Here is a 288,358-nt window from a genome sequence, read left to right as displayed (position 1 = left end):
GCAGCTGCTGAGACAATGGGAGACAGCATTGATTTTCCATTTGCAGGCCTTGGGGATGGAGAGAGGCATTCTGGCGGGCAGACTCCTGTTTGCAGAGCGGGCTTGGCTGCCTGCTTGCTGGCATGAGGACCATCAGGGGAGAGGGGGAGAGGGTTCAGCACATCTCAGCGACAGCCCTGGAGGGACGCAGGCGGAGGCTGACCAGAGGCCTTGATCACTGGCCTTGAGCTTGCAGCGGTGCAGCTCAATATCTGGGTGGTCTCCAGCGGTGGTTCTATGCTGGCAGAAGGGCTGCCACAATGTAAGAACCTAAGAAGTGCCTGCAGGAACTCAGTCCAGCATCCTGTGCTCACAGGGGCTGACCAGATGCGTGCGGGAAACCAGGAAGCAAGACCTGAGTGCAGGAGCCCACTCGTCTCCTGCGCTCTCCATCCACTGGTATTCAAAAGCATTACTGCCTCCAACCATGGAGGCAGAAAATAGCCATCAGGACTAGTAGCCATTAGCGTTGCCACATGTCCCTAGAAAAACAGGACCACCCTGTTTTGGGACAAAAGCTTCCTCTGTCCCATTTGGACTTCAAACAGGATGCATTTCCCCACGTATTCGATGTTGGCCAGCCCAAAATAGTAGCTGCATTGCTGTCGGTGCAGCTGATGAGCCCAGCCCAGGACGAGCGACAATAGAGAGAAGGATGAAGGAGTGACTTCCTCACCTTCCATCACCCCCTTCTTCCTTCCCGCTCTTTGGTGCTCCTCCTCCTACATCCACCGGTGTAACATAGGTCCGCCACAGCTTCCATCACCCCAACCGGACCTCTCCTTCTCTCTCCTCCCTCCTCTACCTCTGTGTTTGAGTCTCTTCCACTGCCAGCATGGGCGAGAAGCTTGAGCTGTGGCTCAAGTTGCCCATGGGATCCAGCCATCTACCCCTGTCCCCTGCCCATCTATGTGAGTCAAGGGGAACAGCTAGACTGGTGACTGGGAGCGGCCACCGAGACCATATAAGACCGGTCCTGAAAGACCTGCATTGGCTCCCAGTACGTTTCCGAGCACAATTCAAAGTGTTGGTGCTGACCTTGAAAGCCCTCAATGGCCTCAGTCCAGTATACCTGAAGGAGCATCTTCACCCCCATCATTCAGCTCCAAGGTCCTTCTGGCGGTTCCCTCACTGCAAGAAGTGAAGCTACAGGGAACCAGGCAGAGGGCCTTCGGTAGTGGCACCTGCCCTGTGGAACGCCCTCCCATCAGATGTCAAGGAAATAAACAACTATCTGACTTTTAGAAGACATCTGAAGGCAGCCCTGTTTAGGGAAGTTTTTAATGTTTGAAGTTTTATCATGTTTTTAATAATCTGTTGGGAGCTGCCCAGAGTGGCGGGGAAAATGGCAGCCGAGTTAAAGAAACTGTGCTTCTCATGGTGAGCCTCTCACTGCCACCCAAGAAATGTTGGGTGGCAGTCTGGGGCTGATGGGAGTTGTGGTCCAATAGGCACTAGAGGGCAGCAGCTTGGCCAAGGCTGAGCTAGGCAATGGAGAAGACGGCATCTCTACCAACTCTTAGAGAGGCTAGCCATTTCCTTATGCATCCTTCGGCATTTTCTGGAACGCATCCATTCATCAAGGAAATGGACCAGCGTCCCTTCCTGGCTTGGCTGGAACTCAATATTTGAGCTGCTGAGTGAGGAACGGGCGGTGGGCACTCAAGATAATGATGTCAGGAAGTTCCATTAATGTTTTGCAGAGGCAAAGGCTCCGGCTACACCTGTTTGAATTAAGCATCTCTAATGAGAGGGGGACAGAGCAGGCTAGTACCAGTCTGTTCCACATGCATGCCTTCGCCAGTCTGTTCTGCATACATGCATTCATAATCCGCTTCCTGCATTTTTCTGAGGATTTGGAACAGGGGTAGGCACGCGGTAGGATTTAGAACAAGGGACGTGGATTAAACCACAAAGCCTAGGACTTGCCAATCAGAAGGTCGGCGGTTTGAATCCCCACGACGGGGTGAGCTCCCGTTGCTCAGTCCCTGCTCCTGCCAACCTAGCAGTTCGAAAGCACATCAAAGTGCAAGTAAATAAATAGGTACCACTCCAGTGGGAAGGGAAATGGCGTTTCCGTGCGCTGCTCTGGTTCGCCAGAAACAGCTTAGTCATGCTGGCCGCATGACCCGGAAGCTGTACACCAGCTCCCTCGGCCAATAAAGCGAGATGAGCGCCGCAACCCCAGAGTCGGCCATGACTGGACCTAATGGTCAGGGGTTCCTTTACCTTTACTTTAGGCAACCTAAGGCCCAAGGTTGCCTAATTGCCTAATGTGGCCCAATTGCCCAATTGCCTTCTTGATTCTGGCCCGTGCACGGTCCAGGATCAGTGAGTTTTTTAATGAGTAGAATGTGTCCTTTTATTTAAAATGCACCTCTGGGTTATTTGTGGGGCATAGGAATTTGTTCATAGTTTTTTTCAAAATATAGTCCGGCCCACCACATGGTCTGAGGGATGGTGGACCAGCCCACAGCTGTAAAAAGGTTGCTAACCCCTGATTTAGAATATGCACACAAAAAACAGCATTTATCTATGCACCACAACCCATTTTTTAATGCATTGGGACACAAAACATATATTTTTAAATACCGGTACATTATCTCTTACGGTGTGCTTTCCTATACCTATTTCATCCCAAAAATATATTCATTTTGTGATGCATTTTGGCACATCTTTTGAGCCAAGAACTCTCTTGCAAAGCACGGCAGAGTGCACTCCATAGGACAACTGCACTTTGGTCTAGGATAGATTTGCTTTATTCAGCTCATATTTGTCTGTAGCCAGTTAAGTCCTACTCAAAGTGCACCCATTGAAATTAATGGATATGGCTAACTTAGATTAACTGGGATCCATTAATTTCAATGGGTCTACACCAAACAGGACTTGGTTGGTTACCACCCGTGAGGAATAAAATTCTAAGAATATTGTCATTTCATTGTGGGATCGAAAACTTCTCAGTTGCCAAGCCTTTTAATGGATTTGCATTCTTTCTGGAGTCTAGTTCCACTGTTTGCTTCTCTGCCAATTCCGTTGTCTCTGTCTGTGGGGCCTGTGTTGGCTTTTCCCTTTTAAAACAAAGAATTGTCACCATCTCGCTGTGAGAACAGCAATCATGTAGGCGATGCAGGTTTCAGAATAGGTATTCAAACCCTTTAAGTATGGGTTTGGGTGACAATTTCCCAGGGTTATCCACAGACAAGAGGGGTTTATTTTTGGAACTCAGAAAAGTAAATTCATGCTTAACTGAATTCTCTGAAGAATGCGATCGGAAGGAGCAATCTCCTAAACCCATGCCTTCTCACCCCACCCCACCCCAGCTTATCCCTCCAGCCCCCTACCTTACCCACTGTCAAAATTTAGAGGCAGTGTGGCATGGTAGTTAGAGTGCTGGACCAGGACCTGGGAAAGACCAGGGTTCAAATCTATACCTAGCCATAAAGCTCAATGGGTGACTTTGGGCCTATCATTGCCTTTCAGCCTAGCCTACCTCACAGGGTTGTTGTGAAGATAAAACAAGGATGGGGAGAAGAACTATGTACACTATGTTGGAGCTCCTTGGAGGAAAAGCTGTAATATAAATACAATGAATGAATGAATGAAGTTTTCATCTCCCCAAGCTCTCTGTCCATGTGGTCTTTAACCCTTGTCATAGCATTCCAGATTTCATGCAATCTCCTCCCAGACTCTTCAAAAATAAACAAAGCATGTTATTTTATTGTCTGAGGGTTGGCTCCAGACCAGGACCATTTTCAAGGGTTCAGAAGAATGTGTGATAGACTCGTCATGTCAAGAAAATGGAAAATCAGATAAACCAGCTAACATTCTGCAAAGGTGTAAAAAATGTATGGTAGATGAGCAGGGGGAGGGGGGGGATTATGTATTATGAAAGAAATATTGACTGATATGCACCAGACATATGGATTGGAAAAAGCAGAATCTGTTAATTATCAGAATGTAACATTCTAGGACAATGAACAGCCTTGTCGCTTGTAAAATCTCATACCCTGCTTAAAGTTTAATACCAACCAAGCAAAGCTAAGAATTGTCCACGACACTCTTCTAAAACCATAACTGCCTTTGTATGAATGCACATTATGAAATTATATTTCATGTTTACATATATCGATAATATATTGTGGGTCTTTTGCAATGGTTTCATATTTGCATTTTTTAAAAACGAGAAAAGAATGCATGGAGCTTGTGCAGAGGAGGGCGACCAAGGTGATGAAGGATCTGGAAACCAAGCCTGATGAGGAACAGTTGAGGGAAATGGGTATGTTTAGCCTGGAGAAGAGAAGACTGAGAGGTGATAAGGTAGCCATCTTCAAATACTCAAAGGGTCATCACACACGGGAAATGAAGCCAGCTCATTTTCTGCAGCTCCAGCAGGGATCATTCTGCTTTAACTCAGGGGCATGCTCTGATGGGTAGGCAAGCTAAGGCCCGGGGGCCGGATCCAGCCCAATCGCCTTCTAAATCCGGCTGGGAATCAGCATGTTTTTACATGAGTAGAATGTGTCCTTTTATTTAAAATGCATCTCTGGGTTATTTGTGGGCCTGCCTGGTGCTTTTACATGAGTAGAATGTGTGCTTTTATTTAAAATGCATCTCTGGGTTATTTGTGGGGCATAGGAATGCGTTCATTTTTTTCCTTCAAAATATAGTCTGGCCCCCCACAAGGTCTGAGGCACAGTGGACCAGCCCCCTGCTGAAAAAGTTTGCTGACCCCTGTTCTAAACACAAGTCAGCTTGGACCCATCCTTGATTAGAATCATAGAATTGTGGTGTTAGAAGGGACCCTGAAGACCATCTTGTCCCACCCTCTGCAATGCAGGAATCTGCAGCTTTCCCATATGGGGATTGTCAGGGAACTGACATCAGAACGAGAAGGGGAGGCAAGGCTCCAAAGCGATGCAGGAGAGGGGACCAGCAGGGGGGAAGGAATTCAGCGTAACACCGGTAGAGAAGGGAGGGAAATGGAGGATTCGGAGAGAGGTCTCCAAGACCCTTCACTCGAGACTAGTGAGGAGAGCGCAGACACGCCTCTGCCTTCCCCTTACTTGCTCAGACGAGTTCCGCGCAGGGAAAGTAGGAGGAGACTTGGCGTCAAACAGCTCTTATGCTGGAAGAGGTTCAAGAAACGCCCACTGACGGATTCTGCAAGTGACTGACCGGCCACGGTGTGTGAGCTGTCAGCCAAAGCATGGTTGGCCAGGCAATCTAACCAAAACTGAAGGCAACTTACGCACAAGTAACCCCTTACAACCATTACAGGGATCAAACCTGCAACCTTGGTGTTATCAGTACCATGCTCTAACCAACTGAGCTATCCGGTTGTCTTTAAACATGTTTGTGCATCACTTTTAAGGGGCAGAAAACCCATGTATCCAAGATCAGGCTGCTCTATGGAGCAATTGCAAGGAGGATGTTTCTGACCCAATGAGCTTGCAATCTACAGTTTGCTCCTCTTCAGCTGCTCAGCATCCTCCAGAATGCTCTGACCCCTCAAGGATGGTTCCTCCGCCCACCTGCACATACACACTATTTCCTCACACCTCCGAGAGGCTCCAAGTGAGTCAAATCTCTGTCATGCGGCTGGCAAAGAGAACCGAGGTTTAGTACCTGAGCGGCATAAGGAAATTAGTAAATGGAAGGATTAAATGGATGTAAATTGGAGACACTTCCCAATATGAAGTATGATTTCTTTCTCCCCCTGCCCCGCTAAAAAGTACTTATTCCTCCCGCAATATAACTGTCAGAGAGAGCTTAATTCATTACCGTTTGAACAGCACGGAGGTTCTGTAAATTTGGAGTTCAATTTAATTTTCTCCTGGGAGGGGGACGACGTTCGCTAAAAAGGCCTGCTTTTTAAAAAGAGAGGTGTTGGGAGACATGTAGGCAGGGAGACAGCGGCACGCACAGATTGTGCAAAATTGCAAAGCACTTTCCTTCCTTCTGCATGCTGCCGTTCTGTTTCCCTGTAAGAAAGGCACTTTGCAGGTGCTCAGGGAAAGGCACCCGGCTCTGCATGATTCTTGCACCTACAGACCCGTGAGTCTGAATTGGTACTGGGCTAAACTCCTGTTTGCTCAGTTCAGAGTCAGCTTGGCCATTATGAATGTCACTTGGGCGCACTTATGATATGATATGATACAATACAATACGATAATCTTTATTCTCAGGCGGCTAGTCCTAGTCTTTATTACCCTGTAGAAGCTGAAAGAGATCATTTCTGGGGTGTGCACTATCCTACGCTATCTCAGCAGCTTTCTTATGGCACCTGGAAGCATAGATTTGATCCAAGGTGGGAAGAGCGCACCCATTATTCCCTCTGCAGTCGTTACAACCCTGAACTTGGGGGAAAGTGGGGAATCTCCTGCTGCAGCAGAAGAGCAGAAGAGATGGAGAGACAGGCAAAAGCGTTGGTGGCTGTCAAAGGGTTCAATCATCACCACCACCACCATCGTCATCGTCATTTTTCCCCCCTTGCATTTATACCCCAGCTTTTTCTCCCAAAAGCTGAAAGTGGCATACATTGTTCTCCTCTTCATCGAATCCCCATAACAACCCTGTGAGGTAGGTTAGGTTCAGAGACAGTGACTGGCCCAAGGTCACCCAGTGAGCTTCATGCACTTAGGCAGGAAAACCAGCCGCACAAATATAAGATGGAGGACACCTGGCTTGGCAGCAGTACATGTTTCACAAGTTTCACATGAGTCAACAGTGTGATGCAGCAGCAAAAAAAAGCTAATGCTATTTTAAACTGCATCACTTGACACTAGACATATGGTGTCCAGATTTGATACATATAAAAGTAGGGCTGGCATATGTCCGCGATATCCCAGAATCGAGCTGACTATCAGTGCCTGGGCAGAAATCAAAAAAATGTCTGCTGTTTTTGCTCTTCTTTTTGCCAAAAAATAATTAAAAAGTACCGTATTTTTTGCACCATAGCACTCACTTTTTTCCTCCCAGAAAGTAAGGGGAAATGTCTGTGCGTGTTATGGAGGGAATGCCTACGGGTGGCATGCCTACGGATTTTCCTCCTCTAAAAACTACATGCGTGTTATGGTCAGGTGCGTGTTATAGAGCGAAAAATACGGTAATTAAACCCTAATGGAATTAAATAAATAAATAAAACATTTTAAATCTATTAAAACAAAGATAATAAAAACTATTAAAAACCCTTTAAAAAAATCCAGTCAGCTGCCAAAGGCCTGTCAGAATGAAACAGTCTTCATCTGCTGACAAAAGGGCAGCAAGGAGGGAGCCAGTCTGGCTTCTCTAGGGAGGGAGTTCCAAAGCCTGGGAGCAGCCACCGAGAAGGCCCTCTCCCAAACCCTACCATACTGGCCTATGAGGGCAGAAGGACTGAGAGAGGAGCCTCCCCGGACAATCCCAGAGCCTGGGCAGGTTCATATAGGAGAATATGGTCCTTCAGATAGCCTGGGGCTAAGCCGTAAAGGGCTTTATAGGTCATAACCAGCCATATATCTAAACTATCTTCCCACAATAGTCTCCTCCTTCCAGTTGTAACTCATGAGAATTGCGCATACCACCACCACCTCCTCTCCAGAAGATCTCTCTCTCAAAGAATTCATACTTTTTTTGTATATTATGCCTTGGGTAGAATGTTCTAATTTTCATGACTAATTCCTTTTTTCCCCTTTTTCTTTTTCAGCTTGCTGGCCCTACACTTAAATTAGCCAGAGGTCAGGAGAGCTATTTCTTCAGCTGTGAAAAGCCTCGCTGGTAATTTTCTCTTATTTCTTTTCTTTCTTTCTTTTTTCAAATAAACTCTCTTAACGGGTGCTGTGGGCAATGCTTTGTAGGAAAACACATCCTAATAGGCGTAATTGAATGCACCACAGACAGCCTGAAACAAATGAGGAGGAGAACGAGGGAAGAAGATCTGCACACAAAACACACTCGCATGGACACAAGTGCATTTCGACAGAGGCCAGTCTTCAGCTGCAGCTACATTTGAGGTGGACAGAAATGTTTCAGTCATTTTTGCCAGCTTCCCAAAAAATGCTTTGGGATGTGTGTATGTATCCCCACCCCACCCAGCCTAGCTTGTGGTGTTGGTGGGAATGTATTTTGTTTATTTATCGAGCAAATTTATATCCGATGTGTTAATGGAAGACCTCAAAGGTATCCACAATCTTTCCAAAATGCATGGATTATGTTCAAATACATCATATTGTATTTTTAAAAGTTAAAGGTAAAGGACCCCTGGCACTTAAGTCCAGTTGCAAACGACTCTGGGATTGCGGTGCTCATCTCGCTTTACAGGCCGAGGGAGCCGGCATTTGTCCACAGACAGTTTTTCCGGGTCATGTGGCCAACATGACTGAGCCACTTCTGGCGAAACCAGAGCAGCACACGGAAACACCATTTGCCTTCCCGCCGGAGGGGTACCTATTTATCTACTTACACTGGTGTGCTTTCGAACTGCTAGGTTGGCAGGAGCTGGGACTGAGCAACTGGAGCTTACCCTGTCGCAGGGATTCGAACCGCTGACCTTCTGATCGGCAAGCCCAAGAGACTCAGTGGTTTAGACCACAGCACCACCCACGTCCTTCATATTGTATGCTATCTACACCTATTTCCCTCTCTCTTCATATGGAAGATGGTGCAAGCTTGTTTTTCCTCGTTCTCCAGAGTGTAGGACACAAACCAATAGAGTCAAACGACAAGATAGGAGATTCCGACTCAACATTAGGAAGAGCTTTCGGATGGTGAGAGCCGGCTGACAGAGGAAGAGATTCCCTTGGAAGGTGGTAGACTGCTGCATTTGAAGTTTGATGGCTGTCTGTCAGGGATTCTTTGGCCGCAATTCATTTATTGCAGGGGATTGTACTAGATGACCCTTGCGGTCCCTTCCAACTCTACAATTCTATGATGATGATGATGATGATGATGATTTATTTATACCCCACCCATCTGGCTGGGTTTCCCCAGCCACTCTGGGCGGCTTCCAACAAAAGATTTAAAATACATTAAAACATCAGTCATTAAAAACTTCCCTAAACTTCAGATGTCTTCTAAATATCATATAGTTGTTTATTTCTTTGACATCTGATGGGAGGGTTTCCACAGGGTGGGCGCCACCACCGAGAAGGCCTTCTGCCTGGTTCCCTGTAACCTCACTTCTCACAGTGAGGGATCCGCCAGAAAGCCCTCGAAGCTGGACCTCAGTGTCCCAGTTGAATGATGGGGGTGGAGACGCTCCTTCAGGTATACTCATCTGATTTAGTGACTAACCATTCCCCAAACCCACAATATACAGCTGAAGGATGCAGCTCTTTATCCTGTCTTTAGACATTGGAGGTGTCTGTTTTTAAGACTCAACTTGTTTCTGTGATTGATTTCTAGTTTTCATCTTGGGCTTTAATGTTGCAACCTGCAACTTAGAGGGAAGGGTGGGTAAATAATAATAAAGAATAATGCAATAAATATATTCTGTTTATATCAAATATTCTATTTATATCTTAAGTCTTCTCCATGGCGGCAGGCAAACAGCCTGGATATCATATCCTCTGCTGTTGATAGCTAGCTTGGAAGTGAGTGGCTATCGGTGTCAGAGGAGTTGGCGGAAATCCCACACTCCTCCGTCGTTTGCTAGAATAGTTACACAAAGGGATAGCTTAGTTGTTAGAGCATGAGATACTTGATCTCATGGCTGTTGGTTCGAGCCCCACCTTGGGCAAAAGATTCCTGCCTTGCAGGAGGTTGGACTAGATGACCCTCATGGTACCTTCCAGCTCTAAGAACCTGTGATTTTGAGAGTCCATGCAAGAGAAGCTATCATGCAACTGGAGCTACCGTTCCATCTTCCAGCAGTGCATGAGCAGTTTGAGCATTATTGGCTGCCTGAGGCAAAAGGCAATCCGTTGCCGTCAAAGCTCGCTCAGAACTCCCAAATCCCATGCAGAAATCCATTTTTAACAGATCCCCGCTCCATCCCTATTCTTTGCATATGTGGGCACCATCTAGGCAAAACGGTGGGCAGGAGGATGGGGGGAGAGATAGAGAAGCCCATGGACGCAAGAGCGAAAAATGAAATATACGTAGCATCTTATTAGCAAAGGACATCTGAGCCTCTAATTAAAATTTGCCTAATGACCCAGCTTCTTCGTCATTTTCACTATCACAGACATTAATTTGCAGTGACAAGTACTTAGGCAAAGGCAAAATTAATTCCTCTTTTGGAAAAAAAAAAGGGGGGGAAGAAAGCATTAGAGTGGCTCCGCATCTATTTCACATTTGGCTGGGGGGGAGATTTGCAGCGAGAATGAGGAGTTTGATGTTGTGGAAAGGGGCCCCTGGCTTATCCTTGAAGTCCTGCTACACCCAGACCGTGAAAATCCTGCTATAGCAGCATGGCTAGGATGAGACGGGCTTGGGGGACGAGGAAGGGCTGGGGGTCATTGGTAAGGAGGAGAGGGGAAGTGGATTCAGCTTGCAATTAAAAGCGAACTTTTGTGTGGCAGGAATATGCACCTTGAACATGTACAATCTTGGGTGCAGCCACATTTGGAGTACGCATTTGGTTGTCTCACCTCAAAAGGGATATTCTAGAATTTGGAAAGGTTCAGAAAAGGGCAACCAAAATTATCAAGTGAGAGGAGCAACTCCCCTACAAAGAATGGTTGCAGTGCTTGGGGCTTTAGAGAAGAGGCGAGTAAAGAGGCGACAGGATAGAAGTTTATAAAATGATGCATAGCATAGAGCAGGGGTCAGCAAGGCTGACTGGCATGTTCTATCCCTCCTGGTTGTTCATTCAGGAGCTTAAAAGCTTTCTTCAGCCCGAACATCACAGCGACCGATGCCAACAGACATCGGCACACTTAGGGATCTACAGGGTCTTTGCAGCTTGCATAACAGAACCCCAGCAACTCAGCATTTTGGTTAATCTACTTTATTTACATATAAACACACACGGAGCACTGCAACATGGCTCCCTCTTTCTCTCTAGCATCAGACAGCAAAGAGAAAAAGAGCAAAGGACAATAGTCCCACTTCACGGAACACAGTAACACAAACATCCTGTCTCCGTCAATTCCCACTCTGTGGAGTCAAAACATACACCGTCATGTGATAGACAAAAATCCCATGACTGTAATCATGAAGCAAGAATTCTAACAGGCTTACCGGGCATGGGCCAGATCACCCCTGCGGAGATCCTCCATGGGCTGGGCTAGTGCAGCACGACGCCAGAAACTGCTTCTGCGTAGGCATGATTTCCAGCATCTGGGCATGCGCAGAAGCGATTTCCGGTGCCGCAAACATTCGCAGATGCGATTTCCAGCGGTTGGGCATGCGCAGAAGCGATTTCCAGAGCCACAGAAGAGAGTCCCCACGCTGCGCTGTGCCGGTTTAACACGGGGCACAGGGACTCACCGAGCAGGTGGCTCGGTTCAGGGGTGGCTCATGGGCCAGTTAAACGACCCTCATGGGCTGCCTCCGGCCCATGGGCCTTAGGCTTCCGACCTCTGGCATAGAGAAAGTGGATAGAGGAAAGTTTTTCTCCCTCTCTCATAACACTAGAAGTTGTGGACATCCAATGAAGCTGAATGTTTGGGAGATTCAGAACAGGTGAAAGGAAGCCCTTTTTCATCCAGCACATAGTTAAACTATGGAACTCCCTCCCACAGGAGGCAGTGAGGGCCACCAACTTGGATGGCTTTAAAAAGAGGATTGGAGAAATTCATGGAGAAGAAGAGGACTATTTATGGAACTGGTCCTGTTGGCTTTGCTCTGCCTCCACAATCAGAGGCAGCAATGCTTCTGAATACCAGTTGCTGGAAACCGGACTAGATGAGCCAGAGGCCTGATCCAGGAGGCTCGTCTTATGTTCTTAAGAAGAAGTGCTTGGATATATGGTCCCTACCGTTTATTCCAAGGCATGGATTTTGCAAAAGTATATTTAGGTAGTCAGGTGCTCTTTATAATTCTGCTGGACTAATAGTAGTTGGAAAGTGAGTTAAACAATGATGTTAAAACTGCATCGTCATTGTTTTTAATTTGGCATGTCTGTGTGTGCATTGAAATTTACAATATTTCTCCTGGAAAGCAGCAGGAGGCATAACTTTCTCTTGTTTGTGCCTTTCATTCCTATCAAGTATCAAGAAGCACTTTGAAGGAGCTGATGGTGCCTGCCCTGCTCATTTGAAACCAGCCAGGATTTTCGCCATCGCTTCTGGGTCTCTCGCGGAATCCTGGCTCATTAAATGGCTCTTTTGCTTGGGTCTTACAGCTGCTCCCTCTGACTCTTCCCTGAACCAGAAGCAAAAGTTAGCAACTTGAACCAGCTCAGTCAAGTAGAACTTAAGATTCTCAATCTCAGGGTTGTGGGTTCAAGACCCACATTAGGCAAAGGTTTGCTGCAGTGCAGGGGGCTGGACTAGATGATCCTCGGGACCCCTTCCAACTCTACAATTCTATGATTCTATGAACCTCTCTCTGGGCGATGGCACAAGTCCCCAGAATGTCCCTGTCAACCTATGCTAAGCCAGTAATCAGCACCATCCTGCCAAAAGAAGTGGCTCAGATAATTCATTCACCCAAGGGTCCCAATTCCTTCCACCATGGTTGGAGGCAGCAATGCTTCTGAACACCAACACCTGGAAGCCACAGAAGAGGAAAGGGCTCTTGCACTCAGATCCTGACTATCCAGTTGGCCACTGTGAGGAGAGGATGCTAGGCTACAGGGGCCATTGTCTTGATCTAGCAAGTCCTTCTTAGGTTCTTATGAATATAATGACTTTTGCTGGATTCAAGCAGGAAGATGAATTTGATGATGTAGCCTGCGCTTTTGTTCATGTTTACGGCTTATTGCAACAGCCTTCTTTGAACACTCCGTGCATCATCCCTGAAAGCAGTGGCCAAGCCGGGGCTGGCGGAGAGAGATCAGTGCATTATTAATGTTTATTTACAGAGGTCTTTGCAGGGAGCAGGCTGGGAGAAACTCATAATCATCTTGGATGCTTTCCCCTCTGAAATGGGAAGACACTCAAAACATCAATAAGTGAGCACACTGTACATACAGAAGCACTCTCTTGCATTACACAGATCGACCCTCGCTGACTTCTGTCGCTGAGCACCAGCAGCGCATGGTAAACATCTTTGTCCTCGTTCAGCAAAGCACTGGCCTCTTATTCACACGTGTGAAAATGGGAATCTGGAAGGGGAAAATACTGTGAACCATCCCTCAGACCTAGGTAGGGCGGGTACGGCTCATTTGCTTGGCAAGAGATGTGGAGCTCCCTTACCTTGCTCAGACTGAGTCAATGAACAAGTTGCGTTAGAGACAGGGAAGAAATCCCCTCACATCACATTTTAATGTTTGAGCTTCATGGAATCATAGGGTGGCAGGGATCCCAAGGGTCAGTGAGAGAGCCAGTGTGGTGTAGTGGTTAAGAGTGGTAGTCTCGTAATCTGGGTAACCGGGTTCGCGTCTCCGCTCCTCCACATGCAGCTGCTGGGTGACCTTGGGCCAGTCACACTTCTCTGAAGTCTCTCAGCCCCACTCACCTCACAGAGTGCTTGTTGTGGGGGAGGAAGGGAAAGGAGATTGTTAGCCGCTTTGAGACTCCTTCGAGTAGTGATAAAGTGGGATATCAAATCCAAACTTTCCTCTTCTTCTTCTTCTTCATCATCATCATCATCATCATCATCTTTCCAACCCCTTGCAGTGCAGGAATCGCAGCTAAGGAATCCCCGACGGATGGCCCCCAAACCGCTGTTTTCAAGGAAGGAGAGTTCACCACGTTCTCAGGGAGTCTATTCCACGGTCAAACAGCTCTTACCATCGGAAAGTTCTTTCTAACATTTGGGCAGAATCTCCTTGCTTGTAACTTGAATCCATTGGTTCGGGTTCTCCCCTCCGGAGCCAGCAAAAAACAATCTTGCTCCATATTCCATGTGACAGCCCTTCAGGTGTTTGAAGATGGCTCTCACATCACCTCTCGGTCTTCTCCTCAGGATAAACATGGGCAGCTCCTTCAGCCATTCCTCCTAAGGCATGGGTAGGCAAACTAAGGCCCAGGGGCCGGATCCGGCCCAATGGCCTTCTAAATCTGCATCTCTGGGTTATTTGTGGGGCATAGGAATTTAAACCTTTCTCCTCCTCAAAATATAGTCTGGCCCCCCCACAAGGTCTGAGGGACAGGGGACCGGCCCCCTGCTGAAAAAGTTTGTTAACCCCTGTCTAAGGCTTGGTTTTGAAACCCTTCATCATCTTGGTTTCCTTTGTCTGCACACCTTCCAGCTTGTCAATATCCTTCTTAAACCATGGTGCCCAGAAATGGATAGTGTACTGGATTTATCTTTTGCTTTATATTGTAAGTCACTTTAAGGAAAAAAAGTGACGAATGTAAGTCCAATTAATTATAATAATCCTAATCCCTATTTGCACTTCCAAAATGTAAACACAGCTATGCTTCAAAATGCACACAAAAGCTCTACAAAAACCTGTATATTCTTAGAGAAGTTTGCACAAAAATGCATATTAGCAAAACCTGGCTCAGGGTCACCCGCATTGGCTGGCAGAAGCTCTCTGGAGTTCTCAGCAGGCAGTCTTTCCCAGCCCCCTACCTGGAATATTAATTATTTATTTATTTATTTATTTATTTATTTATTTATTTATTTTTATTATTTAGACCCCGCCCATCTGGCTGAGTTTCCCCAGCCACTCTGGGTGGCTCCCAATCAAGTGTTAAAAACAATACAGCTGGAAATGCTATTGAGGCTTGAACCAGGGTCTGCCAGCATGCAAAACAATGCTCTGCCATTGAGCTACCAACTTTCCCCTAACATAGGAAGCTGCCATATTGCAGAGTTGGATCATTGGGGACATCTAGCTCACTGTTGTCCACACGGACTGGCAGTGGCTTGTCAGGGTTCCAGGCAGAGAGTCTTTCCCAACTCCCTACCTGTAGGTACCAGGGACTGAACCTCAAACCTTCTGCATGCAAACCCAGATGCTCCACCACTGAGCTAGGTTAGCACCCTCCTTCATCATCTCTCTTGATTACCTGTGATTCCTGCATTGCAGGGGGGTCAGACTAGATGACCCTCGGAACCCATTCTAACTCTACAATTCTATTATTCTACAGTGGTACCTTGGTTTACGAACTTAGTCCGCTCTGGAAGTCTGTTCTTAAACCAAAGCGTTCTTAAACCAAGGCGTGCTTTCCCATAGCAGCGGGGGACTCAATTTACAAATGAAACACACTCAACAGGAAGCGAAACATGTTCTTATTCCAAGGCAAAGTTCACAAACCAAAACACCTACTTCTAGGTTTGCAGCGTTCTTAATCCAAGTTGTTCATAAACCAAGCTGTTCTTAAACCAAGGTACCACTGTATTTCTGTCCCCAATGTTTTCTTCTTGTCTTCCCTTCTTTCCTTTTTCTTCTGACCATCCAATACACCTATGCCCCGACTCAGCCTGGCTCACCTTTGGCCCAGGTGAACCCTCCTCAGGTTTTATCAGTATCTGGCTGTATTTCACTGGTTGTCTGCCTGGAAAAGCACATAAATCCTACCAGTGATGAAAGAAGACCACAAAAAGATTGATAAAGATTATGCAAAATACGTCCTGGTTCCTTTCTCCCTCCCTCGTCTGCCTGTGCAAATTACCCCATTATTCTCTTCCCTTAGGATTCCTGATTGTCCTTATTTCTTCTTTTGAGCTAAAACCATCCATGCATTAAATTAGTTCTCGTCTTCAAAATAGCTTGATTGCCTCCTCCCAACTCCGGCTAATACAGGCTTCCCAGAGAGCATCAGGAAATAAAATTGGGGAATATGGCAGGGGACCCTGGGAGCAATGCAAGAGGGGGAAAGGGAATCCCACTGCGAAAGAAATCAGTTCTGAAGAACAAGCCTCGCTTGGGTGAGGGATGGGAAAGGAAGTCGATTCAGTTCGAATTTATCAATTTTCTGAAGCAATGCAGGAACTGAGATGAACATGTGGTGCCCAGAATGGGAACAGCACTCCCAGTTTCCCCTTTTCATAGAATCGCAGAATTGTAGAGTTGGAAGGGATCCCCAAGGATCATCTAGTCTGACCCCCTGCAGTGTAGGAATCACAGCTAAATAAGTCCTGGCAGATGGCCATCCAACCTCTGCTTAAAAACCTCCAGTGAAGGAGAGTCTGCCACCTTCTGAGCTGTTCCACTGCCAAACAGTGGTCTCTTGGAGGAACCCACTGAGCAGGTCGTCATTGTTTCAGCACCATGGAGAGCTCCCAGGGAGAAACTGTGTGAGAGCCAATAAACAGTGTTTACCCTCCCAGAAAATTCTTCCTAAGCTTTTTTTGGAACCTCCTTTCCCTGTGGTTTTGTCTGGCCTGATTTGGCAACTCTGACAGGAGCTCAGCCCCACAGCTCCTAGCAAAGCCCAGACAACCCCTTTCCCTCCTGAGCATTCACTTGTGATGAAGAAATTATCAGTCAATCACTGCTAACTCTTTGAAAGCAATCCACTTGAAAGTCTGCCACGGTTCCCCATTTACTTTTGTAGCTCAATCGACTGTGGGGCCCCTTTACACAGAGCAAAATCACAGCTCCCCTGCTGTAAGTTGCTTGCAATCCAGATTCCAGCAGCGGCGGGTGACACAGCAGGGGGAGAAAGAAAGGAGAAGTCCATGGAAACGGAGGGCGAATGTGCACAAATGCATTTATCCCCATTTAGATATTTAATCGGTCATGAAAATCTTTCCTCGCTTAATCACACCCATTTGATACACTGCGGCCCTGGGTGGTGTGCATATCCGAGAGCGTCCTCCCCACCACAGGAATTCCTCTTTTTTTAAACTGGACGGGAGCTTGTTTGCCGACTGCGACATAAGGAAATGTGTGGGTGTGTTCCTCGTGGGGGCAAGGGCAACCTGGTGGGGTGTTGTCGCTGTTCCGCCACCCCCAGAATAGGAGCAAGTCTGCAAGGTGGGCGGACGCACAGCACAGATGTGTTTTTGTGAAAAGTCGGGTGCTTGCATTGACAGGATTTTGCCTAAGATGGAGAGAGGCCAGAAAAACTCTCAGATAAGGGGTGGGGCTACTCATAATGCTAACCTCAAAAAAAGATGCTGCCTCGCCTCAAAAATGATGTTGTCGAGTTGGAAAAGGCTCAGAAAAAGGCAAGCAAAATGACCAAGGATTAACGTCCCGGTGAAGTTGGGTTGCAGGATTTGAAGATTTTTAGTTTAGAGAAAAGGTAAGGGGAGATAGGGACGCGGGTGGCGCTGTGGGTAAAACCTCAGCGCCTAGGACTTGCCGATCGCATGGTCGGCGGTTCGAATCCCCACGGTGGGGTGCGCTCCCGTCGCTCGGTCCCAGCGCCTGCCAACCTAGCAGTTCGAAAGCACCCCCGTGTGCAAGTAGATAAATAGGGACCGCTTACCAGTGGGAAGGTAAACGGCGTTCCGTGTGCTGCACTGGCTCGCCAGATGCAGCTTGTCACGCTGGCCACGTGACCCGGAAGTGTCTTCGGACAGCGCTGGCTCCCGGCCTATAGAGTGAGATGAGCGCACAACCCTAGAGTCTGTCAAGACTGGCCTGTACGGGCAGGGGTACCTTTACCTTTAAGGGGAGATATTATTATTATTAATTATTACTAATACTGGGACGCAGGTGGCACTGTCCTAGGACTTGCCAATCAGAAGGTCGGGGGTTTGAATCCCCGCAATGGGGTGAGCTCCCATTGTTCGGTCTCAGCTCCTGCCCACCTAGCAGTTCGAAAGCACGTCAAAGTGCAAGTAGATAATTAGGTACCACTCTGGCGGGAAGGTAAACGGCGTTTCCGTGCGCTGCTCTGGTTCACCATAAGCGGCTTAGTCGTGCTGGCCACATGACCCGGAAGCTCCCTCGGCCAATAAAGCGAGATAAGCACCGCAACCCCAGAGTTGGCTACGACTGGACCTAATGGTCAGGGGTCCCTTTACCTTTGCCTTTATTACTACTACTACTATTAATCACCCATCATCTGAAAGACACAAGGTGGTTTATAGCATCAAAACACAAAATACATCACATAACAGCAACAACAAAAGACACATTTTAAAGGTCATAGGTTGTTTAATCAGTCCCAATTTTATAAAATTATGTGTGGCATGGAGAATGTGGATGGAGGAAAGTTTTTCTCCCTCTCTCTTACCACCAGAACTCATAGAGACCCAATAGAGTCTCATAGTTCATAGTTCAGCTCATAGTCAGTCTGTGGAACTCACTTCCACATGAGGCACTGATGGCCACCAACTCAACTGATTTTAAAAGAAGATGAGGCCGATTCATGGAGGAGAGGGCTACCAAGGGCTACTAGCCATAGTGGCTATGCTGTGCCACCAGAGGCATTAACCACAGGCCTGAGAGTTGATGGCGTTCTTTAGCTCATCAAGGGAGGAATGGACATCTAGCTCTTCTCGGTGTAGCAAGCATCTTTTTGCAGGGCACATGCTTGCAATGAGCCTCGCTCTTTGCAGTGATAACAAGCTCCATGCCCTTTATGCCGGCCTCAGACAAGTCAGGGATCTGTTGCTCTTTTTTGCCAAAGGAAGACGTAGCTGTGTTGTAGATCACCTCTTCGATATGGTTCCACCTAGCTTTGACGCTGTCTCTGGGGCAGCTCAGTAGAGCTTGTTCATCTGCAAAGCACTTCTTTTTAAGCGATCCACAAGTTGGTATAAACCTTTGGGACAGGTCTTTAGGGTTGTTGTTTTTAGAGAATTTGCAAATGCAGTAAAACTCCACCATTCTCTTGCAAAGGTGATTTGTTCCTCTTGCCAGTCTCAATTTGAGAGTTGGTCTTTTCATAAGAGAAATAAGTCACCCTGTCTTGAACCAATCATTCACATTCATACCTTTTAAGTCCTTGTGGCTATAGCCATCCATACGGCCACTAAGAGAAATCCAATTAATGGTTTATCCACCAATACGGATTTAAATACAGATTCATTATTGCAAGCTCTGCAGACTTTGTGGCATGCCAATGACTGATCTTTCTTATCTCGTTAAATGCTTGTTCTCCCAAATTTGCCACCTTTAGGCATGTCCACCACAAGTGCCTATAGCTGCCTCTGTTCCCACACCCTTGCCAGCACAGAGGTCAAGTATATTTATGCATAGATGAAAGTTTAACTGGGGTTAAATGCCATTTCTGCATTATCTTCAACCAATTTTTTTACTGTATATGTTGGAACCCTCTTTGTACCTAATATGGGGTTGTTTTCCACTTTAACGATCAGCCATTCATTTCACCTTTTACTGGTTCCTACCAGTTTTGTGGTCACATGGCATTCTTGTGTACGGGACAATGGCCTCACTAATAGTGGACTTAACAGTACTTGCACCTCACCTTCAAGGCCTTCCAGCTGATGCTGTTGAGAGCAGCTGCAGCCTGCAGTGAGAGGAAACGGGAGAGCTCTACCCCTCCCCTCCCGAGGCATAGTGTGCTTCAAAGTTTGGGTCTCTTGGAGGAACCCGCTGAGCAGGTAGTCATTGTTTCAGCACCATGGAGAGCTCCCAGGGAGAAACTGTATGAGAGCCAGTAAACTAAAGCTCAATCCAGACAAGAATGAGGCACCGCTGACAGGTGGTTCCCTAGACCAGATTGGTGGAAGGTGATCTGCTCTTAACTTTTTTGGTTCTATTTTTATTTCATAGAAATTATGCGCTGCTTGATTGTAAGAACAAAAGCATAAAAACCTCAAAAGGGTTTACAAAAGAGAGGAAACAATTATCACCAAGGAAAATGAACAACAATAATTTAAGACCTTCGAAAAGTTAAAATAACAATAGACTAAAAGCAGATTAAAATTCACATCAACTTTCTAAGCATCTGGGGAGACTTGTATAAACAAAAATGTTTTAGTACTTGCCAAAAAGAATACAGTGAAGGCACCTCCCTGATATCAATAGGCAAGGCGTTGCAAAGTGTAGGTGATGCCGCAGCCCCTCTAAAGGAGCAAGTACATACTTTGGGGGTACTCCTGGATCCATCGCTGGCTTATGTGACCCTCGGTGGCACAGAGTGCCTTCCACCAGCTTGGCTTGGTGCCTAGCTGCACCCCTATCTGGAGAGGGATGGCCTAACTTCTCTTGCCTGTGCTCTGATAACCTCTAGCTTAGATTACTGTGATGCATTACATGTGGGGCTTCCCTTGATGGGCGATCCAGAAACTGCAGCCGGTGCAGAATTCAGCAGACAGGTTTCTCACCAGGCCAAGGCGGTCTGACCGCACAACGCCCATCCTTGCCTGACTCTGCTGACTAGCAATTAGTTTTCGGGCACATTTCAAAGTGCCAACTGCTGACTTAATACCTTCCTGATGTTTCATTTCAACACAGCTGACCAAGCTGCAGTCACCGTCAGGTGTCCCCCAGCACTCAGCAGCTTTTCCTGGGAGCTGGCTGCTAATTCCGAACCCATTGGAGCGCATTTAGCTATTCCGGACATCACAGCGAGGGTTTTCCCCAAACCCCTTGTTTCATAACCCCCCGAAAGGTTCCACACGTCGGCAAGTTTTCCGGTTTGTTTTCTTTTATTTTGCTGGGGCTGCTGCTTTTACGAAGCTACTCTCAATAATTTAGCATCATCGAGCTTTTTTTTATTTTATTTTTTTGCTGAGGCTGCTGTCTGATCCTCCTTGCATGAGAATAATCCCAGCCAGGTATTAATCATTTGTTTCTTATCCCACCTTTTCCCCACCTTTCTTTCCTCTCCTTATTTAATCCCCACAACAACCCTGTGAGGTGGGTTAGGCTGAGAGGCAGCAGGCTAGTACTGATAACACCAAGATTGCAGGTTCGATTCCCATATCGGACATGCTGCATATTCCTGCATTTCATATTTCTGCATTTCAGATCCTCAGGGTCCCTTCTAAGATTCTATGACAGACCACCAGGTCACCCAGTGAGCTTTCATATGGTCATTCAAACCCTGCTCTCTCCCAGGCTATAGTTTGGTACTCTAACCACTACACCAGACTGTCTGTCGACAGGTAAGGAACCCTGTGGGTGTGGCAAACTCAGCCATCAAAGCTGGCTTCCATGCAAGGGCAATGTAGTATCACTCAACTTTCTGGTTTCAGAAGGTGTTTGGGCAGTAGTGAAGATGGGTTATTTTTAGACTGAGGGTCAGCAACCTACAGTCTACAGGTCTAATCAGTCCTCTTCATTTGGCCCATAAGCCTGTCTTGGCCAAGACACAACTGCCTATTCTACACCTGATATAATTGAATGTCTGGGCCAAAAGAGGATTTGCTTACAGCACTGATGTCAGGCTCCTGTCGCAATACACAAAGACAGTGACTTTTACTTGAAAGCAAGGAGGAGATATTTATTCAGTCTAATAGCACACTGCAGACTCAACACAAGGCCCAGAAGCATAGTTAAACTATGGAACTCACTCCCACAGGAGACAGGGATGGCACCCAACTGGGTGTTGGACAAAGTCATGGAAGAGGAGGAGGCCACTGATGGCTACTAGCCACAATGGCTGTGCTCTACCCCCATGATTGAACCTGGGACCTTCTGCATGCCAAGCTGGTGGTCTGTCCACTGAGTAATGGGCCTTCCCCTAATTTAAGCATTTGTAGTAAAAGATGCTATGTTGTGCTGAGTCAGACTTACTGGTCTATTGAGCTCAGTAGTGTCCACACTGACTCAGCAACTTGCCAGGGTTTCAGGCAGAGAACGTTCCCAGCCTTAGCTGGAGATGCTGCTGGACATTCTGTATGCAAGGCAGTTGTTCCATGACGATCCTTCCCCCATATCATTTTGCTTACTTCCAAAATGTGTCAAGTCCTCCTTGCAGCATTTGAACCAGAGCCTTTTTTCCCCTCACTTAAGGGCACCCCTGTATACAAACCTCATCATCTACCCCACCAGTCCTAACCCATAAACCTTGAGTCCAGTGTGTATGTGCTTCACACAGCCATAGCAACTCTTGCTAGTTTGTGGTGTTGTTGTTTTTTAAGTTCTGGATGGTCAAGAAGCTGAGACCAATTAAAGATCTTTTGGTCCAAATTCAGGTTCATGGTTAAATTCAGCTTTCGCAGTTGAAATTCTGCATTGGGGATCTTGGATGGTGAAACAGGGATATATCTGCCCAAGTCTCAAATGTTTTTGAATATTTGCTTTCAGCCCCTCTCTTTTGACAGATGGAAATGTGGCTGCCCCACACCTTTCCTTTTCACTAGGGGGCAGCATCTTGGCCAGTCTGCTTGACAGGGCTTGGAAGCAAGGGTGGCCTCTCTGTGAGATAAAAAAAGGGTGATTTTATAGCATGTGCCTTCTTTTAATTAAAAATAAAATGTATCCACTAAAATATCATTAATTACTAATGACACCATTAGAAACAGAGAATGAGAGGAGTTCGCCCTCCAGCAGTTTTAGGCATTGTAAAGAGTGTCAGTGAAGAGAAATTGCCATGGTGTGGGGCAGGGGGGGCCATATCTCGAGTTAAGCTTTCATCCTTTTTCTCCACACCTTGCCAGTTTGGGGTGGCATGTAGTGGGAGGGGCATGTTAGCTACCAAAATGATTTTGGGAGGGAGGGCAGCTCAGTTTCACCATTCAGAGTCCGGAAGAAAATTGTGCAAGGCATGGACAAAGCAGACAGAGGAAGTTTTTCCTTCTCATAACACTAGAACTCCTGGGCATGCATTGGAGTTGAATACTGGGTGGTTCAGGACAGAGAAAACAATGGACTTCTTCTTCACACAAGGCACAGTGGCCACCAACTTGGATGACTTTAAAAGAGGAAAAGACAAATTCACGGAGGAGAGGGCTAGCAATTGCTACTTGCCACTCTACAGTTCTGTGACTCTATGAACCTCTCTCTGGGCCATGGCACCAAGTCCCCAGAATGTCCCTGCCAACCTGTGCTAAGAGCCAGTGTGGTGTAGTGGTTAAGAGCGGTGGACTCGTAATCTGGTGAACTGGGTTTGATTCCCCGCTCCTCCACATGCAGCTGCTGGGTGACCTTGGGCCAGTCACACTTCTCTGAAGTCTCTCAGCCCCACTCACCTCACAGAGTGTTTGTTGTGGGGAAGGAAGGGAAAGGAGATTGTTAGCCGCTTTGAGACTCCTTAGGGTAGTGATAAAGTGGGATATCAAATCCAAACTCTTCTTCTTCTCTTCTTCTTCTTCTAAGCCAGTAATCAGTGCCATCCTGCCAAAAGAAGTGGCTCAGATAATTCAGTCAGCCAAGGCTCCCAATTCCTTCCATCATGGCTGGAGGCAGCAATGCTTCTGAACACCAACACGTGGAAGCCACAGAAGGGAAGAGGGCTCTTGCCGTCAGATCCTGACTATCCAGTTGGCCACTGTGAGGATAGGATGCTAGGCTAGAGGGGCCTTTGGCCTGATCCAGTAGGCTCTTCTTAGGTTCTTATGCTTCACATCCTCCTCGAAATTTTTCTTCCTGGCTGGGCTGTGTCCCTGAATTCTGCTTGTGCTTCCTGCTGGCCTGCATGGTGGACAGAGTGCAGGGAGCAGGTATAGAAACTAGTCTACTGAGCAAAGGTAAAAGGGACATTCCTTGCTCTGCCCACTTTTGCCCTGCCCATCACTGCAAACCCTCCAAGTGTCCCTATTTTCCATTGACAGTCCCTGATTTACAGAAGCCATCCCAAATTCTGATTTGATCCCAGAATATCCCGCTTAGGATGTCCCTGTTTTCATTGGAGAAATGCTAGAGGGTATGGAGTTATGCGGCACACATAAACACACCCCAAGCTAAGGAAATAAGTACAGCCTTCAGAAGACATCTGAAGGCAGCCCTTTATAATGAACTTATAAAAAAAGTTTAATGCTTTATTATGTTTTTATATACCGTATTGGCCTGAATATAAGCCTCACATTTTTCCAATTTCTGAGTGTGAAAAGTTAAAGTGCGGCTTAAATTTGCAACCTTACAAAAATTGGCTTTTACGATATCGCTGCTGAAACAGATGTACGGTAAAACGAAACAGGTCTCCCCTTGAATTTTAAAGGCCAATACAATATGTTGGGAGCCACCCAGAGTGGCTGGGGCAACCCAGTCAGATGGGTGGGGCACAAAGAATTAAATTATTATTATTATTATTATGATTATTATTATTATTATTACTTTTTCAGGGGGTACTCAAGGGTACATAGAATTGGTTAAAAAGTGTGATACTTACTGTAACTTACTATAATGATGAGTACCGGGACCTCTTTTTCTAGAAAAAAAAGCGCTGATTATTATTATGAAATATGACATCCCTATTTTCATCAGGAAAATGTTGGAGGGTATGTCACTGTCATATGTCCCTTGGGAGCTTGCCCATGTGAGAATGTGGCCCCCGGGCCAAAAATGTCGCCTCCCATCTTTGCTCTGAAGACAGGGGTGTGCGCGGCAGAGCCCAAGGCCGCCAGTAGGTGGTGCTGTTTGCTTTGAGGCCCAGGAAGACCTCACGCCTTGAGCTGGATGCCAAATCACAGCCAGTGCCTGTTTTCTGGAAGCGCCGTCACCCAGAGGCAGCTTCCCACTCCTGACCAGGCCAGTTGTGGTAATTAAGATCCTGTGTCAGCGCATGCCACCATGCCTTGGCACCGATCCAGCCAGCGTAATTATTCCGGCCTGCCCCGCACGCCTTCCTCGCAGCTGCTATTCTTATTTATGAGTTTATATTTAGCCCAGTAATGAGTCTAACATACGGTACATAATGGGGAGGACATGGAAACAAGGAGGAGAGACGGAAAAACAAGAGGCAGGAAGCAGGAGCTCTCCTGGCTGGATGCTCACTTCCCCCCAGGGCCCCCGTCTTGAGGAGTAGGAGGGCGGACGAAGAACAAGCTGGAGCGTCCTCCAGCAATTAAGGGGAAATTGCTAATCACCAGGTCAGAAAAACCCATTAATTAGCCCCTGCAGGTTGCAGAAAAGATGAGTTTGGGTTCCCCCTCCCAACCACATTGAAGATGCACCTGCGGCAGGCTTTTCGACATTAGTATGGGATGGAGAGGAGCTTTGGAGAGTTTGCCACCAGAACTCCATGTTCTGCTAACTCCCACATTGGATTGTCACAATGCCCTCTGTGTGGGGCTGCCCTCGAAGACGACTTGGAAACTTCAATTGACCCCAAACGAAGCAGCCATATTACTGGCTGGAGTTCCTTTTAGTGGCCAGGGAGGGGGGAAGCCCTCTACAGTTTGGTGGGTCTCCTGGATTCAACACCCCCAGTGACTAGCAGTGCCCTTTTCTGGTCTCCAGCTACAGCCCCTTTTGGACAGAGGTGGCTTGGCTACTGTACTCAATGCTCTAGTAACTTCTACATTGGACAACCGTAACACACTCTATGTAAGGCTGTCCTTTTAAGATGGGTCAGAAACATCCAAAATACAGCAGCCCGGTTACTGGCTGGGATTCCTTTCAGATCTCACAACACCCCTGTTTTAAAACACCTGCTCTGGTTGCTTGTTCAATTCAAGGTGCTCACGTTAGCATTTAAATCTTTAAATGACTCAGATCTTCAGTACCTGAAAGGCCATGCATGTCTGTTATGTACTAAGCTTGGATCCTAGAACAATAGGCAAGTAGGATCCTAGAATGCAACAACTGATTGGCTTGCAGGAAAAGACCAATCGGGCTCCAGGAGGAAGTTAATCAGCCTATTAGGCTGGTAGGATCGTAGAATGCAACAACTGATTGGCCTGCAGCAAAAGACCAATCAGGCTCCAGGAGGGAAGCAGAATCAGCCAATCAGACAGGACTCATTGTGTAAATAATGTATATAAAGGCCTGAGGTTTGGGGGGCAATTCAATCACTGTTTTACAAGCTGCAATCAAGAGCATGAAATCACTACAGGACTCTATTTCAATGTTATTCCCTACAGACTTTCTTGGCCACTGAGGCCGGTTCCTCCTCCTCTCTCAGATGAATTTGTCCCATCCTCTTTTAAAGCAATCCAGGTTGGTGGCCATCACTGCCTCCTGAGGAAGGGAGTTCCATAGTTTAACTATGAGCGAAGAAGTGAAATCCTTTTAATGCCTTCCCTGTGTCCAGTCCCAGCTTGCCACTGGTCCGACGCATCTTGGACCAGCTGCGATTTCCAGACGGCCTCCAATGGCCGTGCACCCCCCGGGAAGCCTTAGCTCCTCTTCCTGAACTAATTTGCAAGGGTTAACCTTGGCAGGGCAGGTTCCCCTCTCAGCTGGGCAGTTGCTGCTTCCACCAGCTGAGAATCTTACACTGCTCTTCCACAGTTTAAAAAAAGAACTAAATCACCCTAAATCTCCCCGAAAGAGCTTTAAGTCGTAATTCGCCGCTAAGCGGCCGTGATTGGGCTTAGGGTGGAAGCATTTGACGTTGGTGGCCAGGCAAGAGGATTGAGGATGCGCCGCTTGGGGAACGAGCTGGAGTCTGGGAGCACTATCACTTCCAGTCATCTAGACATCTCCTCCCACAAATCAATCGATTGAATCCATTTATATCTCCCACCTCTTTCCCCCTGGGAGCTGGTACATACTTCTCTTCCTCATTTTATTCTCACAACAACCCTACGAGGCAGGTTAGGCTGGGAGGTGGCGCTTTTTACTGCTGCATCGCAGTGTTGACTCATGCTGAGCTTGTGCTCTGCTGAGACCCCTAGAACCCTTTTCACATGTACTACTGTACTAGCAAGCCAGGTGCCTCCCCCACACTTGCGCATGTGCTTATTCTTGCTAAGTGAAGAAACCTTACATTTGATCCTACTGAAATGCATTCCATGAGTTTGGGCTAGTTCTCCAATCTGTTAAGTTCCTCTCAAATCTGAATGTGTAGAAAACTCTCTTCTCCCACCAAATCCTGCAATTTGGCTTTTGTGAAGAGGATGCTGGCCTGGTCCAGCCAGTCTTCTTATGTTCTTCTATTCTTAGCTCAATGTAGGCTCTAACCAGAGTTGCCACCTGTCCCTAGAAAAACGTGATTTTCACCCCCCCCCTTTTTTTGAGAAAAAGCATCCCCTGTCCTGTTTGGACTTCAAATGGGACACCTTTCCCACCCAAATTTTAGCTCCTCCTCCTTGAAACTGAGGAGGCAGAGGGTGGGAGGAGGATGAGAGCCTGAGCAGGAGTTTGTGAGCGAGAGTTATAGCAGGGTGCAGGCAGAGGATGGAGTGAGCCCGGGAGAAGGCGTTTGAAGGTGTTTGAGGCAGGGGGGGTCGCGGAGAGAGGGGGTGTTGCAGTGCACGGGTCTGCTATGGTGGAGTCTCGGGTTTTGCATGAGCAAATGAGGGGGGTGTTGGGGAGTGAGAGGACGAGTTTCAGGGGCCTGATCCAGTGCAGGAGAGAGAGATTTGCACCGGCAGAGGGGGTGGCGATAGGTTGGACCTGGAGAGTGAGAGCGGAGGCGTTGCATGACCCTGGTGGAGAACGGGAGGAAAGAGGGTTTTTGCTTGGGCAGAAGTGGGTTTGTGTCAAACCAATTAGCATTTCAAAGCCCAGCTAAACATGCAAAATGCAGTATTTTTCTTACGGTTGTAAATCATAGTGCTTTTGTTGTTTTCTTCATCAAATAAAACCACTGTAGACTCTAAGTGCCATTGTAATGGATTGCTTGGAAGTCATTTCTGCGCCGGGCAAAGTAATTTTTAGCCCCCCAATTCTCCCTCCCCCCCCCAAAGTGCCCCATATTTTCCCCGACCAAAGGCGGCAACCCTAGCTCTAACCGAATGGTGGGTGGGAAGTGAAGTGTTGGTGGGTTCCCATAAGGCAATACACAGTGATAACAGCATTGAACTAACAGAACTGGACAACAGGGACAAAGCAACTGCTTATATACATTTCTGAAGGCCTGGGCCACTCCCACTCCCAACGTGATTGGCTGTCTAAACTTCCAAGCTGTGAATCACGACTCAGAGTTTAAGGGCCAATGGCAGAGGCCCAAATCCTGAAATGTTCTGTGACTGGATATCATGTATTGAAACAGAACACAGGGGCTCAGAATCCTTAGTCCAGTCTCGAGCTCAGGCAAACACAGACCACTGAATACATAACACCAAGCGCCTGGGACAAGATGATGCCGAACCCTCTGCCCCCTCCTCCTCTTGCAAGACCTCCTCTCACAAGAGCCCTGACAAGAAGGTGACCCTCTGCCCTCCTCACCCCTCTCTGGGCCATGCACTGCTGGGCAATGTCACCCCATACCCAGTGTGCCCAGAATGAGTCTCAGCCCAGAAGCACTTACAGCAGAAGCAACAGCAAAGGGAACGTGCCATTTTTAGTCGCCCAGACTTATCCTTAGCAATCAGAGGCTGATTGCTCTCCTTTCCTTGTGAACATCCCGCCAGGAGGCATTTATGTAACTTGCCGGCAATTATTAAGTTTTGTGAACCTGCTCCGGTGGGTGGCTGAGTGAAATCATTTAAGAAGCTGGTCGTTAGCCGCTGAATGTCACTGGGCCACAGATCCCTCCGCATTACAATTCTCAAGCCTAGGAAAAAGGCAGTAAAATCCCCCCAAAGGTCAGGTGCTGGAGGAGGGAGGGGAGGGAGGGGAATAATTTCAGGCACAGCAGCCTGGGGAAGCCCCAGCCCAGCTGATTGCTCAAGGGAGCCCCTGATGAGTGCTATTACCCGATATCAGACTGTGTGCATAGTCAGTTGGGTCTAAATGGGGATCCCGCAGCAGGGACCAAGAGAAACAAGTGCCAGTGGTTTTGCCCTCTGACAACAGCATACAGGGCACAGGCAAAATATCCATTTTCTTACTGAGACCTCCGGATATAGGGTGGTATATAAATTAAATACATGCATACATACATATTTAGCCACCCAGAGTGGCTGGGGCAACTCAGGCAGATGAGCGGAGTACAAAAAAATAAGTTGTTGTTGTTGTTGTTGTTGTTGTTGTTGTTGTTGTTGTTGTTGTTGTTGTTGTTGTTGTTGTTGTTGTTATTATTATTATTATTATTATTATCTACCTGCAAATTTAAAATCTGTAACTGTGGGGATGGGGGGTGAACGCAGCAAGGCAGAGTATGACATATAAGGATAAAATCATCAAAGGACCCATAGAACATATTAAAACATCCACATACCCTCCAACACTTTGAAGCCAAAATCTGGAACGCCATTTTCCCAGATGCCATCTTCCTGGTGTTTTGTTTTGTTTTTTATCATGAGAGCACAGTGGACATTTTGGCTGTCATGATCTCACTTGATTTCACTCTGAGGTTCCTCCCCCAAAAAGCACTTTGGGGGGGAACTGTGTGAGATCATTTTTGAGAGGAAATAGCCCCAAACCCTTGTATGTGAGGCCTTTAAAAAGCCCCAGCTCCTCCTCAGTCACCCCACCAGATCATTCTGTCCCCTGAGAGCTCACGAGAGCCTGACAGGAACCACTCTCAGAAAAAAATTGCCCTGCGCATAGTGTACCCTCAGCATAAAGCAAAAAAAATCTACGTGGAGCTTGCAGACTCTCTCTGCAGGGCAAAGTTTGTGGGTGAGAAGTGTGTGCCCATTCTGATGCCAACCTGGTTAGCTTTTCCTCCCTGGGTGCAAACTCTTTATCCCAAGCCTTCTCCTCGTGACGGCCTCTCTTTGCAAATGATTAAACAAAATAAGGCGTGCTTCTAATTAGATGTTTGCCTCGTACCTGTCGTAGCTCCTCGTTACCTTCTTCGCCATCTTATGTGTTACTTTGTGTCCTACATAATATTACTGGCACAGAAACACTTTTCCCTTCCCCGTGAGATAATTGCTGTCAGACCTCCTTAATATCATGTTTTTACAACCTGCCGGCTAGATCATTTGCTACACTGTTGCCTTGGTGGAATTCTCATTTACGGACCGCAGTTAGGTGGGCTGTTTGGAGATGGTTTATTACACCGGGATCACAGCGGTGCACTTTGGAGTTGAACTAGGACCTGGCTTCTGAGGGGGAAAGGAAAATTGCCTTGCTATTTGCTCAGTATTAAGAAGGCCATAATATAAACAAAGGCTGCTGGATCAGGCCAATGGCCCATCTAGTCCAGCATCCTGTTCTCACAGGGGCTGACCACATGCTTTTTCTGGGAAACCCAAAAACAAGAGTTTACACACCCCTTCTGTGGTTTCCAGCAACTGGTATTCAGAAGCCTCACTACCTCTGACTGTGGAGGCAGAGATCATAGCCTCCATCCTAGCTGTGCCTGCAGCCATTGATGTTATTGTTGTTTAGTCATTTAGTCGTGTCCGACTCTTCGTTACCCCATGGACCAGAGCATGCCAGGCACTCCTGTCTTCCACTGCCTCCCGCAGTTTGGTCAGACTCATGTTTGTAGCTTCGAGAACACTGTCCAACCATCTCGTCCTCTGTCGTCCCCTTCTCCTTGTGCCCTCCATCTTTCCCAACATCAGGGTCTTTTCCAGGGAGTCTTCTCTTCTCATGAGGTGCCCAAAGTATTGGAGCCTCAGCTTCACGATCTGTCCTTCCAGTGAGCTCTCAGGGCTGATTTCCTTAAGAATGGAGAGGTTTGATCTTATTGCAGTCCATGGGACTCTCAAGAGTCTCCTCCAACACCATACTGTAATTCAAAAGCATCAATTCTTTGGCAATCAGCCTTCTTTATGGTCCAGCTCTCAGCCTTCTTTATAGTCCAGCAGCCTTTAATAGCCTTCCACAAACCTCTCTAATCCTCTTTTCAAGCCATCCAAGTTGGTGGCCCTCACTGCATCCTGTGGGAGGGAGTTCCACAGTTTAACCAAGTGTTTCCTTCTATGAGTCCTGAACCCAGCGTATGTGTTTTTTCAGCCAGAACGCACCAGAACACAGTTCTGGCACCTCTCAGGTGGGTGCCATTGTGGGTCAGTGCTACCCCTGCCCATTTCTTGCCTTTACGTACTTCTGAGAAGCCCAAAATGAACATTTCAAGGCAAAACAAAAACTGACCAGTGTGTGCGAATCTACACTTTTTAAAAGATCTATGACTCCACCTAGCTCCTAGAAGCTCCTAGCCACTATTTGTCAAGCTACAGGGCGGGCCAATTTGGATTTCCTTTTCTTCCATCCATCTCCTGTGTAGTGAAGGCAGGTTTGCTTTCGAGCCAGGCCTCTAACCATTGCGCGCGCACACACGCACACACAGCTTTGTACAAGGGCCCTTCCGAGCTGCCCTAGCTATCCGCCTGAATCTAAGAGAATGAGCAGACGGGGGCACATTTATTTGACCTGCACCAAAACCAGGGGTAACCCCCAAACCAGCTAGAGAGGCCGCTTGCTGTGGTTTTTACCACCTCCACAGGCAGTGAATGCAGTGTTGTTAAACCGGCATCTGTTCAGGGCTGCCCAGCAATTTACAGTAAGAACTTCCGGCACCTATTTTTCTTTGGGGAAAGCACTGCATGAACCTTCCTGCATTCAGCTTCATCGGGTGTCCGTGAGTTCTAGTCTTATGAGAGAGGGAGGAGAAAACATTTCCTCTCCCCTCTCTCTCTACGCCATGTATCATTTTATAAACTTCTGTCATGTCGTTTCTTTCTCACTTTCCCCCTAACCTTAAAAGTCCCAAGCACTGCAGCATATTGTGGGTATGTGTTTGGTTTCCCTTTCCTTCTTTTTTTTTAAAAAGAAACAAAAGCAATTTTTTAAACATAAGCTTTGACTAGCCCCCACTTAAGAGGCTTTGTGGCGAAAATTATTTATAGAGATTAATGGCTAATGTGTGCTCTGCCTCCGGGACTTGACTCACCATATGGCGGTGCTTCTTACCAAATGTCTTCTCCCACCCTATCTCCTTGGATTTCCTTGGCTTTCCCCACCCACCGCTCTCCGGGAGCTGGCAACTCCAGCACACAGTCAGCTGTGGCCAGTGCCCACTGAAGCTGGTATGGTGGAAGGCAAGGAGCCCAGCAGTAGGTGGCGCCATTGCCAACGAGAGATAGCCCCTGATCTCATCATGCAGGCAGAGCCAAGCAAATCCTGCTCTCTGTGGAGTTATTCTAGGGCAACAGTGAGTGTAGAGTCACCCGCTGGCTGGATGTAAGGCAGATAGGGGGCTGGCTGAGGGCGGACTGTTGTGGTGCGGCAAAGCCCATTTGGCCTTATGGACTAGCACCTATTGCTCACAATTTGCTGAGCTCGTATTCTCTCTCTCTCTCTCTCTAGCTCACACACATACACCTGCTCATCCAACCTCTGAAATAAAAATAAAAATATAAAAGCATAAAAATAAAAGCTGGCAAAATGACTGAGCGGCTATTCCAGGTGCCGAAAAGGCAGACCAGGAAGGGAGGGCATGGGATGCGAGAGTTGCCATGGTGATTGCCAGTACTGAGCTATTTATGCTTTCAAGAGAGGGGCGTTTCGCTCCGTGCCTCTAAAGTGACGGAGGACTTAGACGCAGCAGCGCCAGAGCAGAGGGCGAACTCTCGCATTATGTTGATCTGAAGGGGATGGTGGTTTTATTCACAGTGAGAGGAAGTACAGAGAGGAGGGCGGACTGTTTTAAATGGATTTATATTCAGAATTTGATGGTTTCGATGCGAGTGAGGGGCACCTGTATCGGACCACCTCTTGCACCAAGCACCAATCTATGTCCAAGCTGTTTGTGCACAGTCCTTATCTTTTTTAAAAAAAAAAAAAAAAGCTGACCAATTATATGCAAAATTATGCAGAAAATTATAATATTATGGTGATTATTATATCATAGAATTGTAGAGTTGCAAGGGTTCCAAAGGAGCCTCTGCAATGATGCAGGAATCACAGCTAAAGAATTCCTGACAGGAGGCCATCCAACCTGTGCTTAAAACCCTCCAGCAAAGGAGAGTCCACAATCTGAGGAAGTCCGTTCCACTGTCAACCAGCTCTGACCAGCCTAGATAGCTCCACTGGTTAGAGCGTGGTGCCGATAATACCAAGGTTGCAGGTTCGATGCCCATATGGGACAGCGTCAGTTTCCTGCATTGCAGGGGGTTGGGCTAAGATGACTGTTATGTACTAAGCTTGGACCCTAGAACAATAGGCAAGTAGGATCCTAGATTGCAACAACTGATTGGCTTGCAGGAAAAGACCAATCAGGCTCCAGGAGGAAGTTAATCAGCCTATTAGACTGGTCGGATCCTAGAATGCAACAACTGATTGGCCTGCAGGAAAAGACCAATCAGGCTCCAGGAGGGAAGCAGAATCAGCCAATCAGACGGGACTCATTGTGTAAATTATGTATATAAAAGCCTGAGGTTTGGGGGGGGGGGCAATTCAATCCCTGTTTTACAAGCTGCAATCAAGAGCATGAAATCACTCTGAGTATATTTCAATGACCCACCACAGGATATCTTCCATCTCTATAGTTCTAGGATTCTATGACCATCAGAAAAATTTCCTGGTGTTTATCATCATCATTATTTACCGCCCTCTCTCCTTAAGGTCCCAGTGTTGGCTGCAACGCTCATCAGAAGCTGTATAATGAAAGTGCCAGGTGTGCCTCTTTGTGGAGGGAGCCCCACAACGTAGGAGCCTCCATAGAGAATGTCCTCTCCTGGGCCACCCCAACACCAAGCTTTTCTTGGTGGAGGAACAGCTAAGAGAGCACCCACCACCAACCATAGCACCCAAGAGGTATGTAAGAATATTGAAAACTGCCGTATACAGAGTCCGGTCTATTGATCCATGTAGCCCAGTGATGTCTACACTGACTAGCAGCTGCTCTCCAGAGTTCCAGGCAAAGAACATTCCCAGTCTCACCTGGAGATGTCACTGGGGGTTGAATCCTGGACCTTCTTTGTGCAGAGTAGGTGCTGCTCTACCGCTGAGCTATGGCTCTTCCTGATATGGATTATATGCATAGCATGTGTAAAAGAGTCAGTCGCTGTGCAGTGCTATATTTCTGCAGATTGGTTTTAAACTCATCCATGCATAAGGATTTTGGATACAGTTATATGCATTTATGTGCTGGTTACTTTAGGAAACCTGGAGTGTAAAGGCATGCAGTATTCATATATATGCGTGATCATGCGTAAAATAAGGTATAAAATATTGCATTACTTAGCGGGACCAAGTAAAAACCTCGCTTCTTGTTGAGATCAAGGAGTGAGGTAGAACTATTTTTTAAAAATATATGTGGGAATAAACTTGACATTGAGATTTCAGGGTGGTGGTGGACTCTCCTTCATTTTCAAGCAGAGGTTGGGTGGAATCCTTTGTCTGTGGTTCCTGCCTTTGCACGGGGTTGGGATAGATGGCCTTTGGAGACCCTCCCAACTTGACAGTTCTGCGACTTTCAGAAAATTCTGTCCCAAACTGCTGTGACTGATGTGCCTATGTCACTGATTGGCACCCACAGCACAGGTGAAAGATGGCCACAGACAGGGGCTCCACTCAGCAACCAGGCCACAGCTTTTGAACCAGTCTCAAGGGACGTCCCCTGTAGAGAGCATTACAGTAGTCCAGCTACTGAGGTTACCAATGCATGAATCATGGTGGCTGAGTTTGTCCCTGTCAAGGAGAGGGTGTAGCTGGCACAGAAACCTAAGTTAGGAAGGGCTATTCTTCACCGCAAAGAGGTTAGCTGGTGACAAAGATGGATCTAAAAGCACCCCAGTGTCAGATTTATGTATAAGCTAAACAAGCTATAGCTTAGGGCCCCACTCACTTGGGGGCCCCAAAAAAATTTAAAGGGGAAAAAACAGGATGTACATTTCCAAAATATAAAATAAAAAACAAATAAAATACAGTGGTACTTCGGGTTAAGAACTTAATTCGTTCTGGAGGTCTGTTCTTAACCTGAAACTGTTCTTAACCTGAAGCACCACTTTAGCTAATGGGGCCTCCTGCTACTGCTGCACCGCCGGAGCACAATTTCTGTTCTCATCCTGAAGCAAAGTTCTTAACCAGAGGTAATATTTCTGGGTTAGCGGAGTCTGTAACCTGAAGCATATGTAACCCGAGGTACCACTGTAAAACCTACATACAGCAACAGTGTTTTGTCCTGTGTAGGCTCCTATGCTGTAAGTAATGGGCCCTGCCTGCTAGCCTGCTCCCTAAAATATCACTGGTTTGCTCATTTCTATATATAGGGTGCCTACATTCTTGCATGGACTGGTTGCATGGCAACATGTGCAAATGGCTTTAGATACCTATTAGGTCCATAATTTACCATATAGCATATATTCAACACACAAAAACAGCGACAATTTGTTGTTGTCAAAGGACAGTTGGACATATAAAGGGCCCCATTACTTTCAGCAGCTTAGGGCCTCATCAAACCTAAATGCGGCCCTGAAGCACCCCCAAAACAGCGTACCTGCTCCTCCAGAGGGAGCGCGACCCAGTGCAGAACTGGGAAACTCACCAAGCCTTGGATCTGTTGTAAACCAGGAAGCAAACGGGAAAAACATGGGAAATGATGGATCTGTGCTTTAATGGGATTCAGGAGCTGATTTGGATGGCAAACAAGGCCTTGATTCACCGCCTTCCACTCTGCATCTCAAAACAACCCACATCAAGTTGCTGACCAGGAATTAATCAAGAGACAAATCAGCCAAGGGTCCCACTGAATAACAGTAGGGACCAATTCCAATCAATAACGGCCAATTTTCATCAGCAGCATGGAGATTTAAAGTACATGCTTGTTTATTTTTGTGGCTCCTTTGATTTTTTGTGGTGAAACGTGGATGATTCCTTCTCTCTCAATCAGTGCTCAGTTCTCCCAGACTGCTTCTCTGGTATCTAAAAAAAGAAAAGAAAGAAAACCCCAAAACTGAAGATTCAGTTGTGTGCCTGTTGTGCAAACAACTAATTAACCAATTAGTCAGTTAAAGGTAGCTGATGGATCCATTAGAAATACTTTGCTCAGCTGAGAGACCAAGCACGTTTTTAACTCCCGACTGCATCGCTATTTTCTGTATGGTCAAGGGGTGGGTGAAGAAGGCATGCCTTCGGCCAGCAGAGGGCAGTGTTGAGACTAACAGGGGGAAACGTGTTTTGTGGTTTCCCACCAAACTCCCAAGCTTGGAAGATGGAAGAGGGATTGAGAGTGAAACCACTCTGGGAAATATAGATCTGGGAGGGGAATGGGGGTCTCTCTTGTTAAAACTCCCAGCACCCATAACAGACTACAGCTCCCAGGATTCTTTTGGGGGAAGCCATGGTTGCTGAAAGTGGAATCATAGTGGTTTAACAGTTGAGATAGCTCAGTTAGTAGAGAGTGAGATTCTTAATCTCAGAGTTGTGTGTTGCAGGGGTTGGACTAGATGATCCTCATGGGCCCTTCCAACTCCATGTTTCTATGAAATGTGTTGTGTGAACCTGGCTTCAGTCTCACCAGGTTCCCCTTCCCATTGTTTTCAAATGTTGTATGATGGATTTAGAGATCTGAATTGCAGCCATGTTTTAGGTGGGTGTTTATCATTCCTCCTGTTTGGCTCCAAACCTTTTCGATTTTGAGTAGAAACATTAATTTGGAGCACATACATTTATAGTTCTTTTCGCTCTTGCGCTTCGGAGCAACCTCCAGCAAGTCTGTTCAAGCACCCTCCATATGTGAGGGCATAATACACACATATGACACCTTAAAGACTGACAGATTTGTTGTGGCAAAACGCATTGGTGGATTAGATGCCACTTCATGAAATGGGCTCAGGTCCACAAAAGCATCAGCCATAATAAATATGTTACTTTCCTCGGCTCCACAAGTCTATTCATTGCCTTCAGAGCACAGCTGAGCCAATATTTCTCCAATAGGCATCTTCCCCCCCCCACCCCCCAAAAAAACAACATTTATGAGATTTTTCATTTTCTCACACGCTCCTGCCACTTTGCAGAATTCCCCCCGAATATTCACTGCTGATTTCGTGGCAGCTTTTTCTCACTCACACAACTCCAGCATAACACTAGGTCAGCTCTCTCTATCTCATTTATATCCCAGCTTTTTCTCAAAGCACCTCTGATGTAGCATAACACATGGTTCACCTCCTCCTCATTCAGTCCCCACAACAACCCTGTGAAGTAGGCTAGACCGACTGGCCCAAGGTCACCCAGTGAACTTCATGGCCGAGTGGGGATTTGAACCCTGGTCTGCCAGATCCCAGTACAGCACTCTAACCACTACACTGCACTGACCCTCATTGAGAATGTAGGGATTTGCACCCCAGTAACCATTTGGAGTTTTCCCAGTAGTGATGTATGGAAGTGAAAGCTGGACCATAAAGAAGGCTGATCGCTGAAGAATTGATGCTTTTGAATTATGGTGCTGGAGGAAACTCTTGAGAGTCCCATGGACTGCAAGAAGATCAAACCTCTCCATTCTTAAGGAAATCAGCCCTGAGTGCTCACTGGAAGGACAGATCGTGAAGCTGAGGCTCCAATACTTTGGCCACCTCATGAGAAGAGGACTCCCTGGGAAAGACCCTGATGTTGGGAAAGATGGAGGGCACAAGGAGAAGGGGACGACAGAGGATGAGATGGTTGGACAGTGTTCTCGAAGCTACCAGCATGAGTTTGACCAAACTGCGGGAGGCAGTGGAAGACAGGAGTGCCTGGCGTGCTCTGGTCCATGGGATCACGAAGAGTCGGACACGACTAAATGACTAAACAACAACAAAACATTTGGAGTATTTTCCCTCCTCCACGCCTGGAGACATTTGTTGAATGTCCCCAGCCCAGCCTAATTTCTCTGCATACAAGTAGCGTGGAGAGTTCTGCAGACTTAACGGGGATATGGGACAAATGGAACCAGTGATGGAGAAAATGAGAGAGGAGCTTCTCATTTCATGGAGGATAAGGCTAGCAATAACTACTAAGACTAGAACTCACAGACATTCAATAAAACCGAATGTCAGAAGATTCAGGAACAATGAACTCTTCATGCAATGCACTGTTAAACTATGGAACTCGCTTCCCCGGGAGGCAGGGATGGCCAGGAACCTGAATGACTCTAAAGGAGAGTTGCACAAATTAATGAAAAACAAGGCTATCAGTGGCTATGAGCCATGATGGCTAGGCTCTGCCCCCACATTTGGAAGTACCGGTAATAGCCTCTGGGTGCCAGTTGCTGCTGTTGCACTCAGATCCTGCCTTCTAAGTTAAAATACTGCAATGAGTTATCCATAGGGCTGCCTCTGAAGACAGTTCAGAAACTTCAGCTGGTGCAGAATTCAGCTGCCATGATACTCACTGGGGCTAGATGGTTTGAGCATGTCATGCCAGTCCTGGCCCGATTGCACTGACTGCCAATTAGTTGGCCCAATTCAAAGTACTGGTTTTGACCTATAAAGTGTTCTGCCCAGACACTGAGGTCCAGCGCCAAAGGCCTTCTGGCGGTTCCCTCGCTGCAAGAAGCCAAGTTACAGGGAACCAGGCAGAGGGCCTTCTCGGTAGTGGCACCCGCCCTGTGGAATGCCCTCCCACCAGATGTCAAAGAAAAGAACAACTACCAGACTTTTAGAAGACATCTGAAGGCAGCCCTCTTTTGGGAAGCTTTTAATATTTAACAGACCACTGTATTTTAATACTTTGTTGGAAGCTGCCCAGAGTGGCTGGGGAAACCCAGCCAGATGGGCAGGGTATAAATAATAAATTATTGCTGCTGCTGCTGTTGTTGTTGTTGTTGTTGTTGTTGTTATCAGGCTCAGGGCCACAATACCTCAAGGACCACCTCTTCTCCCTATGAACTGACCCGGACCCTGCGATCGTCATCTGAGCCCCTTCTTTGTATGCTTCCGCCATGAGAAATCTGGAGGGCACCAACACAAGAACAGGCCTTTTCTGTGGTGGCTCCCTGCTTGTAGAATGCTCTCCCCAGGGAGGCCTGCCTTGTGCCTTCGTTGCATGTATTTAGGTGCCAGGCAAAAACATTCCTCTTCTCCTAGGCCCATGGCTAATTAAACAAGCTATGGCATTTTAAACTGTGTGTACAGGTATTGTTTTCGTTTGTTACCAGGGCCATCTTACCCATTAGGGTTAGCCGAGAACATCGCCCCCCCCCCCGTGTCCCTTCCGTCGAGGAAAATGGTGGAGGAAGGATTCATTCAGATTTGGGGCAGTGGAAGGGGAAAGCTGGGGGGGGCGCATTACCATTAGGACTCAGTTCAAAGGTAAGGATGGACTCGAGAGCGTGCTCTCCGTGCAGTTAGTGGTTAAAAACAAACAAACACCAACAAAAAGCCCTTTAAAGACGGGGGCGGGTTTTAAGATCCTATTAGATTCAGGAGGGTTTACTCTCAGGTAAGTGCAGTTAGGGCTGCAGCCTTTGTGACCCAAGTTTTGGGTCCTTTTTAGGTTCAGGATTTCACTGCTTTACACCCACCCCCCACAATATTTGAAAATGTCAGCTTTGTACTTAAACACAAATTGCCCGGGAACTTCATTCTCTGTGTCTTTATCAATTTATTTAAATAACAACAAACTGGTGATCACTTTAACTTTTTGACATGTGGTGATTTGAATCATGAGGATGAATTAGAAGAACCGCTGAGTCTTGAATGAGTCTTGCTTTGGAATCAAGGACTTCATTAGATTTTCTTCTGCCTTTTCATTTTATTTTGTTCTGAGGGCTTGTTAGAGCTAATGTGGAAGCGTGGTGTCAGCTCCCTAAAAAAAAAAAAAGTTCAACAACTCTGGGAAACAGGGGGCGGGGGGCGCCAGAAGGATCTTTGCACCACAGCACTGGATATGCTTAAGACAACCCTGTTTGTCGCTATGGAGTGTATTTCTGTGTTTTTATATCATTAACTGCCCTGTGACCCTCGGATGAAGGGCAGTACAGAAATTTAATGAATAATAAATACATGGGTAGACAAATAGCTTGTCTTCGCCCTGTACCTGTTTGTTCAATTTCCCTGTGCTGTCAGATTAAAAGGTCTCAGCCAAGGTAATGCCCTGCAGATGCTAAGTTCCTCCAGCATCCCTGCATCTGTCCCTCTCTCATTTGTCTGAGAAATAAGCGGATTAACCTGGCAATTTTTTCTTTGTTGCAAAGATCTAATAGGGAATCCCTGATGATGAAACAGTGACCCCCAAGTCCCCTTATCGTGATGAAATTAGTTGAAGAGTATCAAAAGGTGTTATCCCACTGATTACCAGCTTTTGTGGACAAACACGGGCTGCATTTAGGCCTAAGAACCTAAGAAGAGACTGCTGGGTCAGGCCAATGGCTCATCTCATCCTGTATCCTGTTCTCACAGTGGCCTCTGCTGGGAAGCCTGTTAGAATTTCTGCTCCGTGATTGCAGTCATGGGATTTTTGTCTATCACATGACGGTGTATGTTTTGACTCAACAGAGTGGGAAGTGACGGGAGACAGGATGTTTGTATTACTGTGTTCCATGAAGTGGGACTATAGTCCTTTGCTCTTTCTCTTTGCTGTCTGATGCTAGAGAAAGCAGGAGCCATGTTACAGTGCTCCATGTGTGTTTATATGTAAATAAAGTAGATTAGCCAAAATGCTGAGTTGCTGAGGTCTGTTACGCATGAACTGCGCAAACTCTGCAGATCCCTAAGTGTGCCAGTGTCGCTGTGATGTTCGGGCTGAAGAAAGCTTTTGAAGCTCCCGAACGAAAGACCAGGAGGGAGGGAACATGCCAGTCGGGCATGTGTCTCTGCCAGGGTCCTACTCGAGTGTAGGCTGAACTCCTGACAAAGCCCACATGCAGGACCTGAATTCAAGAGCCCTCTCCCCTCCTGTGGTTTCCAGCAACTGGTATTCAGAAGCATTGCTGCCTCTGACCATCAAGGCAGAGTGAGGCCATCGCAGCTAGTAGCCATTGAGAGACTTATTATTCATGAACTTGTCCGATCCTTGTTTCCAGCCATCAAAATCGGCAACCATCGCTGCCTCCTGTGGGAGGGAGTTGCGTAATTTAACAATGCACCTCATGAAGATATGGGGCTGCCTTTGAAGATGGTTCGGGGACTTCAGCTGGCACAGAATTCAGTGGCCAGGTTGCTCCCCAGAACAAGATGGTCTGAGCAGTGTCCTGCAACAATTTTTTTTGGAGGGGGACAGTTAGGGTCAGAGGCACCAGCTTGTGAGGGCAATGGGGGAGCCAACATTGCATGTGTGATGTCTCGACATCCTCATGTCTCATGTGTGTGAGCATGTCACCCTTTTCCCTAAGCCAGGCAGAAGCTTCCCAGGCTTTGGGAAGGAGGCACCAGGGGAAGATTTCGGGGACTAGCCTAGTCCCCCTAGTCCACTGACCGCATGCCATAGATAGCACCAATCCTGGCCCAATTGCACTGAACGTAAGAGAATGCTGGATCAGGCCACTGGCCCATCTAGTTTAATATCCTCTTCTCATTGCTAAGTGGGTCTCCCCAAGTCCTAACCAAACACACTAACCACTACACCACGCTGTCTCTGTCGCGTTAAGACATACAGTGGTACCTTGGTTGTCGAACTTAATCCATACCGGGAGTCTGTTCGATTCCCTGAATCATTCGAAAACCAAGGCACAGCTTCCGGTTGGCTGCAGGAGCTTCGTGCACTCAAACGGAAGCTGTGGAAGCCGTGTTGGATGTTCGGCTTCCAAAAAATGTTTGCAAACCGGAACACTGACTTCTGAATTTGCGGTGTTTGGGAGCCGATTTATTCGGGAGCCAAGTCATTCAAGAACCAAGGTACGACTGTATAGAAGACACTTTCTGAGTCTGAGCTGAATGCCGCCCCGAATCATTCATCAGCCCTGGCATGAAGTCTGACGCCCCACCTGCTTCAGAAGGTTAAAGCTGCTCCTTAGCATTCTGTGGCTACCGTTGCATCTCTTCTGAGAAGGGGTATTGATGAAGAAGATCAGGGCTTTGCCTCTGGCTTTTGTGGGTATTTACGATGGGAGATTAACAGCCCCTGGTGCCTTCCAGCACCTGTTAAATGGGATATTGATGGTTGGCCCTAATTGTCTGGCTGGATGCAGGGCCCTCCAATGACTCCTAAACATCAGACGGTATTCTCATCCCTTTGCCCGACAGCGGGTCATAACTCACTTCCAAGTTATTGCCACTTGCGCGATGCAATTGCCCATAAACAAGGAAGCCTTAAACCAATTCCATTAAGGAACAGCTCACCTTCAGGAGGCTGCCGCGGCTGCCCTTCCCATTTCCTGCCCATTAATTGGGGGCCATCAGCCCAACAGCTGCCGGAAATGGTCTCCCGGGGCTCTCCATTGCCAAAGCCCATCTGGTAGGGGAATGATTGGCCAGCAAGTTTGGGCTGCAGCCAATCAGGGGCTGGGGAAGCGAAGCATTCTGGGAAGACTCTTCCTTCTGCCTGCCATGTGATGAATGCTGATGGGATGCAGGTTGGCAGGTCCTTCTCTCTCACCCTCTCTCAATTACCTTTAATGCATTTTTTTTTCCAATCCTAATTTGCTTTCCGTTGGAACCTTTTCCTTTATGTGAACATTTAAGATTTTCAAGAGCAATCCATTTTTCATTCTTGCTTTCAGCACGTAACTGTACTCTCTCTCTGTGTGTGTGTGTGTGTGTGTGTGTGTGTGTGTGTGTGTGTGTAAGATAAAGGCAGAAGGATTTTCAGGTAGCTTGGGAATTTTGAGAGCAAAGGGGAAATGTGTCAGGATCCAACCCTGGCCTGACCACAAACCTGAGGTCTCCTCAGAGGATGAGCAAATGGAGCAGGACACACACACACACACACACACACACACACACACACACATATCATGTCATAGAATTGTAGGACTGGAAGGTACTGGTTGCCAGAAAATATATAGGTACAAAAGGAGAATTCCTGGATGCCAAGATCCAGGTTTGGGACAAGTAATCCTTGGTGAGACAACCCCAGCAGAGATTTAACATGCAGTGGAAATATAGGCTCTTAGACCTTTAAAATATGCCCCTTATATGAGTTCCAAATGTCCCCTTAAAAGGTTTCTTTCATAAATTTGCCACTTCCCCCAAAAAAGAAAAAGACCACACATTGGGTAAGTTCAAGTTTGTTTGTTTACTTACAAGCTCTCCACAAAGTTTAGAGTCATATGCTTTTCCATACAACATTCAGAAATATTGCCCAGACAGTAAAACTTGGTGAAAATTCCTATTGGTATAGGAACTCAAGAGTGGCTTGTGAGAGCCATGTGGTCTGAATTGGAGCAACCAGCTCAGACCTCCTCACAGACTGAGGGCTGAACAAAGGCTTGATTATCTAGTTCCTCCCAAGGTGAGGGGAAGTGGACATACCAGCTAAGCATGGCAAGACTATGGTCTTAACTCCTTATTGTATTGATTTGACTTAAGCATTTTGGTTATATGAGGCTGGTTATCCCACAGAAGGATCCTCAGTTGGTCATCTAGTACAACCCTCTGCATTGCAGGAATCACAGCTAAAGAATCATGGGAGGTGGCCATCTGTTCCATGTCTAAAAACCTGCAATGAAGGAGAGTCCACCACCTTCCAAGGGAGACTATTCCACTGTTGAATGGCTCTTGCCCTCAGAAAGTTAATTCTGATGTTTGGTTGGAATCCCCTTTCTTGACATGTAAATTTTTATCTCACATCCATCCACACACATCAATTAAAAAGAACAGAAGCTGCATTTGCAGGTTGTGGAAGCAGAAGGGAGTGAAATTTGACGAAATTCTCTGAGATGGGTTGAATGTGGGGGTCTATTTTGTGTGCTTACCTTCCTTTTGAAGGTGACCAATTAGTTTTGTGCCTTCCTTTCATCCACTGGTGATCTGCGAAGGATAGTGTCCAACTTTTACCTTCTAGTTAAGTACCTGATTTAGGCTAAATGGGGATTAACTGCCATGAGTAGACGAGCAGGCATTTCCACTGAATTCTGATTTTATCAGAATTGCCTTTGGTTACTTGCACACCGCTTAGAGGCGATTGCAACCAAGGGGTATAGAAATTGTCAGACTATCAAGAAACAAACAGAAGGAAAATCTCCTGCACAAGCATGACAGCATAAAACACACTGTCATAGCAAAACACAGCTGAGGTTTCTACGTGTGATATATAGAAATAATATTTTTTCATGTGTTGATATTTATTTAGACAGCTTCTGTCCTATGTTTGGGCTGTTTAAGGATGTTCAAGGCAGTTTACACTAGATTGCTATTGCACACACAAGCCTCAAACCCACACAACCCATCAGTCCCAAGTCTCCAAGTAATCAATAGTAGATGCAGTCTGCATTCTTGCTTTCTCCTCCCCTCGGCTGCTATTTGCAAAGGAAGGGAAATGAAGGAACATCCATCTTACATCTGGAAGCTGCCTTGGACTTAGTGGGACCATTGGTCTGTCTAGCTCGGAGCTGCTGCCAGTCAGTGTGGACTGTCTTGAGCTAGATGGTTTGACTTGGTGCAAATTGCCGGATTAGATTGGACGGATCCACCAGGGCATTTCACAGAGTTATAAAGTTGGAATGTATCTGCAAGGGCCATTTAGTCCAACTTCCTGAATGGCAAGAATCACAGCTAATGGAGCCCTGACAGGTGGCCATCCAAACTCAGCTTAAAAACCTCCAATGCAGGTGAGTCCACCGCCTTCCGAGGGGGCCAGTTCCACTGTAGAATGACTCTTACCATCAGAAGGTTCTCCCAAACATTTAGTCAGAATCTCCTCCCTTGTCATTTGAATCCACTAGTTCAGGTCCTGCCCTGAAAACAAGCTTCCTCCATCTTCCAAGCCCTTCAGATCTCTGGAGATGGAAGCCATTTCTTGTGCTCTTTTCTCCAATCTGAATCAGGCTCAAGGCCCTGACCAGATATTGATATTTTCCTTACCACTGTGCTCAGACCTTAAAATAGTTAGAGCTAGCCTGGACTGGTATTGTCAGGAATGGGAACAGACACCACAGTTTGTTGCTACCCTGGGCTTCTTTGGGAGGAAAGCAGGGATATAAATGTAATCAATCTATTGACTGCCTTCAGGGGTGCCATTTTGAATGAAATAGTGGGTGGGGGGAGGAGTAATCCCTGCTTTGCATAATCAAGCACATGACACAGTGCATGAACATCATTTGAATGGCAGTGCCCAACAACTTGGGGGCGTCCCCCTCAAATATTTTATTGGGGGCCAAAGTCCCCACAGCGCCTAGGAATTGGCTCCTATTATTGCCTTTCCTCTCCAAGCCTTGCACCTTTTACTCTTTTGTTACATCCCAGCATCCACCAGTACCATCTGCCTGCAACAATGAATCTCCCCACATGTGAGCAATGGTTTTCAGTGCTCTGAGTCTTCTTGAATCGCAACTGAGGGCTCCATATTGCAGCCTCCCTTCACTTCCCCTGTCTCCTTTTTCTCCCATCTCAAATCTCCATGCAGTGGCAAATGCGACTCCCTTGTTTAAAACACACACACAAAACAGAGACAGAAGGGATTCCTGGAGTTTCTTTATTGCAGCAAGACCAATTAAAAAGCAATTTGTCAACACATCATTCAGAATCATGCAACAAAGAAGGGGGTTGGAGAGCACATGGTTTGATTTAAGATTAAATCTTTCCTAATCCAGTGTGTTGTGGGGGGATGCATCCTGGCTTCTTTCAGGCTCTTCTTTTTCAATGTGCAACATGTTGGATCAGTGGCAAAGGTGATTCCTTGGGATCCCATGGGATTGTTTGTGCCTTTTCCCTGCTTTATTGCAACACAGCCTGGGAAAGATCCTTCAGCACCTTGGACAGGGAAAAATATTGTCAAAGGCAGTCCTTCCCTTTGAAATCAAACTGAGACCAAATTGTATGCCAGCCCTTATTCCCTTTAACCAATTAATACTATGCTTAAAGCACAGTTTGGTAGAACTTCACACACACCAAGGTAAGAATGTGTTCCTCAGGCTTGGGACTCATTCGATTTGTCGGTGGGAAAGAGACTTAGGCAGCAGGTTGCAAGGCAAAAAATAGTTTTCTCACTTCACACAGGAGACTTAGTTTATGGTTAACTCAAATTCAACAAAGCCACTCTTACACCCTCATTAAAAAATGCTGTTGCTGTTGTTAACATTCGTTTATTAATTGCAAGTGACTGGTCCCCGGTCACCAGGTGAGCTTCCTGGCTGAGTGGGGACTTGAACCCTGGTCTCCAAGGTCCTAGTCAGGTAATTGAACCATTATACCAGAATTTGCATTTTGCATACAGTAGAAACCTTCCCTGAGGTGTAACCCAGCCATTGACAGAATACCAATTGCTTAACTGCAGAAATCACTTCATTATATTTTTGGTTTTTTAGGATTTGTAAAGACGGTTGAAATGATTTTATTGGTTTTCAGAACTTGCATTTTCATGTTGGATCTTGTACTCCGCTTCAGTCCATAAGTTTGTTGAATAATAATGACGGCAGGTAATTGGGAACTGTGACACAGAGGACTTTGCTTAAGGGGTGGTGCAGAAACATTGTAAATAAAATCCAGGGAGAAGTGTTTGTATGTGTGCAAAGAAATTCAGGAGCCTTCCCAGTTATCACTCCAACCTTCCTTTCTCCCCCCCCCCCCCACCCCCAAATATATTGTTCCCCTGTTACATCTGTCATATACCCAAAAGAAGAACAAAAGCAGAGCCTGCTGCACCAGGCAGATGACCTGCCTAGCCCAGCATCCTGATCTCACAGTGGCTGACCAGATGCTCCAATGGGAGGTCCATCTTGCTGTGAGTCCTGCTCCATGCCTCGCAAGCCTTTCCCACCTGGCCTGGGAGAAAATGAATGAATGAATGAATGAATGAATGAATGAATGAATCCATATTTGCGTCAGCCATCAGCCATAGGAACAAAACAGCAATGCAATGTACATAGAAAGGCAATAAAAAGTCGATTATATAAAACACACTTTAGGGTCCTGAATCAGCAGTCAAATAGTGGACCTTATTCTGATTGCCCCAGCTAAAAACCTTGCAACCTTTGCTGTCATCTGCTCCTCCTGGTCTGCCAGGAGAAAGGATGCTGTGGCAGTGGTTGGGCGACCCGGAATGGACAACAAGAGAGGGGTGATAATCTCATTCCTGGGAGAGTAGTGCCTGCCTTGGGTTGGGGTATTGTTTAGAGGGGGTTGTTGCTGTTACAGATATTAATATTTGTACCGTTTGTTTGTTTGTTTGTTTGTTTGTTTGTTTGTTTGTTTGTTAATGATTTTTATTGAGTTTACATTTTATCGTAATCACATTCCATTCCATAATTCCATAACCCAAGGCATTGCTCAGACTGAGCATTGACCTCTTCCCATCCCCCTCTCTGGCTTTCTTAGATATTCACTTACCAAAAAAAGATGTAAATCTGTTTATGTATGCCACAATGGCAGCAAGGATTCTTTTGGCTCAGAAATGGAAGCAGCAGGAACTTCCAACATTGGAGAAATGGCAGACTAAGATGATTAAATATGTAGAATTGGCAAAGTTGATGGGGAAGTTCCGAAATCAGCACGACAAACTGTTTCAAAAAGGAGCAAATTTATATTTTATATTAAAGAATATTATTATTAATGTGGAAATTGAACAATTGGGTTCTGATGTTTTATTTGTTGTTCGTGACTACTTTTGTTACGTTGTGGTTATGTATTTTATTCATGTTGTTAGCAGCTTCTGCATGGTTTGGATTGTGGGAAAGCAGCATACAAATAAGTGTATGTCCAAGCAGGATTTGACCATAAGAGCCCTCTCCCCTCCTGTGGTTTCCAGCAACTGGTATTCAGAAGCATTGCTGCCTCCAGCTGTGGAAGCAGAGCAGAGCCGTCATGGCTAGTCTCCAACAATAGCCATATTCTCCTCCATGAATTTGTCCAATCCTCTTTTAAAGCTGTCCAAGTTGGTGGCCATCACTGCCTCCTGTGGGAGAGAGTTCCAGAGTTTAACTCTGTGCTGCAGGAAGGAGTGCTTCCTTTTGTCTGCCCCAAATCTTCCAAGAAGCTGTCTGTGTTCCTCGACAATTCCTTTGGGGCCTTTGAGATTGTTCCGTGGGAAGCTTTGCATTCTCTAGAATCTGCCCACCTGGCTTTACCCAGCGCAATTTCTGCGATCGCTTCGTAATTGTCTGACCCATTTCGCTGCTGTCCTCCTTTGTCAGCTCCCGCCATCTCAGTCCATTTAGAAGCGTTGAGCATTTCATCAGCATTGTCTAACAAATGGCCTACATTCTGCCGTGTAGCGCTGTGCTCCCGGGAGACCTCCATCAAAACTTCACTATTTCCTCTTAAGCTAATTTCCTCTATGTTGCTTAACTCTTTGAAGCTCTCCCTTTTCCTTTGATGACTGCTGCTTCCTCAACCACAGGTACTGCTTCTTTTATATGCCTGTTGTCTTTGTCCCTGGAGTTTTCTTGGCAGGGATACTGGAGTGGCTTGCCGGTTCCTGCTCCAGGTGGATCACGTTTGGTTAAAACTCTCCACTATGACCTGTCCATCTTGGGTGCCCTGCTCGGCATAGTTCATAGCTTCTCCGAGTTATTCAAGCCCCTTCACCACGGCAAGGGAGTGATCCATGAAGGGGAATAAAAGGAGGACAGATCCTGAAGCTGAGGCTCCAATACTTTGGCCACCTCATGAGAAGAGAAGACTCCCTGGAAAAGACCCTGATGCTGGGAAAGATGGAGGGCACAAGGAGAAGGGGACAACAGAGGATGAGATGGTGGGACAGTGTTCTCGAAGCTACCAGCATGAGTTTGACCAAACTGCGGGAGGCAGTGGAAGACAGAAGTGCCTGGCGTGCTCTGGTCCATGGGGTCACGAAGAGTCGGACACAACGACTAAACAACAACAATTCTCCAAGCCAGTCTGTCACGTGACTCCTGCCACCTCTTCAAATGCAAAAAAAAAAAAAATACTTAAGATGCCTACCTGAGAGGCATGAGGTACCTGAGCAACTGACTCTGGCCTCCCATTGGTCAGAAAGAGCCAGGGGTCACTCCTCCCAGGTGAGGGGAGAGATGCTTCAAAAACTGGGCTGTCCTTACACTGTTTGTTCCTCCCACCATCAGGGATCCTGGCAAGACTTTCTATGAAGCTGACTAGAGTTAAGCCTAGAATGGTTTTTTGTTGTTTTTTCCTGTAATACTGAATTTATTCTTTGTTTCCTGAATTGTTGTTGGCTTTTTGTCATTTTTGAATTTTGAATGTTCTCTATGTTGTGTGTTTGGTATTTCCAATGCTGTGTAGTAGGATGTTTTGAATGTGAGCTGTAAGGCGCTCTCCCTGTAAGGCCAACTCCCTCAGCCTGAAAAACAAGATGAACACTGCACCCCGTAATCACCTTTGACTGGACTTAACCGTCCAGGGGTCCTTTGCTCACATATAAGTGAACTCAATCCATCAATCAACCATGACAATGGAGTGGGGGAGGTGTGGTCTAAACTGCGGAAAATGCATCAGGAAGACAAAATGTATCAAGGAGTTAAGTGGTCTGACACAAAGCCATTCCTGCTTCTGTTCCTCCCCCCGCCCCCCGCCCCGCTCTTGATAAGTTTTTTGATGGTTTGAGAACAGTTTTTAATGTCCTGAGACTGTTGGGAGGAGGTGAAGCCCCCCACACAGTTGTCTTAATCAGTTGTGGAGAACCTTCAGTTGCCGGGGACCTTCTTGAATGCTAGACATTGTTTTGAGAAAGTGAGGCATTGGGAGGGGGTGGCTAATGGATGATCTGCAAGCCACATAGGCTATCTATAAAATCAGACGGTTGGGGCAGAGTTTCTTTGAAACTTGTGCATGGACTGATCGGCCGCAGGGCCGTGCAAACTGAGGCTACCTGGGGGAGTCGTTTTGCTGGCAAGACACCAATCTAGCAGTTCGAAAGCACACCAGCGCAAGTAGATAAATAGGTACCGCTGTGGTGGGAAGGTAAGAGGCTTTTCCGTGCTCTCTGGCACTTGTCACATTGTGCCAGAAGCAGTTTAGTCATGCCGGCCACATGACCCGGAATGCTGGCTGCAGATAAACGCCAACTCCCTCAGCCTGAAAAACGAGATGAACGCTGCACCCTGTAATCACCTTTGACTGGACTTAACCGTCCAGGGGTCCTTCGCCTTTACCTTTTTGCTTTCATTCCTCAGCTTGTACACTGAGACTTGGCGGAGGCCATATGGACTGTCCGCCTCTGAAGCATGGAGGCTGAGTGCCAGTTGTAAAAGAGACAGGCTGGGGCCAAGCCAGAATTGTGGCACAGTAGCAACCTCGTTCTCTTTCCCTGCTCCCCAAGGCGTCTCAGGAAATAGTGTGATGCTTCCTTAAGTGCAGATCTACGTTGTCGTCATAGAAGAACAGAGCAGCTGAATACTAGCGGGGCTCACGGAAGGCCTTTTAACTGACACTTCCACTTAGATCTTTGCCTCCTCCCCATCACTGCCAAGGGACAGATACTTTCACGATGTCTTCGACCTCTGAATATCATTTATTAAACCTCCGACTGAGGCAGAATCTTCTGTCTAAGAAGAAATACTTAGAGCCCTAAAAGAAAAAGGAAAAACATAATGGAAACACTGATTAGAAACATTTGGAAGCTAACAGGGGGTAGATTCTCCTTCCCCCTCTCTCTGAAACTTTAATCTCTCTGGTGGTCGTTTTCTGCTTAAAGCAATTTGTCTTAGAGCGGAGAGATTGCCTCTCAGCTCTCCCCCAACTCTTAAGTCATGTCAAGTTAGCATTTCCAGCATGCTGTAACAGCATTTCAAAGGAGAGCCAGTGCAGCGCAATGGGTGGCGTGTCAGACTAGGACCTGGGAGACCAGGGTTCGAATCCCCACTTGGCGATGAAGCTCACTGAGTGGCCGTGGGGGCCAGTCCCTGCCTCTCGCCCTACCTACCTCACAGGGCTGTTGTGAGAATTAGGTGAGGAAGTGAGGACCAAGTACACCAGCTTGAGCCCCTTGGAAAGGTGGGGTATAAATAAAATAAAATAAAATAAAAGCGAAATGAGCTAATTCTCAGATCAGAATATGGTTCACCACTGCATGGTGACTGCAAAGGACCACCAGGAAGCCACAAAGCCCTATAGGCCCCTCTTCCCTTCTGAGAACCCAGAGTTGGTGGGTCAGTTTCTCTGATGCAACTATAAATAAGGGTTTTTAAAACCAGTTCATGACAGAGAACATAGAAGGTCCTTCCAGTCTTGAGCTGTTGGCAAATGAGTTATCAGTATCTTGTTCTGTTAATTGGAGTTACTTCCTACAAACATGGAAAATTAACGCAGCCTGTGTTATTTGGCCTGGACACAGTCCCCAAACTTGTTGACATGCACACAATCCTGCCACATATGGACTTGAGATTATGTGGAGATTGGAAAGAAGAGGTTTCAGATAAGCCAAGAGGGTCCCGAAACTGAGCGCATTCATTGTGTATACAATTGTGTATACAATTTCAATATTGTCAAATCACCATGTTCTCTGTCAATCAACAGCCCTGTGAGATAGGATGGCTGTTGGTTTGTTTAAGGCCATACATTTCAGAGGTACGCCTGTTTCACTGAAAAGCAAATGATGCCTCTATTCCCCCAAACAATGGGGAATCTGTCTTCAAGCCAACGTTGAGTTCCCTTTGTTGGGTAGAAAGACAGGGAGTCAGTTTTCACGGTAACGAAGGAAAACTGCTTCCCAACTTACAAAACAAACAGGATAGTAACAAGCTCGTTCTGGCCATGGGGTGCAAGCCAGGGACTCCCAGGGGCCACGAGCACAGACGGCTCCGTCTTGAATTTGCAATAAACCAGAATAAAAGATTGGACACTTTTTTTCTGTTTTAGCTCCTCTCATGTCTTATTTATGATTCTATTGAGGGGGGGAATATGTGGAGAGAATAATGCAGAGCTTGGCATGAGAAAGAAAGAATTAAGCAGGAGAAGAAATTCTGGGAAGCAGAGAAAAGGAAATAGGAGACTTCAGGGGCTTGGGAAGAGACAGAGAGCCACACAGGTCTTCAACAATTGCTGGATCCGGTGTGAAGCCATGTGAGGTTCATGGGCAATCTCGCTGCTGAAAGAGAAGCTGTGAGCATCAGAATGTTGACAAAGAGCACACATTGGCTCTTTATCAATGGCTCCATATACACCCAAATTATCGATGGAAACCAGAAGCTAAAAACGAGTTGACCTACAAATCTCAAAATCACCTGCTAAAAATTATGCATTATACAATTAAGCTGAATATTAAAATGCATGACAACTATACAAATATGGGTAAGGTAAAGGTAAAGGGACCCCTGACCATTAGGTCCAGTCGTGTCCGACTCTGGGGTTGTGGTCTCATCTCACTTTATTGGCCGAGTGAGCCGGCGTACAGCTTCCAGGTCATGTGGCCAGCATGACTAAGCCTCTTCTGGTGAACCAGAGCAGCGCACAGAAACACAGTTTACCTTCCCGCCAGAGCATTAACTATTTATCTACTTGCACTTTGACGTATTTTTGAACTGCTAGGTTGGCAGGAGCAGGGACCGAGCCACAGAAGCTCACCCCGTCGTGGGGATTCGAACTGCTGACCTTCTGATCAACAAGTCCTAGGCTCTGTGGTTTAACCCACCATACAAATCTGGGTAGGCTTGGGCAAAATGGATCCCTCCATCCCTGATGAAACTGAGCACATTCATTGCACAGAGTTGGGCTAGATGACCCTTGGGTCCCCTTTCAACTCTACAGTGTTATGACTCTAAAAGCTGTGTAACACTCTCTCCATTTGCATCTGGGGACAAGAAATGTTCCCTTTTTCCCTCACTCAAGGTTCAGGTGGCTCCACAGAAAATCATATGTGGGCCCGCTGCCAGAACTGCATTAGGGATTGCATTCCAGTGGCACGTGGGACAAACCCTGACATTGATCATGGCTTACACATCGACACTCATTTCATTTAGTCCAGGGGGGGGCTGTGGGCGGGATTTGGCTCCCTGCTCCCTGAGATTCAGAGTCACTTAGATGCAAGAGGCAAGACTACCTAATTCAATTAAGGGCCTAATGATTTCAGAGCTACTGCCAAGGAAAGCTATCTTGCACAGTGATGGGCTGTCAGGTATGCAGGATGATAAAAGGAGCATCATACGAGGAGACGACGGTCTATTTTGAGGGATGGGATGGGCACAGCCTCCTTTTCATGGAGAGTTCAAGAACCAGTCTCCAGTGGCCAAGCTGAATCCAATACAGTGGTACCTCGGGTTACAGACGCTACAGGTTGCAGACTCCGCTAACCCAGAAATAGTACCTCGGATTAAGAACTTTGCTTCAGAATGTGAACAGAAATCGTGCAGCTGCAGTGGGAGGCAGTTTCAGGTTAAAAATGGACCTCCGGAACGAATTAAGTTCTTAGCCCGAGGTACAACTGTAATCCGTGAAGCAAGAAGGAAGTCCCCCTGTGCAGAGGATCCTTGCTGGATCAGGGCACGGGTGGCGCTGTAGTCTAAACCACTGAGCCTCTTGGGCTTGCCGATCAGAAGGTTGGCAGTTCAAATCCCCAAGATGGAATGAGCACCTGTTGCTCTGTCCCAGCTCCTGCCAATGTAGCAGTTCGAAAGCACGCCAGTGCAAGTAGATAAATAGGTACAGCTGTGGCAGGAAGGTAAACTGAGTTCCTGTGCACTCTGGTTTCTGTCACAGTGTTCTGTTGTGCCAGAAGCAGTTTGGTCATGTTGGCCAAATGACTCGGAAAACTTTCTGTGGATAAATGCTGGCTCCCTCGGCCTGAAAGTGAGATGAGAGCCACAACCCCATAGACTCCTTTGACCGGACTTAATTGTCCAGTGGTCCTTTACCATTTACCTTTACCCAGGGGCATAGGAAGGAGGGTGGGGGGGGTTCCGGGGGGGGTTGCCCCAGGTGTCATCCCTGAGGGGGTGACAAAACGGCATACCACAGGGGGCAGCACTTACCGCAGGGCCTAGCCTGCAGTGTGCCCAAGCCACACGTCTCTCCTGGGAGTGATGCTGTGACTCAGGGCCCTGCGCTTCCCAAAACGGCAGCGTGGGGCTTGTGTCCGCCAGGCAGACTCTGTGGGCAGCTTGCCCCTCACCCATGGGTGGATCACCCCACCACTCTGGGTGCCAGAGCAGCTAGCCACACCCCTGCCTTTCATAGCTGTCAATGTTTCCCTTTTTTTAAGGGAAATTCCCTTATTCCGAATAGGATTCCTCGCAAGAAAAGGGGAAAGTTGACAGCTATGCTGCCTTTACCTTGCTGGATCATAGACCTTTGAAGTGTCCCTATTTTCCAGGGACAGTCCTGGATTTACAGAAGCCCTCCCAGTTTAAAATTTGATCCCAGAAAGTCATGCTTTTCCTTAGAATGTCCCTATTGTCATCAGGGAAATGTTGGAGGATATGGAGTTATGAGACCCCCTGAGCAAAGGTGATGAGTAACTATACAACCTTTAGAAGACATCTGAAAAAAGCCTTGTATAGGGAAGTTTTTTTTAATGTTTAATGTTTTATTATATCTGTTGGAAGTTGCCCATAGTGGCTGGGGCCACCCAGTCAGATGGGTGGAGAATAAATGTTGTTGTTGAATAGGATGTCCCTGTTTTCATCAGAGAAATGTTGGAGGGCCTGGGATTAGACCAAGAGCCCACCTAGTACAGCATCCTGTTCTCACAGTGGACAGCCAGGTGCTTGTGGCAAACCTTCAGGGAGGACTCAGGCCCAATAGTCTTGTCCCCTCCTGTGGCTTCCAGCAAATAGCATTCAGGAGCCTTGCTTCCTCTGACTATGGAGGCAAAACACAGCTGTCATTACTGGTAGCCATTGGTAGCCTTACCCTTAAGGCGAGGCATGAGGCCAGAAAAAACACAACACACATTGATATCTTAAGGGTGTAAAATGAGTATTTTAAATTGTAAAACAGAAAATCTAATGAAAATTATACATAATAATAAAAAAGAGTGAGGTCCCAACCAAAGAAGAATGGCAACTTAAGTTGACAGAATATGCACAACTCGCAGGCCTAACATATAGAATAAGAGAACAAGAAGAACATACTTTTAAAGAAGATTGGCAAACGTTTATTGAATATATGGGAAATAATTGTGCACAGCTGAAAATGCTGGCAGCATTAAGATAAATTCAACTGTGTAAATAAGTTTTGATGGATGCACTAATGGAATACTGAATGGTATAGTTTTTGTAAAATATGCAGGGATTTATAATATGTAAAATGAACCATGGAAAGAGAAGAAGGGAAGCCATTGGTATCTTAAGGGTGTAAAATGAGTATTTTAAATTGTAAAACAGAAAAGTGTGTGTGTGTATGAATTGAATGAATGAATGAAAAAACAACAATCAGAAGCAGGGAAGGTATTCAGATGCACCTAGTCAGGTCTGGAGCAGATGGACTCTGGAAGGGCCGCAGCCCTGGGATGACTCAGCAGAAGCCTTCAGAAGGGAAAGCTCAAAGGTCGGCAATTCAGCTGGGATTTACCGTAATCAGCGTTGCAAGGGGGCAGTGAGCCAAGACAAGCTGCCACAGCCAGGGAGCAATGGAGCATCCCCTGTCTTGTACTGCTACGCTTGTCACTCAAGTGGCGGTCAGGTGGAGAGACGTTAACAGGGGGTCTCCTGCACCTGAGATTGTGCAGCGACACAGAAAAAAGCATTTCTGGGGTCTGCTGCTTCGCTCACCTCTGCAGCACAATTCTGCAGCCTGGAAAAGAATTCCCCTGCGGTTCCCGCCTGCTCACAGTCAATGAATGGAAGAAGGGGTATAATATCAAACGGGAGAGTAAATTTTGCTGGAAAATCCCATAGGTGGGTTGCAGGGGTTTTGCTATACGTCTATTATTTTCGTCTTGGATGGTGGGTTATGTGCTTTTCCTTCATTTAACTAATCGTCTCCCATCACCATCTGTAGTGTGGAACAGTGGTTAGAGGGCCCAGCTAGGGTCTGGGAGGCCCGGGTTCAAATGCCTTACTTGGCCTTGAAGCTCACCAGGTGATCTTGGGAGTCAGTCCCTGCCTCTTCTGCTTAACGTACCTCAGAGGGTTGTTGCAAAGATGAAATTTGGAGGGCAAGGACCCCACACACCACCTGGAGCTCCTTGGGGGAGAAAAGTGGGATAGGAATGTAATAATAAAATTAAAAATAAAACTCCCCTGTGGTGTGAACTATGCATCCTACGCGGATTCTCACACTTCAGTTTAAACTTTGGAGAGGATTTAATGAGGTGTCTCTCCCCGTGAGGGTTTCACAGGTCAGGCCGCGTGGGCAGACAGGGATGCAGTCAAGCCATCCAAGTTAGAGGCCATTACTGTCTCCTGTGAGAGGGAGTTTCATAGTTTATCCTTGCGTGAAGGACTTTATTTTCTCTGTCCTGAATCTCCCAAAATTACGTTTTTACATTATTATTTCATAGCATTTATTGTAAAAAACTTCAAAGTGATTTTTAAAAAGAATAAAACAACAGGATTACTAGTACAGTCATACCTGGGATATCAAACACCTTGGCTCCCAAACAAATCAGCTCCCGAATGATTGAAATCTGGAAGTAAGTGTTCTGGTTTTCGAATGATTTTCGGAAGTCGAACGGCTGGCGCGGCTTCTATGGCTTCCAATTGGCTGCAGGACACTCCTGCAGCCAATCGGAAGCTGCGCCTTGGTTTTCAAACAGTTCCAGAAGTCGAACGGACTCCCAGAACACATTCTGTTCAAGAACCAAGGTACGACTGTAAAAGAAAAACAATTTAAAAGAGTCCAAAAATTTAAGAGCAGCAATGAACTGAGAATACATTGCCTTGTTAAACAATAATGTTTTTCACAAGTGCCGAAAGAGAACAGCGCAGGCGGCTGCCTGGTGTCAGTATGCAGGGAGTTCCAAAGTGCAGGTGCTGCCACACTAAAAGATCAATTTCTTATAAATACAGAATGTGTGTGATGTGGCACCCGTAACAGTGCGAGTTCTGCAGATCGAAGGGGTGGAGTGGGCATATATGGGGTAAGACAATCTTCCAGCATTCCATCCTGGATAGCTCAGTTGGTTAGACTGTGGTGCTGATAACACCAAGGTTGCAGGTTCGATCCCTGTATGGGACAGCTGCATATTCCTGCATTGCAGGGGGTTGGACTAGATGATCCTCAGAGTCCCTTCCAACTCTACAATTCTATGACGGTCAGCTTCATAGGATTTCCTTTTTATATATATAAATATTTATTAGAGATTTTCTTAATACAATAAAGAGAGAAAACAGAAACAGAAATAAAAGAAAAGAAAAAGAAATAAAATTTACATCTTATACAAAAAGCATACCATAACAGAATCAAATAGACAGTAACCATATTTTCTTCACTTTTTGGACTTCCTCACATCTCTCGTTCCTGCGTTCCTAATTTATAACACTTTAGCCAGCAATTTATCACCTTGTTTCAATTCTTGTTTTATAAATTTCCAATATTGTGTCCCTAGTTTTAAATACTTTTATCTAAGTCTTAAATACTTAATTTAGACATAATATTTATCCAAAATTTATCTTTCTCTTAAGTTTCACTAGTTCTCATATTCTTTTCAACTAGCTTAATGGTGCCATATTATTTTCAATCTCACATCCTTCTTAACACTCGTACAATTTGCAATATTTTTGCAAATAATCCTTTAATTTCTTCCAATCCTCTTCCACTACTTCCTCTCCCAGGTCTCGGACTCTGCCAGTCATTTCTGCTAGTTCCATATAGTCAGCTTCATAGGATTTCCATAGGTTCTAGCGCTATGAAGTTTCTTCCCTTTATGCCATACTTATGGGTGTCCCAATTTGCGGCTTTTGGAGTTCAACGGCCAGGTCTAGAGGTGGATGTTCTTCTCTGCCATCCAGGGAATATACTTGTGCTAAGCAGAGTTTGCGGCAAGATAACAGCAGATTTAACTCTGTTCCATTTTGAAGCAAGAGAGAAAGTAGCTCTCCTTTCTCCAGCACTATCTAATTGCAACTCAGCCACCATTACCTTCTGCCCCCGGTGGGATATAGTCTTTCAGATTCCTTTTGATGCAAACTCAGCTCTTCCAGCCACTTAGTGGGAAATTGCAGGCAGGCCGTAGTCACTGGCTGGTAATTTCCATGCTGAAAGGAGGGTCCAGAGAACAAAGTGTCCCCTGGGAATACAGCTGTTGGCTGTTCCCGCTGGCCATGGCTGGGCATTGCTGCCTCATATTGAATCCAGCCATTGTTCTATTAAGTCCCTGCTGTCTCTTCAGATTATAAATAGCTTCAAAGCTTTTGCAAACTTGTTGCTCAAAGAGAGAGGAGGGTATGGGGCCTGGGACCATCTTCATCCCATGAAGAAAAAGAAGAAGAGTTTGGATTTGATATCCCGCTTATCACTACCCTAAGGAGCCTCAAAGCGGCTAACATTCTCCTTTCCCTTCCTCCCCCACAACAAACACTCTGTGAGGTGAGTGGGGCTGAGAGACTTCAAAGAAGTGTGACTGGCCCAAGGTCACCCAGCAGCTGCAGGTGGAGGAGCGGAGACGCGAACCCGGTTCACCAGATTACGAGTCCACCGCTCTTAACCACTACACCACGCTGGCTCTTGTTTCTAGGTAGGGTAAGAAGGTGCGCCCCCTGCTGACTGCTCAAGAGTGCCCAGGTAAGTGGCATTACCTGATGTCAGACCGTGTGCAAAGTCAATTGGCTATAAATACGGACCCCTCAGCAGGGACCAAGAGAAACAAATCCTGGTTGTTTTGCCCTTTATCAGCAGAAGGCAAAGCACATCAAAATCTGCAGTTTTCCCCCTATTACATAGAATCAGAGAGTTGTTGAGTTGGAAGGGACCCTAAGAGTCATCTAGTCCAACCCTAGGAATGCAGGAATCTCAACTAAAGCATCTATGACAGGTGGCCACCCAACCTCTGCTTATAAACCTCCAAGGAAGGAGAGTCCACCACCTTCTTAGGGAGTCCATTCCACTGTCGAATGGCTCTTATGATCAGAAAGTTACCGTATTGTCAGGAACTGAGCAGATGAGGAAGAATGGTAGAGCAGCTGGATGAGATGCTTTCCCTGGGGAGTATCCCAGAACCCGTACCCTCATCCCAAAACCAGGTGAGTATAGCAGAACAGAGAGCTCAGAGGCAACTGTCATGTACCAGCCATCATCGGAGGCAGGAGGAGGAGTCAGATAAATAGGGAAGTAACAGAGAAGGGGGTGGAGCTTCTCCTGGGGCAACGTTAGGCATTACGGTGCATCTTGACTTTGTCTTTGTAAATTGTATTAATACAGTGGTACCTTGGGTTAAGTACTTACCGGAAATTCGTTCTGGGGGTACGTTCTTAACCTGAAACCATTCTTAACCTGAAGCACCACTTTAGCTAATGGGGCCTCCCACTGCCACCGCACCACCACCACGCGATTTCTGTTCTCATCCCGAAGCAAAGTTCTTAACCCGGGGTACTATTTCTGGGTTAACAGAGTCTGTAACCTGAAGCGTCTGTAACCTGAAGCATCTGTAACCCGAGGTACTACTGTAAACAGAACTGAAAAAGCTTGCTGTTTCTCTGTCTCACTGCCTGCCTGAGAATCAGCCAGCAGCTGCCGACAACACCCTGACAGTTATTCCTGATGTTTAGTCGGAATCGCCTTCTTGTAAATTGAAGCTGTTGGCTCAGGTCCTACCCTCCACAGCAGGAGAAAACAATCTAGTTCCAACTTCCATGTAACAGCCCTTTAGATATTTGAAAATGGCTATCATATCTCAGTCTCTTCTTTTCCGGGCTAAACATACCCAACTCCCTCAAACGTTCCTCATCAGGCTTGGTTTCCGTGAACATCTTGGTTGCCCTCCTCTACAAGCGTTCCAGCTTGTCGATATCATTCTTAAATTGTGGTGCCCAGAACAGGCCTGACCAATGCAGAATAGAGCAGTACTGCATCACACTGTTGATTTGTGTTAAGCTTGTGGTCCCTTAGATCCTTTTTCACATGTACTACTTGCAAGCCAGATGTCCCCCATCTTATGTTTGTGCAGTAAGTGTAAAATCTTACATTTGTCTCTATTGAAATTCATTTTGTTTTGGCCCAGTTCTCCAGTCTGTTAAAGTCTGCCTTCTGCAAAATTAGCTACCCCTCCCACATTGGTGTCATCTGCAAATTTGATGAACTTCCCCTCAAATTCATCATTCCAACATTCATAGAATCATAGCACCAGGCCTGTAGGTAGACTCTGAGCGAGGACTCTTATAGGCCCTTAATCTGAGGAGGCTAACGCCTTCAACAGTGCACTGGGTACAGCAGGCAGGAGACCAAGGAACATAGGAAAGGGGTCTGACTTCAGGTTGGACAACTGGCCCAGGTTGGACAACTCCCCTCAAGGAAGTAGAGCCTAGGGATGTATCCTCTGGGCGGAGGCTTACAGAGGCCAAGTTTCCTTTAACCCCTCTCTGAACAAATTACTCTCTTGGAGCTGTCCGTGGTCCTACAGCTCATAACCTCCCTTGCACTGTAGGTTATGAGCTGCAGAACCATGGAGAGCTCCTGTCACACAACAATAAAATTTGTGGACATCCAGTGAAGCTGAATGTTGGAAGACTCGGGGCAGATAAAAGGAAGTACTTATTTATGCAGCACATAGTTGAACTATGGAACTCACTCCCACAGGAGGCAATGATGGCCACCAACGTAGTTGGCTTTAAAAGAAGATTGAGCAAATTCATAGAGGAGACGGCTATTGTTGGCTACTAACCATGATGGCTATGCTCTGCCTCCATTGTTGGAGGCAGCAATGGAAACCACAGGAGGTTAGAGGGCTCTTGTGCTCGAATCCAGCTTGCAGGTTCCACACAGGCATCTTCCTGGCTACTGTGAAAACAGGATGCTGGACCAGATGGGCCACTGGCCTGATCCAGTAGGCTCCTGTTATGTTATATTCTTAGGATCTGGAACCAGGACCAGCTCTAACTGATTCTTTAGTTGTGCTCCCTCCATTGCAGGATGCTGGAGTAGATGACAACTGGGATCCCTTGCAACTCTACAATTCTGTGATTCTATAGCAAGGTTGTGCTCTCTGTGCAGGTGTCTGAGAAACTGCTACAGATGCCCACCAGGCCAAGTGAGCCTGCCGTTTTATTGCCCAGGGATGGGAAGTCAAATGGAGGCTGATCAGCAAAATGTCAATGTCGCAAATGTTCATAACAAAGCAGGGCATAATGATTCCTGATTGAAATCACTTCTAGTCTTCTTTCTCCCTCACTCACCAAATCCATTGTAGGGACGTCTCAGCTGAACTTTCCCTGTTAGAAATAAAGAGCTGTCTTGCTCTTCCCCGGCAAGGAACAGAAACCTGCCCTCCAGAAATTGAACAAGCAAAGTCTTTTTCCTAGCATAGAGAGAAAACGAGGAGGGAAAGTGGATTTTATTTCATTGCAATGTCTGAATTTTGATGAATGCGGTACTGTGCGAAATGGTTTTAGGGAGTGATTGTGGTTAAAACTACCCCTCCCTTTTCATTATCCCGTTGCTTAATTTTTTATAAGGTTTTTCAACCTTGCTTTAACTCTCCGTCCACTGCAGACAGAGAAGCAAAGTATAAGGGTAATCAGTAACAGCATCAACCGCAATAGGAATAATATTTCATCTGCTGAAAGTCTTTGCAGGATTTTTTCGGGGGTTCAAAATAAAAAAAAAAACACATTTGAAGAGGGTGTGGGAACAGAAAGGATAATGTGTCCCAACCTCCAAGTAGCAGAAGCTGATGTGACTAAGGTCAGTCATTTTCTCACCAAAGGGTTTTAGATTCATCAGTTTGGCTCTCCACTCCGGTCCTGCTGTGATCCAGCGTGGGATAACAGCCTAAATCTCTCTAAATTGCTTATCAAAGACTTGGAGGTAAATCAATGGATTTAAATGGGGTTGCTGAGTAGAAGTTCCAGGCAAGATGACAGCAAGGAGAATGAAGAAGCTTGAGGAACTATCACCATCCAGCCCCCAAAGTGGACTTTTCTCCCCACCCCCACTCAACTGCCACAATATTGCCCTAAGGGGAAGGGAGAAGAAACAGGAATAGGTTTTGCTACACAAACACTTGTCTTTTCTTTTTTTTTAAGTGATGCTTGTGATAATCTTCTGTAAAATGCTTTGGGAGGTCTGCCTTAAAAGTAGGTTATAAATATGGCAAGTCAGTAATAAATAAACAGGGCTAAAGAAAAACATGAGGGCTAAAGAAAACTAAAACTTGAGGGCTAAAGATGTGGGTGGTGCTGTGGTCTAAACCACTGAGCCTCTTGGGCTTACCGATCAGAAGGTCAGCAGTTCGAATCCACACAATGGGGTGAGCTCCCATTGCTCAGTCCCAGCTCCTGCCAACCCAGCAGTTTGAAAGCACGTCAAAGTGCAAGTAGATAAATAGGTACCGCTCTGGCGGGATGGTAAACAACGTTGCCATGCGCTGCTCTGGTTCACCAGAAGTGGCTTAGTCATGCTGGCCACATGACCCGGAAGCTGTCTGAGGACGAACACTGGCTCCCTCAGCCAGTAAAGCAAGATGAGTGCTGCAACCCCAGAGTCGTCCGCGACTGGACTTAACAGTCAGGGGTCCCTTTACCTTTACCTTTAAAGAAAAACAGAGCTAAAGAAAAACATGGTTCAGGAGGAAACTGACTGCATGCACGAATGTGATCTGTTGTACCCTGGTGTGGCATAAGAACACGGGAAGCTGCCTTATTTAGAGTCCACAGGAGGGGAGAGGGCTCTTGTGCTCGAATCCTGCTTGTAGGTTTTCCACAGGCATCTGGCTGGCCACTGTGAGGACAGGATGCTAGACTAGATGGGCCATTGGCCTGATCCAGCAGGCTCTTCTTATGTTCTTAAAAATAGTTTGCTGGATCAGGCCAATGGCCCATCTAGTCCAGCATTCTTGTCTCAGATGCCTGTGGGAAACCTGTAAGCAGGAGCCAAGCACCAGTGCAGTGGAACATGGCTGCCAATGTCTCAATGTGTGTGTTAAATGTGTGCCTGCTGTCTGTCACTCCCAACTTTCTAGCTTTAAGCATCAAAACACTAGGTGCAAACCCACATTTGTGGCTTTTTAACACACACACACAGAGAGAGAGAGAGCGAGAGAGCGCACGCCTGGCAATTGGCCCAGAGCCCCCCAAAGTCAGACAGGGCAGAATTCTGTTCTGGTTGGCTGGCAACTTGTGTCTTCTTGCCCCCATTCCCGCTGCAAATCAATGCGCCCCTGTCTTATCGATTCTACAGGCCAACAGGCTGAGGCAACCTCCCGAGCCAGAAGTACGAACTTCCTTCCTTCCCTTTTAATTTGTTCATTACACTGAGAGATTATGATCGCTGATTAGCTCATCTTCAATCAGACTCACTGCCAGGCTGTGACCATGGAAATGCTAACGCCATTAAGTGAAGATGTCCGATGGGCGGCCAAGCCCTCCTTCCTCTGCCATATATCCCTGGGAGCAAGGCCATTTTTAGGCAGCAAAGTCTCAGGCGGACCTTTCAGTCCAAACCTACCAGTCTCCTTGGAGCCAGGGTTGGAGGAATGAGAGATGACTCTGTCTGGGCTGAGGAAATTACCACCCCAGAGAGAGATCTGGGGCTGAGTGATCTCCACCCCAGAGGTAAAAAACAAGTTTCAAGTCTGCAACAAGGAAAGCTGGGCTCCTCAGAGTTTTGCATTGGGGAGGGAAGGGTCATTTGGCACCAGTTTCTGTCCCATTCCCAACTTGACCACAGCAATCTCTCCAGCTGTGACAAGGGTGGGGGACCTCTATCCCAAAGGCCAAATGTGACCCACTCACCAGGCCTCCCCGTTTGGCTCACGAGGCTTTTTCCAAGAAGCCCCACCGATCCGCCCCATACCTGGTGACACGCAGTCCAGCTTCATTCCTTGACTGAGGAACTATCGAGGCTGTCAGTGGCTACCAGTCATGATGGCTCTGCTCTGCACCCACAGTCAGAGGCAGCCATGCTTCTGAATGGAAAAACAGAGGAGGGGAGAGGGCTGCTCTTGCACTCGGGTCCTGTTGCGGGTTTCCCACAGACGTCTGGTTGGCCACTGTGAGAACAGGAAGCTGGTCCTCCTTTGGCCTGATCCAGCAGGCTCTTCTGATGGTCCTCTGTGACGGCCACAGGAAGTCATGACAGAAACAGTGTGGTGTAGTGGTTAGAGTGTTGGACTATGACCTGGGAGAGACCAGGGTTCAAATCTCCCTCACTCAGCCATGAAGCTCACTGCTGAAATGGCTAAAATGACCAGAAGAGTCAGAAATCAGGAAGACCAAAATTTTAATAAGGAATGGGGGAAATTGATAAGTTATCTTAAAGACCATTGTAAATAGTTAAAATCCTTAGTAGGATTGCAATATCACTTGTAGTTTAAGGTTGAATTCTGGACATAACGGAAGAGGTAAAGGATCTGGAGTATCATAAAAGCTGCGGGAGGAAATGATTAATAATAGGACCCACAAAGGGGAGGGTGGAAGTCCAGGAGATTCCTTGGAATCTTGCTTTTATGATTTATGTTTGATATACCTCTGTAAAATTTTAATTTGAAAAACCAAATAAATAAATTTGTAAAAAAAGAAAGAAAGAAAGAAGCAGCAGCTCTCTGGGTGGCCTTGGACTCCTCTGTGTGTAGAATAAGGGTTGCAATATAACTGTGATAGACAGCCCTTTATTATCTTCCTCCTCCTCCTCCTTCATTTTCTTCTTCTTGTTTTGTTTTCTTTCTTCTTCTCTAGATTAGCTGGGCTTTTGCTGTATTTTATGTTGAAAACTTTTAATGAAAATTGATTATAAGAGAGAGGTGGGGTCTAAATTAGGGTTACCAGATGTCCCCGGTTCCCAGGGACAGTCCCTGGATTTGCAAATCTGTCCCCGGAAAATGTGGCAGCGGCAGCCTCAGCAGCCTGGAGCCAGCCTGGTAGCACAGTTGGCTCTGGTTGGCTTCAGGAGCTGCTCACTGCTCACTGCCGCCACCACTGCTGAGGGGGAACCAGGGACGTCCGGTGGTACAGATCTTCTGCCCCCTTCTCCCTTTGTTTTGACAGATGGGGGGGCTTGGGAATCACGGGTGGGTAGCCATTGCCCAGGAGGGGCTCAAAGTGCACGGTTTCTCTGCCAGGCAAGGTGCAAAGCCCTTCTTTCGCACCCTGTGAAACATAAATGCACAGAGTTTTTTAAAAACTGGGCAACGGCCGCCAACCCACGACTCCCAAGCCTCCCCTGATCAGTCAAAACAAATGGGGGAGGGGGCAGGAGATTGGGGGAGGCTCGGGAATCACGGGCAGGCAGCGCACCGTTATGTTTCACAGGGTGTGAAAGAAGGGCTTTGCACCTTTATACAATATGCATGTGTGCTTGGGCCCAGGGTCTTTTGCCTCACCATCCCCACTACTGACTCCCTGTTGCTACTCAGCTTCAAAAAAAACAACAATAAACTGTCCCCGGATTCATTGAAAAAAATCCGGTAACCATAATCTAAATGCAATAAATGGAATGCATCAAAACAGAAAGGACCTTGCAGAAACGCAAGCAAAGGGGGGAGCGTGGCCAGTGTTGTCCCACCTCTTGCAGAGCTTCAGGGACGCTGCAGCAAGTGCCACAACTATAAAGTCCAACAGAAGGCATGAGGCGGGGGGGGGGGGCGTGCGTCAGATTTTGGCACCGCACAGGGCGCCACTGAAATGTGAGGTGCCAAGTTCCACCACTGACCCGAGGCCCAGAGTAACAATTTCCCTCATGTCGCGTCCCTCACCAAGCCTTTCTCCCCACAGCTGTTCCCTTTTGATGCAACCTGGGACCAGATGCTGGGAAAGAAGGCTGATTGTGTCTCCCAAGTCCACGGACAGTGTAGCCCTCAAAACGAAGACCCTCGACGAGATTGCCTGACTGCTCTGCTGGCTCAGGGCTCCTTTCACCCGCGACGAGGGGAGAGTGTGGCTGCCTCTCTAATTGGTCCTTGCCTGCTGCGTCAGTCTCCATTTCCTCTCCACCTCATCTCCTTCCATCTCCGGAGATGGGACGCTAACGAGACGGGACAAGCCTGACGAAACGGTTTCGATGCAAATTAACCAACGAGCCCGCTGGCATGGAACATCTCTGGACGGGGCCTGATCCACCTCGGAAGCTACTTTACAAAGCCGCTGCTCCGTCTAGCTCCATGTCGTCCACACTGGCTGGCAACAGCTCTCCAGGATTTTGAGCCCTACTTGGAGAAGCCTGGGGCCTTCTGAATGTAAAGCAGGTGCCATTCAGGTTGGCAGCCATCACTGCCTCTTGTGGGAGGGAGTTCCATAGGTTAATAACGTGCTGCATGAAAAAGGTCCTTCCTTTCATCTGTCCTGAATCTTCCAACATTCAGCTCCATGAGATGTCCCAGAGTTCTAGTGCTAGGAGAGAGGGGAGTTAAAATTTTCCGCATGCATGCCATGCATAATTTTATAAACTTCTACCATATATACCATATATTCTATCATATATATACCAGCTGCACTGGCTCCCAGTGGAGTACAGGATCAGGTTTAAGGTGCTGGTTTTAACATTTAAAGCCCTATACAGCCTAGGACCCTCGTACCTACGGGACCGCCTCTCCTGGTATGTCCCACAGAGGACCTTACAGTCTTCAAATAAAAACATCTTGGAGATCCTGGGCCACAGGGAGGTTAGGCTGGCCTCAACCAGAGCCAGGGCTTTTTTGGCTGTGGCCCCGATCTGGTGGAATGCTCTTTTGCAAGAGACCAGGGCCCTGCAGGACTTGACATCTTTCCGCAGGACCTGCAAGACAGAGCTGTTCCACCAGGCCTTTGGCCAAGGCACAGTCTGACCCCCTCCTTTGGTAATCCTCATAGAACTCTAGCCCAATGGTTGCCATTAATTTGATTCTGAATTGATTTTAGAATGAATTGATTTTAGAATGTATTTCAATTAATTGATTGTGATTTTATGTAAACTGTGTTACTTTTAATGTTGTTAGCCGCTCTGAACCCGGCTTCAGCTGGGGAGGGCGGGATATAAATAAAATTTTGTTATTATTATGTCACTCCTTGTCACCTTTCCTCTATAAGCTAAAAAGCTCCAGATGCTGCAAGCTCTCTTCAAAGAGGAACTGCTCCATCCCCTTGATCATTTCATGGAATCAAAGAGCTGGAAGGGACCCTGAGGATCATCTAGTCCAACCCCCTGCAATGCAGGAATATGCAGCTGTCCCATATGGGGATTGAACCTGCAACCTTGGCATTATCAGCACCACGCTCTAACCAACTGAGCTATCCAGGCATGCTATATTTTGGTTGCCCTTTTCTGATCTACCCTGAGCTGTAACTCCACTCCACAGGTCTTGTTCATTATGGGATACATTTCCCCCCATTTTTTATCAACTCTTGCCCAGGCTTATTCGTTTACACTTAAAGTAGTAACATAAAATAAAATAATAAATGTGTGGGGGAGTCTTTTAGCAACCTGAGAATTTCAAATTGGATTGCCTGATATATTCTTAAAGGTGGGCATCTCTTTTATGCTTTGTTATGGCCGACGGCTGGAAGAAATCAAGCACACTGAACTTAATAAGCATTTTAATAAAAGATGTTACCTTAATAAATGTGGTTTATTTCACTGTGATAAACATGGTAAAATGCTCTCACAAGCATGCAGGGAGAGAGAGAGAGAGAGAGAGAGAGAGAGAGAGAGAGAGAGAAAGAAGCATATTAAATTTAAATACAATATTCTTATCAAATGCTGGCTGAGTCAGATGCTATAACTGCATGTTCCAGAGATCAACCAAAGGAAAAGTTTGCAATAAACAGAATGGCTTGATCCCACCTGGAAATCTTTGCTATAGTTACTGGAATATAAAGGAGAGGCGTATTTGTTTTTAATTCAATAGGCAAGTGGTGCACAATACTGTATTTGCTTTGGGTTTTTTGGGAAACATTAAGAAGCTGCTGCAGACTGAGTCAGACCACTGATCCATCAATGTTGACTGGCAGAGGCTCTCCAAGCCAGTGGTGTAGCTTCAGTTGCTGGAGCCCGGGGCGGGCACATACGCACACACATCAGGTGGGGGGATTGACAGCCCAGCCCTTGCCTCCAGAGTGACCCCACCCCCACCAGAGCAAAGCAGGGTCATGCTGAGCCACCTGCCTGCCCATGCAAGCAAGAGCCCTGCTGGCCGAGGTGGCCCTTGTTGGGTAGAGATAGAGGAGCACCAGGCCAGGCCATGCTGGGGGCGCCTGGGGGGGCGCCTGGTTAGTGCCTGCTCAGAAAGTCTGCACCCGAGGCCATGCCACCCCTGCTCCAGGCTTCTGCATGCAAAGCAGAGACTCTGCCGCTAAACTGAGATTCCAGTCCTCATGCGCCCAACTCAAGGGCTGAAATAGGCCCTACCTGGAAGAAAAAGAAGAATTGATATCCCGCCTTTCATTCCCCTTAAGGAGTCTCAAAACGACTAACACTCTCCTTTCCCTTCCTCCCCCACAACAAACACTCTGTGAAGTGAGTGAGGCTGAGAGATTTCAGAGAAGTGTAACTAGCCCAAGGTCACCCAGCAGCTGCATGTGGAGGAGTGGAGATGCTAACCCGGTTCCCCAGGTTACGAGTCCACCGCTCTTAACCACTACACCACGCTGGCTCTCCCACCCGGAGAGGCCAGTGGGAACTGAACATGAGACCTTCTGTGTGAAAAGCAGATTCTGTATCACTGAGCTACAGCCCTTCCCAAAGGCCCTTTGCTTCTGATTTGCTATTTGACCTTTATTAATTGCAAATGACATGCCTCTCGGCAGGGCCAGCTCAAGACATTTTGCTGTCTCGGGCAAAGGAAAGGATGGCACTCCCTTTCTCATTCCGGATACAGAAGCCGGCTGTACCCGTAATTGACTGTGGCTTCAACATTTCTGAAGGGGAAAGAATCACTGGTCCACCTGAGAACATCAGGCCAGAGCAGGCTATGTAACAGATACAGCTCTGTCCTCCAACAGAGGAAGACCCAGGATGCTTAGAAGAAACACAAACACAGAGAGAGGGGAGCGGCATTTTGTCATGCCTCAGTCAAGCAATTCCTCTTCAGAGGATGAATAGGAGACCCTGGTCTTATACCAGGTCCTGGGGCAGGTTCTGGGAATGAGGAGCAAGGAGCCAGGATCCTGCAATGAAGGCCAAGGACTGTCTGTATCCAGAGTGAGTTCAGACTCCGACAGCTGTGTTTTGGTTCTCATGCCATTTTGGACAGAGCAAATTTTTCAGATTCATCTTTAAAGACTCAGCCCCCAAATACACAAGAGGTTGCCTTCTTCCCGAAAGACCCTCTCAGGTGCTGAGATCAGCAGAGGGGGCTCTCTTGGCAGTTCCTCCACCCTCAGAGGCTTGGAAGGAGGGAGAGGGCCTTTTCTGAGGCAACTCCTAAACTGTGGGAAATTGTTTCCACAGCGGTGTATCTGGCTTCATTATGCTTCTACCAGAGGGTGATGAACACACATTCTCTTTAATCCTGGCTTTTGACCTTTGAGGTGTGTATTTTAAGCATCCACTTGATTTCTTTGCAGTTGGAAGTTGGTTAAAACTGTTTTTAATACTGCGATTTAATGTTGTCACCAGTCCTGGGACCTTAGGGTGAAAAATGGGTATTTTATCAATTAACCAATTGTTGCTATTACTATTTTTACATATTAGGGTTGTGCCAGAAATTCATGCCACGTCTTGCCACCTCCATCAATTGACAAGACAAGAAGTTGCGTTAGCACATTTCAGGAACCACCTAATTTTTGTGATCGTAAGTTGTTCTAAACTGTTTTCGATATTGTCTTTTAATGTTGTGATCCACCCTGTAACCTGCCCTGGGACCTTATTAGGGCGAAGGGCATGTGATTATTATTAATAATAAATAAATACATGCAAACTATATCAGATTTCTCCCCCACCTCTAGTGGATTCACCCAGTCAGGCTGTGCTCTGGAAAAACCCTAACTCTGGGTGGGAGTTAGTAAGCAAAGACTTCTGTTGTATTTTAAAGAGGAGTTTTCAGGAATCTACTCTGCACTCCAAAGGGAGGTTCTAGATTTAGCTGTGAATCCTGCATTGGGGGGTTGAGCCAGATGACTTTTGGGATCCCTTCCAACACTACGGTTCTATGATTCTGTGTGTTCACCCACTGTATTCACCCCCCCTTCCCAAGCCTCCCAAGGATGCTGGCTTTTAAGAGCACCATCAGAAGACAAAACCGGGAAGCATCCTCAGGCTTGTGAGCAGCTAGTTAAAATCCAAGGCTGTTAAGATCTACAACGGCACTCCAGAACCTCTCCTTGCCTCTCCCTCCACTCGTCCTCAGGCAAAATTCGCCATCAGCTTGACATTACAGTGAAGTCTACTTACCCAATTAGACGCAGAGCACTTCCCCTCTGAGCAGGGCTGAGCCGGCATGAGTTTTTCAGGCTTATTTTTTAACAGATGCTGCATTTATCTGGAAGCATCGAGAGCAAAGGAGAGCAGGTCAGGAAAGGGGATGTTTGTAGAGAAATACAAAGGAAAGCTATTAAAGCCCGTCTTCGGGACAGGGAGGCCGGCTGCTAGCCATCAACTGCTTCTTCTTCGCTCCAATTCATACGTGACCAATTTGGCACAACTGGCCAAGCTACCCCCAGATCCCTGCTCTGTGGACTCTGGCTCCACAATGCATGTGGCAAGTTGTGAAAAGGCTACTGGCCTTGGATTGCCTATTTTTGTCTCTACTGTCGGAGTCAATCGGCCTCTGAAAACCAGTTTCTGGGGATCGCGAATGAGGAGAGAGCCCTGTTGCACTGAGGTCCTGCTTGCAGAGGCATCTTGGTTGGCCACACTGAGAAGAAGATGATAGACTGGATGGACTGCTTTGTGCCTGATCTAGCAGGGCTTTTTTTAAAAAAAAAAAAAACCCACAACTTTATTGTATTCAACCTCTCTGGGGAGAAATTTGATTCCGTTCACGCCTAAAGGCAAACTTGCCTAATTCGTGATTTCTGAAACCAGATGCAAACTGAAACAACACCACTCTCTAAAATTCGCACTGAATTCTGCATTGTGGTTCTCCAGCCAAGTGCAAAAATGCATCTGCTGTTGCAAACTGTGAAATCAGAAATGCTTTGCAATTGGGAACTTGCTGTGCAGAAATGTGTATCTTGGACAACATGGCCTAGGGGAGTAAAAAGTGTGTGAGAGAATAAATCCAAACTAAAACGTGGGTGGGTTTTCACGAGGACCAATTTCTTCAAAACGAACAGAAACAAATTGCAAACTGATGTGGGCATGTGGAGAATCGGACTGTAGAAAAGAGAAAGTGAGCGACACCCAAATTGCCATTTTTCTCCATTCCTGCTTTCCTGCCCCTCTAGCCAATTCCTTCCTGGAGCCAATCGCAGGATGAAGAGGGAACATGCAAGCATGGAGGAGACGGGTCTGCATGGTCATGCACTTGATTGACAAGGAAAAATCGATCCAGCCAAGGGACACTAAATCAATGGTGGTGCTGTTTGTGGAAGAGGTAGCAATAGACAGCTGAGCGAGTGGATTAATAGAAAGCAGGTTTGTTTACCAGACAGCTGTGCCATCACCTGCGATGCCCTCAGGGAGGGAAGGAGCTGCAGAGATGTTTGTTGTTGTTCCTAAAACGATTGTCACAAATTTCTACTGGTAAAGGGTTACTCAGCCGTTCCACCGAGCGATGGCTCCTGCATTCCTATGTGAGTCTCCTGCTCTCCACTTTACAGCAGTACATGGGAAATGGATTTGGGGTCCAAGCAGACCACAAGCTGAACATCAGCCAACACAGTGATGCAGCAGCAAAAAAAGCTAATACTATTCTAGGCAACATCCACAAAAGTATATTGCCCAGATCAAGGGAAGTCATAGTGCCCCTCTATTCTGTCTTGGTGATTCCTATAGTAATAATTAATAATAATAATTTATTATTTATACCCCGCCCATCTGGCTGGGTTTCCCCAGCCACTCTGGGCGGTTTCCAACAAAATATTAAAATACAGTAATGCATCAAACATTAAAAGCTTCCCTAAAGAGGGTTGCCTTCAGATGTCTTCTAAAAGTCTGGTAGTTGTTGTTCTCTTTGACATCTGGTGGGAGGGCATTCCACTGGGCGGGTGCCACTACCAAGAAGGCCCTCTGCCTGGTTCCCTATAACTTAGCTTCTCGCAGTGAGGGAACCGCCAGAAGGCCATCGGCGCTGGACCTCAGTGTCCAGGTAGAACGATGGGGATGGAGACACTCCTTCAGTTATACTGGGCTGAGGCCAGTTCTGGGCACCACAGCTGAAAAAGGATATTGACAAACTGGAGGAAGTGTAGAGAAAGGCAACCAAGATGATCAAGATGATTATGAGGAATGGTTGAGGGTTCTGGGCGCATTGATTGAAATACCCATCTTCAAATCTCTGAAGGGCTGTTGTCACATGGAAGACGTAGCCAGATTGTTTTCTAGTTCTCTGAGGGGCAGGACCTGAACCAATGTGTGCAAATGACGAGAAAGAATTCCAACTGAACCTTAGGAAGAACTTTCTGACAGTAAGAGCCGTTCGAAAGCAGGACGGACTGCCTCTGAAGGTGGTGGACTCTCCTTTGTTTTTAAACAGGGCTTCTTCAGCCGTGATTCCTGCATCGTAGAACAAGGTGACCCTTGAGGTCCCTTCCAGCTCAACAATTTTATATGTTATATCAGTAGAAGGAAAGGATGGAAACTGAGTTTCTGAAACAGCAGTACAGCAAGATTGGAATTAGGCACTTTTTGTCATTTAACTGCTACGTTACAGTAAATATATCTAAGCTCTCCAGTGGGGCAGAATCAATACTTGCGGCTGATAAATGGGGGGGGGGTGCTCTGAAGTAGGGAGGCAATTTGCCCCCAGCAGCCACTCCCTGGAGCTGACCCTTCCACCCTTCTTCCTCTAGAATCATGACCCCTGTCCGTTTGCTGTCAGTCCTGAGCCACCCAGATCCTTTTGCCCATCTCTGAGCTCCGCCCCAGGCTAGGACCAGGAGATCCAACGCATGCCTGATGCTCCCCAGAGGATGCTGGGTCCATAAACCGATGATTGGATTGCACCTCGACCCACAACGTTGCCTTTTCATCTGCGACAGTCACTGCGGCTGTAATATTCTTCATTTGCTAAGTAACTCTGGGTCCTTTTCAAGACTTGCGGGGGGGGGGGGACGACTTCAGTGTGAGGGACAATTACTCTTGCTCCCGTATAATGGCTTCGACATGACAGAGGCCAGGTGGGTCGGCCTTTTGCATTGAGGCCTGCCATATTAGATGGATGTCTCCTTCGGAACAGAAAAGAGAGGAGATCCATAGGAGCTAATATTATTTACCTCGAATCAATGGGCAATCCAGCAGCTGCTTGTTCAGCAGCTCAAACTGGCCTGTTCCGACTACAGAGTGCTTAACCCTGCTCTAATTGGATTTATGGCAGTCATCTCGAGTCCTCTAAGCTTGTTATTGTTGTTTCTAGGAGGTCAGGGGGCAGGAGGGAGAACCCAATGGGGATTTTTAAAAAAATAATCATAGAATTGTAGAGTTGGAAGGTACCCTGAGGGTCATCTAGTCCAACCCCCTACAATGCAGGAGGGGAATATACGAGGATCGAACCTGCAACTGTGGCATTATCAGCACCATGTACAGTCATACCTCATGTTACGTCCGCTTCATGTTACGTTCTTTCAGGTTACGTCCCATGGCGACCTGGAAGTACCGGAAAGGGTTACTTCTGGGTTTCGCCATTTGCGCATGTGCAGAAGCACAAAATGACATCACACGCATGCGCAGAAGCAGCGAGTCGCAACCCGCAGGTTCACAGACCCGCCAATGCGGGTTGCGCTCTTTTCATGTTGTGAACGGGCCTCCGGAATGGATCCCATTCGCAACCAGAGGTACCACTGTAAATATACATTTCTACACCGCTATTCATGAAAAGGCTATCAGAACAGTCTGCAACAATTGTATATGCAAAAAAAACCCATAAAAAACATATTTTAAAAAGTTAAAATCAGAAACCAGCTGACTATTGTGAAAGGGCGTATTCTCAATTGCCTGTTCTCAGGGGCTGGACTGAGAAGGAACGGTGGTGACCACCCCCTCCCTATTCTCCTGAACCTTTCCGAGAACAGGAGGACAGGATAGATTTAGAACAATGGTTTGCAGAAGGGCATAGTTCAGAGGCTGCAGAGGGCAGAAGCTGGGAAATATTGGAAGAGGAGCAGGAGGAAGAAGAAGAAGCACAAGGGTGCAGACTCAGTGTCTTTGGAAAGCATTCCTGACCCCACCCCCCTCTCCCAGGACCTGGCAGGCATTGCGGGGAGTAGAACAGAGAGCTCAAAAGCAGAAAGTTCAGATTAGGCGGTGCAGGGGTGACGTAGAATAGGGACAACGTAGGGGGGTGGGACTTTACTTGGAGCAACGCCATTATATAGAGACTGCATTCCTTTGTCTCTCGCTGCGATTATTGAATGAACTAATTAGTAAGAACCCTTCTTTGTTTTTCTCTGCTTCTTTGCTGCCACTGTGGGAGGGAAGCCTGACACCAGCATAAGTAGGGTGGCCATATTCGAAAGAGCAAAAACCCATCCTGCATCTCTGTTGTTCACCCCCTCCCTGCCACTGACCCCTTCCTCATCTGCCTGCTTGCTCCTTCCCTTCCCTCCCCTCTCTTGCCCTGGCTGTCTTTGGCTCAGAAGATGCAGCATCCACAGACGATGAAAGGCTGAACAACCCCAGGAAGTCCATGTAAGGCCTGGCAGGTGCCGGAAACATACAAGGCCAAGCGCAGGCCCCACCCCACGCCCAATTTATTTAATTTTTTAAACCCCAAACTCAGACACTTTATGTAAAATGCAGAAATCTGCTCGTATGGGCACGCTGGCCCCCCAAAAGAGGACATGTCCGGGAAATCCCAAACATAAGGTCAACCCTATGCATAAGCCTGGTGGAATAGAAAAGTTTTCTGCAGGCATTTAAAAGCTGAGGAGGAAGGTCCCTGCTGAATCTCTAGTGTCAGAGAGTTCCACAGGTCTGGGTCAATGTTTCTTACTTGATTACTTCTTGTTGTCCAATGAGCTTCTAAGACTGTGACTAACTGAGAAGCCAGATTTGTTGGGGGCGTCAGTGCTGTGAGCCCCTCCATCTTACGCTCGATTGTAAATATGTGATATGGGAGAGGCAGGAGGAATAAGCTCTTAAGGCATCAGGGACTGGGAGAGGAAATGCAACCTCCCAGGTGAGATCTGGGTGGGCCTGTCATTTTCCGTGGATTAAAAACTACCATTGGACTGAAAGATTTCTATCTGTGCACTGCTTTTGTTTTTCCCCTGTAGCTGAATTTCTTTTTATTTTTATGTCGTTGTTGTAACAATCTGTTTTTTATTATGTATTTTATTATGTGTTGCATATTATGTTTCTTACTATAATTTTATGCATATAACTGTGTTGTTTCTTACCTTGTGTAGAGATTTGTGTACTGATATTATGTCTTGAAATTGATGGATTGCAAAACCTTGTAGGCCACTTTCCTGCAATAAGCTGTGTCCACAGTAGCTTACATTAAACGTTCAAAACATCAAAATCCAGAGCTTTGGAAATACAAATATACAAAATACAGAACATGCCAGTAAATTCAAAAGTGACATAAATCAACCATTTGGCAATATTGGTATACTTGCCTGCCATCTTTTGATGAGGGGCATGAGGGATCCCACCTTCGTCGCCAGTTAAATATACTCAGAGTCGAGAGTGGATTTCCTGCTCTTTATTCAGCTCATAGTGGTGAGGATGTCTGCTTTATATACATTATTTACACAATGGGCCCCACGTGATTGGCTAATTCCAGGATTCTCCTGTAGACCAATCAGGTTGCGGATTCACTTCCACCTGGAGCTGGATTGGGTGGCTCCTGTGGACCAATCAGACTGCTGCATTCTGGGTCCTATTGTTCTAGGACCAATCAGACTGCTGCATTCTGAATCCTTTTGTACTAGGACCAATCAGACTGCTGCATTTATGATCCTATTCAACTCAGTACATAACAGGGCAGTGTATAAATTACATAAACAAAGTGGAAAAGGATGCATGTATAAATAAAGCCACAGATCCTAATGGGACCACGGTCTCTGCTGGCCTTCATTCCACCGAAATAAAACTCTGAGTTTGTGCCTGGAACCCCTGGCGTCTCCCTAGCACTCCGGAGACTAGGGTGGCGTGCAACAGCGCTGTCGATGGGGGGCCCTGTGCGCTCAACATATGCTGGAGAAGTGGAGAGTGTGGTCCTTGTTCTCCCACTCTGAAACGGCACCCGCTGAGTCTGTATGTCTGAAGCGCAGACATTAAACAGCCCCTGCAACCAATCGATGGATTGCTAATTAGCGTCTGGAAATAGCTCCGCGCAGCAGGAGTCTCTCGCCAAACAGAAGGGTATGAAAAGACTCCGTTTAGGCATGAGGAATAGCAACCTGCCTTGGAAATGGTGCCAAGGAGCTCACTGCAGTGGAGACAGAAGCTGGGCCAGAGTGGCACACCAATCGCCCCTGGTGCCAGGCTGGTGCCAGGCAAGGTGCTCAGTTACAGCAGAGCCATCCCTTATGTTTAAAGTACCTCCAGAGTCCTGGTCAACTTCATTGAAAAAGGAAATTGTAGAGTTCAAAAAGGTCCAGAAAACGGCAGCTGAAATAATCAAGGAGATGGAGTAGTAGTAGTAGTAGTAGTAACAACAACAACAACAACAACAACAACAACAACCATAGTACCCCGCCCATCTGACTAGGTTGCCCCAGCCATTCTGGAGAGCTTCCAGGATACACAAAAACTTAATACAGTGGTACCTCGGGTTACATACGCTTCAGGTTACATATGCTCCGCTAACCCAGAAATATTACCTCAGTTTAAGAACTTTGCTTCAGGATAAGAACAGAAATTGTGCTCCGGCGGTGCGGCGGAAGCAGGAGGCCCCATTAGCTAAAGTGGTGCTTCAGGTTAAGAACAGTTTCAGGTTAAGAATGGACCGCCAGAGGTCCGTTCTTAACCTGAAACTGTTCTTAACCTGAGGCAACACTTTAGTTAATGGGGCCTCCTGCTGCCGCCACACAATTTCTGCTCTCATCCTGAAGCAAAGTTCTTAACCTGAGGTACTATTTCTGGGTTAGCAGAGTCTGTAACCTGAAGTGTCTGTAACCTGAAGCGTCTGTAACCCGAGGTACCACTATATATGAGTTTTAGGGTTGATTCTCTATACACAGGTGACTGAATTTTATGTCCAGCTAGAATTGCAGAAATAAAAAATAAAATTCAGCAGACCTCTGAAACACCACCACTGTCAGAAATGGTATGCCTATGAATGTCAGTTGCCATGAATCTTTGGCGGAGAGAATGTTCTTGCATTTGCATCCTCCTCAAGAGGCCTCTGATTGGCTGCTGTGAGAGCAGGAGGTGGGCTTAGAACCTTTTAAAGCCTATTCAGACTCCTAGAAGTTGCATTCCTCTCTGCATGAATCCTTCCACCAGGCCAGGCACCATCTCTGCTGTCTGTCTGGACCTCATTACAAGCTGTCTCACGAAGCAAAGGCAGGAACAAGGTGCCTATGCTTAGATTGTAATAGCTTAAGGACAGCAGTGGACAAGACAGCCAATTTCCGTTTCCCTCAGGTCCTAATCTGTCCAACCTTAAACACACTTTGCCATATTTCTGCATCAGTTTGCGATGATTATTATTTAAAGGCCTCATAGAAACCAGTCAGCATTTTGCTGTACATTTTGTGTCCAGTCGCACATTTTTCTATGCAGATATGCACATTTCCCCACGAATTTTCCCTAACGGTGCATTTCTGCAAGTTATTTTCACTATTACATGCATTTTTTATCCTGCCTTTGTTGGAAGTTTGGGGGCGGCTCAGTTTGCAGAAAGAGGTTTAAACAGACAGAGGAAGGGACCTCCAGATTCTCGGACTCATCTTTAACCTCTACGCTGACCTCTCTTTATCCTTTGAAATTTGCAACATCAAAACACGAAAATGCATAACATCGTAACAAACGAAACAACGACACCCCTCTGACACACACGGTTTAAAAGGTCATAGCAAGAGGACTGTTTTCACATGGTACATTCCAATTCCTGGATCCAACAGGGACTGGCCCAAGTTCTTGGTAATGGCCCTCTAAATATGGGCCATTAAGGAAGCAAAGGAAGTGGCTCTGTGCCAGAAGACAAATGGGTAGCCCCTCTCCCTCAACTCCCTGGTAGTTAGAAAGACAAAAGCCAGAGTGGTATGAGTGGAAGCTGGAAGCAAAGCAGCAGACTGGGAAGGCAGAGAGTCAGAGCCATGCCTGGTTTCTGCTGGAATCCAAGGCTGTGGCTATGGGAGAAGCAAGACCCTCCTGGGGTATTAATGCTGTGAGGCCCTCCATCGTCGGATCAGGTTGTAGATATGTGTAAATCAACATCATAAAGACACCACAGTCTCCACTGTGCCTTATTCTGAGGAAACCAAACCCCGGGTAAGTACCTGGAGCACCTGGATTCCCACACTGCTCAGACATTGGAGGCTCATGCAACAACACACATTCCGCATTTGTAAGAAATAGTGTGGCACTTTGGAACTCCCTGCCTATTGACACCAGGCAGGTGTACAGTTTTTGGCACCTGCTAAGAGCATTTTTGTTTAGACAAGCCTACCCTGATGCTCAGAAAATTGATGCAAGTTTAAATCTGTTTTATTGTGGCAGAAGCTGTTCTCATATATATAATATATAAATTTTAAATTAAATTTATAATTTACATTTCAAAATATTCATTTAAACAACCTTAAATCAATGACTTCCCTTCTTCTCTTTCCATGGTTAATTTTGCATACCATACATTCCTGTATATTTTACATAAACCCAAACCATTCAGTATTCCATCGTTACACCCCAAAACTTATTTACACTGTTGAATTTATCTTAATGTGACCAGTGATTTTAAGTGTGCACAATTTTATTTTTTGAATGTTTTAAAGAGTTGTTTTTTGCCGATCATTTTATTGTATTGTTTTCTTTGAGGGTTTGTTTGGTTTTTAATAATCAAGAAGTGTATACATTTCATGAGATCGATAATAAAATAAACAAATCCCGAAGGACGCTTGGTACGCCTCTTGTTTTGGGGGTGTACAAATTGGGTCCAGTGGAAAACCAACCCAATGCTTCTCTCAGCTCCCCTTTCTCTACATTAAACCGCACCACCACCACCCCACTATTGATCCCAGCTAAGAGCCGCACTCCCTATTACTCAGACCAATTTGGCTGGATAAATCTCCTCTCCTCCAGCTCGTCAGGGCCCTGCTGAGTTGAAGAAATGTGCAAGTATTAGCGAGGCGGAAAGCTGACGGGACGCCGAGGCGACCAGGATCGCCTAAGGCGAAGCCGAGAGTGGAATCTGCTGACATGAGGCCTTTCTCTCCTTTTTTTTTTTTTTAAGGTGTGTGTGAGCAGGGGAGGGTGCCAGGATTTGCTCGAGATGAGATGGGGCGGCTCATTTCTTGAAGCGCTGGTGGCTATTTTTTCCCCTCGGATTACACAGGCTCATTTCCGCGCTGCCTTTGATGTGCCGTTTGCTCTTCGCTCCGCTGAGCGCAGCTTGGAAGAACCGCGGAAGGACCTTGTCTTTTTCTCCCTCCTCCTCTCTCCGCGCCCACCAGCTCGTCCATCGCATCCGATTAACTGTCTTCCATCAGGGCCTGCCTTTGTCCCGGCTTCTCGAGGGGAGGAGGGCTGCGTTTTAACCCAGCATGGCTGTCGAAAGTCGGCCCTGTAGACCGGGATGTCACACTGGCGCAGAGATTTACGCAAAGCACTTAATCAATGGCTCGCGATTGAATGGAGGGGGACTCCGCGGGGGGACGTCATCGGATGCGATTTGCAGGGGGAATAATAGCACGCTGGCTGCCCGGAGAATCTTTGCTCCTTTTCTGCATCTGCCATTTCCTGCAGACCTGTCTTTCACGCCTGCCGTATGCCTGGCAAGAGGAGCAGCGGCAGAGTCTCCTGCAGCACTTGGTGTGGGGTTTGTGTGCGCGCAATGGAGCGGGATAGAAAAATCCAGCCTCCTCCTCCCCGCCCACAACTGCGTTCAGTCCGGCAGTGCAGTCTAGTGGTCAGAGTGTCAGACTAGGACGTGGGAGAGACCAGGGTTCGAATCTCCCACTCTGCCATGAAGATTTCGCCGGATGTGGCCTTCGGTCAGTCACTGCCTCTCAACCTTAATAATAATAATAATAATAATAATAATAATAATAATAATAATAATAATAATACAGAGCAAATATGCTCTTGAATTATATACCCAGCACATGAAACATTAGGTAAAGGTAAAGGGACCCCTGACCATTAGGTCCAGTTGTGACTGACTCTGGGGTTGCGGCGCTCATCTCGCTTTATTGTCCAAGGGAGCCAGTGTACAGCTTCCGGGTCATGTGGCCAGCATGACTAAGCCGCTTCTGGCAAACCAGAGCAGCACACGGAAATGCTGTTTACCTTCCCACCAGAGCGGTACCTATTTATCTACTTGCACTTTGACGTGCTTTCGAACTGCTAGGTTGGCAGGAGCAAGGACCGAGCAATGGGAGCTCACCCCGTAGCGGGGATTCGAACAGCCGATCTTCTGATCAGTACTGTAAGTCCTAGGTTCTGTGGTTTAACCCACAGCGCCACCCGCGTCCCTGTACACGAAACCTTACAAAAGGACAACACGAGTGGAGTCTCCCTGCCCTTACCACAGCAAAAAGACTGATACTGATGAATTGGAAAAATAAAATAAAATAAAAATGCAGCTCCCTTCTAGGACTGGATTGAAGACTTATACAAACTCGCAGCATATGAACAACTTGCATATAAACGCAGAATTGCCATGGACAGATTCAATGATATTTCGAATCCATGCTTACAAATACTGTAATAGGTTAAGATCTGGTGAAGTACAATAACAACCTTGTAAAGTATACAGTTTGGGGGTTTCCCCCCTCCCTCCCCCCTTTATTTTTCCTTCTACACAGGCGCTGTTTCTCTTTTTCTTTCTCTCTGTTTTATGTACGTCTCATCATGTTTAGTGCACATATAATCATGTACTTTTTGAACTTTCAATAAAGATGTTAAATAGTAATAATAATAATGGTGATAGTGGTGACGTATATATTGTCGTTCCTCATAAGATCTCAGGGCAGTTCACAGAATAAAATACAAGATAAAATCACAAGTAAATACTTAAAACAAAACAGCAAAACAGTACCCTCCCCCAATTTCCCGCAGACACATTTAAAAGGCTGTTGAATGTTCATCAGTCGAAGGCCTGGTTGAAGAGGAACGGTTTCACCTGGCACCTGAAGATGCATAATGAAAGCACCAGGTGAACCTTACTGCGGAGAGCATTTCACAGACAGTGAACTACTACAGAGAAGACCCCGCTCCCCGTGTTGCCACCCTGCAGACACAACAAAGGGCCTCAGATTATGAATGCAGAGTCTGGGTTGGTTTATACGGGGAGAGCCTAACCTACCTCACAGGGCTGTTGTGGGGATTAATTGAGGAGGGGGAGAACCATGTATGCCTCATTGGGCTCCCCTGTAGGTTTCCTGGTGTATTGCAGGATTTGAACCCTGGTTTCTCCGGGGTCCTAGTCGGACACTCTAACAGGGGTCAGCAAACTTTTTCAGCAGGGGGCCGGTCCACTGTCCCTCAGACCTTGTGGGGGCTGGACTATATTTTTTGGGGGGGAAGAACGAATTCCTATGCCCCACAAATAACCCAGAGATGCATTTTAAATAAAAGGACACATTCTACTCAAGTAAAAACATGCTGATTCCTGGACTGTCCACAGGCCAGATTTAGAAGCTGATTGGGCTGGATCCGGCCCCCGGGCCTTAGTTTGCCTACCCATGCTCTAACCACTACACCACCACTGCCTTTCCTCCCAAAGAGCTCATAGTGGCATATCTGGTTCTCTCATAAGATCCTAAATTGAGCTCCATAGCTGGATCAGGCCACTGACCCATGTAATCCAGCATCGCGTTCTCACAGTGGCCAACCAGATGCTGCTTTGGGCAAGCAGGACCTCAGCCTAAGTTTCTCTCCCCACCTGGTTCCGAATTATTTATTGAATTTATATCCTGCCTTTTCCTCCAAGGAGCTCACAATAGTAGTGTGCATAGTTCTCCACCTCCACAACAATCCTGTGAGGTAGGAGAGGCTGAGAGGCAGTGACTGGGCAAGGCCACAGCCAGGGAAAGCTTCATGGCAGAATGAGGGGTTTGAACCCTGGTCTCTCTCTCTCTCACCTGCTAGTCTGAAACTCTAACCCAGGCCTGGCCAAACTTGGCCCTCCAGCTGTTTTGGGACTACAGTTCCCAAAGCCAAGGAAGAGACGACCTTTGCACAGTGAAGCAATGTATCCCAAACTTGGGACTACAGTTCCCATCATCCCTGACGACTGGTCCTGTTAGCTAGGGATGATGGGAATTGTAGTCCCAAAACAACTGGAGGGCCAGGTTTGGCCATGGCTGCTCTAACCACTACTCCGCACTGTCTCTCAATCCCAATTGGCCTTCGAGAAACCCCCTGAAAGCCCTGCTTCTCCCCCCCCCCCGCAAAAAACCCCTCTGGCTTTGTTTATTTTCAGCCTCTGCAGCAAGAGAAAACACTTCCAATCTCATTTAAAAAGGCGCCGAGGAAAATAATTAAAAAGTGCCCCATGCTCCGTCGCGGGCCTGCCTGCCTCTCTTGCGAAAGAGAAGCCTCCTGCCTCTTTAGCGTTTTACTATCTGCTCCCAGCAGGCAGAGAGAAATTTGCATTTTAATGCAGTCTCCGCAAGCAGCGCAAAGTACCTGCCGCCATCCACGAGGGCCGTCTGGGCGCTCTTTCCCGGCCCTCCCCATCTTAGGAGTCCACCAGGCTTGCTATTTTTTGGAGGTGAAGCTTTCTTCTCCCCCACCACGATCCTAATACCGGAGCTCATAAAACATTCAAAGCCTCCATCTAATAAAGAGAGAAAACAATATTTGCTGGCCAAATAAATTTGTCTGACTTGCGCTGTTAGATGGAGACGGAGAGACGGAGATCTAACACGCTGCTCGAGGGGGCTTGGGGGGAAGAGACGCGAGGGGAGCACCTCCAAGTTAGCAAGCTTATTTTGTCTGCAATCCTCCGGGGAGGCCGAGTCTAACATCCTGCAGCCTGTTCGGCCTTATCTGTCAGTTGTATCCAAATCAAATACTCAAAGATCCCTCTGTGGAGAGAGGCAGCAGTTACCTGCGGGTGGAGATGCGTGGAAATCTGCCTTCCTACTGCTGCTTGGGGAAGGCGGACATCCAAGGGTTCTGCTGGATGGTCCCTTTGGTGTGTGCAAAAAACTGCAAGAATCGGTCCTCTTCCCTAAGGACTAGTGAAGTCGCCGATGTGGCGCCCGTGAGCACCAGTATGCCCACTAGAATTGCCTGTGGCATCAGTGAGGCAGTGTAGAGCAGTGGTTAGAGTCTCTGCTTTTTTTCTGGGGGGTACTCACAGGTAAGCAATATTGGCACCTCCCCCCCCCATGTTAAAAGTGTAGCCATGGTGAGTAAAGGTAAAGGTAAAGGGACCCCTGACCATTAGGTCCAGTCGTGGCCGACTCTGGGGTTGCAGCACTCATCTCGCTTTATTGGCCGAGGGAGCCGGCGTACAGCTTCCGGGTCATGTGGCCAGCGTGACTAAGCCGCTTCTGGCGAAGCAGAGCAGTGCATGGAAACGCCGTATACCTTCCTGCCGGAGTGGTACCTATTTATCTACTTGCACTTTGATGTGCTTTCGAACTGCTAGGTTGACAGGAGCAGGGACCGAACAACAGGAGTTCACCCCATCACAGGAATTTGAACCGCCAACCTTCTGATCAGCACACCCTAGGCTCTATGGTTTAACCCACAGCGCTACCTGCGTCACAGTGTACCAGCACCTTATTTACTACAAATAAAAGCGCTGGTTAGAATGTTGGACCAGGACCTAGGAGAGACCAGAGTTCAAATCCCCACTTGGCCATGAAGCCATGGCAGTTTCAACCTGGGGTTCCCAGTGCTCAAACTCATCTCCTTCTCTGCCACTGCCCCATTTCCCACCTGCAGACGGAGCCCCTGCTGCCAGGGTGCCATCTAGGCTGCAGTACCATGCTTCCCTGGCACCCCAGCAGCCGGTCCCTGCCCACCAACCCCTAGGAAAGCCTACCTGCAGGGTTCTTTGTGACATCACAGCCTGAATCGCCTTTTTTGAGTGCTGTCTTGGATCTGGACCTCTGCCCAGTTTTAAGTACACATCTGCTTCTGTTCCAGATTTGCTCCTCTTGAGCTTCACCTCTGTTTTTTCAAGAGGCTATCTGTTTCTGGTCCCTGGGGACACGACAGCTGGCCTGGAGTGTGACCTTTGCTAAGGATCAGCTCTAAATGGAACCAGGTGCTATTGGCAAGGGAAGGCAGGCAGCAGTGCAGTACAAGGAGGCTGTTTTCAGCTGTAATCCTGAATATGATGTTACATGTAGTTACAGATGATCTATCATCATCATCATCATCATCATTATTATTATTATTATTATTATTAGCAGCAGCAGCAGTATATTTGTTTATATCCCGCCTTTTTTCTAGACGACGACTCAAGGTGGCTGTCAGGAGCCAGAGTCAGGTGAAGGTCAGCAGCAATTATATTATTATTATTATTATTATTATTATTATTATTATTATTACCCCGCCCACCTGGCTGGATTTCCCCAGCCACTCTGGGTGGCTCCCAACAGAATATTAATATTAATACAGTGGTACCTCAGGTTACATTCGCTTCAGGTTACATACTCTTCAGGTTACAGACTCCACTAACCCAGAAATATTATCTCGCGTTAAGAACTTTGCTTCAGGATGAGAACAGAAATTGTGCTCCGGTGGCGCAGCAGCAGCAGGAGGCCTCATTAGCTAAAGTGGTGCTTCAGGTTAAGAACAGTTTCAGGTTAAGAACGGACCTCCAGAATGAATGAAGTACTTAACCCGAGGTACCACTGTAATAAAAAAGCAATAAAACATTGAATATTTAAAACTTCCCTAAACAGGGCTGCCTTCACATGTCTTCTAAAAGTCAGATAGTTGTTTATTTCCTTGACATCTGGTGGGAGGGCGTTCCACAGGGCGGGCACCACGAGAAGGCCCTCTGCCTCATGTCAGTGAAGTTAACTCTTTATTTAAAGAAACCAAAACAGTAATCACAGTAATCTTACCAGTCGATGAGGCAGTTGTAGGCACTGAAAGTCATCACCTTCCCAATGAGGCAGTTGTAGGCACTGAAAGTCACCACCTTCCCAGGGCTGCCTAAGTCCCCTCCTCTCCAAGCAGTCATAGGCCGTGTCTGCGTACAACCAATCTCTGCTCTGCTCTTTTCCTTTCTCTGCAACTTCTAGGAGACCAGTAGGGGGCGAAACTGGTCACAGCAGGAGGGGGAGACTCCCTGGATTGTTCTGCAACCTGACTCATCCCTCTTCTGGCCTCCCTCCAGGTCTGGACTGCTCTCTGTCACAGTATCTTCTTGCTCACTTAATCCTGTTGCCTCTTCACCTTCTGACACCTCTTCCTCCCAGTCTGCTCCTTCTCCCTTTGACTACTCATTGCCATCTCACCACCAGTTCTCTGGCTCTGAGTCTTCTTCCCTTGGGGGTTCCCCAGCTGGTGCCTCACACCACTCCTCTGTATCCTGCCAGTCCATGGCAGAGCCTTTCCAAAATTAAAACACAAGTAAAATATGAAAACTTAATTCAAAGATTCAAAGCTAATTAAACTCAAATATAATTAAAGCAATAAATTAAAACAACAGACAAATCTGTCCACATACAAATGATAAAAACAGCACAGCACTATTAAAAGCCCTTTCCTTAAAAACCAGTCAGTTCTACCTGCTGGCCGAAGGACAAGGAGGGAGCCAGTCTGGTTTCTCAAGAGGGAGTTCCAGTGTCTGGAAGCAGCCACCAAGAAGGCTCCCTGATTTACAGTGTAGTTGTTAAGAGTATAAGGATAGGACCTGGGTTCAAACCCCCACTCAGACATGATGCTCGCAAGGTGACCTTGGGCCGGTCACTGCCTCTCAGCATGACCTACCTCACAGGGCTGTTGTGATGATGGAATGGGGAGACAGAGAACCATGTATACCACCTCGAGTCCCTTGGAGGAAATTTGAGGTGTAAATGTATTGATAGATAAATAAATAAATACATGTGGTGCAAAGGTCTTCCTAGCTTCAAGATGCTCACTGGGGATCATCCACCTTCACCAAACCAGATTTAAAAAATAAGATGGGTCATTTCGGTGTCCCTTTTCCAATGCTACAATACTATATTGTTCAGGTTCAAGCAGGAGGTTGGGCATGAGATGATCTTCACTACTCCCTCCAAAATGGCTCGGCTGCTGGCAAGCATCCTTTCATAATAAGCATGCAAGTTTCAAAGCAGCAACTGGTGTTTTTCCAGAAGTGGGAGAACATGGTTTCTTTCTTCTGGGTTCTCTCTCTCTCTCTCTCTCTCTCTCTCTCTCTCTCTCTCTCAGCTTGCTGGGTCTCTTTGCTGCCTTCCCACACTGTTTTTAGAAGTCATTCAGTGCCTTGGATTTTCACCCCAGGAAAGCTCTTGTTGGGCGCCAAAGCACCACCAACTTTCTAATCTTTTGATCCGCTGAACAGATTGACAACCCTTAAGCCCCTCTCGTTTGGAACTTGGTGTCCCAGCTGTTGCTGGAGAATGTCCCATCTCCTAGGCAGCGTCCCTGGGAGACTGGGGGAATCTCTCAACAGCAGGCGGCTGCCAAGCGGGGAACAGCACATCACGATGGCGTCCTTTTCCATTATTATGTTCAAAGAAAGGCCAGCCCTGTCATTTGGCATGGCACATCGTGTTTTGCTGCTCAAGACGAAACGGGAAGTCCTGCCCTACTCTGCTGCTGCCTCCGTGGCCCCCAACAAAACCCCAATACCTGCCACAACTGCTGCCTGTGCCACTTGCACTGCCATCTCCAGCAATGGCAGTGAAACGGTGCCAGCATGGGCACCATTTTCAGGTGAGATCTCAACCCAAATTGGTGCTGTCAGGCCTGCTTCTCTGCCACAGGTAGAGGTGGCAGGACTTGTAGGGTTGCCACATCAGTGACTTTCACTGCCTGAAGAGGCAGCGTCACCTTTCCTAATGGCTCGGTCGGTGCAGCATTTGAATATCATAGAGATGGAGAAGGTTGCCTTATGAGGAAAGATTGCAGAGTCTGGGAGTTTTTTTAGAATCATAGAGTTGGAAGGGACCCCAAGCACCATCTCGTCCAACCCCTGCAATTTAGTTTAGAGAAAAGGCAAGGCAGAGGAGACATGACAGAAGCTTATAAAATCATGCATGGCATGGTGACAATGGGTAGAGAAAAATTCAAGCACTAGAACTCACAGACATCCCATGAATGTTGGAGGGAAACTACCATACCTGCATTAAGTCAGGAGCATGTTGTAGGTTGGGGTTGCTATGTCTTCAAACCGAAACCACGTTTTTAAAATAAATAAATAGATCTGGAACTGACTCCATTGCAAATGAATTCTGGGAGATCTGACCCTCAGCTGAAAATTGTTCAAAGCATAGAGAGGCTAAACACAGATTTTTGTTGTTGCTATGACAAACCAAATTTGCCCCTTTCTGTGCTTGTGAAGAGAGAAATATGCGACCGTGCAAAGAGGCCTTTTCCAGCTGAGAATCATAGAATTGCAGAGTTGACCCATAAGGGTCATCCAATCCCACCCCCTCCAATGCAGGAATCACAGCTAAAAAATAAACAAATCCCTAACTAATGGCCATCCAAGTTCCCAACCTCTGTTTCTGTTTTTTTAAAATGTATTTTTATTAAAGATTTCTTAGTGTACAAAAACACAGGTGTTGTCTCTTTTTTCAAGTTGTGTTTTCTACAATTCAGTTTCATTTGTTGTGAGACATTAGTGTTACATACAGTGTTAGGTTAGGAAGAGGGGGAGAGGGGGAGAAGGTGGGGGTGGGGTGGTTATGTTTCTATTCTTCAAAATAATAATAATAATAATAATAATAATAATAATAATAATAATAATAATAATATTTATTTATACCCCACCCTCCCCAGCCAAAACGGGGCTCAGAATGACTAACATCAATTATATAACACATCAAGATAAAATCAAGGTGTACTCAGTGTACGTGTGTTTTGTATCAGTGTTACTCATATGGGGTCTCTTACTATTCTCCCGTTGTGTTTCCTTGGTGGTGAGAGAGGTTGGGGGTGGTTGGTTTTCTTTGTTTGGCTGTAGTGAGATTTGTTTTTGCACCTCCGTAGGTACATACTTCCACATGTGGTGGGAATGTCCCAAAATCCAACCTCTGTTTAAAAACTTCCGACAAGAGAGTCTACCACCTTCCAAAACAATCCCTTCCACTGCCAAACAGCTCTTGTAGTCAGAAAGTTCTTCTTAAAATAGAATCATAATCTCCTTGTCACTCAGCTCCATTGGTTTGAGTCCTACCCTCTGGAACAGCAGGAAACTTTATTAAGAAACTTCCCTTCCCTTGTGTAGGAGTCACATGTCAGTGGTGGACGGGGCCAGAGTCAAGACGGGTGGAACAATGAATAATTTCCCCCATTCCTTTAGTAGGACACATCTAGCCTCTCAGTCCTCCATCCAGGTAGGGGATGGGCTGGGGACTGAAGGAGGGTGAGGGGCGTGGTCTGGGAAGGGGCGTGGCCTGTGGAGAAACTTCATAGGCCACTGAGGTTTCACTTCACCCAAGTTATACATGTTTATTCAGAAGGAAGCTTCATGTGTTCAGGGGGTCTTACTCCCAGGCAAGGGAGTTTAGGATTGCAGCCACATCCCTAAATCCTTTCATCAGACTGATCATCTGAATTAAAATATGGAAGGAATAATGGGCGTAGACAGGAGGGAGGGGAAGGCAGCTGCCCCCCATCAGGTAAATAAATAAAAATACTTAACTAAAAGTAGAAATTGTAGGCAGATTTGGGCGTATTTTTCTGAGCACTTGGGAGTCAAAAGGAAGTAATCCAAAACAACAGTTGTTGAGACACTTCATTCTGAATCTGCTAGACAGCCAGAGGATGATCTGCTAGACAGAGCCAGAGGGGGTGTCCTGCCCCCTTAATATAAATCCCGGCTACCTGCCCTCCCCAACATAAATCCTGGGTACACCCATGGGAGGAATTTAACACAGTGTCTGTTTGCGGTTTGCTTTCAACAGTTCCAAAGAAAATATTGTCCCAAGGTTTGCCCTCCCCACATTCAGGAGCAGCCAGCTGCTCTGTGGAAAGGGTGTTTGGTGATGCCGCCGATATTGTCTGCACGGCACATAGAATCATAGACTCATTCATAGAATCATTGGAAGGGACCCCCAGGTCATCTAGTCCAACCCCCTGCAAGGCAGGAATCTCTGCTAAAGCATCCATGACAGACGGCCATCCAACCTCTGTTTAAAAACCTCCAAGGAAGGAGAGTCAACCACCTCTCATGGGAGTCTGTCCACTTCTGAACAGCTCTTAGTGTCAGAAAGCTTTTCCGAATGTTTAGTTGCAACTTGAAGCCATTGGTTCGAGTCCTACCCTCCAGAGCAGGAGAAAACAAGCATGCTCCCTCCTGTGTGACAGCCCTTAAGATATTTGAAGATGGCTATCGTATTTCCTCCCAGTCTCCTCTTTTCCAGGCTAAACATACCAAACTCCTTCAACCGTTCTTCATAAGGCTTCATTTCCAGACCCTTGATCATCTTGGTCGCCCTCCTCTGCACACCTTCCAGCTTGTCAGCATCCTTCTTAAATTGTGGTGCCCAGAATTGGACACAGTATTCCAAGCGTGGTTTGGCTAAGGCAGAATAGAGCGGTACTATTACTTCCCTTGATCTGGACACTAGACTTCTGTCAGGCCAGCGGCTCTTTCAATTATCCGGCAGCGAAGGTGGCATGTTTTCGCAGCAGGCATGGAATCTGAAGCCATTCTGGTGTCGATCTGAGCCAGATTGTTCCCCCCCCCAGCCCCCATGCCTTGGGAAGACGAATGTAATTACAGCAATCGTGCACCAGGAGGGAACCGGGGGAGACTTTTAAGTGATGCGCACGGCCGTCTCGAAACATGAGGCCTATTTCAAAACAGAGTTCTAAAATAAAGATATATTCCACACATTAGAAATCAGGCACCCGGGGGAAATCTCCAGGCGGTGCTGTGGAAACGCCAGTCGTTTCCAGAAGTTACAGGAAGCAGAAGCTGTGAGATTGGGGAAAACCTCACGGGATCTGGTCACTTTTCCGCATTAAATCTGTCCAAGAGAATTTTTTTGGGGGGTGGGGGTGCATTCCTTTTGCAAGCAGCCAAGTCTCCAGATGGCTTCCAGATTTGGGAACTGCCCAAATTCCAGGGTGCACCGCTTGGCTTGCACGCCTGTGGGAAATCCAATCTATTTATTGATCTATCCTTGCAAAAGAAGAGCCTGCTGGATCAGAATCAATAGCCCATCTAGTCCAGCATGCTGTTCTCACAGAGGACAACCAGATGCCCCATCTGGGAAACCTGCAAGCAGGACCAAAGGTTTCCAGCAATTGATACTCTAAAGCATCGCTGCCTCCAACAATGAAGGCAGACAGGCACGCCGAGTTGCTCCCAACATTGTGGGGGCCTGATGCATGTGTGTGGTGTCACACGTGCGCCACTGCCCCAAATCCAGCCGGGCTGACTTGGCCCACCACCTCCCCACTGCGAGCCGCCTTACCTCTGCTGCATCCCTGGTGGAGGAGGCACCAGTGCAAATGTTTACTTCTGATGCGTCCTTTTGAGGATTGCAGTAGATTTTTAGGAGGCCCAGGACCCACCTTGGAAATATTGGGCATGGCCCCCACAGCCCCCTATAGATGGCACCAGTGGAAGCAAAGCATAACCATCGTGATTAGAAATCATTGATAGTTCTCTCTCCTCCATGAATTTGTCCAATCCTCTTTGAAAGCCATCCAAGTTGGTGGCCATCTCTGGCTCCTGTGGGAGAGAGTTCCATAGTTTCACTACGTGCTGCATGAATGAGGGCGTTCTTTTATCTGTCCTGAATCTTCCAACACTCGGCTTAATTGGATGTCCATCCATCCAACGTTTGCAGTTCTGGGGACTGCCCAGCTTCCAGGATGCACCGCTTGGCTAGCATTTATGTAGGGAATCCAAATTATCTCTTCATTATTATTCATTTATCTAGCCTCGCAAGCATGGCATAATTTTTTTTTGTAACCTTGCAATTTTAGAAGAAAATTATCCACAACCTACATTTCCTGCAGGGTAAAGAACAGCCACAGTCTTCTGGTGTGCTACGGTTGGACTTTATCTTCTGTACCTCTGAATCACACAGATAAGAACATCTCTCAGAAACTTCCAGGACAATTGAGGCATGCCTGACGTTCTCGTTATCTTCTGCCAGGGTCCAGTTCCTATTCTTGAATTTACACCTGCTTTTGCTTCTCATTGATGTATTCTTTCCTTATATATGCTGATACTGCTTCTGCTCTCCTGTTTTGTCACGGGGGGGGGGGGCATAGGAGCCAACTCCTAGGGGCTGAGGGGTCTTTGGCCCCCCCCAATAAAATATTGAGGGGGCCACCCCCCAAAGTGGAAGGGCATTACCATTCAAATGGTGTGTGCGCACCATGTCATGTGATTATGTGGAGCAGGGCTTACCTACCACCCCAGTATTATATTCAAGTTGGCACCCGGGGGAGGCGTTTTCTGTCGACTTAAAAATTTCTGTTTGTTCTCTATACAACCGAAAACCCCATATTTATCCCACCTTTTTCTTCAAGGAGCTCAATGTGGGGTACATGGTTCTACCCCTCCTCAAATTAATCCCCACAACAACCTTGTGAGGTAGGCAAGGCTGAGAGGCAGTAACTGTCCCCCAAGGTCAACTAGGGGGGATTCGAACCTTGGTCTACTTCCAGCTGCTAGTCTGACACTCTCGCAACTGGCTCTCAAGAAACTGGACTTTGGGCAATGCGATACCTGTCTTTCTTGCCCTGGAGAACTGCTGCAATTCAACTGTTGGCTGAATATTCAGCGGCGGCGGCAGCAGACCAACAATGGGGATTTCAGAACACTTTGCTGTTCCTCACACTTTCTGGAGGAAAACTACAGCCTTAGATCACATTCAGTGAACAGGAAGAAATGTGATAGGCGAGCTCCATTATCTCATTCCACACAGTGGGATTTACAGAGCTCAAACTGTTTAATACAATCACCGAGACCATCTAGAGAAGACTGCTGGTTCCCCCCTGCGCTTCAAAACTGCCTGGCCGACTTCAGCTGGAAGTCAGGCATTCTGCGCCGCTGGTCCCACGCTGTGGAGCAGAGTTAATGGCTGGCATCCCTGCTGCTAACCTGTAGGCATCTCTAGAAAGCCAATTCGGTCTAGCGGGTAGAGTGCTGGACCAAGGCCTCCGAGACACCAGGGTTCGAATCCCCACTCAGCCATGAAGCTCACTGGGTGACTCTGGGCCGGTTGCTGCCTCTCGGCCTAACCTACCTCACAGGGTTGTTGTGGGAATTACCATATTTTTGCTCTATAAGATGCACCAGACCACAAGACGCACCTAATTTTTGGAGGAGGAAAACAAGAAAAAAAATATTCTGAATCTTAGAAGCCAGAACAGCATGAGGGATCGCTGCGCAGTGAAAGCAGCAATCCCTCTTGCTGTTCTGGCTTCTGGGATAGCTGCGCACACCCTGCATTTACTCCATAAGACACACACACATTTCCCCTTACATTTCAGGAGGGGAAAAGTGAGTCTTATAGAGCAAAAAATACGGTAATTGATGGAGTGGAAGAACAATGCACAGCTCCTTGAGCTCCTGGGGGGAAGGGGTGGGAAATAAATGTAATAACCCAAGCAGTATGGTAGTTTGATATTTTATCACGTGCAAACTTAGGCCGGAGCTTCATCTTAAGAGAGCCAGCGGTTAGAGCGTCAGACTAGGGCCTGGGAAACAATGGTTTGAATGATGCTCACTGGGTGACCTTGGGCCAGTCCCTGCCTCTATGCCTAACCTACCTCACAGGGTTGTTGCAAGGATAAAATGGGGAGAACCATGTACGCCACCTTGAGCTCCGTGGAGGAAGGGTGGATTGTGTAAATGGGACTATATCAAGAAAATAAATGGGAGTTTTTTTGTGCTAACAGGACAATTCAGTGATTTACATTTTCTTAAGGCGAGCCAATCGTTGTTGCTGTTTTGTTTTTTAAATCAGTGTCTTACATTTGATTGTATTGGCATATACTGCTATACACTAACTTGGAAATGTTATATGAGCAGTTGGTTTATAAATATTTATATAAATAGCAACAGTACAAGGGTGGGCGACTTCAGGCCCAGTGGCCAAATGTGGCCCTCTAGACTGGCTGCCAGGACTCTTCCAGACCACTACCTGCTCCCTCTCTGAATGCTTTTGCCTGGCTGGAAACCTTCCTTGAACTCTGAGGCTGATTTCACCTCTCCTGGATGGAGGATAGAGAAATGTCTGTGCAAACACTTCTCTGAGTGGCTGAAATGTAGCTGGTTATAACCTAGAAGGCCCTATATGGCTTAGGCCCAGGCTAGCTGAAAGACCATATTCTCCCCTACAAACCTGCCTGGGCTCTGGGATCTTCGAGGGAGACCCTTCTCTCAGTCCCATTCCCCTGACAGGCGTGCTTGGTGCGGGGCAGGGCCTTCTCGGTGACTGCTCCCAGACTTTGCAACTCCCTCCATAGAGAAGCCAGACTGGCTCCCTCCTTGTCAGGGGTGCCAACTTGAATAAAATATTGGTGGGGCAGGTAAGCCCCATCCCACATAATCAATCACATGACGGGGGACACCCACACTATTTGAATGGCAATCCCTATCAACTTGGGGGGGGCAGCCCCCTCAAATATTTTATTGGGGGCCCAAAGGGACCATGGCCTCTAGGAGTTGGCTTCTATGCTCCTTGCTGTCTTTCCAACAGGCCTTTGGGAGCTCTTTTTTTAAAAAAGGGAGGGCTTTTAATTATGCTGTGCTCTTCTTACTAGCTGAATTTTAATATATTTATTTTACATTGCTTTAATTGAGAGGATGGGTCGGGGCTGTGGGGAGCGATATCCAAGGCCATGGGGCTCCCCTTCCCTCCCCCTTCAGTGGTACAGTCCAGGACAAATGACATCATAGAGTTCTACTCCATGGACTGCCACCATTGGCTATAGTCCACCACTGGGCTTCAGTTCCCAGTTTTTCTTTCAAACATGTGATGGCAACGAAGTCCCAGTTGGAGGGGGAGGGTGTCATGTGTTTTTTTTCATTCTAAGATTCCACCCCCACCCCTTGCAACCTGGGTCCACCTAGGAAACATACCATGTGATTCTCTTGCATGGGTAGACTGGTTCTGATCCAAAGGAAAGGAGATCTTTCGGAATGACCGACATGGAAGGGCAGTTATCCAAGGCCCACTCTGAACAAGATATCCCCCTAGTGCCTAAACCCCCTCTGAGTCTCGGAGGGTAAACCAGCCTTGTGATGTGCGCTGCCACAGACTCTCAGATTTCATCGGAAGGCGCCACCCGTCAGCAACACTTGAGTTCCAAATCCTTTTTGGAGTATCATCCAAATGAATGTTTTCACCTGCAGGACCAACATCCCTGCCTCCCCAACCCCACCCCAAACCAAGGAAAAGAAGATCAACCCAAGGAGAAATAAAGAGAGATCTATGAAGGGGGAATCCTGCACCCAAGAGGAGCTTGTTTTTTTAACCAAAATGTGAAATCCAGCCCTCCTCCCACACTGACCCACTGGACCATAGGAACCTGCCCTATAACCCTGGTCCATGTAGCTCAGTATTGTCTACACTAACTGGCAGCTGCTTCCCAGGGTATCAGGCAGGGGAGATTCCCAGCCCGACCTGAAGATGCTGTTGGGGATGAAACATGGGACTTTCTGTGTGCAAAGAGATGACCTTGCCCCAAACAGCACAGCCACGGCTATTCCAATGCCCTGTTTAAGCCTTGCCTCCTAGCCTGCCTCCCCCTTGTGCAAGCCCTCCTTCCTTGGGGCACACAGAGGAGCTCCCTTCCCAGAAGCTCAGCCGGCGACAAGAGAACTGGAAGAGAGTTTACAGGAAAGGGAGAGCATGTCCACCACCCCTCTCTCTGGAAGGTGGGTTGCATTGCCTCACTAGGGACTAGAAGCACTGCTGAGCAGAAGGGAAGGAACGCTGCAACCACCATTATGACTGCTGGTTGGGCTGCAAAGGCCCACCCAGTCAGCCCACCAAGCAAGTAAACACTGGGAGGCTGTCCCAAAATGGGAACCTGACAGTCTCTTCCTGGGACTTATTCCACTGATATTTGGTGCAAGGATGTGCATGCCCACGAGGCTCCTGGCTTCCAACTTTGTTCCACAACGTACCCACCCCCTCACTGGGAAAACCAGATTGCGTATCAGGTAAACAAACCCAGTCAGGTGCATGGGCAGGGCAATGCAGGAATCAGATTACGGCTTGGGCAGCCAGCACCGCTCCACACGGGTCCCACCCGATCAGACAGAATCCCTGAATATTATCTTTTTTATTTTATTTTTTATATATATAAAAAAAACAGTCAACATTTATTGTGCAAAAAAAAAAAAAAAAAATGAAGAAGAAAAGCCGAGGGGAGGATTGCCTTTCAGAGACGGGCGGCAGCAAAGGCAGCAGTGGTCGTTTTGGGGAGGCCAGGAGCAAGCTTCCCCTCTCCCCCGGCCAAACCGAAATCAGGTGCAAGGACTTATCCCCTCTGTGGGGCAATTCCATTCGGTGGCTCCTGAGCTCTCCACTCCTCTCGGCCTGCTTGGCGGCGCCACCCACCCCACCCCCCTTTAAATACTTGGCTATGGGCAGAAGCTCCAGCTGGCCCAATCTCCCCCACCCAATCCCAGCGCATCGCCTGGCACTTCCACAGTTGCGGCAGAAGCTGCTTTCCGCACATCCGGCTCCCCCTCTGAGCAAAAGGATCCATCCCCCTCCTAGGGGGTCGCCCTCCTTCTCTCTCTGAACATAGCAGGGCCAGCGGCGGGCTGGTCCACTTAGAGGAGGGCCGCAGGGGAGCCCGGCGAATGCCGGAGGGCGATGCGGCCGATCCATTCCTATTCTCCAAAGGGAGCCCCCTCTGCCTTCAGTAAGTGTGGGGCCCAAGCCTGCTATGCAATCTCCTTGATCCTGTGGATGTAGTTGTGCAGTTCCTCGGGTCCCTGCAGACCCATGTCCTGGCAGACCCACTCCAAGTCCTCCTCGTCGGCGATGGGGATGGAGTTGTACGCCAGCTCCTCGGAGGGCATGGTGGCGAAGGTGGTGAACTTGACCCGCTTCCGCTTGGAGGTGGGCGAGTTGAGCGGGTCCTCGCTCTGGTCCCTGGTGGAGCCCCCCGAGGAGCCGTCCCCCCGCCCGTGCACTTGGCTCTGCACGCTGGTCTGCGAGGAGCCGCTGCTGTGGTGGTCGGCGTGGCAGCAGGTCTGAACGTTCTCCAGAGGGTTGCCCAAGCTCTCGGGCTGCGGCGAGAGGTCGTTCTGGGCCCGCAAGGGCTGCCCGTTGCCCAGGAAAACCCAGTGGTGAGAGTGGTCCATGTTGGTCTGGCCTTCCGGCGGGATCCGCTTGTGACGGTACTTGAGGACGAAGACGATGCAGTTGATGAGGAAGACGAGGATGGCGAGGCAGAAGACGCCCAGCAGGGCGTACATGCCGATCTCGAGGTCCGTCAGGCCCCGCGTCACCTGCACATAACCTGTGGGGATGGTGGGGAAGTCCTCGGTCGGGAGGGCGGCGCTGGGCGGCCGGCTCTCCGGGCTGGGCAGCAAGTGCCAGTCGCCTTCCACCCGGGGCGTGGTGCCAGGGCTCCCCTTCTCCCGCCCGGGCCTGCTGGGCGTTTGGACAGGCTCGTAGTCGTAGGTGGGCTCCTCCTCAGAGCTGAAATGCACTCGGACGCTAGCCAGGGCGGTGGCTAGCACGCTCTTCCTCTTGGTCTTCTGACAGCTCTCGCAGATCATGAGCTCAGCCCTGACCAGATCACCAGCCCCCTCGCCTTCGGCCATCACCAGCGGAAAGGCTCTCTCAGGCATCACCGACACCACCGCCCGGTCCTGGCTGGTCACCACCAGCGTGTAGTCCTTGGGGTCGTACAAGGAGAGTGGGGCGGTCGTGCCGTCGCTGTACGACACCCAGAGGCTCAGCAAGGCCTCCTGCGGAAGAAGGAGAAATGAAAGGTGGGGGACAAACTGTGTGGAAACCCCACCCCCCGTCCCTTTCACATCAGGGGCAGGAAACCTCAAGACCATGGGCTGAATGTGGCCCCCATGGGTTTCTCTGTCTGGCCCTTCACACTTTTCCCAGGCAATGTCTCTTGGTCAGGCCACATGCCCTCTTGGGAAGCCACGCCCCCTTCTGAGGCCACGCCCTTTCGCTGGCCCAGATCCCCATTCTCTTACATAAGATGAGCCTACTGGATCATGGCAATGGCCTACCCAATTCAGCATGCTGTTCTCACAGTCGCCCACCTGATGTCCCTGCAAGGAAGACCTGATCACAAGATCCCTCTCCCCTCCTGTGGCATTCAGAAGCATTGCTGCCTCCAACTGTGGAGGCAGAGTACAGCTGTCATGGCTGGCAGCCATCAATAGCCTTCCATGAATTTGTCCAATCCTGTTTTAAACCCATCAGGGTTGGCGGCTTTCACTGTGGGAGTGAGTTCCACAGTTTATCATTTGTTTATCTGTCCTGAATCTGCCAACATTCAGCTTTGTTGGATGTCCACAAGTTCTAGTGAGAGAGGAAAACCTCTCACTATCCTCTTTCTCCGTGCCATGCCTAACTGTATAAAGTTCTGTCATGCTCCCTCTTCCTTGCCTTTTCTCTAAACTAGTAAACCCCAAATGTGGCAATCTTTCCTCATTAGGGAGCCGCTCCATCAGGAAGAACGTCCTGACAGTAAGATCTGTCTGGCAGTGGAATGGGCTCCCTTGTGAAGTTGTGGACTCTCCTTCCATGGAGATGACCATCTTACATGGATGCTATAGTTGAGAGTCCTGCACTGCAATGGTTTGGACTAGATGACCCTCGGGAGTCCCTCCCAACTCTACAATTTTATGACTCTATTATTCCATCCCCTGAATCATTTTAGGTGCCCTTTGCTGGACAGTTTATGTAAACAGAAGAGCCAGAAACGAACTGTTGCCCTCTGCAGTTGTTGCCCTTTCCTTTTTCTAATACTGTATGTATTGAATCGTTCGCGGTCCTAATAAGATCAACAGAAGATGCAACGGGGATGAAGGTTCAGTCTACGAGTTCCAAAATCTGTTTGTACATTGATGATGTAATGCTTTCTTTAACTCGTCCCTTAAAATCTGCACCAGAAATTCCTTGAAATAATAGGGAGGTTTGGCAACGTCGTTTGGTTACAAAAATGAGCTCATCCAAACCTGGAATAAATGTGTTGCAATCAATTAAAGCAAATTTGATGAAAGGGAGAGCAATTAATTGGGCAGTTATGCTGATAACGTATCTAGGAGTTGGGTTGTCTTCAACCATATATTTTAAATTAAATGGAAGTTATGAAGGTTGAAAAGAGTTTTTAAAATGGACTCAGGCAGGACTCACATGGTTATGTAACATTGTGGCATTAGAAATTCCTAGGCTACTTTATCTATTTGAAAACGTAATGGCCAAGAGTGACAAAAGGGTATGATTGAACCAGCAAAAACTACTTACAAACTTTGTGTGGCAAAAAAGAAAAAGAGCTAGCGTTCCCATGGCAACCTTGGAGACAAGCTACAACAAAGGAGGAATAAAATGTCTCGATATAGTAGATTAATATAAAGCTACACATCTAAAAGTAATAGCCCAATGGCTGAATGTCTCAAAGGTAATTCCATGGTGTAAGTGAAAGCAGAGCTCACAGTTATTCCATGGTTACTATAGAGAGGGGAAAGGACTCTTCAATGGAGGTTTTGAAGCAGAGGCTGGGTGGACCCTCTGTTATGGATGCTTTAGCTGAGATTCCTGCATTGCAGGGGGTTGGACTGAATGACCCCTGGGTGTCCCTTCAAACTCTACAGTTCTAGGATCCTGTGACAACGGATTTTTATTCAAATACAAAATCCTTGTACAGATGCAGTCTGAGATGTTTGGAAAAGCTTAAATACAAAGTCAACACCTAAATATATCCTTGCTCACATCTTTTCTTTTAAACAAAGAGACCTTCTGGCGAAAGCTTTTCTATTCTGTCAGGCCTATGTAGGCAACTGAGCACACACCTTTCCTCAGTGCTTAATTGACGTCTGTTTAAAACCTTTTAAAAACATGTTTTTATGTATTTTTGTTGCAAACCACTTTGAATTTTTTAAAAATGAGATACCAGTCTATAAACATTTTTTAATATATAAAATAAATAAGTAAGTAAGGTAGCAGAAGGCCAAACGGCTAACTGGGTAAATCACAATGTAATTACATATCAAGGAATTGTAAATAACGGCAATTTCAAAACGATGGTGGAAAGGCCTCAAATGGACCTAGTTCCGCGATGCTTTCAGTGCAGACAACGGATAAGTTATGTAGAATAAAATATAACGGATGAATAAGATGGTGTGAGTTTTGTGGTAAAATGTCAAGTCCTGAGGTAATAATTTATAAGAAGGGAAACTTGAGCAGTTGTTCTATTCAAAATATATCTTTTTTTGCCTTAATACTTTGAAATTGCATCTGCGTACAAGCTTTAAAAGGAAATAATAGGGGTTCTAATTTCTCATCCGGCAGGACCTGTTTGTGTTAACGCTACAGAAAAACATTACAAGCTGCTCTCTCAATGGTCTATGACTCCACAAAGTAAAATTTATCCTCTCTGCAATGGGAAGTTTTGGACACATTCGGTAGATTGGTCCAATGACTGAAATCTTTTGAGTTATGTATGTTCACCAATCTACACGTCGCTATACCTCATTTTCATATCTATAATAATTGCAATAATTTGGGTATGTGCACTTCCGACACAACTTTGCTAATATATTCAAAAAACGATTATCTGAGTGTTTATTGTTGGGTTGTTTTTAATTTTATGTAATTGTTGCGTGCCATATGCTCTAATGTAAACAGAGATATATCTCTGTGCAGGCATGCTAAACTGAAGATGAAAATGAATACAGTGAATAAAAACTAATCTATCTATCATTCATCTATCTATCTATCTATCTATCTATCTATCTATCTATCTATCATCTATCTATCATCTTTTAGGGCAAGACAGTAGAGATTGTATCACCACAGACATTGTACGAGTTGCCATTGGATGCTCTGATAATTGTCTCAGAAAGGATTTAGACCCTCGAGAAAAACATAAAAACTTAATATGGAATTTGTTTTGTGACAAATGGGGGGAAGGGAAATAGAGACCCATAGCGCAGGAACGGTTAGCAAAAATATTGGGCAGCAGTGACATGTAAATTTAAGGAAATGATTACAGTGAGAGAAGGCAAGCAAGAGGCAGTGTGGTGTAGTGATTAGAGCATGGGATGGGGCCGGATCTGGCCCAATCGCCTTCTAAATCTGGCCCGCGGACAGTCCGGGAATCAGTGTGTTTTTACATGAGTAGAATGTGTCCTTTTATTTAAAATGCATCTCTGGGTTATTTGTGGGGAACAGGAATTCGTTCATTTTTTATTTATTTTTTCAAAATATAATCCAGCCCACCACATGTTCTGAGGGGCAGTGGACCGGCCCCCTGCTGGAAACGTTTGCTGACCCCTTGGTTAGAGTGTTGGGCTAAGACCACCCACCCCACCAGTCAGCCACGAAGTTCACCGGGTGACCTGGGGCCTGTCACTACTGCTCTGCCAAACCTACCTCACAGGGTTGTTGTGAGGATAAAACGGGGAGGGGGAAAAGTGCGGGCGGCCCCTAGAGTTCCTGGGAGAAAAAGTGGGTTCTAAATGAAAGAATGAGACAATTAATTAATCAATCAAATCTACCCCTGCACCTGCCCCCAGTCCATGAGGGCTGCCCCAGAAGAAGTACCTGCTTGGAGAAGTTCAGAGTCTGCTGGGCTGTCGTCTTGGCCACGATGGTGTGGCTGTTCCCAGGGCTGGGGTGGAGGGAGAGGGAGAGGTTTGAGATGACCTGGGCCTTCAGTTCGGTGATGCTGACCTTCTCGTCCGCCACCGTCACCAAGGTCTCCCCAAGGACCGCCTCCATGAGCGGAGAGACCACCTACGAGAAGAGAAGCAGGCCGTAAGAAACACCTCCCCTGGTTGGGATTAGGAGGATCGCCCAGTCACATTCCTCATCGCCACCAGCGCTGGAAATTCACCAGGTGCATTTGGCACTTGCCTACTGGCCAACATAGGGACGCGGGTGGCTCTGTGGGTTAAATCACAGAGCCTAGGACTTGCTGATCAGAAGGTCAGTGGTTCGAATCCCCACGATGGGGCGAGCTCCCGTTGCTCAGTCCCTGCTCCTGCCAACCTAGCAGTTCGAAAGCACATCAAAGTGCAAGTAGATAAATAGGTACCCCTCTGGCGGGAAGGTAAATGGCGTTTCCGTGCGCTGCTCTGGTTTGCCAGAAGCGGCTTAGTCATGCTGGCCAAATGACCCGGAAGCTGTACGCCGGCTCCCTCGGCCAATAAAGCGAGATGAGCGCCACAACCCCAGTCAGTCATGCCTGGACCTAATGGTCAGGGGTCCCTTTACCCTTTTCTTGGCCAACATGCGGCCAAGTGAAGATGCCCGGGTGCCAGGATGGCACCTGATGTCTCCACCACCTGGAGGTGCATGCCTGGGGATCTGGACCATTTCCAACAACAACAACAATTTATTACTTATACCCCGCCCATCTGGCTGGGCCTCCCCAGCCACTCTGGGCGGCTTCCAACCGATATTAAAAACACAATAAAACATCAAACATTAAAAACTTCCCTGAGCAGACTAGCAACACATCCTGCAGAATTCTATCAAGTATATTTTATCTGCACAATCGGAACGAATTTCAGGAGCCCAAAAGTCGCCTTGCCTTGCAAGAAGCCAAGAGTAAAATATAAGTTATTAACAGATGTAAAAGAAAGAGGAGGCTTCGCTCTGCCAGATATGAAACTATATTATGAAGCAGCATGTCTTTGCTGGTTAAAAGAATGGATAAAATTAGACAATAAGGAATTATTAGACCTCGAAGGTTTTGATAACAGATTTGGGTGGCATGCATACCTATGGTGTGATAAGAAGAAAATTCATAAAGGTTTTGGGAACCACATCTTCAGGAATTCGTTGATAGAGGTATGGGACAGGTACAAAAATTTACTGGAACCAAAAGTTCCACACTGGCTATCTCCGTTAGAAGTTATGAGCGTAAAGAAAATTAATATGAGAGGCAATTGGATTACATATGGTGAAATGTTGATTAAAGAGGAGGGAAAATGGAAGTTAAAGCCATATGAACAAATTAAAGAACATGTATATGACTGGTTACATTATCTACAGGTTAATGAAATGTTTAAAAACGACATAAAAGAATGTGGATATGGAGAAAAAGATTCAAAGTTTCAAGTAGAAATAATAAATAATGAATGTAAAATTCTGTCAAAAATGTATAAAATACTGTTGGAATGGAACATGAAAGATGAAGAGGTTAAATCGGTAATGATACAATGGGCCAAAGACTTTGGTTATAATATACAATTTGACGATTGGGGGAAATTGTGGAAAGAAAATCTGAAATTTACTGCATGTACTGCGTTGAAGGAAAATGTTATGAAAATGTTTTACAGATGGTATATCACACCAGTAAAATTAGCAAAAATGTATAAGACATGTAATAAGTGTTGGAAATGTAAAGAAAAAGAAGGAACATTTTACCATATGTGGTGGGAATGTAAGAAGGTGAAAGGTTTCTGGGATGCGATTTACAATGAATTGAAAAAGATGTTAAAATTTACTTTTGTGAAGAAACCAGAAGCCTTTCTTTTAGGAATTACAGGGAAAGAAATAAGAAGACAAGACTGTAAACTCTTTCAGTATGCAGTTACAGTGGCAAGGATTTTATTGGCTCAAAAATGGAAACAAGAGGAATTACCGACAATAGAAGAATGGAGATCGAAATCGACAGACTATGCAGAACTGGACAAATTATCTGGGAAAATCAGATATGCCCGAGACCAAAGGTTCATCGAAGACTGGGGAAAGTTTGTAGAGTATCTGAAAAATGTATGCGATATACAAACAACGCTAGTGGGGTTTCAAGAGGCGCTGTAAAAACTGAGAGATATTGTCAAAAAAGAAATAGAAGGGAGAGGGAAGACAAATGGCAATATGTGTAAAGGGAATGCGTAATTAGGAGATAAACATGGATGATTGCCAGGGAAGCTGAAGGAAGTCCAAAAGAGATGTTTTGTTACAATTTGGTTAAAAATGTATAAATGTATTGGAAAATTAATAAAAAATTATATATATATATATAAAGTCGCCTTGCCCCCAAATGGCAACCAAGCCTTCTCCTTTGGTGACTGTAACCCTCATTTAATGAGCCATTTGGTGCCTAGCTTATATATCTGAGTTTCTAACACTGTGCATCACCCTTGTGGAATCCTGCAGTGCGCTTTCTGCGGGGCTGCCCTTGACCGGCGCCTAGAAACGAATCTCAAAAAGGAAGTCTGGCTGAGCCCTGTGTGCTTTGTGTAAAAAAACAACGATATATATTAAAGGGATGAATTCCATGGAATGGAAAAGTATCATCCCACACCCCAAGCTGGGAGATCCTTTTAAAAAGCCAGAGGATAGCTCAATCGGTAGAGCATGAGACTCTTAATCTTAGGGTTGTGGGTTCAAGTCCCACGCTGGGCGAAAGAGGATCCTTGTGGACCCTTCCAATTCTGTGATTCTTGATGGAGAAATTGCCTGCTGAGGTCTCTAGCTAAGCACTGCTTCTCTCTTTCCATCCCAGGCCTGCGATGCTAATGAGCCAAGCCAGAGAACAGCACCACTCCATGGCCTTCCCTTCATGCACTCGCCCTGCAAACACACGCACACACAATTCTCCGAAGTATATTTCACCGGGGGAAGACACTCCGACCTTGAACTGCTCGAATCTTTGAAGGCAGCATCTGGGAGCCTGGGAATTTCTGCTTAGGAAGGCAATACAGTGCCCAGGCTTGGAACTAATTGTAGTTAAGAGATGCTTGGCACAGGCTCAAGAGGAGCTGGTTCAGGGAGAAAAGGCGAGAGAGGGAGGGGGAGAGAGAGGGAGGAAAGGAGAAGGCGTGTAGGGGTGTGCAGCCAAGGAGGAAGGGGAATATAGAGGCAGGAAAATGCAGATGAGCCCCCCTTCCCACCAAGGAAAACAGATCTGTTTTCTTAGCCCTGGGATGTGTGAAGCGAGAATGAAGAGAGGGCCTCTGTTGAGGGAGTTGGGTATACTTAGCCTGGAGGAGACTGAGAGGTGAGATAACAGCCACCTTCAAAAATCTGAAGAGCTGTCACATGGAAGAGGGAGGTAGCTTGCTTTCTGCTGCTTCAGAGCGGAGGACCCGAAATGATGACTTTCAGTGGCAAGAAAGGGGATTCTGGAAATACTTTAGGAGGAACTTATGGGCGGTCAGAGCCGTTCGGCCATGGAATGGATTCCCGTGGAAGGTGGTTGACTCTCCTTTACTTGAGGCTGGATGACCTTTGGGGGTCTGCTTCAACTCTACAATTCTATGAACATGTGGGAAAGGGGCCTCCGATATGAGGGAAGAAGAGCTGCAAATCTAAAGGTGCTCAGATTGTTGGGGAAACTGATGTTTACAGTTGCACCTCCTTTGCCTCCCCTAATGGAGGCAGATAACCCCTGCTCCTTAATATAGGATGTTGCCTTATATAGAACAAGGCAATTTGCTGTGGGTTAAACCACAGAGCCTAGGACTTGCCAATCAGAAGGTCAGCGGTTCGAATCCCCACGACGGGGTGAGCTCCCGTTGCTCGGTCCCTGCTCCTGCTAACCTAGCAGTTCGAAAGCACATCAAAGTGCAAGTAGATAAATAGGTACCACTCCGGCGGGAAGGTAAACGGTGTTTCCATGCGCTGCTCTGGTTCGCCAGAAGCGGCTTAGTCATGCTGGCCACATGACCCGGAAGCTGTACGCCGGCTCCCTCGGCCAATAAAGCGAGATGAGCGCCGCAACCCCAGAGTCGGTCATGACTAGACCTAATGGTCAGGGGTCCCTTTACCTTTATCTAACTGGCGGAAGCTCTCCAGATCTTTCCCCCAACCTTACCTATAGCTGCCATTGTGGATTAAGCCTGGGACCTTTTCTCCATCACTGAATTTTTACTTAAAAGCAAGTCAAGATTCTAGTCCTCACTATTTCAAATAAAGGGCTAATTTTAGGAGGAACATTGGAAGATTCATTATACTGACGACTGGCTCGTCTACATGGAATGGAATTGGCTTTCCAGAAGATTCTAGGAATGGAACCTTAAGACATTCTGCCTGCAAAGCAGAGGCTCTGCCACTAAGCTCAGATTCCAGTCCTCGTGGTTCCCAATCAAGGGCTTATTTAAATAGGAGCCATTGGTCCATCTAGCTCTGTACAGTCTACACTGACTGGCAGCAGCTCTCCAGGGTTTCAGGCAAGGAGTCTCTCTAATGCTTTACCTGGAGATGCCACTAGGGATTGAACCTGGAACCTTCTGCATGAAAAGCATATGACCTAGAACAGAGCTAGGGTCCGTTCCTTGCTGGGTACCTGTTACGCTCTTACCTTGAAGAGGGTGGTGCCAGGCTCCCGGCCGGCGAGGGTGTTGGTGTCCACCATGTGAGCCACCCGAGGGTCGTCGACCTTCATGAAGTCGCTGACCAGGTCCGTGACCTCAACCATCCACTCTGGGCCCAGCATGGTGACCACCTGGTCCGTGCCCTCCGAGGAGGTGGTGTGGAACTGGGTGAAGACCTGCAGGGTGGCATGCTGGTACTGGAGGGTGCAGCCCCGGCTCTGCCGCCGCTCTTCCTCTTCTTCGTCATCCTCGCTCTCCCGGACAGACCTGTGGGAGCCAAAGCAGTTGGGTCAGCCGGCAGCTGCTCTGGCGCTTCACTGCCTTTTTTCCTAAAAAGGAGTGTTTCCACTAACCAGCCAATCCAGCCAATCAGGGATCGTGCATCGGGCGTAATGACACCACGTAGCCAATCAGATTTCACGTGACATAACATCGCACAGTCAAATCAGAGCAATGGCTGTGCTGCCTTCCCTCACTCTAAATGGGTGGATATTTCCACCCCATTTTTTATTATTCTCATTATATTATTATTATTATTATTATTATTATTATTATTATTATTATTATCATCATCATCTCTTCACCATGAGTGCCTATGGCAGGCTACAACAATTTAAAAACATGCTATTAAAATTAGTTAATACCAATGTCTGAAAAAGGATGGTGCTATTTGTAGCAGGTAGGTTTCTCAAAAAAGAGAGTTGCATGTCCTTGCGTGTTCTAAGGAGGTGAGCACCCAGGGGAGAATTCTGGCATGAGCTGAAGCTTCTGGGCAATGGGATCAAGAATGGCCACTAGTCTTCACTGTGCATGCCTAGAGGCTCTCAAACACAATCCCTGAGCGGATTTCCAACCACCCCACTCCTTCCCCAACTCCTGGCTTACCTCCTATCGGGTAAGATTGGAACTCGCCACCCTTTCACCTGGCTGAGCCGGGAGTCAGAGAGCTCGATGTGCAGCGGGAGTTTGGGGACCCAGACGGTCATCTCCAGGAGGGCGGTGAGGTGCTCGTAGCTAAAGGACACCCCAGCATTCATGGAGCCCCTTGATTCTTTGCCACTCACAAAGACATAGTCGCAGCTGCTGGAAACCTGCAGACAAAACTGGTGAGTTAGGGTACCGAGGAAGAGGCTGCTTTGGCCATGACAAAGCTGAATTCCCATGCTAGAGGTCACAAACTGCCTCTCACAAACTACTGGTGGTTTGTGGACCACTGTTTGGGAAAACCTTTCATCTATGAAGCTGGCTGGTTGTTCTGGCGTCAGGGATACGTGGTGTGTGTGTGTGTGTGTGTGTGTGTGTGTGTGTGTTAGACATTAGCTGGGGTCTATTTCTTCTTATTCCCCCGGGGCTACTTAAGCTTGCCTTCAACATCCAAGAGACACCAGCTCAGCATGTCTGCAAAGGCAATCTCAGCTCGGCATCGGAATAAAAATGAGCCCCGAAATGCATCTCTGGATATTGTGTCGTTCATCAAAATAAAGACGACGCCACAGCGCTCGCCTCCTCTGCGCTAATAAACACACCCAGCAACACAGTCCGGAGCAGGCTCGCTCCCAGCCCTTCCAGGGACGACAAATAATAGCATCTGTCTTGAAACGCTGCTGGAGAAAAACTCCCCAATGCCTCGTGCTGTACGCTAGCTACACTTTGGGTAACATCCATCCCTGGATGGGGAAGAAAATCAGGTTCGGGAGAGAGAAAAGAAAACCCTTCGTCTTTTTAAATCTAATTTTTGCATTTTTTACAAACAGAAAACAACAACATAAACATATAATCCCCTTTGACTTCCCTCCCCTCCCACTGTGGCTCTCTTCCGTAGCTTTATTTTTATAAATCCTTTATCACTCCATAGATTTCCGTCCATCCTAATGTGTGTAATTGTTTACAGTAATCTTTAAAAGTAAATGATAAACTTTCCCCATTCTTTATTAAAGTCAGTCTCTTCCTGGTTTCTAATTCTTCCTGTGAGTTTCACCATCTCGGCATAGTTTATCCGTTTTCTTCGTGCAGCCCATAGTTCCAGCTGCAGAACTCCCTCCCACAGGAGGCAAACTATGGCCAGCAATTTGGATGGCTTTAAAAGAGGATTGAACAAGTACATGGAGGGGAAGGCAATCGATTACTGTCTGCTGTAATGACTGTAGTTGGAGGCAGCAATGCTTCTGAAAACCAGTTGCTGGAAGACGCAAGAGGGGAGAGGGCTCTTGTGCTCGAATTCTGCTTGTAGGCTTACCAGCAGAGGCATCTGGTTGGCCACTGTGAGTACAGGATGCTGGACTAGCTGGGCCACTGGCCTGATCCAGCAGGTTCTCAGGTCCCAGGTTTGATCCCTGGCATTGCCAGATCAGCATCTTAAAAAGCAGAGACATCACCTTACCAACAAAGGTCCGTATAGTTAAAGCTATGGTTTTCCCAGTAGTGATGTATGGAAGTGAGAGCTGGACCATAAAAGAAGGCTGATCGCCGAAGAATTGATGCATTTGAATTATGGTGTTGGAGGAGACTCTTGAGAGTCCCATGGACTGCAAGAAGATCAAACCTCTCCATTCTGAAGGAAATCAGCCCTGAGTGCTCACTGGAAGGACAGATCGTGAAGCTGAGACTCCAATACTTTGGCCACCTCATGAGAAGAGAAGACTCCCTGGAAAAGACCCTGATGTTGGGAAAGATGGAGGGCACAAGGAGAAGGGGACGAGATGGTTGGACAGTGTTCTCGAAGCTACCAGCATGAGTTCGACCAAAGTGCGGGAGGCAGTGGAAGACAGGAGTGCCTGGCGTGCTCTGGTCCATGGGGTCACGAAGAGTCGGACACGACTAAATGACTAAACAACAACAACATTGCCAGATCGCAGGATCAGGGAGGAAGCCGGCTGGGCTGGGCTGGGCTGGGCTGCTGGTGGTCCGCATTTGAGCCATCCCTAGGTGGATCAAATAGTTACGTCTCAAGATAAGGCAGTCTAATACCACTCTGTGGGAGCTCCGTGGCTCTGTGTCATGGACTGGTTGGACACAGAGGAATGGTGGGAGGAACCAGCTGGGGAACCCCCAGGGGAAGAAGGCTCAGAGCGCAGGGAGTGTTGGTAGGATGACGATGAGCGGTCAGAAGAAGAAGACTGTGGGGAGGAGGTGTCAGAAGCTGAAGGAGCAACAGGGCTTAGTGAGCTGGGAGAGTCCGGGCAGAGAGAAGTCCAGAATCAGAGGCAGAAGCTGAAGCAGGAGAGGAGGGAGGCCAAGAGGCAGAGAGATCTGGCTGGTGAAGAGGCATGGATGTCTCCCCTTCCTGCTGCAACCAGCTCCCCTCCTCTCTGATCTCCCAGAACAAGAAGAGGCATGAAGAGGGCAGAGACTGGCGACGTGCAGACACAGTCTCTGATTGCTTGGGGATTGCTTCAGTCTCGGCAACTGCTTCATGCAGGCAACATCTACCGGAGACAAGTTGCTGTGCTTATTAGGCCTGGCATTCCTGCTGCTGATCATATTTTCGCTAATAAGGAGTTAACTGCGACTTGCACTAGGTGATTTACGGCTGGCTAGCTCCTGTTCACTGGATGCCCACGAGTTCTCGTGTTCTCCTGAGCGCAAGGTGCTTGCTCCGCAAGGGATACGCGTTGCTCTGAACCAGACGGGGCCGCGGCATCCGTCAGCCTCTCACTGCACAGATGAACGGAGGCTTGTTCCTCCGCGCTCCTCAAGCCCGGAGATCGATAGAGCTACTCCTGTTGTTTATGCCCCCTCTTTGCAATACACACCCGGGGAGTGGAGCCACCGACGACGCCACGGCTCTCCTTAATGCTGAATTATTTACAGTAACAGATAGCGGGTTGCCTGATGGATGGTGCAGGTTTATAGTCCTGACAGAGCAATCGCCCTCCCTCCAGTCTCTCCAGGTACGCAAGAGTTCCTGCCAAGCATACCTCGTTTGGAGCAATGTCAACATAACTCAGTAGGTTTGGGGGGGGGGGGCAGAGAAGGAATAGAGGAAGGTAAGTCAGAAGAGGAGGCAAAGGGGCAGTGACTTGATCAATTATTCAACCCGGCTCGCAGGCTCGGTCCCGTCCCTGGATTCGAGGGCCGGCAACCGGAGAGATTTACGAGCGGGGAAGGAGCACATTAGCCCCATCAGAGTGTCTCGGAGCCTGTCCAGAAATGCAGGATTGCTAGCGTGCTCGCTCAGGCTGAAAGGGAACCATTAAAACCTGGCAATGGTAAATCAAACTTGATTGTTTTCAGTCCAGGCAGTGGGCGAGGGGTGTAAGAATAGAAGAAGAGCCTGCCGGATCAGGCCAGTGGCTCTGTCTAGTCCAGCATCCTGTTCTCACATTGGCCAGCCAGATGCCTCTGGGAAACACACAAGCAGGATTTGAGCGCAAGAGCCCTCTCCCCTCCTATAGCTTCCAGCAACTGGTATTCAGAAGCATCACTGCCTCTGAATAGAAACAGAAAACAGCCATCATGGCTAGTAGCCATTGAGAGCCTTCTCCTCCAATCCTCTTTTAAAGCCATCCAAGTTGGTGGCCATCATTGCCTCCATTGGGAGGGAGTTCCATATGCACTGTGAGGAATTTGGCAGGGAGTGGGCTGGCTGCTGCTGCCTCTGGAGCAGGGATTATGTGAAAGTGGTGGGAGGGTGTATCATGGGGGTGGAGAAGCTACAGAAAGGTCAGAGCACCTTTCATACAAGGAATTGGGACTTTGGGGTTAGAACAAAATAATACTAATAATACTAATAATAATTACTGTCATTTTCCCAGACTGGGACTCAAAGTGGCTTACAGAAATCAAAACAACACAGATAAAATATCAAAAGCTAGCCAGAAGTGGACCTAACTTATAGAATAAGAGAACAAGAAGAACATATGTTTAAAGAAGATTGGAAAATGTTTGTTGAATATATGGGGGGAAAGTGTGTAGACTTGAAAACATTGGGAGCGTTAAGACAAATTCAACAGTGTAAATAAGTGTTGATGGATGTCATAATGGAATACTGAATGGTTTAGTTTATATAAAATATGCAGGGATTTGTGTTATGCAAAATGAACCATAGAAAGGGAAGAACGGAAGTCATTGATATTTTAAGGTTGTTTAAATGAATATTTTAAATTGTAAAACAGATAAATACACACACACACACACACACACACACACTGTTAAAAAGTAATTAAAATAATACAAAAAAATGTAATAAAATGCAGATACCTCTGGTTAGCCATGTTGGGACTGATCATACAAATGCAGTTGTGCCTCTCATATACCCACCCAGCTTGGTTCCCCATCATCCACCTTGATTCCCACCCACCCACCCACCTTGATGATGTCCTCATTGGTCGACTTGCATTCTGCGTCGGTCGAGATGTCCACGATGACGCCGGTCATCTCAATGGCAATGACCTTGACTGGGATGGCCACCGTCCGACCTGTTAGGATGGCTGTATTGATGATCTCCGTGTCCTTGAGGGGACAAAGGAGGCTATGGTAGTTATAGTGCCCGGATCCTACACTGCAGGGAGGGCGGGGACCTTTCTGGCCTTCCTCACCCTCTGCCTCCTGTGGGCCAGTTTTGACACATGGACTGGCCAACTGGCCTGTGAAAGTCCCTTGTACTGCTGGCTCCAGTTTTGGTGAGGGGATAGAAAAAGGTAAAAAGGTAAAAGACCCCTAGACAGTTAAGTCCAGTCAAAGGTGACTATGGGGTCATCTCGCTTTCAGACCAAGGGAGCCAGCGTTTGTCCACAGACAGCTTTCCAGGTCATGTGGCCAACATGACCAAACCGCTTCTGGCACAACAGAACACCGTGACGGAAGCCAGAGCACATGGAAATGCTGTTTACCTTCCCACTGCACCGATATCTATTTATCTACTTGCACTGGTATGCTTTCGAACTGCTAAGTTGGCAGGAGCTGGGACAGAGCAACAGAACTCACTCGGTCGCGGTGATTTGAACCGCCGACCTTCTGATCAGCTAGCCCAAGAGGCTCAGTGGTTTAGACCACCGCGCCACCTGCGTCTGTGATAGAACTACACTCCAGGCCCCAGAAGCGTGGGAAACACAGGCTTCTTTACTGCAGTCAGGGGAATGAGATCATGCAATGGGGCTGGTGGGCCAGTTTTGGGATATGGGCAGGTCAGGAAACAGAAGGCGCACAAGGCTTTTTCTCAGCCAGAACTCAGTTCCGGCACCTCTCAGGTGGGCACCATTGCCATTCTTAGAGAACAAGGGAGGCATTCATGGTGAGTTCCAGCAACTCTTTTTCTAGAAAAATAGCACTGGGCACACAGACACAAACCAACTTCCAGCCTGACTACTGGGACCCTCACCATGGCCAGTGGCAGGATGGCACAAATGTCCCTCTGGATGACCGCCAGCTCCGTCACAGCCTTCTCTAAGTCGGGCGGAGGGTTTCGGCCTCGGTAGTCTATATGCCACATGATGCGCCGGGTCACCGATTGGCTGGTGAAGTTCTCCATTTCAAAGTCCAGCTGCATGACCTCATAAGGGGAATCCTCAGCCCTGCAGAGAGAGAGAGAGAGGAAGAGAGAGAAAGGTGGATGCCAGCAGTGGAAGAACACAGAAATGGTTTCTTTATACAGATTTGAAGACTCCAAGCTGGTCATTTCCACACCCAGATCTCCAAAAAGATTTAACTTACTTATTTGACGACACTTAAATGCCACTTGACCGTAACAACACCTCTGAGCATGTTAGGAAACCTCTATGTAAGAAGGCGGATGTCATCAGTGTGGTGGTTACAGAGTGTTGGGACCTGGGAGACCCGGGTTCGAATCCCCGCCCAGTCAAGAAACTCACTGGATGACCTTGAACCAAGAACTCCATCTCAGTCTAATATACTAATTATAGCTCAGTAGGTTAAAGCACAGTGCTGATAGCACCAGGGCTGCAGGTTCGCTCCCCTTAGGAGACAGCGGCATACCCCTGCATTGCAAGGGGTTGAACTAGATAATCCTCAGGGTCCCTTCCAACTCTATGGTTCTTTGATACTTTGCAGGGTTCTTGTGAGGATAAAATGTGGAGAAGGAGAACTATGCAGGCCACCATGAGCTCCTTGGAGGAAGGGTAGGATAGAAATAGTAATAAAATAAGTATATAAATGGAGGTGGAAAGTGAGGTGGTTTCTTTACACAGATTATAAGATTCCAAGGTGGCCATTTTTATCCCTTGTATCTAAGTCTTTAAAGAGTTTTACTTGTTTGTTTGACAACATTTATATACTGCTTGATCATAATAAAACCTCTAAGCGTTTTACCAAAGAAACAAAAAAACTCACATTAAATTGATCGATGTAAAACATTTATTTCACAAATTGTATATACTACGGGATCGTAAGAAAGAAACCTCAAAGCGATTTACAAAAAGAATAAAAATTATTGGTAAATACCAGTTTGAAAGCTATTTAAAACATTCACACGAAAATAAAATCAACGATAAGCTAAAAAGCAGATTAAAGGGCACCTCCGAGTTCTCCGTTTCAGCATAGCCTTGCCTAACCACAAATGCCTGCCCTATGTCAATAAGCAGGGAGTTCCAAAGTGCAGGAGCTGCACCTTGAGTTTGGCTTCCCTTACTTAAATGAGGTGCTGAAGATCTGAAAGTGGGGAGGGGGGGGGAGTCAGAGAGAGAGAGAGAGAGACAAGACAGACTCTCTGCGCCTCTTTTATGTAACGTAAGCTAAACCCTCCCTTCTCCCTCCAAAAGAGTTCACTGAAATTTTCCCAGCCATCTTCACAGGCTTTTGAATTTCCACCTCCCACGAATGGACAAAAAAGCAGTCTGGGTACCACATTTATTACATGCAGGAGCATCTTAGTGTGTGAGGCCCCACCTGCCGTCTGAAGTGTTGCCTCTTCAATGGGAACGAGGCCTCACTTAGAGACTTCTGTGTGGGTGGAGATGAGCATTAAGAGGTTTAAGGCACAAGCTTAATGAGAAATAGGGGTTCTTTAGAAGATAGATTTTAAGGAGGGGCGGGGAGGGAGGGAGGGAGGGAGGGAGGGAGAGAGAGAGGGAGAGAGAGAGAGAGAAGGGAGAGTTATTTACTAGGAGGCTACTGGGGAATGGCATGTCTGGTCATCAGAATTCAAGTATCTTGGCAGTGCTATTTTTCTAGAAAAAGAGTTGCTCACCACGAACACCACCCTTGTTTTATTATAATGGCAGTAGCACCCGCCTGAGAGATGCCAGGATTGAGTTCCATCTTTAAAAATAATAATCCCTGCCTCTTGGAACCGAGAGAATGGATAAGAGAAATGTCACCCTCCTTCTCTCCAAAACTCCAAAACTCATAGGCTGAATGTAAAGCTGAATGTTGGTAGATTCCGGGGAGATGAAAATAAGGAGGACTTGTTCGCAGTTAACATTTGGAACTCCCTCCCCCAGGAGGCAGCAATGGCCACCGGCTTGGATGGCCTTTAGAAGAGGATTGGGCAAATTCCTCGGGGATAATAAGGAATATCCCTGGCTACTAGCCATGGTTCCTATGTCCCGCTTCCGTTACTGGAGGCAGTATGCCTCTGAATCAAAAGTAACACTGTTCACCTACTATCCCATTTAAAAACCACTTATCCTTGATGCCGGTCGATAAAGAGTAAGGAATCTAGAATATGAATTGTCTCACTGTGGTTAGTGTAGGATTGTGTTTCTGTTTTGGGCACTGCCTTCTTATACATATCAAAGTGCCGTTTATTTGTATTACTTTTACAGTCATACCTCGGGTTACAGCCGCTTCAGGTTGCATTTTTTTGGGTTACGGACCGCCGAAACCCGGAACAGGTTACTTCCAGGTTTCAGCGGTCACACATGCGCAGAAGCGCTAAATCATGCTTTGTGCATGCGCAGAAGCGCCAAATTGCAACATGTGTGTGCGCAGACGCGGGTTGCAAACGCTGCGGGTTGCAAACGTGCGTCCCGCACGGATCACGTTCGCAAGCCGAGCATCCACTGTATTTTTAAACCAAAATCAAGTAATAATATGGGTGTCTCCTCCATCAGCACCATGATGAGCAAATGGATTGGAACCCACAACTCCACAGCACCCCCTACAGCCCATCCGCTCTCGTCACGCCGAAGCCCCAAAGCTCCCTCCCAACCTTTCTGCACCCTCTCCCCCAGAAAACTCTTGCCCACGGACTCTGCGGAGGCCTTGGACGTCAAGGAGTCAAAATGCCAAGGCAAATGAAAGCCTTTGATGTCCAAATCCCCGAGAGCGGTGAGGACCGAGACGCATTTCACTCCCCAGCTGCAGTATTTGATCCAGGGGCGTGTGTTTTTTTCTTCTTAAAAGGTGACTGTAATCACTTTGAATTCATCACCCGCCTCCAATCTTCCAAGGCTGAGTTTAATCTGCAGCCCGGGAAGGAGCCAGTCAACCAGTCCCCCTCTGGTGCCTTGTCCAGCCCCTTCATCTCGTTACAGCTAAAAATATATAAATTGAGCAGCGTGGTAGATTGGCCTCTCTGCAAAACTGCAGACCTCCCCGGGCGCGGCATGTTGCAGGAGCGGAGAGTTATTTGGAAGTCATCTCCAGGAAACCTAAGATGGGGTAGTTTGCAAAGCCCCCCTGAAACGGCCCACCAACAAAACCCTATTGCCACCATTTTGTACAAGCCACTGGAATAGGAACATAAGTTTAGAAAGGCGCCCGGGATCAGAAACCACAACCCTCCCTGAAGAAACAGTGAGAACAGGATGCTGGACTAGGTGGGTCACAGGTCTGATCCAGCAAGGCTGTTCTTATGCTTTTATGAAGGGCAGGGGGCAGAGGTGCTGGGTTGCTCCGAAGATTAGGGGGGCTGGTGTACATCGTGAGCGTGTGATGTCACACGTGTGACATCACACATGTCTCCCAATGCTGTGCAGGGCAGTCTTCTGCTAGGCTGCTCCAGGCCCCCTCAATACTGTTGGGGAGGGGGCTGGGCCTCCTTCAAATATTGAGGGAGCTGAAGACACCTCCAACGCCTAGAGTTGGCGCACCTGGGTGGGGGCCAGCAACGTCGACCAGAATGACTGCTTTGGTTCTGCTTTTGCGTAAGCCACTAAACCGGATTAATGAGATTCAGGGGCGACCATCTCTGCAGTTCAAGATCATCCCATGAAAGCAGCACTCCCACAGACCAACAGACCCCCGTGTGACAGCGCTGTCCTCAAACCTGAGAGCCAGCCTGCTGTTTGATGCGCGCCAGCTTCCGATTCTGGGCTGGGTGCTTTTGATGTTTGCCTTGCTCGCTGCTGGAACCTCCTGACCAGCCTCCCCCGCCTGCTCCTCCGCTTTCTTCCCAATTTATATTGGAGTCTAAGAAATCTCAGCCAAGCATCTGAGCCGTTCCCTTCCTCGAGGAGCTCGGTTTAAAACAAGCCCACTACAAAGGCTTATCAGGAGCTCTGCAGGAAGCCTCCGCGGGGCAGCCGAGCCCGGCCTTTGATCCCTGCCTTTGGTTTCCAAGATGGCTGTATTATTTTTGTAATGCGCTGCTCTCCGTGCATTTTTCAACCTTCCCTTAATGGCAGAGCCGGGTCTTGTGGGCGTTCAATTCGAAGCCCCTCCTCACTACACGGCAGGGACCTCCTTGCCCCCTGCATAGGTGGGCTTTACCTTGAGGAGAGGAGAGGAACCGGGAGGTCGAAGGAGCTACACAGATCTGACTCACTGTATCCTGGCCCACACTGCCAGGGTAGAATCATAGAAATGTAGAGTTAGAAGGGAATCCAAGAGTCCACTAGTACAAACCCCTGCAATGCAGGAATCGCAGCTAGAGAATGCTTGGCAGAGGAACATCCAACCTCTGCTTAAGTACCTCCAATGAAGGAGAATCCACCATCTTCTAAGAAGAGCTTTCTGACAGTCAACAATGTTCAACAGTGGAATAGACTTCCTCGGGTGGTGGTGGACTTTCCTTCATTGGAGGTATTTAAGCACAGGCTAGATAGCCATCTGTCATGGATCCTTTAGTACTTCCTGTATCACCTGGGAAGACAGGCAAACTAATGCCAGTGTACAGGAAGAAGCAAAGATCACCAGTGTCGAAGCACTGTTTCTTCAACATCAACTTTGTTGGACTGGTCATGTTGTTCAGATGCCTGATTATCGTCTTCCAAAGCAACTACTCTATTCCAAACTTAAAAATGGAAAGCGTAATGCTGGTGGTCGACAAGAGGTTTAAAGATGCTCTCAAGGCAAATCTTTAAAAATGTAGTATAAAGTATAAACACCAACAACTGGGAAACACTGGCCTGTGAGTGCTCCAACTGGAGAACAGCTTTTACCAGAGGTGTCATGGGCTTTGAAGACGCTCGAACGTGTGGAAGGACGTGTGGATCCAGATTTGGCCTCCACAGTCACTTACAGAAGACAATCTTACTCAGCTATGAGTGATCGCCAAAGAAGAAGAGGAAGAGGAAGAGGAAGAGGAAGAGGAAGAGGAAGAGGAAGAGGAAGAGGAAGAAGAGGAGGAGGAGGAGGAGGAGGAGGAGGAGGAGGAGGAGGAGGAGGAAGAGGAGTACTTTCTGTGTCAACTTTTAAACACCTGCTGCCAGGACTATAAAAACAATTAAGAATACATCCTTCCACAATGATTAATTGACATCAGTTTTTAACTTTTTATGGTTTTATGTTTGTTGCAACCCGCTTTGATTGATTTTTTATATTACAGCACACCAGTTTTTTTAAACATAAATAAATATTTCTATTACACCCATTTTACAGGTAAAGGCATCAACGCCAGGAGGGAGCTCATCACACAATGACTCCGTGCCCAGTACTCTGTACATGGATGCTGGAAAAAAGAGCCAGTGGGCCAAGCATGTGGCCTGCAAGGTTGGGTTTCTAACTTGTTCTCCTGGAAAGATTCCTGTGCATTTAATAACTGCATGGTGAGCAGGAATGCAAATGAGGTAAACCCTCTCCCCTTGAGCATGTGTTACACAGGTGTTACAGGCATAAAGAGTCCTACCGGTGGATGGGGATGGGAGGGAGTTGGGTAGAAATATCTTTATCTCCCCCTTGCTTCACCCCACATCCTTAATCATTTCCCTGAACTCAGGTGCATTCCCAAATCCGGAGACTCTGGCAGGGACGTGTTTCGGTGCCACCTCTGAAGCCACAAGCCTCAAGGAAGAGAGATCTCTGGGCTTCCAGATGAAAAAGAAGTCTGTCTGGTGGAGATAACCATATTCCCTGCTGGGGGTGAGCAATCGGCTCAGGATGGGGGACAAGAGTTATCAGTCGCAGCCAGAACATCTGGCTGATCAGAGGTTCTGCCAGGCTGTGGCGTCGTCGGAAGATCTCGAGGAAGGGAGCCAAATTCAAGGTGGAACAGGATGAAAGGAGGAAGGGTGGATTTGTGAGGGGCTTCAGAAAGCTGAGCAGAAGTTGAATGCAGCAATCAGACAAAGATAAAGGGGTAGGTGTGCAAAGGGTGAGATGAAGAATGAGGAAGAACCCATCTGACTGCAAATGTGAGTGCAGGGCATGGTCCAAAAATGTATGATGCAGCCACTTTGCTGAAGGAAAGCAGCTCAGAGTGACTCAGGTAGGGGAGAAACTGGATTCAGTTCACATGTATAGGCGAACCAGCCTCATCTGCAGTTTCTGTAACAATATGCAAACTGAAACACAGAACCACCCTTCATATGTACCCTCCCAGTATGTTTCTGAGCACAATTCAAAGTGTTGGTGCTGACCTTTAAAGCCCTAAATGGCCTCGGCCCAGTATACCTGAAGGAGCGTCTCCACCCCCATCGTTCTGCCCGGACAATGAGGTCCAGCTCTGAGGGGCTTCTGGCGGTTTCCTCACTGCGACAAGTGAGGTTACAGGGAACCAGGCAGAGGGCCTTCTCGGCATTGGCACCCGCCCTGTGGAAGCCCTCCCATCAGATGTCAAGGAAATAAACAACTATCTGACATTTAGAAAACATCTGAAGGCAGTCCTGTTTAGGGAAGTTTTTAATGTTTGATGGTTATTGTGCTCTTAATTCTGTTGGGAGCCATCCAGAGTGGCTGGGGAGGCCCAGCCAGATGGATGGGATATAAACAATTAATAATAATAATAATAATAATAATAATAATAATAATAATAATAATAATTACACGCCTCTCCTAATTTTGCAGTACTATGCTCCAATCAAGGAATGTGAATGAGACCATTCTGAAATCAAGTGTGCATGCAAATGCTCATGTTAGTGAAAATAAATGTGCAAAGATGCTTTGCAAAATGCATATGAGGCAAAATTGCATGCAAGGATGAGTGTATCAGGAGAAATTTGCACTAAAATGGAGAATTTTCATGAGGACTTGAAAAAGGAAAAAAGCATACTGAACTCTGGAAAAATGAGAAGCTGAAATTTCATCCATCCCTAGCTGAGTCTGCTTAGTTTGTGCATGGGAGACCACTTGGGAACTATTCAGATTCCTGCTTCCTTGAGTTATACTGGGACAGAAATGCAGGATCGAAATGTAACAAATAAATAAGAGAAGTGGGAGAAGCCCAAAATAATATCGAAAAGCGCTGAATTAATATCATCATTATCTTCATCAATAATATTTATACACTTAATATGCAAAACTGCTAAGTGGTTTACATAAAACACAGTAAGATAATTTTAAAAGGGGAAAGGAAAATGTGTACACAACATTTGGAACACAAAACACAAAGAAATACATCAGTGAAAACAGAGAGGCCATCCATAGAACATTCAGTTACGTATCAATAAATAATCAAACAGAATAATGGGATGAATCTCATGCAGCCCTCTAGAGCTTTTGATACAATGCCTTCTTGCAATCCCTACAACCATCATCTGAGGGAGGCAGGTATTACGATTATTTTCCCCATTTTGCAGACAGTGTAAAGAGCTAAGGCTGAGTGAAAGAGGCTTGTCGGAGGCCACATGTCGGAGGCAAGAACTGAAGCAGGGCTGCTATCAGGCCTGGGCAGCAGTGCCAACACTCAGGCATTATGAAGGACATTATTATTATTATTATTATTATTATTATTATTATTATTATTATTATTCTAGGGACGCGGGTGGCGCTGTGGGTAAAACCTCAGCGCCTAGGGCTTGCCGATTGAAAGGTCGGCGGTTCGAATCCCCGCGGCGGGGTGCGCTCCCGTTGCTCGGTCCCAGTGCCTGCCAACCTAGCAGTTCGAAAGCACCCCCAGGTGCAAGTAGATAAATAGGGACCGCTTACTGGCGGGAAGGTAAACGGCGTTTCCGTGTGCTGCGCTGGCTCGCCAGATGCAGCTTTGTCACGCTGGCCACGTGACCCGGAAGTGTCTCCGAACAGCGCTGGCCCCCAGCCTCTTGAGTGAGATGGGCGCACAACCCCAGAGTCTGTCAAGACTGGCCTGTTCGGGCAGGGGTACCTTTACCTTTATTATTATTCTAATCACAATTCCAAAGTGCTGTTGTAGCTATCTTTTAAATGATCTCCAATCAAATAGCATTCAAACAACTTCACAGAAGAGCACAAACGTCAAGAGACCAAGCCTAAAGGTAAAGGTAAAGGTACCCCTGCCCGTACGGGCCAGTCGTGTCCGACTCTAGGGTTGTGCGCTCATCTCACTCTAGAGGCTGGGAGCCAGCGCTGTCCGCAGACACTTCCGGGTCACGTGGCCAGCGTGACGACGCTGCTCCGGCGAACCGGCACCAGAGCAACACACGGAAACGCTATTTACCTTCCCGCTATAAAGCGGTACCTATTTATCTACTTGAATTTAAGGGTGCTTTCGAACTGCTAGGTGGGCAGGAGCTGGGACCGAACAACGGGAGCTCACTCCGCCGTGGGGATTCGAACCGCCAACCATGCGATCGGCAAGTCCTAGGCGCTGAGGTTTTACCCACAGCGCCACCCGCGTCCCAAGCCTACCAAACCATTTAATCATCCATTTTGCCTGGCTGGTAAATCCCAACCTTAATTTTGATGTGATTTCACCTTTTCTACCAACCAAATAATAGGAACAGGGAAGGGGGAGCTTGAACAGATTAATTAATCTTTCTTTTTTCCTCTTTCCTCTTTTTGGGATGTTTTTCTTACTTTCCCCTTCTTCCTTGAGTTCTGGGCAAGAGTTAAGCAACTCAAGAGTTTACGTTCGAATTAATTTTGCTGATAGAATTGACACACAAAAACCTTGTACGTGCCAACCTGATGCTTAGTAAATAAACAAATAAGTAAACAAATAAGCAAGTCACCAACTTGGATGTCTTTAAAAGAGGATTAGGCAAATTTGTGGAGGAAAGGGATATTGATGGCTACCATCCCTGATGGCTATTATTTGCCTCCCTAGTCAGAGGCAGCAATGCTTCTGAATTCCAGTTGCTGGAAACCACAGAAGGGGAGTGTGTTCTTGTTGGTGGCCATCTTGTGGGAGGGAGTTCCATGGTTTAACTATGCACTGTGCGCAGAAATACTTTCATTTGTCCTTAATCTGCCACATTGCATCTGGCAGTGGAGGCAGAACACAACCATTGTGGCTAGAAGCTGTTGGTACCCTCCTTATCCTCCATGAATTTGCCTCATCCAAATGAGCAGCTCTCACTATAATCATGTGGGAGCGAGTTCCACGGTTTAATTCTGCAGTATCGCATGAAGAAGGGCTTTCTATGCCCTGCCTTTACAGACCAAGACCCCCACCCACCCAGGCGAGGCCTTCTAACGCCCGAAACGATTGGTTTGCCAAGAAGGTAAAACACCTTTCCTCCCTGCTCAGGAAAGTCTTTTGATTTCTGTACATTCTCGTCTCCAGCTTTCTTTCATGTTTCCTCTTGGATTGTAAGCCTGCAGGCAGAGTCCTTTGTCTGCCTCACCTACTTTGTACAGTAGTGAGTGGTTTTAGGTGCCGGATGAATAATCGACAAGAGCCCTGCAGCCAAAAAGACCTTACAAAGGGTGAGTTCGGGTCGCCAGTTACCATTCAGGTCGGTGGATATCAGTTGCCGGAAACCACAGGAGGCGAAACGGCTCTTGTGCTTGAATTCTGCTTTCTGCCACTGTTCAGCCCCTTTGAGAACAGGATGCTCGACTAGACGGGTCTTCCTCAAGTGTCCATCAATCTTGCTCCACCCAACACCCCCCCACCCCCGCTCCTAACTTCCTTACCTCTTCCTAGGCCTCTCTGCCTCCTCTCAAAAAGTTACTCCTGGCCCCCATAGGAAGTTGCCTTACGCCAAGGCAGACCTTTGCTACCTCTAGTTCAGGCTTGCCAACACTGACTGGCAGCATCTCTCCAGGGTTTTAGGCAAGGGGTATTCTCTGTCCTACCTGGAGACTGGACTTGGGACCTTCACAAAGCAAAATTCCTACCATTGACCAACAACCCTTCTCTCCTAACAGCAGAAGCCGTCCAAGACCCTTGGTCCATTTAGCCCAGCATTGCCTGCACTGACTGGCAGCAGCTGTTCTCCAGGGTTTTGTATGAGGAACGTTCCCTGTCCTGTCTGGAGACTGAACAGAGATCTTGCTCTGCCACTGAGCTATGAGCCTCCCTTTCTTTTTAGGATTATAGACCTTATGGTTCTGAATAAAGAATTGCTTTGGAATAAAATGCTCTGGGATAGCTCAGTTGGTAGAGCACAAGGCCCTTAATCTCAGGGTTGTGGGTTTAAGCTCCACATTGGGTGTAAAGATTCCTGCATTTGCAGGGAGGTGGACTTGATGACTCTTCTGGTCCCTTCCAACTCTACAGTTCTATGAAAAGAAGCTGCCTTATGCAACTCTCTAGCTCAATATTGTCTCCACTAACTGAGTCTGATTTCAAACAGGTCTCTTTCCCAGTATACCTGAAGGAGTGTCTCCACCCCCATCATTCTGCCTGGACGCTGAGGCCTTCTGGCAGTTCCCTCATTGCAAGAAGCAAAGCTACAGGGAACCAGGCAGAGGGCCTTCTCAGTAGTGGCACCCACCCTGTGGAACGCCCTCCAATCGGATGTCAAAGTCATCCGATTTTGCCAGTTCCACAAATTGGAAGAGGGCAGGATCCCCAAAGAATAATAAATAATAATAATATTTTTTTATTTATACCCCGCCCTTCCCGGTTCAAAAACCGGGCTCAGGGTGGCTAACAACAAATTAAAACACTTTAAAACACTTAATTATAAAAGCAGCAAAAAATACGGTATAAAAACATGAATAACAATAAAAATAAAAAATAAAAAATCAATCAATTAATCCCCAGGGCTAGCTGGCTGAATTGGTCCTACTTGGGCCAGCGAGGAGGCCAGGGGAGAATTTGCTGTGCGGTCTCAGAGCAGGTGATCTTCATAAAAATGGGGAGGGAAAGGGAAGAGAAGGGAAATAAAAGATCAGGGTGAATTCAAATTAAAGGCCAGGCAGAATAGCTCTGTTTTACAGGCCCGATGGAAGGAGGTTAAATCCTGAAGAGCCCTAGTCTCATGGGACAAGAGCATTCCACCAGGTCGGAGGACGTGCTGTATGGGGGAACTGGCTTCAGGCACCAGGACTGCTGGCAGACCAAGTCGGCGTTACAAAGATGTCTGCAGACATGGCATGAAGGCTGGCAACGTCAATCCACGCCATGTGGGAATCCCTTGCAGACGACCGCAGTGCCTTGAGACAGGCAGTCAGGTTGTGCATCCACAGAAGTGGCCAGAGGAGGAGCGCAGAGAGAAGGAACGCTGTGGTACATCTGAAGCAGCACAAGCAGACACTTTCGTCTGCCCCAGCTGCAACAAAACATGTCTCTCCCATGTCGGTCTCTACAGCCACAGCAGGCGCTGCAACCTTGCAGCGGTTTGACTTCACCCCCAAAGGCACACTCCTCCATTGTCTCCCGAGACTGACAGATGCCAACCCATGGAGCGGTTGACAATGATGGGGCTGAAAGCATTTCTTGGGGAGTGAAAACGGGCTCTCAGCCCCCAGCCCCCCCCCCCCCCCGCCAAGATAAAGGGCAAGATACAAGGTCCGCTAGCTAACATACTTCTTTCTAGGTTCAGGCAAGCCTCCGCAGAAATGTAATTTTAAAAACAACTACCACCAGTCTGCAAGACTCCAAAGAGGCGCAGCTGTAAACAATCAGAGATTAAAAGAACAAAGACAGAATGAATCCATTCTAAGAAAATCTCATTAACATTAATCACTAGCATACAGACCAGTTCACAGGAGTTCATCCAAACTAAACCATTATGCCTGTATCTTAAGCCACTTTTTAATTACTGCTGGATACGACAAGTTTATTTTAAACGTTGCAAAACTGTAGCTCACCGAATCATAGAAGCATAGAGCAGGAAGGGACCCTGAGGGTCATCTGGTCCAACCCCCTGAAATTCAGGAAACTCAACCAAAGCATCCATCACAGACGCCCATCCAACCTCCGCTTAAAAACCTCCAAGGAAGGAGAGTCCACAACCTCCAGAGGGAGACCGTTCCACTGTCAAACAGCTCTGACTGTCAGAAAGTTCTTCCTGATGTTTAGACAGAATCTCCTTTCTCATTATTTGATGCCATTGGTTTGAGTCCTGTCCTCCAGAGCAGGTGAAAACAAGCTGGCTCCAGCTTCCATGTGGCAGCCCTTTAGATACTAGAAGATGGCTCTCCTATCTCCTCTCAGTCTCCTCTTTTCCAGGCTAAACATACCCAACTCCCTCAACTGTCCCAAATAAATCCTGCCAATTTATCAATCTCCACTTCCCTTCTCAACATTTCATTCGGTATACATGTTTTAAAAACCACTGATTTTATCTATAGTCACTTGATTGCATTATGTCTGCTGTTCTGAAAGTGCTTTTGCTGCAGTTTTGAATGAATGCTTTTATGTAAACTGCTTAGAGGTTTTTTCTTTTTCTTTTTAATTAAGCAGAATATAAATCTTGCTAAATACAATAAGGACACAAGCACAAACCACTTAGGAACAGGAAAAGAAAAGGTTTGAATCAATTCAACAAGAATACAGGGCAATCAACTATACAGTACGACTGCACCTTACATGGGGGTTCAGATACATGAGTTCTGTGCATACATGAAAGTCAGGTACACCCAAATCTTTAGAACTGCCCCACATCTAGAAGGTAAAGAGGAGAAAAAGTTTCCCCAATGCTCCTAGAAACAAGGCAGAGAGCTTAAAAGTTCTTTCTGCACTGGGAAACCCCAAATGGACACTGAGCAAAAAGGTCTTTCAAGCTCTTCGCCTTGCTTGGATTGAACCTGAGCTACCTAAAGACAAAAAACACCTGTTTATGTATGCTACAACTGCAGCCTGAATAATTCATGCTCAGAGATGGAAAGAAGACCCTGTCCCAAACAAGAAGGAGTGGCAGATTAAATTAATGGACTATGCCGAAATGGCAAAACTTACTAGAACAATAAGAAACCAAGAAGAAAGAAACTTTATTAAAGGACAGGGGAAATTCGTGGAATATCTGAAAAGTTTTTGTACACATATAATAAGTTCATTAGCAACATTGACCTAAAACAAGCAGCTAAATGTAATGTTAAAGAAAAATTAGGGAGTAATTAATAATTGGAATAAGGTGGGGAATGAAGTGTTAAGAATTAAAAATATAAGAAACCGCAAAAGGGGTGGGGTGGGGTGGGGAGTCAAAATATATATGTTTACTGGGAAATCATTGGATTTGTATGTTTGTAAAAAATGTAAAACTGAAAAATAAAATTTATTTAAAAATGACCGCAAAAAACAACACACATGCACTAGTACTGTGGAATAAGACAGTTCCCTGCAATCCAGTCATCTCTCTGCACCCCCCCCCCAAAAAAAAATCTGCTGAAAAGGTAAGTCTTCAGCTGGTATCCAATGCTAACCAATCTTGGTGCCAGTAAGTGGGACAGTCTACCTGACAAGCACACGGTGGCCTCACGAGGACATCACGTGAAACACAGCCATTGTGTCTAGTAACCGCTGCATTAAAAAATTTAAAAGCGCATGGGCAATGCTGGCCAAAAATCTCAGAAGCGCATCCTACCTGGGTTGAGCCCCGCCGATCCAGGCCACATCGACGGTTGAGGTGGAGTGTTTGCTGCCAGTCTGGAACTCCGAATTCACGAGCCACTTGGGGTGCCTGGATCTGGTCGTGAGGAGATTCACCCCTTTCTTGGCCTTCACTCTGCCAAGCAGGAAGAGACAGAGGAGAGCAACACCTGTTTCTGAAGGACCCTCAAGTTTGGCTCCCACCCCTCCTCCTCATACGCCCTCGGGCAAGTCGCTTAAACCTTCCCAAATTTGTTCGAATGAACTCAAATGGCAAGTTTGGCCTTTACCGGAAGGTGGCAGCCATAACAGTGGGTTAGAATCAGAATGGTGAAGTCGGAAGGGATCCCCAGAGGTCCTCTATCCCAACCCCCTTGGCAGTGCAGCAATCACAGCTAAAGAATCCCTGACAGACCCCAACCTCAGACAGTCCAACCTCTCTTTTAAAAAATATATGAAGGAGAGCCCACCACTTTCTTTTAAAGAATATATGAAGGAGAGCACTTTCTGAAATAGCCATTCCATGGTTGAACAGCTCTTACCCTCAGAAAGTTCTTCCTAATCTTTAATCTCCTTTCTTGCCATTTGAATCGCCGTTTGAGTCCTTTTTTAAAAAAAATAAATTTTTATTTGTTTTCCAAACACATAATTAAAAACAAACAATAAACAAACTAAAAACATACAAACATATAAACATGTATAATTCCGTTATCTTGTTTTCATACACCTTATTTCTCCGACTTCCCCGTACCTCCCTTTTACTGCATCCTTATTTTTTTACATTTCTTTAGCAACTCTCAATAATTAATTATTTAATTCACTTTCATTACAATCCTTTTTCTTTAACTCATTAGTTACAGCTGCAATTCTCTATTTCTTATTCCCTGACATCTAGCACTCCTCAATTTTACAATAATTTTTAAGATATATCTTGAATTTCTTCCAGTCTTCTTCCACTGTCTCTTTCCCCTGGTCACGAATTCTGCCGGTCATCTCTGCCAGTCCCATATATTCAATCACCTTCGTCTGCCATTCTTCCAGAGTAGGTAGTTCTTGTGTCTTCCAATACTTTGCGAGAAGAATTCTTGCTGCTGTAGTCGCATACATAAAAAACGTCCTATCCTTCTTTAACACCAACTGGCCGACCATACCCAGGAGAAAAGCCTCAGGTTTCTTAGAAAACGTCCGCTTTAGGACTTTCTTAATTTCATTATAGATCATTTCCCAAAAGGCCTTAATCCTCAGGCAGGTCCACCAAAGGTGATAAAAAGTACCTTCAGTCTCATTACACTTCCAGCATTTATTATTGGGCAAATGGTAAATTTTTGCAAGCTTGGCTAGGGTCATGTACCACCTATAAATCATTTTCATTATGTTTTCTTTTAAGGCATTACATGCCGTAAATTTAACACCGGTGGTCCATAACTGTTCCCAGTCAGCAAACATAATGTCATGACCGATGTCTTGTGCCCATTTAATCATAGCTGATTTCACCGTTTCATCCTGTGTATTCCATTTCAACAGCAAATTATACATTCTTGACAAGTTCTTAGTATTGGGTTCTAACAATTCTGTTTCTAGTTTGGACCTCTCTTTCTGGAAGCCTATTCGCCGTTTGAGTCCTACCCTCTGGAGCAGCAGAAACCAAGAAACTGGTATTCATAAGCATTGCTGCCTCAAACCATGGAGGCAGAGAATGGTAACCAGGAATAGCAGCCATGGATTGCCTTATCTTCCATGAATCTGTCGAATTCTTTTTTTTAAAAAAATAGTTTTTATCAAAGTTTTTATTGTGTTACAAACCAACCAACCAACCAAACAAACAAGCAGGGAAAAGGGTGTCTATCATCTCCACTTTCAATTCACAGTCTTTTTCATATTTTTCACATTTCACATTTTTCAAAGTGAGAGACACTTCTGTCGTAGACATCTTGTGGTTGGGGGGAAAGAGAGGGAGGAAGAGTGTTGTTCTTTCAGCCATGTTGCATAGTGTTAGCGCAGGGGTTTGTGTCAGCGTCACTTGGGCAGGTCCATTGCATGCATATATATATATATATATATATATATATATATATATATATATATATATTCATTTATCGTTACTGACATTGCGAGAGATCAGGGGGCCCACAGCTTGGTTGGCTGCATTCAGTTGATTGCAGTGGGGCATGTTTGTTTTATATCGGGGTCAGAGCAGGCAGGTTAGCCATATTATGTACAATCCTCTTTTGAAGTCATTTGAGTTGGGAGACCAACACTGCATCCTATGGCAGTGAGTTCCATAGTTTCATTATGCTTCACATGGATTTCATTTCACCTGTCTCTCATCTTTTTCCCTTGCAGAACTTGCGGGGTGGGGAGGATAGGAGCAGAGTGAGAATGAGTTGACTCTGCTTCCTAATGGCTCCAGTTCCCATTACAGTGGTACCTCGGGTTACATACGCTTCAGGTTACAGACGCTTCAGGTTATAGACTCCGCTAACCCAGAAATAGTACCTCAGGTTAAGAACTTTACCTCAGGATGAGAACAGAAATTGTGTGGCGGCGGCACAGCAGCAGCGGGAGGCTCCATTAGCTAAAGTGGTACCTCAGGTTAAGAACAGTTTCAGGTTAAGAACGCACCTCCAGAACAAATTAAGTTCTTAACCCGAGGTACCACTGTACTGTTTGGGCTACATGCCTTCTCCCCACCAGCCCCAAACAGCACCAGCAACCACTGGCTGGAATGTAGCCTACTGTACAGCAAATGTGAAAATGAACAGTCTCCTTTGGGAGGTTTTCAAGCAGAGCTTGGATGGCCATCTGTCATGGATGCTTTAGCTGAGATTCAGCAGTGGGTTGGACTAAATGACCCTTGAGTGGGTCCCTTCCAACTCTACAATTCTATGATATATTTTGCCACCCGCTTTTGGCCTCAGGCCCGGCCTACCAGCAGTATGTGGCTCTCAAGGAGTTGTCCAAAAGGGATTGTTGTGCTTGACCTGACAAGGGTTTCCCTTCCATGTTCCACATGCTGCTGCAATGCTAGCTTTCTGCCAATTCTAGAAGCTCACATTGTCTTGTTTTTGATTCGTGAGGCAAGTTGAACTTTCATCTTGATATTATTATTATCTTCAGGGAGGGTGGGGGGAATAAATAAATAACAGATGGACTGAATAGATGGAAAGAAAGGCAGAGGGCCCAACAGGGGCTCTGGATCCCTGGGAGCTGGAAAACCTTGCTGCTCGATTGTTGGATCCCAGGGAAAACATCCAACTCTGTGATGAGAACAATGATGAATAAATAATACAACCTATTTGCATCTATTTGCAATGCGGGGTTGCTTTTTAGTGCAGGTCATGCGCTGAGTGAATGATGCTGTTTCGCAAAAAGTCAAGAACCTTCCAGCTCCATAGTTCTACAATTCTGTGATTCATGGGAGGTTTTCAAAACATCTGTAAGGGATTCTTTATCTCTGATTCTTGCATTGCAGGGGGGTTAGTCTAGATGACCCTAGGTGTCCTTTCCAACTCTACAATTCTATGAATGTTTGCCAGCTTGGATAGCTCCCTGAGCCAACGAGCAAAAAAACCCAGAAGTGATGTGAACAGTTGATCCGAGGAGATGATGCAAAATGAAATAAATTATGCAAATGTACCCCACTTTGCCTAATTGACATAAGGCGCCGAAATCAGCTGTTCCTGGCGCCGAACACAGATTTCCAGGGTGTGTAGAACGTGGCTGCTTTCTAACACCATGAATAAATCCATGAATATTGAGAAGGTCTCATTGAAAGGAGAACCCAGAAGGATCGTTGCTGGGTCTCCAGATACAAACAAGACACGGAGGTGGATTTTAAACTCACAGCTCAAGGGTGATAAGGAAAAAATCAAGTCTCCAGGCAACTACATTAAAAAGCTACCTTACATGGAGGCAGACCAGAGCTCCAGGGTAGATCATCTCCAGGCAAGGCTCTGGCAGAGACTCACTCCTGAAGCCCTGGCGATCTGCTGCCATTCAGTGCTGACAATATTGAGGTAGGTCGACCAATGGCTAGATTCAGTATACAATATGTTCCTATTTGAATCAGTCTTTTTTCCCCCCCGACCCATGAGGACTGCAATCTTGCTTTACTCTTGGAGGAAGGACAACAGCTCAGGGGCAGAACATCTGACCTGCAAGCAAAAGGTCGCAGGTTCGATCCCCTAGGTTCTCCAAAGGCAGCGCTGAGAGAGATTCATGTGTGATGCCCAGGAAAGCCACTGGCAATCAGTGTAGACAAAGCTGTGCTGCATGGGCCAATAGACTTGGCATGAAGAGGCTTTCTAATGCTATTCTAGGCTGCATCAGCAGAAATATACTGTCCTGATCAAGGGAAATCATAGGACCACTCTATTCTGCCTTGGTCAGAACCCAACTGGAATACTGTGTCCATTTCTGGGTACCACAATTTAAGATGGATATTGACAAGCTGGAATGTGTGCAGAGGAGGGCAACCAAGATGATCAAGGGTCTGGAAACTAAGTCTTATGAGGAGCGCTTGAAGGAACTGGGCATGTTTAGCCTGGAAAAGAGAAGACTTGAGAGGAGATATGAGAGCCATCTTCGAATATCTCAAGGGTTGTCACATGGAAGTTGGAACAAGCTTGTTTTCTCCTGCTCTGGAGGACAGGACTCGAACCAATGGCTTCCAATGACAAGAAAGGAGATTTGATCTAAACACCAGGAAGAACTTTCTGACAGTCAGAGCTGTTTGACAGTGGAACGGTCTCCCTTGGGAGCTTGTGGACTCTCCTTCCTTAGAGGTTTTTAAGCGGAGGTTGGATGGGCATCTGTCATGGATGCTTTGGTTGAGATTCCTGCATTGCGGGGGGTTGGACTAGATTATCCTTGGGGTGCCTTCCAACTCTACGATGCTACGATTCCTGATTCAGTCCTTTATTCAGAACCATGAGGACTAGAACCTTGCTTTCAGAGACCTCCTTGGAAGCCAGCTTCCTGCGGGTAAAGACGTTTCCCTCTCCTTCCCTCATGCATTACTGCCAGTGAGGCCTAACCAAGCAACACTTCCACCTAGAGAGCGACACATGTGATTTGGACGCTGCAGCAACCATCCCGTCCAACCGCTGCCCGAGGCGCTGCTTACCTGAGGGTGAAGTGCTCGACCGTCGAGTTGTTCATCAGGTAGAGGACGATGTTCAGCACCTCCCCGGGCTTGAGAGGTTTCTCTGGCAGCTGAATGAAGACGTTGTCGTCTAGCCGCTGCTCCTGGAAGACTGGGGTGGGGGGCGGCTGCACCAGCCTCAGGCTGCCAATGCGGAGCAGCGGGTGCTGCGTGGGACCCTCTGCCCGTGCCCCTCCGCCCCCCCTTCGCCCAGCCCCCTCTCCCCCGCAGTCCCCTGCCCCGTCAGGTGCGTGGAGAGTGTAGTACAGCTCCACCTGCTGGGTGTCCCCGGAAAGTTCCATCCCCTCCGGCGCTTTCCTCCGCCCCAGGGGCACGGCCGAGGGTCCGAACCAGGCCTGGGGCAGCTCAGCCTGGGCCAGGCAGGAGGCCAGGACGCCCCGCAGGCGGCAGGAGGTGCGCAGCTCGCGGGCCTCACGGAAAGCGTGCAGCCTCACGCAGGGCAGCCGCTCGGTGGCGCCGAAGTCGTCCCAGTCCCTGCCAGCGACGTAGAAAAGAACCTGCGCCGTGGGCTGGGTGGCCGGCACCCGCGTTCGGACGATGAAGGCGCGCACCTTCCAGTTGACCGTCAGCCGCTCGGGGATCTCCAGGGTGCTGGAAGGCTGCAGGAGTTCTTTGGGCAAGGCCAGGCTGGCGCCAAAAGGCCCCAGGGAGACGTTCAGGACTGGCAACTCCTTGGTCTGGAAGACGACAAAGGGCTCCGAGCGCGTCAGACTGGCGTTCCAGCCTGGAGGTCGCGTCTCCCGCAGGAAGAAGGCCAGTCGGGTGTTGGACAGGCGGTAGCTCACCGGGAGAGTGGCAGGAGCCGAGGGAGGCTGGGAGGTCTCTGGGGGCTCCGAGCTAGTGGGGAGGACCTTGGCATGAGCTGCAGAAAAAGAGAGAGAGAAAGAGGGAGTCAAAGGCGGTCAGGCCGGTCACCCTGCAGCGCACCTCCCAGACACTAGGGGGTACCAATCCAGTAACATCGGCTTTCCCGGAAATAGGGTTGTCCGCTTCATGAAATCTATATCCCACTTGGTTGCAAAAACGAAAAACCCCAAAGCGGTTTGAAAAAAAGATAAAGCAATATAATTACGTATCAACAAAAACGGGCCACAATAATTCAAGGTTTTCAAAAATTACTCCTGCATTCTCTCCCCCACTCCTGTTATACTTTATTAAATGTTCAAATGTTCCAATACATAATAATTGTTTTCATCTGTTTTGCTGACTTCCCACCCCATTTTCCATTGTGTTTCTTATTTCTCCCCCCTTCTATTTCTTATACTACAACAATACAATAATCTCTAATTCCTTCTGTTGTTTGTTGTTCAAATCCTGAGTTCATCATACTATAGCATTTCTTTAAGTAATCTGAAAAGGCTTCCATTCTTCCACAAAACAATAGTCATGAGTTTCTCTTATTTTGGCTGCTAACTTTGCCAATTCCACATAGTCCATCACCTTACTTATCCATTCTTCTTTGATAGGAACTTCTTCTTTCTTCCATTTTTGTGCATAGAGAATTCTAGCTGCTGTCATTAGATACATAGCTTAATTATCTTTTCCTTTTTGGGGAATTTCTGTCCCTAAAACCCCTGAGAGAAAAGATTCAGGGATGTGTTGTTGTTTGGTATAATCACTTGAAACATCTCCCCCCCCCCCAATCATATATCATTTCCCCAAATACCTTCACTTTCTTACACGTTCAACACACATGAAAAAAAATACTCCTGCATTCTCCAGCAGTTAACAGAAAGAACATTTGAAACAGATGAGAGGACATCTCTGTGAAATCCTCACAGGCAGAATGCAGGGATTCCCCTTGGCAGTTCCTTACTTTTGAGGAAGCCAAGAGTTTTGCAAAAGTCCTTTCTTTCATGAGAACATTAAAAAGAGGCTGGTGGATCAGGCCCATGGCCCATCTAGTCCATTTATATTCAACATTTCCTCCAAGGAGCTCGTGCTGGTTCACAAAGTTTTCTCCCTGTCCCCATTTTATCCCCTAAACAACCCTGTGAGGTAGGTTAGGCTGAGGGACAGTGATTGGTCCCTGGTCACCCAAGGAGCCTTATGCCCAATTAGGGATTTGAACCCATGTCTCCCACTTCCCAACATGGAACACTAACCACTATACTACACTGCCTCTCTGTTGTAGGGGAAAGCAAGTGCAGAGTTGCGTACTTTTTTGCAACCAGGGCTTAATAAGGAATGCATACGAAACTGGCATGGAAACTGAGATGCACTCTAACTGATCAGGAAAGGGATTTTGTGGTAGTGGGGAGTTCCACAAAATGTCAACCCAGCTGACCAAACAGGTGCCCTCCATGCTAGGAAAGCAGTTAAAGACAACAAAAAAAGAACAACGAAATAAGAGTGCATAGCCATTTCTTTTATCCTTCCTTTTTGTGTCGTTGCCAGCTCTGGTTCACACCCTTTGGAACCGGGTACCAAAATATTATGACTCGTTCCTACGGATTGCGTCCCTTCCAAATGCTTCTGCCTGGGGTTAAGACACACTGACACCACCCCCTCCTCGCCCCCTTTTCTGACACAAGCAACACGCACACACACACACCCGTTTCCATCCCCATCTCCCTGACAGACATTTTGGCTGTGAACCATAAATACTTTGTGGAGGCATCTCCGCTCTGCCAAGAGCTGCTGATTGAAGGACACAATCTGCATGCAATTAAGTGGGTTAATGAAGGTGATTGCTTATTAATAACTCTGACTCTGTCTCGCAGCTCGGGAGATCAGAGGGCAGCTAGGACCCACCCACTCCCGGCTGCTGCTCGGAGGTGCAATGCAGAGGTCCCAATGCGCTGGTCAAATGGCAGAACGCCTGCCAGTCCAAGGAAAGACCTGACCCGTCCCACTAAAATACCATAAGCTGCAATTCAGGACATAAAAAATTACGGTCGCTATGGTACTCGGGCAGGAACAGAGAACCGCAAGCCCGGCAGCAAGGAACCCCAACATTAAAGAATCATCGGGAGAGAGATACACCTACTCCGAATGCAGAACTGGCAAAATTAACAGCAAAATTAAGAGAATGTATCGATGAATGTATTTTGGAAGAACAGGTGCCTTTTTTGGACCACTCGAAGAAATATTATAGTACGATGACCTCGCGAGCAGGATTTGAGCTATGAGCAACAGAAGTAATTAGATTATAATATTGCGGTTGTGCTTTAATAGACAGATGATAGAGTGAAGAAACAACTCCATGGGAAACGGGGTGGAAAGTCGACAAAAATGTCGAGACTTAATAAAATACAATTGAACAACCCCGTTAAAATACAACCCCGTTAATGTTAACGGCTGGAATCGTGTTTGGGACAAGAGTCCTTTCCAATCATCCTCTGCAAGAACAAGGGGGGGAAATGTGCCCCAAATAATGCACAGGTGGTAATCTACATCCTTCTTTGGTTAATAAATTTCACAAAGGAAGATAAGAAGAGTCTGCTGAGTCCAGCCAATGGCCCATGCAGCCCAGCATCCTGTTCTCCCAGTGGCCAACCAGATTCCCCTTATGGGGAGCCCACAAGCAGGATTCAAACGCAGGAGCCTCTCCCCTCCTGTGGTTTCCAGCAACTGTGGAGGCACAGCACAGCTTCCATAACGGCTTCTAACCATCGGTAGCCCTCTCAAACTCCATGAATTTGTCCAAGCCTCTTTTAAAGCCACCCAAGAGGGTGGCCATCACTGTCTCTTGTGGGAGGGAGTTCTGTAGGCTAACTCCGCACTGAGTGGAGAAAGACTTTTCTTTTGTCTGTCCTGAATCTTCCAACATTCAGCTTCATTGGATGCCCACGAGTTTTATTGTTATATTTCAGATCCACAGAGATGGCTGTATGTGTACAGTATGAAGCCCTCCTCTATCCAGCCCTGCTGCTCAGTCACTGCCAGCTCAGAAGATGGCTCCCTTCCCCCTCGGCTATTCAGATAGGCTGCTTCTGAACATGGAGGTTCTACTTCGCTAGCAAAGCTAATAGTCATGGACACACTTTGGGCAGAGCCACACAATACACTTAAAGCACGTTCAACACACATAATTCAATGCACAGGACTTCCCCACAAAACTCCTGGCACCTGCGGTTTCCCCCTCAAAGAGATATCACTCAACTCACAAGTTACACTATCCGTTTAAAAACTGTATTGTTTACTGGTTTCAAAAAAAGTCCTGGGCAGTTCGGTGCACACCCCACTAGTAAAATACAAAGAACAAATGGTTTGTGCATTGCCCTGGGAAACCTTTCAGTTGAAGAGCAGAATCATTATCCTCATCTTTTAATCTGATGATGGTAAAACTGTGCAAATTCAAGAGGACCCATTTTTATTCTGCAGGATCCAATTTTTACCCGGACTCCATGGAAAAAGCAAACTATTGTTGGGGTGTATCTTTGCTTTCCCTCTCTCTCTCTCTCTCTCTCTCTCTCTCTGAGGGGTGTGACCTGGGGGAAGGCAGGGCAGGAGAAGCAACCTGGGTCAATCTCCCCAAATTCCAAATTTGTACATGGACAGCCCCTCCCCAATAAAAAATGGTGCCCCCTGCTGGCTCTGTTCTGCAGTTTTGGCACCAAGCAAAGACGTGCTTAATTTTCTCAGGCCTTTTAATTCAATTTGCTCTGTTTTATCTTGGCTGGGATTGTATGGGGGTATTTTTTATGCTACTGCTATTGCTTTTTTATTGCTTCTTTTGTATGTTTTCAATTTGTTTTATTGTGCCCTGAAATTTTGTAAGCCATCCTGGGGATTTTATTGGACGGGGTATAAATCCCGAAAACAAAACAAGCAAACAAACGAATGAATCATTTTATTTTATTTTCATTCTCCTGTTATGCCACGCAAGCCAACATCATACAGAAATCAGAGATCAGGCAAGACATCCCACCTATCGGCTTGCAATAGATGCCGCAACAATTAGGGTGTCACCCAAACCATGGTTGATGGACACAGATGAATTACATTCTTTGGGGAAAAGCAAGAGAAATGAATCATTTTTAATGCAATGCTGGTCTTGATATCCCTCTGTGAACTTTTCAAATCAGCAGTCGCCAACGCAGCACCCATGGGCAGCAGAGTGCACATCATTACCTTGTATGGTACCTGCGAAAATCTCAGTAAATATATCTTCAAAAATCCAGGATGCATGAGGGTCTATTTACTCTTCCTTCTTGGTACACTAACCCCTCTCCTCATTGAATTCCCACAACAACCCGATGAGGTAGGTTAAGCTGGCCCAAGGTCACCCAGTCAGCTTCTTCGGCCAAGTGAGGTTTGAAACCCTGGTCTCCCAGCTCCTAGTCCAATACTCTAACCACTGCACCAGGCTGCCTCACCCACCTACATTTCATTGGAGATGAGGATGGGACACCCAGCCACTTTCTGAACAGAGGTCATGTAGCACCCTGCTTGTGGTTAACGCTTAGCTGGAATGAAATATTCAACGCAGCAATAGAGAAATTAAAATAGTAATTTATTTGTCAGACAAATAAATAAGAGGCACAGTGGTACATGGTTACCAAGCTCTGGCCTGGCCTCCTGCCATTCTGGCCAGCACTTATATTCCCTTAATCCAGCCCCCTTTGCTCCTCCTGTGGCTGCCTCTGTCCAATCAGCCTGGTTGAAATTCCTATTGGCTGTTTGCTAGAGCCAATCACAAAAGATACACCCACAAAAGATACACCCACTTCCTTGCCCTTATATGGGAGACAAAGAGCTATATATAAATGACAAATAAGTAATAATATATCTTACATGGAATCTTAATTACCAGCTCACCTCTTGCCCTTCTTGCCCTATTGCCTTCTAAAACAAATGGTTTAATCTTACATTTTATGTTCAACAGATGTCAAGGATCTTGAGTTTCACATAAACATTGAAAGATTTCCTTCATTTAATGTTTCTAAACAAAATGCCTGACAACTATATATCAAGACTGCCCGGATGGCGTCTTCTGTCTGGCAGGGGGGCTGGTAGCTGACTTAATTTCAGGATAAATACAACTCTTACAACCATATGAAATAAGAATCTAGCATTCCTTAAATCCTTTGCATAATTACATTTAAGCCAATATATTTAAGCTAATATATTTCATACATTTATCATAGGTAGCCTCTTAAAAGAATAAAGCTTCTCAAAGTGTAAAGGAAGGAACTCAATAAAACACAGCTTTTAAAAGAAGCCTCTTCAGTTTGCACCTCCCCCTTTCCCCCTCCTCTCCAGCCTCAAAATAAAATAGGAAGAAGCTGCTTCTTCTGCCAAGCCAGTTGCCTTTCCAACATTTAACACATTTTAACCTTTTTTAACTCTCTCAGTTTAAGAAACAGCTTTAGAAGAGACTTCCCCAAAAATGTTCTCTTTCCAGCTAAATGTTTCTCCCCATTGCTCCTGGCCTTTTAACCTTAGAAAGAAGATCTGGCTCATTTTACTGGGAGGCACTTTAGTATTATCTTTCCCCATTCCTAATGGTGTTTTCTCAGCCTTGGGGCAGCATATGTAATTCTCCCTTTTTTATGACTTTGAGAATTGTTTTTCTACTATAAATCAATGGGGCCCTTCTTGTCTTAGGAGGAAAAACATCTTGCCAAGGTTCTTTTAGGCAGCTGGTCTTTTGCCTGGCATGAAACATTTGAAAATCCTTTTTTTAAGCTCATTTTTAAATACAAGCCTTGATTGAAATATATAGAAGCTTTGATAAACATGCAGGCTTATGATTAGATGCCTCATTCCCCCCTTTCAAGCTCAAGGACCTTCATCCCAAGTGTCCTTGATAGCTTGACCTTCATCATATTCCTGAGGTAAAGCTCTGTATAGGGCCATGATATGAGGTAGAGTTTCATTTGAAACCATCTTGCTAATTGTACTTCTAAAACATGAAATGATACATGGCATCATACATAAAACCAATACTACTACTGTCAAGAAAAACAAGCAAGACAATAGTATCCCTTTGAGTCCTGTGACATTAGGTAACCAATTGGTGAGCCATCCCATATCCCATCCTTCCCATGTTTGTACTGGGACATGTGCTATATTCTCCATCTTTGTGGCCAACACACGGATTGCCTCACCATTATCAGAAATGTTAAAGCAACAGGCATTCCCTGTCAAGTTCAAGACTCCACATAGGCCTCCCTGCCTGGCAAGTACATAATCCATTCCCATTTTCAGCTGCAAAATGGCGGCTCTACTTTCATCCAACTGTTGTGCAATAAGTCTCAAACTCTGGGCCGTTGCATTGGTTACAAGTTCCACTACTGCTTGCAATCGAATTATTCTGTTTAGATTATAAATAGGATCCCGTGCCCCTTGTATGAGCTCACCAGGATTCCAGGAGGCAGGATCATAATAGGCTATAATGCGCTCTGGCGGCCAATCATCAGTACCGCTCCAACTTTGGGTACTTCCTCCTGCTATATGAGAAATATCAGCATTCCTTCGTGTTCGCCTGGCCGAACTAGTGGGCATAATCCACATTGGTGGTAATACCCAACCCAAGAAACAAGTCCCACTCCATTTGGAAGGGAGTTTCTTGTATGCCCATTCTCCACATATCCACCACAACCATCGGGTCTGAGGTTTTTGGTACGGGGAATACAGAAGGCGAAATACCAAAAGGGGTAGAGAGTTCACAGTGCAGTATGTTAGATTGCCTTCTTCTGTCACAGTTATGTTCCACACCACTTTCCATGCATGAATAAAAGGAGGTGCACAGGGCAAGGCATTCCGAGTTCGATAGGTAGTACCGTGTGCCCAGGTATGACTATTCTTCTTATAATCCCAAGTATAGTGACAATGAGAAGAGCCTATCATGGGAGAATCAGCTGCATCTGATGATTTATGTACACAGAATTCCCCTTGTACAGGTATAACTCGTAATGGTTTAGTTGAGTTCCATCCGGGGAAATTCTGTATTTCAGTTTGGTGTGGCATTTCGCTTACCATACCAATAGCATCTAATGGTATCGGTAATAAGGGCATACCTCCCTCTGAATCATCTGGCCCAAGAGAGCAAACAAGGCAATTGGTCCTATTTGCAACATTAGCTACCATTTCAGCTAAACCTACCCACATATTGTGGTCATGGCTGAATCCATATTTAGCCAATTTGGTCAGATTCAAGGACCCTTCCCCTTCCCAAGGGATCAGGATTAATAAAATCATGTTGATGTCTAGTATATGCATTCCTTCCACAAAAGATTACCTTATTGTGATAGCAAATAATTATTAGCCCCAATATAATTCCCCCAGTGACAGAAATGGGGAACCACCAAGACCAAAACATATATCCCGAGGATCCCCAATGAGTAATATCTCTGATAATTGTTCCACAAGGGGGGGGCAGTCAATCAATTGTATTAGAGAATCTTTCCGTTCACAGTCGCTGGTTCAGACGCTCCTCAAGCTTCAGGCGTGCGCAGGTCAGCCAGCTTCCAGGTTGTGGCTGCAGCAGGCCGGTCGTCAAATGTTGCCCGTGACCTAGCCCGTTCCCGGTAGGGCTAGATACAGGGGTTTTTGGAGAGAGTTAGTTTTAAAGGATTAGAGGGGTCACCTTTGCACGTCCAACTGCCTTCAGACTTCTTCAAACGAGAGTGATGAATCCAGGGGGTCACCTCAGCTACCTTCACCGCTGTTGGAGTAGAGAGCAAGACGGTGTAAGGTCCACGCCACTTAGGTGCAAGTGGATCACGTTTCCACTCTTTCACCCATACGCTATCGCCAGCCTGGAACTGATGAATCGGCTCGGCAATGCTGCACGGCGTGCGCTCGAGGGCCCACCTGTTAAGAGAAACAAAAACACGGGAGAGAGATTGCACTTGTTCCTGTGTCACATGATCTCCTATTTGTTTAAGGTCAGCTGGAATATCCTGAACAAAGGAGGGCGGTCTCCCATACAGGAGCTCAAAAGGTGACAACTTAAGTCTTTTTGTGGGTGCACACCGAACACGAAACAGTGTTATGGGTAACACATCTACCCATCCCAATCCCGTTTCCTGGGTTAATTTTGCCAATTGGGTTTTCAGAGTCCGATTCATTCTTTCAGTTTTCCCTGAACTCTGAGGCCTATATGCTGTATGCAGTCTCCATTTTACTTGTAGGACTCGACATACATCTTGTACTACTTGATCAATGAACGCTGGCCCATTATCACTTCCAATGCATCTAGGTAATCCAAACCTTGGGATCAATTCAGTGAGGAGTCTTTTAGTTACCTCTCGTGCCTTTTCAGTTCGGGTGGGAAAAGCTTCAACCCATCCGGTAAGAGTATCTACAAACACAAGGAGATACTTGAATCCCTTAGAAGGGACCAGCTCTGTGAAGTCCACAATTAGGCTTTCCATGGGGACGTATCCCACATGCTGAATTCCAGGAGGTTGTACCGGTCCCTGCCTGGGATTGTTTTTAGCACAAAGAACACATTTCTGTGAAATGCAAGTTGCTAATTGTGATAGATTAATAATATACAACTTCCGACTGAGACTCTCTCTAGTTGCAGTACCGCCAAGGTGAGTAGATTCATGATAATTTCTTACAATTGTGCCTGCTAGATGATGAGGTACATAAATCCTATTGTCCGGCAGGATCATCCAACCGTCCTTCACAACTGCTCCTTCCTGTTCAGCCCACTTCCTCTCTTCTGGGGTATAGTGAGGTTTAACTTCTTCTGGAACTACCTCTGGTATGAGGGCTGCTATAAATCCTCCCACAGGCTTTTGGGCTGCCTCTCGGGCTGCTTTGTCAGCAGCATGATTTCCTCTGGTTATTGGATCCCTTCCTCGTCCATGACCTTTGCAGTGCATTACAGCAATCTGTTCTGGAGCCCATACTGCTTCTAACAGGATTTCTACTTCAGGTCCATATTTCAAAGCCTTCCCGTGGGCTCCGATTAGACCTCTTTCTTTCCATAGAGCTCCATGTGCATGCAGGGTTAAGAAGGCATATTTTGAATCAGTATAGATGTTTGCCTTACATCCGGCTGCCAATTGCAGAGCTCTAGTTAAACCTATAAGTTCAGCCTTTTGTGCTGAGGTGCCAGCAGGCAAAGCTTCAGCTTCCACAACTTCCTCATTGGTGACCACAGCATATCCTGCTCGTCTGGCACCTTCATGCAGGTAACTGCTACCATCCGTATAATATACAACATCTGGATTTTTCAATGGCTCATCTTTCAGATCAGGTCTACTGGAATAAACTTCATCCATTACTTGGAGACAATCATGTGATTCCTCATCATCTACCTCTGGTAGGGGCAGCAAAGTCGCTGGATTGAGCATATTCACTACTCGTAGATGAATCCTGGGATTTTCACACAATAGGCCTTGGTATCTAGCCATCCTTGGGTTCGTTAGCCAATAACTACCCTTATATTCCATGAGTGTCAGAACAGCATGAGGTACATTCACATACATCGTCTGGCCAAAGGTAAATTTATCAGCTTCTTTGACAAGGCTCGCAGTGGCCGCTACTGCCCTTAGGCATGGAGGCCATCCTTTTGCTACTGAGTCCAATTGTTTAGACAAATAAGCTACTGGACGGTTCCAACTTCCTAATCTCTGGGTCAGGACTGCCGCTGCAATCCCATTCTGTTCATGTACATACAGCTGAAAGGGTTTTTCCGAATTAGGCAATCCAAGGGCTGGTGCCTCCATAAGTCGCTGTTTGATAACTAAAAAGGCTTGTTTCTGCTCAGGTCCCCATACGAATGGGTCCTTTTCTGCACCTCGAGTGCTTTCATGTAAGGGCTTGGCCAGACTACTGAAATCAGGTATCCATAGTCTACAAAACCCTGCTGTTCCCAGGAATCCCCTAAGTTGTTTTCTTGTGGTAGGTTCCTTGATAAGGCAAATAGCTTCTTTCCTCTCTGGTCTCAATGCTCGTTGTTGGTGTGAGATGTCAAAGCCCAAATATTTGACCTTTTCTAAACATAACTGTGCCTTTTTCTGGGAAACTCGGTAGCCAGCTTCCCAGAGCAAGTGGAGCAGTTCCTCTGTCCCTTCTTTACAGGTATCAAAATCCTTTGCAGCTAGTATAAGATCATCCACATATTGCAGAACCACCTTTTCTCCCGGTGTTGAGGGGTAACTTGTTAGATCCCTCGCCAAGGCAGTGCCAAATAAAGTTGGGGAATTTTTGAATCCTTGGGGCAATCTTGTCCAGGTTAGCTGGCCTTTTGTTCCTGTCAAAGGGTCTTCCCACTGGAAGGCAAATATAGGTTGGCTCTGTGGTGCCAGCCGGCAACAGAAGAATGCATCTTTCAAGTCCAATACAGTAAAAAATGTTGCTTCTGGTGGGATCAAACTCAGCAAGGTATATGGGTTTGGCACATTTGGGTGCAAGGTCTCGATAGCCTGGTTTACGAGCCTCAAGTCCTGCACTGGCCTATATTCATCTGTCCCAGGTTTTCGAACAGGCAAAAGGGGTGTGTTCCATTCTGATTGGCAAGGCTTAAGCAGACCATATTTTAATAGGCGGTCCAAATGTTTCTGGATGCCCTCCGCTGCTCGCCGGGGTAAGGGATATTGCTTTACAGATACAGGGGTAGCCATAGGTTTTAGGGTTACTACAATTGGAGCTATATTCTTAGCCATTCCTGGTGGGCTATTTTCGGCCCATACTCCTGGTGGCACCTGTAGAGTTCGGAGGAGCTTGTTTAATTCTGTATCCAATGTGGGTTGGACTTGCAAGGCTGACATTAGGCGCCATGATTGTTCCTTAGGTACTGAGAGGGTAATTATTCCTGCTGCTTTTGATGGCAGTTTCATTTCTGGACCTCGAGGAGTGAAAGTGATTTGGGCCTGCAATTTGGACAGCATATCTCTACCTAAGAGAGGTATTGGACACTCAGGTATATACAAAAACTGATGGGTTAAACGATGTCCCCCAATCTGGCATTCCAAAGGTTGGAGGAAAGACCTCTTAGCTGACTGTCCAGTGGCACTTTTAATGATTACACTTTTGGATGCCTTTTTCTGCAATAGTTCTGGGAGTACTGAGTATTCAGCCCCAGTATCAATCATAAAGTCTATTAAATGGCTCCCTAATTGAATCGTGACCGTGGGCTCCTGGAAGCCTAACTTTATGGAGTCCGGTCGTTCCTAGTCTTGGGTAAAATCCTCTTCTGCCAGTCCAATGAAATTGTCTCTACTCCGTCCCTGTCCTGGTCTCTGATATCTTCCATCTCGGATCATTCCCCGTCCCCGTCCCTGGTTTCTTGGGCCGGAGCCTGGGCCTGGGCCTGGGCGCACTTCTTCCAACCTCAGGGGTTCAGGACACTCCCGCTTCCAATGACCCTCCTTCTTGCAATTTGCACATTGATTCCTTCCCAGTGGTGGATTCCTTCCTCGCCCTCGCCCTCCATTTAAGGGGCGGTGGTCTTGCTTCACTGCTGTGGCTAGCATTACCATCTTTTCCTTCTGCCACTTCTTCTTCTCTTGCTTCTCAGCCTCATCCCTATTCCGATAAACTCGGCGTGCAATGGCCATAATTTGGCTCATCAGCATCCCTTCCCATCCTTCTGATTTCTGAATTTTCTTACGAATGTCAGAAGCGCACTGGGCCACAAATGTAGCAGTAATCATTCTACTGTTTTCAGGGGCTTCAGGGTCAAAAGGAGTCCATATACGATAGGCTTCTTGCAGCCTCTCTAAAAAGTCTCCCGGACTCTCATTTGGTTTTTGTTCTACTTCTGAAACTTTAGACATATTAGTGGGCTTCTGGCATGCCCTGCGGATACCTTGCACAAGTGTCTGGCGGTAGGTGGTAAGTCTGGCCAGGTGAATTGCATTGTTTGGATCCCAATTAGGATCTTCCAAGGGAAAGTTATCTTGGAGATGACGGTCAATATTATAAATATTTCCCGCTCTGGCCTGCTCACGCAAATATATCTGTGCCTTTTCAATTATGTCTCTCCTTTCCTCAGTGGTGAACAGAGTATTTAGGAGCTGGCGACAATCTGTCCAAGTAGGGCTATGAGTATTTACTATTGAAGTCACCAAGTCCATCATAGCCTGAGGTTTTTCTGCAAAAGATGGGGTGTGTGTTTTCCAATTCATCAGATCTGTAGTTGTGAATGGAATATATTGCAGGGTCGAAGTTCGAGGTGGCCGTGGTCCGGGTTGCCCATTAACCAGCGCAGGCTCCTCAAGTGCATCAAATACTCTTCTAAGAGGGGCTACTACGTGATCTTTCTCTTTACTTTGCTCTAGGGGCCTCAAATCATAGGGGATGGTATCTGTCGCAAGGCGTTCTTTTAGCAGCTTTATACGCCTGGCTGTATTGCTTGCTGACCGAGCAAGGTCTCCCTGTAACTTCTGTAACATTTCTCTGGGACTTGGATGTACAGGGGTTTGGGGTGGGCAATCAGTTGTTCCACTAAAGGAGACTGTAGATGGAGGTCTATTAGGAGTCACAGGTGGAATAACCACTTCTGCTTGGGCTTTATTATAGAACTCCAATGCCTCCTGAAGATATTTATCATAATCTATCAAGGAATCAAGCTCTGTGACTCCACTCCCATTATTCATTCCAGTTTCTTGCCTTGGGGTTACAACTGGTGGAGTGTTTGGATTAAGCTCCCTTCGATGTGGAGCATAGGGTGGAGGTGGAAGCACCTCTTCCTCTGGCCCCTCAAAAATGGGTTTGAGTTTATTTGGCAAGATTCCTTTCCTAGCTTCGGCTTTTACAGCCAATAATTTGCATCGTTTGACTTTGCATTCCCTTATCCATGGAGGATTTTTATTTAATGTGCTCAGCCAGGAATCTATATATGGAAATTGTTCTGGGCACCCTCCAGTTTCTTTGGCGATATCAGTCCAAAGTTTGCTTACTAAATTTATATCAAAGGTTCCCTGGGATGGCCATCCAGTAATTTGTTTTGGCCATTCTAGTTCACATAACGTTCTCAAGCGCTCTGGCGTCATTTTGACTCCATATGCCCCTGAGAAGGCTTTCTTAAAATTATTTAACATACACTCAAGAGGTGTATTTTCCCCCTTTGAACCCCCAACTCCCATTGTATGGCCCTGTGAAGTATCCACTCAGTCACTCACAGACGCGCTTCGTGGGTTTCCTTGCCTAGATGGAGTCGCCTCACTAGGAATCGAAGTACTGCCCACTCCACACTCGGGTCAGCTACAGATTGCTCTGTACTTTCTCACACATACAATGCGCTGGATACTTCACCACACTCTACCTCCCAATTTTTCCTTTCCCTACACCAGATCACCATCTGATGTACCCAACCACCTAGCGTACTCAGTTTCCCCTTACTGAGACGCAGAAGTTTGATCAAGACTTCTCTTCCTCCTAATTAATTGGAGGGCCAAAAATCCCTTTGTGCACTTACCCTTGGTTGGTTCCCTGTTTCCCCCGGTCCGTCGCCGCCAGTGAGCAGGGTATCAGACAGACGAGTCTTCTGCGTTCCCCCTGGAAAAAATTACCAGTGCGCGCTTTGGGTAAGCAGTTGTCCTCTCTCTTGTACCCTGCCCAGTAGGGCGAAGGGGCTGCGTTCCAGCAGACCACTTATCCGAGTCACGGCACCATAAAATGTAGCACCCTGCTTGTGGTTAACGCTTAGCTGGAATGAAATATTCAACGCAGCAATAGAGAAATTAAAATAGTAATTTATTTGTCAGACAAATAAATAAGAGGCACAGTGGTACATGGTTACCAAGCTCTGGCCTGGCCTCCTGCCATTCTGGCCAGCACTTATATTCCCTTAATCCAGCCCCCTTTGCTCCTCCTGTGGCTGCCTCTGTCCAATCAGCCTGGTTGAAATTCCTATTGGCTGTTTGCTAGAGCCAATCACAAAAGATACACCCACAAAAGATACACCCACTTCCTTGCCCTTATATGGGAGACAAAGAGCTATATATAAATGACAAATAAGTAATAATATATCTTACATGGAATCTTAATTACCAGCTCACCTCTTGCCCTTCTTGCCCTATTGCCTTCTAAAACAAATGGTTTAATCTTACATTTTATGTTCAACAGATGTCAAGGATCTTGAGTTTCACATAAACATTGAAAGATTTCCTTCATTTAATGTTTCTAAACAAAATGCCTGACAACTATATATCAAGACTGCCCGGATGGCATCTTCTGTCTGGCAGGGGGGCTGGTAGCTGACTTAATTTCAGGATAAATACAACTCTTACAACCATATGAAATAAGAATCTAGCATTCCTTAAATCCTTTGCATAATTACATTTAAGCCAATATATTTAAGCTAATATATTTCATACATTTATCATAGGTAGCCTCTTAAAAGAATAAAGCTTCTCAAAGTGTAAAGGAAGGAACTCAATAAAACACAGCTTTTAAAAGAAGCCTCTTCAGTTTGCACCTCCCCCTTTCCCCCTCCTCTCCAGCCTCAAAATAAAATAGGAAGAAGCTGCTTCTTCTGCCAAGCCAGTTGCCTTTCCAACATTTAACACATTTTAACCTTTTTTAACTCTCTCAGTTTAAGAAACAGCTTTAGAAGAGACTTCCCCAAAAATGTTCTCTTTCCAGCTAAATGTTTCTCCCCATTGCTCCTGGCCTTTTAACCTTAGAAAGAAGATCTGGCTCATTTTACTGGGAGGCACTTTAGTATTATCTTTCCCCATTCCTAATGGTGTTTTCTCAGCCTTGGGGCAGCATATGTAATTCTCCCTTTTTTATGACTTTGAGAATTGTTTTTCTACTATAAATCAATGGGGCCCTTCTTGTCTTAGGAGGAAAAACATCTTGCCAAGGTTCTTTTAGGCAGCTGGTCTTTTGCCTGGCATGAAACATTTGAAAATCCTTTTTTTAAGCTCATTTTTAAATACAAGCCTTGATTGAAATATATAGAAGCTTTGATAAACATGCAGGCTTATGATTAGATGCCTCAGTCAAAGGCAAAGAGCTGCTTCTCCCTGTGAGGAAGCACAGCAGTGGCTGGTGTAGGTGTCTTTTCCCAAAAAAACTGGGGCATTCCCACACTACTTGGCGAGCCTCTCTCTTTTTATGCTCTTTAGAAGCAGCAGCCATTTTGTGTTACGCCCCACCTTAGGCAGCCATTTTGCATTACGCTCAACTCACATGGCAGCCATTTTGGAGGAAGTGGCGCCCACAGGCCCCAAAACATTGGCAGCCACTGCTGCAGAGCACATTTTCAACAATCTTTTCCCTCTACATACAAGAATGTTCAGGCAGCTCTTATTGCCTATCACAGTCTTCACCAACCTAGTTCTGTCCAGAGGTTGTCAGACTACAACTGCCGTCAATCCTAGACCATGGCCAATTGTCAGGGATGAGGGGACCTTTAGTCCAACAATGTCTGAAGGCCGCCACTAAAGTGGTGAATTATTCTTATTAGTAATAATATAATGCCCTTCATCCGCAGATCTCAGGGCAGTATATCCTGCCACTGTATCTTTTCCAGCATTTCTGGTATCTCTTTGTAGGTTTTCTTGGTTGTCCACTGTCGGCTGTTATCTGTGGGATTCAGAGTTCCCTACTGTCTTTTTTTTTTAAAGAAGGTAACACGTGACCCATTTTACTCCGTATAAAACTACGACCATGCACCCCAATTTTGTGACAGTCTGCACAGAGAGTCTGGGTGGGAAGAGCTGTTGGGTGGCCAAATTTTTAAACGTTCAGGTGGGAAATAGCTGAGATATAGAGGTTTAAAGCCTGTGGGGGTGTCTTTTCCAGCCTAAGGGCCTCATTTGCTTTTGGAGAGCCTTCTGGGGGCCACGTGCTAGTAGTGGCAAGAGACAGAGGCAAAAGAAAGTGAAGCAACCCTTTGGAAAGGTCAGATCGATAACTCAGTCAATAGAGCATGAGGCTCTTAATCCCAGGGTGGTGGGTTCGAGCCCCACGCTGGTCAAAAAATTCCTGCATTGCAGGGGGTTGGACCAGATGATCTTATGGTCCCTTCCAACTCTATGACGCGCACCCCTATTGGGTTCTGAAATGATGGCAGAGAGAGGGGGCAAAATGTCTCACTGACTATCCAGGGGACAAGCTTGTTGGGACTCTGTGGATCAACACATGAGAAACCAGGACTTCACCAGCTCCTTGCAGCAATGTCCAACCACGGGCTGCAGGTCATATCCTCCAGACACACCCTTAAATAACATGAGATAAAGCAGAAATGGAGTGATCTCGCTGCTGCCGCCCTCCCCTCCACAAGCAATCTGTGCATTGCCCCCACATGATCCAAAGCGCCCTGCAAAACTGCTTGCAATCTGTCTCGCAATTAGCATCTGGAAATTAAGGCACAGAGATTCCCAGCTTAGCCTGGTGTTAATAGGTAGACAGCTTTGCTGAGAGGGTGGGGGTGGGGGGAGGCAGGTGCAAGAGTTAAATCCACAGAGAGTTGCCTGCCAGCCAGCTAGAGAACAGTAGCTTTCAAAGCCCAGCGATTGCTCCCCTAAAGGAGGCCTGCTACGGGCTTGGGTAGAGGAAACAGAACCGAATTCTCCCATGGATCCTTACTGAAAAGATCCTACGAATTTCACAGAGACAGGATGGCTGCATCTCTCCATTTGGGTTAGAATCGCAGAATTAAAAGGCCACCCCGAGGGTTATCCCTGCAATGCAGGGACCGCCGCTCCAGAATCCCTGGCAGGTGCCCATCCAAACTCTGTTTCAAAACCATGCAGGTCAGTCGCAGCACCTCAGATTAACCTACCTCACAGGGTTGTTGTGAGGATAAAATGGGGAGGAAGAGACTGGTGTGTGTCACCTTGAGCTCCTTGGAGCGAAAGGTGGGATACAAAGGCAATAAAGATTTGGTACAGTCCATTCTGCCTCCCCAGGACTCTCCTGTCTCCTTCGGCTGTGTGCATCAATCCAGCATGTTCTCACAACCCCCCACCCCAAACCTCACCTCTTCTCCCCCACCCCAATCTTTCCCTTCTCTGTGCAGTTTTATCTGACCCGTGCCAGCTCCGCTCTGCCTTCAGAGCCTGGCTGCAGCTCCTATCAATTTGTCTCAGCCTAATATCTCAGCGGAGAGTCGTAGCTAATGTCCAGATATTCTTGGCTCTTGTCGGAGCGACCACAAAAGGCCTCCCCGTTGCCACCGCACTCTCCGCAGCATACTGAAGCCAGGAGTTATTTTGCGTCGTGCAGAGCAACAGAGCTATGAAGCAGGCTAGAGATGGCTGGCGCCCTGCCCAGTATGTGTGGGAGAGGCCCAGGGTCTCTCTTTCTCTTTCTGTCTGTGTGGCAAGAGGTTATAATGAAAACGGGAGCTTGGTGGACACACAGTAAGCTCTGGGGTGGACTAGGGGTGCACTGTTCATGTAGCCAACAATCAGAAGAAAAGAATTTCTTGGAAGTACCATATTTACTCATTTGCACCTTCTTTCGGCCAAATTAGGGTGCACATTAGATTTGATGGCGCATTTACATTCGCCAGCAAATACTTTTTTGGTTTTTAAGGTTTTGAAAAATTGAGGTGTGCATTAGATTCGAAGGCGCATGAAATTCGCGTAGATACGGTAATCAAATTATAGAGTGGATTTGCGTAAATGGGGAGTTGCCTGTACTTACGTTATGTTGCACTTATGTGTTTTTTATGCTGTAATTATTTAATTTCATAAGCCACCTTGAGCATGGTTTGAACTGTGGAACTGCAGCATACAAATGAAACAACAACATTTATGCCCCGCCCATCTGGCTGGGCTTCCTCAGCCACTCTGGGTGGCTTCCAGCACATACAAAAACATAATATGTATGCATGTATGTATATATGTATGTATGCAAACCCCCAGGAGCAACTGTTCTCTTACAGTATATCCCTGCCTGATCACTGAGCTCTTAGGGGGAGTCCCTGTTACTGGTCCCCCATAACTCAAACCCATGGCTCAGTTCCACCAGGAGCCATGCTGCATTGAGTACTGTGGCCCAAATTTTGGAAAACTCCCTTGCAGTTGAGGTGAGGCAGGCCCCCTCGGTGTTGAACTTCCGCCACCTACTGAGGACTGTTTCAGTCAAGAGGGTATTTTATTTTCACTTTGATTATACAGATATAACAGATTCTTATTTTTCCTGTGTGTTGTATCTTTGTAAACTGCTCAGAGGCTCTTGTAGTTAAGCGGTGTATATATTGCTTTAATGGTAATAATAAATGTTCTGTCTGTAAGCACCCAATAACAGGAGCAAAACAAAAACACACAGCATCATATCAAATCCTTTATGTTTCGTTTCTTATTTTTTGCTTTTATGTAGAGGGTGTTCTATATTTATGCATGCTTTCTATACATGCTTTTGAATTCTTATCAAACGTGCATAATTCAGGCAATGGATTTGATGGTGTTTACGCAAGAAGCTGTTAATGGCATTCCAATATTTAGATTATTTATGCACTTCAATATTATTATTTTGGAAGATATATATAGCACTATAGTGAGATGTGATAATTATTTACACCCACTCTTCAAACTGGCCTGTTTATACCCGTTTTTCAAATATTCGAAGCTTTCCTTCTTTTTGACTACTATAGTGGAACGCCATAAAGCATGATGAAAGAAAGAGTGAAATACTTTTAAAGGGGTTTTAACGCATAATCAATAGAAGCAGCCCATCCTCTCATAGGAACATAGCAAGGTGCCCTATTGGTTTGTCTAGCTCAGTATTGTTCACACTGACTGGCAGCAGCTCTCCAAGGTTTCAGGCAAGAGACAGTCCAAGCCCTACCTGGGATCTTCTGCTCTAACCACTGATCACTACCACCATTAACTGCTACTACAGGATATAAATGCAACAAATAAGCTCTTCTGCTTGCCTGCATAAGAAAGCTGGAGGAGCCAGCCAGGTGCAGAGGTCAACCTGGCATCCAGAGATCTCCACAGGGTCACAATTGGACCCACACCAGTCACAAAACACACCTGGTGTCTGGGGAATTCCAAAAACTGCTGTCAAGGGCAGTTGTCCCCAGAATTTTGCCGTATATTAAACTCCCCGTGGCAGCCATTTAATGTGATGCCATGCCCACCCGTGGCAGTCATTTTGTACTGTACCAGGCCCAATCATGGCCGGCAATTTTGTCAGGTGCCATGCCTACCCAGGGCAGCCATCTTGCGACTGGCACTCACAGCTCTCTTCCTAAAACTCGAAGTGGGCCTCTGGTTCAAAAGACGCTGTCTCAGCCCCAATCATTTTCTGTCAGGGCTGAATTTTAAGACTGCAGGCTCCTCCGCTGCAGGGATCTATAGTTGGAGTCGGGAATGGGATACCCCTTGTCCATAATAGGCCTAACCTTGCCTTGCATTAACATGTGTGATTGTGTGTGTCGGGCTTGGGGATCAAATCTCACCCACACCACACACACACACACACACTGGGGCCAAATGCAGCCTTTCAGAGCTATCTTTCTGGCCCTTGGGATTTCTCTAGATCCCACCCCTCTCCCCAAGCCACATATCATGTCTTCCTTGAGTGTTTTTGCCCAGCTAGAAGGTCTCCTTCAACTCTCCCACTTCCCTGAATGGTGGAAAGAGAATGGGGGGTGTACAGAAAAACCAGACTACGGTATCAAAGGTGAAATTCACGTTCGTTGTTCCGCCTGCTTTTTCCTCTGACCCCAAAAGTATTGCCCCCAAAGGGAGCAAGTCCCTTGGGCTGGAAGGGGCGCCTCTACCCCCAAGGCAGAGGCAGAAATCCGGCGCCAGCCTTCCATCAATCCCGTGGAATACCCAGTAGCATGATAGCGTGTTTTCATTATTCCCGAGAGCCTGCTAGTAATTCAATTAAAAGCTTCAGAAGAAAGCAGCCCTCGACGCTACCTGTTTATATCGCAGCAAGCAGCCGGGAATTCTCAATAAACCATCTGAATACACTTGAAATTTATAGCCGTGATATACAGCTCCGGAGAAGAGATGGGAAAGCAACAATGGCAACAGGAAACTTTTGCTCAGATTTAGATAGATGAACTGGCCAGCAGTGAATCAAGGCCATTTGTCCATCTGACCTAGTGATGTCTGCTCCCAAGGAGATGGCCACTGTGGTGCCCTCCAAATGCGGTGGACTACAACTCCCATCATGCACAGCCGTTGCAGTGGATGATGGGAGTTGGAGTCCCCCCCCAAAAAAAATCTATTTATTGTATTTATATCCCACTTTTTTTCTCTGAGAAACTCAAGGTGCCATACATAGTTCTCCCCCTCCTCATTCAGTTCCCACAACAACCCTGTGAGGTAGGTTAGGCTGAGAGGCAGGGACTGGCCCAAGGTCACAACCAGTGAGCTTCCTGGCCAAGTGGGGATTCAAACCCTGGCGTATCAGGTCCCAGTCCAACCATTATGCCACGCTAGCTCTATATGGAAGTCATCAAGCTGGCTATAACTGGTCTGCCGCTGTCCAGAGCCTCAGTAGGGAGGGGTGACTCTCAGAAAGATGCACACAGGGCATGGAGAAGGTGGACAGAGGGAAGTTTTTCTCCCTAACACTAGAACTCATGGACATCCAATAAAGCTGAGAGAATCGAGACAGTTCTTCTTCATGCATAGTTAAACTATGGAACTCCCTGCCACAGGAGGCAGTGAGGCACCAGCTTGGACAGCTTTGAAAGGGGATTAGCAAATTCATGGAGGAGGAGAAACTATCACCGGCTACTAGCCATGGGAGTTCTGCTGTACCTTTACAGTCAAAGGTTGTATGTTTATGGATACCAGTTGCTGGAAACCACAGGAGGGGAGAGGGCTGTTCTTATGCTAAGATCCTGCTTCCTGGTTTCCCAGAAGAGGCATCTGGCTGACCACTGTGAGAAGAAGATGCTGGACTCGATGGGCCATTGGCCTGATCCGGCAGGCTATCCTCGCGTCCTTAGATGCTGGGGACTGAACTTGGAACTTCTGCGGGCAACACGATGCTCTGCAGCCGAGCTGCGACGGCCTATTCACAGAGGCCACCGGATTGCGCCGGGTCTATGAATTATTCATCTCCATTACGCCCAGACTCGGGGACGTTTTCTTCCGGCGCCCGTGAGATTAAAGAGCCCTCAGCTATCTCTGATCTCCTCCCCGCGACAGAGAGAGAGAGAGAGAGAGAGAACGTCGCCTCCGCGTCCCTGCTAAGCTTTCCGTTCGATTAGCTGAATCAATGGAATCCCCTCGGTGGTTTGTAAGTAAAGGCGCGGGGCCTCCTCCGCAGGGTCGTGGGAAACCAAGAAAAGGAGAGGGAGAGGCACCCTGCTGATCTTGCAGCTGCTGGAAAGCAGAACAGAAGTCGAAGCCGGTAGCTGTCTCTCCCCCTCTGTACCGGCTCATCTCCAGCCAAGCAGAGCCAAAGAGCCAATTTGGGGGTGGGGGGGAGCAATAACTGGCCGTGGGTTCCCCCCTCCCTGCTTGCATTTATATGGATGGATGGAGCCACTCCGGCTGAGTGTTTAAGGTTGAGTGATAAGCCCATTATGAGCAGGGCTAATGGCAGCGTGTGGGAAACCTTTGCGACATGGGCAAAGTGGTGTGATAATCAGATGCTCCACTCCGGCGCATGCCAGGGCCCATCCATCACAGGGAGGCTGCCACGCGGCCTCATCCCGCCCCCTAAGTGAAGAGACACACACACACCCTTAACGTGCCAGCAACCCTCAGGGACTATCCACAAGAAGGTCTGAGATGGGAGAAAGGAGCTCTGCCACATACACAGGGTTGAAAGCAGCTTGGAGGTCCCCGATGGTCATTAACCTGGATGGCTTTAAATGAGGACTGGACAAAATCACGGAGGGCTATTGACTGGACTAAATGGGCCAGTGGTCTGAACCAGCAGGCTCTCCTGATTTCCTTATGGTGTGTTCGCTGGATGGAGCTGTGCTCGAAATTAGCCAGGCGCCAGACACGTTTTGTGACTGGCGCAGGTCCAATTGTGACCACCTGGAGATCTCCGGATGCCAAGGTGTTGTTGTTTAGTCGTTTAGTCGTGTCCGACTCTTCGTGACCCCATGGACCAGAGCACGCCAGGCACTTCTGTCTTCCACTGCCTCCCGCAGTTTGGTCAGACTCATGTTTGTAGCTTCGAAGACACTATCCAACCATCTTGTCCTCTGTCGTCCCCTTCTCCTTGTGCCCTCCATCTTTCCCAACATCAGGGTCTTTTCCAGGGAGTCTTCTCTTCTCATGAGGTGGCCAAAGTATTGGAGCCTCAGCTTCACGATCTGTCCTTCCAGTGACCACTCAGGGCTGATTTCCTTAAGAATGGATCGGTTTGCCAAGGTAGTGGCTGGGAAAAGCAAAAGGTCACTTACAGAAGGATCTGAGATATTGCCATTGAAGCTTGAAGGTGTTTTATTCTGGATTGCTTTATCTGACGTTTTATAAAAACAAACAAAAATGGAGCCTAGACATTGCATTGTGGCGACCGTAACCCAGGTTTAAGGCAGGTTTAAGGTAGAACTTCGGTTTTTTAACATCTCGGCTGCCAAACATTTCGGAAGCCGAACGCAAAAAACCCGGAAGTGAATACTTCCGTTTTCGAACGTGCCTCAGAAGTTGAATGGCTTCTGCGGTGCATTTTCCCATTTTCACCATTCACTCTGCTGACAGCTCTTTGATTTTCGGTTTTCGAACATTTCGGAAGTCAAACAGACTTATGTCCGAAAACCGAGGTTCCACTGTATATGAGTTTTTAAGACTGGTCCAGAGGTAGAAAGCTGAGATGGTGAAGGAAAAACCTTATTGGCCTCTTCTTAAATTGTTTCATTATAATTTTATTACTGATCATACACTACCCTGGGAGCCTAGGAATTATCTTAAGAAGTAAACTGGGCTCAGCTGGATTTTTGTCACTGGTGTACAGTGAAACTCCTCAGGTGTCGATATGGTTTTTCTTCACCCCACCTCCAAAGTCAATTCCAGCTGGAAAACTGCTGCTAAGCATGTGAAAACACACACACAAACACACACACACCAGCCACTTGCTTCAGACCCTGTAGGTGAATCGGCCACTCAGAAAAATGTCCACCACCGTTATAGATAATTCATTTCCTTTCTGTGTCAAGCCCACCCCTAATCCCTATCCAAAGCCACTCTGGGCAAAACTGTAAGCAACAGACGCACTCTCCGTAATTGGATAGCAAAATTGCAACGTAATACATTTCAAGCGTACATGCTCTGCATCCATTTATTCCTACTTGAACTCATTCTTTGGAAGAAGCCGAGCTGGGTAACTGGGAGGTTTTTTTGCCTGCACTGCTGCCTTTTGAGATTTCCGTCAGGCACGGCTTATGATGTATTTGCAAAAACTGTCCACCCAGCAAGAGGACTGGAAACTTAATTCACGAGAAACAAAGCCAAGATTCTTAGGGTGGTGACCATCACATGGAGTATCAAAGTCCACACATGTGCAGAACTCTAGAATGCACAGTCATATGGTTGCTAGTGAATGGAAAGGCGCTCTGCACATCCTCAGAGGAAGATGGGCCCTGTATTATTGCTTCAAATGCTTCAGAGTCCTGGTACCGAAAGCATGAATGCCATCTTCTAAGTGTGATTTCCATTTGAAAATTCATTAATTGCATGCCATTTCTTTCCCACCCACCACCCCTCAGATAAGTAAACAAATAAATCCCTGCAGGTGATCCACTTCCAACGATGCTCATATTGCAATTTAGGTGAAAATAGTTGGCAATTATAGAAATGTACAACACACCAAGTCCTTCACACTCTTGAGAAATGCTGCTAATCTCCTCTCGCCAATGTTCTTTTAAGACCCTTCAAAAGCTCTTGGAGAGAGACTCTCAAGATCAGCCTTTGATTTTGTTTCTTAGGCAAATGTCTGTTGAAATCCTATGCATTCAACATAATGGGACTTGCTTCCAGGACACTGGGAAATGTACTTTTCCCTTGGTACCCAAATCCTCAGAAGGACATGGGCACATTGGGAACTATACTTCTTTTGTTTTAAAATATTTTGCCACACTCTAGCTGAAAAGGTGCTCAGGGCAGCTTACACAGCTCAGTAGTGAGAGAGACCCTGCCTTCCATGCCCGTTTCAATTCTAAAAGACACATCACACAAGGAAAAGGCAATGGGGAGGGAGGAAGAGAAAAACAGGCTCAGGCACCCATTCTTAAAATCACAGTCCTTATGACAATCCGCTGGGTTTTATTTCCCAGGGTTCCCAGAACCTGAGGCCCTGTTGGTGCAACATTTGTGGATCCAGGAAAGGAAGCAGATTGGGAAGAAAGATCACTTGATTCAAAGATGAGCTTCTAGGGCAAATAATACTCAATTCAAAATGCAGCCCAACATTGCAGGCAAGACAAACCTGGTATTCAGAAGCAAGTCGTTTCATCATCATTCATTTGTTTATCTATTTCATAAGATTTGCATACTGCTTGAGTCTTTTTTTAAAAAAAAAAACCTCCAAGCTGTTTTTGAAAAAATGTTAAAAAACATTATCAATAAGAAGAATTAATAGCAAATTGAATCTTTCAAAAAGTTAAAGTAACAATAGACTAAAAACAGAATTAAAACTCGCACCAACTTTCTAAGCATCTGGGTATTCTTGCCTAAACAAAAAAGTTTTTAACAGGCACCAAAAGGAGTACAGTAAAGCCGCCTGCCTGATGTCAAGAGGCAGGGAGTTCCACAGAGAGGGTGCTGCCACACTTACAATGTGGCTCCTGTAACAGGGCCAGTTCTGCAGATTGAGGCAGTGGGGCATATGGGGGTAAGGCAATCTCACAGGTCACCTTCAAAAGGAGGAGAGGAGAGACCATCCTGGGCTCTGATTGGGTGATTCAGCTCCCCTCCCCACCCTCATGGCCAATATGTCTACAAGCAACCAAGCAGATAGAGAAGAAGCTGTAGAAGGCAGAAGGGGGGAGAGAGAGAGAGACTCATTCATTTGCATATTCATTTAGCCATTAATTTGAAGTTGCAGCCTGCCCTGACTTGAAAGCAAACGGTGGGGAACGATAGATGGAGAGGCACAGATAACGTTATCTCGTTAAATTTCTACTCAAATCCAATTAAAATGGCTAAATGCATAACCGTTATGGAAAAACGTGGCCTCTCCGCTTAAGTGCCTCTGCCTCTACCCCTCCTCCTGCGCAAAGAGGATTCCTGGGCAATTCTTCAAAGGGAACCCTAAATCAGGTGCTCTACCACTGATGTATGCTCTACCTCCTTTCGCTAAAAAAATAAAAGTTAAGACTCTAGTCCTCAGGATTCTAAATGTCAGGATGGTTTAAATAGAAAAGTAAGAAGCTGCCTCATGCAAAGTCAGACTATTGGTCGACGTAGTTTAGTATTGTCTACACTGACTGGCAGCAGCTCTACCTGGAGATGCCACTGGGGGTTGAACCCGGACCTTCTCCATGCAAATCAGCCACTCAGCCACTGAGCCATGGCCTTTCCTCCAAGCTCCTATGAACCACATCCTGCCATTAAAGGCACAAGACCATTTGTATCCCCGGTCAGTTGGCAACGCTAGCTTTGAATTGCGCAGTAGCCTCCCCTGGTGGGGGGTAAAAACAAGATGGCAACTGCAGACTTCGGCCCCCACCCCTCACACAGGGCCACCTTCCCAGGAGCAGACGGAGGCCGGGCAGGCCTGCAGTCTATTTACGATGCAGTCCATTACGCGGCTTGTGAATAAACATGGCTCATTGGCACCACTGTGAAGTCAGCATTTAAGGGAGCGCGAAGAAAATGGCCGCCCTGGGAGACGGCATAAATCAGGGGCCTTAATTGGAGGCCTCTGCATTTCTTCCTTCCGGTGGGATGCGGTCGTGACTGATGGGAACTCGTGGATGGGAGGGTCCTTAATTTCTTGCCAACTGTCCCTGTCAATCTCTTCCCCCACCCAGCCACCACTACCTCGTCTCCCTATAAGCCAGCCTTTCTCAACCAGATGTTGTTGAACTACAACTCCCATCACCCCTAGCTAGCAAGGCCAGAGCTGAGGGATGATGGGAGTTGTAGTCCAACAACATCTGGGGACCCATAGGTTGAGAACCATGGGGTGCTGCAGAAGAGAGATTAGGTAATTCGACGCCAAGGTTTAAGGAACCTCAAAAGATGGAGGACTCTCCTCTCTGGGAGGTTTTTAAGCAGAAGTTGGATGGCCCATCTATCAGGGGTTCTTGAGCTGCGATTCCTACACCGCAGGGGGGTTGGACTTGATGACCCTTGGTGATCCCTACAATTCTATGACTCCGCTGGGCTCCTGCACCATAGATCTGTCCAACACTGACCGGCAGCAGCTCTTCAGGGTTCCAGGCAGGGATCTTTCTTCCCCCAAATACTCCTTGGGGACATTGGGGTTGAACCTAGTGTTTCTTGCATGGAAATCAGATGCTCTATCACTCGAGCTACGGCCCTTAAGACACAAGAAGCTGCCTTATGTTGAATCAGAGAATTGGTCCAGCTACCAGGCATGTCCCCCCCCCTCAAAAAATGATCGCCTCCCAGGGAATACTGGAGGATTAGGTGCTGTACCCATGCCCAAAAAGCTGGCTAACAATTCGATTTGGTTCCACAATATTTAAAGAAAGGCATGTTTTTTTAATTGTGGAGTTTTTTAACTGCAATTTTTTCAATAAAAATAAAAAACAGGGGGGAGGGGAATCCCAGTTGAGGATGCTGTTGAAGAAATATGCTCTTGATGTAGCAGCGGGCATATATGGTGTCCAGATCAAGGGAAGTACAGTGGTACCTCGGGTTACATACGCTTCAGATAACAGACACCGCTAACCCTGAAATAGTGCTTCAGGTTAAGAACTTTTCTTCAGGATGAGAACAGAAATCGTGCTCCGGCGGCACAGCAACAGCAGGAGGCCCCATTAACTAAAGTGGTGCTTCAGGTTAAGAACAGTTTCAGGTTAAGAACGGACCTCTGGAACGACTTAAGTACTTAACCTGAGGTACCACTGTACAGCTCCATTGTGCCTTAGTTAGGCCCCCACCTGGAGTTCTGTGACCAGTTCTGGGCACCTCAGTTTGAGAAGGATATTGAACAGCTGGAAGGTGTGCAAAGGAGAGCTACCAAGATGATCAAGGGCCTGGAAACCAAGCCTTAGGAGGAAAGGTTGAGGGAGTTGAGTATGTTTAGCCTGGAGAAGAGAAGATGCCATCTTCAAATATCTGATGGAGGATGGAGCAACCTTCTTTTCTGCTGCTCCAGAGAGGAGGACTTGAACCAATGGATTCAAATGACCAGAAATGTCAGGAAGAACTTTTTGACAGAAAGAGCTGTTTGACAATACAATGCACTCCATCAGAAGGTGGTGGACTCTCTTCACTGGATGTTTTTAAACAAAAGGTGAATGGTTCCTGTCAGGGAACTGACATCGGAGCCAGGAGTGGAGGCAGAGCTCCCAAGCGATGCCGGAGAAGGGGCAAGCAGGGAGAGAGGGAACTCATCAGCTGGGGAAGGAAATCAGCGTAACACCAGGGATAAAGGGGGGCGGTTGGGGGAATCGGAGAGGGGTCTCCAGGACTCTTCGCTGGAGACCAGCGGGGAGAGCACTGGTCCTCCTCTGCCCACACCCTCCCTGCGCAGAAGACTTCCACGCAGGGAAAGTAGGCGTAGACTTGGCGTCAAAGAGCTTTTGTGCTGGAAGAAGTTTAAGAAACGCCCACTGACGGATTCTGCTAGCGACTGAACAGCCACGAAGTGAAGGGCTGTCCAGCCAGGAAAGGTTTAACCAGGCTAACTAGCTAGGCATGGTAGCAACTTACGCATGAGCAACCCCCATACATTCATTACAGTTCCCTCTGATGAATTCTTTTAGCTGTGGTTCTTTTTAAAATGTAGATAAGAGTTTTTTTTCACAAAAAAGAACCCTTTAGCTGAGATTCCTGCATTTCAGGGGGTCGAACTAGATGACCCTTGGGTACATTCCAACTCTACAATTCTTTGATTCTGCTCATTGACACCCTCTTCATTACAGCCCAGGATTCAGGGCTGAATCCTGCCCACAAAAATAGGTTTGAAAGACTAATAAGCGTTGGGGAATCCTAACTCAGAGTTAAACTCTCTTTATTCCACTCACAGATTCACTGAACATCTTTTTGGAAAATGTGTTTCACCCCCTTGTTTTGAAAGCAGTAGCTTAATGCAAATCTATGTGATTACTAGCCTAGGAAAAAGACCAAGATCCAAGGATTCAGGGTCTCACCCAAATGGGATGCCTTTCTCTCCCCCTTCTGCTGCTGTTCCTGATCTCATCCTGCACATCAGATGGTCCCGGATTCCCTGGCAACCAACACAGCAGGGGGGGCCTAGATTATGGATCTGGCCAAGATTAGTTGAGCAAAATCTGGATCACAGCACCAAACGGGCTTGATTTCCTCTTAAGAAGAAAATGCATTTAAAGCACCCTCGTAATCTCTCGCCCAAAAGAGGGCAGCTGGCCAGGGGGAGGGGGGGGGAAAGGTGGAGGGAGAGCACAAAGGGGACACAATGCTAATCCTGCAGGGAAAGCTATCTAATCTTCCCACGCAGAGCAGTGGATGGTGCACAGACAGAGGCTGAATGTCGGCATGTAATGGGATGTGTGGCAGGAATCTTGTTTAGCCCTGTTTTGTTGCACAATGTGATTTCCACCAGAAACAGAGCAGGCTTTTGAGTTTAGGAGAGAGAAATCACGAATGGAAGAACCTATGAAGAGGCCGCAGGATCAGGTCAATAGCCCATCTAATCCATCACCTTTTTTTTTCTCACAGTGGCCAACCAGGTGCCCATTTTGGGAAGCGCAAAAGCAGGACCTGAGCACCAGAGGACTCTCCCTGCCTCACCACTGTAGTTTCCAGCAACTGGCGTTCAAAAGCATTGCTGCCTCCAATCTTGGGGCTTTTTAAAGAAAAATGCTGAGCAACAGGGGAACACGACAGACTTGCAAAAGATGATGTACAGCATAGAGAAAGCAGGCAGGGACTTTTTCTCCCTCTCTCCTAACACTACAACTCGTGGACATCCAATGAAGATGAATATTGGAAGATCTGGGGCTGCAGTCAAATTATTGGACGGTTGCAGCGCCTGCTGTGGCTGTAGAGACCAATACAGGAGAGACATGTTTTGTTGCAGCTGGGGAAGATGAGCCATCCAGTTGTGCTGCTGCAGATGCACCACACCGTTTCTTCTCTCTGCACACCGCCCAGCGGTCATTCCTCCTCTGGTCCCTGCTATGGACGCACAACCTGACTCCAGGCATTGCGGTCATCTGCAAGGGATAACCACAAAGCAGAGTTGACGTTGTCTGCCTTCATCTGCAGACGTCTTTGTAACGCCGAGTTGGTCTGCCAACGGGCCTGGAGCCTGAAGCCAGCTGCCCGTAGAGCACCTCCTTAGGGAACCTGCCCTCTTCCATTCTGACCGAGCCAGCATAGAGGTTGCTGAGACAGGAGTGCGAAACATGCTGCAGATGTGGACTTGGGAAAATCCAGGGCAGGCAAAATGAAGACCTCCGTCATGCGATGCAATGCGAAATTGTGGACTTCATAACCACAAGAAGCCATGATGGCCACCAACTTGTGTGGCTTCAACAGAGGGTTGGATGCATTCACAAAGGATAGCACTACCCAACAGCTACCAGCCAATATGTCAGAGGCCAGAATGCTCCTGAATGCCAATGGCTGGGAATTCCAATGGGGAGAGTGTTGCTCTTGCACGTGGGTCCTGCATGCAGGTTTCCTACAGGCATCTGGTTGGACAAGGTGAGAGCAGGATGCTGCCCTAAATGCCCACCCCCTCCATGGCCTGATCCAGCTGCAGTGCTCTTCTGATTTTCTTAAGGGACTCACTTGTTGTTGTTGTTGTTTAGTCGAGTCCGACTCTTCATGACCCCATGGACCAGAGCACGCCAGGCACTCCTGTCTTCCACTGCCTCCCGCAGTTTGGTCAAACTCATGCTGGTAGCTTCTAGAGCACTGTCCAATCATCTCGTCCTCTGTCGACCCCTTCTCCTTGTGCCCTCCGTCTTTCCCAACATCAGGGTCTTTTCCAGGGAGTCTTCTCTTCTCATGAGGTGGCCAAAGTATTGGAGCCTCAGCTTCAGGATCTGTCCTTCCAGTGAGCACTCAGGGCTGATTTCCTTCAGAATGGAGAGGTTTGATCTTCTTGCAGTCCATGGGACTCTCAAGAGTCACTAGACCAGAGATTTTCAACCTTTTTGAGTCCATGGCTCCCTTGACCAACTACGTTCTTTCTACGACAGGAGCCCAGTTATGTCACCCCTTTCCTGCAGAGCTGGCAGCCTCTCACCCTTTTCCAAACACCCTCCCTTGGGAAGTGCTCCCTCAGCCTCCTCTCCTCTCCCCACTCCTTGGGGGTCCTCTGGGCAGCTGCTGCTGCTGCTGCTGCTGCCACCCCTGGTCTCTGAGATGCCCCCTGCCCCAAAGAGAAGTGCCACCTCCGACTGCCCCACAGCGGACTGGGAAACACCCCTTGGCCAGCCCTAGAGGCACCATTCGCCTGTGGAGCTGGTAGCCAGGGCTGCTGCAACAAACAGCTGTGCAAGTCTTTGGGCACCTGAGGTGGGAGGGAAGGAAAGAGGGGCAGAGGCCAGTGTTGCCCGCGCCAACCCTGACCATCATTCAAGGCACCCCAGGGTGCTGCGGCACACTGGTTGAAAACCACTGCACTAGATCATTGGCCATGCTGGTTAAGGGTGAATGGGAATTGTTGCCCAAAGCATTTTGAATGCACCAAGCTGGAGAAAGGCTTGCTCAAAAGGGGAAAGATTAAACTGTGAACATTTCAGCTTGCCACTTAGCCTTTTTACTTTAAAAAATAAAAAATGAACTCCCCGTAGGGTGATAAACTCAAACTGAGCAGGTATATCCTAGAAAGCAGCTATTTCAGACTCCAGCTTCCATCAGCCCCATCAGCCAGCAGGACTAATGGTCAGAGACAGTGGGAGTTGTATAGAATGAATGGAGGGCACCAGCTTGTGGGAAGCTGTAATAAAGCTTCTAGGTTGAAAGGGAGCAGAGCACCGCCTTCCCAAGTTGTATCTTACACAGGAAGCTGCCTTATACTGAGCCAGACCTTTGGTCCATCGGGCTCAGTATTGTCTACACTGGCTGGAAGCCGCTCTCTGGGATTCAGGCAAGCTAGTCTCTCCCAACCCTACCTGGGGATTGAACCCAGGATCTTCTGCTTGCAAGATGGATGTTTTATCACGGAGCCATGAGTCAGTTAGGCGTGACTGCCCTCCTTTTGACAAACCTATCTGGCCTGACTCCTTTGGGGCTCAAGCCATAGGCTTGGTTCCTTCCCAGCACACAGCCTCCATGTTGGGCATCCTTTTGCTGCTCCGCTGTGAACTGAGCCACCCTCCTCTCTCCTCGCCCCCTCCCCGTTCCAGCCTGCCCGCGTCCCACAATGCCAGCCTGCCCCAGAATGTACGCAATGTACCAGCTGCCTTCCAAACAGCTCTTTAAAGCCACTTGGCTGTCTGAGTGGCGGACACAGCAGACCCGGCCTGAATGCTAATGACAGCAAGGCACTCCCAGGCACAGCAAGCCTGCCAGCTCCAAGCAACGGAGCAGCCTCGTTGGCCGGGCCTCTTTCCTGCCTGCCATTCACATCTGGCTGTGGAACTGCTATCCCCAAACCCGTGAGAGGAGGCACCTTCATTTGCTAGGGAGAGGCACTCTATGGTTAGAGTATCAGACCGGGACCTGGGAAGGGGAAAGAGCTGAAAATTTCAAAAGATAACATCTTAAATCAGGGGTCAGCAAACTTTTTCAGCAGGGGGCCAGTCCACTGTCCCTCAGACCTTGTGGGGGGCCGGACTATTTTTTTTTTTGGGGGGGGGAGAATGAACGAATTCCTATGCACCACAAATAACCCAGAGATGCATTTTAAATAAAAGGACACATTCTACTCATGTAAAAACACGCTGATTCCCAGACCGTCTGCAGGCCGGATTTAGAAGGCGATTGGGCCAGATCAAGCCCCCGGGCCTTAGTTTGCCTACCCATGTTTAAACCATATACCCGATACTGGTATTGCTGCAAAAAGATTGATAATTGATACATCAGAAGAACAAAAAATATCCCCCCCCAAAAATTGATTAATGGACAGATGACAAGCCTTGCAACCCATGAACAGATCCCCTTCAGACGAAGATTATGCATGGACAGATTTAATGATATTTGGAATGTATTTGTCAAAAGCATGGTGACAGATGGATTGACATATACTTGAGGGAAACAGTAAGTTTATCCATCTACATACATATTTTATAGTTATTTTGTTATTGCTGCTTTCCTCTGCTTTTTAGTTTATGTATTCTATCTCCCTGCCCCCTTTTCTATTCTTTCTTTTTCCTTCTTTCTTCTTTAGCTTAACTTACAGTATTATAATAAGCTCAATAAAATTTTAAATAAAAAAGACCAGAAACTAGAAGGGACCAGGGTTCAAATCCCCACTCAGCCATGATACTCACTGGTTGTGACCTTGAGGCAGTCACCACTTCTCAGCCTAACCTACCTCACAGGGTTGTTGTGGGGATTAAATGAGGGGAGGGGAAACCATGAGGAGTGTGGAGCTCCTTAGAGAAAAAGGTGGGATATAAATGAAGTAAGATGATAGATAGATAGATAGATAGATAGATGATAGATAGATAGATGATAGATAGATAGATAGATAGATAGATAGATAGATAGATAGATGATAGATAGATAGATAGATGGGTGATAGATAGATAGATAGATAGATAGATAGATAGATAGATAGATAGATGATAGATAGATAGATGATAGATAGATAGATAGATAGATAGATAGATAGATGATAGATAGATAGATAGATGGGTGATAGATAGATAGATAGATAGATGATAGAGATAGATAGATAGATAGATAGATAGATAGATAGATGGATGATAGATAGATAGATAGATAGATAGATAGATAGATAGATAGATAGATAGATAGATAGAGAGAGATGATAGATAGATAGATAGATAGATAGATAGATAGATAGATAGATAGATAGATGATAGATAGATAGATGATACAGTAGATACAGTAGATACAGTAGGTAGGTAGGTAGATAGATAGGGCAGAGGTGTCCCGAAAAGCTCCCAATCCCACATTCACCCCAAAGCACTTGCTTTCCCCCCCCAACAGTCATTTTTGGCAATCTTTTGGTGGGTGCTTGGAAAGCGCCCGTCCGTTCAGAAACGCTGCCCTCAATCTGAACTGACTTTGTTTGCTGTCAGCATCATCACCAAGCCTGACTGGCTAGAGAGCCCAGCCCAGTGTCACCCCTGGCAATCAGCTGCGACTCCTGCACCGCAGGAGGGTTGGACCAGATGGCCCCTGGCATCCCTTCCAACCCTTCAGTTCTATGATTGCAGAAATGATTCCCACCCACCACCACCCGGGCAGACCTCCAACTTTGCCACCTGCAAACGAAGTGGAAAATTTTGGGTTGGGTTGGGGTTTTTTTTACTGTAGAGGGCTGGGGAGCCCCATATAAGATAAGGGCCATAGCTCAGGGGTAAAGCACCTGGTTAGGTCCTTGACAACATCTCCAGGTAGCCTCCAGACTAGCAGTCCATTCCAGATGTTCCATCTTGGGTGCTGCAACCATCCCTCTCCCTCCCACCTGCCTCAATCCAACACTCTCGGGAAAAGGGGATGAAGAGACATCAGTGTTCCGACAGACTGAATTCCCACCAGCACCTCGGAGAGCTGACGCCTTCCCTGCTGCACCTGCCAGCCAGTCTGCCAGTCCCCCAGCCAGCCCTCTCCATTACACCCCGCGGGAAATCCGCTTAGCTCGCTTACCCCCATATGATCGGCATCGGATGATCCGATTACAGGCGCTAATGCCTTGAAAGCACCCCCTGCCTCCCCCAGCAGATATTTCCTATCATAACACCCCAGCATTTGACAATACCGCACAGGGTATCTGAGCTGGTTTAAGAGCACCCTCCAGAGATCACTGAACTACAACGCCCATCAACCCTGGCCACTGGGCATGCTGGCTGGGGCGGATGGGGGAGTCCAGCAACATCTGGAGGTCACAACATTGGCCATGCCTGCGCTTGCCAAACTAACACATACCTGCAATGAGGGGTATTTTTTAAGTTTTTATGACAGCATATTTGACTCTAACTCTTATTTTCATTTTGTTTTCGCAGCGGCCCAATTCACCTTTGTGCATATGTGGAGTTTTAAAGGTTCTTTTGCTTGCTTGCCTCCTTCCTTCCTTCCTTCCTTTCTTGTCCATTCCACCTTTTACTTCAAGGAGCTCAAGGTGGAATGAGAATGGCTCTCTCCACTCCTCCTTTAATACCTACAACAACCTTGTACAGTAGGCTGTTGCTTGATCGCTAAGTGAGGAGTTGAACCCAGGTCCAAGTGTGACATCCTAACCATTACACCACACTGGCTTTCTGTGGACTAATCTAATCAAGTCTATCCTGCATTTCTTTTCTATGCTTTCTCCCCATGCTTTCTGGGCAAGTACAGAAGCTGAGGATAAAAAGGGATCTCACTCCTTGGCCCTACTGCCAGCCAAAAAGAACACTCCAAAGAGGCCATAGCTAACACCTTGAGAATGATTTGAAAGAATGGCAAATGTAAATCTGCAGAGGAAAGAGGAGTAACTGCAGTCAAGAGACTGGGAAGTTATCTTGAGAGACATCCAAATTGACGCAGGTTAGAACTGCCATAGGGACGCGGGTGGCGCTATGGGTAAAAGCCTCAGCGCCTAGGACTTGATGATTGAAAGGTCGGCGGTTAGAATCCCCGCGGCGGGGTGCGCTCCTGTTGCTCGGTCCCAGCGCCTGCCAACCTAGCAGTTCGAAAGCACCCCCGGGTGCAAGTAGATAAATAGGGACCGCTTACTAGCGGGAAGGTAAATGGCATTCTGTGTGCTGTGCTGGCTCGCCAGATGCAACTTGTCACGCTGGCCACATGACCCGGAAGTGTCTTCGGACAGCGCTGGCTCCTGGCCTCTAGAGTGAGATGAGCGCACAACCCTAGAGTCTGTCAAGACTGGCCCGTACGGGCAGGGGTACCTTTACCTTTACTACCTTAGAACTGCCATGCCAAATAGGATGACAATATCTTCAGAACCATCCAAATTGCCGCAGGTTGAGCCCATCACACCAAATTGGGTGATGTTCTGCCACATGGGGGCAGTGATACCTTCAAAGGTGTCCAAATTGGCACAGCCAAAAATTGGGTAAGGTAAAGGTAAAGGTACCCCTGCCCATATGGGCCAGTCGTGTCCGACTCTAGGGTTGTGCGCCCATCTCACTTAAGAGGCCGGGGGCCAGCGCTGTCCGGAGACACTTCCGGGTCACATGGCCGGCGTGACGAAGCTGCTCTGGCAAGCCAGCACCAGCGCAGCACACGGAAACACCGTTTACCTTCTCGCTATAAAGCGGTACCTATTTATCTACTTGCACTTAGGGGTGCTTTCAAACAGCTAGGTGGGCAGGAGCTGGGACCGAAAGACGGGAGCTCAGCCCGTCGCGGGGATTCGAACCGCCAACCATGCGATCGGCAAGCCCTAGGCGCTGAGGTTTTACCCACAGCGCCACCCGCGTCCCATAAAAATTGAGTAAAGTCATGTAAAAGTCACATTTTTGGTCTGCCATTTTGATTCAAAATTGTGCCTGGCATTCAAACATCAGCAAAGACCACCACCTTCACACAAGGAACCCCCATGCCAAGTTTGGCAACCATGAGATGCAGCTGAACCTATGCTGGAAAGCAGGTGAAGTCACAGCAAAGTTGCATTTCAGGCAGTCATCTTGATTCAAAATGGCCCTAGAATCCAAGCATCAATGAAGAGCCCTGGGGAACCCTCTTGCCAAGTTTGTCAATATCTCAAGAGGCGTCTGAACGTATAGAGAACAAACAAGTAGATGGACAAACCAAAGTATATAGCAGATTCATTCATTCTGATTTGTTTGCAGGGAAGCAAAACGATGTTGCGGGGAAGTGAGATGATGTTGCATTGAGACAAGGGCCTGCCCCAAACCTACAAGTGCATTTCGCTTAGACTTTTCCTTATTGCAAGAAATATTTGGGGTATTATTATTTTTTACACAAAACCTCCCAATAAAATATCATTGCAATACCTGAACTTGCTGGTAGGTGATTGAATCACAACCCAAAACAGTGGCAATCCGGAACAGGCAAAGAGAGCGGAATGAGGGGACTTTGTGGGGTCCAAAAGAGAGTAGGTCTGGGGCTCAGACCCCCCCCCCTTTCCAGACTATCCTTTCTTAGATGGTCTGGGGGAAAAGGGGGGAAATTCTAAGGAAAGGAAAAATCAGACAGACAGACACACACACACACCCAGCAGACACTAGACAAACAGATGAGACAAGATGGCATCCTTTTGATCCCTCTTAGGGGGGATAACATCCCCCTCCTCAAATTCAGTGGGGATAGAGAATCCTTGCAGGGGAAAACATCTGGGTGAGGGATAAAACTTTAGCTCTTGATTATGGTGGTCTTATAATGGGGGTGGGGGCTTAAATCCCCAGGTCCTCATGGCCTTAATCAAGTTCCTACTGGGAGGGTGTTTAAAGGGAGAAAACAGGGGCTTGTGGGGCAGGGAAGATGTAGGCTGGCTCTGGTTAAGCAAGATGTGGTCCTCAAAAGGGATATGGTAGAGTAGGAAAAGGTTCAAGAAAATGGCAACCAAAATTATCCAGGGGAGAGAGTGACTCCCCAGTTGAGAAAGGATGAAGTATTTCAGGCTTCCTGGTTTAGAGAAAAAGTGAATAAGAGAGGGCATGATGGAAGTTTATACCCTCACGCATGGATTGTGTCACAGCACCAGAACTCGTGGGCATCGCTTGAAGCCGATTGGTAGAAGATGCGGATGGAGGAAAGAGCGGAGTTAAACTATGGAACTCTCCGCCACAGGAGGCAGTAATGTCTACCATCTTGGATGGCTTTAAAAGAAGACTGGACGAATGCATAGAAAAGAGGGTTATCTATGGCCAGGATGGCTATGCTCTACCTCCACAGTTGGAGGCAGCAATCCTTAGGAATACCAGTTTTTGGCTAGGAGTCTCCTACATGCATCTGGGACAATATTCAGCAGGCTCTTCTTATGTCAATAGCAGAATGCTGGACTTGATGGGCCATTGGTCTGATCCAGCACTCTCTTCTTACATTCTTCTGTTGTGAACCTGGGGAGTGCACAGCTCTCTCGCAGGTCTGAGGATGGTCTGTTGATGGTCTGATGAGGACCAGGGCAATAAATGGAGAAGGCAGGCCAAGGGGGTCAGAGGGGCTGAGAAGGGATAGGAAGCCTAATGTCTGCACATTTTACTCAATCGTTCATTCAGTTATTCACAAAAGTATTTATATACCACCCTCCCACAAAAGGTCAGTGCGATGTACATCAGCATCGAAACATTTCAAAGCAATACAAAGCTGAGACTGAGAGGAGACAAGATAGCCACCCTCAAATATCTCAAGGGCTGCCACATGGAAGCTGGAGCAAGCTTGTTTTCTGCTGCTCCAGAGGGTCAGGACTCGAACCAATGGCTTCAAGTTACAAGAAAGGAGATTCCGTCAAAACGCCGGGAAGAACTTTCTGGCAGTAAGAGCTGTTTGATAGTGGAACTGTGTCCCTTGGGGGGTTGTGGACTCTCATTTTTGGAGGTTTTTAAGCAGAGGTTGGAGGGTCATCTGTCATGAATGCTTTAGCAGAGATTCCTGCGTGGCAGAGGGGGTGGACTGGATGACCCTCAGGGCACCCTTCCGAATTCTACCATTCTATATTACAAACAGTAGCAACCATTTCACAAGGAAATTCAAACTGGGTGGGTTCGGGGAGGAATCTGTGTCAGCCAAATGCATCCCCATGTTAACTTTGAGTCTCCCAGACAGCATTCACCTCCTTTCTGCACTCGAGGAATGGAGAGGGACGCCTGCCCCATATATCTTAGTCCGCAGCTGGAAAGAACATCTGCTCCCCTAATGCAGCTCCCAGACTATTGCCTGGCGGGTGGGGGGAAATCCACAGGATCATTCCCTGGCAATCCCCGTGAATCAGATTGGAGCAATAATCCCCTTGTTGACGCAGCCCAAATCATTAATCCTCACCCCTCCAGGCTCTCCCACTGGGTGGGAAATGTCAGCCCCGGAGCCTGGGAAATAATGGGAATCCTAGAGTCCCCAGGGAAGAGGGATTGGCTGGTAAACCACTCTGGGCACGAGGGCACAGGGCCACCCTAGTGAACAGAACTCTCCCCACTTGTGATTCCCAGTAACCAGTGGCCAGTAGCCTTCAATAGCCTTGCCCTGAGAGCTGGACCGCAAAGAAGGCTGATCGCCAAAGAATTGATGCTTTTGAATTATGATGCTGGAGGAGACTCTTGAGAGTCCCATGGACTGCAAGAAGATCAAACCTCTCCATTCTGAAGGAAATCAGCCCTGAGTGCTCACTGGAAGGACAGATCCTGAAGCTGAGGCTCCAGTACTTTGGCCACCTCATGAGAAGAGAAGACTCCCTGGAAAAGACCCTGATGTTGGGAAAGATGGAGGGCACAAGGAGAAGGGGACGACAGAGAACGAGATGCTTGGACAGTGTTCTCGAAGCTACCAGCATGAGTTTGACCAAACAGCGGGAGGCAGTGGAAGACAGGAGTGCCTGGCGTGCTCTGGTCCATGGGGTCACGAAGAGTCGGACACGACTAAACAACAACAACAGAAGTCTAGGTCAAACACAATTTCCTGATGAGCTTAGCTTTCTGCATGCAAGGGGTTTGTCATAGTCAAAGATGCCTCCTAAATCCTTCCACACAGGTAGAGCTGGTATCAATGTTGTCTGCTGCAGCAGAAAGGGTTTGATTGTATTCTTGGGGGATGTGGTTGCCTTAGGCCAGGGCCAGGGAATTATCAGTCTCAGGGAGCCAAGGCATTGGCTGATTGGTTGATTTTTACATTTATAGCGCAAGGAGCTGAAAGTGGCATACAGAGTTCTCCTCCCTCTCTATATTATCCTCTTGACAACCCTGCAAGGTAGGTTAGGCTGAGAGGCAGTGACTGGCCCAAGGTCACCGTGCCCGCCATCACAGGAACTGCGGCCTGTGATAGATTGCGGCCCTCACGCTGGAACAATCTCCCCTCTCTGGGGGAAGCCATTGCGCTAGAAAGAAAGAGCGAAGTGAAATACAGCGAGAATATGTTCCATGATGCACCTTAACTGTGCTGAGCCACCACCGCAGGGAGGGAATAAGTTATGTGCCTTTAAAAAGTTTTATTTGCCTTTTTATACCCTGGCACCATTCTAGCGGCGCAGAAGTAACCAAGGACAATTTCCTGGAGTTTTATTAAGAGGCTTAAATCAGGGTCTTCCCGGCGTTCCGAACCAACACCCGGCTTTACGGCACACAGGTTTACAGCCTGCGTGACTTTATCTGCGTATGGCTCCAGTAAGGAAAAAGAAGGGTCTCTCAGGTCCTTTCCTGGGGGGGGGGTCAGCAGCAGAGGAACACGCCCAAGTTTTGAACAGAGATGAACTGATTAAGAGCCAGAGTTTCCAACAGCCAATAAGAGCTGTTCGACAGTGAATCGGACTCCTTCAGAAGGGGGTAGACTCTCCTTCCTCTGAGGTTTTTAAGCAGAGGTTAAGCGGACAAGGATGCGGGTGGCGCTGTGGGATAAACCGCAGAGCCTAGGACTTACCGATCAGAAGGTCGGCGGTTCGAATCCCCGCGATGGGGTGAGCTCCCGTTGCTCGGTCCCTGCTCCTGCAAACCTAGCAGTTCGAAAGCACGTCAAAGGGCAAGTAGATAAATAGGTACAACTCTGGCAGGAAGGTAAACTGTGTTTCTGTGTGCTGCTCTGGTTCGCCAGAAGCGGCTTAGTCATGCTGGCCACATGACCCAGAAGCTGTACGCTGGCTCCCTCGGCCAATAAAGTGAAATGAGCGCCGTAACTCCAGAGTCGGTCACGACTGGACCTAATGGTCAGGGGTCCCTTTACCTTTAAGTGGACCAATGTGTCAGGGATTCTTTAGCTGCACTGCACGGGGTTGGTCTTGACGAACACTGGGGTCCCTTCCATCTCTTCACTTCTATGATAAATCTAACTGCCACGCTGGGCTGCAGCTGGGCATGGAGGAGATTCAGTTTGTGATAAGACAAACCAACTTAATCTCCACTTTCCCAAAAGGAACGTGGGCATCCTTTGAAAGCCACCCTCCTCCGAATTTTGCAGTGTGATTCTCCAGCCAAGTAATGTGCACAAAATTGGATATTGCAGGGAACAGCGTGCATGGAAATGCATATATCAGTGAAAGTGGCAAACCAAAACGCATTATTTCAGAGAACATTGCTTTGCAAAAAGTGTACATCGGGAAAGATGTCATACAAACAGTTTACCCGCGAGATAGTCTTAGCCCATCTATGACCTTCAGCACTGTTACAAGAACCACATTATACCCGTTCCTTGTTTAAACCAAGCCTACTCAGATTTTTAGAAATTTGATGCAGTCCAGTCTACTTTTAGCTTACTGCTTTTTAAACTTTTCAACTGTCTTAAATTTGGGGGTTGATCGTTTTTATTATTGATTTGTATTTTTTTGTAAACCACCTTTTTAAGATAATAAAAAAGAAAAGGTAAAGGACCCCTGACAGTTAAGTCCAGTCACAGACGACTGTGGGGTTGCGGCGCTCATCTCGCTTTACCGGCCGAGGAAGCCAGTGTTTGTCCGCAAACAGTTTTTCTGGGTCATGTGGCCAGCATAACTGAGCCGCTTCTGGCGAAACCAGAGCAGCACACGGAAATGCCGTTTACCTTCCCGCCGGAGCGGTACCTATTGATCTACTTGCACTTTCACATGCTTTCAAACTGCTAGGTTGGCAGGAGCTGGGACTGAGTAACGGGAGCTCACCCTGTTGCGGGGATTCGAACCACCGACCTTCCAATCAGCAAGCCCAAGAGGCTCAGTGGTTTAGACCACAGCACCACCCGTGTGTATAAAGCAGTGTATAAATGTTATGAAATAATAAACGAATGAATGAATAAAAATGGGTAGAGTAACATTAACCTCTGCACTGCACACACTCAAATGCTCTCGAATACCCTTCTCTATCTTCCATCCAGACAATCAAGAGGCATGGATGGCTCAGTCAGTAGAGCATGAGACTCTTAATCTCAGGGTTGTGGGTTCGAGCCCCACACTGGGCAAATGATTCCTGCAGTGCATTGGGTTGGACTGGATGACCCTTGTGGTCCTTTTCGAAGTCAACAATTCTATGATCAGAGTTCAATGACAAATCCAAGCCAGGCAAAGGCAGTTTGCAAGGAGTTTGCAGAGCAGGTCTGGCGAAGGCCATGCCTCACTACAAAGAACTTTTGGCTCTGATGTGCTCCTACCTGAAATCCACAGCAAAGCTCATCTACTCAATTGTGTTCATCACAATATGCCTAAATTGCCTTTCCTCCAATAGATTCCATGAAATGAACATGAAAACAATGAACATGAAAACAAAACAAAAAATTATACAAGATTCCAATATAATCAAACCACATTCTTCATGTCTGAGAGGAAGCAAAAGCTTCTTCTTTTTTTCAAATAAAAAAAAGACCTAAAAGCAGACTAAGGCAGCATAAGCCCTTCAAATGACTGGGATGATGCTGAGCAGACTGTGAGGAAAAGGGCAAACGTTCACTGGCACAGCATCTGTTTTGCAAAGGGAGCGACCTCTCTGAAGTGTGCGAATGGGCGGCAAAATGGCAAATGCAATGTAAACAAGTGTAATGTGGCCAAAAAAAGTCTTCCTTTCACAAATGCGCTCCCGGAGCCTGAACTGGCAGGGATGGACCGGGTACAAGACCCCAGGAGTCTTAGTGGATAGCTCAGAAACAAGATGTTGACCCAGTGTGGAAAAGGCAAAACCCATGCTAGGGGTTGTTAGGAAAGTAATTGAAAATAAAACTGCCAATAGTCATAATGCCGTTCTACAAATCCATGGTGCAACCACATTTGGAATACAGTGTAGAATTCTGGGCGCCTTTCCTCAAAAAGGATATTATACACTTGGAGAAGGTTCAGAAAAGGGAAACCGAAATGATGGAGAGGCTGGAGGGCCTCTCCTACAAGGAAGGGTTGCAGCGTCTGGGATTTTTAGTTGAGAGAAAAGCCAAGTAAGTGGTGATATGGTAGAAGTTTATAAAGGTATGCCGGGCATTGAGAAAGTAGGAAAAGAAAAGCTTTCCTCTTCTCTCTCATAATGCTAGAACTCCTTCACATCCAATGAAGCCGAGCGATGGAAGATTCAAGACAGATAAAAGAAAGGACTTCTTCATGTAGTGCAGAGCTGTGGAACTCCCTGCCACAGGAGGCAGCGATGGCCACCAGCATCCACAGCTTTAAAAGATGATTAGATAAATTCATGGAGTATAAGGCTATCAATGACCACCAGGCAAAATAGCTATGTTCTGCCTCCATGGTTGGAGGCAGTAATGCTTCTGAATACCAATGGCTATAAGCCACAGAAGGAGAGAGGGCTCTTGTGCTCAACTCCTTCTTGCAGTTTTCCCACAGGCATCTGGTTGGCTGCTGTGAGAACAGGATGCCGGAGTATACAGGCCATGGGCATAAATTGAATTTCTGAATGCACAGGGTAGGGAATGGTTAGGCTTCCGTTCATTATCTCCACACCCTCGAGCTCACCGAAAAAGAGAGAAGAGATTGTGCCTACTGAAACCTCCAGTGGGCATGAGTTCCAAAGGTCAGCACAGAACAAGCTCTGCTTTTCTCAAGAAAGCTGGACGTACTACTGGGGGTGTGCTCATACTGGAGAAGGCCACCCCAGAGGTTCTCAGGTTGCAGACCAGCCTTCCCCAGGTAGGTGCCTCCCAGAGGCTGTTTGACACCAGTTTCCATTGGGAATGTTAAAAACTCAGATATATAAGCTAAGCACCAAATGGCTCTTTAAACCAAGCTTACAGTCGCCAGAACAGAATGTCTGGTTGCCATTTCGGGGTCTTGATTTTCAAATGATGGGACTGACTGTGATTGATTCTCAGTTAAACACCTGGCTAGTTCATATGACAATCTTGAGCTCAGTTAAGCAGGGGTCAGCAAACTTTTTGAGCATGGGGCCAGTCCACTGTCCCTCAGACCTTGTGGGAGGCTGGACTACATTTTGGGGGGGCAGGAGGGAATGAACGAGTTCCTATGCTCCACAAATAACACAGAGATGCATTTTAAAGAAAAGCACACATTCTACTCATGTAAAAACACACTGATTCCCAGACTGTCTGTGGGCCAGATTTAGAAGTCGATTGGGTCGGATCCGGCCCCCAGGCCTTAGTTTGCCTACCCATGGTTAAGAGCTATGAGAACTTAGAAAAGTCACTCGATCCAGGGACAGTCAACAGAGGTGGTACCTCGGGTTACATATGCTTCAGGTTACAGACTCACTAACCCAGAAATATTACCTCAGGTTAAGAACTTTGCTTCAGGATGAGAACAGAAATTGTGCTCCAGCGGTGCAGCAGCAGCAGGAGGCCCCATTAGCTAAAGTGGCGCTTCAGGTTAAGAACAGTTTCAGGTTAAGAACAGACCTCCGGAACGAATTAAGTACTTAACCCGAAGTACCACTGTATTGGCCTACTCCTGCCTCTTTTTCTTAACAGTGACTGCTCCTGCTCAGGCCGCACAGAGAATGTAATTTGGTTCCAGAAATTCATTCCAATTGTGCAGAGAACATATAATTGATGTAATTCAACAGGATGGGACATTAGTGTGTGAAAGGAGTCCAGATTCAATGATTCTCACATGGCAGAGATGGCAGGTGCCATCCTAGCGCCCAGGCATCTTCACTTGGTCGCAAAATGAGCCTGGCACCTGGATAATTTCGAACGCTGCATCTCCAATGACTACGGTGGATATGGGGAAGAGCATCTGCCTTGCAACATCTGGAATGCACAAATAACATTTGGCATGTCCAAGCTAAAGATGACTCTGCTCCCCCCCAAAAAAATTTTTTTTATATGGTTGGCTTCAAGAGGCCTATTGGAAGGTCCTCAAAGGGTCTGAATTGACCCTTTGATTCCAACCATTTGTGGGTCTAAAGTCTGCAGGCTATCAGATGGGAGATAGGTCTCGGTTTTTTTCTCCACGCTCCCCTTGACTTAAGAGCATTAAGTGTCTGGGGAGATTTCTGAGATAAAAACTTTGCTGCCTATAAATTCCCAGGGCTGTGAAGGAGAAATGGAACTGGCACTGGCAAGGCAACCTTAGCTGATGGATGGCTTCAATTTCTTCTTTCCTCCAAAGTAAATGTGCTTGATGGATCTGTCCCGGGTCCCGCCAAGACACTTTGCTGTGATAAGTATTGCTTTCTCTGCACTGCTATGCCGGTCGCTCACAGACAACCTTCAAGTGATGCTTTTATCAGCTTGTCAACATCGAAGCCGCTCACCTGTCGATTTTGGCTTCCCTCTCCCAAGGTTCACCCCCTCCCCAAAATATAAAACCCTGCCATCTCAAAACAGGCTGTTATTTTTCCTTTACCTGAAAAATACTGGGGGACAGGTCCCATCTCTATTAGAACAGCCTTCTAACATCTCATCTCTAACGCAACAATTTCCTGTCTATCACTCCTCCTACCACCAGAAAATTGGAACAGCGGGGGGGGGGGGTGGAATTAGCCTTCTTTGCGACAAGGGCATTGTGGACAACCTCAGCAAGACAACTGTAAAGGCCACTACCCAGCCTCCCCAAAACTCTGACAAGCCTGTCAGTTTTCAGCTGTGCAAAATAATAATAATAATAAGTCAGTGGCACTTTGTTTTGTGAATTTGAAAAAGAAAATGCCAAAGGGACATGCTTCTCAGAGAGACTTTTCCCCCTTCTTTTAAAAGTGTGTGGCGGGGAAAATCCCAGCCATGTTAAGAGTCCTGCTAGCCCTATGGCCCATCTAGTCCAGGGACCTGTTATCAGAATCACCCAAAAGGTGCCCCAAAGGGAAACACGCAAGCAAGACTGGAGGGCAAAAGAGCTCTCTCTCTCTCAACAGTAACTTGTATTCAAAGGCTGACCACCTCTAATATTGGAAGTGGCACACAGCCTCATGGCTTGTAGCCATTGTTCACCTTCTCCTGCTCAACAAATTTGTCTGTTCCCTTTCGAAGTCACCAGTGGATCGTGTGGGGTTGGACTGGATGACCTTTGGGTGCCCTCCCGCTCGACCAATTCTACAAAGTGCATGTGCAACTTCCAAGAGCACCCCAAAAAAAGGCATGGGAGAACATAGGGGCCCCCCGCAGGTGAAATAAAAAAATTAAGGTCTTATATATAAAATAAATGTTTGTAAATGTACCAAGCAAACACGTACATAAATATATAAACCACATGTCTGAAGCAGCACAGGAAAACAGCCCTGGAACCATTTTGACTCCCCAACTGACCAAATGTTTTTTCTGCAAAGTCAAAAGAAAATAGAAAAGCCTCCCCATTGTCTTTTCCTTCACAAATCCTGTCTTAAGGGTATTTCTGTGTATGAATAGGTGAGCCTGTGACCTGGCTCAGGAACTAAGTATTTATCATTACAAAAGACTGGCCAGGCTCCCCAGGTAATCTAATAAAGTAAGCATTAACAGGTAACTTGCCAGACAGGAGGTAAACAACCCGCTCAGACTTCTGCTTTAGCCCACCCTTTCTGTGATGTAGGTATGATGTTTCTGGGGGTGGTCTTGGACTCCAAGGCAGGCAATTTAAAATGTCTATATAAGGGCAGGCACACCTGGGTTCTGGGTCCTCCTCCGTCCTCCTGCATGTGAGGGGAGCACCCTGTTGCAACAGTTCAATAAAGATCAGGCTTACTAGCTGCTTTGCTTCTCAATATTCTCTGGCTGGCCTCTATTCTTTTCTCCGACCAATGGAGAACCTGCAAAGGACTCTATAAGGGCTCTTGTGTCCCCCATAAGGGAATAAGGGCAGATTTTCGTTTATTACACAGGGATTCCCCTTTCTCTGCTCCCCACCCTCAGATGATAATTACAACGGGCTTTCCCTACCTAGCAGGATTGTGGTTGGAAGTGCTCCGCTTCCCAGAGAAACTGGCATGTGTGACAGCGCCAATCAATTCCTCCAGGCTTCCTCTTTGATGCCTGGCTCCTGCCACATCAAATCCAGAGAGCTGCCTGTAGCGAGAGTGTGACGTCTCGTCAAATGCCAACCTGCGCTTGATTCATGCTAATTGTGCCATGTGGGAAGAAGGGCTCCTTTGGTTCATCCATCACCACTCAATGTTGTTTGTTCTGCTGCTGGAGCGGGAAAGGAAAAGGCCACGGGGTCAACCCTACACAAATCCAGAGAGGAGACCCTCAGATGGTTGGATGGGGTCTGGTATGCCTCCTTCTGGCAACTCCCACAGCCAGGATGGTGCCGGATGTATTGCTCTGCTTTCCTTTGGACCACATCAGTGAGGCCGAAAGGGAGATCTTGTTGTCTAGGAAGCACAGGACCTCCATATACACTGCCCAGCCTTGCACCCTGGAAAAGAAGCACGCTCCATTATCTCTCGAGACAGATGAATGCCAACCACTGTCACAGAGACCTTCCACCTGCCTCTTGGCTTCACATCATTCACTGTTTGATGAACCTCACTTAGAATCGTAGCTAGAAGGGACTCTGAGGGTCATCAAGTCCAACCCCCAGCAATGCAAGAATCTTTTGCCCGACATGGGGCTTCAACCCACAACCCTGAGGTTAAGGAGTCTATGCTCTTTACTGACCGAGCTATCCCAGCATTACTCTCTTGCCTGCCATTGCCCTAAAAGGACGTGAAGCTGAACGTTGAAAGATTCAGGGCAGAAAAAACAAACTACTTCCAATCACACACTATGTATTTAAACTATGGAACTCCCTGCCACAGGAGGCACTGATGGCCATCAACTTGGATAGCTTTTAAAGAGGATTCGATAGATTCATGGAGGAGGAGGAAGGCTGTCAAAGGCTGCTAGCCAGGATGGCTATGCTCCGCCTCCATGTACAGAGGCAGCAAAGCTTCTGAATGCTATTTGCTGTAAGGTGCAGGATGAGACCATGCTGCTCTCATTATTTATTACTGTTGTTCATAGTATTGTTTCTGAAGGTGTGTGTTTGGGCCACTGAGAGTAGAGGATGCTGGACCAGATGGCCCTCTGGCCTGAACCAGCAGGGGTGCTCTCATTTCCCTCTCTTCCCCCAGGCAAGTCCAGCCTCCCCCCAGCCCCGCAAATCCTGAGCTCCAGCAGGCAATAAGAGAGTCCCAGGCGCTGGGGCTCTAAATCAGTCGGGAGCCAGCTGTTTGCAGGTGACGGATAATAAAGTAACTCCCTCCCGACGCACACAACGCGGCTCTCTCTCCCAGCGGCCCCTTCCTGATGAATTTATTGGGGATTTTCATCATCGTGTCAGCTCCAGTAATTGCTTTACAGACAACTTTCCCAAGCTGGGCCAGCTGTTGCCTGAGGGAGGAAGAAGAGGGAGAGGGAGAGGGAAGGCCACTGTCCTTCAGGAATCACTGGAGGGTCTTAGGCAGAGGCCCCCAAACCAGCACCCTCAGGCGTCATGGCCCCTGACTTACATTTTTTGAGGGGGTGGCAATTCTCTAGCTCTCCTAGAAAGAAAAAGCAAAGGGGAAATTGTCAAAGGTCAGAGATTCCTGTACCCTCTTGAACCCTTTTAACTCAAGACTGTTGCTCCTTGACGCACCCAAGGTTGTCTCCAGCTACGTTTTACAGGGCGTAAACCAACTGACGTTAATGAACCCAAGTATTTATTTATTTAGTTCATCAAATCTGTACTCCATTTGACTGTAAAAAAAGAAAAAGAAAAACAACAACAGCTTCAAAGCAGTTTACAAAGAGAATAAAATAATAAGTTTATCTGCAAAAACAGTCAAGACAGCTTCTTCAAATCAGCAATGAGCTAGAAAGAGATTAGAACGTACATCGATATTCCACATGTCTGGGTAGACTTGCCTAAACTAACATGTTTTTAGCGGGTGCTGAAAAGAGTACAGGGTAGGTGGCTGGTTGATCTCAAGAGGCAGGGAGTTCCAAAGTGTCGGTGCTGCCACACTAAAAGATTGCTTTCTTGCATACGCAGAACGGGTATTTTGTGGCAGTACCGGTTCCACAGACCAAAGTGATAGAGTGGGCTTATGTAAGGTTCATTAATGTCAACAGGTCTGCTCTGAGTAAGACTAAGGTTGAGTGCAACTCACTGTTCCAGCAGATGACCCAATAAACCTGGGGTGTGGGATCTCAGGCCTGCAGGCAAAACTTTGGCCCTCCAAGCCTCTCAATTTGGTCCTCAGTAGTCAGTCCAGGCCGCACCCATCCTCAGGCCACACACCCTCTGAACACCCCTATTCTGCACCTTCCATTTGTCCTTTGGACTGTCTAGAAATATCCTTGAAGTGTGATAATGTCTCTTGCCAGCCTGGGTGGTGAAAGATGTCTGTGAGTCACAGGGTCTTAAGACCCCTGACTTTTTCTCTTAGGTTCCACCTATCTGCTATAAGCCCTGAGCTTTATGGGGACAAATCGTGATAAATATCACTAAACTATTGTCCGTTGTCTGGACTTAACGTTACTGAATTTTTTTATATAATATATACAATCTTGGCAGCTCAAATAGTAATTGCAGCTCAAGTGGAAAGCAGCCCAAAATCTTACACTGGGTGCTTGGTTCCACTCACTCTGGAATATAGCTACGATGGAGAAAATTGCACATCGTTTGAGATTTTGACAAGGACCGGAAACCTCCAGACACATTTTATATGATTTGGCATTCCTTGGTGACATATACAGCGAAACCATCATTCTCAAGGCAGTCCTTGTCACCAGCCTGGAAAATCTGGAACTAGGCTTGATGATCTGATAACTTTGATAGCCTTTTACTTGGTTATTTTGATCCATGTGCAACTGTACTCAGTCTACATGCCTATTTTACGGCATTTGTTTTTCGTCTTTTAATTTGCATCTGTTGTTATAACTGTTCTCTCTGCTTTAGATGCATTACAAAACATTTTTTTATATTTTTTTACAAAAGGTTGTGTTGCCCTTTGGCCAACACCCCCAAGATGCACGCACACACACACACACACACACAGAGAGAGACACCACTTTTACACCAAGCTGTGGGCTGGCCCTGCAGTTGCCAGAGAGAGAGAGATTCCATCTCACTTCGGCTGCCGGTAAATGATTTAATTCCTCGGGTGGAGGAAGCAGCTGAAGTGGAATTGAGGGATGGTGTTGCCTCGCTAACAGATATTAAGTGCACCCTTGTCTACCCCTTGAGTGAAGCAATGTTCTATGAAATCAAAGAATCGCTACATCGAAATGTTAACAATCTCTTGTGGCAAAAGGAGGAAGACGTCCTTTCTAATCCCCCCCCCAAACCACACACCAATCGCAGGCTTTCCATCTTGTCAAAAAATAAAATACGTCTCATGTCTCATAGGCTGCCCACATCTTTCATACAGAAATAATTTGCTTCCTTTCCCCCGTCTTTTTGTGGTTCATAATCAAGGAATAACTTTGCATTTTTCACGGGCGGGAATAGCAGTGTTTCCTTTGCCAGGTTCTTGGATCCCAGAGACAGCTTCATCACTGATCGCCTGAGGGCAGCAGGAAAGTTGAGGCCCAGATCCATGAGGAAGATCAGGCTTCTGGTCTCATCGCACCCTGCCGACCTCAGGCTCATGACCCCAGAGTCCAGTGGTGATCCGCAGGCCAAGCCAAAGGCTACAGGGTCAAAAATCCAGACCCAATTGCAGACTCTAAGGCTGGTGAAGAGGGGGCCATTGGATCTGAGGCAGGAGCCCACAAAGCCAGATCACACAGCATGGGGGTCCCATGGAACGAGAGCCAGGACGCTCCGGCACATTTGACCCTGGACTTTAGGAACTGAATGCCACCCACAATGCCCTGCAATACAGCAATGAGGAGTGCACATAGGAACAAAGCAAGCTGCCTTATGAGTCAGCCCAGTATTGTCTACACTGAACGACAGCAGCACTCTGGGGTCTGAGCAGTGTTAGAAACTCGGATATATAATATAAAAGAACAAATCTCAAATTAGTTTACAACACCCCCATCATTCAGCCCAGACACTGAGGTCCAACTCCGAGGGCCTTCTGGCGGTTCCCTCACTGTGAGAAGTGAGGTTACAGGGAACCAGGCAGAGGGCCATCTCAGTAGTGGCACGTGCCGTGTGGAACACCCTCCCATCAGATATCAAGGAAATAAACAACTATCTGACTTTTAGAAGACATCTGAAGGCAGCCCTGTTTAGGGAATTTTTTAATGTTTGATGTTTTATTGTACTTTTAATATCCTGTTGGGAGACACCATGAGTTGCTGGGGAAACCTAGCCAGCTGGGTGGGGTATAAATAAATTATTATTATTATTATTATTATTATTATTATTCAATCCAGAATTTTAAAAAATCAGGCTTCAAGGAAAATATTTCAGATCCTTCTGTGTGTGACATTTTGCCTTCCCAAACACCAACTTGGCATCCAGAGATCTCCACGTGGTCAAAATTGGACCCGAGCCAGTCGCAAGACGTGCCTAGCGCCCAACTAATTTCTAAAACTGGGTTTGAGACAGGGGACAATCCAAGCCCTACCGGGAAATGCCATTGGGGATTATACCTGCGACCTTCTGCATGAGATCTACCGCCATTAATGGCTACTGCCCTTACCACATTTCAAAGAAAGGCAAAGGCTAGAAGGGTCATCATAACCAGTATTAAAAACAAAATCCTCAGATCAGGTGCCAGTCAATGGGATCACAGCACTCTCTCGGCCCTACCCGGAGACTAAACATGTGACCTTCTGTGTGCAAGGCATGGGCTCTACCACTAAGTTGTGGCCCTGAACCCTGGCCCATGAGAGATAGCAGGCCATGGAGTGCAGGAGACATGCTCACTTCCAGGCCAGAGGGTTGGGCCTCGAATAGACTCCAGTTCTCCAGCAGCCTGGGAAAGGCAGGCTGAAGACAGAGGCTCGAAAGAGCTCCCCATCCAGCTCTGGTCAGAAAACACTGCTTACCAGGAGCTCTCCGTGGTGCTGAAGCAACCATCTCTGCCTGTCTTGCTGGCCTGGGTCCCTCCATAGGAACAAAAGAAGAGCTTGCTGCGTCAGGTCAGTGGCCCATCTAGTCCAGCATCCTGTTCTCACGAAGGTCAGCCAGATGCCTGTGGGGAACTCTCAAGCCTCCACTAGCATGGAGAGCTGCCCACAAGCCAATAGATAGCTCAGCTGGTTAGAGCACGGTGCTGATAACACCAAGGTTGCAGGTTCAATCCAGATATGGGACAGCTACATATTCCTGCATTGCAGGGGGTTAGACTAAATCAGCCATCCCCAAACTCAGCCCTCCAGATATTTTGGAACTACAATTCCCATCATCCCTGACCACTGGTCCTGTTAGCTAGGGATGATGGGAGTTGTAGTCCCAAAACATCTGGAGGGCCGAGTTTGGGGGTGCCTGGACTAAATGGTCCTCGGGGTCCCTTCTGGTTCTACAATTTTATGATGCTATATGCGGGCCTAACATACAGTTATCAGAGATGCTTAGGTAAAGCAAAAAGCGGCCAGCTTTCATGCTCTGCTTGAGGGCTTCTCAGTGGCCTCTGACTGATCACAGCAGAGGAACAGGGCCTTTGCTCTGATCCAGCAAACAGGTTTTATCAGGCATGATATCTCAGGGGAACCTTCATGTTCAGGGGCAGAAAGACCTACATTGGCTCCCAGTACGTTTCCGAGCACAATTCAAAGTGTTGGTGCTGACCTTTAAAGCCCTAAATGGCCTCGGTCCAGTATATCTGAAGGAGCGTCTCCTCCCCCATCGTTCTGCCCGGACACTGAGGTCCAGCTCCGAGGGCCTTCTGGCGGTTCCCTCACTGCGAGAGGCCAAGTTGCAGGGAACCAGGCAGAGGGCCTTCTCGGTGGTGGTGCCCACCCTGAGGAATGCCCTCCCATCGGATGTCAAGGCGATGGACAACTACCTGACATTCAGAAGACATCTGAAGGCAGCCCTGTTCAGGGAAGTTTTTAATATGTGACATTTTAGTGTATTTTTTATCTCTGTTGGAAGCCGCCCAGAGTGGCTGGGGAAACCCAGCCAGATGGGCGGGGTACAAATAATAAATTATTATTATTATTATTATTATTATTATTATTATTATTATTATTATACAGTGGTACCTCAGGTTAAATACTTAATTCGTTCCGGAGGTCCATACTTAACCTGAAACTGTTCATAACCTGAAGCACCACTTTAGCTAATGGGGCTTCCTGCTGCCACCACGCCGCAGGAGCCTGACTTCTGTTCTTATCGTGAAACAAAGTTCTTAACCTGAAGCACTATTTCTGGGTTAGCAGAGTCTGTAACCTGAAGCTATGTAACCTGAAGTGTATGTAACCTGAGGTACCACTGTATCACCAAATACCAGTTGGTGCTGTTCCATTCTTGCCCCACATGAGGGGCTACCAGAAGAGGCATCCGTTTGGCCACCGTGAGAAACTGGATGCTGGACTAGAGGGGCCTGATCTGGCACTGATGCTTTCTGATGTCTTTCAATCATCCAATCGCTGAGCGAGTTGTGGATGTTTAGCCTGGAGAAGAGAGGGCTTGGAGGTGACTCGATTGCCATCTTCAAAGAGCTGCAGAGCTTTTCACATGGAAGTAGGAGACAGTTTGTTTTCTGCTGCTCTAGAAAGCAGGGCCCAAACCAATGGTTTCAAATGACAAGGGTAGAGGAGGCTCTGACCAAAACTTAGGCAGAGCTGTCTGACAGTGAGACTCCCTCAGAAAGTGGTGAACTCTCTTTCACTGGAGGTTTCAAAGCAGAGGTTGGACAGCCATCTGTCAGGGATTCTTCAGCTGTGATTCCTGCATTTACAAGGGGTTGTAAATGACCGGGGGGGGGGGACACCCTATGATATGGTTCTATGGTTCTATGATAATTCATTCCAGTCCCAACCGTGCAAGCCATGCCAGCAAGAAGAGGTCCCTCTCAGGCTGCCTTCTAGAACAATCATAGATGTAGAACTGTGAAGTTGGAAGGTGCCCAGGGGTCATCTAGCCCAACCTGCAGCAATCACAGGTAAAGAATCCCTGACAGATGGCTGTCCAACATCTGGTTAAAAATTCCAAAGAAGCAGAAGCCACCACCTTCCGTGTACAGTGATACCTCGGGTTAAGAACTTAATTCATTCTGGAGGTCCGTTCTTAACCTGAAACTGTTTTTAAACTGAGGTACCACTTTAGCTAATGGGGCCTCCCGCTGCCACTGCGCCGCCGGAGCACGATTTCTGTTCTCATCCTGAAAGTTCTTAACCCGAGGTACTATTTCTGGGTTAGCGGAGTCTGTAACCTGAAGCGTATGTAATCCGAGGTACCACTGTAGCCTGTTCTACTGTCCAACCGTTTTCACTGTCAGAGTTCTTCCTAATGTTTAGATGGACTCTCCTTTCCCTCTCGCGTCTTGCGTTGGGGGTGGTGCAGAAAGAGGCGCGGGAACACCCTTGGCAACTTTGCCGCCTTCCTCTTTCTCGCTCGCTAGCTTATTTTAGCCAGTGTGACCCGGCATCTGCCCTCGAGGCTGCTTGGCGCAGTTCAGCGGTAGCAGCCCCCGCTGCAGGGGACAGCTGACATCACACCTCTCCATCAAGCTTGGAGAAAACTGCCAGCAGTTAGCATGTCAGCGCAGCTCGCTAATGCACTGTACATGAGGAGAATGGACTTCGCACAAAGCAGGCGTGAAGATACAGCACAGTCTCTCTTCAGAGGCGAAATAAGCATTTGGAAGACCCCCAGGTGGTGGGATTCGGAAGGTGGAACTCCTTGCAACGTTACGTGGTTGGTGGGTAGGCATACGGATCTAAGTGCAGCCTGCTGGACCAGATCAATGGCCCATCCAGTCCAGCATCCTTTTCTCACAGTGGCCAACCAGATGCCTCTGGGAAACCAGGATCCGACCACAACAGCCCTCTCCCTTCCTGTGGTTTCCAACAATTCTGAAGCTTCCAACCATGGAGGCAGAACATAACCATCACGGCTAGTGGGCTTTGATAGTCTTCTTCTCCTGGAATGTGTCTAATCGTCTTTTAAAGTCATCCAGGTTGGTGTTCATCACTGCTTCCCATAGGCATCAGGTTCTGCCCAACTTTTGGGGGGGCCATCGCAAGTGTGTGACATCATGCGCACGACATGCATGTGCGACGACACACGGCGGGAGGAGGACACGAGGCCCACTGCAGCCACCAGGAGGCCCAATGAGACCCAGCCCCTTAAGATTGCTGGGGGCTCAGCCCTGTCCCAATATATTGGGGGGGGGCTGAGGTACCCTCAGCCCCATAGAGTAGGCGCCAACGCTGCCTCCTGTGGGAGCAAGTTCCACAATTTAGCAAGGTGGTGCATGAAAGGCTCCCTTTCATCTGCCCCAAATCGTCCGACATTCAGCTTCATTTTACAAATATTACATTCCTTTTAGCACACACAGACACATCCAAACCCTGCCGATGCCTCAGCCAGCTCTAATCCTCCTGGCAACATGTCTGTTGGGTTTTCCCCTCTCTCTCTCTCTCTCTCTCTCTCTCTCTCTCTCTGCAAAGCGCTTCAATGGAGCTCAAACAGTTGATTAACTCCAGGCAGGAGTCCTTTGGTGACTCAGCTGCTGCTCACATCGGCCTCATTCATCCATCCCGGCCCTAAACCCCCAGAGACCCTTCGCCAGTCGGCGGGATCAACTCCGGCGTTCGCCTGGCTGGCTCCAGAGCGGAGTGGCAACATCTGGAAGTCGGCCTGCTCACTAAGGTACCGAAGTGGAACAGGGCAGCCAAGGTGCCACGCGGAGGGCAGCTGAATCGCTCACTCCGCATTCAGCAGGGGCAGGAAGGAAGGCCTTCTGGTATTCTCCGGGCTAGGGAGGGGGGAGGCCCGTTTCAAAATAAGGGGGGGGATGAGAGATGGTTGCCAAGTGACAGGGAAAACGCAATCTGTCCCTGCTCATAGATGAAAGAAGCAATCTGCTCGCTGGACACAATTACCGCGCTGCCTCGACGGAGAAAGATAACACGAGAATTCGGCACACCGGATCAAACAAAACGACGCCTAGCCCATAGAATCATGGAATCGTAGCGTTAGAAGGGACCCCCAAAGGTCATCTATTGCAACACCCAACAATGCAGGAATTGAAGTGCAAGAATCCTTGCAAGATGGCCAGCCAGCTTCTGTTTAGAAACCTCCATTGAAGGAGGGACCTCCACCTTCTGAGGAAGAACTGTCACAGCCCACAAAAATCTCCTTTCTTGTCATTTGAGCCCAATGGTTTGGGTCTTCCCTTCTGGAGCAGCAGGGATCAAGCTTGCTCCATCTTCCACGTGACAACCCTTCAGGTATTTATAGATTTGCTCTCAGTCTCCACTTTTCAAGGCTAAACACACCCAAATCCCTCGACCGTTCTTCCTAAGGCTTTGTTTCCAGACCCTCGGTCACCTTGGTCCCCCTCCTCTGCACTCGTCCAGCTTGTCAATACAGTTGTACCTCGGGTTACAGACACTTCAGGTTACAGATGCTTCAGGTTACAAACTCCGCTAACCCAGAAATATTACCTCGGCTTAAAAACTTTGCTTCAGGATAAGAACAGAAATCATGTGGTGGCAGCACGGTGGCAGCGGGAGGCCCCATTAGCTAAAGTGGTGCTTCAGGTTAAGAACAGTTTCAGGTTAAGAACAGACCTCCGGAACGAATTAAGTTCTTAACCTGAAGTACCACTGTATCCTTCTTAGACTGTGATGCTCAGAACGGGACACAGGACTGGAGGTGGAGTCTGACCAAGTCAGAATAGATTGGAATAACTGACACATGGGAAGCAAGCGGGAGCTTTTTCAGACCAGAGGCCACATTCACTGCTCTTCACCCAAACATCATGGGGCAGCTCAACAGGCATATTGTCCAGCAATACAATAAGTATAGTCCACCCACAGTCCCCTTTCACTCCATCACTGGTTCCCTATGACACTTCCTTCTAGTTTCTTGAAGGCGTAAAAGCCTAACAAGGGCCTGCTGGATCAGGTCAATGGCCCATCTAGTCCAGCATGCTGTTCTCACCTTTATGGGAAACCAGCAAGCAGGATCCAAGCACAAGAGCCCTCTCCCCATCTCTGGTCTCCATTCAGAAGCATTGTTGCCTCTCACCATGAAGGGAGGGCATAGGCACCATGACTAATAACCATTGATGGCCCTCTCCTCCATGAATTTGTCCATTCCTCTTTCAAAGCCATCCAAGTCGGCCATCGCTGCCTCCTGTGGCAGTGAGTTCCACAGTTTAACAAAGAACTGTGTGGTGAGAGCCTTTTTTAAAAAAAAAATCATCTTACCTGAATCTTCCAACATTGGATGTCCACAATTTCTCCAGATTTGGAGAATGAGAGCACGTATTCCAGGAACTTGGCAGAGGGCCTTCTCGTTAGTGGTGCCTTCCCTGTGGAACACCCTCCCTTCAGATGTCAAGGAGATAAAAGAATTACACTACTTTTAGGAGACATCTGAAGGCAGCCCTGTATCAGGAGATTTTTAATGCTTGATGTTTTTATTATATTTTTAGATGTGCTGTAAGCCGCCCAGAAGGCCGGAGTATAAAATTATTATCATTATTATTACTGATTAATCAGTTAAGAGGCAGATGAACAACCAGCCAATAATTCTCCTTGTTTTGCATTCTCCTTGTTTTGGTGCAAAACAGTCAGGAAATGTAACTATCTCATAGTTCCTCACAAGTCTTTGCTTTAATGGTCTTCAGGACTAATTGGGAGGCTGGATGTCTGCCATGTGTTATGATTAAGTTGCAGAAACCACACAAGCAGACTCAGAATTAAGGGTTCTGGTCAGGTGGGGAGAAAAGTTTGTCCACAACACATTTGAATGCAAACCCATCAAATTTGCCCTTTCCAAAATGATAAGTGAAGTGAAAAAGCAGCTGTACTTCAAAATTCATATATCTCTGAATTTTGCAGTGTGGTTGGTTCTCCAAATAGCACATGTGTCAAAAGATGCACTCAAAAATGTATGTTTCTGCCAATAATGTACAAAAAATGTATCATATCAGGGGAAATTGCTTGGGGGAATATACACATTAGGGGAAAGAATGGACATGGACATTAGGGGAGAAATGGACATGAAAATTAAAACCAATTTTCATAGGGACCTTAAAAAAAAGATATAGATACGGAGCAAACTGCATTGCAGGGGATTGGACTAAATGACTCTTGGAGCCTCTATAATTATATGATTCTATGAGTTTAAAGCTGGCAAAATGAAAAACAGAGAGAAATTGACAGTATCGGAGAATTTAGCTCTCTGAGGGCCTGTTTTTGTTTTTAAACGAGCAATGTTCCTGATTATTTTATTATTATGCTGTCTGTTACTATGCTTTTTATGATGTTTTAATTACTGGTGCTCTGCAAAATGTATTCTTTATGTGGTACACCGCCCTGGGATCTTTCGATAAAGGGCGGCATATAAATTGAACAAGTAATAATAAAAAAATAATAGTCTTCATGGCAGTAAATCTAGGCCTGGAAGTATATGGGGGAAACTTGCAAAATAAAATTATCATCATCCTCCAGAAGTCAGAGAGCTGGTAACTCTGGCTGTTCAATGGACAAATCTTATACTTCAATGCCCTCCATGGCACCTATGTGGTGCAGTGGTTAGAGTAAACAAATTAAAAAACTGTCCTGTAGCTAAGTTTGTTCTGGGTATGAGCTTTCGTGTGCATGAACACTTCTTCAGATACACTGAAACAGAAGTCACCAGACCCTTATATATAGTGAGAGGGGTATTACTCAGAAGGGTGGTGGGAATGGGTGATTGGCTGATAGGTGTGGTAAACCTGTTGACGACTGTAACAACTGCAATTAAGTCCTTTAGGAAAAAGCAAGGGATAGTATGCAGATGACCAAAATTAGCTTTAGCATATGTAATGAGACAAGAATCGAATACAGTGGTACAGTGGTGCCCCGCAAGACGAACGCCTCGCAAGACGGAAAACCCGCTAGACGAAAGGGTTTTCCGTTTTGGAGGCGCTTCGCTAAATGAATTTCCCTATGGGGTTGCTTCGCAAGACGAAAAAATCTTGCGAATTCCCGCAGGTTTTTTTCGCTTTTTTTCGCCCTTTCCCTAAGCGCTAAGCCACTTATCAGCTGTTCCGCTGATAAGCCGCTTCACAGCTGATCGCTAAAAGCCGCTAGACTGCTAATAGCGCTAATCCGCTAAGCTGTCAATGGTCTTGCTTCGCAAGACGAAAAAAACGCTAGACGAAGAGAATCGCGGAACGGATTATTTTCGTCTTGCGAGACACCACTGTAACTCGGGTTAAGAATTTAATTTGTTCTGAAGGTCCGTTCTTAACCTGAAACTGTTCTTAACCTGAGGTACCACTTTAGCTAATGGGCCTCTCACTGCCGCCATGCTGCCACCATGCGATTTATGTTCTCATCCTGAAGAGAACATAACCCTGAACCTGTAACCTGAAGCATCTGTAGCCCAAGGTACCACTGTATCTCTATTCAGACCAGGTCTCTCCATAGTTTTCAGTTTAGTAATAAGCTGTAATTCAGCAAATGGTTAGAGTGTTAGACTAGGGCCTGGGAGACCACAGTTCGAATCCCCCCTCAGCTATAAAGCTCACTGGATGGCCTTGGGCCAGTCACTGCCTCTCAGCCTAACCTACCTCACAGGGTTGTTGTAGGGGGAGAACTGTGTGCGCCACGTGGACTTCCTTGGCGGAAAGGTTTACAGGGAGCACCATATTCATAGCCCAATCAATGATGTCACCTCAGTAGGAGTTCAGGGCAGACGTCCAGGTCCCCCACTCAGCAGAATGAGCAGTGGCAGGGGTCAAATCCAGCAGAGCTGGCTCCCCATAATTTGAAGTAAGTGAAGTCATACGCATTGCCATCTCAAGAGCTCCACCCGCTCTGAAGCCTAGACTCAAACTCCCTAAATGCACCATGGGTGGCAACTTGCCAGTTTTAAAATCTGAAGAAAAAGGAAGCATTGCCCTGACCTCTCCCATTTTGCTGGTGGCGCCTTCTGAGGCTGGGCCTCATCCAAGCGGCCTTTGCAAAAGGTGCAACTGATCTCTCTCTGTTTTGCTTGGCTTGCAGTCCAGATCCTCTTTGGATCTCTGACCCTCTGGGCTGCCATCTCCCCTCATCAGCTCAGTGGGGAGAGCATCCGCCTTGCATGCAGGAAGCCCCAGGTTTGATGCCCGGTGTCTCCAGGATGAGTCATTGCCCAGAGAGTCATTGATGCCAGCCAGTTTAGTTTTCACTTTGAGCTCACTGGCGAAAAAGGTGGGATGATAATAATAATATAAAGTTCAGCTGTGTGTGTGAAGAAAGGTGAAAGCAGCACATTAAATATTCTCACTGATTTTTAATTGTTATTACAAATGTTCCTAATATTTTTAAAATATTGTGTTTCGTTATTTATCACTGTGTATCGGTGGGCCATAAATGCATTAAACAAGTAAATAAAGCCTCAGTGTTGCCAGAGTGACTGCACCCTCATCAACCCCGATGAAAATTGCGGCTCACAATTTACCTAACCAGAATTTTATTTATGTACACTACTGCAGCAGGAAGAATGTTACTTGGCCCAAAAGTGGAAATAAGCACAAGTCCCAGAAAAAGAAGAATGGATACAATAACTTATCAAGATAGCAAACTTTTTATAAAAGAATGGAAATGGTTTGTTGAATATTTAGAGATAAATTGTAAACAGATAAAAACATTAGCAGGATTAATGTAACAACCTTCAGTCTTGTAAGAGTATACAGTGGTACCTCAGGTTAAGTACTTAATTCGTTCTGGAGGTCCGTTCTTAACCTGAAACTGTTCTTAACCTGAAGCACCACTTTAGCTAATGGGGCCTCCTGCTGCTGCCGCGCCACCGGAGCACGATTTCTGTTCTTATCCTGAAGCAAAGTTCTTAACCTGAAGCATTATTTCTGGGTTAGCGGAGTGTGTAACCTGAAGCGTATATAACCCGAGGTACCACTGTATAGTTAAAGGAGATGAATAAATGAGCAAATTAGGTTAATTTGGATATGTAGAAGAGATTTAAAAAATAATAATTTTAGGAACCGCAGAAAGAGGGGGAAGGAAGTCAAAATTTGGAAATGTTAAATTTATTGCAAAACTTATGAAACGTATAAATTTGGAAAATATAAAAAACTTTTAAAAATGGAGCTCACATTTTTGCCTCTCCCACTATGGAAGCCATGGATCAAGGGCCACTCCCTGAGGATTGGACTACTGGGTCCCTCAAGGAAGAAGGCAGAAACGTAACACCAACTTTGTTTTCTGCCAATCTGCCCACTGATGAGTCAGGCAACACAAAAAGGGAGTTTCGCTAGCCAGCCACTTTCCAGCCACTTTCCCTTTCCGCTTTGTCTGCTCCTTCTATTCAAGCTGGAGCAAATTTGAGTATCAATGACAGGCTCTGCTTTGAAGACAGTAATTCACAAGCCTGCTGCTGTGTGTGGCTTTCCCTCTCCCCTTCCCCATGCAAATGTATTAACTTTCAAGCACCCTCACCTGCTTCCAGAAGGAAACAGGGATTCTTGGATGAGGCTGTGCAAAAGGAGTTTCTGCCCTGAAATTAGCAAAGAGGGGAATGGGAAGCAGGAATTATCTGCATCAGGATGGGAAGTGAGGCACAGGTCAGGCCTTGAGAGGCGGATCCATGCTTCTGTAACTTCTAGGCTTGGCTACTGCAATATGCTGGGCATGGGGCTGCCCTTGAACAGAACTCCAACACTGATTTACCTGTGCATCTCCTAGCAGGGAAGGGGAGCTGCATTCAAGTTCAAGCTAATTTGCACCTCTTGGTAACTAACTGGCTGTGGAGTTCAGTTCAAGGTGCTGGCTTCAACCTTTAAAGTCCTCTAGGGCAGGGGGTGGGGAACAATTTGGGGGCCGGGGGCAGTTTATATTTTCATTTCTGCCCGGACACTGAGGTCCAGCGCCGAGGGCCTTCTGGCAGTTCCCTCGCTGTGAGAAGCCAAGTTACAGGGAAGCAGGCAGAGGGCCTTCTCCGTAGTGGCACCCGCCCTGTGAAACGCCCTCCCACCAGATGTCAAAGAGAAAAATAACTACCAAACTTTTAGAAGACATCTGAAGGCAGCCCTGTTTAGGGAAGCTTTAAATGTTTAACAGACCCTTGTATTTAATAATTTTAATAATTTAATATTTTAATATTGTATTTTGGTGTTTTGTTGGAAGCCACCCAGAGTGGCTTGGGGGGCCCAGCCAGATGGGCGGGGTATAAATAAATTATTATTATTATTATTATTATTATTATTATTATTATTATTTCATAAAATTGTATTTACTGCTTGACCATAAAGAAGAAGAAAACTCAAAGTGGTTTACAAAAAGAATTACACAATAAAATTATCAGTAAAAACAGCTACTGAAAACATTTTTAAAAAATGAAATCAACCATAAGCTAAGACCCGATTGAAACACACATCAACATTCTAGATATTTTGATAGGCTTCTCTAGACAAAAACGTTTTCATCAGGTGCCGGAAAGAATACAGTGATGGTGCCTGCCTGGTCTCAAGTGGCAGGGAGTTCCAAAGTGTAGGAACTGCCACACTATGAGATGGATTTCTTACAGATGTGGATGGGTATCATGTGGCATCTGTAACAGCGCTAGTTCCACAGATTGAAGCATTTAAGTGGGCATTTATGGGGTAAGCAGTCTCACAGTTTTAGCCCAGTGGAAAGCTGGCAGGGGCTTTACTTACAAAGACTAATAATAATGATAACAGTAACAACCACAATAAAAGAGAAGAAGATTCTCCAATACTCTCACAGTGCAAAAGGTAAAACCTCAGGTGGGAATTGCAAATGAGGTCAGTGTGCAGCTGAACTGCAAGACCTACCTTGCAGCCACTTGAAACTTAAAGGGAAAAAAAACCACAGGCATGCAATTGCATAATGTATGGACTACGCTTTGAGCAAGGAGCAGGGGTCAGCAACATTTTTCAGCCATGGGCCAGTCCACCGTCCCTCAAACCATGTGGTGGGCCAGACTATATTTTGAAAAAAATTAAAATGAACGAAATTACTATGCCCCTCAAATAACCCTGATATGCATTGTAAATAAAAGGACACATTCTACTCATGTAAAAACATGCTGATTCCCAGACCATCCGCGGGCCGGATTGAGATGGCAATTGGGCTGCATCCGGCCCCCAGGCCTTAGGTTGCCTACCTCTGAGCTAGAGTCTACCTCTCTTCCAATATATTCTCCCCTCTGCTTGGAAATTCTTGCAGCAGATCTTCCTGCAGAGGACGGGAGCTGCAGTGACACCCTTTGATCAGTCTCAGAGCCTTTCCTCTCCTACCTGCTGCCCACTGAACAACTGGACCCAGAGGACAGGACAAAATCCAGCTGTGAGCCACATCTGGCCCGCCGACTGACATCGCTGACAAACTCCCTCTTCCTAGAGGAGTCCACTTGTGAGCTATGATCAGCTGCTACATATCTTCTCTGGGTGGCTAAAGAAATTAAACTACACCCCCCCACACTGTTGTGACTCTTGAACGCAGCAGTGGTCCAGACCCTCAGATGCTAACGAAACTTCATAAGCATCTTTTATCTGTTGTTGTTGTTGTTGTTGTTTTAATCTCAAAGTTATGTGGAAATGTACTGAACTGAACTTCAGATTAGAAAAATAAATAGAGAAACAGAGAAATTGACAGATTTGTTCATACCCAACAATCACACTATACAGAACACATAGACAACACAGAAGTGGGTATTAACGACTGAATTCCCAAGAGGGGAAACAAGGCAAAAATGTGGTATTTTTTCCCCCTGTGTGAGTTTCCCCTGCCCAGAAAACATATTCCATCTGCAAAGGAATATGCTGTGCTACAGCACCTCCTTTGAAGGCTTAAGGTCTCAGGTTGACTCTCTGGCACAGGCTTCCTCAAACTCAGCCCTCCAGATGTTTTGAGACTACAATTCCCAACATCCCTGACCACTCGTCCTGCTAGCTAGGGATCATGGGAGTTGTAGGCCCAAAACATCTGGAGGGCTAAGTTTGAGAAAGCCTGCTCTGGCATCTCCAGACAGGTCAGGACCATGCCTGAAATCCTGGAGAGATGCTGCCAGTCAGTGTGGGCAATACTGAGCTATATGGACCAGCGGCTTCACTGAGTAGAGCAAAGGGGTGTCGCTCAGTAGCAGAGGCTCTGCTTTGCATGCAGAGGTCTCCATGTCACTCCCTGGTGTCTTCGGACAGGACTGGGAGAGAGCCACGCCTGAAATCCCAGAGAGCACTGCCGGTCAGAGTCGACAGCACTGATCTAGATGGACTCTGCCTTCCTATGGGCATACAGAAGGCGCCAATCCACTGTGTTTGCAGGTAGGGCCCCTGCCTAAGACCCTGCCAGCCAGTGTAGGAAACACTGAGATCTACGGACTCAGTATAATGCCGCTCCTACATACCTCGCCAGTGCTAGGTTCTGCCTCTGCATTGACGTCAGCTAAGAGGATCTCAAGGAGAGGAGGAAAGAAAGAGAGTGGTTCAGACATGAACAAACACCTCTGATTATTGAGAAGAGCGTCTGGGGGATTCCTTTCAAGCCATGTCATCTCTTGCTCCCTTCTAAGGCCCCAAGACAAGCGTTCCCCCTGGAGCGAGTTCAAAAGGCGCCTCTGCCGCTACCCTAAACATCAGAAAAGCCTCTTCGTTACACCAGGAAGGAGATTGGAGGAGGCGAGGAGTCTTCAGGGCCCGGTATCACGTGGCATGAATGATGGACTTTGCCAGGGGTGGGCAAGCCTTTTGTGGTGGCTGGTGCTGCAGGGGCAAAGGAGCTTAGGAAGGTGCCTTACACAGAGTCAGACCATGCAAGCAGTCCAGGTTGCGATCCCTGGTGTCTATGGTATGGTTGGGAGTGTCCCCTGTCGGAAACCCTGCAGATCTGCTGTCAGTCATTGCAGACAATACTGATCTAATGGATCAAAGGTCTGACTCAACAAAGATCAGTTTCCTGGGTTACTAATACTTGAAGAGCCATAGCTTAGTGGTAAAGCTCTTGCATTTCACTCAGTGGGTCCCAGGTTCGATCCCCTGCAGCTCTGGTTGGGAAATTTTGTTTTCCCTTTTCCCCCCTTCTAATTCATATACTGCTTTCTATCTTGCTAGTAAAGGTAAAGGGACCCCTGACCATTAGCTCCAGTCATGACCGACTCTGGGGTTGCGGCGCTCATCTCGCTTTATTGGCCGAGGGAGCCGGCGTACAGCTTCCGGGACATGTGGCCAGGATGACTAAGCCGCTTCTGGCGAACCAGAGCAGTGCACGGAAATGCCATTTACCTTCCCACCAGAGTGGTACCTATCTATCTGCTTGCTCTTTGACGTGCTTTCAAACTGCTAGGTTGGCAGGAGCAGGGACCCCGAGCAACGGGAGCTCACCCCGTCGCGGGGATTCGAACTGCCTTCTGATCTTCTGATCAGCAAGTCCTAGGCTCTGTGGTTTAACCCACAGTGCTACCCGTGTCCCTCTATATTGGCTTAAAAGTTGTGGTGGGGCAACAAAATATACAACGAAGACCACACTCCTTATAACAATCTGATCCAATACAAAAAAGTCATAATAAAAACAAAAATTTAAAATAATCAAACCTCCTTCCTGAACCCCAGGAAGGCCACTGCTAGTCAGGGAAGGGAATACTGAGCTAGAAGGACCCCCCAATGGTCTGGCCCTGTATAAGAACATAAGGAGAGCTTGCTGGATCAGGCCAATAGCCCATCTGGTCCAGCATTCTGTTCTCACAGGGGTCAACCAGATGCCCTAATGGGAAACCAATAAGCAGAATTCGAGCGTTTGATGTCTGTGAACATTCCGTGACCATGCTGAAATCTAGCCAATGGCTAGCATGGCTCAGTATATGGGAGGGGCTTGCAGGGATCACGGGGCAATTCCCAGCTGAGATTTCAGAAGCCAGAGATCTGAATGGGATTTGCTGTGATTAGACAGCAGGGTGTCAAGGTCCTCTGTTATTTCATTCATCCATTCAAAGGTTTCCACCCCGCTTTTCAGCGGAAAAAGTTCCCAGGACGGCTTACATAAATCACTTGCTGCTCTCCATGGGGGGGCCAAGCCACACAGAAAGAATGACAGAAGAGAACGTAGAAAGTAGAATAACAAGAGTAAATGCAGAACAAATTCAGCTAAATACAAAAAAAACCCCACCGCTATATCATCAAATGCACACCATTTCATAGAGTCACAAAATCCAGCTATTGTTTCCACAGGTTTCAGATTACTTTGCACTACGAAGTACACACACACAGCTTTCCAAGATTCAATCTAGCTTAATTCAACTTTTCCTCTCCTATCAAAATCCAAGAGCAGCTTACAGATGTGTAAAAAAAAAGTTTCTTTGCTTTATTTTTTAAAAAGTCAGTAATTAAAAACTGTTAAGACAAAGCACAAAGCAGACTCAGAGCCTTATGTATGTAGCAGAAACACATTATAAAGGTCACCTTGCTTTCAGAAGAAGCAGGCTGCTGACCAAAATTAGTTGTATTCCAGCAACACCTGGAAGGCACTGCATTGGTCTAGCCCAGGGTTTCCCAAACTTGGTTCTCCAGCTGTTTCCGGACTACAATTTCCAACATCCCTTACCACAGGTCTTACTAGCTAGGGATGATGGGAGTTGTAGTCCAACAGCAGCTGGAGACCCAAGTTTGGGGAAACCCTGGTCTGGACACTGGAAGAACCAGAGGCAAATGTGGGATATTTTCCCTTTGTAGGAGCAGGCAAGTTTCTACACGCATCTCTCTATCCATCATTCAGAAAATCAAAGAGACAAGATAAGGGTTCGAGGACAAATCCCAGTCAGGCAAAAACAAGCAAGGAGGGTATGAAGTAGTGATGGTGAGGGGTGTGGCCTGGGGACGGGGTGTGGCTTAGGTAGAGCCTCAGGGACCACATAGAGAGGCCTGGAGGACTGCATTTGGGCTGCGAACCTGAACTCCCTCACCCCTCTCTTCCAGGACCAGTGGGAGCCCAATGAACGTCTGCAAGGTCACCTTACCCATATATCCCGCTCAACCACTTGAGGAACTGGCACTGTTCCAGGTGCTACATCATAATACCTGTTCCGCATTTGCAAGAAAATGGTCTTTTAGAGTGGCAACTCTGGAACTCCCTGCCTATTGACACCAGGCAAGCATGTCAGCCATGCTCTTTTAGGCACCTACTAAAAACATTATAGTTTAGGCAAGTCTACTAAACCATGCGGAATGTTGATGTGTGTTCTAACTACTTTTTATTTGATTGCTGATTTTATCTTTTGAATGTTTGGAAAAGTGGTTTCTACTGGTAAATTTTATTGTTTGTAAACTGTTCTGAATGGTGTGTGGGTTTTTTCCAATCAAGTGGTGTAAACGTTTTCGGAAATAAATAAACACAGGCTGCTCGCTTTTGGCCCACGGTTGGTCTTTTCCTTGGCACAGAATGTAGTGCAGAGGAGGATGGCCGGGATGATAAAAGGTCTGGACACAATGCCTTCTGAGGAACAGTCTAGGGATTTGGTATCTTTAGCCTGGGGAAGAGAAGACTAAGAAGTGATATGACAGCCATCCTCAAATACCTGAAGGGCTGTCACATGGAAGATGCAACTCTGTTGCTCTGGAGGGGAGGAACGGAACTTCAAATGATGAGAAAGGAGATTTCAACTAAACATCAAGAAAGAACTCTCTAAGGAAGTTAGATTAGCCTCAACCAGGATCTGATTTCTTTCCGCATGGCCTGTAAGACAGAATTGTTCCACCTGGCCTTTGGCTTGGAATCAATTTGATTCCCTTCCCCTCTTTCTTTTTTCCCTTTCTCCTCCTGTGATGGAACTCCTAAATGGGGACTTCCCTGGCTTTTTTCTGGCCCATGTAGGACCAGTCTGGAAGAACTTGGTGAAGACTTGATGTCTTCATCCCCCAAAAAACATTTTTGATTTGAGTTTCCATTGAAATGAGGCTGCATTTTAAAATTTTAATGTTTTAATTCTGTATTTTAATCTTGTTTTTAAGTTGTATTTCAATCAATTTGTTTTTATATTGGTTGTTAGCCACCCTGGGCCCGGTCTTGGCTGGGGAAGGCGGGGTATAAATAAAATTTATTATTATTATTATTATTACAGTGGTACCTCAGGTTACATACGCTTCAGGTTACAGACTCCGCTAACCCAGAAATAGTGCTTCAGGTTAAGTACTTTGCTTCAGGATGAGAACAGAAATCGTGCTCTGGCGATTATTATGGTAAGAGCACTTTGACAACAGAATGGACTCCCTTGGAAGGTGGTGGGCTCCCCTTCATTGGAGTTGAATGTTGGGTGGCCATCTGCCGGAGAATCTTCAGCTGTGATTCCTGCATTGCCGAGGGCCGGACGGATGGCCCTCGGGGGTCTTTTCCAACTCCACAATTCCATGAAGAGGTCAGCCCCTTCCAAACCAGCCATGTCACAGGAAAGCACGTCTGAGCGAGAGAAGTCTCTCTCGGCTGCCAAGACCAGAGACCTCCCTGCCCTGTGATAAGGCCACTGCTCCTGCCCGGGGACCCTCAGGGGACACATCACTCGCAGCCGACCGAGCAGCCGATACAAACGGCCTGATCCAGTCTGATGGGATGAGCTCTCAAGGCCTTGAGGAGTCTGCAGCTGCTCACCTCCCCCAAGGCTGCAGGGTCAGCTCAGGGCGCTCAAGAGGCAAGAGGGGTCTAAGGGGGAGAGGGGTGGGCCGCACACTGGCGTCGAGTCAGGCCAATGCTCCACCTGCCCCAGAGTGGCCGATTCCTGCTGACAGCCACCCTCCGGCTGTGATCTGCCGAGGCCCTTACATCAGAGGAAACCCCCCCCCAAGGGAGTGCCAGGCGCCTCTGCGTGCGAAACAGGCCGCTCTGAACTGGCCTAGCAAAAGGAAAGGGGAAAAGGCAGCATCCTGCACCCGGGGGGAAAGGCCGTGTTCCGCAAGCTGCAGAAATCTCTTCGTGTCTGCTCCAGAAACTCCTTGGGGGAATGGAGGGAGCCCTGGGGATTTCCACAGCTGGAAATCCAGTTGGAAATGTCATTTGGCAAAAGAACTTAAAAAAACGTAAGAAGAGCCTTTTGGATCAGCATCCTAATCTCACAGTGGCCAAGCAGATCGTAGAATTGTAGAGTTGGAAGAGACCCAGTCCAACGCCCTGCAATGAAGGAAATGATGCCCCTCACACAGGATGTGAGTGCAAAAACACTCTCCCCTCCTGAAGTTTCCAGCATTCAGAAGCTTTAATGCCTTCAACCAAGGAGGAAAGTAGTGGCCAGTAGTCACCAGTATCTCTCTCTTACATAGATTTGCACAGCCCTCTTGTAAAGCTTTCTAGATTGATGCCCATCACTGCCTCCTGTGGGCAGGAGTCCCACAGTTTAACAGTGCACTATGTAAAGAAGGACTTCCTTTTTCTCTGTTCTGAATTTTCCCACATTCAGCTTCACTAGGTTCTTGTGTTCTGAGAGAGGTAGGGGAAAAAAATTCTCTATTTGCTGTCTCCATGCCATGCATAATTTCACTCCTATCCAGTTGATTCTTACTCTCCTTTTCTCTAAACGACCCAAGTCCCAAACGTTGAAACTTTTCTTCATAAGGGTGTTGCTCCATCACCTTGATCATTTTGCTTTCCCTTTTTGAAACCTTTTCCAACTTGACAATATCCATTTTGAGGGGAGGAAACCAGAACTGTATATAGTGTTCTAAATGTGGTTGCAACCTAGTGGGAAGGCCCATAGCTCAGTGGGTAGGGCATCTGCCTTACATGCAGAAGGTCCCTGGTTCAATCCCCGGGCTCTCCAGGTAGGGCTGAGAGAGGCTCCTGCCAGAAATCCCAGGCAGCCTCTGCCAGTCAGTGCAGACAATACTGAGCATAATGGACCAATGCCCTGACTGAGCATAAGACAGCTCCTATTTTTGTAACGGTATTGGATAGACCTGGCACACCTCACCCACCTTCAAGGACAGGCTGCCTCCGGGAAGGGATAAAAAGAACCAGCCCTGGGATGCTTCCAAGGCACTCTGAGATGCCCTTTAAACAAGAAAGAGCAAATTACAGTGACAAATTAGATAAAAGGGACAACAAGGCAAAGAGCTCCCTTTGACGTGCAGAAAAACTCCTCTTTAATTGGAACTCAATTAAGTGAATAATTGTTACAAATGTAATAATTACCTTCCACCCTGGCATAGAGGAGAACCGGTGCCTCTGAATTCCAGATGACTCAGAGCTGGGGGAGTGCTGGGGGGGTGTATTGTGTCCCGTGACACCCTCCCACCCCCACTGGTGAACTCTGGCAGGGAAAGGGAAGATGTGACTTCCTGAAGCGGGTTCACCACTTACCTCGACTTCACAGCTTCTGAGCAGGTGAGCAATAGCCAAGAGGGAAGAGAAATCTCGTTTGGTGTTTAAAATATGGCACTTTTGAAACTCGAGTGCAGGGATCTGCTTTATACTGAATCGGACCTTTGATCCACCCAGCTCCATATTGTCTACGCTGACCGGCAGCAACTATTGGGGGTTTCTAAAAAGGGGAGATTCCCAGATCTACCTGCAGAAGCTACAGGGATTGAACCTGGAACCTTCTGCATGCAAAGAGACTCCCCTTTCCCCAAATTTCCTGTAGACCACATCCTATGTTGGAAGGGGGGGCAAGTTGTTCTCTCTCTGGCTGGGGATTGAACCTGGGATCTTAAGAACGTAAGAGCCAAATGGATCAGGCCAACGGCCCCTTTAAGTCAGCATCCTGTTCTCACAGTGGCCAACCCAGAAGCAAGCCCTGAGCACAAGAGCATCTTCCCCTCTTGTGGTTTCTAACAACTAGTATTCATAAGCATTGCTGCCTCCAACTGTGGAAGCAGAACATAACCACTGTGGCTAATAGACATTAATAATACATAATAAAAAGGTAAAGGGACCCCTGACCATTAGGTCCAGTCGTGGCCAACTCTGGGGTTGCAGCGCACAACTCGCTTTATTGGCCGAGGGAGCCGGCGTACAGCCGGTGGCCAGCATGACTAAGCCACTTCTGGCGAACCAGAGCAGCGCACAGAAACGCTGTTTACCTTCCCGCCAGAGTGGTACCTATTTATCTATTTGCACTTTGACGTGCTTTCGAACTGCCAGGTGGACAGGAGCAGAGACCAAGCAACAGGAGCTCACCCCGTCATGGGGATTCGAACCACCAACCTTCTGATCGGCAAGTCCTAGGCTCTGTGGTTTAACCTACAGCGCCACCCGCGTCCCAATAATACGTAATAAAAGACAGCATAATAATAAAATAATCATAATGACAGTCCCCTGCCCCCCCCAAGCTTTAACAGGTCATAGATTATTTAATGGCCAAAGGGTAAAGAGGAATATTTTTGCCAGGCACCTAAAGACTTATAATGATGGCATCAGGCGAGCCTTTCTGGGGAGAGCAGGGGAGCCACCACAGGAAATCCCTGCTCTCATGTTGCCACCCTCCGAACCTCTCAAGGAGGGGAAACACAGAGAAGGGCTTCAGGTGACAAGTGCAGGATCAGGCACTTCGCATGGGGAAAGGCAGTCCTTAAGGTATTGAAGTCCTGAGCCATGTAAGGCTTTATAGGTCAACACCTGCTAGTTATAGGAAGCACATGACTCACTTGCAGACCCACCAGTTCCTGGGGGCCGAGACTTTTGGGGGGCGCTGAATATTTCTGGGGTGGGGGTCAAAGCAGCCTCCTGCCAGTGGTGGTGCCAGGAGGGGGAGGAGCCGACAGCCATTGAAGCTGCACAGCCGCCACATGTGAACCACCACTGGCTCCTCCCAGCGTCATGATGTCATGCATACGAGGTTGGCCCTGCAATCGCCCTTAGAAGCTGGAGCCTCCGCTCCCTTGCAACAACAGCTCCACTAGCTACAAGTCTCTTTCCAGGCACAACTCCAAGTGCTGGTTATGACCTGCAAAGCCCTATATAGCTTTGGACCAGGCTATCTGCCACACAAAGATGTCTGGGCTCTCAGGGGAGGAGCTTCTCTCAGTCCTGCCCCCCTCACAGGCATGCTTGGCAGGGATGTGGGGCAGGGCCTTCTTAGCGGCTGCTCCCAGGCTTTGCAACTCCCTCCCTAGAGTAGCCAGACTGGCTCCCTCCTTGCTGTCCTTCCACTTCTTCCAACAGGCTTTTGGGAACTGACTGTTTTGTTTTGTTTTAATTGAAAGGGCTTTTAAGTAGCGTTGTGCTACTCTCACCATCTGTATTTTAACAGATTTGGGGGTTTTTGTTGTTGTAATTCTGTTAGAGCTTAATTACTTTATAGCAATTATCTTTAATATGTTTTTTAGCCTTTTGTATATTATCTCTGTTGTTTTAATTTGTGAGTCACCTTGAGTCCCAGTCTGGAGGAAAGGCAGGATATTAATAAAAATATAAATAGAAAATCACCACGGCAGTTTTGCTGAGATTCACACACACATTGCATATCACGCTTCAGGGCCCTGCCCATTCTCAGGAAAGCCTCTTTTATTACAAATTACTAAGAACATCAAAGTGGGTGGGGAGAAAAAAGAGATGGTGCATTTAAAAAATAAACTCCTGCAAAAATACATACGTATATATAAATATAAATACCATTCACCAGCAAGGCTTTTATTTCCCGGCTACTCAGGGCAATTTACACAAATCATTTCAAGGGCAGGGGAGAGAGAGAGAGGCACTTTTTTATAGAAATCAAAGGAGAGTCTGGGCTCTCTTTAAACCGAATTGGCTGGTAAATGAGATGATGTGCTAGCTGGGAAATCGGGGAATAGAAAAGCCCCATGAGGAGGCAGAAAGAGACAAACAGGTTGATGCCCTTTCCTTTCAAAACAGAAAAGCAAACAATAGAGACTTAGAGAGATGAGCCTCCCTTCGCCCAAAGTTACAGCCGACCTCGGAGACCCCTGCACACTCTCAGCTACGAAGAAGGATGAATCGGGCTGGATCCTCTGTGGTTCCCCAGGATTGCTGGCTTCCGGAATGCCAACCCAGAACAGCGCTGGCACAGCGGAGCCTGGGGAGCGATAGCAGTTTCACAGCAGCAAGAACAGCGATACCACCTCCCCGGATGAGCTTTGCCAACCCCCTGAGCTGGCAGAGAAATATGCTTTGGTCAGAGAGGAAGCCCACCAGCTAAGCAACGCAGAGGAAGAGGCAGAGTATACTCTCCTTGGTGGGAGGCCTCCGAGGGGAGGCTGGGTGCCCATCTGCCAGGGATTCTCTCACTGTGGTTCCTCAGCTGCAGGGGTTGCTTCCCAGTTTGTTTGTTTTTTGTTGTTGCAGTGCATCTCTCTCACAAAACAATGCATTAAGGGACACCTAGAATAAGCAGTCCAGGAGTACTTCTGCTATGGAACAGCTCTATAAATTAAGTAGGCAAATAAATATGGGGGGAAGCGAAATGTCAGTTAGAGAAGGATCTGAAATATTTTCCTTGAAGCCTGAATTGGTTTTATTCTGGATCGTTTTATTTAATGTGTTGCGAACCGCTTTGAGAATTTTTCTTTTAAAATACAAAACAGTATAGAAATTACTATTATTATTATTAATAATAATAAATTTTACTATTAAAAAAAATGGCGCCTAGACATTCTGAGGTGGCGACCGTAACCTAGTTTAAGGTTCCATTTGGCGATTAGCTTATACAGTGGTACCTCTGGTTAAGAACTTAATTTGTTCTGGAGGTCCGTTCTTAACCTGAAACTGTTCTTAACCTGAGGTACCACTTTAGGTTATGGGGCCTCCCACTGCCACCACGCTATTTCTGTTCTCATCCTGAAGCAAAGTTCTTAACCCAAGGTACTATTTCTGGGTTGGCGGAGTCTGTAATCTGAAGTGTATGTAACCTGAAGAGTATGTAACCCGAGGTACCACTGTATCTGAGTTTCTAACACTGAGACAGATTCCTGCCTGAAATCCTGGCAAACCACTGCCAGTCAGTGTAGGTGATAGTGGGTTCAATGGGCCAGTGGTCTGACTCAATATAAGGCAGCTTCCTATGATCCTATTGGCCAGCTCTCATTAATGAGAGGAGATACCATTGGGATTTTCCACCCAAAGCGGCAAAGAGTTTCTTGGAGCCAGCTTCCCATCCATCCTACATCCAGCGCCGAGAACACCCTTCTCCTCCTTCCCTGTCCTCAGATCTCCTGAGACAGACATGACTCCTGCTGGAAGCGGTAACACCCTTGCGGAAGTCGACCCAAGGAAGCTCCGCTAACGAGGCACCAGATCAAATGCCCTTGCCGACAAAGAGGCAGTTTTGCGCTGGCACTGGGGACTTGAAAAAGAAGCAGGCGAGGCCCAAACGCCGTCTCCTCTGGAGAAAAGGAGCGTCGTCTCAGCAAACCGTCTTCAGATCCTCTCATTTGGAGTGCAGAAGAGAAAGCCAGAAAGAGGCTCTCTCTCTCCAGGAGGGGAATGCCGTGAGGACTGCCTTGGGAACAGTTAACTCAAAGCATCAGCAAACATACCTAGCAGCGCTTCAATTTCTTTACAAAGTCAAGTGCGGGGCGGCTCAGCACAGCCCACAAGGCTGGCCCTCTCATTTCTGCCTCTTTGGTGGCCTGGTCTCAAAATAGGATATTGCAGAGCTGGGAAAAGGTTCAGAAAGTGGCAAGCGAAAAGATCAAGGGGGCAGAATGACTCCCATTAACCACTGTGGAACCACGTGTTCTTAATAAAAACTGCTGAAATGCACAAAAAAAGTGCAGTCATAACTTGGAAGTCGAATGGAATCCATTCCGGAACTCCCTTCGACTTCCAAAACATCCAGAAACCAAAGCAAAGCTTCTGATTGGCTGCAGGAAGCTCCTGTAGCCAATCAGAAGCCGCAGAAGCCCCGTCAGACGTTCAGCGTCCAAAAAATAGTTCGCAAACCAGAACAGTCACTTCCAGGTCTGAAGCGTTCGGGAGCCAAAATGTTCGGGAACTAAGCTGTTCGAAAACCAAGGTACAACTGTATACATTTCCTACTAAGGAGACACAAAACCTTTGATTCCTGAGGATGCTAAAGTTATCCCATATTAGAAGCACTGGGGAAGGCTGCAGTGGGCCTGGAGGAACAGGAAAGTTTTCAGCAGGCATTCAAAGGTTGGCCTAGAAGGCTCCCGCTGAATCTCCAGTGGGTGAATGTTCCACAGGACCGGGCCAGTGACACTGAAGGCTCGATTCCTTGCTGTTGTCAAACGAGCCTCACCAACTCGGGGAACAGCCAGCAGATCTCAGGGATCAAGCAAGGGAAGACAGGTTCAGGCGATCCCTGGGCCTAAGTTGTTCAGGGCTTTGTAAATCAATGCAAGAATCTTGAACCCAGCTCAGTAGCAAGTGGGGGGCGATGACCAATAATCTCTAGGGTGCCCTTCCAACTCTAAAACCGTGCTTCGTGTGTATTTCATATGGACTTCCCCCCGCCCTGCTATGCTCCTCCCCAGAACTAGCTGCATTTCCACCCTTGACAGATCGCAGCAGACTCGTCTCCAACTACAAGCCCAGATCATAGAAGCAAATGATTTTCTCCGACACCCGTCACCGCTAAAGGATTTGATATTTCCGCCACATATCCACTCCCGTGGCAACTGAAGCAGGGGGAGAAGAAGGCGCTTTGTAATAGCTCCCCCCCCCCATCTTTCCAATTTCATGCTTTTTTTGGTGATGCGATTACCAACACCGAAATCGAGTTATGCCATGTAAACATTCCAAGAGCCAAAGCATCCCCCCCAACCATTCATCTTCTGATGCAGCCGCATGGGGAGGGGTGGTGCCCCCCTGACTGTGTGCTCATCTAATCCTATTTCAGGTGTCAGAACTATAATCCTGGGAGGCAGAACTGGCCTTTCAAGAGAGGAGATGCTAACAGGGCTATTGTGACAAGTGGAAGGCAAAGCGGTTCAAGGCCCAAGCTTGGTTTGCACAGCCCCCTAAAACAAACAAACAAACAAAAAAACAACAACCTCCGTCGTGCACCAACTTCCCCGGTCCTCCACCTTGCCTCTGAATCCAGTCACTGGGTGGATGGGAAGCTAATGCTATTCTAGGCCTTCTAAAAATATAGTAGGGACGCTGGTGGCGCTGTGGGTCTTCAGAGCCTAGGACTTGCCGATCAGAAGGTCGGCGGTTCGAATCCCCATGACAGGGTGAGCTCCCGTTGCTCGGTCCCTGCTCCTGCCCACCTAGCAGTTCAAAAGCACGTCAAAGTGCAAGTAGATAAATAGGTACTGCTCCAGCGGGAAGGTAAACAGCGTTTCCGTGGGCTGCTCTGGTTTGCCATGCTGGCCACATGACCCGGAAGCTGTACACCGGCTCCCTCGGCCAATAAAGCAAGATGAGCGCCACAACCCCAGAGTCGGCCACGACTGGACCTAAAGGGACCTAAAGGGGTCCCTTTACTTTACCTTTAAAAATATAGTGCCCAGGTCAAGGGAAGTAATAGTCCCACTCTATTCTGCCTTGGTCAAAACACACCTGGTTGTTCTGTGTCCATTTCTGGGCACCACAATTTAAGAATGATATTGACAAGCTGGAATGCGGGCAGAGGAGGGCGACCAAGATGGTGAAGGGTCTGGAAACCAAGCCTGATGAGGAACAGTTGAAGGAGTTGCGTGTGTTTGATCTGGGGAAGAGACTACTGAGAAATATGATAGCCAACTTCCGATTTCTGAACATGTTCTGACTAAACATTAGGAAGAACTTTCTGATGGGAAAAGGTATCAACAGTGGAACAGACTCCCTCAGAAGGTGGTGAGCTCTCCTTCCTTGGAGGCTTTCAAAGAGAGGTCGTACGGCCATCTGTGAGAGATTTGTTAGCTGTGATTCCTGGCATTGCAAGGGATTGGACGAGAAGAGCCTTGGGGTCCCTTCCAACTCTACAGTTCTGTCATTAGCAAGCCATCCTCACACATCCTCCTAACCTTTTTTTAAAAAAGAGATTCAGTGGGTCCCTCTTGGACCTCCAACGATAACAGTCTGTCCCAAACGAAAGAGCATCAATCACATTCCTGGGTGAGATCCCCCTTCCTGAGGCATCAGGCTGAGGGGATTGGGACTCCCTGTTGGGGAGAGGAGGGATTCCCACCCCCACCAATCCTTTAGGGGAAAGTCACACACACACACACCATTCCCCACAGAGGAAATCAAGGGGCCTGCCAGAGCTTTTTAAAAAGAATTGCTGTAAAACAAACGGCTTACTTGATGTCCCTTTTCTCCTTCAAAAGAGAACAACTTGTTGCTAGGAGGCAGAAAGGAACCTTCACATCAGGCAGCTGCTCAGGAAAGAATTTAAGCCTGCATTAAAATTCAAACTTCTCTCTCTCTCACACACACACATACACACACAAACTCCCCTCCAGCCCCATGTTTCAAAAAAAAAAAAGAGGTGCTAGAACTCATCATGAACTTTTCTCTTGTTCGGTTAGAATGGCAATGGCGCCCACCTGAGAGGGGGCAGCGAGCTCTGCCCAAAAAATGCCCTGCTCTCTTTCTTTCTTTCTTTCTTTCTCACTCACGTACACACCCCACCCTCTCTCTTGCACACCCACACCCCTTCCCTCTCTCACAAACGCACTCCCCTCTCCCTCAAATGCACACAACAATTATTGCTGTGTTTCAACCAACCACCTGAACCAGCTGGGAATCTCCCTGTACCAGACACATATTCCCACACCTTATTTTCCATTAGTTTCCCACTTATTGTAATGCCGGTGCTTCTGTCCCATCTTCTAACGTTCCTTCCACACTGCAATACCTGCTGCATTACAAAACCACCTCTGTGCCAGGATGTCATGCGAAATTTCATTCACATCATTGGGTGGGGGGGGGGGACACAGTGACAAACGCAATTGGACAACATTGTGCCTCCTCCCGCCCTTTCTATACATGTCTTGATTCTGTTCCCCACCCCCATGATTCTTCCATGGAGACGGCAAGGAAGATTTGCAAACCACCCCAAATTTTATCACTTTGCTCCCGCAATTTTCTGAGCTAATGGGTCTGCAGACAGATTTTCTTTTTCTGAAAGCAATTAACGCCGACACAAGCGCTAAACTTTTCCAGGAGCGCCAATTTAAATAAATATCTAAAATAATTCAATCGCCTGTTCAGGCCTCCCCGAGACTGTCGTGTTACTGCATGTGTGGACTGGCAATACTGCTGAAGAACCTTTGACCTGGGTTTCAGGGGCAGCTAGGATTTCAACAGCCCAGCAATGGAAAACCTTGGGGGAAATCTGCACTTGTCATTTGTGTTCTAAGAACATGTGGACCTTGGTTGTTGTTGCTGTTGTTGTTTAGTCGTTTAGTCGTGTCCGACTCTTCATGACCCCATGGACCAGAGCACACCAGGCACTCCTGTCTTCCACTGCCTCCTGCAGTTTGGTCAAACTCATGCTGGTAGCTTCGAGAACACTGTCCAACCATCTTGTCCTCTGTCGTCCCCTTCTCCTTCTGCCCTCAATATTTCCCAACATCAGGGTCTTTTCCAGGGAGTCTTCTCTTCTCATGAGGTGGCCAAAGTATTGGAGCCTCAGCTTCAGGATCTGTCCTTCCAGTGAGCACTCAGAGCTGATTTCCTTCAGAATGGAGAGGTTTGATCTTCTTGCAGTCCATGGGACTCTCAAGAGTCTCCTCCAGCACCATAATTCAAAAGCATCAATTCTTCGGCGGTCAGCCTTCTTTATGATGCAATATCTTGCTACTGCACTTTTGGGTTGTTAGCAATGGTGTATTATAATATAATATAATATAATATAATATAATATAATATAATATAATATAATATAATATAATATAATATAATATAATATGTGGAAGTTAACAGTAAGGGAAATGTCAAAGAAACAGACAGCTGTGTGACTGCAGTCTATGTTAATTTGCTCTGAAATGTGCCCAGAATGACGCTCTCCTCCGTTCCTAGGAATGAATTTGATATCTTCAGTCAGAGCAGCATCACTGTGGTACTTATTTTCTTGTTTATTGGTTGTATTTGTATCCCACCTTTTCCTCCAAGGAGCACAAGGTAGCAATACATGGCTATCCCCTCCCTCATTTCACCTCCACACAACCCTGTGAGGTAAGCTAGGCTGAGAGGCAGGGACTGTCCCAAGATCACCAGCTAGGTTCATGGCTGAGTGGGGATTTGAACCCTGGTCTCCCAGGCTCCAAGGGTTGCCGAGGCGATAAATGAGGAAGGGGGAGACCCATGTACATCCCCCTTTAGCTCCTTGGAGGAAAAAGCAGGATATAAATCATAGGATTATAGAGCTGCAAGGGACCCCAAGGGTCATCCAGTCCAACCCCAATGTAATGCAGGAATCCTGCCCACAGCTATCCCTGGGTGGACTCAAACCACCAACCTTTTGCTTGGAGAAAAGTCAGGTGTGCAACAGGGTGGGCAGTGGGGGAGGGGGACAGCTGTCAGGCAGTCTTGCTCCAATGTTATGATATTTGGGGGAGATCATAGTACCCCAAGAGAGCCCCTATGTGTACTGCACATGTATATAACAAATACATATAACAAAATACATCCCAGATTCCTCTGCCTCGGGACTAGCAGATGCTCAGTGTCCCCTCTGTAGACAAATCCGGTTGGAAGGGATTCCCCAAAGACAGGAAAGTTGGAGAAACTACTGAGTTCCTCAATTAAACAGAAACAAAAAATAAATAAATGTGAATACCCGTCTGCGAAAAGCACTACACACACACACACACACACACCCTGGAGCCTGCTATATCAACAAACTGTAGAGAAGGACAAAAATAGCAGCTCCAAAGCCCCCACAAAAGTTCCATTTTTGGAGAGCTTCATGGAGGTGTGAGGGAATGTGCGACTGAAGGAATCCAAGCTGCCACACATTGTCAGAAGGAAAGGACAGCTTGCGCAATTTCAGCTCTCCTTAAAAACATATGAGGAGCCGTGATGGGACAGGTCAATGGCTCATCTTGTCCAGCGTCCCGTTCTCTGGGGAGGCGCAACAGCACAGGCCGTATCCTTGCCCGCCAACCAGTGTTCAAAATTAGCCAGGTGCTAAGTGCATTTTGTGTGGGATACAAATGGAGCTGTGGGTTAAACCACAGAGCCTAGGGCTTGTCAATCAGAAGGTACACGATTCAAATCCCATTGCTCGGTCCCTGCTCCTGCCAACCTAGCAGTTCAAAAGCATGTCAAAGTGCAACTACAGTGGTACCTCGGGTTACATACGCTTCACATTACATACGCTTCAAGTTACAGACTCCGCTAACCCAGAAATAATGCTTCAGATTAAGAACTTTGCTTCAGGATAAGAACAGAAATCGTGCTCCGGCGGCACGGCGGCAGCAGGAGGCCCCATTAGCTAAAGTGGTACTTCAGCAGTTTCAGGTTAAGAACGGACCTCCGGAACGAATTAAGTACTTAACCCGAGGTACCACTGTAGATAAATAGGTACCACTCCGGTGGGAAGGTAAACGGCATTTCCGTGTGCTGCTCTGGTTCGCCAGAAGCGGCTTAGTCATGCTGGCCACATGACCCGGAAGCTGTACCCCGGCTCCCTCAGCCAATAAAGCAAGATGAGCATGGCAACCCCAGATAAATAGGTACCGCTCCGGCGGGAAGGTAAATGGCGTTTCCGTGTGCTGCTCTGATTCGCCAGAAGCGGCTTAGTCATGCTGGCCACTTATGCCGGCTCCCTCGGCCAAAAAAGCGAGATGAGCGCCGCAACCCCAAAGTCGGCCACGACTGGACCTAATGGTCAGGGGTCCCTTTACCTATACCTGCCCCCAAATGGCAACCAGATGTTCCATTTTGGCGACTGTAACCTTGGTTTAAAGTACCATTTGGCGCCTGGCTTAAATACCTGAGTTTCTAACACTGCCGCCAACGTCCCTCCCCCAGAGGAGGCTGCAATTCTGCCAGGCAGCTCAACCTTCCAGGCAGCCAAGGGCATCGCTGCAGTGCTTTGCCATCTGGAGAACTGCCCAGCGTGGCAATCCCTGCTGGAATGGAGAAGCTGTGGCTACTCTGCCAAGCAGCTCCGGGGGGGGGAGGGCGGGGGGGGGCTTTCCTTCCCTGTGCCAAGCTTCGGGAACTGAAGCTGCATTCCTCCTTTCCCCTTCCAATTCAAGGAGAGCTGCCACTGTGGGGGTCGCAAAAGGTGCCGGAGCCTTTTCCATCCTTCTGCTCAGGAGTTTATTCGGGTACCGCTTCTCCACGCCAGAAGCACCCTCAAAGCCGCTCCCCACGACACACAAAATATAAGGCGTAACAACATGCCAAGATAATGCAGGAACAGGTGCAAAGCAGAGCACCATGTAAACAAAAAGAATTCACACTAATATCAGGAAGGCAAGCAAGCATCTCACGTTACTAAACACTGAAAGAATGCCTAACAACAAAACAGTGTTAGAAACTCTTGAAATATAGGGTAATGGTAGGGTTACCAGATGTCCCCGGTTCCCGGGGCAGTCCCCGGATTTGCAAATCTGTCCCCGGGAAACGTGGCAGCGGCAGCCTCAGCAGCCCGGAGCCAGCCTGGTAGTGCAGTTGGCTCTGGCTGGCTTCAGGAGCTGCTCACTGCTGCCGCCACTGCCAAAGGGGAACCGGGGACGTCCAGCGGTACAGATCTCCTGCCCCCTTGCCCCTTTGTTTTGACAGATTGGGGGAGGTTCGGGAGTCACGAGTGGGTGGCTGTTGACCAGGAGGGAAACAAGGCGCGAAAGTTTCTCTGCCAGGCAAGGTGCAAAGCCTTTCTTTCGCATCCTGTGAAACATAAATGCACAGAGTTTATTAAAAACTGGGCAACAGCCGCCCGTCTGTGACTCCCAAGCCTCCCCCAATCAGTCAAAACAAAGGGGGGAGGGGGGAGGATATTGGGGGAGGCTCAGAAGTCACAGGTGGGTGGCACGCCATTGCCGTTTTTAAAAAACATTTATGTTTCACAGGGTGCGAAAGAAGGGCTTTGCACCTTTATACAATGTGCGTGTGTGTTTGGGCCCAGGGTCTTTTGCCTCACCATCCCCACTACTGACTCCCTGTTGCTACTCAGCTTCCAAAAAAAAAAAAAAGTGTCCCCGGATTCATTGAAAAAAATCTGGTAACCATAGGTAATGGCCAAATGGCACCTTAAACCTCGGTGTGGTCACCACAACAAGAATGCCTAGGCACCATTTCCCCTCCCCCACCCATGAATTTTTTTTATTAGTATTATTATCTTTCATTTCATTTCTGTAAAACTTCATATTTTAAAGGAAAAAAGTCTCAAAGCACATCAGAACATAAAATAAAACAATCCAGAACAGAACAAATTTAAGCTCCAAGGGAAATATTTCAGATCCTTCTCAAAGTGACATTTTGCTTCCCCCATATTTATTTATTTGCTTGCTTAATTTATATAGCTTCCCCACAGCAGACGTACTCTAGGAAGCCAGTGTAGTGTAGTGGTTAGAGTGTCGGACTAGGACCCGGGAGAGCAGGGTTCAAATCCCCACTCAGTCAGGAAGCTCACTGGGTGACCTTAAGAGTCAGTCTCAGCCTCTTAACCTCCTTCACAGGGTCGTTGAAGGGCTTAACCAAGGAGGGGAGTGAACCATGTGCTTCTTGGAGGAAAAGGTGGGATAAGCAAGGAATAAGCTCTTCTGCTGACCTGCTTAAGAGAGATGGGGCCAACCAGATGGAGATGTATCTCGTCAACCTGGGATCCAGGGATCTCCACAGTTGCAATTGGACCCACGCCAGTGGCAAAACGCTCCTGGCCCCTGGGGGATTTCTAACGCTGCAACAAAATGCTAAGCATCCAAAGACCAGCAAAATAAATAACACCACCCAGGCAGCAAGTGGGGCAAGGCAGGTGGAAAAGCTTCCCCATGATGGTTCCAGCAGACTCTCCCATGCCAGGAGGCAAACTCCCCCACTGAACAGCTATTGAGCTACTCAAGGGCTGTAGCTCAGTGGCAGAGCAACTGCTTTGAATGCAGAAGGTCCCAGGTTCAATCCCTAGCAGCCTCTACAGCTAGAACCCTGCACTGCTGGACTACAACTCCCTTCATCCCTGGACACTGGCCATGCTGACGGCGGCTGATGGGTGTTGTAGTCCAACAGCACCTTGAGAGAGCACCACATTGGCTACGTCTGGCTTATATGTTGGTTGGTAAAAGCTCAGCGGTTGTGCCTGCATATTCCTCCATCTCGATTAAGGCATCAGCTGGGGAAGAATCCTACATGCAGTTTCTAAACTCTTTGCTGCAATAGAAAAATAGGCCCATCTCCTTTGCTCTCTCTCACTTCGGCACATTCCCACATCATTTAGCCACTGTTTTTAATTAAAAAAAGAAAGGCTTCACGGATATTCATCAGCCGTTAGCAAGCATTCCTTCTAACTGAAGACATTCTTGTATGAGGTTTCACCTAATAAGATGCATTTTGGGGTATAGAATCATGGAATTGTAAAGTTGCAAGGGATCACAAGGGTCATCTAGCGCAATGCAAGAATCTTTTGTGCAAGGTGGGGCTCAAACCCAGGACCCTGAGAATAAGAGTTTCGTGCTCTACCAACTGTGCTATCCCAGCTATCACTCGTTGGAGCAATTTGGAGCACAACATTTTTTTTTCTTTCACACACACGATGCTCAGAAAGATAGCTATGCTTTTGGTCCATGGCCTATTTCAAGAAGTGTAAATAAGCAACCCTCCCTGGATTTAAGATCGTAAGACAAGCCTGCTGGATCAGGCCAGTGGCCCATCTAGTTTAGCATCACAATGGCCACTCAGTTGCCTGTGGGAAACCCATAAGCAGGATTCATGCACAAGGCCCCTCTCCTTTCCTGTGTTTTCTAGCAACCTCCAACCTCACTGCTGCCTCCAGCTGTGGAGGCAGAGCAGAACCATTGACAGCCCTCTCCTTCATTAATTTGTCCAATCCTCTTTTAAAGCCGTTCAAGTTGGTGGCCATCCCTGCCTCCAGTGGGAGAGAGTTCCACAGTTTAACTCTGCACTGCATGAAGAAGGACTCTCTTCTATCGCTGCTGAATCTTCCTGCGTTCTGCTTCCTACATTCTGTCCACAATGTTCTAATGCTCCCCCGCCATTGTTAACTGCAATTAAGGAAGTGCCAGTAGTTCTGTCTCTGGCTGATTTTAATGAGGAGTGGGCTGCAAATGGTAGAAATTGAAATTAAAAGGCTTGACTCGTGAGCCTGGGCTGGCTGGCTGCAGAGTGACGTCTGCAATCAAGGTCTGAAATTGTTGCTGGTGGTGCTAACAAGCAGGAACACATCTAGCCTTCCCCTAAATATTATCACACGCCACCCCAATTTCCAAGCAAGGAGAGACTCTGGGGGTTCTGTGCATTTGCCCAGGTCTGGTTTCCTTGGATGAAGGTCAGTGGAGACTGTGGTGTCTTTAGGATATATGGTTTTATTTACACACATATATATATACACACACACATATATATACACCAGTGTCAAAGCAATGATTCTTCAACATCAACTTCGCTGGACTGGTCTTGTTGCTCGGATGCCTGATTATCGTCTTCCAAAGCAACTACTCTATTCCGAACTTAAAAATGGAAAGCATAATGCTGGTGGTCAACAAAAGAGGTTTAAAGACTCTCTCAATGCAAATCTTTAAAAAAGGTAATATAAACACCAACAACTGGGAAACACTGGCCTGCGAGTGCTCCAGTTGGAGAACAGCCTTTACCAAAGGTGTCATGGGCTCTGAAGAACTCAGGATGAAAGGGAGAAATGTGCTAAGAGGAAGGCACGCTTGGCAAACCCTCACCGTGATCAACTCTTGTCTAGAAACCTATGTCTCCACTGTGGAAGGACGTGTGGATCCAGAATTGGCCTCCACAGTCCCTTATGGACTGACTGTTAAAACCGTGTTCATGGAAGACCATCTTCCTCGGCTATGAGGGATCGCAGAAGAAGAAGAAGAAGAAGAAGAAGATTATGGTGATGTACAACATCAGCAAAAGATGGAGGGGGTCGCAACATCAGCACCCCGACAGATCTTGCTTTTCCATTAGTCACAGTTTTAGATCCAGCACAGAGCAAGCAGGTCTCTGTCTCTCCAGCTTCCAGATTGTTTCTAGCTCAGTTCACACACCCCACGCCGACACTTGGTCTCCTACCTAGCAGCTAGGTGAGGAGGGTGAAGGAAATGGCCTCCTTAGCCTGAGGGGCACCACCACTTAGGTGCAACTCTTGCAGATGAGCTCATTCTTTTGTGATGCTGAGGAGGACACCAAAGTGGCCAGCCGCCATCTTACAAAGAAACTTGCCTGAACATTTCAGCGACAGAATCCTCTATCACAGTCTAACCCTCACCAGGTACAGGGCCCCAAGGATTGGAGGGGTCTCAGGGCACCATCCAGACTGACCCTCCCAAAAAAACCCAGAAGAATATCCTCTGCGGATGACCATTAGTGACAACATAGGAAGAAGCGTGGGGTGGGGGAGAGGGAGAGAATAAGCAGAGACCACCATCTGGCCACCAAATTTAATACACACCCCCATCTACTGGCCTTCTCAAACAGATGCTGGTTTTCTGTCAGGCTGAAATCAGGCCCGGTTCCCAGCATGCATACGGCCTGCGGTGGGGGTGGGGGGGTGGAAACCAGCAAAAGGCAGCGGGCTGGGGAGGGGGGGTGGGAAGCAACACAATTTTTCCTTACCGATTGCTCCAACAAATAACATCCCTGCAATTACCTCTCCCCATGTTGTATATCTGTTCCTCTTCCTGGCTTCTCCTCCCTCCTTCCCAGCCCCCCAGGTGCAGAAAGAGCTGCAGGGCTGACAGGAAATAAAAGTGGGCATCTGGAATATTTTAGCGTCACGCTCTCTCGGAGGGGGAGGGGGAGGTGATATATGGCCCTGGCGATCTCATCAGAGGAGAGCGGGAGCTGGCAAGGCGCCTGTGCTTTATGATGCTCCCGCTTGATAAAGATGGCAGGTCAGTCCATTTCCCCAGCAGCCAGCGAGTGCCATATTCTCACCTACGCAGTAGGGAGGGAGGGATGGAGAGAGGAGGAGAAGGAAGGGAAGGGAGGGTTGGTGTTTTTACCAGCTACTACAAGGCTAGATTTACCCACCATTTTGGCCTCCAGCAATGCCCAGCCTGTGTCTCTATAGAGATGCAGCGGCAAATCGAGGCATGAAGGTGTCCTCGTTTTGCCTTCCTGTCCGCTCCTCGCGGCTATACTCTCCTGGACTGTGGAGGCTCCACCATGCAGAGCACAGCTCCGCGAAAGGAACTGTGTTTTGGTTTTTGAGCTCCCTTTGTTTTTCATGTGGCTCTTATCCAAAGGGCTATTCTGCAGCATATGTGCAACAGCAGGCTTGCTCCCGGTCAGAGCAAAGGGAACAGAAGCGAATATCGGCAGAGTGTTGGGAGAAATGTCCTAACAGCAAACACTGTTTGACCGTGACACGGGATGCCCTAAGAGGCTGCAGGATTTCCTCCGCAGGAGCAAGGACTTGATGGCCATTTGCTGGAGCTGCATCTTGCATTGACTAGGAGGGCTGCATTAGATGACCTGCAGTGTGTCTTCAAACTACAAGGCCTCTATCTTTCATATGTTTGTGCAATACAAATGCACCCAAATCCCTGCCATCTGAAACAGTACATTCCAGGATCCCACCACTCCATTCGAAACCGTGTGCAGAAGGACACAAACTTAACTAGTGTCCACCACCACGTCTTGTGGCAGTGAGTTCCATAAGTTTGCCTTTGTATGGTATGAGGGAGTACCCAGTACTCCCTCCCTTTCTGTGAGTTCTGAACATAAGGCCCACATTTCATCAGCTACCCCTCAAGTTTTAGTATTATGAGGAACAGGGCGGGGGGGGGGAGTCCCACTTTCCATATGATTCATAAGAACTTAAGAGCCTGCTGGGTCAGGCCAATCTAGTCCAGCGCCCTGCTCTCACAGAGACCAATCAGATGCCCCCTTGGGGAGCCCAAAAGCAGGATCGGGGCCCAAGAGTTCTCTCTCCTCCTGCGGCTTCCAGCAACCGGCATTCAGAGGCATCACTGCAGCCAACTGCGGAAACAAGAGCAAAGCCGTTCAGAATTTTATGACCAGCTATCATGTCCTTCCTTGGGCCCAAGACACATGTATATTTTAATACGCTTTAATGAGCATTCAGGAGCCTTCACCCATTCAGTTAACGTCCATTGTCACTGTTTATAGGTTTTGATTTTGCTTCTTTAAAGATCACCAAGCTCCCTCTCCAGGTGGCACAAAATGGGATATTTCCTCACCTGCCCAGATACCAGCCAGCACAGCTAAATTCAGATACAACTTCCCCCCCACCATGACACAGCTGGCAATACTATGGCAGTGTGAAAACTCCTTCCAGCACCCCCTCAACTCTCTGCATTATCTTCCTCCTCCTGCTCCCCTCAAACACACACACACACACACACACACACACACACACCATAATTTCCATCCCCTTCCCCCATCTCTGCCCTCCGATGAAACTGAAAGAGATTAACATGTCAGCGTTCTTAACCAGGTAAGCAGAAGAGCTTATTTATTGCATCTATAGCCCACTTTTTTCCTCCAAGGAGTACATGGTTCACCCCCTCCTCAGTTAATCCCAACAACGACCCTGTGAGGGAAGTTCAGAGGCTGTGAGTGACTCCAAGGTCACCCAGTGAGCTTCATGGCTGAGTGGGGATTTGAACCCTCATCTCCCAAGTCTTAGTCTGATACTCTAACCACCACACCATACTGGCTTCCTAGAGTACCTCTGCTACATGGCAGCTCTATAAATTAAGCAGGTAAATAAATATGGGGGAAGCCAAATGCCTCTTAGAGAAGGATCTGAAATATTTTCCTTGAAACATAAATTCCTTTTATTCTGGATGGCTTGGATGTTTCAATGTGTCGTCAACCACTTTGTGATTTTTTTCCTTTAAAATATAAAGCGATATAGAAATGAAAATGATAATCATCTTGATAAATGGCACCTAGACATTCTGTGGCAATGACCGTAACAGAGGTTTAAGGCGGCATTTGGAAATTAGCTTATTCTGTATATCTGAGTTTCTAACTCTGGCTAGCAGCCATCAACAACCCTCTCCTCCCTGAATGCAAGAACATTTTAAACTAGTTTGTGTTTCTATTACTTGGCATTTCATAATGATGCAAGCAGCCTTGAATCCCAAGTTGGGACAATGGCAGGATATAAATACATATAACGACAACCACCTTTATCAGCTTCACCATAGATGAGAGGGGAGACAGGGAACTCAGATGGGAATCATAGACTTGTAGAGTCGGAAGGGACCACGAGGGTCATCTAGCTCAACCCCTTGCAATGCAGGAATCTTTTGCCCAAGGTGGGGCTCGAACCCAGGACTCTGAGATTAAGAGTCTCATGCTCTACTCAACAACAACTAAGGCAGGGAGGGAGGAGTCTGTGACCTTCCTCCAGACGCTGCTGCAGGACTCAAACTCGCAGCCCTACAATACCCAAAGGGTGCCAGGTTAGGGGAGTGAAAGAAAGCCATTTCCAAATGTGGGCGACTCTTTGGAAGATGAGGAACAGACTTCAGATCAAGCGCATCTGATCGCTGATGACACGCAACACGAGGAAGCTGGCGGGGGTTGCACTTACAACTCTATTTTTCCTGGAGGGCCATCAATTGATTTTAAGAACCTGCTACAAATGCATTTGAAGACCTGAGCCTTCGCCTTTCGCAAAGGTGCACCGCTAACAGGATGGAGCCCAAAAAAGCACTCTGAGATAAATTTCACACAGGCCATCAAGCTGTCAGTCAGAAACCCAAAATATCTCAGAAGCAGGTTGCTGGGAACAACAGGAGGGGCAAGAGCTCCTGTGCACAAATCCTGCTTGGAGGTTTCCCACTGCGAGAATGGGGTGCTGGACCAGATGGGCCACTGGCCTGATACAGCAGGACCCTTCTTAAGTTCTGAGGTTCTTAAGAGTGAAGGACAATGTCAATCTCCTAGCTCACTTTGGAAGCAACTTCACTCTAGCACTTGTATGGGAAAGATCTGTGCGCTTCCGAATATTGTGGGACTCCAACTCCCATCAGTCCCCAGCCAACATACCCAATGGTCCAGGGATGATGGGAGTTGGATGCCAAAAACATCTGGAGGGCTGCGGGTGTTTCACCATCCCTGCTGTAGGGACCAAAACCTTCCCAAACCCTCTTAGAGGTTTGTTTGCTGATTTCTGTACCCTTGCAGCCACTGCAGCAGCGGTGACTTTTATAAAACTGAGTGGGTCAGTTGAAATTTTAATGGCTAGGGAAGTCAGCATAGAGGTTAAGCGTAGAGTCTGGGCATCTGGAGGTCAATTGCTTTATCTGTTTAAACCCCATGGAAACCCATTTCTGCACCTAAACAGCAACCAATATCACATAATGTTCCCTCTTAGACCCGCAGTATGACCATTTCCATGGATGACTTCATCTTTATCATTCATGCCATAGGTTGACACAAACCTATCCATTCTTAAGGAAATCAGCCCTGAGTGCTCACTGGAAGGACAGATCGTGAAGCTGAGGCTCCAATACTTTGGCCACCTCATGAGAAGAGAAGACTCCCTGGAAAAGACCCTGATGTTGGGAAAGATGGAAGGCACAAGGAGAAGGGGACGACAGAGGATGAGATGGCTGGACAGTGTTCTCGAAGCATGAGTTTGACCAAACTGCGGGAGGCAGTGGAAGACAGGAGTGCCTGGCGTACTCTGGTCCAGGCTTGGCTGGGCTTCCACAGTGGGAGGCAGCAACGCCTCTGAATACTAGTTGCTGGAAACCACAGGAGGGGAGAATGCTCTTGTGTTGGGGTCCTGCTTGGGGGGGGGGTTAGAAAGAGGCCCCGGTGAGAACAGGATGCTGGACAGTATGGGCCGCTGGCCTGATCCAGCAGGCTCTTCTTATGTTCTTCTGCACTTAAACCAGCTTCACATTTTATTTTTGCCTCGAGGGAAGGCCACATCTGCAAGAGTTTGGACTGGGGGGGGACAGGATTATAGCTTCATTTTATCTGACTTCACCCCTGCTCCCTACCAGCCCTTTCTGAATCCTGACAAATGGGAGCAGGTTCACAGGTTGTCAACCCAGCCTAAAGGAATGTGTAAACAGGATGTTGCAGTGATTCAGCTTAAGCCCCAAGGCAAATTCTTTGGAGATGCATAAATTCTTTGGAGAGGAGAAATTTGTTTCCAGGAATCTGAGGCAAGTCTCTCTCTCTCTCTCTCTCTCTCTCTCTCTCTCTCTCTCCTTCAAGCCCCCACCCCACCAGCCCCCCATACCCCATGGGAAAAGAAAGCCCTCCAGCAATAAAGAGGGTGGGGAGTACAGACTCCCCTCCCCATGAAAGTTGCTCCAACACAGCTTAAACTGGTTCACAAGAGAGGCTGGTTATGCCTCTTGCCACTAAATTCTAGGTCCTTCGTTCACAGATATAGAATCACAGAATCTTAAAGTTGGAAGGGGGCACAAGGGTCATCTAGCCCAACCCCACCGCTGCCGCCGCCATGCAGGAATCACAGCTAAGGAATCCCTGGCAGGTGGTCCATCCATCCTCTGTTGAAAAACCTCCAGTAAAGGAGAGTCCATCTTCCCAGGTAATCTGTGCCACTGTCAAACAGCTCTTACTGCCAGAAAGAGCTTCTCAATGCTTAGTCAGAATCTCCTTTCTTGTCATTTGGAACAGCAGAAAACAAGCTTGCTCCATCTTCCACGGGACAGCCCTTCAGGTCGTTGGCTACCACGTCACCTCACCTCTCCGTCTTCTCTTATCTGGGCTAAACACAGCCAGCTCCATCAATCATTCCTCATAAGGCTTGGTTCTCAAGCCCTTTCATCGTCTCGCTCACCCTCCTCTGCACACCATCCAGCTTGTCGACATCCTTCTTAAACTGAGGTGCCCAGAACTGGACACAGCACTCCAGGCAGGAGAACAGAGTGGTGCTGTACTCTATATATATCCCGTTCCCTGTCATTTACAAGATGGTTGCCATGCCACGAGCCACAAATTTGTACTGGATATTAATATAATACTCAGAATTGCTATTTTGGTCCCAAAACTGAGGCCTCCCATCAAGGGACTAGAGAGAGAGAGAGAGAGAGAATATTTGTGCTTCACTAAAGCTAATATAATTGCTAATGTGGACGACCATCTGCATCAATAGACACAAGATGCTGGTCCTTTCATCTGATGAAGTGGACGAGAGTCTGCAAAATCTGATGCCGTAATTAAAGGGTCAACGTTCGAGGCTCTACAGCAGGGCTGGGGATCTTCTGTGGGTCCAAGAAGGGCTACATCCCCTTCTGGGAAGGCCAAATGCCAGCGGTGAGCATGGCCGGGGAAGGGAAAGGGGAGCAGCAACAAATCCAGATGTTACCCAAGCGAGTTTCTACACACCGCTCTTGATCCTCCAGCCAGACAAGTGAGAGGCGTTGTCAAGAGTTCGAGGACACAGTCCAGCCAAGCGAAAACACTGGGGCCAGTGAGAGGCATGGCTGGGAAGAGGGTGTGCGGCTGGGGTGCATTTGGCCCCTTGGCTTCAGGGTCCCCACCTGGGTCTTAGGATTCTGCTGCTGATTCTTCTGCAACACACAGCCGCTGAAAGTCTGGAACAGGAAGCAAACGAGGAGGGTGCAGCTGCAGAGGCAGATTTAGAGGAGTGCAACCAGTTCACTGGGCACCAATCCGAGAGGGCATCGCAGGAGGTGCCACGACAACGCTGAACTATGGAAGGCAAAAGGCGGTGGGGTGCTGAATTTTGGCAGTACACAGGGCGCCGCTGAAACTTTCAAGCCCAAAGTCCGCCACTGGCAGCTGGTTCACAGGGGGCCCGGAACACATCTGCAAGTTCCCTACCCTTATATAGCTACTCCAGTGGACCAAACTGAAACCCTCTTTGGCATTCCAGCAGGTTTCATGCCAAAGGACTCTTCTTGGCAGCCTTGTTTGTCCCCACAAATATCTGGTATAGTGCATCTGGACAGGGGGTTCCATTGAGCCTCCACGGTCGCTGGATAAGGAGTCACATCCTGGCCAATTGCTGTGGCTGGGTTGGTCCTCCACGAATTTGTCAAACTCATCTTTTTCAAAGCTGTCTGTTCTTTCGGCCATCCTCACATTCTTGGGCTGGCAGATTCCACCCGTCAGTTAACCATTTTTTCATGCAGCACATGGCTAAACTATGGAACTCACTCCCACAGGAGGCAGTGACAGCCACCAACTTGGATGGCTTTAAAAGAGGATCGGAAACCACAGTAGGCAAGAGGGCTCTTGTGCTTGAATCCTGCTTGCTGGTTTCACAGAAGAGGCATGTGGTTCACTGCTGCCAGAACTGCTGTCCCTTGGCCTGATCCAGTGACCACCACCAAGGACCAGTTGCAGCTCAGAAAACAGCCTTCCTTTTCAGCGCTCTCAATTTTCAAGGGCTGAGATTCGGAGTGGGGGGGGTGGGGGGAAGATATGGATGATTCATATGAAAGCATACAAGGCGAGAGAAGACGAGCGGGAGCATTTATTTGTGGGGTGGGTCCCCAAGCACACATACACACCAATTTCGACCTCAAGCAATCACAGCTCGAAAACATTAAATATAGCAACCCTCTCCAATGAACACACATCACCGTGGCCAAGAAGGAGAGTCCGCTGCAATTTGCAGCCAGCTCCTGTCCCCACCATCATCCCCAGACTCATCTGCCATCTGCTCGCCGAGGGAGGGGGGAAGGAGGCCCCCACCAATGAGCTCCCAGCCTACTTGTAAACTTAAGCGCGTAGAAAGCGACGCAGGCAGTAAAGCCCCGCGCTCCGACCCAGAGCTTTTGAACGCTGCGCCGTGATATATTATTAATCGTTTTTATAATGCGATGCCATAGATTGCTGTCGCTCGGGGCTCCGTTCCCATTCCTGAGGTTTGGCTGGGTGTGGGGGGAGAGGGAGGAAAGGGGGGCAGCAAGCTGATTCCCCCCCCCCACTCACACACACAAACACACACCCTTCCACAGTGCAAGGAGAAGAGGCAGCTGCTGGAATAGCTAACTGTACACACATAGCAGACACACCACAGGGCTTGCACAGGAGGGGTGATGCGGGAACAGGAGGAAAACTGGGAGGCGGAAAGCAAACAGGAGCAAAAAGGGGAAAGTTGTCACCCCCACCAAGACTGGGGCACAGTTTCGGTTCGGGTCTGCAGGGACAAAACACCGGGTCCTCTCCAACGTTAGAGAAATGGGCAGATGAGAGACCAAATCAGTTCCCTCATTCCTCTGGCTGGATGTAACCCATCGCCAACCTCTTCTGGCAAAGCGACGTGTTTGACTGATGAGCAGTTTCTCCCCAGACCTGTGATAAATCCAGATTCCCTTGAAATGCACAGGTCGGGGAGGAGGGGAGATGGAAGCTCAGCCCCACTGACAACTTCACCAGCACGCGTGCCCCCCCCACAAGTAAAGCCCTCTCCCCACCTTCCTTCCCTTCTTTCCTGCAAAAAGGATGAGTAAAAAAGAAGGCAGACAGTCTCGTCTTTCTCGATTGCTGTGTACAAGACCAGACTTTCCCAACGGAGAGGTGCAAAGATTTGTATAGGGAGCCACTGTTACACGACAGGAAATGTCTTCATGTGTTTGTGTTGGGGGGGGATCATTGCTTCCAAGAAGTCCCACACGCGTACCACCCGCCACGAACACCACCACCACCACCCTGACGTTGTGCCTTCCAGAGAGCCCTTTGCACACACACAAAAACCAATTGTGGGGGGAGGAAATGGGGTGCCGTGCACCTGCCCCAGATCTGCCAGAAACACACAGCAATATTTCTGTTTTTCTTTGCGCCATACACAGGTCCTGAATTGCACCCGGTATTATAAGCACCACAGAGAAAAAAGTGTTTCTCATGCAATCCAACCTGCCTCGGACTGACACACACACACCTAGCACAGTGAACCCCAAAAAAGCCAGTTTGCAAAAAGGAAAAGTGAGGGCGGTGTTGAATACATAGCATTGTCCGTGGTCCACTGCAGACAGATCAGGGAATCCACTCCCTGGGCAGAAAGATAGTGCCAAAATCCCTAGCGGCTACTAGCCGTTTTGCAGTTCCACAAACTCTCTGTGGTCGTTGTGCCCCCCCAAAAACACACACACACACACACAAATGAAGCTGGGGTCTCAGTGTAAACGCATTCAAGCCCAGGGTGGAGTAGTGCTTAGAGTGTCAGAGAAGGCCTGGGCAGATCCTGGTTGAAATCCCTACCAGGAGCGCACGGTTGCTGTCCTCAGCCTACCTCACAGGGTTGGCGCGAGGGTAGGGGCAGCTTGAGCACTTTAGGGGTGGAAAGAGGGGAAACACAAAGGAAGCGGGTAAGAGAAGGTGCCAGTCTAAGCTCAAGAAGCCAGATGCCAGTGTACACTCTGAATGACACACCGCCATGTATCGATTCCTTCCCCTGAAAGGGCTTAAAACCCCACAACACAACACGGCCTCTAGGCATGTGCAGAGTGCCTTGTCCTCAGCGAGCCTCCACACACAAACATCCTGGGCAGGGATTCCAGATAGCTGAACCCCTGGACCTATCTGCTTGGAACTTCTCTGCCAATGAACCACGTTGAGGACCCTGCCACACCATCAAGGGGCTGTTTAAATGGGGAGGGGGGTCTTTTTGGTACCGCAGGAAGTCAGGAGGAGGTTCAGAACCACTCCAGCAATTATCACAGAGAAGCCAGGGGAGGAAGCTTGTTTCACAGCCATTAATCTTTGAGCGGGAGGGTGTGATCTCAGATTCAGCCATGTCTACATGGTCTCCCCCCCCCCCCCCCCCCCGCTCAGCACTGACATTCTTCCCTTCCCTCTTCCAATCAGAGGGGCAAATAACCTGCCATTATATTAAGCTTTTTTATTATTATTTTTAAAATGTACCTATTCACAAACCTCTTCCATTGAGACAGGGCGTGATAGCAAAGGTTGTGTCAGGGAAGACTAAGAGGCAAGCCCCTCTTTCTCCTAATGATCAGGGAGCATCCCACTCCCAAGAATGAAATAGCCCCTGCTGCAAAGAAGGAAGGGAGGGGGTTGATAAAGAAGGTATGTAGAACCTTCAGGTCCAGAAGTAGTCTACCTGTAAAGAAAAGCTGCTCCAGGGACCAGCAACAAGGGGAGAGCTGTGTTGCTGTTTGTGGCCCCCCCATGGGTGAAGTGCTTCAAAAGGGGCATCTGCTAGGCACAAACCAAAGAAACCTTTGGGGTTTTTCCACACCTGCTAAGAAGCCAGCCAGTCAAGAGTTAATTTCGACAGCAGGATGGTTGGAGTGAGGGAAAGCCCTCTGCTTATGCTCAGAGGCTCCGCTTCATGGGACGAGGCTGAGACCCAACATGAAAATCAAGGGGTTGATATAGGCCTCGGCTTGCTCTCAACCTTGATGTGAGGAGAGGAAGGCACTCTGTACATGCCCCGTGCTCCTTTCCTTGTTAGCCTCAAACCACTCCACATGTTTTCAGAGCCGCCTTTTTGAAGTTGTGTCGTTGTGTCCCAGATCTGAGCCCCCCTCCTTCAGAACTCCTTCAGAACAAGTCTGGAGTTCCAGCTTCAATGAAAGGGAGGGAGGAGAGAGGGAGACAAAAGCCTGAATTAGGGGTTCATGGACGCCACCCCACTCCTATCAGAGAGACTCACGTCAAGTCTAGCAGCTACACCGACACAAGAAGTCCATTCATCAGCTTCACATTTCTGCAGACAGCGGTAATCGAAATACACTCTGCAAATGCTCAGATGCCCAAGGGAAATCGAAATATTTCTCTGTTTCCCCAGACAACAACCAACACGACACTTGGTCTGCTCAAGGAGGGGGGGGGGTGTTCCACGGATGCTTGTTGGGCTGGCTCCAAAACGCACTCTGCACATACCCCGAGGTATATACACCCCCCCACACACACACCTTTCTCCTACATTTCCGGACCACGAAAGAACAGCTCGCTTGTCTGCTAGCGCGTAGCCCCCCAAAATGCAATCCAAGTTGGGCCGGGGTGCTCTCTGCACAGGCCCAGAGACACTCTTGTCTTTCCAAATTGTTTCTGGTTTCCAAAAAGCATGCTCCGGAGCCAAGGGACGAAACCCGCCCCGTCCTCCCTCCGCATCCGGCATAGGGGGGAAACTCACCATGGCTGATCAGAGCCCCGATGCAGCAGAAAAGGGCGGCGGGTCCGGAGCGAGCCCTCCCCGCCGAGGCGGCCATGGTGGAATCCGGGTCGAGGCGTGGAGCGGGCAGAAGCGAAATCCAAGCACGTGCGAACGGAAAGACGAGCCCAAGCCGAGACGTGGGGAAGGGGGGCGAGGTAAGGGGCGGGGCCACCCCGGAGACAAAGGTGGGGGGTCCAGAGGGAGATGGGCCAAGGAGGGGGGGTCCCACCTGCTCCTTCCTCGAGCCACCCCAGATTTCCACCCAAGGGGGGGAGGGTCCCCCCTTTTTGTCTACCCCCACCAAAATATATATATATCAAGAGGCTTGGGGCGAGAGGGAGGGGGAGCGAATCCCACGTGCAAACCCTGGCGAAATTGGTTCGAAAGAATCAGGGGGGGAAGCGATTGGGGGGTGTTAGGCAGTAATAATGGCAGGAGGGGAATCTGGGCGGGGGGGGGATACAAACGGATGGATGTGGGGAGAGAACAGGACAGGCGGCGAAGTCTTGATGCAAAGCCCCTTTTAAAAAAATCTTAGAGCCCCCCCAAATAAAAATGGCAAAGCCCCCAATAGGAAAAAAATCAAATCCCCCCCAATTAAAAATGGGGGGGCCAGAGAAAAAAGTAGAGAGGATAGAAAACAAGAGAGCCCCGCCACACCAAAAAGTGTTGGGGGCGATTTGGGGGGTGGCGCTGCTATAATCCAAAGCGCTCCTGCTTCTCCGCCCGGGCGTCCGAAGAGGCGATCCGAAGGCCCGGCCTGCGAAGGGGCGTCCGAGGCAGGAGCCGGCCCGGGCGAGCGCCGAGCCGAGCCCGGGGAGAAGCGCCGCTCCGGCTGGCTCCTGCCTCGCCTCCCGGGTCCTCCTCCGCGGCGAGGCTGCGCCGATCTGAGCTCTCTGCCGGGAACGGCGAGCGCCGGAGAAACTCCCTCCGCCCCCCGCCAGCCGCCCACCCCCTCCTCCTCCTCCTCCTCCTCCGGGCCCCCGCTTTTCCTCCCATCACGTGTTTTCCCCAGAGTTTCTGCCGCCGTGTGCACGCCCCCCCCCCCATTCCAGGGTCAGGATGCGTTTGCACACACGCGTACACATTTTGGAGCGGGGGCCGGAGGTATAAGGCTGTGTATACGGTCTCCGGGGGAGGGTTTGCGCTCGGTGGCAGAGCGCGCGTGCTTTGAATGCAGAAGGACCTGCTTGCAATCCCCGGCGTCTCCAGGCTGGGATCCAGAAAACACCCCTGCCTCGGAAAGCCGGGGAAGCAGCTGCCGGCCCGTGTTCGGGGCTGGAGGCGTTAATGCTCTGGGTCTTCATGGGAAAGGGCGGTAACTCAGAGGTAAGGAACACCTGCTTGGCACGCAGAAAGCCCCTGGCAGCATCTCTGGGTAGGGTGCCCTGGCGAGCCTCTGCCAGTCAGAGTAGACCGAGCCAGCATGGAGTAGTGCATGGGTAGGCAAACTAAGGCCCCGGGGGCCAGATCCAGCAAAACCGTCTTCTAAATCGGAATCAGCGTGTTTTTACACAAGTAGAATGTGTGCTTTTATTTAAAATGCATCTCTGGGTTATTTGTGGAGCATAGGATTTCCTTCATTTATTTTTTTTCAAAATATAGTCCGGCCCTCCACAAGGTCTGAAGGACAGTGGACTGGCCCTCTGCTGAAAAAGTTTCCTGACCCCTGGCATAGTGGCTAGAGTGTTGGAGGAGGGAGACCAGGGTGGAAGCAGCTGGAACCCTGGAGAGCTGAAACCATAGAATCATAGAACTGTAGAGTTGGAAGGGACCCTGAGGGTCATCTAGTCCAACCCCCTGCAATGCAGGAATCTTTTGCTCAACGTGAGACTCGAACCCATGGCTCTGAGAGTAAGTCTCACGCTCTACCAACCAAGCTAAAGCTCAGTGTCTAGTCAGTGTAAAGAGTACACAATGCTAACAAAGGTCTGACTCAGCACCTTTTCCTACCTTCCCATTTATTTCATCCCATTATGCAGAGCAATGAGGACTAGAATCTTTGCATTATTTCTCAGGGGAAGGGGCCAAAGCTTGATGGGCAGAGCTACTGCTTTGCATGCAGAAGGTCCCCAGGTCAATCCAGGTAGGGCTGGGAGCATCCCCTGCCTGAAATCCCGGAGTTGCTGTAGAGACAACACTGAGGCAGATGGACTGACGTTATAAGGTCTTAGGTTTGATCCCCAGGGGCACATTCAGTTTGGGCTGTGAATGCCACACACACACACCGGATTCTATTTAACAAGATGTAAATATTGCTTGATGCAAAAATATGATATAACATATGATGTAGAAGATTCACTTTAAAATTACTATAAAAATAGACTTTAAGAATGTGAATGTAATAAATTCATTGAAATGTAGGGTGGAAATCAATAGGTTTATTACGTGCTTGCTGGGGAGGGGGAGTTTTTAACAGAAATTGAAAGCTGTGCAGCAGAGGTGCCCGTCTAATATCAAGAGGCAGACAGTTCCAGGGGATAGATGCTGCCGCACTAAAAGATCAATTTCTCCCATTTGTGGAAAGATCAGTAGTACACATTATTTCCTTTTAAAGGAGAGGGCATAAAAATATTAAATTCCAGAGTAAAAAATGACAACTGCTCCAGTACTGAATATTATCTTTATTAGTTGTATTAGCAGTAGTATTAATATTTCTTGCCAGCCCTTCATCTAAGATCTTGGGGTGGGTGACACCAATCTAAAAATACAATATTAAAAGAAACTGCAGGGTATAAATGTTACATTAATGATAGCCCTGTTGCACAAAGGTAACGTTCTCACTTTTTTTCTCTCTGCCCATTTTTGCTTCTGGCCCTGCTCACTGCCTGCATGTGGCCCCCGGAAAATTTCCCAGAAGCAAATGTGGCCCTCAGGCTGAAAATGCTTCCCTTTCAGAGAGAGAGATCTCAATCAGACTTACAAGGCTGGCTGGACAGTGTGGCCTTTTCTGACCCACTCATCAGTTTGAGAGATGGCCATGGGGGGGGGGTCCTCAGGTGGCAGCATGGACTGCACCATTTCACAGGGGGCAGAACTGCAGTTTTGAATGCTCCCTTGTGGAAAAACTCTCCCTGTTAAGTATGAAACAAAGCCTGGTGGCCTAAACAGAACCCTTTTCTCTCTTATGCTGCTCCCGTCCCCTCCGTCTGCAAAGATTAATTGCAGGGAGGTGCTTTTTACAAAATGACATCACCCACCTGCAGTCTGAAATGGTATGGTCCATTCTATCACCTCATTCATGCCTCCTGCTAAGGTTTCAATCCTTCACTATAACAGGTTTTTTTGCTAAATTGCTGCGCTGTGGGGAGGCTGTGCATGACCTCTTTGGACTCCCCGTTCTGCTCTTAACTCTTTTGTTGTTGCTGGGTTTGATGATAAATTGCAGTTTTATTACAATTCAATCCATCACATCCCAGGCTACAGCTATTCTGAACGAAGTGCAAGATGGGGAATCTTCTAAATAAAGAGAAATAAAGATGAGTGATTCAAACTTATTGACGTGCGTGTGTGTGTGTGTGTGTGTGTGTGTGTGTGATTATGATCCAGCTGCAGGCAGATTTATCTTGATGTGCAAATGGCTTTCACTGACAGGTAAGTGTCGTGTGAATGATCCAGAGATCCTGTCCTCTGCACTGACAGTTTTGCACATTTATTTATTTTTATCTTCAGAAGCATTTCTGAACTGCCTGTTTTTGTTTGGTTTGGTTTTTTAAAAGCTCTTAAGTGGTGCAGGAAGATGCTTGCACGAAAATAGTGAAACAATAGTCATTGGGGGGGGGGAAAACCCCAGAAATCTGGCAAGAACAGAGTCGAACCTCATGGGTCAGGGAAAGCATGACCAAAAATATATGTGCATGCCTTTAAAAATGTTTGAAGCAACTGATGGATGATGCTTTATATATGGCAGAGGGAAGGGCACTCCATAGAACAGGCCCTCCATAGAACTGGATCCCCACCTTGCAATGTTTTGTAGGGTGCAGAGCTATGAGTAACATTCCCCCAGAAGTTCCACTAAGATGATTAGGGAAGGTCATTCAGTGAGAGAGCATCTGCTTTGCATCCAGAAGGTCCTGGGTTCAGTCTTCATATAGCACATAATCAGACTGTGGAAATCCTTCCCACAAGAGACGGTGATGGACACCAACTTAGTTGGCGTTAGAAGAAGATTAGGATTTTGATGGCTACTAGCCACAATGGGACGTGGGTGGCGCTGTGGGTTAAACCACAGAGCCTAGAACTTGCCGATCAGAAGGTCGGCGGTTTGAATCCCCACGAAGGGGTGAGCTCCCGTTGCTCGGTCCCTGCTCCTGCCAACCTAGCAGTTCAAAAGCACATCAAAGTGCAAGTAGATAAATAGGTACTGCTCCGGCGGGAAGGTAAACGGCGTTTCCGTGCGCGTCTCTGGTTCGCCAGAAGCAGCTTAGTTATGCTGGCCACATGACCCGGAAGCTGTACCCAATAAAGCGAGATGAGCGCCGCAACCCCAGAGTCAGCCACGACTGGACCTAATAGTCAGGGGTCCCTTTACCTTTACCTTTAGCCACAATGACTGTGCTCTGCCTCCATGGTTGGAGGCAGTGATGCTTATGAATACCAGTTGCTGGAAGCCACAGGAGGGGATCTTGTGTTTGGGTCCTCCTTGTGGGTTTACCTCAGGCATCTGGTTGGCCTCTGTGAGAACAGGATTCTGGACTAGGCCCATTGGCCCATTTTGAAAATGGAAGCCATGGTTGAACTGAGGTGTGTACATTTCAGACAGCCATTGAGCATGCTCAGATAACATCTTCACTGAACTGGAGAACGGGGTGTGTGTGTGTGTGTGTGTGTGTGTGTGTGTGTGTGTAGGTGTGAAGAAATAAACCAGGTAATTCTAATCAAATGAAGCCATCCCCACCCTCACTCTGGTCTGTACAACAATATGCAAATAATTTTCAATTCCCTGGGGCTCAGAAATGTCCCCAAACAGCTGAGCAGACTAAGGTATGTCAGGAAGTCTATCACAATTCTTTTTTGGGGGAGAACCAACCAGGAAGGAAAAGCCCCAGCCATCAGACTCATCAAATTTCTTTCATTATCCTGAAATTTGGAACCATGAACTAGACAGATGATACCTGCTCCCTTCTCAGTAGCGAACAAGTGAGAAGCAAACACTGAATCTACGAACAGGGAATTTCAATAAGCATCCCAAGTATAATTCTGTAAATGTCAGGACTTGTGAAAACTCTCTTATGTGTTAAGAGCATGGCACAGATGCGTTCAGCAGAAATGTCCCCTGGCAAGGAATGAGTTCGGTCTCAGAAACTGTTTTTAGGGACAAGGAGAGAGTATACGAATCTGCAATGAAAACAAAGGGCTTTCTCGGTAGTGGCGCCCTCCCTGCGGAACACCCTCCCACCAGATGTCAAGGAGATAAAGAACTACGCAACTTTTAGAAGGCATCTGAAGCCAGCCCTATACAGTGGTACCTCAGGTTAAGTACTTAATTCGTTCCGGAGGTCTGTTCTTAACCTGAAACTGTTCTTAACCTGAAGCACCACTTTAGCTAATGGGGCCTCCTGCTGCCGCCGTGCCGCTGGAGCACGATTTCTGTTCTCATCCTGAAGCAAAGTTCTTAACCTGAAGCACTATTTCTGGGTTAGTGGAGTCTGTAACCTGAAGTGTATGTAACCTGAAGCGTATGTAACCAGAGGTACCACTGTATTGAGCAGCTTTTAATGTTTGACATCTTATTATGTTTCTATATGTGCTGAAAGCTGCCCAAATGTAAATTATTAACTTTTTATCCTATCAGTAATCTAAGGAACTCGGGATGACTTCTCTGAACAATCTCCAGACAAACAGCTTTTGTATTTCTTTTAGATTTAAGTTTCTGGCAACTGCAGAACCTGAGATTGGGGATAAAATCTACACTGACCATATTCTTCTCCTTTTCTGTGAGAGACCAGCCTGCTCACCACTTTCAGTGTTTTGCTTAAGCCCCACCCCACCCTCATTGAAAAATTCCTGAGGACACTCATATCTCCTTTCTTTTTTAGCCTCACAATGACCTTGCGAGATTGGCTGGGCTGAGACATAGTGACTGGTGCAGGATCAGTCTGGCTGAGTGAGGATTCAGGCCTGGGTCTTCTCAGCCCCAGCCTGATGCTCCTAACCACAATAGCATGTTCAACGCACACAGTTCCTGCTGCTCACCTGTGTGATTTTCTGCCTGTTGAAGGGATGTTGGTTGCTAGACATGCAAATAGGGCTGAGAGGAGGGGATTGGTGCAACGGCTTAAATAATTTTTATTGCAAGGCAAGTATGACGCCACTGGCATTGGAAATTGACCTTAGTTGTGTTGTTGTTCTTTTCATAAAAGTTCCGTCATTTATCTTCGATGCAATTCCCACTGTGGCCTTATAATCTGAAGCCCCACTGACAGATCTCACTCAATACGCCAGTGAGCCCTGGCTCTACCTTTTGGGTCTCAGGACAGCTCCAGGACTTGTCGAAACAGGAGCCATAAATAACGACTGAATCTGGGGACGGTGCATACGTGTGTGTGTGTGAAATGGTAGTTTATCAGAGGGATAGAAAAATAATCAAGCTACCCTTTAGGCATTGCCAGGATCTGCAGAAGATAAACGTCCAGGAAAGGGAAGGAGAATTGGAACCCCACAGCAGAATTTAAAACTTCCAATTGAGTATAATTCCAGTCACTGCCCAGGCTGGTAAATCAAATCCTCTGGTGGGAGGGGGAAGGGGCAGAAAATCAATGCTGGACACTGAGGACCACTGTGCTGAATTGGATAGAGAGATTTTATGAGGGAGGCGCTGAGTTCAAATCCCTGAAGAGCTCTGAAGGACACCGGGTGACCTTGGGAAAGTCCCATTTTACTTTGTTTGTTAATTGTAATAATATCCCACATTTCTTTGCACCAATAAGTTCCATGCAGAGTGCCAGGGCTCTCCATCTCATTTTATCCTAACAGCAGCCCTGCCATGTAAGGCTTGTCATAACTTCTTGTAAGGATGACTACATGTCTCCTGCTTTCTGTGGGAACCAGGAAGTATTATTTTTTGGTTAAAGGAAAATAGGTATGGTAAATAAAAAGGAGAATTTCCTGGATGCCTAGATCCAGGTTTGGGGCAAATACTCTTTGATGAGACAGAGAGCCCTGGCAGAGATTTTAAATCACAAAATATGCAGCAAAGTAAAGAGTGAGGCGGAGTGACCTAGCTAAGCCTGGCAGGACAGCTTACTCTATGGTCTTAACCTCTTCATGCATTAATTAGACTTAAGCATGTTGGTTATATGAGGCTGGTTATCCTACAGGAAGGAATTTTAAAATGTTCTGCATGAAGAAGGATGTTTAAAAATCTGTCCTGAGTCTTCCAACGTTCAGCTTCATGGGAAAGGGAGAAAAACTTTCCTCTGTCCACTTTCTCCATGCAATGAGGAATTGTGTGAATTTTAAGGGTGCTCCTTTGACTGGTGGAATCCAACATAGTGGCAACAGTTTTGCTGGGAGCTCACTTGCCGTGGCTTCAGGAACCACCTTTGGGTCTTGACCCACTGGTTGAAAACCTATGCTGTAGCATATCAGGAAAAGTCAAGCAATTGCTGCCCCACACTTCCCGGTGCATCTCCCTGCCATTCTCCTTTCTGCAAAAAGTTCCATGGGATTGGGGAGAATCTCTTGTGCATAGTTCCACTAAGGGAGTAGAGTGTGTCCAAAAAGATGCCAAGTTTTTATTTAAGCGATACATATAATTATTCAGCTAATACAGAAATTATCTTTCCCCATGCATTATGCTGTCCAAAGGCGGACTAAATTTGCTAAAAGTGCATATAAGAATTCCAGGGGAGGGAAATCCAGACTTGATTGCTGAACTACAAACTGGAAAACAATAACAATAATAAAAATATTTGACTTGTACAAAAAAACCCCAACACCCGTATGGAACTCCCTGCCACAAGAGGCAGTGATGGCCACCAGCTTGGGTGGCTTTAAAAGAGAATTGGACAAATATATGGAAGAGAGGAAAGCAGAGACATCACCTTGCCTACAAAGGTCCGTATAGTTAAAGCTATGGTTTTCCCGGTAGTGTTGTATGGAAGTAAGAGCTGGACCATAAAGAAGGCTGATCGCCAAAGAATTGATGCTTTTGAATTATGTTGCTGGAGGAGACTCTTGAGAGTCCCATGGACTGCAAGAAGATCAAACCTCTCCATTCTTAAGGAAATCAGCCCTGAGTGCTCACTGGAAGGACAGATCGTGAAGCTGAGGCTCCAATACTTTGACCACCTCATGAGAAGAGAAGACTCCCTGGAAAAGACCCTGATGTTGGGAAAGATGGAGGGCACAAGGAGAAGGGGACGACAGAGGACGAGATGGTTGGACAGTGTTCTCGAAGCTACCAGCATGAGTATGACCAAACTGCGGGAGGCAGTGGAGGACAGAAGTGCCTGGCGTGCTCTGGTCCATGGGGTCACGAAGAGTCGGACACAACTAAATGACTAAACAACAACAACAATATGGAAGAGAGGGTTCTTGATGGCTTCTAGCCAGGATGGCTCTGATCTGCCTCTGCAGTCAGAGGCAGCAATGCTTCTGAATAGCACTTACAGGAAACCACAGGATGGGAGAGGGCTCGTGTGCTCAAATCCTGCTTGCTGCTTTCCTACTGTGAGAGCAGGAAGCTGGATTAGACGGGTCATTGGCCTGATCCAGCAAGCTCTTCCTATGTCCTTAGGAGCACCAGATCAAATGCAATTGCACAGCTTGAATTCGCTGAGCAGTGCCCAGAAACTAGCACCGCAAGCATAGAAGAAAATGATCCCTAGCAGTTCTACCAAGCCGCAGTCCCCCTTCAAGCGAAGAGCCCTGACTGAGGCTTGCTGCTAATCTGTGCGAGAGGCGGGTCCCTCCTGCCACTTCCCCACCGCACCCCCAGGCATGCCCTCTATCTGGCTCATGGCTTAATTGCTACCTCCAGCGCCTCGCTAGACAACTGTTTGCAAATTTCATCCAGACACTTCTCCCAAGCAGAGGAGAAGCACGGCACCCTCTGGCTCCCGCTGGAAGCACGGCAAGGGAACGACTCCTCTCGCTTTGCTGGGTGCTCTGCCTCTTGGAAAAGCTTGGAAGCTCACCGGAAGGGCACGGAAGCAGTGAAAAACGTAAAAACATCCCAAATCCTTTCCAGTTCTAAATCTTTCCCAAGTCTTGGTGAAATGATAGGGCTGAATGCTACGTCTTCCCTTTCAACCTATTCTCAACGGGGTTCTGAATAGCTTCCTTCTGCACACCACCCTGGTCTCCTGCGAGATTCCAGGGATTTGATTGTTTTATTGTATTTCTGTGACGATTTCAATTCAAATGAATCCCAAAGCGGTTTACAAGCAATAAATAGCACAATAGGTAAAGGTAAAGGGACCCCTGACCATTAGCTCCAGTCGTGGCCAACTCTGGGGTTGCAGCTCTCATCTTGCTTTATTGGCCGAAGGAGCTGGCGTACAGCTTCCGGGTCATGTGGCCAGCATGACTAAGCCGCTTCTGGCGAACCAGAGCAGCGCGCAGAAACGCCGTTTACCTTCCCACCAGAGCAGTACCTATTTATCTACTTGCACTAGTGTGCTTTCTAACTGCTAGGTTGGCAGGAGCAGGGACCGAGCAACGGGAGCTCACCCCGTTGCGGGGATTCAAACCGTCGACCTTCTGATCGGCAAGTCCTAGGCTCTGTGGTTTAACCCACAGCGCCACCCGCGTCCCTTCAAAAATAGCACAATAGCACAATAGAACATCCGAAATGCAGCACCAATGATATAAAATAATTAACAAATCATCAATAGAACAATTATAAGCTATAAAACACTATAGACCTACCTGCTTGAGGAACCTTCCCAAATGTGGTGCCCTCCAAATGTTTTCAACTACTACTCCCAGTGTCCCTTGTTGATTGGCTATGCCTATGAGAGGGCACCAGCTTAGAGAAGGTGGTTATGGAGCTACAGAGAATGTCCACTCAGTTCCTGCATGAGCGTCGTTCAGGTATTTGAAGACCACTATCATGTCTCCCACATAAAGTTCCTCATAGGGCTTGGTTTCCTGACCCCAGGGTCTGTGTTTTCTTTTGGAAATGAGGCATCGCAGAGACTGTAGTGGCTTTGTGATATATGGTTTATAAACATATATGCAACCTGAGCCTACGAAGGATGGGCTCACAGCATCAGCATCCCATAAGGGCCTTGCTTCTCTCGTAGCTGTAGCCCTGGATTCAAGCAGAAATCAGCCATGTTTCTCTCTGCCTTTCCAGACCACAGTTCCTGCTGCTGCTCCCCCCCCCCAGGCAAATTCTGCCCTCAATCTCTCTGTCCATCATTGAGTGCACCTTAAAGGAGACGAGTGGAGTCCTCAATTCATGAGAAGGGTTGGTGCTTAACTTCTGTCCTTTATGCCATCAGAAGGAGGGGGAGATGTCCACCCCAATCCTTTTGGACAAACATGGCCAGTCGTACACCCAAGGTGCAGTCAGGTCTTTCCACCATGCTGTCTGACTTAGGGCTCACATAGGTAGTCCATCTTATTGTGAATTCCTAGAATTTCACACGGTTTCTGGAGCACTCTTGGCTCAAACTCCCTGCCTTGGTCAGAGTATAATCCCCCAGGCACCCCAGATTTGCAGAGGGTGGGGAGAGAGAGAGTTGTCAACCAAGGCGTTTGTCACTGTCACAGCTTCCTGGGGGTTTTTTATAGCATAAGCCTCTGGCCACCATGCGAAATAATCCATGGCAACCAAGACGTAGTGGTTGTCAGCTCCTGTTTCTGGCAAGGGCCCCAGCAGAGTTTGCTGCAATGTGACCTAGAAGGGAAAAGCTGCAGGGTGGAAAGGCAGAGAGAGAAAGTGCCATGGATGTTTTCTGCCTGGAATCCAAGGCTGCGGCAATGAGAGAAGCAAGGCCCTCTTGGGGTGTTGATTCTGTGAACCCTTCCATCGTAGGCTCAGGTTGTATATACGTGTAAATAAACCATATATCGTAAAGCCAGCACAGTCTCCACTGTGCCTCATTTCCAAAAGGAAACACAAATCCCACTTCTTACACCAGTGTTGCACGCCACCCCAATCTCCAAGTGGCATGAGGTTCCAGGGGTTTCAGGCACAGCAGAGACCATGGTGTCTTTATGACATATGGTTTATTTACACGCATATACAACCTGAGCCTATCAGAGCATTGTAGGGTTGGAAGGTATCCCCAAAGTCCAGCTAGTCCAATTCCCTGCAATGCAGGAATCACAACTGAAGAATCGCTGTAAGAGGGCCATCCAACATCTGTTAAAAAATTCCCAAGGAAAGAGAGCCCATCGCCTCTTGTGTCTGTTCCACTGCTGAACAGCTCTTTCTTTTTTCTTTCTCCTCCTGTGATGAGGCTGCATTTTAATATTTTAATGTTTCAATATTTTAATGTTGTATTTTAATCTTGTTTTTAAGTTGTATTCATTCAACTTGTTTTTATTATTGCTTGTTAGCCGCCCTGAGCCCAGCCTTGGCTGGGGAGGGCGGGGTATAAATAAAAATTATTCTTATTATTATTACCCTCAGAAAGTTCTTCCTGATGTTTAGTTGGAATGTCTTTTCTTGTAACTTTGGAGCAGCAGAAATCAAGCTTGCTCCATTTTCCATGGGGCAGGCATTCCTTGACACCCCCCAACACACACAAAAACAATTATGAGGCAACTCTAATATATCTGAAACACATGATCATATGGAAGGGTTTATTTGAGCTTTTCTTTAAAAAGTGGGGGTGGGGTGACATCAAAAGAGTCCTGCAACCGGATCAGGCCAATGACCCATTAATCTAGCATCCTGTTCTCACAGTGGCCAACCAGATGCCTCTTCTGGGAAGCCCACAAGCAAGACCCAAGAAGAATTCCAATTCCCAGCAAATACTATTCCAAAGACATCCTGGGCCAAGGGCCTGACTCAGGATAAGGCAGCTTCCTGTTTTCATAGAACCACAGAACTGTCGAGTTGGAAGAGACCACCAGGGTCATCTAGTCCCACCCCCTGCAATACAGAAATCTTTTGCCCAATGTGGGGCTCGAACCCACAACCCTGAGATTAAGAGTCTCATGCTCTACCGACCGAGCTGTTCCAGTTTTCATCATGTGCATTCATAGCTCAGTGGCAGAGCATCTGCTTTGCATTCAGAATGTCCCAGGTTCAAATCCCCAGCATCTCCAGGTAGGGCTGAGAGTATCCGAAGCCCAGAAAGTCACTGCCAGTCAGTGTAGACAATACTGAGCTAGATAGACCAAGGCCCTGGCTGCTTCCTGTGGCCCCAACATCTGGAGGGCCACAGGTTCCCCATCTGTGTCAAGGGCTATGCCCTGGGTGCCCCACTACAATGGAGGCAGGTGTCTCCAGGCTGCCTGTCTTTCGCAAAAGAAACCCAAATCACAAAGACGCTTCCAGCAAAACAGGTTTCCTTCCAGACGGGGGTTTCCGATGCCATTCGGCAAACCCCAAAGAGCCCTCGAGGAGCAGATGGCTGGCTGCGTCTTGGCTTTGCCAGAGCCACCCCACGTCCTTCCACCTGCTGCTTAGACAGAGGCCCCAGCCAAGTTTGGGTTGGAATCATCACGTCGTCTGCTTGCCTGGAAAAGGGGGGACGGTTTTCTTTTCTTCTCCCGAGCTCCTCACAATTGCACATTTGGAAGCGGAGCCGGAGCCGAAGGCAACGTTCCCAACGCAGCTACCTCTTCTACTGGAAGCGGCAAAGAAATTTCGGCAGAAAAGGCAAAGCAAAACTATTCAGGGAGTGGAGCGACTCTCCTATGGAGACAGGTTGCAGCGTCTGGGGCTTTTCGGTTTGGAGGAAAGGAGAGTAATAGGTGATTTGGAGGGAAATGATGCAGGGCATGGAGAAAGTGGGGAAGGGAATGTTTGTCTCCCTCCTAACACTAGAACTTGTGAACATCCCAGGAAGCCAAATGCTAGAAGATTCAGGACAGAGGAAAGGAAGCCCTCCTTTGTGCAGCACATAGTTAACCTGTATAACTCCCTCCTGAGGGCCACTAACCTAGACGGCTTTACAAGAGTGGAGGGAATCAAGTGCATTCTCCAAATGTCACTCTTGCTCCCACTCTAAAAGGAAACCATCTGTGGCACAAGAACAAAGTGCTTCAATTAATATAACACATTTACTCCTCTTGTCTGAAAGGTGTGCCCTGGCAAACGGTTTGAGAATTATGGTTCTATGCTTTGTTTGCTTGCTTGTTTGTTTGTTTGCAGTATTTATAGCTCACTCTTCATGGAATGTTTTCATTCTGAAAGGAACAAAAAGAAAGAAAGAAAAACCAATACATTTGACTTGCATCTGCACTGGGGTTACATTCCAGGGATACGCAAAAAAGGCATATATTCAAAACACTCCCTTGGAACCACCTCTGCACAAGCAATCTTACTTTCCACCGGATGGGTGTTAACCTACACACAAACACAGGCTGGATCTAGATGCATTAAAAAAAAAACGTTTAAGGAAAATGTGTTGTCAACCTCATTATGGGAAATCACATTGACAAAAGATGGCACTCTACAGTGCCATCTGCTGTCACACATCTAAAACACTTTTTTAAAAAAACAATCAAACTCATGTTGCTGAGTCTGCACACACCCCAGTAGCAAGGCAGAACAATTCTAAGCTCCCTGCTTTGCTTACTAGGGTCTGTGAGGCTCTTATGAGATGTTACGGGCTGTCTGATTTTCCACGACATCTCGCCAGAGCCCAGTAAGCATGTCCAAGAGCTTAAAAGCTGTTTGTATGCCAGGAGAACCCAGGGCAGAAAGAGCTTTTAAGCTCTCGGACATGCGTGCAATTAATTTGAGCAATTTCAACTGGCCAGCCGCACAAAGTTGAAATTGCACAAGTTAAACGCTCAAGATGCAAGTCGACTTTATACAAAAATTGCAAAATCATGTAAAGAGGACCGATAAACAATGGAACAATTCTATGATAAGCAAAATTACAACAACATCAATTAATACTTTCAATTTAACCAAGTACGAGCTCAGCCGGGCTAACGCTACCAGGTAGTGATGTTCAGATAGATTTACTGGCTTCCTGCATCTCCCTGGACAGACCAGACATTGTTGTTGTTGTTTTTCTGCTGCAATGTCTCATGTGGACTTGCACAATTTCGTAGGAGGGGCATCCCAGGTACATAATCAGGGTCACCCCCAATAGCCTCTGGCACAGCCTTCGGTGACAGATTCACACTCGATAGACCTCCACCAAGCAAAGTGTCCCTTCCCTGAAAACACGAAGTGCCTTAAAAGCTTCAAAACACAATCCTAATTCACACTCGATGGGATTCCCAGCGGCTCACAGATCAAGGCTCTGGGCAGAGACTGGCTAGTCCTTTCTGGAGGAGGGGGACACATCCAAGAGGCCTGTCAAAAGGGCATGAAACAATTGTGGGGAAAGTGTTCAGTGTTGGGAGAGTCTGGAGGTTAGTTTTAGTGGGAAAATTAATAATAATAATAATATACTTTATTTATACCCCTGCCATCTGGCTGGGTTTCCCTAGCCACTATGAGCAGCTTCCGACAAAATATTAAAAATACAATAAAACATCAAACATTTAAAAGTTCCCTGAACAGGGCTGCCTTCAGATGTCTTCTGAAAGTCAGATAGTTGTTTATTTCCTTGGGAGGGCGTTCCACAGGGCGGGTGCCACTACCAAGAAGGCCCTCTGCCTGGTTCCCTGTAGCTTCGCTTCTTGCAGTGAGGGAACCACCAGAGGGCCCTCGGAGCTGGACCTCAGTGTCCGGGCTGAATGATGGGGGTCAAGACGTTCGCTAAGCTGGGCTGAGGCTGTTTAGGGCTTTAAAGGTCAACACTTTGAATTGTGCTTGGAAACATACTGGGAGCCAATGTAGGTCTTTCAGGACCGGTGTTACAGTATGTGGTCTCGGCAGCCACTCCCAGTCACCAGTCTGGCAGCCACATTCTGGATTAGTTGTAGTTTCCGGGTCACCTTCAAAAATAGCCCCACATAGAGCGCATTGCAGTAGTCAAAGTGGGAGATAACTAGAGCATGCACCACGAAAACTGTAGGAGGAAAACTTACATCAAGACAAGCTAAAGGAGGTCCACAAGTCCAACCAGAATTGTGGAGGTTTCTGAATGGCACCGATTGCATCTCCAGACTTGATTCTGCAACTCCATGGATGAGCCCCAGATTCTGATCCCCTGCCTTCTTTTGCTGGAGACCCTCTACCAAAACAGGCTGCTCTGAGAGCTGATGGGTGGCCCATGGCAGATCTGAGCCGTGCACACACCATGCATTTAAAGTGCATGCCCCTCCTCCCAGGAATCCTGGGAAATGTAGTTTACCCTTCGCAGAGCTACTATTTCCCAAAAGCTTAACAAACTATAGTTCCCGGGATTTTTCAGCAGGCTTGCTTTAAATGTACAATGTTTGCACAGCCTTGGAGATGTATGTTCTGGGTGTGGGGCTGGCAGGTGCACCCTTCTCTTTGCACAGGTGTCCAGCGCCCCCCCCAACCCACCCACCCACATATTCCAGGCCCCTGACTCCTCCCAGGCACAGACATTTTTGGCGTTGGGAGATGAGAGGCTCACAGAGGCCCCTGAGGGCCCGTGATTTTATTTATTTATTTACTGCATTCTCAGCCCTCCTCTCCTCTAAGAAACTGAAGGTGGTATGTCTAGTTCTCTTCCTATTTAATCCTCACAACAACCCTGTGAGGTGGGTGAGACTGAGAGACTGTGACTGGCCCAAAGTCTTACCAGTGAGCTTCGTATGGCCCAGTGGGCATTCAAACCACGGTTTCCTATCTCCTAGTTCAACGCTCACACCACCAAACCACACTTCCTTTTTTTTTGCTCAGTGCCATTCCGTTTTCAGCTGACAAGAGCCTGAGCTGTAGAAATCCTCTGCATCGCAGGCTTTCCCTGGGATTTCATTTCCTTTGCGTATTCTAAGTGGATCCTGTTTGCAAATCCTTCTTTGATACTCGGAGGCTTTATCCCTTGTTACTCGGAGAGGGAAGAGAGAGTGAGAGAATTGTCGCCTGGAGCAATCGATTGTTCTTTTTGCAGAGTTGTCTCCTTTGATAGGAAAACCCGAAGGATTTGCGGTTTCCCCTTTCCTTGTGGTTGCTGTGGGGGGTGGAGGGAATGGGAGGAGGGTGTTTAATTCCTAAAATTATGGCCACTGGAGTCCAAAGACTTTGAGATTTGTGCTCTGTGGTGTGAAAGTTGCTTTCTCTAAGTTGTGCAGAGTCTGGTTGCAGCTCACACCACAAGGACAGGAAGCCACTCTGCTTATGCTCAGAGGTACCATGCTTTGTCCTTCCTTTGCAAATATCAGCTTTCAGTCCTGTATGCATTCAGTGTGGCAAGGTGCCGCTGCACGGGGTTCCCTGCATCAAATGCAACAATAGTGGAACCCCGAGACATGGAAATCACAAAAGCTCTGTTCTCCAGGAGATGTCTAGGCTATGCCCCTTTAGATGGGAGCTTGCCAGACTGAATCCTCCTTTCTAAGAGTAACCCCTGCCTATAGAAAACAAGCCTTTTTCATGGGAAAGAGTTCTGGCCTAGCTGTTTCCTTGCCATACCAGCTTTCCGTGTGCAAGGATTAATTCCCACGAAGGAGCAGTCTATGCCTCCACCTTCATCCTGAAGCATACCCTCCAATATTTCCCCAATGAAAACAGGGATGTCCTATTCCATTAGTAGTAGTAGTATTACCACGCCCATCTGACTGGGTTGCCCCAGCCACCTTGGGCGGCTTCCAAAAAAATATATAATAACATAATAAAACATTTAAAAACTTCCCTGTTCAGGGCAGCCTTCAGATGTCTTCTAAAGGATGTATAGTTACTTATTTCCTTGGCTCAGGGGTCGCATAACTCCATACCCTCCAACATTTCTCCGGTGAAAATAGGGACGTCCTAAGGAAAAGAGAGGCATTCCAAGATTAAATCAGGAACTGGTACAGCTTCTGTAAACTGGGACAGTCCCTGGAAAATAGGGACACTTGGAAGGTCTGCTGAAGTCACACAGTCCATACATGGAGGGGACTTATACTGAGTCAGAACATCGGTCAGACAGATTATGGAAATTAACAGTTACGGAAATGCCAGGGAAACAGAATAACTTGCTGTGAGGACATAGCTTCCATCTTGCCAGATCGCAGAGAGAAAGGCTTGGTTTAAGTTGCGTCTCGGCAGCCCATTTTGAAAGCCAGGCCACAGCCCTGGAAGAGTAATGTGCAATGTGCTTGAGCATGTGCAGAAGGCCTTTCCCTTGGCCATGGTTGGCACATCTGAGACAAGGCACCAGAGCATGGAGTTATTCTATTGCTTCAGTAGCACTGACAACTGACAAGCCGGCCGCCCCTAGGACACTCATACAGAACCCAGGCGTTTTGTGTACAAATGTATCCCTTCTGTCCCTCCTGAGCAATATCTGAGGAGGCAAAATTTTGCAAAATGTTTGCCGCTGTGCCCTGGTGAAAAATGGGGCGCCATTTGCAACCCACAGCGGGATGCATTGGCAGCACGAACCCCCTCGCCCCTGTGATAAATGCCGGGTCTTTTGCAATTCGCCTTCAGAGATGGTGTTTACAGGCATCTCTGATACAAACGACATGCAGAGAGCGCGACGGGTCTCTGAAGACCAGCCTGTACTCGCGACGGTGCTAAAAGGCAGTAAATAAAAGATCATGGCTGAGCTGGGAGCTCCAGAATTAAGGAGCATCAAAAGCCAAGCATGAGGAATGAGCTTGGATCCCGGACTGCTTTAAGCAAAATATGCCATTTGACTTTTCTTTTCTTTTTTTAAAGGAAAGCAAATCCATGGTTCAATCCATTCCATAAATGTACCATGCTTTCAAATATGCAACTCCACCCCCCTCACTGGACTGATCTGTATTCTTCTGAGTTTCTGACCATTTCCTCACACTTTATTGTAAACCTCCCTTGCCAAGGCATCTTTCAAAACACCCATGCATGGGAACGTAAGAACATAATGAAGAGCCTGCTGGATCAGACCAAGGACCCATCTCACAGTGGCCAAAGTCCACCACTGCCATGTGGGGAGTTGAACCCTGGTCCAGCCCTCAAACCACTAGGTCACACTGGTGGCAGCAGAGGACAGGAGCAGAAGAAGAATACTCTTGGGAGGAAATATCTCCACTGCTCAGAAGCAGGAAGGTCACTATTTAATTTAAATCCTGCCACTTCCCCAAATTTCTGAATTTTTTCTATAACTCAAGAGAGATAATTTTTTGGATCTTCCACTGTAATCACCAAATCATTGGCGTATGCTTTTAGTTTAAACTCATTTTTCCCAGTTTTTATCCCAGTGATCTCTTTATCTGCAGCAGAGGACAGGAGCAGAAGAAGAATGCTCTTGGAAGGAAATATCTCCACTGCTCAGAAGGAAGGAGGTCACATTATTCCTGAGTTTTCTCCATTTATGCCTGGTTGAAACAGAGCCGCCAGGTCCCCCTCAGATAAGCCGCACTGAGGGAGGAACCACAGGGCATTCCGGAACATTCTGCTCTGTATCAGGTGCCAACTCCTGGCAAGGGGAAAGCCTTGCTCACCCAAGAGAAGGCTCTCCTTGGGGCATGGACAAAAGCCAGGAGAAAGCGCCGAGGTTTCCCTGGATGCCATAATCAGTCACAGCCTGATATCCCCTCAGCATGTGGCCTCAAGCAGGCTGCCTCGGAGCCTTCCAGGCGCCTGCTTGTTTGTTTAAAGTATGTCTCTCCCACCTTCCTCCCAAATTAGGATTCGCAGCGTTCAGAAATGCCACTGTAAAATACAAAGTGATAAAAACAAGCTCGTTGGAGACAATAATTAAAAGACATAGTGAGAACCAGAAACTAAAGTGTCGTTTGCTCTGACAGCAGCCCAGTGGCCAGCATTGCCTGCACTTTAGCTTCCAAAGGCCTGGAATTATTATTGTTATTATCATTTAAGGCAGCACGATGATGCTCATAAAATTATGCAAGACATGGAGAAAGTGAATGCCAGTTGCTGGAAACCACAGGAGGAGAGAGAGATCTTATGCCTGTCCAGTTGTCCATGAGGGTGTTGAACATCCTTGCTCAAGGAATGCAGCCAATCTCAGGTCTTGTTCTTTATGAGATGTTACAACTGCATCACTTCAGTATTGTGTACCTCTGCAGACTACAGACAGGGTTCTGTATCTCTAACATCTCGAGAAGGACAGCCTTCCTCCTGACACGCTAGTTTTCTGAGTGCAGGGATGTTTTTGTTCAAATGGAAACATTCGGGTCTATGAAGCACTCATCCCAGCCACAGAATGAGGTGGTACAGTCCTGGCTCCCTATTGGGACTGTACCACTGAGATCTGTACCACACATGCCCCAAAGAGCCACAAGATCTAAAAGGGTTCCATCAGGGGTGCTGCATACCCTGAAATGCCCATCGTGGTTCGCAGAGCCACTTCAAAACCATCTTCACTTCCAGCTAATATTATCCTATTTGTTCAAGCCTTCAAACAATCTTGAAGCCAGTTTTCCCCACTGGGTATTTAATTGGGATTTATTGCCGGCTGTTATTGTATGTTAAATAAATTCCCGGCGATTATTAAACATGGAATTGTTGAGGTTTATTGCCGTCGATAAGCCATCACTGGAGGAACGCCATGGGAGTCTCTGCCGAAGGCCACAGATCTGCCTGACACCCTCGGCTGTCTTGTTGCGTAGCGCTGAAATAATTGGGAGGTCTTTAATGAAATTGAAGCACTGCACCCACTGACCAACACCACCTTTAGCCAAATCACAACCCCGCTGTAGCCTTCTAAAAATGAAGAGGAGCTAAGTGGGAGGTGAATCCTAGAACTGTGGAGTTGGAAGGGACACCAAGGGTCATCTAGCCAAACCCCCCACAATGCAGGAATCTCAACACGTGGTCCCCCATCCAATCTGAAACCAGACCAGACCCTGCTTAGCTTTGCAAACGTGCTAGCGGCTTCATTGCTGCAAATGGTAGGAACTGTCACCACCCCCTTTGCACAGTGGCATTCAGAAGCATTACTGCCTCCAGTTGTGGTCCAAGAATTTGCCCAATCATCTTTTAGAGTTCCATCCCCTTGAACATTTTGGTGGCTCCTTTCTGAAACTTTCCCAGCTCTACAATATCCTTTTTGAGGTGAGGCGACCAGAACACAGTATTCCAATTGCAGATCTTCTTACAATCTTACATGCCTCTCAAGGGCACCCAGTGTCTTTGAATCAGGGTATTAGCAGTTTTTCCTGCTGGGGTTTGAGATGATGATGACAACGATGATTCCCTTTATCAAAAGATCCCAGGGTAGGGTACAACATTAAGAACAGATTTTATGGAGCATGATAATAAAAACATAATAAAAAGCATAGGAGCCAACTCCTAGGGACCGAGGTCCCTTCAGCCCCCTCCCCATATTGTCATGTGGGGCCGTCCACCCCACCAGTTGATGGGCATTGCCATTCAAATGGTGTGCATGTGCAAATTAGGTGGGGCGGGGTTTACCTCCCCCCCCCCATATTTTGTTCAAGTTGGCACAGTTGATAGACAGCGTAATAATAAAATTATCTTATTAACAGCTCCACCCTCAGTTTTAAGAAGCCATAGATTATGGCCAAAGCCCTGGTGAAGAGGAATGATTTTGCCCAGACTAGTGATGGCCAGAGGCTCTTCCAGAGTCTGGTCAAACTCAGCAGGTTCTGTTCCAAACCAGGTGAAGACAGATCAGGACCCTGGACAGATCTCAGGGAGCCATGCTATGAAGATGGTTTACATTAGAACATGGGTGGGCAAACTAAGGCCTGGGGGCCGGATCCGGCCCAATCACCTTCTAAATCTGGCCTGCAGACGGTCCGGGAATCAGCATGTTTTTACATGAGTAGAATGTTTCCTTTTATTTAAAATGCATCTCTGGGTTGTTTGTGGGGCATAGGAATTCACTCATTTCTCCCCCCCCCAAAAAAAATATAGTCCCCAACAAGGTCTGAGGGACAGTGGACTGGCCCCCTGCTGAAAAAGTTTGCTGACCCCTGGTTTAGAAAAAGGAAAGGGGCAGAATCTGGAGAGGAAGGTGAACAAAACAGATGTCTCAACAGAAGGAGAAGCCACAGTAGCCAGAGGAGAGCCCTCTGCAAAGGATCGTTTTAGCTCTCCAATGGATCCAAATGACAAGAAACGAGATTCCGACTGAACATTAGGAAGAACTTTCTGGTGATGAAAGCTGTTTAACAGTGGAACAGACTCTCCTTCGCTGGACGTTTTTCAACAGAGGTTGGATGGCCACCTGTCATGGATGCTTTAGCTGCGATTCTTACATTGCAGGGGGTTGGACTAGATGACCCTCGGGGTCCCTTCCAGCTCCCTGATTCTGCTGGGGGCAGGGAGAAGATGCTGAATTAGATGGACCTTTGCCCTGACCAGGCAGGGCTGCACCTGGCCTCACTTCCTATTGCCATTCCCCGAGTCCTTTTAAGCCTTTTCGTATGCGTGTGCTGAAAAGCACAATAAATGAGAAAATCAAAAGCCTTCCAGCTCCAGATTGGCCTGACAGTTTGTCCAAGAGCATCGATCATTTCCTGATTCAATCAGGGGGGTTCCCAGCAGGGCAGGAGAAGGCCACAGCTTCCTGGGGGGACCACCTAATGATCCAGGTGCAGGGATTACGTTAACTCGGGGCTCTGAGGAGATGCAGGTCTTGGGCCTGCCAGAGAGCCAGGCGCTTGCCAGGCTGTCTCTGTCGGAGCCACAGTGAGGAGGTCAACAAAGAGATGGCAGGATTCCAAAACGGGTGGGGGGGCACAGCTGGTGGGCAAAGATGCTATTGGCAGTAGAGGCAAATCACGAGGCAGCCTGGGAGTGGAGAAGGAACTCTGTTCAAAGATAATGGAACTGAAACAGTCAAAATTCCCTTCTGTGGAGTGGGAGAGAGATAAAGAAGGGCGATCTACAGCCATATTTGCTTTGGACCACTTCTATAAATATTGTTCAACCAGCTGATTCTTCAATAAAATGCATTGCCATGGGATTGCAGGGTTGAGCTGGATGACCTCAAGGTTCATTCCAAGGCAGTGATCCTATGATTGGCCGGTTAGTTTATTGCAAGTGTAGTGTTCCAGAGAGTGGAAGGACTACTTTAAGTGTTCAAGCCTACCAGAGCAGTCTGGCTTTGTTATGTGAAGGAGTTGGGCATGTACAGGTGATTTGTTGCCATAGGAGCTAATCATTGGGCAGCCTTCTTGGAAAGTCAGAGTACCTTCTCCCAGCTGTGGTATAGACTGATTCTGTGTCCATGTTAAAGAGAAGCACACAGAGAAGAGACCAGCTGCTAGATAGCCAAAATCAGCTGCCTGAGGCAGCTGCCTCACCCCTGTAAGGATAGGGCTGGCACCACCACCAGGGAGCAAAGTGAGTGGAGGAATGCAAGATGTTCCTGGAGCTGGGATTGGTCAGCATCTTCCAAAACAGCCCAATGAGGACTGAGCATTCTCAAATGGCATAAAATGCTGACTGACTCTTGCAGAAACTTCAGATGGGGTAGGAAGGGGAATGCAATGGAGTGTGTGGAACCATGAAGAGGAGGACTGGATGAGACCAGTGGCCCATCTAGTCCAGCATCATAAGAACCTAAGAAAAGCTTCCTGGATCAGGCCACTCACTCATCTAGTCCAGCATCCTGTTCTCATACTGAACACCTAGAGGCCTGTTATGGGAAACATAAAGGTAAAGGGACCCCTGACCACTAGGTCCAGTCGTGGCCGATTCTGGGGTTGCGGTGCTCATCTCGCTTTATTGGCCGAGGGAGCCGGCGTACAGCTTCTGGGTCATGTGGCCAGCATGACTAAGCAGCTTCTGGCGAACCAGAGCAGCGCACGGAAATGCCATTTACATTCCCGCCGGAGCAGTACCTATTTATCTACTTGCCCTTTGACGTGCATTCGAACTGTTAGGTGGGCAGGAGCTGGGACTGAGCAACGGGAGCTCACCCCGCCGCGGGGATTCGAACCATCAACCTTCTGATCGGCAAGTCCTAGGCTCTGTGGTTTAACCCACAGCACCACCCGTGTCCTATGGGAAACATACAAGCACGTAGTACCTTTCAGTGCAGCTGTGTGGTTGGGGAGGGTAGCAATTATCCAGCCGACCCACTTGGGTGGATGGGGACCATTCTCCCTCGCTCGCTCTGAGTCCCCTTCAGGGGCAGCTACAACCAGCTAGCTCAAAATGCATCAGATAGGAATGTTGATCCGTTCTGAAATGGCTCCTTCTGGAAGGACTAAAATGCCGGTGCAATTGGATTACCGCCTTAATGGCTTTTCAACGTCTGCATCAGATTCCCTGGCTCAGTTCCAGATGGTGGAAACTCAAGAGAGAATAGTTGGAGCAACAAGAAGCCCCTTCTCTTCTCTTCCTCCCCCTCCCACAGCCCATTCGTGTCATCTCTTCTTTCTGGAGGAATCAAAAGCAGTCAAACGTAGAATCACAGAACTGTAGAGTTGGAAGGGACCCCTAGAGTCATCCAGTCCAGCCCCTTGCAATGCGAGAATCACAGCTAAAGACTCATTGACAGATGGCCATTCTGTTTAGAAACCTCCAACCAAGGAGAGTCCACCATCTTCCGAGGGAATCCGTTCCACTGTCAGGCGGCTCTTGCTCTCACAAAGTTCTTCCTAAGGTTCCATCGGAAGAACGGGATTTTGCTTTCTGTGACATGCAGGAGATTTAAGAACAGAAGAGGCCCCTTGCTGGATCAGACCAAAGGCCCACTGAGTCCTTCTCTGCAAAGTTAGCCTCCGGAAACTAGGGTTGCCATCATGAGCATAGCCAGGATTTTTGCACAGGGGGCGGGGCACAGGCCTTTTTTTAGGGGGGCAGAATCTCCATCAGGTATGTATTTTTAATTATTTTTATTGATTGGGGGGGACCTGCCCCTCCATGTCCCCCCCCCCGGCTATGCCCATGGTGGCCATATTTCAAACACAGAAAATCCAGACAGAAAAGTTGTTGAGGGTTTTGTTTCATTTTTTGGAAACTTGTTGAACAATACGGCATTGCCGACATGGGGTGCCATACGTCTGGACATTTGCCCAATTTCTGCCCAGACACTGCTGCTGACCACAGTATTCCAGATATGGGGAAATTCAGGACTGGAAACAAGTCCCTAAAAATATCTATCAATTCACTGAACCACTCAGCAGACCTCACACTGAGACCTATACTTCCATCAGCATGCAAAAATGAGATGCACCATCAAAGAACTCTACTGACAGGTAGGGAAACGTGGTTACATTTATTTGGATAAAAAAATATGGGCTCACATCTTCATTCCTCTTTGTGGGGGTTTAGCTACAGTTTCTATCATAGAGTTGTAGAGCTGGAAAGGATCCAGTGTCATCTAGTCCAACCCCCTGCAATGCAGGAATCACAACTATAATATAATCTTATTTGTATCAGAGAGAAGAAGAAGAAGGGAAGGGGGCAGGTAAATCTAGGATATGCTGGCATTTTCCAACCACTGCTCCCCAGAGAGGAGAATTTGGAGGTACAGTGCTCCTGATGAGGGATGCTCTACTTAGTCCTTTTCTTTTGTACCACTGCGGCACCTCCTCTAATGGATCAACCAGCTTTTGGGGGAAAGGCTGCCAAAACTGATTTGTGAACAAATGTTTAATGAGATAAGTAAAATTACTCATCAGCATATCGTAAAATCTCCAGAGCTTTTATGAACGCATCTGTATTTAAATGAGAATCAGGAATTGATGGATAAACGATTGATTGGATTTCTTGTAGTGGCAGCATGTGTGGTTGTAGTCACATTCTGGAAGGACTTAGAAGGTGCAGACTTGAACTCTTGGCACAGGAGAGGATGATGTGTTGCCCTTAGGGAAAAATTGACTCACAATTTCAGACTGGCAAGAAAGCACAAAGACACCTTTGCAGGATGATGTTGGAGCTCTATTTCATTTACAAATTCTCTCCCCAAAAAACAACACTGAAGACCAGTCCCAAAGGTTTATACTGGATCAGGCCTGCTGGATCAGGCCAGTGACCCATCTAGTCTAGCATCCTGTTCCCCCAGTGGCCAACCAGATGCCCGTAGGAAGCCAGAAAGCAGGATTCAGGCCTAAGAGCCCTCTCCCTTTCTGCGGTTCCCAGCAACTGGTATTCAGAAGCATTCCTGCCTCTGGTCATAGAGGCAGAGGCACAGCCATCATGGCTAGTAGCCTTTGATAGCCCTCTCCTCCATGAGAATCACATAATAAGAACATGTTTCACATGGTGTGATTTGGAATGCTTAGTGCTCCTATCTCTGCTCTTAGCTCATCTGCCTTACTCAAAGAATTTATGGGTGTCAACCTAATTCATTTACATCCTGTTTTAATAAGATATCTCAGTCCCATCTACGTATTCCCTTTGTCTTCCATGAAAGATAACAGTATTTGCTAAAGTAATTTCTCTCTCTCATGGTACACTGCTTTTGGATGGCTAGTAAAGGGTTATTTAATTCTGCTGGGGGAAGGGATAAATGGTTTTATTGTTTAAATCCATTTTATTTTTATTTGCAACATCATACTGGCTGGAGTTACAGCAAGTCCTATTGAATCGAACACAACAAATAGCGTGCCTACAGTTTTGTTGCTTTATATCTTGACGTATCCATTTGGTAAATTTTAATTATTTTTTAAAAAAATAAATTATAATTATAATAAAAAGTTGTGGTGTGTGTGGATGGGAATACAGGTTCTCATAAGGCGTTTCACGGGGTGTCCAGGGATAATATAAATTAATTGTTAGAAAAGCTGATGAAGTGACTTCTGCTCACGGCAACCACCTTAAACAGACTGCAGCAACTGGGTTTCTTTGCAGCATCAGTGCGTGGAATAAGCCCTGTCTGATGCCCACACAGGCCTCTCTCCATCCCGAATCCCTCTGGCACAGCTTCCACCCCATTCGCAGATGTTGAGATTGAATAATTTATCAGCTAATGAGCTTTTAGTGCCACTTAATAGCGCCCCCTCCTATCTCCCGCTCCCCCTTCTCTCTCCCCGCAGTGCCTGGCACCCAGGACCCTTTCTCAATTATGCAGGAGCCATCTCTCCAGCATTAGCAGAAGCAGACAGCCATCGACTCGAGTTTCCAGCTGCGTTTCCAAATCCCGTCTGCTCAACTGGGCCCTCTCCGGCCCCAGAAGGCAACCATTTAGCAAGACCGGGCACACTCTCGCCTGCAAACCCAGGAGGGACAGAGGGGGCCAAGAGCCCAGACCCTGGCACCCACGGCCTCGTCACATTCGGGAGAACCTTTCAACTACTTGTCGGGATGTGCTTTTGTTTTGTTTTGAGTTGCCTTCTGCCAAAATAATTTGCCCATCTATACTGACTCGCAGTGACTCTCAGGCCAATATCTGAGTGTTTTAAGGAAAAGGGAGACACTGGGGATTGAATCGGGAGACCTGCAGCTGGAACAGGCCAAGGGATCCAGAATGCGGCAGCTAGACTGGGGACTGGGGACAGCCGCCGAGACCACATAACACAAAAACCCAAAGAAGGAAACCTCAAAAACCCAGACAGTGTGAGGTTCAGGGTAGCTGGTTGGTGAGAAACTATTCCTTGAGTGTCTGTTGACTCCCACTTCCCTTTCCCGGGCGCAATATTTTTCCCACCCGAGGGCAAAGCCTCATAAGGCTACAACACCAGTCTTGAAAGACCTACATTGGCTCCCAGTACGTTTCCGAGCACAATTCAAAGTGTTAGGGGTGACCTTTAAAGCCCTAAACGGCCTTGGTCCAGTATACCTGAAGGAGCGTCTCCACCCCCATTGTTCAGCCCAGACACTGAGGTCCAGCGCCGAGGGTCTTCTGATGGTTCCCTCACTGCGAGAATGCCCTCCCACCAGATGTCAAAGAGATAAACAACTACCTGACATTTAGAAGACATCTGAAGCAGGGAGGTTTTTAATGTGTGACATTTTAGTGTATTTTTGGTCTTTGTTGGAAGCCACCCAGAGTGGCTGGGGAGACCCCGCCAGATGGGCGGGGTACAAATAATAAATTATTATTGTTATTGTTGTTGTTGTTGTTGTTGTTGTTGTTATAATATAAGAGATTCTTTCGCCGTGATTCGTGCATTGCAGGGGGTCGGAACAGATGACCCTATGGTCCCCTTCCAACTCTACAATTTGATGATTCTGTGGCCCATCTGTAGTCCAGGACTCTAATCTCACAGTGGCCAACCGTACTTCCCCAACCAGAAGCCACTAACCTCTTGTACTGGCCACCACTGTGAATGGCTTTAAAAGAGGACTGAGCAAAGTCATGAAGGCTATCAATGGCTACTAGCCATCATGGCTATGCTCTGCTTCCATGATCAGAGACAGCAATGCTTCTGAATGCCAGTTGCTTGAAACCGCAGAGGAGAAAGGGTTTTTGTGCTCAGGTCCTGCTGGCTGGCCACTGTGAGAACATGCTGGACTAGATGAGCCATTGGCCTGACCCAGCAGGCTCTTCTCAGGTTCTTATGTTCTTAGGAACCAAAATCTTGTCGGGGAGCACACACAGCCTACTTGTAAGGAAATAATGATGTCGTTGATGAAATACCTGGAGCAGGCATAGGCCAACTCAGCCCTCCAGATGTTTTGGGACTACAACTCCCATCATCCCTAGCTAACAGGACCAGTGGTCAAAGATGATGGGAGTTGTAGTCCCAAAACATCTGGAGGGCCAAGTTTGCCTATGCCTGACCTGGAGAGTATGGAATCTTGCACAAAGGTCAGGAACAGCAAGAGAGAGAACGGAATCTTCTCCAGCAGAGGCCTACATTTCTTAAAGGAGCCAGGGCTCATTCACTCTGACATCCCTTATGACCCATGGTAGTCCATGTGTCTCAGCTGCTCGGTAGCTGGGCAGAATCAGGACTGGGACCCAGCCGCTAAACGTGCTCCACCATGTTCAGCTGCACTGTGCAGGGCTAGTGAGAAATTGTGAAGAGAGCAGGGAAAGCTGCAATCTGATATCTCACTGACCACCCTGAAAGCATGCTTGAGTTATTCCAAGCTGAGAAGAAATTTAAAAGCTGCCAATATATTAAATTTAAGAGCCATCAATATATATTAGATCTGGGGTGAGGAACTTTCTTTCTGTCAAGGGAAGCATTTCCTTGGAGGTAATCTGTGGAGGGAAGCATGCCAGGAATGAATGGGGTCATTCTCTCCCTCTGTGTCTCCCTCCCTTTCTCTGTCCGCCTTGCTTTCTTTCTGCTGCCCCTTATCTTCTCCCTGTGTCAGGCCAATGGCCCATCTACCCCAGCATCCTGTTCTCCCAGTGGCTGCCCAAGTGCCTGCAGGATCCAAGCACAGGAGCGCTTTCCCCACCTGTCGTTCCAGCAACTGGTACTGAGAAACCTGCTGTCTCTGACAGTGGAGGTAGATCATAGCCTTTGGGGTTGGAAGTCATGTCTAATCCTCTGTTAAAACCATCTGAACTAGGGGGCATCCCTGCCTCCTGTGGGGGTGAGTTCCATAGTTTAACCATGTGCTTCATGAAGGAGGACGTTCTTTTCTCTGTCCTGAATCACCCAACGTGAGTTCTAGTGTTCTGAGAAAGGGAGGGAAACTTCTCTCTGTCCATTTTCTCCATGCCAGGCATCATTTTATAAACTTCTACCACGTCACCACTCACTCGCCTTTTCTCTAAACCAAAAATGTTCCAAACATTGCAACATTTCCTCATAGGGGAGTCATTCCATCAACTTGATTGTTTGGGTAGCCCTCTTCTGAATCTTTTCCTGCTCGTCATTTTGAGATGAGGTGACACGATATTCCAAGTGTGGTCTCACCTTAGATTTGTGTAATGGTATTTTGATACTGGCACTTTTATTTTCAATTCCTTCCTTAATGGTTCCTTGCATGAAATTTGCCTTTGGGAGCTCTTCGCAAGGCCTTTCTGATTTGACCACCCGGAACAATCAAGTATCATCAGCAAACCTAGCTACCTCACTGCTCACCCCAAATCCTGGATCATTTATGAACAAGTTTAAAAGCACAAGTCCCTTGAAAAAGGAACACGACAAGGCTGCCCGATTTCCCCACTGTTATTTATTTCTGTCCTGGAGGTGCTCTTGAACATGATTAGAGGGGACCGGCTGGTGGAAGGTATTCAGGTCGGAGCGAAGCAATATAAACTTAAAGCGTTTGCAGATGACCTAGTTTTGACCCTTCAGGAGCCAGAATCTAGTACGAAAAAAGTATTACAGCTGATTCAAGAGTTTGGTCGGGTAGCGGGATTTAAGTTAAACAAGCAGAAAACTAAGGTATTGGGGAAAAATTTGACAGTTACAGAGTCAGAACGGTTTCAGAAAGAGACAGAATTGAACGTGGTTAAAAAAGTAAAATACCTAGGGGTAAATATAACAGCAAAAAATCTGAGTCTATTCAAAGATAATTATGAGAAATGCTGGGCAGAAATCAAGAGAGACTTAGAAAGTTGGACAAGATTGAAACTTTCCTTGTTAGGCCGAATTGCTGCTGTAAAGATGAATGTATTGCCGAAAATGCTTTTTTTATTTCAAACATTACAGATTGTGGACAAAACAGAGGGTTTCCGGAAGTGGCAGAGAGATATTTCTAAATTTGTCTGGCAGGGCAAAAAGCCCAGAATTAAGTTTAAGATATTAACTGATGCGAAAGAAAGAGGGGGCTTTGCCCTGCCAGACTTAAGGCTGTATTATGAATCAGCAGCTTTCTGCTGGTTGAAAGATTGGCTGCTTCTCGAGGACACTGATGTACTAGATTTGGAAGGTTTTGACAATGCGTTTGGCTGACATGCATATTTATGGTATGACAAGGTCAAGATTAATAAGAATTTCAAGAACCATATTGTCAGAAAAGCAGTGTTTAATGTCTGGACAAAATACAAAGACTTATTGGAAAACAAAACTCCAAGGTGGCTTTCACCATTGGAAGCTAAGGCCCGGAAAAGACTCAATATGGAGGTCAAATGGCCGAAGTATTGGGAAATATTAGAAAAAGATGGAGATAACTGGAAACTGCAGAGTCAGGAGAAAATGAAAGACAAAGTGCGAGATTGGTTACATTATGCTCAGATTAAATAAGTTTTTAAACTTGATAAAAAGTTAGGATTCCAGGTGGAAAAATTGAAGTTAGAAACGGAACTGTTAGAGCCTAAGACTAAGATACTCTCAAGAATGTATAACTTGCTGTTAAAATGGAACACACAAGATGAAATGGTTAAATCGGCTATGATAAAGTGGGCACAGGACATTGGGTATAATATTATGTTTGAGGACTGGGAAAAGTTATGGACTACTGGGCTGAATTTTACTGCATGTAATGCTTTGAAAGAAAATGTAATGAAAATGATATATAGATGGTACATGACCCCAGTCAAACTTGCAAAAATATACCACTTGTCTGATAATAAGTGTTGGAAATGTAAGGAAAATGAAGGAACGTTCTTTCACCTTTGGTGGACTTGCCCCAAGGTGAAGGCTTTCTGGGAAATGATATATAATGAACTGAAAAAGGTATTTAAGTATACCTTCCTTAAGAAACCAGAGGCCTTCCTTTTGGGTATTGTTGGCCAAGGGGTGTTAAAGAAGGACCAAACATTTTTTATGTATGCAACAACAGCAGCAAGGATACTCATTGCTAAGCATTGGAAAACCCAAGATCTACCCACACTGGAAGAATGGCAGATGCAACTGATAGACTATATGGAACTGGCCGAGATGACTGGCAGAATCCGAGACCTGGGAGAGGAGACGGTGGAAGAAGATTGGAAGAAATTTAAGGACTATTTGCAAAAATATTGTAAACTGTATGAATGTTAAGGAGGATGCTTGATCACAAACAATTTGGCACCACTGAATCAGATAAAGTGAATTATGAAGATAAGTTAAATTTAGGAAAAAATCAATTTTTAGATAATGATTAGGTTAAATTAAACGTTTTAAAAAGTGAAATGAATATATCTAAAATCCAAGATATAATATTGGAAAATTAGATTGTAAGGTGGGGACAAGGTGATAAATTGCTGGATTAATTTTTTATATTTTTGAACGTAGGAGCGGGAGATGTGAGGAAGTCCAAAGAGGATAAGAAAATATGTTATAAAATGTGATATTTTTGTATGTTTTGTTTTTTGTATTATAATTAAAAAAAACCATTAATAAATATTTTAAAAAAGCACAAGTCCCAATACCGATCCTTGAGGGATTCCACTTTCTACATCCCTCCATCAGAAGAACTGTCAATGTATTCCTGCTCTCTACTTCCTGTTTCTTAACCAATTCCTAATTCACAAGAGGACCTCTCCTCTTATCCCATGACTGCTAAGCTTACTCAGAAGTCTTTGGTGAGGTACCTTGTCAAAAGCTTCGTGAAAGTACAAGTCAACAATGCCAACTGGATCACCTGTATCTATAGGCTTGTTGACACTCTCTAAGAATGCTACTAGGTTTGCGAGACAGTACTTGACCTTGCAGAAGCCATGCTGACTCTGCTACAGCAAGGCTTGTTCTTCCCTTAACAATACTTCCCAACCAGTTTTCTTCTAACCACCCCTGCTTTCTCACCCACTTCTGTTTCTTCCTGCTGCCCCCCTCTCTTTCTGCCACTGCTTCTCTTTTCTCTTTCTCCCTCTTCCTTTCAAACCAAATAAGCCACCAAGAGAGCAACACACCCTTCCCATCAGAGGCCTGAGTTGATCACTTGCAGAGGACATTTTTTTCATAGGTAGAGCACGAGACTTTTAATCTCAGGGTTGTGGGCCCCATGTTGGGTGAAAGATTCCTTCATTGCAGGGGGTTGAACTAGAGGACTCTTGTGGTCCCTTCCAGCTCTACAATTCTATTCTATTATTCTTCCATCACTGCCCATTTCATCCCCAACCTTTGTCTCTCCCTTTGGTCTCCCACCACCCACATGAAAGGAGGCCCAGGGTCTGCTGTGAACCTGTGTTTGGTCTAGATCATGCCTGGACCACTAATGGCCCTCCTGGCTACCAAACCCTGACATTCTATGGCCCAAGGGGAACAGCTCCACCATTTGTGGCACTATCCAATCAGATTCATCACATTGCATTGATGAACCTCATCGAAACACATTTGACAAACGAACCACATCTAGATCTGGGGCAGAATGGGGGGGGGGGGCGTTGAAGGGAAGCAAAGAAGGCGGGATTGCAGATGGAGTGTTCTTCCTCCATCCCTCGCCCAGGTTCACCACCACTGCCTCAGCCACCCGAGTCTCGCCCGGAAGCTCGTTGTAGCCCGTAATGAGAACTGACGTTTGGACAGCTGAGCTAATGAGAGCAGGATGCTTTGGGGCTTCCTGTTTCTCTCTCTCGGAATGTCACTTTTGCAGTCGGAACAATTTCCCTAACATTAGCATCTCATTAGCATGACACTGCGCCCAGGGTGTGGGGCAGGGAGAGAGGGGGCAGTGCAGGGGGGCCAGGCACAAACAGTGGTGTTCAGTCCTTCTCCCTCCACCTCATTTTTTTTAGCAGAGGACTGCTTCCCATCATTCAGAAGCTTGTGGCTTCCTCGCTCAGTGCACCAGCTTGTGGAATTTCCTGCCCCATGATGACCATGTGTACAATTCCAGTCACCTCCCGTAAAAAGGATACTACAGAGTTTGAAAAGTTCAGAAACGGGCAGCTGAAATGATCAGGGGATGGAGCAACCCCCCTATGAAGAAAAGTTGTAGGGTCTGGGGCTTTTTAGTCTAGAGGAAAAGGCAAGACGTGACATGGTAGACGTTTGCAGAATTATGTGGATGAAGAAAAGCTTTTCTCCCTCTCTCATAACATTAGAACATGAAGCTGAATGTTGGGAGACGGGCAACATGAAGTCCTTCTTCGCACAGTGCATAGTTCAACTGTGGAACTCCCTCCCACTGGAGGCAGTGATGGCCACCAACTTGGATGGCTTTCAAAGAGGATTAGACATATTCATGGAGGAGGAGAGGGCTATTGATGGCTGCTAACCATGATGGCTACGCTCTGCTCCAAGGCTGGAGGCAGCAATGTTTCTGAGCACCATTTGCTGGAAACCACAGGAGGGGAGAGGGCTCTTCTGCCTGGATCCTGCTTGCAGGTTTCCCACATGGATCTGGCTGGCCAGTATGAGAAGATCATGCCGGCTAGATGGACCATTGATCTGATTCAGCAGGCTCTTCTTATGTTCCTATGACCACTCGCTTCTGTGTCGTTTTTAAACAGTTAGCCCTCTTCTCCATGACTTTGCCTTGGAACCTCAATGGACAGAAGCAGTATATCTTGGACTACTGCAATGCACTCTGCATGGGGCTACCTTTGAAGGTGACTCAGAAACTGCAATTAATCCAGAATGCGGCAGCTAGACTGGTGACTGGGAATGGCCGCCGAGACCACATAACACCGGTCCTGAAAGATCTTCATTGCCTCCCAGTATGTTTCCAAACACAATTCAAAGTGTTGGTGTTGACCTTTAGAGCCCTAAACGGCCTCCGTCCTGTATACCTGAAGGAGCATTTCCACCCGCATCGTTCAGCCTGGACACTGATGTCCACTGCCGAGGGCCTTCTGGCGGTTCCCTCATTGCGAGAAGTGAGGTTACAGGGAACCAGACAGAGGGCCTTCTTGGTAGTGGTGCCTGCCCTGTAGAACACCCTCCCACCAGATGTCAAGGAAATAAACAACTATTTTACTTTTAAAAGACAACTGAAGGCAGCCCTGTTTAGGGAAGTTTTTAATGTCTGACGCTGTATTGTTTTTAATATTCGGTTGAAAGCCACCCAGAGTGGCTGGGGAAACCCAGCCAGTTGGGCTGGGTATAAATAATAAATTATCATCATCATCATCATCATCATTATCATCATCTTTGGTTACCAGGTGCTCGGGCCAGTGGAAAGTCACACCAGCTTTTCAAGCCCATCCTTTCAAAGCTGACAGTCAACACCACATCCCAATCCATGAGTTATTTTATGTGGCGACACAGTGGATAGGTTTGGTTTGTGCTCACAGGGTCTAGTGACTTGCTATAGTTTGGGTCCATGAAGAGATATTGCTCCCTCCCTGATCCTACTGATTGGCAACCATGAGAGGGGATTTCAAGTAGTGGGTTAGTAGTAATACTACATTTTCGTCCTACCTTCCTTCCAAGGAGCTCAAGGTGGTAAACACTCTTCCCTCCCTCACGGTTTTGTCATTTTAACCACAACCTTGTGAGGTTGGCTAGGCTGAGAGATAGCGACTGGCCAAAAGTCACCCTTGAGCCCCGATTGCAGAGCCAGGATTCAGGCTCCCTAGTCGAATGCTCTAACCACAGCACCACACTGCCTCTCCGCTTCAGGGGAGAAAGCAAGTGTGACAACGAGTACAATTTAAATGTGGGTTTCTATGAATCTAAAAGCACGCTACAGTAAAAAGGACCACAGGGACTTATTATTGAATATTATCTGATAAAGATCTGTCTGTGTGGTGCTTATGAGCATATTCATTAGTTTCCTTTCTTTATTAAATTGGTTTTATGGAGCATCCTTCATCACATCAGGACAGTTTCCTGCTTAGAAAACAACTCGATTAAAAACAAATCTAAATGGAAAAACTAATAAGAAACTTCTAAAAAAAAACACACTAAAAAACCAGGATTGCAGCAGTCCACGGACCAGTAACAATCTCAGCTCTCAAAGATTAGCCCCTACAGTGCCTGGGAGAAGAGAAATGATTCCTGAGATTCCTGCATTTCAGGGCGTTAGACTAGATGTCCCTTGGGATCCCTTCCAACTCTGCCATTCTATAACTCTACGTATACTTCGTCAGGACTCTGTCCTGTGACAGTACTTCATTTGCATTGTTTTGTTGTCTATAAAATCAAATACAGTGGTACCTCAGGTTAAGAACTTTTTTCATTCTGGAAGTCTGCTCTTAACCTGAAACTGTTCTTAACCTGAAGTACCACTTTAGCTAATGGGGCCTCCCGCTGCTGCCATGCGATTTCTGCTCCCATCCTGAAGCAAAGTTCTTAACCTGAGGTACTATTTCTGGGTTAGCAGAGTCTGTAACCTGAAGTGTATGTAACCTGAAGCGGATGTAACCCAAGGTACCACTCTAAATACATTTTATAAATGTGTATATTCCGGGGGGAGGGTTACATTCAAATACTGATGAATTTTCATGAGGAGTTTCTTAAGTGAGAAATGATGTTTAAATCTGAAGAATTGAACTTACATTGTCGGGGGGTGGGGAGGCGAACCTGTGAAAACTGTTCAGGGTAGTGATTATTTCTTAAGTCTGTTTTTCCTCTTATTGGAGCCCAGGGCGGTTTACAGCGTGATAAATTCTGATTGCAGCAAAGTGATTAAAAAATATTAAAAACTGCAGATCTAAACCAATGAAACCTAATGCAGCCAAGCAGATAGGGCATTGGGGTTGCCTAGGGGTGGGGTGCTAAGAGGCTAAGGGGGCAGCAGGGTTACACAAGAGGTATAGAGGACTTTGGAAGACTTTGAAACTCTGGTCTCACTAGATCGTGTTCATCAGTTTTGCTGAATTAGTTAAATAAAACAGCTTTAACTGGGCTGTGAATGTATGTGCAATTTATTGCGACTCTTCATGCAAACTGCTGTTCGGAATAATGGTTTTTTATAGGGTAGGGGGCACTGGAGTTAAGTTTATGGAACCAAAGGGGTGGGGACCCAAAAATGTTTCAGAATATTTACAAATAAACTGTAAACAGATAAGAACATTGGCAGGATTATTGTAACAGCCTGAAGTTTTATAAGAGTACATACTTGAAGTAGATGAGTAAATAAAGTTAATTTGGAAAATATTTTTTTAAAAAAAACAAATTTAAGGAACAGCAGGAAGTGGGAAGGAAGTTGAGTTTTTAAAATGTTAAAATGATTGTAAAATTATCGAAATGTATAAAACTGAAAACCATAAATAGAAATAAAATAAAATAAATGTTTCGGAGCCACTGAGTTAAAGGATATCTTGTCCCCTTTCCCAGTCAAATGGACAGTGAGAGCCACCACCTAGTCCACACAACGGATCCAGAAAATCTGGCCGGACGGCGTGCCATGGCGACCCAGTGGCCACCCCCAATCTGCTTGCCTTCAATGCACTGAAGTGGAACGGTTGCCTGCTGAGAAAGGAGGAGGATGGAAATCATTCCGGCAGCCCCATCTGCTTCTCAGGCTTAATGGAACCATCAGCCCCCACCCCACCCCCAAATTATGCCCACCCTGAGAAGGCAATCTGCCCCCATGCATTTTTAACTAGCTCATTAAACTTTCAGAGGGATCCATCAGCTTTAGGGACAATATTTGGCCTCTCCCTTGTTGTTTTTTACACTGCCCTTAGGTCATCGTGGACAGATTGCAAGATGAGGAAGAGAGGGTCCGCGAAGGTAGCCAGCAGATGCCTGAGCAAGGGAGAGAAGGGATAAAGGGGGTGTTGGAAGGGTAGGGAGCTTAGCAACCAAACCGAGGGAAGCTATTGGTGTGTTGTGGCTAGAGTGTTGGGCTAGGACCTGGGAGACATGGGTTCGAATCCTCACTTGGGTTGGTCATGGGCACCTCAGCCTAACCTACCCCACAGGGTTGTTGTGGGGAATTAAATGGGGGTCAACCATGCAAGCCACCCTGAGCTCCTTGGAGAAAAAGGTGGGCATAACAGCAATGTTAACTGGATTTATGCACCAACATAGAACCATGGAATTGAAGAGTTGGAAGGGACCCCAATGGTCATCTAGTCCAACCCCCTTACCATGCAGGAAACACAGCTAAAAAATCCCTGACAGATGGGCATCTAAGCTCTGCTTTAAAACTTCTAGTGAAGAGAGTCCACCACTTTCTGGGTTAGTTCGTTCCACTGTCAAACTGCTCTCATTGTCAGAAAGTTCTTCCTGATGTGAGGGTTGTCATTCCAAAAAGTGAAAATCCAGACACAAAAGTTGTTGAGCTGCCCGGACTCTTTTTAAGGGGGCTGGATACCGGCTATGTCGGGACGTATGGCAACCCTACCTAATGTTCAGTTGGGATCTCCTTTCAATGTACTTGTTGGTGGTGAAATAACATAATGCATTTATATGGCGTTGAAAGAAAATGTGAAAACCAGGCAGCATTGTGGAGGAAACCTCTTATAGCAGGAGATATTTGCAGACAAGTGCTGGCAAACCTTCATGGGGGCATTAAAAAAAACTTTCAACAGAACTGTACGGAACAACCTTACATTTACAGAGCAAAATATCCTTTTGAATTATATACCCAGCACATGGAACCTTACAAAAGGACAATATGAGTGGACTCTCCGTGCCTTTACCACAGCAAAAAGACTGATACAGTGGTACCTTGGGTTAAGTACTTAATTCATTCCGGAGGTCCGTTCTTAACCTGAAACTGTTCTTAACCTGAAGCACCACTTTAGCTAATGGGGCCTCCTACTGCTGCCGCACCACCAGAGCACAATTTCTGTTCTTATCCTGAAGCAAAGTTCTTAACCTGAGGCACTATTTATGGGTTAGCGGAGTCTGTAACCGGAAGCATATGTAACCTGAAGCGTATGTAACCTGAGGTACCACTGTACTGATAAATTGGAAAAATAAAAATGTGGCTCCCTTCTACAATTGGATTCAAGACTTATACAAACTCGCAACAAGTGAACAACTTTCGTATAAACGCCGACTTGCCATGGGCAAATTCAATGATATTTGGAATCCACTCTTACAAATACTGTAACAGGTTAAGATCTGGTGAAGTTCAATGACAACTTTGAAAAGTATACAGTTTTGGGTTTTTTCCTCTCCCCCCTTTATTTTCCCTTCTACACAGGCGCTGTTTCTATTTTTCTTTCTCTCTGTTTTAGTTACGTCTCATCTTTAGTGCACATACAATTATGCACTTTTTGAATTTTCCAAAACGATGCCGGGGGGCGGGGAGAGAAATCTCAAACTGAGGTACAAAAGTGGAGAACTAAACTTAAGGTTGGAAAAGCAAGGACCTGAAGTCAACATGATCTCCCAACCCCGACCTCAGCCGAGTCTGTTGATATCAAGGACCTTGAGTTCCATTCAATTAGATCCAAATGGCTGGCGATGGCTGTGTTAGGCGTGGGGGGTGCAGGCAATTAACTCTTAATTACGGTACAAATTAATGGCCAGAAACCCAGAGTCTATTAGCACCTGGTGACTGACAGCGGGAGAGGCCGCCTCCCGCCTCCTCGCCTGCCACCCGCACAGCTGCGGCGGAAGTGGAACGGAGAGCAACTATCTTGACTTGCATCTCTCCACCAAGAAGGTCAAACATGCCACCTGAGAGGGAAACTGCTCCCCCAAGTTGTGCTCGGCATCACCCTAACACTGACCCTGAGAATAAGCTTCCAGGCTGAGGGAAGAGGCGCTTGCCTCAGGCGGCAGATTGCGAAGGGCAGCAGAATGAGGGTGACCCTCAGTTGTGGCTCCTGTTGCCTCGATAGCCTCTCTGTGACACCTAAGGGAAGTGAGTAGAAAGCTGCTTGGTTGTCAGGAGCGAGCCAGCAGAAAAGCACACTGGGCAAGTAGGAATAAACACTTTATTGGCAAGAACATGATCTGCACAGACTTGGCGGTGTGTCAGGCCTAATGAGCACAGCAGCTCATCCCCGGTCTTGCCAGGACTGAACATCCTCGCCTCCCCACAGCTGTCCAAGTCCCTTCTTCTCCAGGGCTTTCCCCAAGCAATCTAAGACTGCGCCTGCATGAAGCCAACCTCTCCTCCGCCCTTTTCATGCCTCTTTTGGTTCTGGGAAACAAGGGGAGAGGGGAGCTTGTCGCAGCAGGAGGGGGAGACACCTGTGACTCTTCACCAGCCTGACTCATCTCTGCCTCTTGGCCTCCCCAGCTTCAGTTTCTGCCTCTGATTCTCTGCCACAGACTCTCCCAAATCACCAGGTCCTGTATGTCCTAAACTTCTGACACCTCCTCTTCCTAGTCTTCTCCCTCTGATCGCTTATTGTTGTCCCACCACCACTCCCTGGTTTCTGAGCCTTCTTCCCGTGGCAGCTCCCCAGCTGTCTTCCCCCCATTCCTCTGTGTCCAACCAGTCTGTGACATTTGTAGCAGCTCTCCAGACTTGGGATACGGTGGTACCTCAGTTCTCAAGCATCTCGGAAGCCAAACGTTTTGGTTTCCAAACGCCGAAAACCTAGAAGTAAATGCTTCTGTTCTTGAACGCGTCTCAGAAGTCAAACGGCTTCTGCTGCGCCCCCCCCCCAATTTTCTCAATGGAAATTGCAGACAGCCCTTTGCACCTTGGTTGTCGAACATTTTGGAAGTCAAACAGTCTTCGGGAATGGATTTTGTTTGACAGCCAAGGTACCACTGTATTCCCAGCCCTACCTGGAGGTGTTTGAAAGCACAGCCAGGAACTCCTGCAAGCAAAGTCATTGCTCTACCACTGAGCTATGAAAGTGCCAAATGGACCTGTGGGCCTAGGGCAGTATATAAATTTAATAACTAATAAAAATCAGGAGCTGCCTTATGCTGAGTCAGCCCTAAACCAAATGCGGCCCTCCAAGCTTCCCTATCTGGCCCTCACACTCCTCCTCCTTCAAAGTTTTTGCCTGTCTGGAATGCATCCTTGAACTTTGATAAGGCCTCTTGCACCCCTGGATGGAAGGTAGAGTTCCAATGTCATAACTGGCTGAATGCAAAGGAGTAGTGGGAGGCACAGCTGGGGGACCCCCAAGGGAAGAAGGCTCAGAGCCAGGGACTGGTGTTGGGACAGTGCTGAGTGGTCAGAAGGAGAAGTGGGAGCAGACTGGGAGGAGGTGGTGTCGGAAGCAGAAGAGGCAACAGGGTTTAGTGAGCAGGAAGAAGCTGTGGCAGAGAGCAGTTCAGAAGCAGCGGCAGATGCAGAGGCTGGAGAGGAAGGGGGCCAAAAGGCAGAGGTGAGGCAGGCTGCTGAAGAAGTCAGGGGGGTCTCCCCTCCCCCTGGTCTCCCAGAACCAGAAGAGGCATGAAAAGGGCAGAGGAGAGACAGACAAGATAACAAAGTCTCATGTTGTTTGGGAAGGGGAGACATAAGGAGCTGTGGGAAGGCAGGGACCTCCAGCCCCACAACTGCCTCAGTGGGGTAAGATCCACAGGAAAGAGTTTCTGTGCTCATTAGGCCTGGCCTCCTGAGCTGTCTTGTTTCTTTGAATAAAGAGTTAACTTCACTGACACCATGTGAGTTCTTGCTGACCCACTTCTGACATCAGATGAAGGGAGGGCTGTAGTGGTAGAGGATCCGCTTTGCATGCAGAAGGTCTCAGGTTCAGTCGCTGGCATCCACCTACCAAGGAGATACCCACTATCTGAATCCCTGGAGTGAGGCTGCCAGTCAGAGTAGGCCATACTGAGCAAGGTAGAACAAGGGCCTGATTCACAATGCAGGAACTTAGGAAGCTGGATCAGGCTATTGGTCCATCTAGCTCAGTACCGTCTGCACTGACCGGCAGCAGCTCTCCAAGCTTCCAGACAGGGGTCTTTCCCCCAGCCCTCCCTGGAGATGCCATTGGGGACTGGATGTGGGACCTTCACAATGGCTCAATGCACTATAAGGGCATTCCTGCAGAGGGGTTGATCTAGATGTCCCTTGGGAGCCCTTCCAATTCTACAGTTCTATGACTCATTGCGTAGGGGTCTTGTCTGGATGGGAGAGCATCAGCGTTTGCACGCAGAAAGGCCCAGGCCTCCCGGGTTAAACAGGAACTCCGAGAAAAGGCTTGTCCCCACATGAGAGGGTCCACCAGGATCCTGAAACACCCAACTGGCACACTGAGAAGCATCTGAAATGGCTCCCCTTGCCTCCTCCCTGCCGTGCCCTAATTCCAGGGTAATCTCTGCACAGCCCACCTTTCCTGCCAGCCAACCAGTGTCTGTTTGCCAAGACTGGGACGGCTGAGGCGATGGAGAGGAGAGAGAGAGAGAGAGAGGAGCAAACGTCTGTTTCTGCGCCTGATTGTTCTTATCAGCACAGACACACAGCCCTCCTCCTCCTCCAACCGAAAAAGAAAATGCGATGGCCCTGGGATAGCTTGGCATATGGGAAGGAAAGCTCTTGGCTCCCAGGCAGGAACAGGCCCACAGAGAAAGAGAGAGACCCTCAAAAGGAGTCTGCCCGTCCTTTATGAATGGCCTTTCTCTCTCTCTCTCTCTCTCTCTCTCTCTCTCTCTCTCGTCATTTTGTCACTGGGGTGGTGGGCGCAGGGAAATCTGGGCTGCATCAAGGCCACTGTCAACTTCGCAGTTTAAGAGGGTGAGCCTGCTATTTATACAACTCTCACACAGACGGCGGAGTACTTAGAGGGTCAGACTGGATCTCGGGAGAGCAGAGTTCGAATCCCCAAGTAGCCATGAAGCTTGTTGAGTGTGACCTCAGGCCTCTCAGCCTAACCTACCTTGCAGGGTTGTTTGGGGGATTAAATAAAGGAGGAAAGAACCATGTGTGCCACATTTGAGCTCTCTGGAGAAAAAGGAATGGACTGTGAGAATTGTCTACTCCAGGCATAGGAGTTGTTTTGGGACTACAACTCCCATCATCCTAGACCACTGGTCCTGTTAGCCAGGGATGATGGGAGTTGTAGTCCCAAAACATCTGGAGGGCCGAGTTTGCCTATGCCTGGTCTACTCCAATTCCCTGCAAGGCAGGTATATGCAGTCGTCCCATACAGAGATCGAACCTGCAACCTAGGCCTTATCAGCACCATGGTCTAACCAAGTGAGCTAAATAAATACATAAACACACATAGGTAGTGAATATGACTGTGTGTGTGTGTGTGTGTGTGTGTGTGTGTGTGTGTATGTTTATACATTTCACACCCACGTGGCGAGTGAGCAGCATCTGTGCAATGTGGGTGGATATTTGTCAGTTTCCCACACATATGCACAGGTCCCAGAAATTAAAATGGACAAAACTGCCATCAGCTTCCTCTCCTGGCAAAGGGGTCCCTGATTAGCATCCAAAAGCAGTGAATTGGCTGGCAGAGGCGAAGACCCTTCCCCAGCCCCCAGCTGCCTCTAGCCCCAGCCCAAGACAAAAAAAGCCCCCTTTTTTATTTCCAGAATCCTGCATCCTCCCAGGCTAACATGGGGGATGCTGAGCCTCAGGGAACAGGGTTAGAACATGTGCTGGTAGTGAGTCATCTAGAGTTCTAGAGAATCTTTAAAAAGGTATTTCTGGGCTAATTTCATTTCATGTCTTGCTTACATTCTGCTCTGCCTTCCTGGGGGAAGCCTGGAGCAGCGAACATCAAACGGAAGAGCAGCTCCATTCACACAAAATATTCAGAGTTTTGTCAGCCGCACCAAAAAACACAGCACAGATCAAAACGGAAAGGAAACCAAAGCCATGTTCATTGTTGGAACAAGCAGGCAATGGAATCAGCTGAATCAGGAAAGCCACGGTGTGTTCAGGCATGTCTGGGGATCAGAGGAACATTCCAGGGTGCCCATTTCACAGAAGGAAATACTGGTGCTGCTCAAGATGGACAGATCCCCCCCAAAAAAAATAGAGGAAACATCTATATGTACCCCAAAACAAATAAACACAGACCCAAAAAAAGACAACCTTCCCCCACAAAGAAACCAGGGGGGAAAACATATTCAAAAACAAGCAACGAAGAAAACAAGCCTTCCTCGTCTCCAAACAAATACACAAAAAGGCAAGCAAAATACCTCCATGCAAATAAGAGGCATTCTGGGGAAGGAAAGTAAGAATGACTGCAATTGAGGGAGAAGGGGGGTTCAGTGGGTGTCTGAGGGCACTATGGCACAGATAGTGGGGACCCCAGTATAAAATGGGTAAACTCAACCTTACTTGCCAATGGGCCCAACTAACCACCTCTTAAGTGAGAATCAACTCAGCCTTAATGCAGAACAGACATAGCTTCTTCCTTCCTGCTCCTGAGTAGGGGGCCCTATGTTGCCAGACAAGCTCTATACATCCTACACTGGCTTTCAGCTCAGATTTATCCCTTTCCCTAGGCCTGGGGCTGATAGTAAAAACATGAGATCATCCCCCTGCAACATGAATTTATAGAATCCTCTTTTAAAGTCATCCAAGTTGGGGCAATCACTGCCTCCTTGGGAGAGCAGTTTCCGCCGTTTAACTAGGTGCTGCGTTGAGAAGTTATTTCTTTTGTCTGCTCCAAATCTTCCAGGATTCAACTTCCATACCCTCCAACATTTCCCCGATGAAAATATGGATGTCCTATTTAACAACAATTTTACTATTTATACCCCTCCCATCTGACTGGGTTGTCCCAGCCACTCTGGGAGGCTTCCAACATAATAAAACATTTAACATTTAAAAACTTCCCTACACAGGGCTGCATTCAGATGACTTGGATAGTTACTTCTCTGCTTGGCTCAAGGGTCGTATCCTCCAACATTTCTGCGATGGAAATTCTGCGATGGAAATAGGGATGTCCTAAAGAAATGTAGGAGATTCCAGAGTCAAATCAGAAACCGGGCGGGTCAGAACTTTATGGGATGTCCACAAGTTCTTGCATTATAGGTGGGGAAGGGGGAAAAAAACCCTTTTCTCTATCCACTTCTTCCATGCCTTGCATAAATTTATAAACTTCTGTCATGTCTCCACCCCATCATTCAGCCCGGACACTGAGGTCCAGCTCCGAGGGCCTTCTGGCAGTTCCCTCCCTGCGAGAAGCCAAGTTACAGGGAACCAGGCAGAGGGCCTTCTTGGTAGTGGCGCCTGCCCTGTGGAACGCCCTCCCATCAGATGTCAAGGAAATAAACAACTATCAGACTTTTAGAAGACACCTGAAGGCAGCCCTGTTTAGGGAAGTTTTTAATGTTTAAAGTTTTTTCTGCTTCTAGTGTTTTGTTGGGAGCTGCCCAGAGTGGCTGGGGAAACCCAGCCAGATGGGCAGGGTATAAATAATAAAATTATTGTTATTATTATTATTCCTTGCCTTTTCTCTAAACGTCCTAAATGCTGTAGCCTTTCCTCACTGGGTAGCTGCTCCTGCCCTGGATCATTGGTTGCCCTTTTTTGAACCTTTTCCACCTCTACAATAACTCGCTCTGTTATACTGTGAGCAAATAGTTATATAGTTGGGAAAACAGCACAAACAGCACTGCCGACAGGGGCTGCCATACATCCGGATTTTCCCGATTTCCACCCTGATAATCATAGAATCATAGAATCATAGAGTTGGAAGAGACCACAAGGGCCATCGAGTCCAACCCCCTGCCAAGCAGGAAACACCATCAGAGCACTCCTGACATATGGTTGTCAAGCCTCTGCTTAAAGACTTCCAAAGAAGGAGACTCCACCACACTCCTTGGCAGCAAATTCCACTGTCGAACAGCTCTTACTGTCAGGAGGTTCTTCCTAATGTTTAGGTGGAATCTTCTTTCTTGTAGTTTGGAACCATTGCTCCGTGTCCGCTGCTCTGGAGCAGCAGAAAACAACCTTTCTCCCTTCTCTATGTAACATCCTTTTATATATTTGAACATGGCTATCATATCACCCCTTAACCTCCTCTTCTCCAGGCTAAACATGCCCAGCTCCCTTAGCCGTTCCTCATAAGGCATCGTTTCCAGGCCTTTGACCATTTTGGTTGCCCTCCTGTGGACACATTCCAGTTTGTCAGTGTCCTTCTTGAACTGTGGTACCCATATGTGGAAAATCCAAATGGATGGCAACCCTAACCCCACCGCTTAAGTGAGAACCAACTGAGTCCTAATCTAGAACACATGCTGCTTCTTGCTTCCTGCTCCTGAGTAAAAGTCATGTGAGACCAGATAAGTTCTGGTTCCTACTGGTAGAAATACTCTGGCCTTTGGCTCAGATTCATTGCTATCTCCTGGGGTTCTCAGTGGAGGTTCTGGAACTGGCCTGTGTGTCCAATGATGGCTATCAGTTCCCTTGAAACTGCAGGTGTTACAGATAGAAGGGATCTTCCTGAGGTGTCCATCAACTATGACCATGCCGGCAGGCTGCTAGGGCTGATGGGAGTTGGAGTCCAATGACAGCTGTACCCCTGGCCAGCCTCATGGTCCTTCTGCATGGCTAACCAGTGCAGAAATGAATTATGCATCCTGAATGCAAATGTGCTCTGGTTGCGTAATTTATAAGGGAATGAAGTGCAGGGCGTGCAATCTGTTTTCAAAGGAGGGGGTTTGCACAGATTTGCAGATGGAAGCTCACTTTCTGCTGAAATCCGCCCTGCCATTCCCAGCAAGAAAACCTCCTTATATTGTCTGCTTCCCTCCCTCGTCAGGCAAAAAAAATCACACATGCCATGACACCCGGATACACAGACTGAAAATTAACCACCCACTGAGTCCCGCCGTCGCTTCTCAGGGTTGCCTTCACTGCAAACGCAACACGTTCCTGACATCGAACATGACAAGGTCTGCTTGTTTTTCTCTACACCGAATTCAGCTGCCGACTGCCCAACCTGAAGCTCCCAGTGCGTCAGCAGCCAGAGACGGAGAAGCCAAAGACACAAGCGTTATATAGGATGGAGATCTATATATGTATGTATTCAATGCCAATGTCGCTTGTTCCAATACGTGAGTTTCCAAAAACAGAGAAAGGTTATCACAAATATCTCTTTCTTCCCTGCAACGTCTTGATAAGGCTCAACTACACTGAGGAATTGCTAGTTCTTTTCATTTTTTGGGAGATATCTCGCATCAACGCATGTGCAAAAGGAATCAACTCTATCAGATGCTGCCCCACACTGCATTATTTGGGGGTGCATATAGAGGGGGGTAAAGGACCCCTGGACATTCCAGTCAAAGGCTACTATGGGGTACAGCGCTCATCTTGCTTTCAGGCCGAGGGAGCCGGCATTTGTCCACAGCTTTCCAGGTCATGTGGCCAGCATGACTAAACCGCTTCTGGCACAACGGGACACTGTGACGAGGGCCAGAGAGCACAGAAATGCCGTTTACCTTACAGCCACAGCGGTACCTATTTATCTGCTTGCACTGGTGTGCATTCAAATTGCTAGGTTGGCAGAAACTGGGACAAAGCAACGGGAGCTCACCCCGTTGCAGGGATTTGAACCGCCAACCTTCTGATCAGCAAACCTAAGAGGCTCAGTGGTATAGACCACAGTGCCACCCACATCCCTCATATACCGTATTTTTCGCCCTATAGGATGCACTTTTCCCCCTCCAAAAATGAAGGGGAAATCTGGGTGCGTCCTATGGGGCGAATGCAGGCTTTCGCTGAAGCTTGGAGAGCGAGAGGGGTCGGTGCGCACCGACCCCTCTCACTCTCCAGGCTTCAGGAAGACATCCGCAGCCTAGGCAGCCCTGCGGGAGTTCCCGCAGGGCTGTCTAGGCTGCGGAAAGCAGCCTGCTTCCCAGAGCGCCGGGCGCGCTGAAAGCAGAGCGCCCGGTGCTTTGGGAACACATCCGCAGCCTAGGCAACCCTGCGGGAGGTCCCGCAGGGCTGTCTAGGCTGCGGATAGCAGCCTGCCGCCCGGCGCGAGAGTCACCCTGAAGCAGAGCACCCCTCGCGCCGGGCAGACATCCGCAGCGTGGGGAGCCCTGCAGGAGTTCCCCGCAGGGCTCCCCACGGTGCGGATAGCAGCCTGCCGCCCGGCGCGAGTGGCACCCTGAAGTAGAGCGCCCCGCGCGCGGGCAGACATCGGCCAGCCCCACAAGCTCAGCTGACAGCAGGGAGGCGCAGCGCCGCCATCCCGCTGTTCCTCGACCTGGTTCGGTTTCCCCGACCTGGTTTTGGGGGGGAAATAAAGGGGGGGAAATTTTCCTTTATTTCCCCCCCCCAAAAAATAGGTGCGTCCTATGGGACGGAGCATCCTATGGGACGAAAAATACGGTATATCCCCAGATCGTTTGAGTTGCCTTCGCATGCATGCACACACACAACTTTCCTTCTGAAGTTCCCTCCTGAAAAGTTGCCCAATCTCATACAGAATCAAGTATCTCTGAAGATGTGATTAGGAAAAAATAATCGAACTGAATGTTGAAAGTTAAGGGGTAGAGACTCAATAGTGCAATCTATTCATTTATTTCATAAAATTTATCGACTGCTTGATTGTTGTTGTTTTTTAAAAAATCTCAAAGTGGTTTACAAAACAAACCCCATAAAAAAATAAAATTATCAACAGGAAAAATAAACAATCATTTAAAACTTTCAAGAAGTTTAAATAACAATAGGCGAAACACAAATTAGTGGCAGCAATTATGCCTGCTGGGCCTGCAATTGGTTGAGCTGCTCTGATGTCACAGAGAACTGAGGCAAGGAGGAAAACAGTTTGTGGCTGCTGGTGCCAAGCTGCTAAGATCCCACAAAGAGGTCAGGCTGACAGACGGGCCTGGGAAAGGAAGGCTTGAAGAAAACAAGGGCCTACGGAAGGATGACGCATCCTAGGAAAGAAGAGCTGGAAAAGCAGTACCCAAATCAATATGCGGAAGAGGGAGAGACCAGAGGGAGCCATTGGAGAGCGTGAGGAAAGGCAAAAGAGGAAAATCAGAAAGCCATCCATATCTGTGATGATAGGTCTCACATCAACGTTAGCAGAATCAAGTGTTCCTAATAATTTTTTTTAATCTGTTGTGGTTCTTCATTTGATATCTAGAGCCCAGATGAACTGATGATGATAGACTCATAGAACTGTCGTGCTGAAAAGAACTGTGAGGATCATAATGATGACGGAAGCCAAAATAGTGATAGCAATAGGGGAAAGATAGAGCACTGCTTCCCAAAGTGGGTGGTAGTGCCCCCTGGAGGGGCGGTGGAGTTACCTAGGGGGCACTAAGAGGCAAGGGTGTATAAGAAATGGGCGGGGTATAAATAATAAATTATTATTAGTAGCATTAGTAGTATTATTAAGGGAGGTGCTGGAGGTATAAATGACAATCAGACTTTGAAAAGACAGTCTCACTGGATCAAGTTCATAACCATGTTGCTGAGTTAATTAAGTGGAATACTTTCAACTGGATTTTAAATAAATGCACACTTAATTGTTACTGGGGTTTTTATTGTTTTATTATCTTCCTCAGCAAATAGTAAACTGCTGTTTTAAATAATACTTTTCATAGGGGGCATCAGGGATGAGTTTATCGAACCAAGGGGACAGTGGCACAAAAAGTTTTGGGAGCCATTGCTGTAGATCAAGGAGAAGGAAACAAGTCTGTAGGCCAAATGTGGCCCCCCAGAACACTCCATCTGGCCCTTAGTTCAGGTTATACCCCTTACTGGTGCCACAAGGATGTCGGGAATAGATGTCTGTGCCCCTCCCAGGCTTCACTACCTTTCATATCAGAAGAAAACAAGCACAGAAACAGTGAAGGCAGGTTATGATATCAAGGAAACCAGAAGCAGCGGTGGGGACTCCCAGGTCCCGGTGGCTGCTGGGAGTTGTAGTCAAACTACTTATGGAGGGCCACAGGGTCCCCACCCCTGATCACAATGGAGCATATTGTTATTTGTTTGAATTCCACCAGGCCCTATTTTCCTAGGCTGAAAATGAAAGGCGGGGGGGTCCAGAGAGAACCCATAATCTAGAGACCACATCCTGTCCTGTTTTTTAACATACACCAGCCTCAGGCCGTTCTGCAAGGTAATCATAAAAATAAATAAAAAATGCAGTAGACAGATACAGGCTCTGACAGGTGCGAAGATATAAAACAGCAATAAATGTCCAGGGTGATAAAGTAGGGAGGAGAGAGTTTTCTGTTCTCTTATTTCTTAAAATGTCATTTTAACAAATATAAGAAAGGGGGGGGGGACCCAGCGATGACAATAAGCTCCGTAAAAGGAGCACCTTAAAACCTGTCTGAGATATAAAAGTGACCAGCTACGACAGTCTGAAAAATGTTACCTATGAATCATCAGCACATCACAAAGCTAAGAGCGACAGAAGGCATCCGTGTTAAAAAATCAGTGTATTAATAGAAAACCTTCTGAACCTGTGAATCCCTGATAGTGGTCTATGAGTCATTCTCAAGCCTTCCTCTAGCCCCAAGTGTCAAATGCAGCCCCCTAGGGATAACTGGCCCCCTAAGGCTAACTATCCTCATGCCACCCCCTCTCCCCAGTCACACCCCTTCTTCACAGGCTTCTCACTTCAAGCCTCTCTATTTGACCCACAGATAGATAGATTGTCTTGGAGCTAAAAAGTTCTGTGGCAACCCTGGCTTTCTCCAAACCGGAATCTGGACTCTCTCTCTCTCTCTCTCTCTCTCTCTCTCTCTCTCTCTCTCTCCAGTTTGATGCACTGTGCAAAACAAGGTTGGAACAGCAAGTTACTTTCCAGCTACAAAAAAATTAAAGGCCCACCTCTTCCCAGAATTGCCACTTCACTGTCTTGGGCACGAATTCAGACCCTACTCTGCACCCTCAGGCAAACAGAGGACCACGCTCCCCAAACCACCTCCTTCATTCCTCTCTGCCAAGTTTGCTTTCAAGCGCTCCCGCCATGCCGTTAACTGGAACTGCCTCTCAGTCCGGCCACCTCCCAGCCTCAGGCACCTTCCATTATGCTCACCGGTGCTTTCCTCTTTAATAAGCCGTTAATATCTTAATAAACTTTTATTGAATGCATTAAAGGGAGAAGCCGAGAAGCTCTTGCCTCTCGTTCCTCGGCTAAATCTTCCTCGGTGAGTGCTCTATAATTGTTCCAAAGTTTATCATTTATTCAGGCCGGGAATTGCTCACGCGGCGAAGAGACGGCTGAGGCATGCAGACGGTGCGCCGCTGTGTCCTGTGGAACGGGGAGAGGCCTCTCTTGTGGAACTGGGTTTGGCTTGTTACCCTCATGGCCTTCCCAGAGGCGACCAGCCCAAATCAGAAGTGAACAGGGACCACTTCCAGTACATGGCCAACTCTACCGTTGGGCAGAGTGAGGCAACCGTCTCGGGTGGCAGATATTGGGCGGCCCTTCTGTTGGACAACAGGGTTGCAAGAACATCAGAAGAGCCTGATGGATCAGGCCAGTGGCCCATAGAGGCCAGCATCCTGTTCCCACAGTGGCCAACCAGAAGCAGGATCCGAGCACAAGAGCCATCTCCCCTCCTACAGTTCCCAGAAAGTTGTATCCAGAGGCATTGCAGCCTCTGATATTGGAGGCAGAACATAAGCCATAATGGCTAGTAGCCACTGATAGCCCACTCCTCTGTGGTTTTGTCAAATCCCCTTTTCAAGCCATCCAAGCTGGTGGCCATCTCTGGCTCCTGTGGGAGGGAGTTCCACAGTTCTGCAGGTTCCATGCATGCCACTGGGCATTTACTGCCACCTCATAACTAGCTTACCCCTGTTAGGTGCAGCAGGGGACTCTCTCCCATCACCAGTATTGATAAGATATTAACCCTTCAGCCCAGTCCACTTCCATACATTGAATGGGGAGGAGGCTGTCTTGTGCTTCGCCTCATGCGGCCAAATGTCTTGAGCTGGCCCTTCTCACTCAGCTCAGATGGAGAATCAACATACATCCATGGACAAATCTCCTCTCTGAGACCACCCTCCCCCGGGAGACACGTCACTGCACAATATTAATCTCTGCAACAGAAAACAGTATCATATTGTATTGAGTATCATACAATCTTAGAAGGTTGTACAGTGGTACCTCGGTTGTCAAACGTAATCCATTCCGGAAGACCGTTCGACTTCTGAAATGTTTGACAACCGAAGCGCAATGGGCAGTCAGCAAATTCCATTGAGAAAATGGAGAAATGCACCTTGGAAGCCATTTGACTTCTGAGGCGCGTCTGAAAACGGAAGCATTCACTTCCAGGTTTTCAGCGTTCGACAACCGAAACGTTCGGTTTCCGAAGCGTTTGACAACCAAGGTACCACTGTATCATCTTAGAAGGTGATGTTGCTGTGGCTACCATAGAGAGGCCCTGGCCTTCTGAATTTGCCATTACCCTACTATTTATGGGGTGCCGTAAGTACAAGATATTGAGGCTCCTTCCTTCAAACAAAGACCCCACCATCGGGGACAGCCCTGACTTCCCCACTCTTCAGGGAAAGGGCACCAGAAACACTTTGCTGAAAAACTCGTCCCATTTTAAAGGAACCAAGAACTCACCAACGTTCTCATCTCTGGCCCAACAGCGGTGAAGAGACTGAGCCACAAATCAAGACATCTTTGGGTTCTGTCATGAATGCTCTCAGTGCCCTGGATCAACTCACAACTCAGTTTTCCTATCTTTGATATGAGGGAAGAAATCAGAATTGTAGAGCTGGGAGGGACCCCAAGGTGCCATCTAGTCCAACCCCCTGCAGTGCCGGAAATGTGGGATGTAATCCATTGGAACAGTCAAATGCAACATTCCTTATTTCCCTAGAGTGGGCACAGGCAAGGGGATGTTACTCCAGTCAGTGTAACTTCCTCTTCCACTGGTCTGGAGCATCCTCTCCCTGCATGTGACCTGGGAGATGGACTGGGAGATGGGCCTGGCTGACTCCATAAAAGAGCTGAGTCACACAGCCATTTTCTCTTTCTTGGCTCTCTCTTGCTGATCCCTTGCTTGCTGCTCTCCTGCAGCCATTTTGTTCTCTTAATGTAATTTTGCTGTCTGCTGGCTCTTGGCCAGCAGCACCTGAGCTCAATCTCCATATGAGATGAACTCACAGTTTGTTATGTAACTATTAGTTAAAGTCTGCCTTTCAGGGATAAAATCGTGAACTGAAATGTGAGTAAACTTCTGGTTACTTTTAAGGAAAGACTCTTGTGTCTTTATTCTTTTAAGAGGGATCAAGGGGGACACCAGGAATAATCCATCTAGGCAAACCAGATTGGGTTACTTAACCAAAGAGATTCAAATGAATCTGCAAACTAGCTTCCTGCTATATTGAGGGGAATCTGCTCTGCTACATGACTCCCTAGGCGTGAGTGAAGGAAAGATAATACTTATTCACCTAGACAGCATCTTAAAAAGCAGAGACATCACCTTGCCGACAAAGGTCCGTATAGTTAAAGCTATGGTTTTCCCAGTAGTGATGTATGGAAGTGAGAGCTGGACCATAAAGAAGGCTGATTGCCGAAGAATTGATGCTTTTGAATTATGGTGCTGGAGGAGACTCTTGAGAGTCCCATGGACTGCAAGAAGATCAAACCTCTCCATTCTTAAGGAAATCAGCCCTGAGTGCTCACTGGAAGGGCAGATCCTGAAGCTGAGGCTCCAATACTTTGGCCACCTCATGAGAAGAGAAGACTCCCTGGAAAAGACCCTGATGTTGGGGAAAATGGAGGGCACAAGGAGAAGGGGACGACAGAGGACGAGATGGTTGGACAGTGTTCTCGAAGCTACCAGCATGAGTTTGACCAAACTGCAGGAGGCAGTGGAAGACAGGAGTGCCTGGCGTGCTCTGGTCCATGGGGTCACAAAGAGTCGGGCACGACTAAACAACAACAATACTTATTCAATATATCCTTTCCTACAATCCTTAACATTCCCACAGGAAACTCAGCTAAAGAATCCCTGGTGGGTGGCCATCCAAATCTTTCAATGCTAGAGAACTCACCACCTTCCAAGGTAGTCCCTTCCTTACTGTCAGAAGAGCTGATCTGCCTTACACGGTTGCCATAAAGGTGACAAGATAATTTCCATAAAGTGCCTCGAAAAGGGTTTTCTTTTTTTCCTCTTCCCCTCATTATTATCTGGCAACAGCTCCTCTGAAGGGACTGGGTTGTGATCTCCTTTTCTCTTCCTACTGTATCGTGAAACTGGCTTGCATCCCAGGAGGGACACAAGACACTAGTCCTGAGGAAGGTCACAGGCAGACGGCGCTGAGCTCACCAGGCTCCGAGAGGCCTTTGGAGGAGTCTCCTCAACGGAGATCGGTTACCGACAAGGGCCGGCTGTGCCAAGGTGGAACCTGAGCCACTGAGAGAGGGCACGAGCCGCAGCACCGAAGTTCCCAGCGCACATTAAGGAGATTAAATAATTCATTGCTGGGAAGCCCTGGCAGGAAATCAAATGTGGGAAAGGGGAATCAAAGCAGGGGGCTTGGGTCTGGGGGTGGCTGGGGTATCAGAATTGGCTCCTGTGCAGCTGAGAGAGAGAGGAAACTGAATTTTTGCACAATGCAATCCAGAGATGGCTTCCTGGAACCAAGCCCCGCGGAAGTTCAATGGGATACGCAGAGCAGCATCGTTGGAGATGCATCATTGTGATTCTTTATTTCAGTTATGGATTGTTTCCCCAGAGGCTCCCCAAAACATTTTGCAAGACAATGAAGGCATAGAGAGAGAGCTATTGCATATATAAAAGAGGTTTAAAGCTTTGCATATATAAAAATGATCACGTGTATGTGCCATTTCAAACAACAATGCCTATATAAAAATCAATTCAATTCAAGTATCAACTGGGATTTAAAAAAAAAAAATCCTGTCTTGCTGCATGGAACAGTCTACTTCAGAAAGTGATGGAGTCTCTGTCACTGTAGGGTTTTAGACAGAGGTTGGGTGGCCATTCATCAGGGATTATATAGCTGTGGTTCCTGAGTTTCGGGGGTTGGACTAGATGACCCTGGGGTACTCCAACTCTACAGTTCTAGAACTTTTTGTAGATCAGGATTCAAAACTGTCACCCAGTCTCAGTCAACTCATTGTATGTATTTGAATGCCTTCATTAATCAATTAAATATGCATGAATCTGCAAATAAAGAAAACAATCGTTCTGAAGGAAAATGCATTCATTTTTCTTTTTCCCTTTGCTTTTTAGAACATCAGCATAGGCATAATGGAGCAAACTCTCCCTTACAAGATCTGGAGAAGGAAGTGGCTCCTGCCAACCCTCATTTTTCTAATTATGGTTTTAAAATAATTAATGTTTAAGGGCGGGGAGAGACCTGCCACTCAGCTAACTGGGAGCCCCTTTTGAATTGATGCCAAGGTTTTTTTGACTGATTCGCCTAAAGGATTCATTGATGCAAGGCTACATTCCGAGAATTCAGATCCAAATCAGCTGCTGTTTAGGTGATAGGGTTGTCGTCAACCAAGCCCTACTCAGAGGAGGCCCATTGTGATTACTGGGGCTCAGTTAGGATGCAATCCCAAGCAATCCAATGTGACTTAAGCTGGCGTAAAGTTACACCAGATCCAAACCCGCTTCAGCTGCAGGGTTGCTGCTGTTCCTCTGCCTAGTCATTTATTGATTTATTCATTGCATTTCTATTCCAGCTGTTTCTCTGCAGAGCTCAAGGTAGCACACATGGTTCTTCCCCCTCCTCATTTGTTCCCCACAACAACCATGAGAGGTAGGCAAGGCTGAGAGGCCAGGACTGGCCCCCAAGGACAACCAGTGAGCTTCATGGCTGAGCAGGGATTTAAACCCTGGTCTCTCCCAGGTCCTAGACCAACTCTCTAACCACTACACCACACTGTCTTTCCCCTTGAGCTCCTGCATGTAAGAAAGTGTGCGGTGGATCGGGTCCCTGGGCCAGCAACTCAGCACCTCCACACAGCAAGGCTGGCAGACACGCCAGTGTTCCTGTTCTTTTCTCCTCACCCTTATTTTGCAGAATCTTTTCCTCCTGCTCCCTCCCCCCCCCCCCCGCACACAGATTCTAGGTCACTGGGTTGCCACTTCTGTTCATCGAAGCCTCGGGATATGAAGCAAGGAGAAAATAAAAAATAAAAAACAGAATCCATCCCAGAGCACCGCATTACTTTTACAAGCGGGAAAAACAAAACACAAAGGAATAGTTGTGACTTAATCTGCATACCCCCATTCAAATATAAATGCATCCCTAAAACTGTCTACTAGATATATTTTATTAACATCCTTGAGCCAAGCATGTCGACCCTTCCTTGCTTGTGAGCTGTGCGGAATGAGGGGCTGCATCCAGCTTAAGCCACATCCACACTGTACATGGGACAAGGCAGCTCAGGACGTTCAGGACCATGGAGAGCTCCAGCGGAGCAACGTGATCCGACAGAGGCTGAAAGCAAACTGAGGCTACATCTACACTGCATATCATACCACTTTAAACCGTCATGGCTTTCCCCAAAGAATTCTGGGAGCTGTAGTTTGCTAAGGGCACTGAGAGTTGTTAGAAGATCTCCTATTCCCCTCACGGAGCTACAACTCCCAAAATTCCCTGGGAAGAGGGATTGATTGTTCAACCACTCTGAGAATTGTTGCTGTAGGAGGGCAGAGGAGTCTGCTAGCAACTCTAAGCCCCCTCAACAAACTACAGCTCCCATGATTCTTTGGGGAAGCCATGACTGTTCAAAGTAGTATCACTGTTGTTGGCATCCGCCTGTCTCAAGAGACAATGGAGTCTGCCTCCGGGGTTGAAGTCAAACCGTTGCATTGGTAGCACCAAAGTGACTTTCCCAGGGCACAAGCCTGGGCAGTGTGTATGGAGGTCCAGGGCTGCCTAGATGACACGACCCCCCCCCCCTTGGCCTTGCGGATATGGTCCAAAGGAAAGCAGAGCAAGACGTTTGGCACCAGATTGGCTGCAGGAGTTGCTGGAAGGAGGCATACAAGGTGTGATCCAACTGTCTCAGGGACTCCACTCCAGATTTGTGTAGAGTTTACTCCTTAGACTCATCTTCTCCTAAAGATATTCTGCAAGGCACTGGAGGTTTAGACCAGAGTTTTCCTTCTCCTAGATGAACTGCCTTCCCAGGTGAACGAGCCCCATCTGCCCCTCACTTCCCTCTTACAGCACGTGCAAAAACCAACTTCTTGACCACTGGGCCCACTATTGGTCTTGTTCGCTCAATTCACCGAAGCCTGTCTTCTCACATGCAGGGAAAGTCCCTAACTCACCAAAGGACTGTTTCAACTTTCACCACCACGGCCACCCTTTCCCCTGCCCCCAAACAGCTTTCGTCTTTTAAAAATGCAGTTTATGCCAGAAACCTCATCTGGAAACTCCAAATCAGGGACATGAGGGATATCCTGGCTGATATGAACTGGCTGGCATTAGAGGAGGCCGATTCAGGTTGGACCAGGCCCTGATTTTGCAGCATTTGGTGGAGAAACAGACCTATAAACCCAGAATGCCTCTGCTCAGTCCTATCATTGTATGTTACGTGTTGCAATGATTTGAACTGCTCTTTCCCTGCCCGCATCAAGTTTTAAAGTCATGAGGAAGAGGTTGGCTGTTTACGGCCCCAGCATTTCCCTCCCCTCCTTGCCTTCTGATCCTTATTATCTTGCCATATGAGGCTGTGGCTCCAAAGGAACCATTAGATATTCCTTGATGGACTCTCTGCTCCAGGGGCCTTCCTAAGGCTCTTTTCAAAATCATTAAGCTGTTAGCTGTTTGAATGCCGAATTAGGGACTCCATTAGCTCCAAAAATAGCTGCCCACACGGGAAACCACACTTAGGCTGCAATCCTGCTGTGCCCCGTCAGAGGCAAAAGGGCTTACTTCTGAGTAGACCTCCCTAGGATTGTGTTGTTTACAGATGCAATCCTAGGTACACTTAGGGATGAGATGAGGCCTACTGTACATAATGGGACTTGCTTCTGAGTAGACATGTATAGGGTTGTGCATGGACTCGCATACTTTGTCAATTGCTTGGTGGGGCGTTGGATTAGATAACCCTCAGGGGGTCCCTTCTAACTCTGTGATTATGTGATTCTATCCAACTTTGTATAGCTTAACTTCAGGCTGTTTGCCTTCATCCATCCAAAAACCATATCCAATAAGCAGTTCAGGATTTTAGCATCCTCCATGGGATCAGAAGATGCAAAAGGGAGGCAAAGCTGGGCCTCATCCTCCTATCCTGCACCCCAAAGCTCTGGACACCTTCTCTCTGCAGTTTCATGTAAACGTTTTGAGGCCTTAATAATAATAATAATTTATTATTTATACCCCGCCCATCTGGCTGGGTTTCCCTAGCCACTCTGGGCAGCTACCAACAGTATATTAAAATCACGATCAAACATCAAACATTAAAAATTTCTCAAACAGGGCTGCCTTCAGATGTCTTCTAAAAGTCAGATAGTTGTTTATTTCCTGGAAATCTGATGGGAGGGCGTTCCACAGGGCAGGCGCCACCACCGAGAAGGCCCTCTGCCTGGTTCCCTGTAACTTGGCTTCTTGCAGTGAGGGAACCACCAGAAGGCCCTCGGAGCTGGACCTCAGTGTCTGGGCTGAACGATGGGGGTGGAGATGCTTCTTCAATCCCTGGCCCCTCTGTATAGGACAGGAAATGCCTCTGAGCACCCTGGAGACCTGCTGCCAGTCAGTGCAAACATTGCTGAGCAAGATGGACCAAAGGTCTGTCTTTGCCTAGGAAGCTTCCTAGGCTGGCCGCCCCCAGCCTACCTTTGCTCTCGTGACAATTAAGCCTCTCCGATAAGTGGAGGCACAGCTGTCCTGGGGTGTGTACAAAAGGGCCCCCTCTCTCCTCCAAACCCGAGGATTATGCAAAGGCGTTCATGTATAAAATTGCTTCTTGTACCGAGAGGCGAGCAGGGACGCCAAAAATCAGCCACTCCGGGGGGTTCCAGGCACTGCGGCGGACAGAGACCTGCCGGGCCCGCTCCGCTGCACCGCCGCTCTATCTGGGCCATCCACCACTCGAGACTTTACATGCCTCCAGCAAGCGGCGTGCAGCACTGAGCGCGTTCTTTCTGCTCCAGTAACTGCGGGGAAAGATTTGTCGGAAACGAGTGGGGAGGGAGGGGGCGAGAAAGAGAGAAGGAGCGAGGAGGGACCGCCTGAGTTTCGCAGCATTTATTTTTTACCCAGGGTGTCAAAAAAGTTATTAGTTTGGCTAAAACCAAGTGAAAAGGAAACGGAGGCCCGGCCACGGCTTGCAAGGATGGGACTGAATCTCTCTGGAGCCTCGTCTAAAAAAAAAAGGGATATTGAAGAGTTGAAAAAAGTCCCAGAAATGGCCCAATCAAGGTGATGGAGTTTAGAGAAAAAGCAAGTGGAAAAAAGGTAAAGCAACTTGATGGAAGCTTGCAAAATTGTGGGTGGAGAAAAGCTTTTCTTCCTCTCTTGCAATGCTGGAACATGTGGGCATTCAATGAAGCTGAATGTTGGGAGATTCGGGACATGCAGCACAGAGTTAAACTCTGGAACTCATTGCCACATGAGTCTAATGACTAGAAACTAATAAATCTGCTCTGATCTCTTCCCCTCCCAATTTTGTCAGTCACTTGTGCAACTTGTAATAACTCAGAGCAGGGCCTTAAGTGTGATTGCCCCTGTTCTGTGGAACAGCATTCCCGTCTAGGTGTGACAAGTGCCCCCTAGTGGCACTTTCTGGAAACAGTTGGAGGCATTTTTGTTCCAACAGTCAGTTTTTCTTTCCCAGCTGGATAATTGGGTAATTGCTTGTTAGGGTATACTTGCTGTATATGAGCGGTGGGGGGAGGGGGGTTAACTGTTTTTAATTATTCTTATAGTACAACACATTGTATAAAAGGTAAATAATAATAAATCAGTGAGCGCAATAACAAGTCTCCCCAGATCTTGCACCTGCTCCAAATAATTAGGATAGTACTGTAGAGCATATTTGCTGCTACAGAATGTCTGCAAAGCTGTTTGCAAAAATGATTTGAGGGAAGTTTAGCTTAAATACCATCACCCACATTTGAGAGCCAGTGTGGTGTAGTGGTTGAGAGCGGTAGTCTTGTAATTTGGGGAACCGAGTTCCCGTCTCCGCTCCTCCACATGCAGCTGCTGGGTGACCTTGGGCCAGTCACACTTCTCTGAGGTCTCTCAGCCCCACTCACCTCACAGAGTGGTTGTTGTGGGAGAGGAAGGGAAAGGAGAATGTTAGCCGCTTTGAGACTCCTTAAAGGGAGTGAAAGGCGGGATATCAAATCCAAACTCTTCTTCTTCTTCTTCTTTAAGTGTGGTGGTTAGAGTATTGGACTGTGGGGCGTAGGAGACCAGGGTTCAAATCCCCAAATGGCCATGAAGCTCATGGAGCAATGATGACCTTGGGGACTAGTCACTGCCTCTCAGCCTAACCTACCACACAGGGTTCTTGTGGGGAATAAATGAGAGGGGGTAGAACCTGTTCCCTGCATTGCAGAGGGTTGGAGTAGATGGCCCTCTGGGTCCCTCTTGAGCTGCATGGAGAAAAAGGTGGGATTTAAAGGGAACAGACATGATGGTACAGTGGGTTGTTTTACTGCTATTTCCAGCTTAAAAGCATCAGGTAACTCCCCTTGAATGAGAACCCAGAACTGGTGTCAGTCAATGTGAACCACGTTGACCTGGATGGGCCAATGGTTTGATTCGGATTCCTTCTCTGTAAGGAAGTTTTAATATAATTGTCACCTATTTTTGCATACCACCTTGCAGTGGTGGCCAGTGCCTCAGATAGCACAGAAGGCAGGGAGCCCAGCAGCAGGTGGCGCCAGAGCCAAGGAACGGCAAATACAAGCCCTGATTGGCTGCAAGTAAGAAGATAGGCAGAATGCAGTGCAGGAATCTTTTGCCCAGCATGGCACTCGAACCCTTGACCCTGGGATTAAGTCTCATGCTCTACCGACTGAGCTATCTGCCTGAGGTCAGGCTGGGGTTGGTGGGGCGGTGGGCTCATTGTTGTGAGGATTCCCGGAAAGGCGGTCTACAAATAATTTAAAGAAAAAATGGAATAAAGTATAAACGCATCTCTCCACCATATGCCAAGCAGTTGCAAGAAAGAAGACGACTCTGTGCATGTGCTGAGTGCCATAACTGCAGCCGCCTCCCGTGGATCTCAGGCACTGGAGAAGTGGGGGCCTGAGCCCCACAAACCCCACCATTTCAGAAACAAAGCCTGAAGCCACCGCTTTCGAGGCAGCAGCCTCCAGCTGTGTGTTAATTGGATTACGGCACTTAGGCCTTGCGGAGAAGTTGACAAAGGGCCCTCCGGGCTCCGCAGTTTAGTGAGAAATACGAGGTCTTTGGGAATAGAAGAACCCGAAAATTCCGCGGATGTTTCTCTGCCAAGAACCCGGCAATGCCTTGTCCTCTACTGCCCCCTACAGGGGCTGAAGCTGCAGCACAGTTTAATAATCATAGAATCATAGAGTTAGGGACCCCAAGAGTCATCTAGTCCAACCCACTGCAATGCAGGAATTCTACCCCCAACCACCCCTGGGTGGGCTCAAACCACTGGTGGAAAAAGAATAGAATTCTAGAGTTGGAAGAGACCCCAAGGGTAAGGTTACCAGATTTTTTTCAATGAATAAGGGGGCTTTTTTCAACTTCAGTAGGAATGATAGGATTTTGTATGGGGACTGATTTGTAAATCTGGGGACTGTCCCTGGCAAATGGGGACACCTGGTAACCTTACAAGGGTCACCCAGTCCTCCCCTCTGGAATGCAATGAGGAAGCATGACTCCCTAGTAACACCATGAGCAGAAGAGGCGTTGAAAAGAGACCCAGTGGAGGGTGGTTCCTTAGGGCAAAGGGGCACCACCTCCCCATTCTCAGTCTGTCCTCATCCAGCCCTGATCTGCCTGCCTCCTTAATGACAACCAGTCCAGGGGGTGGCCTAGTTTTCAGCCTCTTCCTCCTCCTCCTCCATCTCAGTTTCGCCCATGTAGGACTCAGCAAGGAGGAGGATGGAAACAAATCTGGCATGAGTTGGTTCTGCCTGTTGTTTGTTCTGGTGCCACCTACTGCTGGCCTCCTCCTTTGGATGAAAAAGAACAAAATGAATTTCAGTAGGAACCAATGTAAAGTTCCGCATTTAGGCAGGAATAGCCATACACACATACTGGCAAAACCTATTGGTGTTTCGCAACTTTCCGACTAGTTGCAGGACCTTAGCCAAACCTAGCAGAGTCAACGCAGAATCCACAGAAGCAATTGGCGACTTGGCTGCAGACAGGATAGACGAAGCAGGAACCAGGAACTTGTAGTTAGGTGTTTATTATATACAGTGGACTATTTATAGGAACAGAACACGGATCTTTTGCTAGCTCTCTCTGACACGACTCACAACTCCTACACTCACTGACACACACTGAACCACTGAACTCCTGAACTAACACATTCCAGTTAGTGGGCCATTAATTATCACTCCTTTGAGAGAGCTTGACCAATCAGGGAGCTCTCTTCATGTCTCTGTTATCTCCAGGCAGACTTACTCCTTCAGATTGCCTTCTGGCTGTCTGCCAAACCTTAACTGACTCTGTGTGAGTAGCTGCACGTACACAGTTTCCCAAATAAGGGACACCTGGCTTGGCAGCAGTACATGGTGAAACAACCCAGGGGCCTTAGCAGACTATATGCTTAACATGAGGCAACAGTGTGATACAGCAGCAAAAAAGGCTAATGCTATTCCAGGCTGCATCCACAGAAGTCTAGTGTCCTGATTATGGGAAGTCATTGCACCCTTCTATTTGTCTTGGTCAGACCCCACCTGGAGTGCTGTGTCCAGTTCAGGGTGCCACCGTTTA

At 47.3% G+C, this 288,358-nt stretch overlaps 1 protein-coding gene and 1 long non-coding RNA gene across 2 annotated transcripts; both read right to left on the bottom strand.

Annotated features, from left to right (window-relative positions):
- Positions 1 to 82,440: 82,440 nt before the first annotated feature.
- On the bottom strand, positions 82,441 to 84,005 carry LOC309331334. Its single transcript, XR_014151829.1, has 2 exons — positions 83,941 to 84,005; positions 82,441 to 82,828 (listed from the first exon to the last, which is right to left on the bottom strand). It is a non-coding gene; the product is annotated as an uncharacterized lncRNA (long non-coding RNA).
- Positions 84,006 to 95,466: 11,461 nt separating this feature from the next.
- On the bottom strand, positions 95,467 to 227,826 carry TMEM132E (transmembrane protein 132E). Its single transcript, XM_081843480.1, has 9 exons — positions 226,927 to 227,826; positions 130,723 to 131,623; positions 125,593 to 125,733; positions 111,963 to 112,155; positions 110,951 to 111,094; positions 106,529 to 106,734; positions 105,631 to 105,910; positions 100,920 to 101,111; positions 95,467 to 97,096 (listed from the first exon to the last, which is right to left on the bottom strand). The coding sequence occupies exons 1-9, from the start codon at positions 227,000 to 227,002 to the stop codon at positions 96,062 to 96,064; spliced, it is 3,168 nt and encodes a 1,055-aa protein (XP_081699606.1). The 5' UTR covers positions 227,003 to 227,826; the 3' UTR covers positions 95,467 to 96,061.
- Between the last annotated feature and the right edge of the window lie 60,532 nt (positions 227,827 to 288,358).

The sequence above is a fragment of the Podarcis erhardii genome, assembly GCF_964252035.2.
Source record: "Podarcis erhardii genome assembly, chromosome: 16".
NCBI lineage: Eukaryota > Metazoa > Chordata > Lepidosauria > Squamata > Lacertidae > Podarcis > Podarcis erhardii.
This window is presented reverse-complemented; position numbering and strand designations above follow the sequence as displayed.

Excerpts from the sequence above, each read along its gene's own strand:
- TMEM132E (XM_081843480.1), bottom strand. The coding sequence starts at position 227,002 with ATGGCCGCCTCGGCGGGGAGGGCTCGCTCCGGACCCGCCGCCCTTTTC. Across the intron at positions 106,735-110,950 it reads CCAATGAGGACATCATCAAG|GTTTCCAGCAGCTGCGACTA; the intron begins GTGGGTGGGTGG and ends TTTTGTCTGCAG. Across the intron at positions 97,097-100,919 it reads CTCTGAACTTCTCCAAGCAG|GAGGCCTTGCTGAGCCTCTG; the intron begins GTACTTCTTCTG and ends CTTCTTCCGCAG.